General features: G+C 46.4%; 1 protein-coding gene across 2 annotated transcripts; it reads left to right on the forward strand.

Moving 5' to 3' along the window:
* The first annotated feature begins 20,988 nt into the window (after positions 1-20,988).
* On the forward strand, positions 20,989-239,881 carry ATP6V0D1 (ATPase H+ transporting V0 subunit d1). 2 transcript variants are annotated; one of them, XM_078669739.1, is made up of 8 exons: positions 20,989-21,440; positions 90,565-90,736; positions 99,707-99,885; positions 145,420-145,499; positions 177,057-177,134; positions 181,832-182,008; positions 208,394-208,471; positions 235,728-239,881. In XM_078669739.1, exons 1-8 carry the CDS (start codon positions 21,311-21,313, stop codon positions 235,887-235,889), a joined length of 1,056 nt encoding a protein of 351 aa, XP_078525865.1. In that variant the 5' UTR covers positions 20,989-21,310; the 3' UTR covers positions 235,890-239,881. The 2 variants fall into 2 exon arrangements, 1 of the variants encoding a protein (XP_078525865.1); XR_013603626.1 differs by lacking the exons at positions 208,394-208,471; positions 235,728-239,881 and adding an exon at positions 189,700-191,043 and having other exon boundaries at positions 21,204-21,440; positions 181,832-182,652.
* Positions 239,882-288,358: the final 48,477 nt, after the last annotated feature.

The following is a 288,358-nucleotide window of genomic DNA, read 5'->3' on the forward strand; positions in this document are numbered from 1 at the left end:
GCAGACATGGTGTCTGCCTGACAAACAGTCTTACAGAGGTTGGGGACATCACCAAAGGATCCACAGCAGCCATTCCTGTACCTTCGTTCAGGTGCCAGGGCCACTGCATTAAGGGACTGAGACAGTAGGTTGAGTGAACAGAGAGGTGGCTTGTGCATAACTTACCCAGCAGCTCCTAGGGCAGTTTTGTTTGCCTGCAGGAGCACTGTCGTTCATCAGATCAACTCAAGAGGAATGAGGAAAAAGGACCATTGCATGCCCACTACACCACCAGAAGCAACAACTCAAAGAAACTATGAACTAAAGGCCTCATTTACTATATTTTGTTGGACGGCAGCGCAGCAAGCCTACCTGATGCACTGCTGTGCATCACAATAAAGGATCATGAGTGCACCATATCTACAAGATACAGCACATTCCTGTCTTTCTCTCCTGCGCACAAACAGCAGCCGTGAGCCAGCGCAGACAACCTTGCACCATGGTGCAAGGGTGCCTGCATTGCGGACATGATTGTTTTTCTGCAGGAAGGGACACCTTTCTGCACAAAAACAAACATTGATGGCATTTTCCTCTTTCTATGTGTGCTGCAAAATGCTTTTCTGTGTATCATAACTTTGCTTTTGCTTGTTATACGAACCTCTGTTTGTGTCACAGTGTACGGCATCCAGAAATATAACATGCTTTAGAAATAAATTTTGATTTAAAGTGCAATTTCAGACAGTCAGTATTTTTGTGACACTATGTATAAAGGGCATCTCACATCATATGAGCACAATCACATAACTGTACCGACCATTCCTTTCTCCCTGCAGTAGGGTTGCCACCATTCCAAGAGAAAAATACTGGCTATTTGTTGTTTTAAAAGTGTGCGAAGGCCAGTACATGATACTAAATGGTACTTTAAAGAAAATCATATGTATTCATGTGTAACATGACTTTTCCAGACCTGCCACCGTCAAACAAAATCTCATCTTGTGAGGGGATGGAACCTGGAGAGTCTGTGGGACCTCAAAACTATTGCCCCCTCCCACAGTAAAGAAAGTGCAGGGATGGGGACATGGCCAATGAGAGGGGGTGGGGTTTTTCTGCAGGTCACTATCTGTGACCCACTGTAACCTCCCCATACCCCCCATAAAAAAAGAAAAACAGACAAAGGCATGTTCAAAGGCTGGTGCTAATATCATGGGGAGTTTGCAAACCGCCATGGCCATCAGCTGTGCTCAGCCTCGAGAGCATTTGTGAGTTTGAAACACTCTTTACAGAGGTTTCCAGCTCACATTCTCTGCCACTGTCTGATATGGGCTCCTCACCACCGGGTGACGGTGTGAAAGAAGCTGATATCGTGTGACACAGTGGTGCTGTGTGAGTTGTCATGTCTTCTTTGCTGCCTTTGAAGGTCAAGCCTGCGGGCAGTACGCACATGCTGTTGCTATGGCAATGATCTGTTGTCCTTGAAAAAAACCTCTAAAAAGGGTTTGTGGTGTCTTGAGAGTTAGAAATTATGGAACCCTTTTGGCTTTTAATGAACTCCGAAGAACTGTGACATGAGTGTTACAGCAGAATGCAATGAAGGCTGGTTTTGAATGTTGAGTTCTCTGTTACACATAGATGAAAAAAGATGCCTAATACTAAGCTCCGTGTGTGGCATAGACATTGGTCGGTACCCAGGCTGGGGAGGACTCTACAACTGGTGATGAGTTAGGGCTGTGGTTCCCAAACTGTGCGCCGCGGCACCCCGGTGCGCCGTAATGAGGTGCCAGGAGCGCCGCGCACACTAGGGTGACCAACCGTCTGTAAATTCCATGGGCCGTCCCTGCCTTTTATCTGTCATTTTGGCCATCACAGGGAGCAGGGCTGCTCCCCTGTGAGAGGCCTCACCCCCGCTGCTGGAGCCACCTCGCACTCCTAGAGGAGCACAAGAGCAGCCCCTCTCGCCCATTGAAATTCTGTATGGGGCTGATTGCCACTTACTGAATGACAATGGGGCAGTCAGGGGTGTTCAAGCATGTGGTGGCGGCCTCCTGCCTCAGTGTACAGAAGGGCCTTCTGTTAGAGAAAAAGTAAAACGCCCATGCTGCAATGTTAGAGAACACCTCATTTAAAGAAGCCTGTGAAATAAGTTTAAAAGAACAGGTTATCGTTCTTTCACTGTCTCATCATTTTGGAACTGAAGTATTTTCAATATTATATTCAACAAAGCCATGGTTGCTGCTTTTTTATTTTAAGGAACTAGCAACCATTGACAAAGCCAATAGTCAACAAATACAAGTTCTATGTATATTGTCTGTGGGGTCGCTAAATACTTGGCAAGTGCTTGGTACACTAGGTCTAAATTGCTACCCAATGCTTGATTAGTTTTATTAAGGAAAATTCATTTTACATATGTTCCATTTCATTTATTATCTGTTTTAAGTAAATGTTATCCCAAATGTAATGGGATTTGTAATACTTGTAATACTGTTTATGTATTTGTGTATGTTCGAATGTCTGTACTTTTATGAATTTTTTTTTCGAATAAAGTATTACAACAACAACAACAATAGTCCTGGCTTGTTGTTGGTGCAATGATACTTGCTGTAATATATATTTGGATGCAATGACAGAAACAACATAATACCAGTCGGCGGAACACTATGCTAAGCGCAGATTTTTAGCCTAGGTGTTTTAAACTGCACTCTTAATTACATCCAACACCTTTGAACAGACCCCCCAGTTTTTTTACACCGCTTAAAGCCCTGGAAACAACACCATGTTACAGTAACCTCACATCCTGGCACTGTGCATCATGCATGACTTCTACGTTATCAGTCTGCCTATGTGCAGGGGCATGGTGAACTCTCCCCCACCGCACCCCACCCCTTGCTGTAGTTCGTTCTTGATAGGCCTCTTCTGCCTGCAACTCTGCAGACAAAGGCTCAGCTCATAATGTAGAAAGGTGGGTGAGTAAATAAGTGAAGGAATGTCTGAATGGCTGGATGGATTACTGAAAGGATGAATGCATTATTGAAAGAGGGAATGGATAGATAATGAAAGAAAGGATGGGTGGATGAGTGAATGAGTGGAAGTATGGATGAGAGAAAAGGTAAATAGATGGATGTATGGGTGGAAAGGTAGATGGATGGGTAAAAGGGTGGATGGGTGTGTGAAAGGATGGATGGATGAGTGAAAGGGCAGCTGATGGGTGAGTGAATTGGTGGATGGGTGTGTGAAAGGATGGATGGATGGATGAATGAAAGGGCAGATGATGGGCAAGTGAATGGGTGGATGGATGAATTGATAAGTGAAATGGTGAATGGATGGATGAGTGAAAGGGTGGATGTAAGGATTGATGAGTTAGTGAAAGGGGGTAGATGGACAAAAGGATGGATAGAGGAGTGAAGTGAAAGGGTGGATGGATGAGAGAACGGATGGCTGGATGAGTGAACGGATGGTTGGATGAGTGAAAGAATGCGTCACAATTACTTTAAGGAAGATAACAGGAGGTACATACCACCCACCCACCGGTAAAAAAATGGTGGGGAGCCACGGCCAACTGCCGATTAGGTCAAGGGAGCCACAGGTCAAAAAAGTTTGGGAACCCCTGAGTTAGGGGATAAGTAACCCAAAGATCAACAGTGCTCTCCCTGAGAGCTTGTCGTGGTCCAAGCAAACTGCTTGTGGATGCCACGTGTGTTGCAGTCGAAGTACTGAACCAATGCTTAAAGCATGTGGAGTCAAAGTGCAGCTTCAGCCGCTAAATAGAAATTGAAAATAACCAAAGCATGCAAAGAAATCTACGTATTGGTGACCGAGAACCTGCTGGTCAAACCGTACATAAAGGTACCGCGCTGTTACACAATATACAGCCACACATAATACAGAGTGATAACGCTGAAGGCAGAGGCAACCAGGTTTCTGAAAGAGCAGAACAGAGTGACAGCAAATTGCAAGATAGCGCTGTGATCAGAAGTACTGCGAGACAGAGATCAACCAGGTGTCAGGCAGTACAAAGACATGCCTAAAAAGAAAGCAAGTCAAATACAACAAATGGTCATCTGCTTACCAGAACTGAATAATGAGAGTCCTACTATAGAGTTGGGCAGAGTTGCCCCAGAAGAAGTGTCCAGGATTGTGTTTAGAGAGCAATTCATATCTGAACGGCCAGAACAGTAGAGTGCTGTAGAGATGGTGCTGGTCCTAGAGGACAGCAGACAGAGTCGGAGAGAGCTCCACACTCAATGTCAGCCACTCCCACAAATAGCTACAACGCTGCCACTTTCCTGAAACGACCATCACTGTTCGTTACTGCCAAAAAGCAAAATATTGTCAAGAGATAGACTGCCTGAATAGAGACATTTGATGATTTCATTGATGCACTTAAAGAGACTGATAACAAAAAGATGATCAAGTATCTCAAATATTTTGGTGGTGATGGTGTAAAAGAAGTCATAAAGAAAATGCCGCAATATGCCGAAGAAGTCACATATCATCAGATTAAAGAAGTGTTGAAGCTCAGGTTTAATCTAATGCCAAATGTTAATAACAAACAATACATCTTCAACCAAGAATGACAGAAAGTTGATGAAATCTTAATGAATTTGTAGAGAGACTCGACACACTCATCAGGCATTGTAAGGTCCATGAACTTAATGATGAAGAAGCTGTGCATCTAAGAGTTATTGACAGATTCTTGTAAGATTCATTCAGAAGACAAATGCTGAGAGAAATTCTCAGTCTAGAGTGAGTGTTAATAGATGCAGAGCTGAAGAGCACGCTGATAGATAAGCTGCTGACATGGAGGCCGGAGGCACCCAGAATGAATCTGTCATGAGTGTAAAAAGTAAGTCACAACACAAGACTGAGGGACATAAAGTGATGGCTACACATAAAAAGAAGTTGTGTTTTAGATGTGGATTTTCGTTTCCACATGAAGGTAAATGTCCCACTCCTGGACCGATATGTAAAGGTTGTGCGAAGGAGAACCATTTTGTGATGGTTTGCAAAGTTAAGAAAAAAGTAAGTGCGTCAAAAGCGAAGAAAAAATGTCCACCAGAACGTTCCAAAAGCAATGTTTGACACACCCCTACAAGGCCAAGCTGCAACATCAGTTATCAGTTTCAAGTGAAAGTTATTAAAATGATTTTGCCATGCCAATGTTTACTTCAGAAAAACATGTGCATGTTGGTTTGGCCGCTTGTGAAGAAAAACGTCAGTCAAAGAAAGATAGACATGCCAAAGCACCAAAGTCATTCAAACATTGTGCAAAGTTTACACTGAATGTAAATGGCTGTTAGATACCTTTCATTTTCGACAGTGGTGCATCGATAAACATTATGCCTGAAGAGAAATATAATGAATTATTTCTATTGCCGCAACTTATGCCATCAAAACCCAAAATGTATAGATGGACTGCATCAACGCCCTTAAAAAGTCAAGGGTCATTTGTAGCAACAATGAAACACAAGAAAAGGAAGGTACATGCATCCTTCCATGTGCTTTAACGCATAGCGTCTAGTGCCTGTCTACTCAGCTCCAAGAATCAAAAAGGGCCTTGACTCCTTACTCAGAAAGGCTGAGTCCAACTGAACTTATTAAACAACACAAAAGCCAATCCTGGAACGTTAATCCAACAACACTAAAGTTTCAAAGGCAAGCTGCTTTGATTAAAGCAAAAACAACCTGTTTATATTTTAGACAAATTTATTCTTATTTTGTAAAGTACTCATTTTACTTGTTAGCACATTGTTTTTCGTGCATGGAAAATACAAAATACAAAATGCATACAGTTATATGTACATTATATACAAACAATTAAATCCACAGTTTCAGACACACTTGGCCGTTCATTCGTACACCATCCATTCACAACAATAGACCAAATAATAATAGAAAACAGTGAGTCCAAGCATCGGAAAATAAATCAGTCCAAAATATTTCTTTTCATATTTTTGCAAACTTATTGTAGTTGTAATTTCCACAAGATCTCTTGTGAACCCAAATCAATGCAAAAAGAAATTGGCCAGATGCTGGACGAAAAATGGTCGACGCGTTTCAAACCCCTATAATTAGGGTGGGGTTCTCCTCAGGACCGGGTTGGTTCTTATTCCAAGGGAAGGAACGTAATCAATGGTGGATAGTTACATTTCCAATGGAGTTGTGCCAGACATGGACACCGCCTAAGGAGAAGGACTGCTCCCTTCGTCCCGCATTGAACAGGAGCCGACGCCCTTGAAATTAATGACAGAGCGGCAAACGTGGAACTGTGCACTAGCGGCTGCTGGCACTACATCTTTTGGGAAAATACAACTCCATTGGAATGGATGGTGTACGAATGAACGGCCAAGTGTGTCTGAAACTGTGGATTTAATTGTTTGTATATAATGTACATATAACTGTATGCATTTTGTATTTTGTATTTTCCATGCACGAAAAACAATGTGCTAACAAGTAAAATGAGTACTTTACAAAATAAGAATAAATTTGTCTAAAATATAAACAGGTTGTTTTTGCTTTAATCAAAGCAGCTTGCCTTTGAAACTTTAGTGTTGTTGGATTAACGTTCCAGGATTGGCTTTTGTGTTGTTTAATAAATGTCTACTCAGCTCCAGCACAGCCGCTGAAATGGGACTAATTTCTGTGAATTACAATATGAATGCTCACCAAGAAATAGTAAGTCAGTTCCCTTTTTAGATCTCGCCTATGCGGCGCGCATTTGCTGCATAAGCATGTACGTTTAGCGCGTGCACGCTTGTTCCCCTAGTTTTATTTGGTGACAGTCTCAGTTCCTGTGTGCAAAGATAATTGACAGACGTCTGCGGGACCCCATGGTACTGGAGCAGGATGTGCACCTTAGCTGAGTGCCGGAGCAGATTTCCCTTGAACATCCTAATGTGGAACAATGATTCAGTTAACCTGGAGAGAGAGCTTGATGGAATGGCACGGTATACATTACTTATCCATGCATGGCTGTCTTTCAAACTGAAACAGCAGGCTAGTAATAATGTATGCCACTTAAAAACATTCCAGGGACCTTACCGGATTGAGCTTCTATTGCTGGGGAAAGCCATTAAGCCACCACTGGCACCTCCTGGCACTGACAGGCACCATTGTTAGCTCACCACTTTGAGCCACCATCGCTGGAAAAGACCACGAGAGCCGCCAGTGACAACATATGACACAGAGCTTACACTACACACAGCCACCACCAACATTTCTCGATGCATGCCATGAGAGCAAACCTTCATTAGAGGCTGGTTATTTATAGCCACTACAGGCAGCCACTATTGAGATTCGGCACAGATAATTAATGCTGACTGCCGGCGTACAGTGGGTTGAAGCTTCCTCTAAAGAAAAACATTGTCAAGAGCTTGCTGTCGTGCTCTCAATAATAAGGGCTCACCATTTATTCAACATATTAAGTTAATTCGTTCAGCCAGTTCAACTAAAGGGTACATGGTTATAGGCTTCCAATCCCTTTCTAACATCTTAATTATGGTTAGGTTGTCCGGTTTTAGGTTTAAACCTATAATAACTGATAAAACCCCACTGGAAGGGAAATAGCCCTCACCAGTGTAAACATATAAACACTGAAAAAGCCCCTGCACAACCACAAACTAAATGCCATTCAAAGAAAGGAAAAAGAGAGGGAAAGAGTAATTTTTATTTCTTCCTGTATGGGCCAATACAATGAAACTTTGTTATCTAAGGTAGCAGTAAGGAAGACTGGGCTAACATTATTCTGCTTGAGTTTTGTTGTTTAGGGATGTCACTAAAATATTGTTTCTTCATCCTTTTTTCAGTTTTGTGGTCTTTGGTCTAAAGATTCAGGGGTTAGAAGCATGTTTTAGGTGTTGTTTATTTATTTTATAAACTGTAGAGAATCAGGAAATATCTAAATCATATTTGATTTTTTGGCTACGTTTGAATCTTTCACTGATAGGGAAAATGTAGGTTTAATAAGAATCTGTCCCATTATGTACCATCACATTTACTCACAGAGAATGGGTAAACACCCTTGATATATCAGCCCTCTTTTCTAGTGAGTCAGTATTGATAGTAGGTGAATTGCCAAACACCACAGGCTTTAAACATTCAATGCAAGGTATAGTGACAGGTATATGTGAAAAGAGTGCAGCCACAAAGCATCTGGGATACTGGTGAAAATATGACACCAGATTTTGGAAAACATAGAATGCAGTGTCACTTGGAATGCGGCTGCAAAACGTTCTTACCAAGTTCAACATAGATTGGAGCGGTATTGTTTGTATTTAGAGTGATTCAGCTATATAAATGAAAACATTGTGTGATGACCTGTCAAAATTGATACCTGAGCTGAAGTGCTTCCCTGTAAGAGATCATTGCCACTTGTTAGATGGCAATCTGAAAGAATCTTTACAATCTTCAGAGTTAATGAAGAATACTATTGACTTTTTAGTCCATTCCTGTTCCCCTTTTTTGTTATGCGTGGGAACTAAAACACAAATATTTCTCATTTTGTGCTTTGTGTGGCATCAAAGAAATGGTCATCCCAACTGTGTCACTCAGCTGGTGGTTTTCAGTCCTAGAGGCCATGAATGCTATATTATCCATGTGGCAACCGTTTACAGAACTTTTGCTGAGTGATGATGCAAACGGCAAGAAATGTGAGGATCTTTGGTCACATATTGATGGTGATTTGAAAAAAATACACTCTACTGCATTCTTAGATTTTTACAGGAAAGCGTGACTGCTGTAGTGGACATAACAAAGAAACTAGAGTCTGAAAACACCCTTGTCTGTCAAGAGTTCAGCATAATTTGTGTTGATGTGAAACGTCTCCTTGAGAGTAAGTTGGGTGACACTTTTAGTGACTTTGGCACTGCAACATGTTCCATGTTAGAGTGCTTGCAACTTGGTAAGCAAAGAAATGTTGAGGAGCAGTTCAGGAACTTTTATTTTATAATGTATGTGAAATAGCCCTTCATCAACCACAGCATTTGAAATCAATGAAGAATCAAAGTGGTACTTTGCACAAGTTATACATCCCTTCGTAAAGGGGCATTTTCTCTGAAGTTTCATAAGTGCTGCCTCCTTTTTGACCACTTCAATAACTCTGAGGGCATATGCGCCCAGTTTAACGCATATGTTGCAGAACCTGTCACAGAGAATCACAATCTTCAGGTACACCAGTATTGGCATGGAAAGCTATGCCAGAGTTAGCAAATTGTGTACTGACTTTTTTGGTGTTGCCTGTCTCAAGTGCCAATGTTGAGAGGGCCTTTTCACAGATAAAAGTTTACATGAGAAGGAAAGAGTGAGCGTGCATGACCAAAGACTCACTGAAGAAGTATTGTATGGTGTACTACGATAAGTTTGATTTGTAAAAATGCATTTTGACCTCATATACACTGTATGTACACTGTCTATGTACCATGCACTATCAGTGCAGAAAGCAAGCAACAATAAAATCAAAAAGTTCCATAAACACCAGAAAAACACTGTTTCTGGTTTTTTTAATGGCGCGAAAATGTGTAACTATGATAACTACTGTTTTTTAAGGTATTGAGATCACTGGCAAACACTGAAAAAACCCCACCAGAATTTACCATAAATAGAAACTGAAAACAGGAAAGCCTAATTATGGTATATCCCAAGCTTGTCACTGCCCTCCTAATACATTTGCCATAAACCCTAAGGGCACAGAAGAGCGGTTATCTATCACTTCCTGACAACACTAGCGCTAGATTCGTAACATATCCCCCCCCCCTTTAAGGAACACTGTGGGGATCACAGCAATCATTGGAAGGACGTGCATGGTGGTAACCTGTCACCTTATTTCTGTGATGTTACTTTATGTTAATATGTATGTATTCACTTAAAAAAACAAAGGCTAAGATTATAGTTAGGTGAAAATGTCAGGTTTAAACATAACATTTCACATTAAGAGAAACACTGAAGTTCACGTTATGGTTAACTGAAGTAACTATAACTTGCGCCCCCACCTTGCACAATGTTGTCCTAAATTATGTAATTTGAGATGTCATCAGAGATGTTATCAATGATGTTATAGAACATGTCATGAGTAATGTAATATGTGAAGTCATAAGTAGTGCATGCTGAGGGCATGAGTTATCTATTACTGGTGAATGTTTACGATAGACGCCCCCTTTTAAGAAAAAATGTTTCTCCCATCCCTCAGGACTTTTGTGGGAACTAGGGTTTGCGCTGGCTCCTGTAAGAGTCCTGCGGAATTGCGGCAAAACAAGATTTTTAATTTTTAGGTTGAGCCTGTAACAGTGCATGCGCTGTTCTGGCGAAGACTTTATGGAAGGGCTTTTGAAAACTCACCTCACGCTCGCACACACTTGTGCGAGTGCTTTTTGTTTTGTCCCAGGCTATTGGCCTTTGCGTGCGTCTTTTTAACAAAGACAGCATGCAATTGGGCAAAGTTGCTCTGCCCATCGCCTATTGGTTGTGGTTACCCGCACGGGCGGCATGTGTTTTGAATTATCGTGCACAGCTGCATGCGCGATAATTCAAAACACAGGTCTCGGTGTGGCGCTCGCGCAGCTCTCGCGTGCTTTGTTTTTTTTCCGTCCACTCGCTACATTAGCCTCTGCTAAAAAGACCCGCCCTGACATTAAGTCAAAATGAGCGCACGCCGGTGTTTCTCCCCTCATGGATTTCACGATTCTGCCAGGATTACACCCGCGCTCTGCTTGGGCCGCTTGATTAGAGATAAATCTGTGGCTGTCCGGTATGTAGGGCAGCGGGGGCAGGGTGGTGCTTCTGGAAGTGTCCTCTGGTCCCCAGCGGCACTGTGTGCTGTGCAGGCGGCACATCTGGGCTTTGTGGTGTGCATGCGGCACGGCAGGGCTCATGCTCCACTGCGTGGGGCTAGTTTTTTACCAGCTTCTGTGTAGTACAGGAATCATTTGTTCAAGGGCTGCAACAAGTAGGAGTACAATAATGGGCAAACCCACGTTGCAGCACAGCGATCGCATGCATGACCCCCTACCCCGTGTACAGCCCTAGTCATTTCCCCCTCCCTGTGCACACTCTAACCCTGTTTACGTGGCCTTTCTGCAGCACCAGAATCGCATGGTAGGCTTCAGTGTGCAGCAGTGGGCATGTATGAATGAGCATCATCGCGCATGCTGTGGCCCCCCCGTGTGCACTGATTTAATTTTATTGCGTGGTTCTGTGGTTGAGTTTTCAGTCTGCAGCTATGAAATCATGGCTGCAAGCCTCTCTCTGCTGCAATTGGATTGTGTGCACGCAAATAAGCATCCAGCATGCAATAGCCCTTGTGACCCTGAGAGGGACCCTCATTGTGCAGCAGTAGCATTGTATGCACATGAGTGTTGTGGTTTTGTGGATGTGTGCTCTCATGGGTGAGCAGCAATGGAATCACAAATATATGACAGTAAGTTTGCTGCAATACGATTACCTCTTCTTGGTCCTCAGTTCTGGTGCTCACATTTTTATGGTATAACACTGTAATCGTCTTGTGCATGAGTGTGTGCGCAACATGTGCATTGTATATGCACGAGCCTCCGTATTTGGGAATGGCAATCCTCATCTGTGTCCAGAACAGCAGTTGCTTGTGCATGAACCCGTGTGTGTTCTTAATCATCTATGTGTAACCGACCGAAATATGTACTTGAACCTCTTGTGAAATCAGCAGACATCGTGTGTTCATAGATACCCATGATCATCACTGCAGTCTCATATGCCTCTTCCGTTTAACGGTGCACCCATGCACGACTTGTTGGACACTGCTTCTACCTTACATCTCTCTGTAGTTACACTTGCGGAGGTCGCCGTTCAATCATCGGAACAAAAATATGGCTGTTGTCATTTGTATTTGAGTCCAGGGCTCTCAAACAAGTCTGAGCATGTTTGTAAAATATATTAACACATGAATGTGTGGCAACTTCCGCTGCACAAACATTTTATACACAGTGTAGCTAGACACTTTTATAGATGAGCGCTTAAAACTCATAGTTTTTTCATTCTTTGGAAAGTGCTGCAAATGCTACATTGCCCATCACTGCACAAAGGTTGTGTAAGTCTCATTCACCAATGCTGTCAAATCAATGAATGAATGCCTTGAGAGTACAGGGGGTCAGGGACCAGCACTGGAGACCTTCTACAGATATGATTGCGGACCTGTTGTGCACCTGAGCTACAGAGGGCAACACTGCAGAGATAGTAGGCATGTGAGTTTTAGTGATCATCATTTGTTCCACAGTGAAATAATTGTACGCATTTATGCCTCAGACTGGCACTTCAGAAATATTAAATTTGTCATTTTACTGGTTAATACTGCAGGTGCTAGCGCTGCAAGTATTGTGTGAGCCCCGGAAACCGGCACAGTATATTTATCTCAACCCAACAACATATATTGCAGGCTTGTATAACTCACAATGACCATCACCGCAAACTTGCATTATTGCCCCAAAGAAAACATAAATCACCGGCACATATTTATGTACAGTGAGGAGAGCAGCTTGGCATGTTAAATCCAGCATGAGCAAAAACTCAAACACTTCAGAAATCATGGTGCCGCACTGCAAGCTGTGTATGAGTCATGTTGTAGCACTGCACTCGTATGTGCAGGAGCCTCTGGGTGCAGCACTGGATCACCCTGGGTACATATACGATGCCCAGTGAATTCAAACATTATTTTAAAACTTCAAGCCCATTGCGCACAGACATTAAATATTGCATGCGTACAATCCTTCGTGCCAAAAGGTTGAGATGTATCCACATTGGCATAATTTAAGTACGTGTTGTGTGCACTTCAGTCAGTGTCTTACAACTATGTAGTATTGTACTTCTGTTTTATAGTGGTTCATACCCCTGCCTAGTGATGAAGTTCATTATCCTATGGGTAGCACAGTAACTGTATACCCCCAAGACATTTTTAATGCATCTGGGCCACATTTTTGTACCGTGTTGTGCTTTGCACCTTGTACCACTGTTACTATGCACACATTGTTCAGAGGGTCCTACAGGTCCAGTCCACGGCCTTAGAGTGCACCCTCTGCCCACGCTGCTCTACAACATAGCTTAAACACATTTGCAAAGACAATAGCTCTGTCTAAACATTTATAAGGTACCAAAAGCGAGACCTATTGGCTATGCCAATGCTTGTCTATTTCATGGTTTGGGGAAGCTTAAGACTATGAAAGAAAAGTTGTATATTAATGAGTACGATTGTCCTGTTGCTCAAAGACATAGGTGAATTGCTTTTCATTTGCAAGTAGCTGTAAGAACTTGAGTCGTTACTTAAGCATGATTGTAATGAGCATTCTACTGGTCCAACGCCATGGGTTTATCCCATAGTAGTGGTACCTAAAAGAACAGTGAAGGAGGGGTACGCATATGCATTGACATGCATCAGGGAAACAAGACAATTGAACGAAAATGACATCCAGGTGCCTACATTGCTGAAATGATAATGCAACTAAATGGTGCAAAGGTCTTCTCTCACCTTGATTTAAATAAACGTTATCATTAGTTGGAACTCGAAGAAGGTTTCAGGTACCTTACAACCTTTTCTACACATGTTGGTCTGTTTTGATACAAAAAAACTAAGTGCCTGATTTAGATCTTGGCGGACAGGTTACTCCATCACAACGGTGATGGATATCCCGCCCGCCAAAATATAAATCCCAATATATCCTATGGAATTTATATTTCCGAGGACGGGATATCCATCACCATTGAGGCACAGTAACCCGTCCACCAAGTTATAAATCAGACCCCAAATTTTGATGTGTCATCCACTGTAGAACTGTTTGAAGACGCCATTCGACATATCAAACAGCTAGTCATGAATGCGTTTAATTACAGCGATAAAATATTGGTTTTTGGAGCTACACAAAAAGATCACAATAAAGCTCTTACACAAGTATATTGTTTACTTGCTGAAACAGGGTTGCCTTTGAATGTAAACCAGTGTGAGGTTCATAAGACAAAACTCAAGGTCTTTGGCCATATCTTTTTAGATGGCGGTATGACACCAGATCGTGTGAAAGTACAAGGGCTGTCATGATCCCCCACAAGATGTATCTATGGTGCGTTCCTTTCTTGGCATGTCTAGCTACTGTTTCAGATACATATAAGACTTTGACACTGTTAGTGCTCTGTTAAGAGACTTGACAAAAAAGAATGTTTAATTTTATTGGTCACATGAATGTGAGGAAACATTTAAAAGAATCAAACAAGCAATTGAGAATGCTACTAAAATTGGCATACTTCGATCCAAAGCTTCATACATCAGCTGTTTTTGACGCTTGCCCAGTCGGGTTAGGCACTATCTTTGCACAGCGCAGCGGATACCCGAATGCTCAAAGTATATTGTGGCATATGCAAATAGACGTTTGTCCCAAACAGAATGTGCTGACTCAGAACCTGAAAAAGAAAGCTTAGTCAAGGTGTGTGCTTGTGAACATTTCCATGAATTCCTATGTGGAAAACCTTTTATGTTGGTAACTGATCAACAAGCTTTAGTGACTATATTTGGTAATCCAAAGGCCAAAATACCTCCTCGCATTGAACGATGGGGACTACGGTTACAAGAGCATAATTGTATCATTGTGCATCATCCAAGGAAGTGTCAGACCCTACTGACTACTTTTCCAGACTGACTATACAAGGTCACGGTACTCCAACCAAGATGGCTGAGGCTTATATACCCATCATTATAAAATCAAACACACTATCTGCCGTTTTGTTAGTCCAAATTATCATTCTGATGAGCCATGATAGTGACATGTAAAAGGGGAAGGATATAATTAAACATCAGTGTTGGAATCAACACAATTGACTGCTATCCAGTGATGGTAAATATCACAAATAAAAAAAATGTCAACGATGAACTTTCCCCAATTCTGAAAGGTGTTACACTATGAGGATCGAGAGTTTTGGTTTGGGAGATTCTTCAACAGAACATATTAGAAGTGGCCCGTTAGGTACAGCATGAAATTGTTGCTACAAAATGAGCTCGAGTTTGGTTTCCTTATCTTGATGAAAGGGTTGAAAAGGAATTAAACGCCTGTCATTTATGCAACTACCTTTCTACAAAAACTACTCTCCACTCCTTGAACATGTCAGAACTCCCAAAGCAAGCATGGGAGTGTGTTGGAAATTGGGTTATTAGCAGTGGTAAATTGGCATCTACCACTGGCAACAAGGCCACTAATACAGTCTTAGGGATCAATACAGGTCTTAACAAATTATTCCCATGCTCAAACCTGGGTATTTTCGCTGCAACTTACTTTTTTTGCTAGCTTTGGGAATCTGAGCACTTTACCACTGCTAACCAGTGCTAAAGTGCATGTACTCTTTACTTAAAACATGGTAACATTGGCTTATCCACAATTGTGATATTTTTTTTGTATTTTTTAAATGTATGTTGTGCTTTTATGAGTATATTGCTCGAATAAAGCTTTGAAGAGAGAGATATTTTATTTGCTTCTACTCTCTAGTAAAGTGCGCTAAATGTGTCCAGGACCTGTAAATTAAATGCTACTGTGGGGGGGGGGGGCTGCAGTATTGATTGTGCTACCCACTTAAGTAGCACTTCAAACATGTCTCAGGTTTGTCACTGCAGAACCAGTGTGTGCAGTTTTAAACTGTAATTTCAAGTGACAAGTTAACCTACTTGCCAGCCCCAAAACTTCCTTCTTAATACATATAGGTCACTCCTAAGGTGGGCAGTGAACAGGCCATGCCTAGGGTCCCGGGCATTTAAAACGTAGGACATGTACTTTTAAATTTTCCATGACCTGGTAGTGAAATACTCTTAAATTTGTTTTTCACTACTGCAATGGCTATCTCTCACAAGGGATAATATTGGGATTGCCTTATTAAAATTTATTAAGTTTAATTTCCATTTGCGAAGAGATGGGTCGCACAAATTTGATGTCTCTCGAATCACAATTTTAAAACACAACCTGTGGTGAGATTGCTTTTTGAACTGCAATTCTTAAAATGCCATTTTTAGAAAGTTGATAACATGGGGAGTAGGGCCCGGTGGGCCAGGTTCTGACTGGGCCGTGTATAACTGTGAAGCAGGGGAGAAGGCCAGAACCTGTATTTTTTGTGCGTCTTTAAATTAGCGCTAGACCAAACTTTTTTAGTTCATTTGATCTGGTACTTTATTTATACCTTTTCTCTAACTTCTTTTTAATTTTCTTTTGTTGCATATTCAAAACAGGAAGAGACAATAAAGTCTATATACAGAAAAAGCTTATGTACATGTGATGAACAAAACATTGAACAACATTGTGTTTTTAAATACACAATATAGACAAACATAAATGTGAAGAATAATTCATGAGAAAAATCATAAACAAACCATCCTACTATCTTAGAAGTCTTGTGTTATCTTTAACTTCTAAATCGAGATCCTATTTCATATATAGATATTATTTCATAAATATTCTACAAATGTTATACATTACAACATTTCAATTAAGGAAAAGTGGGAAAACACAGAGAAAACATTGGTGTCATATATGTGGGACTTATCCTCTATATATAGACCAAAGATGAATTCATAATTCCTCCATGTTCGTATCGCGACTCATGATAAAGCCAACGCGTTTCGAGTCTCTGATATTAAATATACAGACTCTCATCAGGGCTCTTGGTTTTTAGCAGCACTGTGGGTTTCTGAAATTGGGATGAATAGAGGAAAAAATGTTTTAAAATAAACAAATAATTGTGGCTCCCTTTTTAAACTGTTTGTTTTTTCTTTAACTCTGCACACTGCTAAGTATTCCTGGACAATAGTGTGTATTTTGTCCGTTCCGTTTTCTTTATCTGTATGAAAGAAGGAACCATAATTTAGGATTATTTCTTGCTGTCATGAGCATATAATGAGAGTTTAATATGAGGCTGCACCATACAGCTTTTGAAAAAAGCCTACCTTTTCTTCCAGCCAAGGTTATTTAATTAAGGACTTATTTACCTATTTGTCGTTTCTTGTGCTGGCTCTGTGTAAGGGATGACAGGCCATTAGTCAAATTAAACCTTGAAGTCTGTGCGCACTGAATCTTTCTTGTTAACTTAAGCTCACTCGGACTTTTTCGAGCTGGAAACAAACATAACGCTTAGATTAATAAAGCGTTTGTCATGTTGTGTAAGCTATTACTAACCGTGTTAACTATGGTTGTAAGTGCAGGCATACCTTTGATATTATCATGTGTAGGCTTTCGTCTTCGTGGTGTGCTCTTCAATTATCAAGCGCTTCTTTCTGAAATACAAAGGGGCATATTACCAACGTTAAGCGATATTTATCGCTAACAATGCTTAGCAACGACTTTTTTAACGCTAAGCATCGTCAGAAATGATCGCAGATAAACCTTGCTATTATCAAGGTTTATCGCAAATGCGATAAAAAACGGCCGCAATGCATGAATATCGCTGAAAAGTCCGCGATATTCATGCATTACCGAGCTAATGCTCTTAGCCATGTTATCCACCTCCCATTGGATAACATGGCTAAGAACTGCTCAGGGCAGGTGTTAGTTTTTGGAGATATTCGCGCTTAGTGCGAATATCTCCAAAAGTTGGTAATAGGAGATAGCGATGTTAGCGACTGTTTCCAGTCGCTAACATCTTGGCAGGCCCGCTTTGCATGTCATTAGTGATAAATATCACTGACATGCAAAGTGGGGCCCAAGATGGTCGCTATCTCCTACTAGCTGTCGCTAACTGGTGTTAGCGACAGCTAGGTAATAGGGAGATAATTTTATCTCCGCTTTCTTGGCTTTTAAAGCCAAAAAAGCGGAGATAAACCCCCTTGATAATATGCCCCAGAGTTTTGTTTTCTATTCAGACATTGCTTGCACTTTAGATTGTGTTTGTCTGAAAAGTGAGGCTCTGGTAGGGGCGCATTACCTTGTTGTGATTCTATTCTCTCTCATCGCCATTGAACAGTGAGTGCTGTGGGGGTAGGGAGTGGCCACTTAAAAGTTAGAGCGGCATGGCGCTCTATACGAAAAGCAGCCACCATTGTCGTGGGGGTGCTGCAAATACAAAAAAACAAGCATTGGCATAGACAATAGGTCTCGCCTTTAGGACCTTATAAGTATTTAGCCATGCAACGGTTGATGTTGTTGCACTCAGGATATTGTGCAGCATAACTAAATACTTATAAGGTCCCAAAGGCGAGACCTATTGGCTATGTTAATGCTTGTTTTAATGATCATCACAATGTTCTATATAATATTCTTAAAAACAAGGCGGCAAACTAGTCTTATGTCCACCTGCAGTTGCATGTTTGGAATATCCGTAGTAAATGGGCGGGAGGGGGGGGGCGCGCGGGTGGGACAGGGAAAGCTTTGTGTCTGTTGCCAGGAGACGCTCACAGGCAGCGAGGGAAGCAGAGAGAAGGCACGTCTCACCCGCGTTGCGAATGACAACACTTGAGGAAACTCCGCTCTTGTCGAATGTGTCGGAAAGTTCCAGCTGAGTTGTTGGCGTGTCCCGCGAAAACCGGAGGACCCCAAAATATATACAAGTATTAATTCTGAAGGTGCGCAACAGTGAGTCTGAACAAAAGCTACGCCTGCTTTCCCATCACAAGCTTGGCGATGTTTGCTTTCTGTAACCATCTGAACATGAAGTTTTTAGGAGTGGTGTCAATGTGTGCGTAGTTATCTACATGGCTGTAGGTGGGTTGAAAAAACGGTGTGTGTGGGCGGGGGGTCTCTCAAAGGTCCTTAACCGATGTAATTAAGGGTGTGGCCTAAAACACGTCCACTGAACATCTGTGCTTAGCTCAGTGTGCCAACCGACTGGTATTTTGGTGCTTCTATCATTGCACCCAGATATATAATACAAGAAGCAACATTACACCTACAACAAGCCAGTACTATTGGCTTTGTCAGTGCTTGTTAGTTGCGTGAGATAAATAAGCAACAACTATGGTTTCGTTGTATTTAATATTGAAAATGCTTCAGTTCTGAAATGGTGAGAGTGTTAAAGTACTATAACGAGTCTATTTAAAATTATCATTCCTGAGGGTGAGGGCAAAACTGGAGAGCTCAATATGGACCCCTCTCTGCACTTGCTTTTTATAACTGCTGGTGCTGAGCACCGGCAAGACCTGGCCCACTTAACCACTTGGATGCTGTGGTATCAACAAGGGTATAATGTAATTTCCATTGAAATCAATGGAAACTCCATGACGAGTTACCCTTGTCATTAGCAGCGAAGGGGTTAAAGCCCTGGTTATCTATAAATGGTCTAACAGGGTGACTGGCACCATGGCCCAGAGACCCAATGGTCCAACTGAGCTCTGGTTATTGCTGTGTTTTACTAACTAAAAAACAGTTGGGGCAGGTAAGCTTTTCCTTTCTTGAACTATGGCCAGTTCACACTTGCGACACCACGTCAATATGCAAAAAGTACTTTGTAAAATGAAATAAATCTCTAATTTGAATTTTAGCATTTGTCGTACAACCTGCTATGCTTTTCCTTGCAGTCATATAAGCATTCCATCTCCAAAGCTAAATAAAACAATGCTGTTGCGGAGGTGAAACAAACCATTGAGGAGAGGGGGGTATCCAACAAGTGCACCGAAAGAGCACGGGGATTATTGGGAAAGTGAAAACAGCATGAGTACGCACCATCTTTCCCTTCAATCCGAAAGTGGAGCCAGTCTAAAAAAGAACCCACCCAGTGCGCAAAGCGATCAAAAAACGCAACATGCACCATCTGAACACGGTAAGTAGGGAACAATAGTCTAACAAGGTTCATCATTCAAATTCTCCGCTGACAATAGTGCTAGGTTATTTACTTTCAGTGTCAACTGCCATAGATATGGCATCGTAGCGTATTGTCTAGTTGCGGGACCGCTCCTGTGGATTTCTGAAGGACACCAATTAATTTGTTAGATATTGTGAATCTAAAAAGTGTTGTCTCATAGCTGGACCGCTGCAAATAGGCCTTGTGTTCCATCTGTGCAGTCCAAAATACCATGGGGAGGAGTAAACAAAACCTGTGATTTAGCAAATGCAAAAACACTGTTTACTGCCAATAACAATTGAAAAACAACTCAGATCTTCAAAATACACATGAGGGCTAACCTGCATTTGAGTATTCAGTTCTCACAATAAACACTGCTTGACAAATTCATGATTTTTTAGTCCCTTTCTGAATATGGGATTACAAATAACGATTTCGCCAGCTCCCTTTAGCCTTTACTCAAACCCTGTGATCCTTGTGTTGCCTTTAAGCTTGAGGATTTGAGGTTAACTTGAAGGCACTTTAGCCAAAGAAAAAAATGTCTTCCAACACCATGCACTGTGAATATCTGCAGTAGTGACGAAACTAGATTGGAATACAAATTATTATTTGAACGAATTCAACACCAAAAATACTAACCACCAACAATAACAAGCCTGGCTTTAAAAGTGGTGCACGCGCGAGCAAAAGTAAAAGCAGCGCGTTTGCACATGTTAGCAATTAACAAGAGACTCGGCGGGAGGGGATTCATGCGTGCACTGTAAGGCTTAATGAGCCATTACAGCAAGCCAGATGGCAGCTGTGTACGTCGCACGCGCTTGTGCACGCAATAGCACTCTAATGGCGTGCAAAAACCTGTGGGTAGCACTTTTAAAACCAGCTACTAAATTTCTCGCCAGACAGCACCTGCGCTAGCTCTAGCATGACATAAAAAAATAAGCAGGGTGGAGAGTGAGAGGGGCTTTCAATGCATACTCCAATAAAGCATGCCTCGCAGAGCGAGCAGCGCATGCTTGACCTAAAAAACACATTGATATAGCCAATAGCTCTAGCTTGGGCGAGACCTGTTGGCTTTGCCAGTGCTTGTTTACTTTAGTTAATAATCAGGGACGTTATCACAGCTCTAGAGCACATTTAAAAGCGCCGGTAGAGGTCGGACAGGAGGCAACCTTAAGCTGCAGTCCTCGAATATTCAGCCTCAAGTAAGATGGTCGCAAGTAGAGCGTTTGCTTCGGCTTTCCTTAAGTCTATGCCGTATACTACAGTTGGAATTTGTGAATATGGCCGCCATGTTGGCCAGGTACCGTTGCCGGTCAGCTACTTAAAGGGCGAGTTATGTTTAAGCCAACACAGCTTCTATACGCAACTCGCACCCTGAGCCAACAACTCACAACCTCACATTATTAGAAGGTGTCTAAATGGCACGCCGCTGTTAGACGAATTCAGCAGACGAAAAAGATCACTTGAAGTCGTGACGCAGCCGGTCATGTGGCACGTGACGTGTCGTCAGCTGATGTACGGAAGAGCAACGGAGGCCTGGTTCTGCAGCCGGTGTAAGGCAGTCTTCTTGTAAATAACCGCCGTTATGTCGTCCTTTTCCGAGCTCTATTTCAACGTGGATAGCGGGTACCTCGAGGGGCTAGTTCGTGGCTTCAAGAGTGGAATATTGCTTCACAGGGATTACCTAAACCTTGTGCAGTGCGAGAGCCTGGAAGGTGAGTCTCCATCCCTCTGACCCCCGCGCCTGTACTGTCAGACCTGTTCTTTCATTCTCAGTGATTGCGTTTGGCTATCGAACATTACGCAAATAGAATTATTATGTCCATTATACAGGAGGTATTTACAGCTTAGTTGTTTAAAAACAGAAGTGCATGGAATTCTATGCGGTAAAGAAATGGTGCAGGCATTGGGGAAAGTGAACCTGTCTGGAAACATTTTACAAGACATTACTTGCAGAGTCGAGGGAACGATAAACATAAGCATAATTTGAGAGGACCATTATCACGAGAGGAGAGGGTGGCATTGCAGTCGAGGGTGGCCACTGTGATGTGCACTGACGTTATTCATTATTTAAAGATTACTCAAAGTTTTTTTTTCCTCAAGCCTATTGTGACATGGTATACGTTTTAATAACCAAGTGTTCAAGAGCTGCTGGTTAACAGGCAAGTAGGAAACTGGTAGTAGGAGCAAAAGATGGACAACGCATAGTGGTGAATCGTTATGAAATGCAAAGGAGATCTAAGTATTTTGGACACTCTGGGACCTATGTATGAGAATGTCATTCAGTGCAGCACAGCAAGTCACCTTGCTGTTATGCACTGCCTGACAGGGAAAGGGCAGGAATGATCCTTATTTAAGGCAGTATGACACATTCCTGCTTTTTCTCCTGCGTAGGCACCCTTTTGGCAGTCTAGCGCCTATGCCTGCACCACAGTGCAAGGGTGCCTGCTTTGCATGAAGGATTGTTTTTGTGCAGGAAGGGACAACTGCCTGCTCTAAAACAATCCCAAGAGGCATTTTCCTCTTTCTTTGATGCTGCATTCTGCAGTACACCTAGAATGTGGAGGTAACCAGGACAAATAAAGATATTTCTCCCCGCTACGCCTCCCCTGAGGAGGCATATTTTTTGGGCGCATTCACAGGCCAACCAGTTCTGGTAAATCTGTAAATGTGTAACAAAACATGGGAGTTGCACGGGAATGCCTGGAACGCCTTCCCAGGGCAGAGTAAGGCACTGCTGTAATTTGCTCTGCATTGCCTTATTCCAGATTTATGGAGCCACTCAGGCCCCCACAAAGAGGCCTTGTGTGACTTCATAAATCACAGTTCAGGTTTGTGTCGTTCTGGCACCATGCAAAATGTGTGCTTATAATATCCATTTCTTCTGAATTGCAACCTACACATTTTACCTCATCTTGACACTGACCAGAACCTTACATGGATATGGTGCATCCCTGATTGTAAGCATGTGCACCAGACACTGATATCTCACTTCTGGTATTGAGCAGAAATCGCTATGTTCGTAACACCAGGTAACTATAGATTGATATTCCTTTTGTTCACAACTTATAAAATCTTTTCTAAAACATAAATCAAATATTTGGAAAATTCAGCTCGAAGTATGTGGTGGCTGGTGAACTTTAAAAGTTGTGGGGTGTAATCTTTCATTCAAATTCCTGTGATGGAGCCTGACTTCTCAGTAGGTGTAAAGCAGAGGATGTGGCTTACTGGTTAGAGCAATCGACCTCAGAGCTAGAGAACCAAGTTCGAGTCTCGACAGGGATGTTCAACATCCATTGGTCCTGGTCAAATCGCTTAATCTCCATGTGCCTAACAAAAAATGAATGCTTCCGTCTGTAACGCAACTGGTGCTCATGTAAAGCGCTCTGATACCTTCTGGGGTGGTTTACTCAGCTCCACTCTGACTCACTCAAACTCATTCCCTTAGTCTCACTCATTCTCAGTCTAATTCAGTCTCATTCATTCTCACTCACTGTCACTCAATCTCACACTGACTCGCCTATCACTCAATAGCTGTCTAATTCCCTTAGTCTTGCTTGTTTCCACTTAGTCCCTCTCATAATAGCTCACTCCGTCGCTCTTACTCATTCACTGACTTACGCAGCCTTACACATTCTTGGACTCACTCAGACTGAAATTCACTCAGTCTCACTCATAGACAATATTTTTGTATGGTTATTTAAAACTTTAACAAACAAGCATACAAACTACGAGTGTTCAGCCCTCAAGACTTAAAACAGCCCAATATTAGGACATGCAGAACAATATTCAGCATAGACATATTAAAACAGTCCATTGTAAGACTGGCAGACCAACATAAAATACCAAGTGCAAAGCAGCATTTATAATCGGTCCAATGTAAATTAGGTGACACTCTATAGCTCAATCAAAAGAACAATGACCAAGTGCAATAGCGGAATAAACCAGAAGTATATCATTTGCCTTGCAAGACCAGAACAAACCCAATTTAAAACACGCAGTACACTCGAATAGGCTAAGTGCTAACTAAAGTATACCGGCTCCCAGACCGACTCATTGTAAAAGCAGACAATATAATATAAAATACCAAGTGCAAAGGAGCAATTTTGAATGATGACACAATGTGAAAGCAAAAAAAAACAATATAACCATATATGGTGCCACGTAGATCAGGGCAGGCTTTTTGATTCGCTCAAAAGAGCAGTGTGCAATGCGCGATAATGCAGTAACCAGAACCAGCCCTTTGTATGCACACCGGCCCATTTTAAAGCGCACAGTACAATTCAGACACCCATATTTAAACATGATTTTTGCACAGTCATATAGTTCGGGGCGTTTTCAAGCACGTGCCAGCCCATTATAAAAAATAGGCAATTTCTGATTACATGAAGTATTAAAAGTTTTGTTTATAACATGCTGAAGGAAAAAGTGCAATGTCAGGTGAGAAGTGTAGTGAAGTTGCAGCACTTAACATCTCGCAATTTAGCCTTTGCCATCTGGAGGAACTTAAAAGGCTTTGACATTTAATTTGGTGTTGTTAGGATTCAGAAAGCTATAGAGATTTTTTTGTTTGCTGCAATAGGGAAGGACAGATACATAAACTGTGAATTAAGGTTTCTTTTTCTTGGCCGCAGAGTCAACATCTTGCGTCGTAGGGTTCTGGATGGTGCCATGCCGTGAGCTGAGCTCGCATATTCTACTCTCCCAGTCTTAGTGCCACTAACGTGGCCTTTATTCACAGAGGGAATGTGGGAGTAATATAGTTTACTTGTTTGCTGGAGGTGTAGGAGTTAAGGATTGACTATGCAAGGGAGCGCTTGCCAAATGTAGCCGTATCTTCTATTTTGACTGCTTTTTTGCTTTGGCTGCCGTGATTTTTTTTTTTCAACTTGGTGAGCAAGATGCTTGTCTCAGGTCCTGGTGAGTGCAAATTATATTAACTTATCGTCTAGATATTGCCTGAAGGATGAAATTGAAATGTGCGCCTATAATATCCATTTTTCTGAATTGCAAAATGCACATTTTACCTCATCTTGACTCTGACCAGTACCATGCATTGATCTGGCACATCCCTGATTGTAAGCTTGTGCACCAGACACTGATATCCTAGTTCTGGTATGGAGCAGAAATCGCTACATTCGTAACAGCTCCTTTCAGCTTCTGGTACTGGGGCGTGAAACTGAAATCTTGAACATGTGTAGTCGCAGATTTTAGGAGCTTAAGTCTCAAAGATTGGGGTGACAGGCTGATTGAGGTGTAGCCATGGGCACTGCAAGGCGTAAGCCTGTAGCGCCCATGGCTACCTTTCACTTTGACGCCCAGCATGTCACATATAGGAGAGGCACATAGGGGTGCCAGGGCCCCAACTCCAGGGATGGAGTTTCTCCAGCCCTGGTGATCTCTCTGAAGGCTGGTGTCAGGTCTCTGGCTGCCTCCCCAAACTCCAATATCCCGGGAGCGAAGTAATAGTCTCTCCTCTCCCCAGAGATCCCCACACCCTCCAATATAATAATCAAAGGGTAGAGGTGGATCCGAAAGGAGTGAAGAAATGTAGTTGGACCGTCTAGAAACTTGTTGTTTCTTCTGCATGAATAAGGGACACGGCTAGGAACTGAAGGAACCTGTAGCATTAGACAAAAAAAATACAAACACTAGTTATATAGAGATAAATCACCTAGACTAGAAACATGGTCACAATTCGGGGGTGTACTACCACATAGTTCCACAATTCTATAAATTGGAGAGGTTGGGCGAGAGGTTCCATATACCTCTCATAGTACTCATAGTACATTCAGTCAAGGTGGGTTATATCTGCGGAGTTATCTTTGCCCCAGAGGTACTACGCTTCTGGCGTAGCCTGCGGGGTTTGGCGTTCGCTCTCGGTCACTTGATCCCCTTGCACCACCTCCCTTTCCCCGTTTGTTTCCTGCCTTAGTTGATAAGAGGTGAGCGGCCCCCAGATATCCTTCGGTTGTGACGTAGTGGGCAGCAGTTCTGCATAGGAGTGTATATGATCCTGCCAAGTGGACACAGTGTGTGTCCAGGACTTGAATTTGGGAGCACCACCCCTTCCCCATCTACACGCCACTAGGCGCTTGGCCAGCAGCAAGCCCATTGCCAAAAACCTTTTATGGACCGTTTTAATTTCCTGTGACAATCACAGTAGGCCGGGCCATAAGTGGGCATGGTGCCATCTTGATATCCAACATATCCGATAACCCTTCAAAAATCAATATCCAATAGTCTGCCACTTGAGGGCAGGTCCATGCCAAGTGTATAAAATCTGCTCCCTCTCCCCCACATCGCTCGCAGCGAGCATTATCTCTAAGATGGAACCTATGTAGTTTGGCTGGGGTGTGATACAGACGGTGCAGACATTTAAAGTGTATGAGGCGTAGCCTGCTATTGCTCGTAATTGCTTCTGTCTGTACACAGCTAAGTTCCCACTGGTCATCTGTTAAGGGTTTTGGTAGGTCTTCATCCCAGGCCTGCCTAGCCCGCAAGGTGGGAGCAAGTGACGCACCATGTGTGTGTTTATACAAGAGGGACATGACATGGCGTGGGGGCTCTTTTTGCAGTAATGCGTGTAGGGGCGCAAGGGTATCCTGTTCTTTGGGAAATGTGGGGGTGGCAGCTCTGACACTTTGCCTGAGTCGGGTATATAAGAATGTGTCCATTATCGTGGGTGTAAGCGCTCCAAAAAATTGCTCTATGGAGCGGAATTGGCCTCCGGTGTACAGGTCCCCCCAGGTATGGTATTGTAGTCCTACTAGCATTCAGCGGCATATCTCTTCACACGTCACCTGTAATCTGGGATCATGCAACAAAGACATCCTTGGGGAGTACATAAAAGGGTACCCTTGAGCTCGAGCGAGCTGTCTCCAGGCCATCACTGTGCAGTCGACAGTGGACAGGTCACGCTTGCGTTCCTTCACTGTTGTATAAAGGAGCATGCAGGAGGTATCGGGCCATATAACCATCCTCAACTGCCAGATGGGCCATAAACGGTGGCGGGTGGACCCAGTAAGATACGAAGTGGGCCTGTGCGCAGTAGTAATAATATTCAAAATTGGGGACCTCGTATCCACCCTGGTCGTATGGTAGCATCAGTGTAGCTAGGTTAAGTCGCGCCAGTTTCCCTCCCCATATGAGTCTTGTGAGTTGGGTCCTAAGTGTATGAAAGAAAAAACTCCCTGGGTGGTATGGAATATTGATGAATAAGTATAAGCATTTGGGTAGTATCACTATCTTGATAAGAGAGATTCTGCCCGCCATAGAAAGTGGTAGGTGGAGCCATTTAGTGATGTTGTCAGTTATCTTATCAATGGCCGTCCCATAATTAATACTCATTAATGTATCCTTGTTTCTAGTTATCCGTATACCCACGTATTTTAGCTCCTCAGTTTCCCAGACTAGGGGGTAGTCTAGTTGGTGCGGTTGGGTGCTATCCGTAAGGGGGAATATAGCAGACTTAGACCAGTTAATTTGTATACCAGATATTTCACCAAATTTTGTGATTTCTCGCAGTACAGGGATTAGATTGTGCTGAGGTTTTTTCACATACAGTGTCATATCATCTGCGTATAGAGAAATTAGCAGTTGCCTGGCTGGATAGATCAGTGGTCTGTGATTATGGTGCTGCAGAAGCTTTGCTGCTAGTGGTTCTATGGCCAATGCGAATAGGATTGGGGATAATAGGCAGCCCTGTCTGGTGCCCCTGAAAATATTAAATGGAGGAGATCTGGCCCCATTCAGTAGTACTGTAGCTGTTGGCTGACAATACAGTAATCGCACCCAGTCGAGAAAAGTAAAAGGCACTCCCATATATTCCAATGTTCCTAACAGTGAGTCGAACGCCTTGGTGGCGTCAAGAAATACTGCCACTGCCTCACAGGTAGGATCAATATCTTGGAGCACGGCAGCCACGGTTCTAAGATTGTGCGATGTAGCACGATTGGGAATGAATCCCGCTTGATCGGGCAGTATCAGTCGTTCCATCAGTAGGTTAAGGCAGGTTTCCAGGACCTTTGCCAATATTTTAGTATCACAGTTTAACAGGAGACAGAGGACGGTATGAATCACACAATAATGGGGATTTACCTGGTTTAAGCAGTGAGGATAAAAGGGCCTCTCGCATAGTTCGGGGTAAACAACCTTCCTCTAATGCCGCATAATACACGCCTTTCAGGATAGGGGCCAGTAACGGAGCGTAGCCTTATAAAATTCAATTGGGAGACCATCTGAGCCCGGGGCTTGACCCAATTTCATTTGCATGATGGCCTCCGTGATTTCGTCTAGTTCCAGATCTAGGTTTAGGAATTTCCGTTGGGTGTCACCTAACCAGACGAGTGCAGTATCTTTAAAATAGGCAGGCAAATCGAGCGGGGGACCTCTTTGAGAAGCATAAATCATACTATAATGCTCCCTGAAAGTGTTGAGTTGATCTTGGAGGTTCCTGTGCGTGATGCAGTGTGTGCCCTGTATTTCCGTTACATAGTTGGAAAATTTGGGGGGTCCAGTCACACTCGCCAGCGCCTTCCCCGGCCGATCCCCTCACCATAGATACGTGCCATGTGCGATTTCCCCCGAAATCTACACTCCCTGTCCGCGAGCAGCTCATATTCCGTTAATTTATCTCGCATTTGGCCTTGATGATATTGTCATCTGGATCGCTAGCACGGTCTTTTTCTAGATCATGGAGTTCTCTCTCCAGTTTGAGGAGGTCATTGTATAGTGTTTTAAGGACTCCTCCGCCCTTGGAGATGCACCATCCCCGTGCCGTAACTTTGAACGCCTCCCAAACCGTTGTGATACTAGAGACAGACTCCATATTTCGTTCAAAGAAATCCTGTATATTGTGTTCTAACTCAGCCATAAACGCTGAATCGCAGAGATGAGACGGATTGAGGCACCAATCTAGATATGGGGAGCCGTTTAGGGGGGTCTGTAGCTCCACAAGCACAGAGCAATGGTCCGAATACGTGCGGGCCAAATGGGCGCACAATCTAGCCAATGTGCCATACCCACGGACATGAACATGTAATCAATCCCAGCCCAGGTGGAGTGGACCGATGAATATGTACCTCCAGGCGTCCAGCAAGTAGTTGTTGTCCACTATATCTCTTAATGTCCGCTGTGTAGTCGTTTAGTGGGCTGGGGAGGTTCGAGATCTGTCCATCTGGGGTTGCAGTGCTGTGTGGTAGTCTCCTCCCCAAATAACGTAAGTGATGCCTAACTCTTGGATTTTGCTCCATAATAGGAGAAGAGCATGAGGGTCATCCGTGTTAGGGCCATAATAATTGACGAACACCATGTCATACGAATGGAGTCTCCCCAGGTCAGACAGAACCTTCCACCCACATCAGATTCAGACCCGCTGGGTGCAAACGCCACCCCCCGTTTGATTAGTATGGCCACTCCCCTAGAGTAACTAGAGTAGGATGCGAAACATTGGTGCGAGGCCCATCTCGAAGCGAACTGAGGGTCCGAACCGGGGGCCAGATGTGTTTCTTGTAAAAGAGCAATCGTGACATTGTGCCTATCTAAGTATCCAAGTATCTTCCTACTCTTCCTAGGGTTATTGAGGCCACGTGCATTCCATGATGCCACCTTAATAGTACCTACACTACGTGCAGAATCTATCGTTCCCATTGCAAAAAGACCAATACTTAAGCATACACTGTTTACCATCACTGCCTGAACTCGTTGCAGCACATCCTTCATAAAACATCCCCCCACCAACCACACCGCTGCCCCCAACTTGCCAGGTATAACATCCTCTCCCTCCCAGAAGAAGCCCATTAGTCAAAGAGTAACTGCCCCTGTTAATGAAAATTCGGGGGTTCGCCCTCGTGGGGAATGCACTAGAGGCACACGACCCGCCCACTCTCCCCCTTACTTGCATCCACCAGCTATTCCGCCACTCAGGCGTGTAGCCACGGCGGGACGGAGGTAGGTGGTCGAGCAGGGCATAGGGCGCATATTACACAAAAGTAGTCATGTTAATACATCACCAAGTCGGCACAGTTCTTCGTAGTTAGATCAGCAGCAGGTGTCATTAGAAGTTATCATATATACCGCACTTCAGTCCGGTTTGATAGAGGAGATTGAGACCTAGAGCGTGCGTGTGCCGCTGCTTCCCTGGAGGCCGCACGTCTGTTTCGTTTGAGGTAGTCCTCGGCCTGCTGCGGATTCTGAAAGTAGTGCTGCTTTCCATGATGTGTGATTTTCAGTTTCGCTGGATACATCATAGCATATGGGATGTCCTGCGCTTGAAACTTTTTCTTGACCACAGTAAACTTACATCTGGCATCTTGTACCGCTGGTTTGAAATCGGCGAAAAAAGCCAGCGTAGTATTTTCATAGTGTACTTGTTTCTTTTCTCGAGCTAAGCGCAAGACTGTGTCTCTGTCGCGATAGTTTAAAAAACTGACTATCACGGGTCGCGGTGGTGTCCCAGGTGGCGGGCGTGCTGCTAGGCATCTATGCGCACGCTCCACCATGAGATGCGCAGAGAAGGATTCCCTACCAAATAAGTCGACAATCAATTTCTCAGTGAAGTCCTCCATGCGGCCTGTGTTGGTTGTTTCTGCCAGGCCGAGAATTCGTACATTGTTCCTTCTGGAGTGGGCCTCCAGGTCCTCGTTCTTATCCACAATGACCTTCAGCAACTTTTCCATCTGCGACATCTGGCTCCTACTTGTCGACGCCCCATCCTCGAGGTCTGATGTCCTGCTCTCCGTTTCTTTAAGACAGTGTTCATGTTGACCCAGCTTAGTGACTACCGTGTCCATCCTCATGTTCATCGCATCCATTTTGGTGTCTATGGATGTGAGGCTTTGCTTCATTCCAAGCAGGAGCGCCTTCCAGACTTCTTCTGGCACATCTGCAGCATCAGATTCAGCGTGCTCCGTAGATTGCGATCTAGGCGTTTGGGGCGTTTCAAAGGGGATCTTAGTTTGCTTGGCATTGTTGCGCCCCATGTTGGAGGGAGAGGAGTCGGGTTAGCGGTCAGGGCAAAATCCCACGATGTAACGTAAACAGCGAGGCAGCGTGCAGGGTCTCAAGTCAGCCTCGGGGAGAGCCCACTCCACCGGGTGGAGACTATGACTCCTGTTTAGACACGACTTTCGTGATACCCTTCAATAAAGTCAATGGATTGACCCTTCCCACGCCCTGTATTGGCGTGTACACAAGGTATGTATGATGGGCGCTAAGATAAGGCCAGCGATTATGCCTCCACAGCGGCAAACAGGTGTCCAAACACAGCAGGGCGGTCCGGGATTGTGTTGTGCAGCCAATAAGTGAGCAGTCCCTTAGTAATGCGCCACAAGGTATGCCGCTGAATTCACTCCCGCTCCAAGCACTGCCATTCAATGGTGGAACCCCAGCAATCCGAATAGGTGTTTATGGCACGGAGGCAGTGCACTGGGAATGTGGGGTGGCGGGTTATGTTAATAGCGGGCCCTGAAAGCTCCAATGTGTAGCAGGTGGTCAAGAACTGTGGTATCGCAGTTGCATTTGTTTTACTTGTCCCTTCAGAGGTGCAGGTATCACCCGTGTATCTCCCTGAGCCCCGGCGTATGAAAGAAAATGGCAGCGTTCACACGCAGTCAGTCAGTCCAGCTGCAGCCCATGCAGTGTCCCAGGCAGATCACGTCTGCTTCATCTAGACGGGGGCGCGCTGCGATTACCTTGCTCAGATGCAGCGAGGGTCAGTCTCCCATCCAGCTCCTTCATTCGTGCCTGGCCGTTTGCCGCCTCCCGCTAGTCACGTTTCGTACCTGTGGCGTGGTTAGCTGCCTGTAGCTTCCGTGTGGGGCACAGGTTCCGCCACCGCAGTTCCCGCCGTCACTTGTCCCGCGGCGGGCGCCTTCAACACATGATGCGACACAGTAGTGGTGGCAAGGACGTATTGTGTCCGGCCGCCGATTAAGCTCCCGTCAGTGGGGCACATCAGGTTGCTGCTTTTTCCAGCTCTGGCGCTTGAGCCTTCACTCCGAGCAGGATTCGCCGCAACCCACACGCAGCCCCCGCCACCACTTATCTTACTGTGCTTGTTTCCAGCACCCAGAACGGCACAGCAGTAGCGGTAGAGGTGCAGGTCGTCTGTCCGCCATCACGTGTGCGTCGTCATGGCCCACCTAGCCACGGCTTTTCCCAACTTCTGCAACCGGGCCACCGCTCCAAGCACGACACAGGGCAGACCGCGCTCAGCTTCCTCCGCCTCCGCTTCGGTCGTACTTCAGGTTACACGGTCAAAACAGGTATCGCCGGCATCAGCAGGTCATTACGGTGTTCATGGTGAGGGCAAATAGAACAAAATATGCCTCAGGATATGGAAGAAGGAGGTTTCCCTGCGCGACAGGGCTAGAGCCTCAAATTCCAACATCACTGTGTAAACCTTTTGCAACAATATTTTAAAAAGTGCACATCCTGTTCAAGAGTCAGCGATTCCCTCAGTGTGGTTAAGTACGGGTTCACTTTTATTTTATTTTTCCATTGTTTGTCTCAAAAACAATGCTGGTCTTGCGATTTTATGGGTGGTGGGGCAGGGAATCGCAGCAGAAGAACACATACAGCTTGATTCATCAAGCTGATTTGCGCTCGCAAAGGGCCAGATTCTGAGAATCTGGCCCTTTGCGAGTGCGATTTTTGCATTTGGTATTCATCATCCCAAATGCAAAAATCGCTATTTAAGAATTCGCATATTAGCGAGGAATTGGATTTAAGGAATCTCTAATAGAGATTCCTTAAATGCAATTCATCAACCAAATAGAAATAGCGAAATCGCTATATTTGGTCTCAATTTACCACCAGGTCTGACTTGGTGGTAAATTGCGTAAATAGTGTAAAAAGCACTTTAGTGCATTTTTTTCTTTTGCATGTTACACACACACATGTCCTTTGGACATGTGTGTGCGCAACACCTGTTCAAATGTGCATTTTAGGGGTGCTACAGGGTGTCCTTTGGACACCCCTGGCACCCTTAAAATCGCTATCTGATTTGCGAGTAGCAAATTGCTACTCGCAAATAAGGGATACTCCCCATTCATTCCTATGGGCCTTTTGGCCCATAGGAATGAATGGGGAGTTATTCCTTTTTTTGCGAGTAGCAAATTGCTACTCGCAAATAGAGAACATGTAGGAATCGCTATTTATTTAGCAATTCCTACATGAATACCGTTTTGCGTGTCCTCAATAGCGAGTCGCTACGATTCGCTATTAGGGCCACGCAAAACGGCCCCTTGATGAATCAGGCTGATAGTCCCTTTGAGAACACCTTCCTTCCTCAGTTATTTAAATATTCTGCTTTCCATTTCTCCTTATTCTTGATGGAAGCAGAGGAAATTGCCTTATTCTTTTAATCATATATTTCACAAGTTTGGCTCGTTGTTTTCTTATCCCATTTCCATCGAGTTTTCTCCCAAAGCTTGAACAATATTTCTTGAAAAAATAAATAATCATCTTATTTGTTGTTGTAATCTGGCAACATAGTTGTACATTGGTATCAAAATAAAAGCTTCTACCAGGCTATCAAATGTAACGTTTCCATGGCCTTCTCTGTTTGTTGTCTCTTGAGCTTTCAGTCTCACTGCTGCTTGTTGTGCTCTTGATTAGGTCCTTCATTAAGTAATGTAATGTAGCTCTAGTCCCCTGACTTTTTAATTGACTTTTCAGGCCACATAAAGTTTGAGGTTAATGAATTCTCACTTGTGTTTCAAATAAATTATTTTATCGTTTAAGTGTAAGCAGGCGGGCTTCATTCACACCCTTTTACTTCTTGAGGTTTGCATTGGGTCAGCTCCTGTTATCTCTTCCAAGGTTTCTTCAGCTACTTGCACTGTATGTTCACATCTGGCTCTATTCAATTGCTTTTTGTGAGCTCTAGGTATCTGCTGTGTCTGCTAATGAGTAAACATAGTGGTACCTTGTATTTTAATGCACATAGAGACAAGATGTTTTCTCTGCTGGTACCTTTTTTTTGTTCGTTTTTGCCTTGCGTTTCCTCTGTGATTTCCTTTGTTGGACTCTTTTTGCTGACCCTGCCTTGCTATATTTCTTCATTTGCAGACATGATGTGTGGTGGCTTGATGGATCCTAACATCTAACCACATTTCTTTCTAGATGAATGTACCCCAATCATTTTACGGTATCCTCTGACTACACTCTTGTTGTCCTGATGATGACCAGCAGGCCATTGCACATGGTTGAAGCAAAGTCTTACCCCCCAGCTTCAGGGCTTTAAATGGGCCGGGTCCTGCCAGTGCTCAGCACTGGCAGTTCTAAAAGGCAGGTGCTGAGACAGGTCTCTGTTGCCCTCACCATCAGGATAAAAAACAAATCTTAACTCTGTAGCCGAACCACCCTTCTCCTCCTTCGAGGTAGCTTCAATGAGACTTGTTATAGTTCTTGCAGTCTCATCATTTGAGAACTGAAGCATTTTCAGTATTCTATAAAACTAAACACAGTTGTTCTCTATTTATCTTATGCAACTAACAACCATTGAGTGAGCCAATAGTCCTGGCTTGTTGTAGGTGTAATGTTAACTGTTGTATTGTATATCTAGATGCAATGAGAGAAGCAGCAAATTACCATTTGGGCGGCACACTATGATAAGCACAGATTTTCAATTTACATGTTTTAATCTGGGCCCTAATTACAGAGACCATGCCCCTTTTTAAAGACCCCCCCCCCCTCAGTTTTTTCATTTCAGTTAAAGCCCTCCCCAGCTTACTGGATCTGTGAAACTTAAAACTCATGTTCATTGGACATTGTTTTGCAATTGTTCCTATATATTTCAAATCAATAATCAGCCTTGTACTTTCGTTTCTTTATTTCAATACACTATCTAGCACATTGTACTGTCAGCGCTGGATGATTGATTTTTCTGTGAACCCAAAATATTTATTAAAAAGTTGGTCTCATTTTCTTACCAAATACTTAGGAAAGTGATAAAAACATCTTTCTATTTTCTCTTCACACATGCCTTGTAATTCCTTTTTTTCTATACGTTTTGTTTGGATTTGCTGTTAACCACCTATTGTGCGTGCTATTGCTTTCTGGAAGTCTCGTTCCTCACCTGCTGATCCTGCTGGCGTTTCTAAGGGCCTCGTGTATACTACTCGTCGCCCATTTCCCCTTTCAGGAGAGCTGGTGTGTGTGTGTTTCAGACACTACCAGGGCTGGATATGTCTTTCAATGCACAGGGCATTTCTCCGGAGTGCTGGAGCCCTTGGGAAGGGCCGCTCCTAATGCTTCTGTCACTTGCCCCAGCTCCCTGAGGTTAATTAGATCAGGCACAGGGAGGCTTCAAGGGAGACCAGCATTGGCACATCCAATATGTCTCGCCTTTGAGACCTTATAAGTGTTTAGTAATCCAGCATAATATCCTTGGTGCAACATCATCAACTGTTGCATGGCTAAACACTTATAAGGTCCCAAAGGCGAGACCTATTGGCTATGCCAATGCTTGTTAATGAAAGTACTTGATATTGGAGTAGTGTTAACAAACTTTCAGATGGCTCCAAAAATATTTTTTTTGTTTGATCTGTTTTATTGCAGTCGCTATGCACTTCATGAATATTCTTTCCTTCAGTGGCGACTGTTATTGAAACTTCAATTGTTTGCTTTTATACTTAGTTTGTAGGCAATGTTTGAATGAAATGCTAATTGAATGTTATTGCGTACAATTTTCAGTTTGAGGTTGTTATATAAGATAAGCACTGCACTGAATCCACTTCATTATGCACTTTGCACATATGATGGTCTTGAACTACTGAATGTTTTACTGTTTTGAATTTTACATTTTTTTAATGCTCTGGTTCCGTTTATCGAATGTTCCCAAAAACGTTATAATATAAAGAGAAGAAGAAGGGGGCCTATATTAGATAGGTACAGAGAAGTAATAGTACACTTAGGACCTTAGCAAGCATTCTAACCCAAGTATTCTTAAAAGGATCCAAGTGCACAAACTAGCTCTCATTAAGGAGCTTGATAGAGCCTGAACAGAGAGGTCTGTGTTCTGCTGATTTTGGTGATGTGCACCTATTTGAAGGTCGAGACTAGTCAATAAGTAAGAATAGGGGAGCGGGAAGGGGAGTATCGGAGAACAAATGGCTCCCAGTCGGTCTTGCGTGTTCTGGATATTGTGAGTAGTGAGGGGGAAGTGTAGCTTATGCGTCAAATAGTTGAAATGGACGTTGGGTGGGAGGATGGAAGCACAAATATTCTAAACGAGACATATGTTCGATAAGCAGTGTCCAAAGGCGCATAAATGTCTTGTCTGTAAGGGACAGCTTATGTGGGATCTGCTCCATAGTATTAGTGTGCCAGAATTGTGTACACCACAAAACTGTCAATGGGGCCGAGGGGGTAGCCAGGTCTCAGCTATAAGCTGCTTGGCCTCACCTGTCATGTGGTGCACCAGATACCAGTCTCCATGAGTCATGGCAGTCAGGGATGTGGGATGGATGCCCAATATGACCACGTGGTAGTTGTCTGGTATGTTTGCCCTTAATGTAACTCAAGATCTCCTTCCAAAATACTTTTAAGGAGGGCACACCCACCATATATGATGGAAGTCGCCAACTTGCACATCACACCGATAGCATGCAGCCGAGGCTGCAGAGTACATTGTGTGGAGACGGGCCGGGGTATAGTGCCATTGAAACATGACCTTATAGACTGCCTCTTCTTGGGATATGCTTCTATGCTTTCACAGGATTTCTTGCCAGAGCAGCTCCCATTGCTTCAGAGTGATGTCAGAGGCCTTATCCGGAGACCATTTCAATTGATAGGATGGCAGGGAAGGAGGCGTGACTGCTTCAGGACATCAAATGTCTTGGAGATGAAACCTTAAGTATATTCAAGTTTTTGAAACAGTTGCTCAAAGAGAATAATTGGACGGGTGGCGGCTTCTGCACTAGAGGGCCCGATGTCAGAGCTGACAGTATTGGTGACAGGCAGACTCATGGAGATGAAATTCTTTCCTACACTTGTCGAAGGACTTAATTGCCTGGCCCTGCAAGAGATCCCGTAGCAGTCTACATTCACCCTAAACCCAATCTGGGAAGTATTCCCGGGGAAGAGCAGGGGAAAAATCAAGGTTACGTACGTTAAGAGTATTTGGGGACGGGAATGTAGTCAATCCCCTTCTGGTAGCAAGTCTGTCCCATAGCTCCATCACTGTGCGTGTTGGGGTTGCAATATAAGCGCTACGTGGGGAGGAGTGACTAGGTAACGAAGCAGAGTTCGACAGGTGACTGCCCTATCCATGTGCACCAAGTGTTTCTAGCTCTCGCTAACTACCCGCTCAGAAATGTAGTGTAGATAAGCTGCCCAGTAAAAGTCCTGGAGGTTGGGACATGCCAGTCCCCCTCGTTTCTTTGAAGCGTAAGCAAAGCAGCGAAGATGAGGGCGCTTCCCTTTCCATATGAAGGAGTTGAAATCTGGCTGGAGCCGTTTAATGTCCTCAGAGATGATAGGTGTGGGCAAGGATTGGAATAGGTGTAAAAGGACATTTGCCTTTTTTTAATTGCGTATTCTAAGAAGTATCTTGAATCTTGTCTTGGAAATATCTTGAAAATAGTATTCTTATTATTATTTTTAGTCTAGCAGTAGAAGCCTCCAATGGGTTTGGTTGTTTGTGTTTCAGAACACTTCTTTCACTAGTAAGCATTTTTTCCCAGCATTGACCAAGATGCCAGACAGAATGTTACAATTACTTATACAACCACACCTTTTAATATTCATAAACCTTACTGAGCTGGATATATCATATCTTCAGTTTCACTGAATTATTACATTAACTCCTAATTCCCTAAAAATAAGCATCACTACCACAAGTAACAGTTGATTTCTTATGGTTTGTTAGAAGTATACATAATGCACGTTCAGTCAAATATTATTCCTATTGTATTCAGCTAATGACCGTCGGGCACCATTTAGGGGGCCACGGGGCAAGCAGCTACTACTAGACCTCAGTATTGGGGGCTGGATTTTGTGCCTTTGATTTCCCGGGGTCCATCCTATAGTGTCTCTGCAAAGTTAGCCAAGTAATTCCCATTCAGCACTTTGCAAGCAGTCACAATCTCCTCAAGGAGACTAGTGGGAGGGGGGTGCAACAAGTTTAGCACTCAACAAACACTCAGGAGCATAATTACTAATTGTCCGGCTGAGTGCTTGTTTTTTATTAAATAAAAAAAAGTATTCTAATACGCTTTAAAATGCAATACTGCACATTACAATATATGTGTACTTGGAGTCTGTAGTGATGGTCGTAGGCACAGGTGCTTTGCTGCCTCCTCGCAGGCAAAATGTGTCCTCAGAATCAGTTTTCCCACAAGTGCAAGTCCTCGTGGTAGACCTTGGCTAAGCCTCAGCATGTGTAATTCCATGTCCTCCATCTCGGGGAGGGGAAAATAGGTTGGATGCAGGTGCACCACCCCTCTTCTCCCATACCAGGAGCAGATGGGGTACCTGAAATGAAGTAAGATGCAGCAAGTAGATTAACCATCAGGATAATTTATTCAGTACGAAGTATAACACTCCAGCCACAGCAGTGCAGCCACCACCATCACCAGTCCAGGCTCTGAATAACTGCCTCACTTCAAGTATCAACATTCCATCACGCAGGACAACCAGGATGCAGTCCCAGCATTCTAGTTAGGCTAACACTGATTTACAATACTCATCGGTGTTAGCTATAGGATACTACACACCTCCATCCTTTCCCAACAAAAATCAGAGAATACCAAGGAAGAAAAGAAGAGGAGATGAACAGAGGAGAAATTAAATGGGAGAGATCTAAGACAACAAACAATAAACCAGAGTTAATCATACTTCTTCAGGTAAGAAGGTCTCCTAGAAACCCTAACCGATTTCCTTACTTCAGTATAGTCACGGCTCAAATCATCTTCACGAGTAACATTTTCATTACTCTTAACATTAACATCTCTCTTAATAGCTTTAACAACTCAACTCAGATTCCAGATGCGGTAATATTCCGTTTTCACAGCATTTTCAAAAAGTTTGATGACTTTCATTGGAGATGAAAATTTGGAACCTGAGGTAAAGGCACCACCACGAGGGTTATTAATTCTGATCAGATCACCAACCTGAATAAACATTTTTTTGGCAGCTTTACGTGAGTCAAACGAGTCTTTCCTCCTAGAAGCTAACATGTGTTCTTTCGCCTTCTTCACCTTTTTTTTTTTATTAACAGATAGATCATTCTTAGGTAAGTCATTGAACCAGGAAGGACACACAAGAGTATTGGCCTTTCTTCTCTTGAATAATTCAAACGGGGAGAAACCTGTGCTGGAATGGGGGGTAACCTATAATTCTTCACTTTACCAAGTAATTCACTTTTCCAACTGAGATTTTTTGAAATGGCACGCTAGATGGTCTCCTTCAACACAACACCTTGCTGAATCTTTCAACCATGCCATTGGTCTCAGGATGATATAAGGCTGATTTCTTATGTCTAATGCCTCTTTTCTTAAAAAAGTCTTCCATCTCACGAGAGACCAATTGCTCCCCATTGTCTGTCAACAGAGAATTTGGAAAACCCTCTTTCTCAAAAACTTGTTCCAGGAACAAAATAACAGCACAAGACTCAATTGAGTTGGTAATGGCAACTTCTGGCCATCTTGGAGACATGCCCAGAAGTGCCAAAACATACTTGTCAGTACTTGCATAACGAATGGGACCTAAAATATCAAAGAAATTCTTGCCAGGGTTCCTTTGGAATGTCTCTTATGATCATTGGTTGCACTCTACATTTGAAAGTCTTGTCAGTATTGCAACATTCTGCACATTCACGTACCACATGCTCTATCTGAATATCCATCACTGGCCACCAATACATAAGTCTCAACCTGTCTTTTGTCTTTGAGATCCCTGGATGACTCTCATGGGCAAGATAAATCAAACCTTCCCTCAGGGATAAGGTGGGAATACGTCTAGTGCCCCTAAACACAAGGCCACCCTGAAAGGACAATTCATCCTCAACTCTCCAAAAGGTTTGTAATACATCATTATTCTTGTCTGAGTTGGACCAACCAATCCCTATTTTCCCTGCCACAGCTTGAAGGACGGAATCTTTATTGACTTCTGCCAACCACTCATCCTCTCTAATTATGCCTTCACTAATCACGCACACGTCACGGTTCTCATCTTCATCAGCAATATCCTCACTGGTATCACCTAAGTAGACTAAACAGGAACAACAATCAGCCACCCAGTTCTTTGCGCCTGGAACATATTCCACTTTAAAGTGAAACTCTTGTTGACCAATTACCCAGTGCCTGATCCTGGCAGAGACCGCATCCAAGCCTTTCCTTTCAAAGATTTCTTTGAGAGCTTTATGGGCCGTTTTCACTGTAAACTTGTTCCCCCACACAAACTTCCTTAGTTTTTGTACAGCCCAGGAAACAGCCAGAGCCTCTTTCTCTATAACTGAATAATTCAGTTCTGCCCCTCAACAAAAGCAGGCCCTCACCTTCCAGGGGGGCACAACAGTCGGGCGTTTTCCCCCAGCATCACCTGCAAGCCTCAGGTGCTCCAAAAGCCCGGTCAGCGCGCCTCTCCCGTCTCGAGACACAGCACCGGCCCGTCTGGCTCCCAGGTCGCAGCCTACTGCCAGACCCCCAGCTTGAGTGAGGCACAATGAAGGAGAGCGGTGGCTGCAGCTGTGCACCCAGGCCTCAGGGTAAAGAAGGTGTGAGCCTCACCTCAGGGGAATTGCACTGACGTGCAGGGAGACCGCCCGATGGCAGGATGGACTGACCGCATCCTCCAGGCCGCACCGCACCTCCGGGGCACCGCACTGTGCAGCAGCCCCAGCACCAGGAGTCAGCGAGCCCATGGCTGGTTCCACAGGCCACAACCCACCGCCGGGCCACGCCCCCAGCTCATGCGGGATACAGGAAAGGAGAACAGGAGTGGCAGCGTCTCACCCAATCTTCAGGCAGAGGGTGGGGGCTGCGCCCCAGGGGCACTGTACCGATGTTTGCAGCGAGACCGCCCGGACGTCAGGATGTGTGGGCCGCTACCTCCAGGCCGCACCGTGGTCCAGGTGTCCAGGTGTCAGCAGGCCCGCCAATGGCCCCTGCACCCAAGTGCACCCACCCCCTTTCCAGGTCCACAGGGAAGGAAGAACTGCGGGCCCTCTAATGGTGTAAACCAGCATGCCTGAAACAATGTGAAGACCACGGGCCGATCCTCTGTGCCTGCCGTCAGGGTGGCGCGCAGGCCCTACTGGCTCTCCGGTAACACGTCCGCCTCAATCAGTACAGGTCGTGGGCAGCGCCGGCGCCACCATTCTGCAGGCACACCTCGCCAGGAAGAGTCTGGATTGAAGCCGGATAGTCTGGTTCCAGCCAGAGCTCTGCTAGCGAGCTTCTGCCATGATGGCTGCCTTGGCCACACCCTGGTCCTTCAGGATTTATGTGCAACTCTTCCTATTCTGTGGGCAGTGTTTTGTCTGTGTGACTTTAGTTACTGTATGCTAAGGATCGTCTTAGTTATTAAAGATGTTGTTACTCAGACTTAACAGGTACAGTCGAAAGCATGCCATTGCTTCACAACTGTATGGGTCGGCTTTCTGTAAATGAAAGGTCAGTAAGCTTCTCTACTCTACAACCATAATATACCATATCTATTAAAATTGTTTTTCTTGTAAACTTTTTAACTTTTGCTCTTGAAAGTTATCCATTATGTCTGTTCCTTTTATTTAAAAAAAAAATTCAACTTTCTTCCTAAACCTACTCCAGAAGATGAGATATTTCTCAACAATTTTTATGGTTGGTGAAGAGATTTCCTTTTCTGCCTCTTGCTCGCAGGTTTTCAGCGGTCTACAAGATGAGTAGCCCGTCTTTTTAAAGTACATGTTGGAGGTTTGTTCTTTAATGTGGAAGCCCTGTGCTACCCCCTTCCTGATCTTCAAATGTGAGAATGAAGTAAACGACAACTGAAGTCTGAAAGTTGCTCTCCTTCATGCCTCTGCACCAATCAGTTGTCAGCGTTTGTCAGCAGCCCCTTTCTGCTAGTTTCTGCTGAATCTTTGAATGGGTTTTCCGAATGCCAGAGGCTTATGTGAAAGGGTTTAGGGAAACTTTCCTGTATTAAGCTCTTGAGTGAGGGATATGTTTTGGGCCCTGAAATCTTGGTTTCTTTAAGGAAACCCTTTTTGTGGTTTGCTTCTGAAATCCTACCTCGTGAGATCAGTTTAATTACTATTACAACCATTGGGATCCTTCCTCATCTTACAATTCCTAACTGCCTCTGAATCTCTTGATACATATCTTTATCATTGGAAATTAACTATCAATCGTTTACAATTCTCCTTACACAGCAGACCCATTAAGATCCCTCATATTTCACAAAATAGATGAGATAAATGACTGATAAATATTCTATCACTGAAACATGCAAATAACATAGAACTTTCACTTCCTTTGTCTCTTTCAATCTGACATTATCATTGCACTTACTCACTTTCATACAATCACCTGGAGCCTACCTTTGTGTCCATGTTGCGCCTCCAAGAGCTTATCTGCTTCTCTAAGTGGAGGCTGGCCCCTAGTGATGTAGGTGGGGTACTCTGCGCCTCATTGTAAAGCAAACATCTAAATCTTATGCTAATCTTCTTGTCATTACACAAATGGACCCCCTTGACCTGTTAAAACATATTCCACTTGCAGAGTGATTCCAGCTCTTTCTTGAGCATATCAACTGATACGCATACTTGATAGTTCCTCAAACTCAGAAACATACATAAACAAAGTGACTTTTCAAATGGAAATGTGGAGCATTATCAGTTAAGCTGAGAACCAAAACACATATGTACAGTTGTAGATAATGAAATTGACAATTCCATTACTCTATCAATGCTGCTATAAATCTTAAGTAAGTATTCCAAACAATAGTTCAGGAGACCAATAGCAAATCACAATTATGCGATTAATTAAGTGCAAATAAATTTCACTTTTCAACAGAAAAAAGAAAAATAGGAAAAAGGGAATAAAGAAAGAGGAAGGGAGACATAAATCAACACTGTCAACAAAAGATAAAAAATATCACAAATTTATTATAAATAGTGCGCTCAAACAATATACTTGTTGGTTTATACAAAAATAAAAGAAACCAAACATGTGGCAAACCGTAATTATGTTATGGGAAAAAGGGTACAACATATACAACATTTATGTGTCCACTAAAATTTATAAGCCACAGGTGCGTCGACGGCGTTTCAATCACAGTCAGAAATTTGCGGTCATCTTCAGGACAGAAACATTTCATTGAGCGTCAAAGTTTATTTAAAATTCAGGCTGGAACATTTTCATTTGTGTTTTGTATATATATATACAAGGTTTCCAATTTTGGTTTATACAAGGGCAATTCCCATTCCGTACAGGTCAAAGATGACTAAAGTTATTCCACTGGAATGTAGTCAGGAGAAAAAACGGATTTTCAATCCTCCATCCAAGGCTTATCAATAGTGAGCCTGTTATAATAGATTAACCACAGGTCGCAAGGATCCTGCTGCCACGAGGATTTCCAAACGGAATGGGAATTGCCCTTGTATAAACCAAAATTGGAAACCTTGTATATATATACAAAACACGAATGAAAATGTTCCAGCCTGAATTTTAAATAAACTTTGACGCTCAATGAAATGTTTCTGTCCTGAAGATGACCGCAAATTTCTGACTGTGGTTGAAACGCCGTCGACGCACCTGTGGCTTATAAATTTTAGTGGACACATAAATGTTGTATATGTTGTACCCTTTTTCCCATAACATAATTACGGTTTGCCACATGTTTGTTTTCTTTTATGTCTTTTATTTTTGTATAAACCAACAAGTATATTGTTTGAGCACACTATTTATAATTTGTGATATTTTTTATCTTCTGTTGACAGTGTTGATTTATGTCTCCCTTCCTCTTTCTTTATTCCCTTTTTCCTATTTTTCTTTTTTCTGTTGAAAAGTTAAATTTATTTGCACTTGATTAATCGCATAATTGTGATTTGCTATTGGTCTCCTGAACTATTGTTTGGAATACTTATTGTCTGCCCCTGGTTCAGGTTGGTGGGTTGCCTCTGTGGTTGTTGATGATAAATCTTAAGTAAGCAAAGCTGGCCACTGGATGACTTGTAATATTTCATCTTTAGGAACGGGTCCAAGATGTTTGTGAAATACACTTGCATTTGGCTCAGATAGTTCCAAATATGAAATACTTAAACTTTGAAGACCCTGGCTCCAGAGATCGGTAGATGCTGAAGTTGAGGTACATCTGTTCCAGATGTTGATCGCTTGGTGGGAAAGCTTCATGTTTATCCTAAAACTAAACTTGAATGTTACTGTAATATCTTTTGTGGTGCTGAAGTCAAACCCTTCATTTTGTATCAAAGCCATTGGCATTAAGTTGTGAGGACTGTAGTCCCAGTTAGACCTAGTATAGGTTAACCATGAGAAGAAACTTTGCGTACAGTGATAACTGGTATGAGACTCTTGTGCCTGACTTGCCTGACTGTGAATATCTTAAAACGTTGAATAAACGCCTAAGTGTTCAAAAGCCTTCACATCAATCAGCATCAAATGCATAAATAAATTGACTTTATTTCTAGAATGATGCTCACACACATTGCACTTTCTTCATAGAGTAGGAAATTGCGACCTAAAAATTGACCATAAGAGTTACCTCAACAGTTGGACTAGGGTAGTTTAGAACACATGCAATCGCATTATAAAATGTTTACCCCCGCCTGTGTTGTACTTTGCCATGTCTACAGCGGTGATTGGTCGAGCCTCACAAGCCGGGTAAATTTTGTCGGCTTTTCATTGGCTTAGTCTGACTGGAGCAAGAGTGATGATCTTGACTGTGACTTGCTGGACTTTGAACTATGATGGAGACATTACTACTCCCCATTGGCCAAAAATGAATGAGAAACTAAAAGTGGCCAAATCCTCTCCTAACCACACATCAAACAGGAGCCATCTTGTAAAGTAAATATATTCCTAAAACTCAAACATTGTTTTCATTGTGTGTTTAGATAAATACATTTAACTTGAACACACTATATTATTGTTATAAAGAAAACGTGAAGCATATTCTTTTTCTGCAAATTTCCAAACTGGTGATATTTTGGTAAAATATTTTAAATGAATTTTAGCAACTTGACATTAATCCAATATTTTAGGTTATGTTATTATTTTGTAAGCTTTCGTTACAATACACAATTCCCTTTCCAAGATGGCTGTAAACATTGCAAATGCTGGACAGCAGAACAGGCATTGGTCAATCGCTTACCAGCAGGAGGAATCCTAAGCAGTGGATTACAACTGCTGGAGGCCCATGCTGCTGGCCCTAGGAAGAATTCTAGGTGCTGACTTGAAAACACGAGAGCCTAGTGTAAGTCCAGAAACTGTGTGCCGAATCGTAGAAGACACAGGCTGCAGGACGTCCACGATGTATTCCCATTCTCTGTTCGCCCAATGCCTCTTACTCATCCATCTCATTTTTGCTGTGCTTGCAGGGTGAGTATGAGCCAGAGAGGTTGCATTAGGGAACACTCTAATGTAAGTTAAGGCCGCCTTCTTTCCGTTGTCATATGCAGGTCACATTGCACCTGTGGGGCCATCAGAAGAATAACAGTCGCCTTGCACATTCTTTTTTTGTTACTCTCCCAACTGTAATTCAGAGCCCAATCATCTTCAAAAGATGTAGCTCTTACTACATGTTATATGTATCGAGGGTGATTACTCTACAAAAGGAGTATCTGTGCGTGTTGCAGATCCTCTACCCTACCCCGGAACTATTCTTGGAGAGTTAAGTGTACAAAGGTAGTAATTTGGTTATCCAATGAGAATTAAATAGTACCTCAGACTCTATAACAGCAGTGGTACATGACCAGATCCGTCCTAGGTTCTGCCCTGCAACTGTAGAAAGTGGGTGTCTTGGTAAATGATGAGGGTGTACCACACGCTCTCCAAGATCCTTTGTTGCTCTCCTTCACCCCTACCCTGGTTCCCTCCCATTTCAGTGTTCACTGTTTGACTCCGTCCCCCCCCCCACCCCCTCCCTTCTATGAGTGCCCAGCTCCTCATCTTTGCATTGATCAAAGGAAAAAAATGCCCTGTATAAGTGGATCCTAAAAAAAATGTAATGGTGTCTGTGCTCACACTGCACTGTTTATTTTATAAACAACTTTTATTGGGTTTTAACAGTCACGAGGTCGCCAACAGGAAACCAGGCACAGATGTAGCATGCAAAATCACAGGTACAAGTTGCAACCATGAAAGCCAGAGCATATGTACATAAAAGACGATTGGTCTCCCAGGCGTGGTAATTAGAATACAATGAGTCAAAGGTTCAGCCACTTCCCCCACACACAACTGTTTCCGAGGACAACCTCTCACCTCAAACGCCACCCTCTCTTGCTGAGCACGCCAATCTACTCCACGGCGCCACTGGGTGATGAGGGGGGGTGAAGAGATTCAGCTACCTTGTTACAATGTCACGCTTTGCAACAAGAAGGGAGGTACCCAGGAAGGCCTTTTTCTGCCCTGGTGCCGCCTGTACCCTCCTATACTCCAAGAAGGATCATGAGGGGGGGTGGGAGTGGGGGGGCGGGGGGGGGGGGGGAGAAGAATCGCCCACCCCAGCACCTCTGCCAGGTCTCTTGTCACTGCGGTCCAGTATGTTTGTATTTTCACACAGGACCACACCATGTATAGGAAGCCTGCCGGATTAACTGTGCACCGTGAGCAGGTGGAGTTGAGGCAGATGACTGCTCTGTGTAGGCAGGAGTGGGGGAGACATGCTGCGTAGTGGTTGTATGTTTATATTAATTGCAGTTTGGAGGAAAAGGTACGCTTGTGGGGGGCCATCAGGGCATTGCGCCAGTTGTCTTCTAACTGCCCCCCCCAGCCCTCTCATTGGCACCTGAGGTGGCTAAGCGAAGCCGGGGGTGTTTATTATGAGGGTTCAGTAGAGTTGGGAAACTCCCTCATGTTACCCATGTGGATTTTGGCCTCTAGTGGGCTAAACTCTGGTAGGGGCTGCGTGTCATGTATATGGTCATGGAGGGTGTGCCTGACCTGGAGATACTTGTAGAATTGAGTGTGGGAGAGGTCTTATGACTTCTGTAGGGTTGCGAAGGAGCGGATTTGTGTTCCTGACCACAAATCTCCTAGTTGAGAGATCCCGATGGTATCCCATGCTTTAAAGCCACTGAGCGCTGCCTCCTCCTTCAGCCAAGTGCTGTGCCATAAGGGGGTTTGTTGTGTAAGTTTACCATCCCATTGTATGTGGCGTAGAGCGGCCCGCCAGGCTAAGAATACCGCCCGTGAGACCATGGATGTATGAGAGGAGACTGGGAAAGCCATATAGTAACGCCTGTAGGGTAAGGAAACCTAAGAGGTAAAGTTCTAGTTTATAAGCAGGATCTGACCAACCCCTGTTGAACCAGTCGTGGACGATGAGGAGCTGAGCGGCGAGATAGTAGAGGTACAGATTATACATGCCCAAACCACCATCAAAGGGGCCTCGTTGGCAGTGGGCGAGCGCTAGTTGGGGCCGTGATCCTCACCATAAAAAGGTCCTTGTGCCCCCTTCCAGTTTTCAGAACCAGGACCTCAGAAATTGTAGAAAATCTAGAAAGATGTAGAGGAAGTGAGGCAGTACCATCATTTTGTACAGCGCTATGCGGCCCATTATGTTAAGGGGGAGGCTTTGCCGTTTACTTAGGTCTGCCTTTGACTTTTTGAGCAGCGGTTGCTGGTTAAGGGCCCAGGTGAGTTCTGGGTGCAACGTCACCCACACGCCTAGGTACTTGAAGTTCAATCTACGGAGGGGAATGGATGACTGCCGGTCACAGAAGTCCCTCGAGGGAACCAGTGGGACCTCAAGCAGCAGAAGGCATATAGGGTCACGCCTCGCTGGGTCCGCCAAGTACAGGAGAACGTTGTCTGCATATAGGGCGATGCAATCCTCATGGTTGATGGCCCACAGCCACCACTTGTATTGCGGATCGCCACAGATAAGCTGGGCCAGGGCTTCCATTACTAGGGAGGAGAGGAGACCGGGGGCAACCCTGTCTCGTACTTTGCCTTATTGGGAAGGAGTCTGATAGAATCCCATTCACACACACACCCGGGCCGAAGGGTGAGAGTAAAGGACACTGAGCATGCCCGAAAGCATGGGCCGGTGGAGGTCAGCACCTTATGGAGGTAGTCCCAATCCACTGTGTCGAACGCCTTTTCGAAACCAATGATGAGTAAGGCTAGCTCTTGTGGTAGGGAGTGACAGTGGGCTAGGCCAGGTGGAGCTGTCGAAGCAGTGTCATGCCCTTCTCTGTGGCATAAAGCCGCACTGGTCCGGGTGGACGAGCGTCTGCAGTATTCTTTTCAATCTGTTGGCCAGTATCGTGGCAAAAACTTTAATGTTCGAGGCATGTGAGCTGTAGATCACCTGCTTTGCATACTCCTGCCATCTAGTGTTTGGTCCGGATGTTTGCAGTTTGTTTATCTTCGAAGAAGTCTTTTCCAGTCATGAGATAGGTGACTCCTCCTTTTGGTGATAGTGTGCATGGGCATCGACTCCATTGTTGGATTGTTTTTTCCCCCATCGGGTACGGACGTGAATTGCAGCGCTCTTATTCGACACAGTTTCTTTGGTTTCCCTCGGTGCGCAAGACACTCACCGGTATGGTTTTCGATGGCGTATCCCATTCTTCGCGTATCGTATTTACTTCTAAAATACCCTCTTTCGATCGGGAAGCTCGTGGAAGGCCGTCGGGCCCTCCCGCGTCGGTCCCTCTCACAGTCGATGGAACGGACTCCATTCAAATTCTGCCCTCTGTGGCACGCGAAGTTTCCGCACACCGACTCAAATGGAGAACAGGACTGCAATGTGTGCAAGGCTTTCGGCTACAAGAAGACGCTTTGCGACCGTCTGGCACAACCTTGCGACATGCAGAGCCAACACGCAAGTTCCATTCTGGACCTCTTCGGAGAGGATTCGGACCAAGAAGCCGGAGACGCCATGGGAGCCGAAGAAGAACAGGATTCCATCTCAGAGTATGGCTCGGATAGGGTTGATGAAATCCCGCAAGGGCAGCGTACCGTGAGTACAGATCTTCCCTTGCCCCAAAGTCCGCCTCAGTTCAAGAAGGCTCCGATCAAACCCCCGCCTCTGGGCCACGGACGGCACAAGAACATGTTTCCGACGCCCCACCCTCCGGCTCGGCACCGAAACACACCCAAAAGCCTTCCGGCTCCAAGCCGAGCTGCCCGAAATGGGCTCCGATCTGAAAGCTTTGGGGTCGAAGCCTGGCTCCGGCCCGCCCCTTTCGAACCGGAACACACTTTCGGATCCGAAATCATCAGGGTCCAAAACCTCTGCACCAAAACCATCGGCATTGAAACTTTCGGCACCGAAACAACCAGACGTGCCGATTCCATCTCCAGAACAGCATTTCAAACCTGATCCGAAACAGAGAGAGTTGTAATCCATCCAACTACTGGACATATCACCACAAAGGTGACCCTGAAAAGGAAACCTGAAACGGAGACCTACCACATTCCTTTAAAGAAGAAGAATGTCAGGACTAATCCTTCTCCTCCTCCCCTTCCATCTCCTCAGCCTCAATCTTCAATGATTTCTCCTGACCACTCGCCACCACATACACCTGAAGATCAGGATGATGAGGATGGGTGTGGGGCTGGGGACAATGCACTATTACTCCCAGACCCATGGGCAGATTATAATACCGACTCTCTCACAGGAAATGACCCTCACCTGTACCCTACCAAGCCCTCTCGACTGGACGACAGCGTAGGTTACATAGAACTGCTGAGTAGAGGTGCCAACTACCACGGTGTACAGCTGCACAAAGAATCCCTTGAACAGGAATTCCTTTTAGAAACCCTTAGCAGCACACAAAAGTCATTGCACACACTCCCCATGCTCCAGGGTATGATCAGGCACGTTGATGACATATTTAATGACCCCGTCTGGGCCCGTATCCTTACCCCTAGGGTAGATAAAAAGTACAAGCCAGCAGCATCTGACCCAGCATACATAAAGGGACAATTACCATTGGATTCCCTAGTGGTGTCCAACGCACATAAAATAGCCAACTCGCAAACTGCAGGAGATGCTCCACCCCCAGATAAAGAATCTAAGCTTATTGAGGCTTTGGGGAAAAAGTTAGCCTCTCAGGAAGGAAACTTCTGTCGCATCTCTAACATGCAGCGCTGCTCGCAAGGTATGACCGGGCGCATTGGGACTAAATGGAGCACTTGCTCCAAATTCTGACATAAGTCTAAAGCGCAAGACCTAGTGCAGGAGTGACCGCACATTTCAAATAATACATTCATGTGCTCCCTAGATGCTGCAGACACTGCTGCTAGAGTTGTAAACACCAGCGTCCTTTTTAGAATTCACGCCTTGTTGCGTATCTCTGGTTTCAAACCGGAGGTTCAGACTTCCATACTGAACACACCCTTTGACAAAGAATACCTCTTTGGCCCGGTGGTAGATTTCTCACTGGAAAAAATTAAGAAAAACACTGGAGTGGCCAAATCCATGGGAGCCCTTCAACTATGTGTGTATGTAAGATCAGCGGCATATTTGTTTACACGCCGCATCTGCCATCGTTTTAATAGGTTTGGGAGAGATATAAAGAATAAACAATATTTTTCTCCTCCATCTCCTTTTTAATCACACTAGCACTTTTCTTTGATATCATTCTCCATCATAAGATCCAGTAGATACACTGTCCATAGAGGTCTATATGGATTCTATGTCAGATCACTCACCTAATACATCAGGAGGTTTGAGTGTGTAAGACAAACGGATTATCCAAATGATGACACTGGCCACAAAGGGCAGTTGATGGAGATCTGTCTTTTCCGTGTGGATCTCTATGGGTATTTACATGGATGCTAACTGTTTTTTGAATGAAGGTGGGAACATTCCCTTTCTGAACCTCAACAGGCTTCTCCAAGGAGGTGCTCTTATTTGAATCTGGTCTCTCTACTCTCTTTTCTCTTTCTTACCGTATTTGTAATGACCACCAGATTCTTGTGTATGTAAGATTATAGATTTGGGGATTGAATCTGGTTTGAGGTCGGTAAACATTCCCTTGGACCCTTGTCCTTTGTGGACGTGTTTTGAGTAGCCCTTCAACTAACACAAGCATGTGGTTCCTTTCAGCGCTCCTTCTACTGCGGAGGGTCCAAAAACACCTCCTCCGAGACCAACCACCATGTACAAGGGCAATAACCAATCCTCTGCCTCTAAGGCTTGCTTCAGAGGTGGTTACTGAGGCAACAACAGCAAAGTTAGAGGCAGAGGCTCAAATGCACGCACCTCCCCCTCCAATACAAATCAGTGACTCATGCCTCGATCAACTGTCGGTGCGACTTTCAGATTTCCTACCTGTCTGGCAGTCCATAACAACTGACAAGTGGGTACTAGAAATTATCCGTTCTGGTTACTGCCTGGAGTTTACCAACAATCCTCCAAACATTCCCCCAAGGTCACACAAACTCTCACCGGATCACCTACACCTTCTCAAACAAGAGGTTCAGTCTCTCCTTCTAAAAGGGGCTATAGAGCCCATACCACCACAACACCGCAGGTCGGGTGTGTAATACTTTTACTTTCAAATACCCAAAAAGACGGTTCTCTCAGACCAATATGGGACCTCGGAGAAATAAATCTTTACTTACAGTCAGACCATTTTCACATGGTAACACTTCAACAAGTACTACCACTTCTGCAGAAGGGCGACTTTGTCTACTCTAGACTTAAAGGACGCCTATTTCCATATTCCAATCCATCGCGCTCATCGCAAATGCCTCAGATTTGTAATAGCGGGTCAACATTACCAGTTCAAGATGCTCGCGTTCGAAGTCACCACTGCCCCCCAGAGTCTTCACAAAGTGTCTGGCAGTAGTCGCTGCTAACCTGAGAAGACAACATATCCATGTCTTCCCCTACTTGGACGACTGGCTCATCAAAGCCAGTACGTATCCAAAATGTCTTTAGCACACTCAAAGAACATTTCAGTTATTGCATCAACTGGGGTTCACAGTCAATGGGCTAAAATCACATCTCCAGCCTGGCAATACTCAAAACTACCCAGGAGTCACCTTAAATACTCAAAAGGCTCTGGTGTTTGGCAACGCAGCCAGAATTCACAACATTCAGTCTTTAGTTCTCCAGTTTCAATCCAATCACTTGCTTCCAGCTCGGGTGTATATGCAACTACTGAGAGTAATGGCATCTTGCCTCATGATCATTCCCCATGCCAGGCTGCACATGCGTCCCCTTCAGGAATGCTTAGCGAGTCAGCTGAACCAATCACATGGTCTTTAACTGATCTAGTGTTGGTAAGCGGCCGTACCCATCGCTCTCTGCAGTGGTGGAGCACACAAAATGTATCAAATGAACAGCCCTTCAGAGACACAATTCCACAGACCGTACTAACAACGGACGCGTCCCTCACTGGTTGGGGAGCCCATCTTCAGCACCACACAGTGCAAGGCCTATGGAACCAACAGCAAAAGTTGCTCCACATCAATCATCTAGAGCTGCTTGCAATCTTTCTAGCTCTCAAGGCATTTCAAACTCACCTGGTTGGCAAAGCTGTCTTCGTACTGACAACATGGCAGCTATGTATTGCATACAAAAACAGGGGGGACACACTCCAACTGTCCCACTTGTCCCAAGACATCTGGAGATGGGCCATTCACCGCAAAATGTATCTCCTAGCGCAACACCGCCCAGCAGTGTACAACCCAGATTGCAGACCTCCTCAGCAGACAGAGGCAGCAAATACACAAATGGGAACTTTACCCTCAGGTTCTCCTCCCATACTTCCAAAGTTGGGGAGTCCCTCAGATCGATCTGTTTGCCACACACCAAAATGCAAAATGCCAAAGCTTCGCCTCCAGGTACCCACACCTGCTTTCTAAGGGCAATATACTATGGGTGAACTGGTCAGCGATATTTGCCTATGCTTTTCCGCCTTTCCCATTCAATCCATTATTGGTTTGAAATCTCAGGCAAACATTCCTCACACTGATCCTAGTAGCTTCCACATGGGCCTGTCAACCATGGTTCACAAACCTGTTGGAGCTGTCTCTGGTCCTGCATCAAACATCCAGTCTCCTCACACAGAGCCATGGAGAAATCAGACTCCCAGATCCCAAACAACTGAACCTCGCGATCTGGCTCCTGAAATCATAGAGTTTGGTTATCTGAACCTTCCACCAGACTGCATGAACATCATCAGGCAGGCCAGAAGGCCTACCACAAGTGCCTGTTATACAGCTAAATGGAAACGCTTTATTTATTGCAATAATAATGACTCAACACTCTTGATGCTTCCATACAAAAGATCATCTGCTATCTGTTACACTTGCAGCAGTCAGGATTGGCTTACACCTCCATCAGGCTACATCTCACTGCAATTGCTACGTATCCACAAAATAGGTAACATTTATCGCTTTTCAGAGTGCCCGTAATTAAAGCTTTCATGGAAGGACTTACCACGAAGACTCCCATCTGCCCCAGTGTGGAATCTTAACATTCTCCTCACAAGATTAATTGGGCCACCTTTTGAACCTATGAATAAATGTGAGCCAGTTTCTCTCTTGGAAAACTGCTTTCCTAATTGCAATCACTTCACTGAGGAGAGTGGGTGAACTACAGGCACTAACCATAGAAGAACCTTTTTTCCAACTGCACAGAGTCGGAGTGGTTCTTCGTACAAACCTCAAATTGCTACCTAAGGTAATATCTGCATTTCACATAGATCAGTCAGTAGAATCACCTGTATTCTTCCCTCAACCTGATTCTGTTGCAGAATGAGCTCTACACACCTTAGATGTCAAAAGAGCTCATTCATATTACTTCGAAAGAACAAAATCATTTCGTAAGACCAAACATCTTTTTGTTGCTTTGGCCCCACCACACAAGTGCAATCCTATCTCTAAATTCGGTACTGCAAAGTAGATTATTAAATGAATGAATGAATGAATGAAATTATTTATAGAGCGCACAATGGCCAAACGGCTTCCTGGCGCTGAGAAGTCTAGGGAACAGAACAAGCAAGGCTAGGAAGGATATTAACAGGGGTAGGCCAAAGCGAACAAGAATGTTTTAAGTGCTTTACGGAAGTGTGAAAAGATGGGAATAGAACGCATAGAAAGAGGGAGGGAATTCCAAAACCGGGGTGCAAGAACAGAAAATCTGGAACCACCAGTGCGAGTTTTGCGGAAGCGGGGGACTGTGAGAAGGGCAGAAGAGGATGAACGGAGAGTACGGACAGGGGTGTAGGAGGAAATGAGGGAGTTGATGAACGCCGGTGCCGAGCGATCAAGAGCCCGATAAACAAAGCACCCTAATTTAAACAAAGATCTCTGCGGGATAGGTAACCAGTGAAGGGATTTGAGAACAGGAGTAATGTGAGAAGTTTTGGGCAAGTGAAAGATGAGTCGGGCAGCCTGATTTTGGATTGCTTGAAGGCGGCGGGTTTCGTAGGCAGGAATGCCCACGAACAAGCTATTACCATAATCAAGGCGGGAAGTGATGAGGGCAGAAATGATAATTTTAAGAGATTCAAGGGAAAAGAAACGAGAAATTTTTCGGATCACCGAAGAGAAAGAAAACAGGAAGATACGACAGCGCTGACCTGGCCGTGCATGGACAGGTCCTGGCTGACCTTAATGCCCAAGGTTTTTACAGAAGCGACCGGGGTGGGAGGGGGACCGAGGGAGGGGGGCCAGAAAGCAGAGGACCAAGGGCTGGATGAGCCGCCAGTCAGAACAAGCTCAGTCTTATCTGGATTGAGCTTGAGGTGATTGGCGCCCATCCACCAAGAGATAAAAACCAAGGTGGAACGGAAAAAGGATAGGGAGTGAGAAGGAGAAGAAAGGTCAAAGACAAGCTGGAGGTCATCTGCGTAGTTGAACACCGAGACCCCCAGCTGAAGAAGAGAAGAGATAAGTGGGTGAATATAAAGGTTGAAAAGAAGAGGAGAGAGAGAGAGAGGAACCTTGGGGAACCCCACAGGGCACCGGGAGGGGAGGGGCAGAAAAGCCAGGGAGGTGAACAGCTTGTGAACGTCCTGTTAGAAAGGACGTGATCCAGGAAAGGGCAGTACCTCTAATGCCCGCTGCGCTGACACGGTCTAAAAGAATGTTATGGTCGACCGTGTCAAACGCAGCGGACAGATGTTTCAAATGCATTGAAACTTGTTATGCAAAAGCAAGAAGAACTCTAACTGTATCCCCTAGAGCGCATTCCACTTGCAAGTTAGGGGCTACTATAGCTTTCTTAGGAAACATCCCCATAGTTGACATTTGCAAAGCTGAAACCTGGTCTACACTGCACACATTCACCAAAACACTATTGTGTAGATGTGTTAGCGAGACAACAAGCTAATGTGGGCCAAGCAGTACTTAAAACACTATTTCAGACAATTCCAGTAACATACAGGTTAGCCACCGCTTTGGGAGAATACTGCTATATAGTCTGTACAAAGCATGTGATTTACAGCTCGCATGCCTCGAACGGAGAATGTTACTTACCCAGTAAGCATCTGTTCTTGGCATGTATAGCTGTAGATTCACATGCGCCCACCCGCCTCCCTGGGTACCTGTAGCTGCTGCAGTTCTCTCTTTAGTATACATACATACACATGGACATCTCTGTTCTTTACTACTAACTCCATTCTCACCCTCTGCTGGAAAACAATCTAACAATGGAGTCGATACTGTCGATACTCATGCGCACTATCATCGAAAGTAGCAGTCACCTACCTCGTGACTGGAAAAGACTTCTACGGAGGTAAAACAAACTGCAAACATCCGGACCCAACACTAGATGGCAGTAGTATAAGTGTATGTCCTCCAGGACAAGACTCAATTGGCGACGCTTTCTTCCTGTGGGTCGGATAAAAAAACAAACTGCAAACGTCTGACCCAACACCAGATGAGAGGAGTACACAAAGCATGTGAAACTACAGCTATACATGCCAAGAACAGATGCTTACTGGGTAGGTAACCTGATCCTTCGCAATTGAGTAGTAAAATGGGGCAGTAGTGAGCACAGGATGTGGACAGGGGTTGCGTCTAGGGAATCGTGACAGAGTCCAGAACCCCTGGGAAGGAGCCACAGTGACATGCCTCCTCGAACAGTGCTAAAAGGTGAGGGAGAAGTAAGTCTGTTTTTCACCAACTACTCCAGAGGGAACCCATCCGGGCCAGGGGTTTTCCCACGGCTCAGTATAGAGAGGGTGTCCCCAAACTCCTCCACTGTAATGGGGCTATCGAGCAGTTGGGAGTCTTCCGTGGAAAGGGTTGGGAGGATGGTTGAATCCAGGAAGAGACTACTTGCCATCAGATCCTTGTCCACAGGTATGGAGTATAGTTTTTTGTAGTAAAGGGCGAAAGCCTGGGCAATGTTTGGCAGGAAACGCTGCATAAAGCCTGCCTCATCCATAATCTCTGGGACTATTCTATTCACTTACTAGTGTGAGACCAGCCAGTACAGCATTCCGTTTTTATCACCCCAGCCATAAACGTTGGCCCTCATTGCTCGCAAAAGGAGTTTGGCCACCTCTAGGGTTTGTAAGTGTATGTCCTCCTGGACAAGACTCAATTGGCTGGGCATTTCTTCCTGTGGGTCGGAGAGGAAGCGCTGTTCCAGGCGTAGGGCCCGGGTTTCCAGTTGGGTGAACACTGTTTTTATTGCATTTTCAGTTTTCTAGTAAAGGTAGTCCACAGTCCTGGCTTTGCCCTGCAACCTGCACTTTGACATAAGCAGGTCAGACTGGAAAACATGCGTTGTGTGGTGTGTTCTGCACTTAATAGTACTTAAAAATTAATTCATATAATGTATTTACATTAAGCAGCGATTAATGGTTTTTTAGTTTCCCTTGTTAAGCAGTGACTTGAAAAAAGGACATCACTTATGCCAGAAGCCAGCAAGCCCCGCCCTCCTGCGTCTGCCTTTCTGTGCCACAATGCGTTGAAAAGCACATGACTTCACTACACCCTGAACGTGCTCTAAGATATACCATTCTTCCATGCATGCCTTGCCAGATAACAGTGAAAAAACATGGGTTTCAGTTCCATTATCCAGTTATCAAAAATCAAGCAAGTGAAAAGTGAATGGAGCAGTCCATGCTACACGCAGTATATGTTGCCAGAGCGTCACTTTCACGGATACAGCATGCAGCAGAGGTGCTCCAGTATACTGCAGGCTAGAGAGAGTTGCTTGATGAGCTGGAGATAACGGCTCCACATGTTGCCCACATATCCAATAATGTGCTGCATGGCTGAACACTTATAAGGTCCTAAAAGTCAGATCTGTTGGCGATTTCGATGCTTGTTTTTCTTTTGCCTTGGATAACCACTGCTAAGGTGCGTGTAATTGCTACAGACTTCTTGAAACAGGTTTCAAAATGTACTAAATATATTGACAGTGGGTTGTTTCAGATATGTACACCTCCACAGCAACCTTGCTTAAATACATTTGTTGTGTTTTAATATGCTATTCATAGATGGCTGCTATTGATGCGTTTGCATTTGTGGCAGCAACCATTGACTGCATTTAAAAAAAAAAATCATTGAAGAATGGCCTCCATGGATGTGCAGCCATAGGTGCCTGTTGTTCACATGCAGGCAGCCATCTTCAAATGGTAAAAAAAAAAAATTCAAGATGATCGCCTGCCGGCAGCGCTACATGAGAGGTCAGGGACGGGAGTACACTGAGTGTTGATAACGAAGGGGTAATCAAGGAATAGGAGGAGCAGAACGCAAAGCAAGGTCGGACATCAGCAATGAAAGAAAAGTATTAACCACAGATTCCTCCTCTTTAGAATATCTTCAGGCGCCAGTAGGTGGCATTAGGCAGTTCCACGTCGACTTTACTTCACACCAGAATAATTTGCAAAGTATTTAAAGCCTTCTTGCATGGAGCCGGAGCTAGCTCCAAACGTTTCTTCTCAATTGACCAGTTTTTTTTCTCTACACATTTATTTTCCAGTGTGCAAGGTAACCTGTCCCTCCAAACAGTACAGGCTTTAACCCCTATAGGTACTGTGGCACAGAAATGGCTATGACTGGTCCCCATGAGGTGTTTGGGTTGTGCCTAATGCACTCAAAGGTAACAGAAAACGCAAAACCAGGACTGCAGGAAGTCTCATAAGGCCCGATCAAAGTTGAGGATCCAGTCCCGATCTGCTCTTCGGGCTGACCCTGCGACATGTTGTTGTCACGTACAGATGTTTTTGTAATCCCAAATCTAAAAAGAAGCACAAGAAGTCCAAGCAGGCCTCGTCCCAGCCCTGCCTCTTTCCCTCTGAGGCATTGTGAGGATGTCAAGGTGCTTATCTGTTTAACTATCAGTTCCATATCAAGGGGGGAATTCCGCATCAGAGTGCGATAAACCCCAACTACCTGGGTCCATTGGCAGTGCAACAACAGATTGAGGTGTTTAAGGAGGCCATATTACATATATTCGGCACCCTTTCTGGGCCTCTCTGACACTCCTTCTGGATCCATGGCTCCAAAGATTCCTCCAGTGTGGTTACTGTTGGCAGGTCCGCACTCTGTTTCCTGAACCCGCTTCTGGTTGAGCCCCGACTTCAGACTCCATTCCACACTCTGCACCACATTCCATGCATGTATCCTACTGCTTTGACCTCAGCCCAACGACCCAGTGCAGGAGATATGGCCTAACCATCTGAACAGCTGAGTTTGGAACTGGGGAACCAGGTTCGAGTTCTGGAGATACCCTGAAATCCTGTGATTTGGGGTAAATCTTTCGATCTTGTGCCTGCAAGAGCTCTCCCAAAAAATCAGTTTTTGTGTAATGTAATCTGGTGCTCAGGTAAAGTGCTCTGATGCGTACAGTTCTGATGCGTCCAGCCCAAATTCACTGACTCTGAAAAGACAGTGCCTTTGCCTAAGAGCCACGCTCCAGTGCCCCAACAACTGATTGAATCAGATTTTGACTAGATCCGACCAACGTATTGTGATGATGAGGACAAATTCTCCCTCACAATATGATGACAAGTTTTATCTGGACCTACAAGAGGACCTTGACACAGGGCTGTATTCTGCCTCTGCCACAAAAAAGTCAGCTCCATTTTTTCTGTGGTCATTAGAGGAGTGGCTGAAGACTGAGATATGCAGTTGCCTTGCGAGGAGGTAAAAATGAACATCCTCATGGAAGTGTTACATCCAGAAGAGACCTCATTTGAACTTCTTTTCTTATTCAATGCAACCCTGACTGACACCTTCAAGGTATTAAACCCTGCTCCGCTTGACCCTGCATTACTGAGTCAGCACCCTGCTCCCAAGAGCCTGGTAGTACAGGCCTCCACCACCAGAGTTAAACCCGATTTTTTTTTTTTCCTACCATCCCCCAGGTAGCCTCGCCATGAGGTCTGAATGGTTCTGCCATGCATTATGAGGCTAGTCACAGAGATCTTACTAGCGGCCCCAGAATAATTTTGTGCTAACTTGGCATAGACCATTCAGGATGTCTAGGATGCAAATAAGTAGATCATACCGTCGGCCCTGGACTTGCATGACTGTTAAGGCAGAGCTGTCAGCATTAATGTAGTGCTCCAGCACCATGCATGGATGGGATGGACGTGCTTTCCAGGTGACTTTCAAGCGTCACTCGTGAATATGCCTTTTAAAGGGCCTTACATTTTTGAAGGCTGCATCCACCCTTGAGTGCTTTAACAAAAGTAGAGACACTGCACTCTCCCTTGGTCTCATATTTTACACATACAAGACCGTATCCTCAACTATTATGCCTGTTTCGGGGCATCGCTACGGTCTTTAATCAACAGGCAGCTTCAGGGCCCATCACACCAACGGCAGGCACGCCAGCCCTTTTGGCGTCATGGTAAAAAATCCTGAAGACCTCTTACAGGACCACAGGAAACTTCACAGGTTCCGCCCATTAACTTTAATTAATAGTAAGGTACGGGCATACCCTTCTGCCGGTGGTAGCAGACGCATCACTGCTGGGTTGGGGCGGTCGTATGGGAGAGGTGGAAATCAGAGGACTCTGGTCTTCAGCAGAAGCCCAGTTCCAAATCCAGCTGCTGGAGTTGTCCCATTCACTTGCTATTGAAAGCCTTCTTGCTGTCTGTTTAGGGCAGGCTGTTCAGGTTCTCACGGACAACACCACTGCTATGTGCTATTGCAACCAGTAGGGAGGGTGGGGTCCTAGGCTGTGTGCTACGAGGCCATAAACCTCTGGACCTGACTGATTCATCTGGGCATCTCGCTGATAGTACACCTCCTGGTGGGATGTTTAAATGCCACTGTGGACGAACTCAGCCTGTGAAGACTAGCGAATCAGGAATGGCTGCAAATCCGGGAGGTGGTGCAGGGCGACTTCCAGCATTGAGGAGTGCCTTGGCTCGATCTCATTTTCACTATCAATGAGATCTTAATTTGGTTCTTACTTAACTTGTGTATACCTCTTTTGAGTCGCTGCACAGCTGTTTCTGTTCCCTACTTCTCTGGACCCTGAAGACTTATCACAATCATTTCAGCTTGTTTCATGAGTGAGTTTCAAGCAGTGTCAGACCCTTCTTTGCCTTTTTTGGATGAACAGATGCTGAGGGCTAGAGCGGCTTTTCTACAGATATTTGTGACTTCTTTCACATCTGGCAATCCATCTCTCTTCTGATATTCTTTGCCTCACCCCTCAAAAAAGGAATATTGACTCCTTTGTTTGAATCTCAAAAGAGCACTTTGCTTTTACATTTATCATGCCAAAGGCCATCAGTTGGACGATTAGCTCTTTGTGGGGGTCTCTGGCGCAAAGAAAGGCAAAGTGATGCAGAAAATGACTTTGTCCAAGAGGATGTCCTTTGCTTTAATATCTGATATGTGATGGTCTGAAAGCAGTTTCTACATGGCTTGAGGGCCTTTCCTCCAGGGCCAAGGCTGCTACCGCAGTGTTTTATGCAGGGGTGCCTCTACTTTGATATTTGTCAAGCTGTAATGTGGTACATTAGTACACATGTTCACAATGCGCTACTGCCTAGAGAGCCATGTACAACCATAAGGGCATTTTGGCTGTTCGACCATTGCACAGTCCTACTACATGTATAGGTACTGCTTTTGGTATCCATTCTAAAGGTGAAGATCCGAAGTTCGAAATACCCACTAGAAGAACAAGTTCTGGTTTCTGGTGGATACTTTTTTTAACTGCAGATTACTCACTGCCCTATCCCGTTCTTTGTAATGGTCTCTTTTTCATCTAAAAAGCTTCTAAATTAGATATCTGCACACAGGCAAGAACAATTCGTTTTTGGGCTCTGCATCTCAGGACACGAACGGTGTGCAGAAAGAATCTGACGTCTGCTTGCTTGCTTGGTACCTATATGTGTCTCCAGTCGTCACTACTGTGGCGGAGCGGAGTATATGCAGAGTTAAATAGCCCGACCTAAAGGCATGAAGGAGCTATGCTGACAAATCTTCCAGATCCAGTCAGGCACCTGGGGTGTTGTAGCAGGCAGGTAAATGGGCACACTTTGTGAGTGTAGTGGCCCTTAACTGCTGTCATTGTTTGTTTAGCCACCTGTCACAACATGTGATAGATATGCATTTCGAATTCTGTCACAGATATTCCCTTGGTTACAGTTTAGTAAGCAAACGTGATGTTCTGGTCTGCACTATACCCCTTGCTGCAGACATGTGGGGTGCTTTGGTTGCAGGCCAGGGGCCTTGAACGGTGCTGAACATCAAAAGAACAAAACTAATCATGAGAATATAGCATGCTTGGCTGGGAGCCAAGATCTCTTCTCATACAACCCCCAGACACAATAAAGTGTCTGAGCACTTCCATACTATAGTGCTTTTTGTCCCTGCTGGGGACTGGCTGTTTTTCTCACATCACATGGAATTGTTTCAATTTTCCTTTCATTAATGTATTCATCCTCTGTCATATGTTAACTCCTTGTTTACATAGCTTCTGTGCTCAACTTATTCTGCTGAGGATACTCTTAAAGCCTGATTACTCATGCCTTTTGCCATTATCTTAAGCTGACCCACACAGTCTGGTCTTACTGTATGTGACCTGAGCACCCCGCAGTCTGATTATGCGCTCTGTAGCTTACTTTACGTTTGGCACTTTTACTGATTTTTTTTTTTAATCCACACTGATCTGCAGATGTGTGCTTCTTCTGTGTGGTCAGGAAGTTTTAGCCATGCAACACAAAAGGCAAGTGAAAAATGTTGCAAGTCTTGTTTGTTTTTCTTAGGTTGTGTTTTTTTTCTGTCTATTTGTCCGGCTCTTGAGCATATATCTAATGCATAGCAGTTATTGATCTTTCAGTGATACCCCCTAGTGTTCATTCCCTAACTATATGCAGTGCGATCTGAGGTATGACTGAGACCGAACACAATATCAGTATTTTAACAAGGTATCATTGAAGTCTAATTTCTGTCCTACTGAAACATTGGCATCATGCTAACAAGCTCCTTGGGGTGTAGTGGGGATGAGCCTTGCATTCCCACAGTGTTAAGTTAGCATGAGCTTGTTAGGAGTTTAAACACCATTTTACCTTTTTGCTGTCTTTTGCACACAGCACACGATTTATTAATTGTTTAGAGTTTTGGCAGAGTGTTTTGCTTCACACGAGAATAACTTGTTTTTCTACATTAGCAGTCTTGCTTGGTAAGGTTGGTCTGGACAGTGAGAGCCGAGGCCTTCAAGGTTGTTTCAGCACTGTGGTTGTTGTTCGAACTGATCAGCGCACGTTCTAGACATAAGACATATGCAGCTGCGGCCACCTCAGATACTGGCGTCTTTAATAATGCACTGTGTAGGCATGATAGAGAACACTTGGAGAACATTTGTATGCTGAGAGCTTGTGCAGAACTCGATGTGATCCCTTTACTCCCTGTTCTGGACTGGTATGAGAGTATAACAAAAGAGTGCTCATGTTTTCCACTTTACCTGAGGTAACCTAAGTCGCATGTTCTGGGTTGTCTAATCACTGGTTTCTTTGCTATAGGACTAAGAGCTAATGTGACACTGATGCTAGTCTGGTAGGGTATTTTGGGTACTAAGGTGAGTTTTGGCACACCCTAATTCACTGAGGTCCTGAGTCTCTTGCACAGTTCTGTGTCTGAGCAGAATCCCTGCAACATGGCGCCCAACGATGGTGGTCTTAATACATGACGCTTGAGTGGTACTCATATCAGCCCTTAACCCCTTCACTATTGTTTCCGGTTAACAGTGGTGACGGATAAACCTACCTATAGTTACATAGGTCTTTTGAAGTTTGAATCTTTTAAAACTGTTTCTTTTTGAATTACTACCCAGTTGTGCTACATTGTTTTATATGGTACCTTTACTTTTCTGTGTCATTATGGGTGACATTGATATACCGCAGCATAGTCTCATTGCGGTCCGCAATAATTTGCAGGCTTTTCAAGTACCCTTGGAGGGCATGGCAGTTATTTTGGTAGTGAGTGCTGAGATAGCTTACCCGTTTGAGATTTTCTACTCATGGGTGACATTTCCCGCTGTGGACGCGGCTACTCAGGTGTTTGAAATGTATACTCACACAGCCGTGCCCTTGGAATATGTTCCTTATAGGACACAGGAGATTCCGATTTCTGCATGGCAGCACCGTGTTTGGTTTAATGGCGACCTTCCCCACAGTTAAACGGCGATTAGATTAGGTCCTTTGTCCATTCCAGGCGCTTCTTGGCCTGTTTTGGCTGGATTTACACCGCATCCTCATGCGGGGGCAGTCCCCGTTTCTGAATTACGGCCCCTATGTAACTCTGCAATCAGTGTTATCAGGGCCCTAGTTCAATATATTACCCGCAACTTCCAGGGCGGGGCCCCTGGTGTTGCGGCGCTTCCAGCTGGACCGAGCAGAATGAAGCTTAGTCCCGTGATGGTTAATGCGGTTATGGGCAAGCGTCCCCAAGATGAGGATGATATGCCTTTTTGGCTTGCCGAGAAGTTTGACCAGCTGGAGGCAGTTTTTCCTAATTCGAGTCCCGTTGAAAAACACCCGATTCTTACAATTAGTTTGCCCAAGGACTTGATACCGGAAGCCGGTGACTGCGAGTCATGGGGTAGAATTTTTGCGGCAGTGTACACGAGGAGCTTCGGCACTCCGTCAATGGCTGTCCCTTCGACGGTCATTAAGCGTGTTCAAGATGAATACGGACCTGAGGCTGCGATTGAATTGGGAACGTCACGTTTGATGTAGTTTCCGATCTAATATAAAGGGAGATGCTGTGAACTTCCAAGTGGCTAACGCCTTACGAGATGTCCCCCGATGCCGACAAACCCCGTCAGTTACCGAGAATTATTACAGCGGCTTATAAGACCATTGGCCGTAATAGTTTAGGTGTCAAGCCCTTTTCTACCAAAGAGAAAAAACAACCTCCGGGTATGAAGTCTGAGAAAGACGTTCAACCCAAAGCTCCAATGCAAAATTGGAACAGAAATAAAAAACAGGGAAAACGGCAACAGAAACAGGAGTCCCGTCCCGCGTCACCAGTGCCTGCGCCCACTGAGCGCGCTTATGACGTGCGCGACAGCTCTTCAATTAAGTCACCTGATCGATTTCAGGTTCCTGATCAAGGTTCTCCTCGTCTTTACAGGACACATCGGCCTCATCGTCCGGTGATGGAGGCGGTGGCAGAGGTCGGGGTGGCCAGCAAAGTCGCACCAGCCCCGCCCAAAAGACGGAAAAGGCAAGCAGGACGATTCTTCACAGAAAAGACCCCAGTTTCAGAAAGAGAAAGTTGCCGCTTAAACAGCGAGATATGCCACAGATAGTGAGAACGCAGCTTCGGAATCTGACATGGGCGCTGACGTTGTTGGACAGCGCAGCGGAGATTACCATTGTCCTCGAGGCCCTGCGTCCACTACTGAAAGTGACATCGACTGACCAATTCATTGTTGTTGAGACAGCTGATACTAGAATAGCTCCCCCTGATAGGTTTTTTGAAATTGACCTTTTAATTGAAGGTGACATACAACGTACCATAAAAGGGGTATTTTGGGAAAATCTTACAACTATCTATGACATTTTGTTAGCGGAGGCTGACTGGCCCCCACCTTTTTGTTCTCGCTGCTCCGAGAGGGGAGGAGATAATCCTCCCTAGTTTCGCACACACAGTGTCTAAGGAGCATGCGCTGAATTTTGCAGAAGAGTCGGCTAAGGTCCTTGCGCCGGCTTTGTACCGTACTCACTGTGGTTGGGAAAAATTCTCCCCCCAACACGAGATTCCCTTACGGTCTATGCCACAGCCTCAACCTCAATATCCCATGCGGCGTGAAGCAAAGGCTTCCGTGGCAGAAATCCTTGAACAATTGGAATATCAAGGAGTAAATGAAACTTGTGTGTCTCCTATGAATAACCCACTTTTTACTGTAACCAAGCCTGATGGTTCGTACCGTTTGGTATTGGATTACCGGCATTTAAACTCTCATTGCGGAACCTGTGCAGTACAGAATACCCACGGCTCTGCTTTGGTGGATGGTCTTGTGCGTAAACGGTTTAAAACCACACTTGACATATCCAATGTTTTTTTTGCCCACAGCCTTTCTGGTTTAAGTAGTCAATGGACCAGTTTTACCAGTGGTGGCAAACAACGCCAATTTAGACGCTTGGCCATGGGCTATAGGAATAGTCCAGGTGTGTTTGCTGCGCGTATCGTATCTCTACTAGAGAGAGTTGACCCAGATGCGTGCTCGTATGTGGATGACATTTATCTCACAGACGAGATATGGGCCCATCTGTGCCACGTTGACGGCAGTCACTGGTTTACTGAGGGTGTCGGACTGGGCTGCATCTTAGCTGATTTTCTTTTTCTTTTCTACATCAACGCTCTAGAGAGTGAACTGGTAGCAAGAGGCAAAGATCTAACACGGATTGGGAACCGTGTCGCCCTCGTGCTTCTTTACGCAGACGACGCGGTCCTATTGGCTCGCACCGGGAATAAGCTACAGTTGTTACTAGATATTTGTAACAATTTTATGAAGGAGCTACATTTGAAAATTAACTACAGAATGTCTTACACCATGATTTGTGAGCCCCCAAAGACCCTTTCTCGCCCCCATAACATTTCAGGGATCCCCATTACAAGAGTCCAGAATTTTAACTATGTTTTGGTACTGCTGTCATGTGATTTAACCCAGAGAGCCGGTAAGATTTTATTTATTTATTTATTCACTTATGGAGCGCACAAATCACCCCATAAGGGTATTTCAGTGCTTAGGACACATAAGCGAACCAGGAGACTTGTTTAGAAGAGCGATGTTTTCAACAGTTTCCTAAAGGCCAGGTAGTCTGTACATTGTCACAGACGAATGGGGAGATCGTTCCATAGGTGCGGGCCAAAATGGTAGGCCTTACCCCCTTGTCGAGATTTCCTAATGCGCTGGACAGAAATCAGGGCTTTATCTCCAGAACGGAGGGGTCTACGAGGCACATAGTTAACAAATTTGTCATTAAGATAACTAGGGCCTAACCTGTATACAGCTTTATAATCCATACAGCAGATTTTTAATTGAATCCTTTTTCATATGGGTAGCCAATGTAACTTCTTCAGCAAAGGGAGGGAGGCTGTTCTTTGGGGAGGCATTGGACACCAGGCGACCCGCAGGGTTTTGGACACTGTAATCTATTTAAGTCTCTTTCATTGACTGAGATCAACCATGCGTTACAGTAGTCTAAGCGGCTTAAAATTTGTGCCTGAATCAAGGTTTTTCTTGAGGACGTGGTAGGAAAGGGAAGACTCTTCTGAGCATGCTAAGGCTATGGAAGCATGCTCCGATGGTAGAGGAGACATGGTCTCCATGGGTGAGTTTTTGGTCCAGACGGACTCCAAGGTTTTTCACCACTGATTTAGGGCTTGGGGCCTAGTTCCTCTGGCCACCAACTAGGTGACCACACCATGGTGGCATCCCAGAAAAGCATTATCTCGGACTTGGTAGCGTTCAGTTGGAGAAAGTTTCTTTTCATCCATTTTGCTAAAGATTTCATTCCTTCACAAAAGATGGCTTGAAAATTAGGGTTGGATTTGTCAAGTGGAAGGAGTAGCTGGGTATCATTCGCATAAGATATAGGGATGAAGCCCAGTTTTCTCAACAGCCTCGCCAGGGGAGCAACGTAAACGTTGAACAAGGTAGGGCTCAAACAAGAACACTGAGGTACTCCCTTGGTGACCTTCTTGGTCTTAGAATGGTAGGAGCCTAGGTTAACAGTCTGAGTTCTGTCAGATAGAAAGTTGCTTTGGGGACAATAGAGGCAATTCTCAGATTTTCACATAAATTAGGCCATAAACCTATTAAATAGCTAATTATCTTGTACAGATCCAAATGTGTATCCCAGGCTCCAAATTGTGTGTGTGTGTGTGTGTTTTTGTGTGTGTGTGTTTTTGTGTGTGTGTGTGTGTTTTTGTGTGTGTGTTTTTGTGTGTGTGTGTGTGTGTGTGTTTTCTCCATACTAATATTCTAGAGAGAGAGAGACCAAACCTTTGAGGCAGGTAATCTCAGTAACCACAGCACCAATCACAACACCCAATACAGCGTTGGAAAGGGCAGTTGCAGCAGAAGGACATAGGCTATGCAGACGGCCACCACATTTTATTATTGTTTTTGCAGAGGTTTATATAGCGCTAACTTGACCCGAACTGAATCAGGTATGAGAGCGCTTTACAGAGCACCAGTTATGTTATAAGAGAACACACATTCATAGTTGTTAGGCACGGGGAGATTAGGTGATTTGCCCAGAATCACAGGATGTTTGGCGTCGTTACCAAGACTCGGACCCAGATCCCCAGGTCCGAGGTCGAGCGCCTTAGCCTTTAGGCCAACTCCTCTATACATTTAAAAGGTAAAAGAACCGTACCAGCAAAGTAGTCCCTTGTGGGCGTGTCTGCGTTGTGCTGTGGGCATGGGCTGGGGGCGTGACTAATGCTGAGGGCGTGTGGTACGGCCATCACATCGTGTGCTGGGGGCATGACAAACTCTGGGTGCGTGTGTCCGCCCTTCATGCCATGTGAGTTGTACATACAAGCGCCAATTACGTTGCTGCGCAGCATCAAGGGGCACACTGGGGGGGCGTGTGTCCGGCCTTCATGCCATGTGAACGCAATTGCACCGCATCAAGGGGCACGCTGGGGGCGTGGGCTACGTTCCGCCCTTCATGTCATGTGGGTCGTACATTAATCAGAAGATCGTCTGCTGTGGCCGTGTGCTGGGGGCCGTGACAAACACGTTCACCTGGAGGCTTGGTAAGTAACGTTACTGCATCCTCTCCTGCGCGCTGTTACTGAACTCTCTCATTCAACGAAATTACACGCGCCTGTTACCATCAACCAGGGTTCTAGCCGGGCTCAGGCGGCGGGTCAGTACACTAATTACACGCGCCTGATAACATCAACCAGGGCTGCAGCTGGGCCTCAAGCAGGGGAACACGCGCCTGCTAACATCAAGGAGGCCTGCATCTGGGCCTCAAGCGGGGGAACACGCAAATGAGCGTGTCGGCGGGGACAATTACTGCAGCCTCTCCTACTCTCTGTCACTCAACTTTCTCATTAAACTGATTTACCTGCGGCTGATAACTCTCTCATTCAACGACATTACACGCGTCTGCTAACTTCAACCAGGGCTGTAGCCGGGCTCAGGCGGCGGATCACTACACCAATTACACGCGCCTGCTAACATCAACCAGGGCTGCAGCTGGGCCTTCTCCGTCCCTATTCTAATGAAACAAAAAATGTTGTATATGTATGTATATATATATATATATATATATATATATATATATATATATATATATATATATATATATAATCTCGATCGACAGTTTATTGCAAACAATAGAGAATGTTTATGTGTAGGCTATTAGCTATACCTGGAATCTGGCCTCCCTTGTCTTGAAGTCTCAGTTTTAGTTGCACGTCGCCTTCTGTGGCTTAAGGTATAGAGCTCACCTCGATTTCCAAAGAGATATTGGAGGACTGTGTAAAGCTAGAACATGCAACCTCTACCTTGGTTAACTTGCGTTAAAATCCTTTACTGACCTTGGATTGCCTCATTTGATTTCTTTTTCAAAATTAAATCAGTGGTAGTGCTACAAAGGAGGTAAAATCTGCATTCTTTCAATATAGAACTCGACTTGACTGGATGAGACTTTTTTAAATCAACACTCCTCAGTCCCAGTATCCCGTTATTTAGACCTTCAACAAGAAGCAGGGGTTGAACGTTACTTTCTTTGGGTAACCAACTCAGAACATAGATTCTACCTTTCCTGATTTAGATTAGGTACTATTCACTTTATTGCAGCCTACCCTCACCAGGGTTCATGATTTTATAGTTTACCGCCTTTTCCGGAATGGTACTGCCAAAGTAACGTTTGTCCACTGTTTGTACTTTTGCAGGTTCCACATTCAACCCAGCATGCTCTTTTTCAGCCCTTTTTGCGCTCATTTGGTGTCCGATCTGACAGTATCTGTCTGTATCGTCCTTTATGTCTTCAGTCAGAATGATGTTGCTTTGCCTGTACAAGCTTTGTCTGCGGAGCTTTAAAAACCAGGAAATCCTGAGCTAAACAGTATGTTAGTTGCTAGTGCTTGTATGTAATGCCTGTCCTTTTTGTGCCCTTCAATTATGTTTGATAACTGCATATATGGTTTTTGAGTATTGATCACAGCTGCTTAGACATCCATCTCAAATGTTTTATACTTTTAACCTTACGGAGTTTTTATTGTTTTAATATCAATGTATTTGTACATATGGCTTGTTCTTATCTTTTATGGTCTCGTGCCAAATAAAGTTAGATTGACTGACTAAATCTTACTTCCACCCTATGTGGATGTGTAAACGTAGATAAGATGGACTTGGGAGTGGAACTTGAAATATAAGATATGCATGACATCACTTCTGTGCTCAATAAAGGAACATGTGGTATCCCCTCATGACACTACTAATCCTCTTGGCCAGTTGCTTGGGGTTTTCTGAAAAAGGTCCTTGTGGAAATACCATGTGCTATTACACTGTTCTGAAGGGAGCACTCGCTTGACTGGTTGAACCCACACCAGCTTCCCAACATCTTAGTCATGGTCCCATCCACCCTTTACCTGCCACCTAAGCATTTACACACTGGGCACAATATTTGCGGACCTTTTACAACATTTAAACTGTAGATAGGGTTATGAGGTTGAATAAACGTTTTTAAAACAACAGGCACAACTTCAGCCTGAAATAGCGTCCAAGAACATTGAGAAAGACTCATTCTTTTGGGACTGATCGTCACATCTGGCTCGACTGTAACTTAATGCTTTATAGTCACAGCACATGTGGGCCCGGCCAAAGGATCAGCAGTATGACAGTAAGATGTGAACATTGTGTACTAGGAACTGCTGGGGAGAGGGGAGGGGGGCGGCAAACCAGGGGGAGAACGTAGCCAAATTATGTCTTGGTCTGTTTAGCATCCGAGACTATTCCAAACCACACACAGAGCATGAACAGTGAAGGAACCGTTACTTTTCGGTTTATTATTGTGATTAGGTCAAGCAGTATGGAAGAGCTGGTACTACTGCAGGTATGTTATTTATGCTGACTGGGCCACAGCATTAATTTGCTGAATCCACGGGGTGGGCGATGACTGGTCCCAGGGGTAGAAAAATACCTTGCCAGAAGTTAAGCACGGTCAGCTGCGCCTGTTTAGAAGGCGTGGACAAATTCAAATGAACTTTATGAGCACAAAGGGTTAGGACAGTGTTGTCAAAGCTCCTATATGGCTAATGCAACGGATGTTTAAAAAAGGAGTACAGTTCTTATTTTTCAATTTGAATACACTGTGCTATTTACATTAAGGAACACAAAATTGGGTCGGCATGTTTGACTTCCCGCCCCCTCCCCCCCCCCCCCCCCCCCTCCACCCCTCCACCCCCGACTAGGACTTAAAGGAGATATTGCATTGCCCCAAAAGGCCCCATATTTTTGTATTCACATTCACCTTTTTTTTTTAACTCATGGATTTTCAAATTTTTGCTCACTGAAAATTAACTTGCCAAAAACAGTGTACTAACATTTATTAATTGAATGCACATTTTCAGGGAAAAGAAATGTAAGGAGCGTGGAGATTGTGATTAGAATGGAGTTCACCTATCTTGCTAGTGCTTTATTGGACTGTGGCTCTTCTTCATGACATTCGACTATGTATCCTATGTGAATATATTCTCCGTCCGATGTGCCATTTACATGGAAGCAAGCATTGCAGTGCTGCACTTCTTGGATCAGTGGAGTGTTATTCAGAGTTACTTCTTGGAGACCAAACTTCTATAAGAAACTAGCATTGTCAAAGCCTTTAGGTCATGCAAGAGCTAATGGCTTTGCCAATGTGTTTTAGCTATGTTGTACATTAGCGTGGGTGCTGTTGAGCATGGCTGTGTTGGTGGCATAGAGGAGAGTGGCATGAAGTGTCGTAGAGTGAAATGGCATAGTGTGGAGTCGCATAGAGAGGCGTACATTGGAGTGGCATTTAGTAGTGGGAATTGGTGTAGACTGCATTGGTGTTGAGTGTTGCAGAGTATAGTGGCGTAAAGTTCAGTGGCTTTGAGTGCAATGGCATTGAATTCAGTGGCGTTGAATGCAGCTCCGGGGGACGTAGCGGTGCAGACTAGAGTGGGGCAGCGCAGAGTAGAGTGGTGTAGAGTGCAGTTGTGTAGAGCTCATTGTCATGGAGTGCAGTGGCACAGAGTGGAGTGGTGTAGAGTGGCGTAGAGTAGATTGTTTCAGAGCAGAGTGCAGTTGTGTATAGTGGCATAGAGCGTAATGGTGTAGAGTGCAGTGGTGCAGAGTAGATTAGAGTGGCATACAGTGGATTGGCGTAGTGCAGGGGCATGTAGGTGAGTGTTACAGAGAAAAGTGCATCACTGTATTGGCATAGAGTGTGCAATTTCTTTTTATCCCGCTTGAGTGTAGATCGGTGTTAACCAGTATAAGCTTTTGTTTGTTTTTTCTGGGGCCTGCTATGCCCTTCTGTATTGCGTTCATTCCATTGTTTGATATGTTCTTCATCATCAGTTTTTTGGCTGGTATGTGGTAAGGCCTCCTTTCAGGTGATCAAACTTCGAGCTTCTGCTGGCTGGAAGATAATACGACTTGTGGGTGGAACGGTTCTTCCAACCAGGTTTCTTGAAGTAGGATTACGTCAAACTGCTGGAGGTACATCAGTAAGTCCTTATTCATGGTTTTTGATCCTAGGCTGCTTATGTTCCAGGAGCAAAGTTTTAGCTGTGGAACCTTCTTTTTCCCTGATCTGTCATGGGCCAAAGGATCTATTGTTAATCGCTTTTGCTACCCAGGACCAGTCTTTTGATGTATCTTTCTCACATTTGTCCCAAACACTCGGGGTGTCACTGACCATGGCTTCTACAGAAATACTTCGGACACCTTTCAGCACAAATTTTGTAGGCCCACCGGACCTTATTCTTCTTGACAAATTTTCATTGTGCTCTTGTTGATATTGAAGTAATGGCTCTGGGTAGCCAACGTTTTGATGGAGTTTTATTCGGATCCCCCATGCTTCTAATTGGCGATCCTCCTTTAAAATTGTCTCCACTATTTCCCCTGTAGTCCAAGTAGTTGTTTTGTTATTTCTTGTTCAGACAGATGTTTAAATCGTTCAAATTCTACGGATTCTAAGTCTTGAGTGACATTGCCGGCTAGGTTACTGATGGAGGTTAGCAATCGGAGAATGTTGCTTCTGTTTAAAATATCTCCCCGACCTTTTGATTTGAACTATGGGATAAATAGGATTGTTTTTGAGTCACTTCGCCGAAAGATGTTCTGAGATATTTCGATTCTTAACTCTGTTTCCCACCTCTGCAAATTTCAGAGTGGTTTGGGATCATTACCCGCCTGGTTTATTATTTCTGCTTTAAGGTCCATGTCGGCTACTTCTGCCGGCATTTTTAATACTTTTACTGCAGCGGGGTCCTGGGTGTCATTTTTTCTGGTTTTTTACTTTTCCGTGCAATCTGCAGTTTGGGCTGTTGAACTTTTGTTTATTAATGTTTCGTTTTCTGTCAAAGCTTTCTTTCCTGCATCTTCGTTGAAGTTGGTTTTCCCCACTTTTTCTTTTTTCACTATGCTCGAGGTAGATTTTATCAGATGCTTGTCCTGAGGGGTCTCACTTTCTTCCAAAGGTGTCTTACTCTCACATAAAGATGTAATTCCTGCGTCTTCGGATCCCCTTGGGGAAGGTACTTTAATAATTGTCAGCTTCTCTTGCAGAGTTGGTATATCGTGGATTTCGCTTTCTTCTGAAAGAGTCCCCGTTAGGCTCTTGCTCGCTAATTGGAAGAAAGACTTTATGGAGGTGGTTTTGTTCCTCCCTTTTCTCCTCATTTTGCTTCATTGTATCGATGATTGCCTTTTGTACAACAGTGTGTCCCTTTCATCTGGGTTACCTAACTGCTTAGCGGGCTGTCCAGGTGCTGCTCTTCTTGTTGAGATTTGTCAGGGAGCCCTATTTGGTCGGGCCCCATGAGCTTACACCCCTTGAAGCTGCCTTGATCCCAAGGTATTTCTTGTTGTTCTGATCCCTGAATCACACCTTGCCCAATTTTCGAATCTTTTCTTTCCTCGAAGGGCAATGCATTCACATGATTCCTTTCCTTATTTCATTTAAAATAGTTTGATGCCTCTTCTGTTGGATTGTTAGGTTCCCTTTCTGGTGTGCTACCTTTATCTCTATCTCTATTACCATCTGCTTTTTTGGGTTCCATTATTTTTGGTGTTATTTGGTTTTTTTTATATCCGTTAGGAGAGCTCCCATTACTACCGGTAATGTGGCAAGTTTGTCGATAAATGAATAACAAGCACAACTTGGAGGACTTATTGCCGTTTCGGATTGGGCTCTTAATCAGATTATTCAGTTCCGAGAGTTTGTTGTCACTTCTTGTGAAATGCGTGGCTAAGCAATTGAGAAGAGTTAACTGGATATCCATAACTTTTGTTGAGAGTTGCATGGTATTTAATAGGGACTCCCATAATTTGTTGTCTTCTGTTGGTGAATCTTCAGTCTCTTCCTTTGTGACATTCCCTACGTCCTGGTGTATCGTGTTGCCTTTTCCCAAGGAGTATGTGGTGACCAGTTTTTACCATGCTTCCGTTGTGAGAAAGGATATATTACTTCCTTGGAGACTAGGAATCTCTTCTTTTTCTACACCGATCTTCTCTGTTCTGCTGTCGGAAGTCATAGACATGGAAATTGACTGGTGTCCATCTGAGTCTCGGACGATGTGAGTAGTGGTCGTTAAGTCTTTTTCCTGATCCCAGCTACTGTGTTCCTGTATCCGGTCTAATGTGGACTGAAGGTGGTTGGTCTAGGCTCTTTTGTGGGTCCCTTGCTTTCTCTGTTTTTGTCGATAATTCAACTTTCGTGGCAATGTCCTCTTTACATTCTAAAACTGTGTCTAAGATGGAAGCTGATGCTATTACATTTGGGGTTATCTTCCCTGCTTCTTTCTTTACATAATGAGCAGTCCGGATTGTAATGGTTGGTTCCAATGGGAAACTCAGTGCCTCCACAAAATTGGTGATAATTAAGTTTCCTGAGGTTTGCCATGCTTCCTTGTTCCCTTTTTCAAACCTATTGGTGGTAGGGTCCTCCTTGCAAACCTTACAATCTTGATCGTTGACTTGTTTTCGATCTTGAACTTGATCGTGGTTGGGTTTTCCTCCACCACCTCCATCAGTTTTTAATTCCAGACACTGCTGCGTTCCATTACCGTTTCTCTGTGTGAGCTCGGGTGATAGACCTTTTGTGATTTTTCTCCCTGCTACTTTTGGAGTGGTTTTTTTCTGGGTGTAATGGGGAAGGGAGTCCCCTTTGTGTTTTGTTGGTGAAGTTTAGCACTGCCCCTGCGTCTTTTACAAAAGAGAATTTGGAGTAGATTTTGGGTTGGTAGCAAATTTATGGTGCTTTCACAAGTGGTGATGCTGCTCCTTCTATTTCACTATTCAGTTCCACCAGCATCACAGGCTCCATGTTGGCCGTCACATCTGTTGTTGCCGTATTTTCCTGAAAGCTGGTGGGTACTTTGAGGATCTTATTTTTCTTTTTTTGGCTATTGATAACACTTGTAATGCTCCGCCTTTCTTTCCCCAACCTCATTTCTGTCAAGCTGTAAATATATGTATTTTTGTGATGTTGCAGCTACATCGAACTATTTTAGAGTTTTGCGTTTTTTAGTAGGAGACTTTTTGATGTCTCTGTAAAGTTAGGGCTTAGCTGTTCGGTAACACTGGAACTAATACATTGCCCACCCCTGAGTCGGGGAAAGCGTCTCCAAGCATTGTAAGTTCATGGCTTAATCATCAGTCACTGGATAGTTGACCGATGACCGTGTACTGAAACTGTGATTCTTTCATTTTTCGTTTGTAGAGCTATCCCCTGAAGAAGGGCGGGGCCCGAAATGCATCGGGATTTGTTATTACTATGCAATCATACATTGATTAATGCATCTTGAATATCAACTATCCAGTGACTGATGATTAAGCCATGAACTTACAATGCGTTTAATAAACTGCGAAAGTTTGAACAACACAGTCGTGTGTTTGGATTAACTTCATTTATGGAATAAGACCCTCAGGGTCACCCCAACGTTGTGCTTGGAGACGCTTTCCCCGACTCAGGGGTGGGCAATGTATTAGTTCCAGTGGATTTCTCTCTGTCAGGCCAGACAGTGATTTCCTCTGAGCACACTACAGATCTTACCTGTCTAACCCATAGGATTACACTTCGAGCTGTGCGGGTTCCATCATCTTTTAGCTGTTCGGTAACACCCCAGCTTGGCTTAAATTGAAGGGTAAATGGCGGTTTAAATTCAACCCTCGAGCTGGTGTGAACTTAAGCTGTCTAGAACGCTAGGGTCACCAAGGAAGGTGCCTTTGGTCTGTGTATCCAGGGAATACTGTCCTAGGACATAGGACGAGGTCAATGACCAATTTCTTTGTCAGAGTTGTCCAAAGTCGAGTCAAAATCGAAGTCTGCCCAGGTCAGGTCTAAGTCCAAGTTCGAAGTTGAAGTGTAACTGTATAAGTCTATCTGTTGGCTCACAGTGAGCTGTGCAGACAGCCCCAGAGTTCTTTATTTACAAACCATGCGCTGCCCTCTGCCCTCCCTGGACACACTTTTGGGCTCGCAGATAGTCCACAAGCTGCACCCAACCCAGTCATGCCGCCTCCGTGGGCTACCTGGGCTCACACACTGCAACCACCCCTATCGGTGGACGCGCTTGCTTCTCTCTGTGTTTGTTTTTGCCAGTTTTTGTTAATTGTCGGTATTTGGCAATGCGGGATAGGCGCTGCTACATGGGGCGGGTCGAGGCAGTCGCTCAGATTTGGAAGGGTGGGAGGGGAATACTGGCCGTTGCTTGCTACCAGCTGTGTCTGTGCTTACCTCCCCTCTCTGCCCCATTTCGCCTGCTCCTCGCGTCCGTGGCACAGCTCCCAGGATGATGCACTCTGCTGATTACAGATTCAGTCTCGGGCTCGAACTCCTGGGTCAAACTCTGCTTCGTGCTCCGGCCAGCCAGCCTTCCTGCTCTGCTCCGCTGCTCTCCTGGTTTGCCTGACTTCAGCTCTCTCTACTGCCTAGAGTTCAGTGGTGTACAGTGCAGTGTTGCAGAGTGGCGTAGAGTACAGTGGTGTAGAGTGGAATTGTGCAGAGTAGATAGGTGTGACCTAGACTGGTGTGACCTAGACTGGAGTGGTGTAGAGTGCAGTGCCAAGAGTGCAGTGGTGTAGAGTGGTGAAGAGTGGATTGGCATACAGTAGAGTGGTAATGGGTAGAGTGGAGTTGTGCAGAGTGCAGTGGCGTGGAGAGGTGCAAAGTGGAGTGGTGCAGAGTAGAGTAGAGTGCAGTTCAGTGGTGTGGAGTGGCATAGAGTGAAGTATTAGTGGTGTGGGAGCCAGCACCCTGCTATTACAGACAGCACATTTTCAATAGAAATGGCCGTTACATTTGCACAGACTTACAGTTTTACTAATAAAACTATACAGTGCACAGAACAAACTGTGTGGAAATTACATCACCTTGTGTAATGATTTGTTTTGATCATATTAAAGTATTTGTTTCCAACAATCTTCAGAAATAACAACGTTTGCTTCATTTGGGTTCCTTATTGTGATATATTCTGAAATACTTACACAGTTCATTTAAATGTTGTGTGCTAGAAAAAGAACGTTCCCACCCCCAGTATCCAGCAACATTGTCACATAAATCCCCTCACTTTAAAGTCACAGAAAGAAAAGTAAACAAGAGACCTCGGAAGACAGCGCCTCACATTTGACCTCGGTCTTTCAATGCACAGCTAATGTGACGAGATAAGAACAAGATTTACAGGCCTGTTTAGAGAAAGGGAGCACTGGGAAGGATCCTGTAATGAAGTTTTGGGCAAGGGAAGGTAATGAACTAAAGCTGGACAGCCTAAAACAAATAAGCAAGTAAATGGAAAGCAAGAAAACGGGACGGGTAAACCACAAAGCCCACTGTCTGGTAGGCTGCGACCTAAAAAAACTCCAACCTGCCCTGGCGTTTGCTTCGATTTGTAATGCTGATATTTGGTCGACAGCTTAACAAAGGCTTCAGGCGCATTGCTGCTGACTGCTGAGAAGTTGTGGCTCCTGAATATCAGGTCCAGGGTATCGTGAAATACTAATACCGTGGACAAATATCATAGGGTAAGTAGGCATAAATTCTCTATACCTAACCCCACATCTATGAACTTTCATATGTGTATGTGTGCTTGTGTGGTGTGTGTGTATACCCGAGGAAGCCTGCGGACCATGGGCTCACCTTTAACAACTTAAAAAAAAAACTTTTGCCCGATATTCCAGCGCTCATTGAGCACGGACTCCGCCTTTGGTACTTACCACCAAGATGCATTCTGGGGGCTGCAGTCGTCAGGCACCGGACTGCAGCTGTAAGCAATCAGCAAGGAGAAGTCAGCTGACTTCCCCACCCAGGGGGAGGATCGTAGCAGCACAAAAGGAGGGTGTTGGTGATTTCCAGGTGAGAAGGGCGTCTGATGAAGGCACACTCCACGCCGAAATGCATTATGCCCTGTTGGTCAAATAAAGAGCTACTCAAGGATTCCACTGTGTGGCCTCTGCTTCTACTAACTGGAGGAGGTTTGTGTGGATATATATCTATATATATATCTATCACTCTCTCTCAAGGTACACAGATATGGCGTTAAGAATAGCACACATATACTTCCGATTCAATATTTTGTCACTCGAAATTCTATTCACAATTTTAGTGTGCCATGATATTCTTGTAGTAGAGACAACTTGGGCGATTAATTTGATTTTAATTATGAAGATAGTGCCCTCTTTAGGAGCTACTGTTCCCCTTTTTCTTGAAATTGGTATTGCTTTTAAGGAAACAATATTGCGAATTAATTGAGATGATAGTTAGGTAAATAACGTTTCTTTGTTGTATTACTAATTTGAGGCAAAAAATATCCAAAGATCCTTAGACTTTAAAAGAGTGGACAAGGTTGGAATTTACATGGTAGTGAGGTAAAACGAGTGTTTATTGTAGATAAATTAATATTTTATTAATTAGGTAATAACAATTTTATGGTTGTTTTGCAACCGAATATTTGAATTGAAGGAATACTTTATTGTGTGTTATTTTGCAAAACGTACAAGCTATAGCAAAAGAATCATGTTATCCGAAAACAATGAAATAGTGTTAAATGTGTGCCCGGGGTATTCCAGATATATGCTAGTTTCTTTGTATTTGTCTTCTATTGTTTTAAGGAAAATACCAAATAGAGGAAAAGAATGTAAGGAACACAGTTTGATTTGAAAAGCTGCATACCTTCGGTGGAATAAGTTTGATGACTCGCTTAAAAATACATTGTTAAAGAATTTGCAACATTAAATTCAATAAAGAAAGCCAGAGGCTGGGGAAAACAGTACAAATTAGCATTGGCAAAACCAATAGGCCTGACTTTGGGTGCCTGCCAGTTGGCTTTGTCAATGCTTGGTTTGGTTTTGTCATGTTGTTTTTCATAACTTTGCAGGACCCTTAATACTAAAATATATTTTGATCTCAAATAGCACACATTGTCATATGAGTCACTGGCACTGAAAGGACCTACATTATGTGTGGAGATGCTCCTTGTGCAAGGGTGGGAATCCTGTCACTCACAGTAAACTTAGGCAATGGCTGAAGTGGGATGACCCAATGCCCTATGCTGTACCGGGCAGATGAAAAATGTGAATGACAAAGCAACAGACCAATGGATGAAGAGGGCTGGCTGAAAGCTCCCACAAGCTAAGAATAGCGTACCTATAATTTTTGTAAAATCAAAAGGAGTTGGCTAACGCAGACCTAAAAAGGCAAATGGTTGCAGCATATTATCATTTTCAAAGTGAGGTTTTTGCAGCTGCAGATGTTCTGTGGGCTGGCGCCAGGAACAGACATAGCCACGAAAGTAATACTGCTGGAACTCTGGGAATTCGAGTGGTCAGGGTGTTCCAAATGACTGAGGGTTGTTTACCACCCTCCACTTAAGTTTCAAGCAAGATTGGTTGGAGTTCATTGCAGGTATAGTGGCAAGATTTGAGCTAAGGCAGGAGGATTTCTCTTTACTAATGCAAGGTACATCTGGGACCCAAAGAAGAGACAACACCGGTGTGGATAGTTGGACATTTGTTTGTTAAAATGTTGGAAAAGACGGAATGCACTGGAGACTGCTCAGTGCGGCATTGGTACAACTACACAAGGGACAGGGCTGCCCAGACTTGTTGGTGATTTATTTAGAGGAAAATTACTTGCTACATATGATGGGGGACTATACTTTGGCAAAAGGTGAGGTGGGAAGTGAAGGGGGTGAAAGAATTCAGATTCGAGGAGCGTGGATTATGTTGTGTAGTTGGGGTTAATCTATTATTTTGTGCGGGGATGAATACTATCTTGTGGATCTGAGGGATGTGGTGATACGGTTGTTGGGAGTTATATTTGGCCAACTGGAAAAATTAGGATATACCTCTGAGGTCATAGGGTGGTGCACTCTGGTGGGAATAGGTCACAGGAGGGTTGCCTTCATCGCAGATCAGTTGAGCTAATTCTGGGAGTGGTTAGGATTTAGGGGTGCAGTTGTGCTCCAAAGCTCCAATAAGGACTGTAGTTGAACTGAAGATCTGTTTGGAGTGTAAAGATAACGAGACAGGTAACGAATAATGGGAAATGGACATCAGGACAGTTAGAGGACAACTGGTGGGGTGAAAAGGTGTACCATGTACGAGTCACTATTTGTTCAGGGAATTACATCTGCCAGTCAACAATTCTCGCTTAGACTGTATGGATGTGCCTACAGGTTGCTTGATGCAGAAGCATAAAAAGTAGTTTTCTAAAAGCCGTGGCAAACAGTTTTCCACATAATCTAGGTTTGGCTTTAGAATAACACTCTAGTCAAAAGACGCCATAAACATTGTAAGCAGGATGCCATTTGGATACCTTATGTTCCAAAGCGTTTTCCCAATCCGTTTGGCTTCTAGAGCGCCATGCAGTGAAAGCAGACAGCAATGTTTGCGAAGCTGAGAATGGGACTCCTACCTTATACTAATGGGATGTGACGCCACACACTGAGCACGAGTTTAGCAAGTGAGTGCAGCTGTGCAATTCCTAGACGAAATATCAGTGTGCATTCTGAAATTGGTTTCAAATTGTGTTTTCTAGTATTCTCCGCTATCTCGCACAGAGACCATAAGTCCACTCCGCCAACATAATTTTGCTTTCCAGCATGTTCACTTGATTGAGAAGAGTTTTTTAGGTTTCGCCTGGGGTTCGCTGCGCTGCAGCGTTCGCGCAGGCGAAATCTTATGTTAGAACAGTACGGGGCTTTGTCCCGCCTGCTCTTCCATTGGCTAGCTCCATAAATGGAGGCTAGCCATTGGAAGAGAGATCTGTCCATCGTTGCCGGAGCAGATTCGTGGACGTTCCGGCGATTTTTACTCATCCCGCCCCTTTGTGGTTTTATTTTTTTTTTTAGGTTTGTTTTGATCATTTCTCCGAAGATGGCGGGCGGGCAGTAGCCTTCATGGCGTGTCCGCTTTAACACCCAACACAATGGCCGGTCCTTGTGGGCGATCCGTGTCTCGCGCCCAGGCCTTTCATCTGCAGGTGTGCGGCAGCCCTGCTGTCACTGCAAGGAGACGGTACATTATTGGTTGTGACCCCCTCCTCCTCTCTTTCACCCCCTCCTGCCGTCACCTCTGCTTCCTCCCCTCGCATCTCGCTCTTTCCTACAGCCTCATCCTTCGCCTTCCCTCCTCCTCCTCCTCTCGTATCTCCACCCCTCCTGCCCCCTCCCTGTTCCTTGCCGGGGGCGGCGGGGGAGGCTGGGGCGCGGGTTGCGCATGCGGCCGGGCGGGCTGTGATAGCAGGGCGGCTGCGAGCGCCGGCCGAGGGACCGGAGATGCGGGAGCTGCTGCTGGAAGTGGGCGTCCGAGCCCTGCTCTTCGGGGTCTTCGTGTGAGTACCGGGCGGGAGAGACTCACTGCTGTGGGGAGAGGGAATACTACGGGTATGAGTGAGTGAATGAATACGTCTGAAGTCGCTGCTCAACAGCTGGATTCACTCAAGGGGCGAGTGAGACTATTGAGGGGCAGTGTGACAAGGGTGAGACTGGGGCCACTGCAGTGGTAAGTAGAGAGCGCAGACACCTGAGTGACACAGAGGTAGGCAGTGAGAGTGAGACTCGGTCCCTGGCGGGAAATGAGAGTGCGACTCAGGGCACTCGTGGGCAGTGAGAGTGAGACACGGGGACTGTTGGGCAGGGGGAATGAGACTCGTGCACTCGTGGGCTGTGAGAGTGAGACTCAGGGCTCTCGTGGGCAGTGAGAGTGAGACTCGGGCACTGGCGGGCAGTGAGAGTGAGACTCGGGCACTGGCGGGCAGGGAGAGAGACTCTGGCACTGCTGGGCAGTGAGGGTGAGACTCGGGCACTGGTGAGCAGTGGGAGTGAGACTCGGACGCTGCTGGGCAGTGAGGGTGAGACTCGGGCACTGGTGGGCAGGGGGAATGAGACTCGTGCACTCGTGGGCTGTGAGAGTGAGACTCCGGGCTCTCGTGGGCAGTGAGTGAGACTCGGGCACTGGCGGGCAGTGAGAATGCGACTCAGGGCACTCGTGAGCAGTGAGTGAGACTCTGGGACTGGTGGGCAGGGGGAATGAGACTCGTGCACTCATGGGCTGTGAGAGTGAGACTCGGGGCTCTCGTGGGCAGTGAGAGTGAGACGCCGTTACTGGCGGGCAGGGAGAGTGCGACTCAGGGCACTCGTGGGCAGTGAGAGTGAGACTTGGGGAATGGTGGGCAGGGGGAATGAGACTCGTGGGCTGTGAGAGTGAGACTCGGGGCTCTCGTGGGCAGTGCGAGTGAGACTCGGGCACTGGCGGGCAGGGAGAGAGACTCTGGCACTGCTGGGCAGTGAGGGTGAGACTCTGGCACTGGTGGGCAGTGGGAGTGAGACTCTGGCACTGCTGGGCAGTGGGAGTGAGTCTCGGGCACTGCTGGGCAGTGAGGGTGAGACTCGGGCACTGCAGGGCAGTGAGGGTGAGACTCAGGCACTGGCGGGCAGGGGGAGTGAGACTCGTGCACTGGCGGCGAGGGGAGTGAGACTCGGGCACTGGTACCGGAGTTGGATTCGGCACCGTCCTCAGAGTAAGCGTAAAGGCAACTAAGGACACTGCAGCGTGCATTAAAGTGGCACTGCTCTGAGGTGGGGGTAGGCTGTGGTCCCTGCTCGGACAGAGAGGATGGAGGTGCACTGCAGAGTGAGACTCGGGCACTGCTGGGTCAGTGAGAATAATGCACTGCCGGGGGACTCAGGTTGCTCGGGAGCGAGCTCTTGGCCCTGCTGGCGCACTAAGTTTGGGGGACTTCTGGGAGAGAGAGTGACTGCTGAGAGAGAATGGGGTACAGCTGAGTGAGTGATGCTGGGGACTCAGGCAGGAGACCTGCAGCGCAGATAACCCAGGGCAGTGGACGGGGGCTCTGGAGGGTGCTGGAAGAGTCAGCCTGGCACACTGCTGTGAGGGTAAATCTCTGGCCGTGCTAGAGAGTGAAAGCCGGGGACTGACACTGCTGAATAGTGGGGCTGCGGCGCTGAGGGAGAGGGGATACGGGAAGGAACGACTGTCAGTAGGGGAATTAAACCGAGGACTGCGGAATCAGTGAGGCAACCCCTGCTTCTGGGCTTTGGGGTGGGGGGCTGCAAGGTGAATGAGACTGAGTACTGCAATAATAGTCAGCGGTGCACGTGGAATGTGGCACTGCACGGAGAGGGACACATCTGGAGGAAGGGTGCCTTATTTCGTTTTTGGAGAGTGAGACTTGGGGGTTCTCCTGTGGGGTGGCAGGAGGGGGGTGCATGGGGAGATCAGAAGAGGCCATAACCAGTTTAGAGACCCCTGCACTGGAAGGAAGTGAGACTGGGCATCGCCGGAGAGGCAACCCACGGTGGGCGCTGCTGGGGCGCAAGAATGAGCTTGCGCTGGGGTGAGACGGTCCAGGGGTGTGGATGGACTGCTCAGACGAGGAACTGTGGGGCACTTCCGGTGAGTGAGACTGCTCCCTTCACGGACTTCACCGAGTCAGTCACCTCGTGCCCAACTCCTCACACAATGCCCCGTATGCCGCTCTTATAGATTACCAGCCTCTGTCCATTGCAGAGTCTTTATTCTCCTATCACGAAGCGCCGTCCCCGCTCTCGCGGCACGGTAAGCATCTAAAGAACTAGCCCAGAAAACAGCTTACTCACCGTCACAGTTACTCCCCATGCTTGAAGCTGCTCCTCGAGGCTGGCTGTTTCTGCGGCCTCAATAACAAGAAAAAACGTTTTTTAATGAACTGCATTTGTAACACGTTGCCAGGACTTCAACCCCGCTTCTATTTTTGGGCATTTTTAAATAACGCGAAAGTAGGTATTGGAGTGCTTTACATGAGCACCAACTACATTACACAAGTACATTAGGTAATGTTATTCTTTCTGTGCTGTGGCATTTCTGAAGTAGCGTCCAAACCTGGGCCTGTGGTGTTCCTGGATCCAAAGCAAAGTGGTATGCAGTAGTGTACGAGCTTGTTATTCCTCCACTATAGTTGTACGCCGTCTTCTTCCCAGTTCATTGCTATTTGTCCCTTGCAGTTACAATTGCAGCCTCTCTCGTGTAGTCAGGACATAATGTTTCTACTTCTGAGGTTTCATTTAGCTATTTAAGGTATTCTGGGAGTTGTTTTCGTTTGAGTGGCAGGCCGGATACCAATGGTTTGTTCAGAATAGCCAAGCACTGGAAACATGGTTGTGCTTGCTTCCCTGCCCCCTGGCTGTGCTTGTTTTAAGACTGGCTTGACAGCTCAGCTGCTGCACGACTTATTGTTACCAGTTATTTGAAATACATACAGAATGGTCTTTGACTCCCCGAGCTGAGCACATCTCGATCTGCACATGCCACAGCTTTTTGTGTATCATTCCTCCTCCGAATGCTGTTACTGCAAGGAGAGAGGAGCTACATTATATCTGAAAAGTAATCCGAATCAAAACACCCTAAATTCTTTATCTCATAGATGTATTATATAAAGAAAGCAATCCTTTTTGCTTGTTTTTTCACTGCATCAGTTTTTTTTAAATATTGTAGCCAGGTCTCAAAAATGCAAGCCTGACCTATTGGCTTTGTCAGTGTTTCTTCTTCCATACTGCTATGATCAAAGCCATATATATGTATATGAAAGTGTTCCTGAAAAATTGGATGTATTTTCCAGGTGTTCACGAAGGAAACATTCACGGGGTGTAGTTTATATTAGTGCAGCGGGTGTATTGGCACCGAGGCCCACTGAACTCTGATTATTGATGTATTTCAAAGTTCACCCTTCATCCAGTGGGCCCATTTCTTTCCTTGCACTAGGGCCCTTGACACACTGACAACCTCATTCACTGCGCTTTAAAGGCAAATAACTTGAGCTCGCGCAGTTCTTTCCTCTAGGTAAACTGAGTTTCCCTCGAGAAAGAGACCATAATAATAAAATGATACACTTTATGTGAAATCTGACCTAAAAGCCATATAAAACTCATCTGCTGTCTAGCACTGCTGAAAGTCACTGAAAAAGCGCTGTGATGCAACCAGGGCAAGCCACGTCGTAGCATTTTTTTTGTGTTGGGAGGGGCAGGACAATAAACTCAACATGGGGGCGAAGAGACTCAGCGTTGGCTCAACAACCTGTGATTCTGGACTTTCAGTAACTTTCAGCCATGCTGAACAGCATATGTGCTGCTATACAACATGGCTAAAAGACATTCAAATGACTAGGCCAGTAGCTAGGGGATTGCCGAGATCGATTGGCTTTGCCATTGCTTGTTTTTTTTTAACTTACATTAGGGACCATGGTACCCTTGTAACTTCACCACCGATGGCTACTGATTTTCCCAAATAAGCCCCTTTACTGTACAGTTGTTCCTGCAGCATGCATAGATTTGTTTGTACTGTAACATGATTTTTAGGTCTCGCCTGTCAATGCGCATGCGCATTGAGCAGAGCGAGACTATAGAGGCTTAACCAGAGCTTACCTACACTGGCGATTCACTGGCGATTTGATGAAGTGCATGTGCACTTTTAACTCAATGCGCAAGCGCAATTAGTTAAAATGCGCGTGCACAGCATCAAATCGTCAGCTTGATGCCGCCAGCAGCTCTTCCCGCTCCGCCCCCTGCTGCATCAAAGGCTTGGCGCTCTGCCTCAGCCCAGCCATTCTCCTCCCCTAATTACCCCCTGCGGCATCAAAGGCTTTTTCACGGCCGGCTGGCCGTGCTTTCAGTTCACGGCCGGCCGTGTCTCCTTTTTTTTTTTTTTTTTTTCATTAATTGAATGTCTTCCAGACAGCACTTTCGACTGTTGTTTACCATTAAGCACTATAGTGTAGTTTTGCACTTCCTTTCTCCCTCGGTAGCTTTAGGTGTGATGACAGCATTTCCTTATAAGATTACTGCTCTCTTGGGAATATATGAGGGCAGGAAGCCTTCTGAATTCGGCTGAATAAGATCATTATCAGAGAGTGTTTTGGTGAAAATACGGGACTTTTCTTATGCGTGCTGCTACAAAAAGAGCTCCGCTCTCCTTAGCTACGGGAAAGCTGTTTGGCTTACTTCTGCTCGCTCAGCCAGCAATTGTGCCATGTGGTGTGTTTTTAGCTTTACTAGCTCATTGGTGTGTACTGGCTTGCCACTTTGCTGGAATAAAGTACCGGCCATAACGCTGAATACGACTTTCTTTTAATTAGTTCACCAGTTTGCTGCCAAGTGAATTTGAGAGTAATAGTGGCAATCATGTTTGAAACTGCATAACGTGAGCGAAATAAGCTTGCAAGCCACAATCACCCCACATCCACCACATCCACCACCACATCCACCACATCCACCACCACATCCAACACATCCACCACCACTTCCACCGCATCCACCACCACATCCACCAGCACATCCACCATCACCACCACATCCACCATCACATCCACCACCACCTCCACATCCACCATGACATCCACCGCCGCCACATCCACCACCACCACATGCACCACCACCGCATCCACCACCACGTCCACCACCACATCCACCACCACATCCACCACCACCACCACCACCTCCACATCCACCACCACCGCATAAACCACCACATCCACCGCCACATCCACCGCCACATCCACCGCCACATCCACCACCACCACATCCACCACCACCACACCCACCACCACCCCATCCACCACCACCCCATCCACCACCACCACCCCATCCACCACCACCGCATCCACCACCACCATCGCATCCACCATCACCACATCCACCGCATCCACCACCACCACATCCACCATCACCACCACATCCACCATCCATCCACCACCACCACATCCACCATCCCATCCACCACCACCACCGCATCCACCACCGCCACATCCACCACCACATCCACCACCGCATCCACCACCACCACCACATCCACCATCACTGCCGCATCCACCACCACATCCACCGCCACATCCACCGCCACATCCACCACATCCACCACCACCCCATCCACCACCACCCCATCCACCACCACCCCATCCACCACCACCATCGCATCCACCATCACCACATCCACCACATCCACCACCACATCCACCATCCATCCACCACCACCACATCCACCACCGCATCCACCACCACCACCGCATCCACCACCGCCGCCACATCCACCACCGCATCCACCACCACATCCACCGCCATATCCACCGCCACATCCACCGCCACATCCACCGCCACATCCACCGCCACATCCACCACATCCACCACCACCACACCCACCACCATCGCATCCACCACCACCACATCCACCATCACCACCACATCCACCATCCATCCACCACCACCACATCCACCATCCCATCCACCACCACCACCGCATCCACCACCCCCACATCCACCACCACATCCACCATCACCATCGCATCCACCATCACCACATCCACCACATCCACATCCACCACCACATCCACCATCCATCCACCACCACCACATCCACCACCGCATCCACCACCACCACCGCATCCACCACCACCACCGCATCCACCACCGCCGCCACATCCACCACCGCATCCACCACCGCATCCACCGCCGCATCCACCGCCGCATCCACCGCCACATCCACCGCCACATCCACCGCCACATCCACCGCCACATCCACCGCCACATCTACCGCCACATCCACCACCACCACCACATCCACCACCACCTCTACCCCATCCACCACCACCACATCCACCACCGCATCCACCACCGCATCCACCACCACCACCGCATCCACCACCGCATCCACCGCCACATCCACCGCCACATCCACCGCCACATCCACCGCCACATCCACCGCCACATCTACCGCCACATCCACCACCACCACCACATCCACCACCACCTCTACCCCATCCACCACCACTACCCCATCCACCACCACTACCCCATCCACCACCACCATCGCATCCACCACCACCATCGCATCCACCATCACCACATCCACCGCATCCACCACCACCACATCCACCATCACCACCACATCCACCACCACATCCACCACCACCACATCCACCATCCTATCCACCACCACCACTGCATCCACCACCGCCACATCCACCACCACATCCACCACCGCAACCACCACCACCACCACTTCCACCATCACCTCCACATCCACATCCACCGCCACATCCACCACCACATCCACCACCACCACATCCACCACACCCACCACCACTACATCCACCACCACCACATCCACCACCACCTCCACATCCACCATGACATCCACCGCTGCCACATCCACCACCACCACATGCACCACCACCGCATCCACCACATGCACCACCACCGCATCCACCACCACATCCACCACCACATCCACCACCACCTCCACATCCACCACCACCGCATCCACCACCACATCCACCGCATCCACCACCACCACATCCACCACCACATCCACCACCACATCCACCACCACATCCACCACCACATCCACCACCACATCCACCACCACATCATCCACCACATCATCCACCACATCATCCACCACATCATCCACCACATCCACCACATCCAACACATCCACCACCACTTCCACCACCACATCCACCACATCCACCACCACATCCACCATCGCCCCGACATCCACCATCACATCCACCGCCACATCCACCATGACATCCACCGCCACATCCACCACCACCACCGCATCCACCACCACTGCATCCACCACCACATCCACCACCACGTCCACCGCCACATCCACCGCATCCACCACATCCACCACCACATCCAACACATCCACCACCACATCCAACACATCATCCACCACTTCCACCACCACCGCATCCACCTCCACCACCACCGCATCCACCACCACCGCATCCACCACCACCGCATCCACCACCACCACATCCACCACACCCACCACGACCACATCCACCACCACATCCACCACCACATCCACCACCACCACATCCACCACCTCCACCACATCCACCACCACCACCACCATATCCACCACCACATCCACCCCCATCACCACCACATCCACCATCACCACCACCACCACATCCACCACCACCACCATATCCCCCAGATCCACCACCACCACATCTATATGTGTGTGTGGCTATGTGTGTGTGTAGGTGCAAATGCAATGTTCTTGGATTTTCGTCACAATAAAATACACTGAACATAATCTTCACAAAAGTTATTTACAAACGTTTAAGCTATTGGCATTATAAATTACAATAAAATTTATTTAAGTAATAATTATTTACAAAATTAAAAGCCATTGTTATTTGTAATATCAATACATCTAAGTCACGTAAATACAACACACATTGCATTACAAATGCTATAGGTGTCACATTTGCGAAAGTTAAAACTATTGACATTGTAACTGACAAAGGTATTAATTTAGCTATTTTTAAAACCAACACATAAATAAAAAAAGTCAAACTTTCCTAATGCGAGACCTATTGCATTTCCAATGCTTGTTTTTTGTGTGTTCAGTGTACACCCAGGAGAGCCAGATCTCTGCCAGGTTTTCAGGCTAACCGTTAACGAATTCAATGTAGATTTAAAGTATGAAGATGTATTTTATGTAGAAATCCTGAAAATCCTTAAAGTATCCGGCCCTCCTGGACCCAATTTGGACTCCCATGGTTTAAAGTATATATTAACAGGGGTCTGCCCACACTGGGTTGCACTTTGAGATAATGTTACAATTACACATTTTAAACAGGAATTGCGGTTTATTGCCGCCTGTTCAAACGTCTGCAGGAAGGATAGGGGGATAGTATTCTTAATGGAGGTACTTGCTGTAGTACGCCATGATGTGCTATGTTCAGCTCTGCTGTGAAATGCTGCATTGAGCTATGGTGCATTACATTTTCTATCATACTACGCTATGCTGTGTTATGTGATACAGTGCTAAGCGGTATAATTCAACACTACGGTGCTGTGCTAAGCTGTGCAGCGTTTTGTAAAGGTTCACAGTGTTGTACTGGGCTGTGCTATGTACTGTGATAGGTTATTCAATGTAGTCCAGTAGAAGACTACGCCATGCTATCTAACACTACACTATACTGTGTTATAATATGTTTCTTTAGGCTAGACTCTGCTGCATTAAATTACACTATGCTGTGTTCTGTTGTGCTCCGTTTTTGCAATTCCTTATAATATAGGATTTGTAATGTGCCATTTATGACCGGAGGCCAACTTTTTGATGTTGTAGAAACTCTGGAAACCTCAGTTTAGCTCCTGAATTAATTGTTTTCTCCTCTTGTAGCAGTTGTTTCTAACTTTCAGTAGAACCAAGGAAATTTTGCGAATGTTTTACCCCAAAATAACTTTAAATAACACTACTTAGTGAACAAGTGCAAGATATAAGGTGCCCATCTTCTATCCCAGAATGTTTTCAACTTTAGGTGTAATTTCAGAGCAAAAGCGACACTAATGATGGTTGCCCAAATATAAACTTAGACAACTCCTCTATATGTTAAGATCAGTTTTGAATACGCTTGTGTAACTCCATCATTGCCCTATTCAATAAGCTTTTGTGCATTTGGTGCTTTTTGGCCCAGAATCTAAAAATGTATTCGTACAGCACTGCCCTACTTCAGTGGGTCACATATTGTGTATGTATTTTGATTTGCAGATTTGAAACTGCACCTGCAGAGTACGGATTATGGCAGCTTCCTAGCTAATGAGGCTTCTCCACTAGCGGTCTCCGTCATTGATGACAAGCTGAAAGAGAAGATGGTGGTGGAGTTTCGGCATATGAGAAACCAGTCCTATGAGCCTTTGGCTAGCTTCATGGACTTTATCACGTAAGCATTGACAATGCAACCACTTTAGGGGAGAAGAGAATTATGCCATTCTGTTGTGTGTGCTCCCTGATGTGTCCTTTTATCAAAACCACATTTGCTGACCTACATTCATAGAGTTGTGTTCTTGTATTCTCTGCTGTTTCATTACATTATTTGGTATTTGACACTGATGCAAGAACAATACCAGGCTATCCCAAAGTAGTATTCTGGATATTTCAAGGTACCAGACTAATCTAAATCAAGGAGAACAACCAGATTTCTGAGTAATGTGCGGTTTCAGTGCAGTACTAGTTATCCAAATCTGTGGCTTCTATACTAGCCCAATTAATGTAACCTGAGGAAACAGAACCCTGCCCATGTCTTCCCCTCTCACTCATCCCCTGCTTCTGTGTCATCAGTGCTCTGGTTTGGGGTGATTGCAGCCAGTCACCCCTACCCTTGCCCAGCTAGTGTGATCCTTTAGATCATTGAGATGTGTCCATATCCCCAGTATGTGGCTTCTCCCCGAGGCTAGATTTATGTATTTATTTTATTTGAAAAGTTGTATATAGCGCTGGCTAGACCCAGAGGTATCAGAGCGCTTTACATGAGAAAGGAAATTGTTTCAGAACATTGTTACATAGTTGCAGTTACCAGTATATTCTCAGGAGAAAAAAGCATGAGTTTACACAATAATATAAGATCGGGCTCTGCATGAGGCAAAAACATGTGACCTCATTTCTTCTTTCCCATCATTACTTTGTATGAAGCTTCTTCACTGCCACATAAGTACTGAGATTGAAACGGTGGTAAATAATCTAACCCCTGTACTTGCCTATCTAAAGTACTGTATCATTAGGTGGGGAAAGTGACTCACTTCACCCTTCTGAGGCTTCCATATATTCTTGCCTGATGGGGGTAATGTGAACACCAGTATCTGGCAAGAACTTCAGACCCACAGTGCCACAGAGATAATGAGCGATCCTTTTGGTAATTATTACGTATTCATACTGGAGCTCAGTGTTTTGGTACTGCTGGGCAGTTTATTGAAATGCCATGAACCTCCCTTTTAGTTACTAATTGTTGGTTTAGCATGGTTGAGTAGTGAAGTCTTACTGTTGGAGAGTGATGTATGTTAAGTTACTCTAATTCCGTTAAACAATATCGCACAATTGGTAAAATACAAAGTCTATGCTATATCTTTGTAAGAAAAGGAGAATGATTATTATCCAGTATTGGGGGTGTCTTTCATAGATTCACATGCCTGAATCATTCCCCGTCGTCGGAATGGGAGTCCCCGGTACATAAATAAAGTAATGTCCCATAGACATATAGATAACTAGGCCTAAAGGACTCACATTAGTTACATATCTATGTCCTTTTGCAGAAAGGACCAAACTCTAGAAAAGAGCCAATCAGCTACCACCTCCCTCTAGAACCCTCCTGGAAGGAGCCTCAGTCCCTCAGATCTTCTACCGCACATTGTGCTAAGGGAGTTTCCACTGAGCTCTGCTCAGATTTTTTCTTCAAAACTGGTTTCCAGTGTTCTGGGATATTTTATCCTGTTTCTTCTGTGATTGCTGATATTATCATGACTGACACACCAAAAAAGGGTATTTTTAGATCCTGTGGCTCATGTGGAAAGAAAGGGTTACATGTTGATGACCAGCATAAAGACTGCCTGTATCCGGACCATTCTTCTAAAGACTGCAAGGTATGTCGTACCTTTTCAACTAAAACCCTCAAAGACTGTGAGGGCCGCCTTTTAATTTGGCTCCAGAGGCTGAAGGACAAGGACCACCTTGAATCTTCTGAGGAAAGTGAAGGTTCATCTGTCTCTTCAAAATCTTCTCTAAAGAGTCCAAGGGTGGCCTCTCCTAGCCCTGCGGCTCCTCCTCAAAAGAGGACATCAAAGAAGTCTTCAGAAGTTCTATCTAAGGCAACTTCTGGGAAGGTTTCCTCTCAGGAAGTTCACACCTTCAAAAAGCCTGTTTCGACACCGTCGACGATGCATCGACGAGAAAAGCGGTCTACTGCTTCATATGTGTCTACGTCGACGACGACTGTTTCTACGTCGACGGCATCATCGTCATGATCCATCGTCGAAGGCAGGTAGGACTTTGTCGTCGACGATAGCTATCAAGAAAACACAGTCAACGTCGAAGACCCCGTCGACTCAGGCCTCGCCGACGACTGGATCGGCCACGACATCGACGACGAAGCCAATATCGTCGACGTCGGCACCATCGATGAAGACTTCGTCGACGAAGGGTTCGTTGACGAAAGCACCGTCGACAAAGACACCGTCGACAAAGACACCGTCGACGAAGACATCGTCGACGACAGGGATGTCTCCACGATCGACGGCGGCCCCGTCAACAATGACTCCACCAACTACGACACCCGTTGACGCTCCACCGGCGACAGGCTCGTCGACGATGATGGATTCTAGCCTACAAACCACATGTGTACGCCTAAGGATCACAAAAAGGGCGCTGACGCCGGCTTTAACATCGCCAAGCAGAGTTCAACCACTGCCTCCAACATGTCTTCTTCAAGAGGAGGATTCAGATGGAGACATGTTTCAGACGGCTACAAGCCCGTCAAAGCTTCATGTAAAATGTCAAAGTTCGGATGAAGAGGAGGATCAGGAGGAGGAATATCATCCACCACCTACTCCTATGGTTTGCCTTCCAGCCTCTTTAGTCACTGACTTAAGGTACCTCATTCAAGACTACAAACAGAGGTTTCCAGAGTCTCCGGCTCCTCCGCCTACCACAGTATCTCCTTCACCAAGACCAGGGCCTCCACCTTTGTGTGTTCAGCCTGAGCGGTTTGATCTGCCGCATCCTCCGACTTCTGATGAGGAAGAGGAAGAACAGCAGGAAGAAGGAGAACTGCAAGATACTCAGTCTATGCATGATGACTGGGATGACTATGTCATTCCCTCTCCCTCGTCTCCAGTGCCTGCGCCCGCAGATTCACCCCCAGGCGACATTGGAGGGTTCCATAACGTAGTTGAGAGGACCGCTCAACGTTTTAAAATATCAATGGTCTCTCAAGAAAAAGACTGCCTCTTGTATGATTTTAAAGAACCTCTCAAAAATCAGTTAGATCAATACCCATTATTGATTATTTATGGGACCAGGGTGTTAAAGTCATGCAGAACCTTTCCTCCGTACCTCCAGTGGTGCCTCGCTTGGATAAAAAGTATAGAGCACCTGATACTGCACCGGCTTGTTTGATAGGACGCCCCAAACCGGATTCAGTGGTGACACAGGCGACCCAGAAGAACTCCAGGAATCCTTCTGCCCAGTTATCGGCACCTCCGGATAAGGAAGGCAGGAGGTTAGACAACATTGGGAAGCGGTTCTCCTCAATGTCTGCAATGACGGTGAAGGTGGCCAATGCCTTAACGCTTTTCGGATGCTACAATAGACAATTGTGGGCGGATATAGCCCCGTATCTATCAAAATTACCTGATACATCCAAAGAGGAGGTAAAGAAAATTTTACTAGAGGGTGAAGCCTCGGCGTCAGAAATAATAGACTGTGCGATGGATATCGCTACAACAGGTTTCCGCCAACTGGCTGGAGCAGCAGTCTTGCAACGGCAAGGGTGGCTGAGGGCAACTTCCTTTCGTCCCGAGGTGCAAACGAAAATATTGGATATGCCCTATGATGGCCAATTGCTCTTCGGCTCCAAAATTGATGAAGCGCTGCAGAATATAAAAAAGGACACGGACACTGCTAGGGCTTTGGGCACTCTCCAGTACAAGAACCAGTCCTTTTGTGGGTCGAGAGGAAGAGGACACTCCTCTTATAGAGGAAACTACCAATACAGGTCTTCATACTCTTCAGGCCAGAGTCGATCCCAATATCAGCAACGCCAGTAACATGGACAACAATCTTCTTATGGCAAGTCGTATTTTCGTGGTAAAGGACAGCGAAAAAACGGACGTAGACATGTCTCTTAAGCCAGTCCCGGATTCATTTCCCTCATCAAAGATTGGAGGAAAGATTTCCCATTTCTTAACAAATTGGAAGAAGATTACCATGGACCGTAGGATCCTTCAATTAGTTCAGTTCAGCCATTCTCTGGAATTCACGCATATTCCTCCCCAAACTCCGCCACGCCCAATGAATCACAAAAATCCACGGCTGCTTCTCCAAGAAGTCTCTCTTATGCTCCAGAAAGGGGCAATAGAGAAGGTACCTCCCGTCTCAACTGGGAAGGGGATTTTATTCTCGCTTCTTTTTAATTCAGAAAAAAGAGAAGAAGTGGAGACCGATTTTGGACCTCAGGGCCCTCAACAAATTCCTGAAGAAGTAGTCGTTTCGCATGGTAACGATCCAGGAGGTCTTACAACTCCTGGAAGTGGAAGATTACATGACGTCCCTGGACCTTCAGGACGCTTACTTCCATATCCCAATTCACAGAAATCACAAAAAATATTTAATATTTGCAATGGCAGGCAGACACTTTCAATTTTGCGTTCTAACCTTCGGGCTCAAGTCTGCACCTCGCATCTTCACGAAGTGTCTCTCCCCAGTAGCTGCATATCTCAGGCAGCACCATCATCAAGTCTTTCCGTATCTGGACGACTGGCTGATCAAGGCTCCATCCTTAAGACGCGTCCAGGTCTTCCAACGCTTGTCTGCAACTTTTCAATCATTTAGGACTCACGCTCAATCGTGAGAAATTAGTCCTTCTACCTTCTCAGCGCATCAATTTCCTAGGTGCAACCCTCAACACACGACTAAGGAGAGCCTTCCCATCTCAAGAGAGAAAGAACAAGCTTTTGAAGCTGGCTATGCGTGTAGCTTCAAAGAGGACCTTAACAGTCTGAATTTTCAAATCTCTACTGGGGATGCTGTCATCATGTATCCTCTTGATACCTCACTGCCAGCTGCGGATGCGCCTCCTCCAGGAGGCACTCGCAAAACAGTGGGTCCAATGCACAGGGTTTTTCGATGATCTCATCAAAGTAACTCCTCAGATGGTCAAGACCCTACAATGGTGGATATCTGCTTGAAACCTTTCTCAGGGCTTACCATTTCTGGTTCCAAATACACCGCATGTCATCACAACAGACGCCTCCTTGGAAGGTTGGGGAGCGTTCCTTCAAGAGCTACAGATAAGCGGGAAGTGGTCCCCCTTAGAAAAGGGGCTCCATATCAATCTCCTGGAACTGCAGGCAGTCTTCCTCGCCTTGCAAGCATTTCTGCCAAGAATCAAAAATTCCCTAGTGCTCGTCCGTACAGACAACACTACGACGATGCACTACCTCAACAAACAAGGAGGGGCTCGCTCTATAGCACTCTCTCACGAGTCGCAGAAAATCTGAAACTGGTTAATTGGACACAATATATCTGTTCGAGCGGAGTACGTCCCAGGCATGGAAAATGTACTCGCCGACTCATTAAGCAGACAGTGGTCAACATCTCACGAATGGGAACTGGATCGAGGAATCCTCAACCAAATCTTCTCCCAATGGGGTACTCCTCGGATCGACCTGTTCGCCACAAGATCCAACACCAAATGGCCACACTTTGCAAGCTGGCATCCCCAGAAGGGTCCCTAGGGAATGCATTTTCGATCGCATGGTGCTACATCTTTGCATACGCCTTTCCACCATTTCCAATGATTCCCAGGGTCCTCAGAAAGTTGAAGGCGGAGCCTTGTACACTCATTCTGATAGCCCCAACGTGGCCACGCCAACATTGGTTCACGGGAAATCCAGCGCCTATTTCTGGAGCTGCCGATCCGCTTGAAGCAGTTCCCATCTCTCCTCACAATGAGCAACCAGCAAGTCCAGCATCCGAATCTAGCCTGTCTCAAATTAGCGGCTTGGCTCCTGAGTTCAGAGAACTTCAGAATTTGAATATTCCACCAGACTGTAGAGCCATCCTGGCTCGAGCACGGGCGGATAGTACAAACAAAACATACTCTTTAAAATGGAAGAGATTTTGCATCTGGTGTAAGGCTCAAGGTATACATCCTTTCTCTTCCTCTCCGGAACAGATACTACCTTATCTTCTCCATCTGGCAAACTCAGGCCTTGCTCATGCTTCAGTCAGAGTCCATTTGGCGGCAATATCCCGCTACAGAAGATCTCCTACTGGCCCTTCTCTTTGGCCCCACAGGTTGATCAAACCGTTTTTGAAAGGACTCTACAGAACCTTCCCTCCTGTGAAATTGTTGCCACCTACCTGGCACCTTAATACGGTCCTTAATCAGCTCATGAAGCATCCTTTTGAGCCGGTACACAGAGCTGACCTAAAATACCTCTCTTGAAAGAGAGCCCTCCTGCTTGCATTCACCTCGGCGAGGCGAGTGAGTGAGCTCCAAGCCCTCTCGATACAGGAACCCTTTCTGCAATTCAAGCAGGACAGAGTAATTTTAAGGACAAATCCTAAATTTATCCCAAAAGTCCCGTCGGACTTCCATCTCAACGAACCTGTGGCCTTGCGCTCTTTCTTCCCGAATCCCAGTACTACAGCGGAAAGGTCGTTGCACTCTCTAGATCTTAAAAGATGCCTGAAATTATATATTGAAAAGACAAAAACCTCCAGAAAGTCACATCAACAATTTGTGGCTTACAGCAGGCCCAGGAAGGGCCTTCCACTCACCAAACAAAGTATTTCACGCTAGATTTCTACAGCTATTTCATTTTGTCATGAACAGGCAGGGCAACCCCTGCAATCTAAAGTGAGAGCCCACTCTACCAGGGCCATGTCCACGTCCATGGCACTTTTTGCAGGAGTGCCGGTCAACATGGAAGTCGCCACATACCTTCACTAGGCATTACTGCCTGGATACAGAACTCATGAAGGATGCTGCAGTGGGTCAATCAGTACTTTGTCATCTATTTCAGTAGAGGTGAGCCCTCTTTTCATCCCTCCATCCTTCTCAGGTATGCACATTTCTCTATTGTATGATTTGACGGTATTTCTTACTAGCGAATGTGCATTTCTATTAGTCGTTTGATATGTTGTTATCTGATGACTTATATATATTTCATACCATCCGAAATGTGCTTTGTTAATTGCTTGCTACTCTGATTCATGCATGTGAATCTATGAAAGACACCCCTAATACTGGATAAGAAATGCGTTACTTACCTGTAACTGCAGTTATCCAGTATTGGTGTCTTTCATAGATTCACATGCAACACTCCCGCCTCCCCTGGAAGGGATCACCTACTTCTCTCAGTAATACGCCTACTTAGTACTGTGCGTACGAAAATCTGAGGGACTGAGGCTCCTTCCAGGAGGGTTCTAGAGGGAGGTGGTAGCGGATTGGCTCTTTTCTATAGTTTGGTCCTTTCTGCAAAAGGACATGGATATGTTACTAATGTGAGGCCTTTAGGCCTAGTTATCTATATGTCTATGGGACATTACTTTATTTATGTACCGGGGACTCCCATTCCGACGACGGGGAATGATTCAGGCATGTGAATCTATGAAAGACACCAATACTGGATAACTGCAGTTACAGGTAAGTAACGCATTTCATCTTCAGATGTAGAGTCAATTTTACAGTAAAATATGATGGTTTACAAACTGTATAATCTCCACTGTAATCTGGGATTCAGACATCTTCCAACATGCTGCTTGCCCTTAGAGTGGAGGTGTAAGATGGGGTCAACCGCACCACAAAGCTGGCCATCCTCCAAGTAGTGACATGGGTTGTTCGGGTTGGTGCATGGCAGTACAAAGTGAAATTGTGAGCATTCATTTTTTAGCCTTGCATGCATCTGGTTTTGGAGTTCGGGTTTCATGGTGCCAGAAATCTGGGCCTTTTATCTGCAAGAGATCTAGTGAACACATGACAAATACCACATTACACTATCACTTTACATTTTTCTATAATTCTGCTGCCAGATGTACTCTGCAATTCAGTAATAACAAAATGTTCACAGTTATGAAGTTTTCTATATTAATCCAGCCAGTGCATTTCACACTTTTACAAAACACTGGAAGTATACACAGTTCAGAATCTTTATAATGAACTTTTAGCAGCACACCCTCAGTTTCCATGCTCTGGTTAAATGGGTCGTGGCTCCCTAGGTACAGTCACTTCGCTGGGATCAGATCAGCGGTGGCAATTAAACCCTGAATTCCTCTGACTGGTCTGCTAACAAGGGAGAAGGCATCAACGCTTCCAAGACCGAGGCAGTGTGGCAGGTCCAGGTCTAAACATGGGAAGGCGAGGAGCAGGGACATTCATTCTCTCTGTTTTACCTTCTCCTAAGAAGGTCGGCTCCCGAGGAACTATCTGATGGCTCCTGCTCTTGACTCCAGTGGGGGTTGCAGCAGAAACATTCCAGTTTCCTTTTCAAAATGGTAATCCACTATTAAAGATTATCCTGCCTTAATGCCTCAGACTGTGGGATCTTGAAACCTTTGTGTTTCTTCTAGTCTATCCCCCAGGAATCCAGTGTCGGGAGAGTAGCTGGAGTAAGGAGTACCAATCAGCATAGTCTCTTGAACATCCGAGAAAAAAGAGAAATATTTGTCCGCTATAGCGCAGATAAAAAAGGCATAGTTGTAAGGATCGCCTATTGAGCAACACTTTATGGTGTTGTAAGCAACATGCTTCTCATAAACTCCACTTTGGGGACCACGGTTCTACTGTAAAGGAATCTATGACTGACTCCTTCAATGCAAACTTACCAGTCGCCTGCCTATTACAGGGATATATGCAACCACAGGGATTGCCTGTGCTTTTATAGTCTAGTACACTCCCTGAATGACTTAAGGGATATGTGTGACATTGAGGCTGAAATAACTGAGTTTAGATTTGCCCAATTCAACTTTCAGATTCTACATATGTAGCCAACATGGCCTTTCTCAAGTGTTTTCTTTTGTTGGAATTTGATTTGACTCCGTAATGTTTGTGCTTCTCCACAATGCATTGTTTAGCTGGACTTACTTTGTGTTTCTGAACTGTGTCTGAAGCTTATCAATCACCCTCGTTACCTGACAGATACAGCTACATGATTGACAATGTTATCCTGCTGATCACTGGCACGCTGCACCAACGCTCTATCTCTGAATTAGTGCCCAAATGCCACCCTCTGGGAAGTTTTGAACAGATGGAAGCGGTAAACATTGCTCAGACACCAGCAGAGCTGTATAATGCTATTCTGGTTGACACACCTCTTGGTATGTATTTGCTTTATTTGCCTAAAGTTATTTCTCGAGAGTAATATTACATGTTAGCTGACTAGCCAGCTGTACATGATGAGGGTGGATCAAAGACTGTTAAAAAAAAAAATCCCATTTGTATAGGACATTTACCTCTTCATTTTAAAAAGCATTGAATAAAAAACCTTTAGAGTCAAGAAATATGCTCGTACGTATAGCTGTTGAAAGTGACATTCCGGATTCAAAATGTGTAGTTGTTTCTTTGGGTCATGCTCCTTGTTTCTGAGACTAGAACTCTTTCAATCTTTTGTTCTTTGATCCTGAGCACAACTAAAAGCTTCTGCACACCTGTAGGTTGTCAACAATATGTATTGTTTTAACCTGTTGTTGATTCGTTCATTACTGCTGTGTTCTGATTCTTATATTCTCCCTATGGCATTCCCTCTGAATTCATAAAAAGTTACAATAACTTAGTGTATGAGTGGATACAGTAACACACATCTTTAGAAATGATCATGATTTCTAAACTAATCAAATAAAAGAGAACACATTAAAAAAAAGTGCATCTACGTTTGGACATTCCTTAACCTCACGGTTCAGTCCCTCCACAGGGTTGGCCCGTAACAAAATTTGGAAGAGCTTTATGGTGACATTAGTCTTATCGTCTAGGACCTAGGTACTTGAATACCAATTCCTTACGACAAATGTAATGAGATTTGCCTTGAGACACTAACCGAGATTTACAGAACCTGTTCTCTCTTAAACTTGCAGGCAAAATATGTCTGTGATACCCCATCTGCCTGCCCCATAGTTAACGCCTGAAACACATTTGGTGTTCTAGATGGTTTAGATAACTTGGAGTGGCTTGTTCCTAATATGCGTAGCAGCATAAGCGTAAGGAATGTAAACATTGCAGAACCTTTTCTGCCAAGGCTTTGAATGACAGAGGGGTCAGACTACTCTTCTGCCTCCAGAAGAAAAAGATCCTCTCGGACTCTGGATCTGATAATGAGGGACCTAGTCATTCCTCAGAGGGGAGAAAACATAAAAATGAGGGCTCTACCTCATGTGAGATAGAACCTAAAAAAATCGAAATCTTTTCTGAAGGACTCTGGGTCTGAAAAATATGGCAAAAAGAAAGTAAGTCACCTTCCTCTCATAAAAACCTCCTCACCTTCGTATTCTATACCTGTGAATCCTAGAAAGGACCAGTCATCTGAAACATCTGCTCATTGACTGACCTGTCGTTGACGCCTACTGTGTCGATGGGTGCATTATTTAAGACAGTCACCCTCCTTACCAGTGACTATGGTGGCATCTATAACTCTGACGATGACACCTTTTGTTGAAGGCCTTGACAATTTCCAACTGGTCGATGACATAGTCAACAGGAACTCTTAAATCTCCAGCGGTGAAACTGTCGTCACTTCCACAAAAAGCTCATATCAAGCTGGCCCTTTTGTCGTGGCAGACGACTCCATAGACGGCCTAAAAACAACCAGGGGGAATTCCTGTGGTCCTGCGCCCAGATCAGACCTCTCCGAGCAAAGTTTCGCCACTGCCTCCTGTGCATCTCCTTAAAATGGAGGAGTCTGGGGATGAAGGTAATTTCACCCAGCTTACAGTCCCATACAGCTCAATGTGAATTGTCCGGACTCTGATGATGAGGTTGGTGGAGAGGCTTTCACATATCTAGAAGGTTAACATTCCTTCAGAGACCAGCGTCAGCCAGCGCCTCAAGGCTAGGATTAGTTTCTGGAGCATTATTCTTATGATAAGCCCTAAACTTAACAGCATGCTCCAAGGGAAGACAGTATTTCAGTGCCTATCTCTTTTGTGACAGATCAAGCATATAACGCAGATGACAATTACAAAAGATTTCCGTAGATGAATCCCCCCTGTGCCTCATTCTCAGGGGGCACTTGGAGGCACCTAGTGTGACATTGCTACCTAGAAGCCCAGTGGGCCCTCAATCACAGAAGGAAAGTCTGTGAAGGAGACAATCCACCTGAGGAAGGAAAACTTAATATCCAGATGGATCGAGGTGGCCTTATGATACAGATAGGTTGGGGCCTGCAGCCTCTGGTAATAACATCACCCCTCCCAAGAACTGTGACACACCCTGGCGGCCTTTTTCCACAACGAGATCTCCGCTATCTACAAAAACATCAAACCCCATCCACCTGCCACTGACAGCATCTGCCTACCCACAAACACAAACCCCAAACACCTGCTCACTCGAAGGGGTCCTTTTCACTACTCAAACCACAATCTCCATCATGAACTCCGTACATCCGGGAGCATCCACGGACCCCTGTCCCCACCGCTTCTTCAACCTCTGGAGCAAGACGATTGGCGACAAGCTCAAGAAAGTCTTGAACACCTCCATCATGACAGCCTCCTTCCCTAAGGACTGGAAACACACTGAAGTGAAGCTCTTCGTAAAGAACCCATATGCTGACTTGGCAGAACCGAAGAGCTACTGGCCCATCTCCTTGCTCCCCTTGCTGCCATAGATTCTCGAAAAGCCCATCAACCAGCAACTCACCAAACACCTGAAACATAACCTCCTGGACCCCTCTCAATCTGGATTCCGAGCCAACCACAGCACGAGACAGTCCTGATCGCAGCCACCAACGACATCTGGGCCCTTCTGGACCACTGCGAAATGGCAGCCCTCACTTTCCTGGACCTGTCAGCCGCCTTCAACACAGTCTCCCACCACATCTTGATCAACAGACTCCACCACATCGGAATCCAGGGAGACCCCCTTAAATGGATTGCCTCATGGACCTGTCGACGGCCTTTAATTGTGTCTCCCATCAGAAGTTGTGGCCAATACTGGAGGGGATGGAGGTTGATCCCCTGATAATCCACTTTATTCACCAGCTATACGCCAATGCAATCGCTTGTGGTATGGCGCAAATTGGGAATGTACAAGTTCATTTAAGACCAAGAAGAGGGTCAGGCAGGGTTGTATCCTCTACCCGTTTCTTTTTTCCATCTACACAAATGGGGGGTGGGGGGGAGGCCGCCCTGACTGGCTCACCTCTGGACGTGCCTACATTTGATAACATCCCCCTTACAATACTGGCTTATGCTGATGATGGGGTCCTAAGCGCTAGGACAGGGGTTGCTCTACACTCTCTTATAACATCATACGCCTCATTATGGCTCCATTATATCTTAGAGTAAAAAAACCAAAATCATTTATTATCATAGCGGGAGCCAGAAGAGGAGCAAACCTCTCCCGTTTCCAGTTGGCTAAAAAGAAAATTGAAGTGGTAGACTCCTTCCCATATCCGGGGGTCTTATTTGATCAGAACCACTCCTGGAAAAATCTGGTGGCAGTAAGGGCACAAGGCATAGAAAGGAGCCTTCAGGCTATTAAAGGCTTTGCAAGGAAACTGGGAGCCAGACATCTGGATATGATTAAAAATATATATTGTGCTAAAACAAAGGCATCGTTAACATATAGGGCAGGAGTCTGGGGATGGCTAATTCGAATCAGCTCCAGAGGATAGAACATATCTTTTTTAATAATTGGGCTTCATTACCTCATTCTCTCTCAAACTATATTTTCCACCTTGAATTGGGGTCACCCTACTTGCTTGATACCATCAGACTGGCCCCAATCCTGTTGTGGCTTTCGATTTGGCGGAGGTCTACTATCAATTTAATGCAACGCATAATTGGCAGCTGCATGAAATTGGACCACTACAACAGGATTGGCTGGCTTAGATATGTAGGGGCAGAATTGACTGCAATTGGGCAGAGAAACTTATTCAGAGATTCCTCACTGTGTCGGAAGGTATAGACGCGGCAACTTATGACTTGTATCTCCAGAGGGCTAACTTCCGCCGGAGGGAAAAGAATCCGCAACAAAAGGCAACAATTGCGTATATTCTTATACCGCCAAGGTTAGGCGAAGGATTTTCATACCTTTGCTCACCATAGATTAATTCGATTGCGTTTTTGCCTAAATTACATCCCTCTGATTCTAGCTCTCCCAGTGAGGAAGTTTAAACACTCAGATTTGCCCTCCCCTCCCTTGTCCACGCGACCACCACTCGCCCCAAACGGATCTACATGTAGTACTATTCTGTTTTACCATACTGAAAGAAAAGCTTTTACCCGACCGATTTTAAGGCGCTATAACTTCACACAGTGCAGGGTGGCATTGTATTTCTTAAAGGCACTCTCCTCTTTGTCTACTTCTCTGTAGCATGTTTTTTGTGGGCATGTGTGAGAAAGAGAAGCAATCTGGTTTTGTTGACATAACCTACTGTATTAACGGGAATAACTGGTTTCATTTAAGTGATGGGGGCCTAAGAAGTAAAAAATTGTACAAAGACTATGATGCTCCAACTTATGGCTTTTAAATATTCTTTTTCTTGTACAGGGCAAATTTATCGAAAGTGGCAACAATTCTACATAGATCTTAATTGTTTTAATTGTTTTTATATGGGTTTATAATATTGTGCAATGGCTTATTTGATGAATTGACGCTTTTATGATCTGTTTTAAAAAGAGATCGAATAAAGATTATGAATGAATTATTGCCTCATACCTCGCCAGAAGAACCCAGAGAATCCGTCTCCCACTGTTCATCTCAGAACTAAAGAATATAATCTACAGCATCCTACAAGAATGGTTCCACCGCCCCACCCTCTTCAACACATACATGACCTCTCTAACCAACAATGTCAGATCGCACAGACTCCCATCATCTACTACACCGAAGACACCCAGCTCATCATCTTGCTGTCAGTAGACCCCTCCACCACCAGAGCTAACTTCCACAGATATATGAGGAGCGTCATCGACTGGACGAAGGACAACTGTCTAAAGTTCAACATGATAAGACGGAAGTACTCGTCTTTAAGAACACCACCCCACTATGGAACAACGCTTGGTGGCCTGCTGAATCCGGCCCTTTCCCCTGCCCCAGTAGACCACGCCCGCAAACGTAACATCATCTTGGATAGCAAGTTATCTATAGACAAACGGGTAAGAACAGCTCATCTGCCTGCTTCCACAACCTACCCATGCTCCGAAACAAAATTCAGGTGGCTCCCAATCAACACCAGAAGGACTGTCACTCGGGCCCTCGTCACCAGCATGTTGGACTACAGGAACTCTATGTAGGAATCGCTGCATGTCTCCTGAAGAGACTACAGGCAATACAAAACTCAGCTACATGACTCATCCTCAACCTCCCCAGATGGACCCACATCACTCTGCACCTCAAGAAGCTACACTTGCTCCCGATCCAGAAGAGATGCCAGCTCAAGATGTTTACCCACACATACAAAGCCCTACACAACGAAGGACCAGCATACAACAACAAACGAATGACCTTCTACCACTTGACCAGACACCTGTGATCCACCTCAATCATCATGCGCAGGAATGGACACTTGTATCTACAATAACCTTTGGTTATCCTTTGAAAACCCTCATAGACGTAGAGATGTTATAAGTGCGGTATATCTTTTGTCCGCCCCTTCTCTTGCGTCAAGGCATATTCATCGGGTTGACAAATGACGTGCTATATGCCTGCCTCACCCGAGGCAACCTCTGGAAAGAGTAGAAGTGTCCAGAAATGAAAAAATGCACTCGTCCAGAGGATTTTAGTGTAGTGCTAGTGAGCCAAAAAATTCTAAAAACTATTTAACACCCGAACACACAATTTATTGAGAAAAGTGGTGTAAATAGTGGTTAAAAATTAGTGGTATATGAGGTAATCGAGTTACAGGACTACCATATAACTCCAGGTCAACATGTTTCAGCTCTTATTGGCCCAAAGGGTCTATAGAGCTTTCGTCAGGACAATGCATAAAAACAGGCTGAATACTTACACTATTCGTGTAGTGTTCAATGGAGGTATGAAAGTATCACACTCTGTTTCCTGTGTTTAGGGAAAGCAAATATAAGAATAATTGTACATAGCGGCATATAGCATGCACAGCAGGAGACTCGAATTTTGTGGCCCGGTGCATGGAAGTGATATAAATTACATCAAGCTCCATTAATATACTCATGTGCATCACGTTATGGATACAATACTACATAAAAGTGATGGAGAAATAGAACAATGGATCGTGACACTGGGATTTCAAAGTGATATAAAACGAAATAAAGAGAAATTCATAGTTATTCAAGTGATTCGTGAAAGTCCCTCTAGGTAACCCTAAAGCCCATAAGTTGGATGTAGGCACGAGGGTATAACATTAAGCGTCATGCACGGAGTTTTACAATTCATGCACTAAAAATAATTGTACCTTAAATTATAGGATGTCTCTCCTCATCAGAGGTGTCAGAGTCGCTTGTTACATGGCATTTGCTAGAATAATGATCAAGGGCATCAAGGTTTTGTAAAGACAACAAGGGCGCAGCCGTTACTCACTGCGTCTGGTTCGCCGCTCTACTGGCGCCATTCTTACCCTCGTGTGCACTGCAATTGCTGCTAGTGCTGACTCTTCCCCCCGGAAAGAGGAACTGCAATCCCTCGCTTGTTTTTAGAGTCATGAAAATTAACAAGGGACTGTTGACAACCAAATTCTTAAAGAGACAGAAAATTTCATCAAAAGACGATCTCAAGAGGACAAAATAATGATATAGGAGCGAGTTCATGTCACTATATTTCAAAAGTATCACAATTTGTCACTTGGATTATCTCCAAGAAGGCTTTTATGAGGAAAATTAAGGGTCTCTTCTTCGATGTATTGTTTAGTTCGATTCAGGTCAAATGAGTAGGGGTTAGAAGAGATGTATTACAAACAAGGAGCATATTGAAATGTCAGTAATTTCTAATACTGATTAAGTCCCACTCAAAAGGTTTTAGGTGAATGCATCATAAAAGGGAAGCAATGTAAAATACCAAGGGTTTCTAATGATATTTAATATAGTTCCTCTTGGATGTTGTTGGGGTTCAAGCGAATACATCATGAACACGGATTGAGGGTTAACAGGTGAATCTGGGACCCGGTGGCCAGTTAGTAAAACTGGTGCCACGGAATATTGTCGTTCATCCCATGTATGTGGGTTCCCAAGCGATCGACCCATCTTTGTTCCCTTTCAAAGAGTGTGCGTTCTGCATCAGTATGTTTTTCATGGAGTTTTTCCAGCACTGTCCATCTAAGGTCATCACAAGAATGACCAGCTGTCACAAAGTGTGTGCAAAGTTTTGTTGTGCTTTTCTTGAGACGTATGTTGCTCCTATGCTCCCCTATACGAGTCTTTACCTTACGACAGGTCATCCCCACATATTTTTGCTGACAGGGGCATGTAACGAGGTACACCACATGGGTGGAATTACAGTTTGTGTGTTGCCTCTGAGTCCATAATAGGTTGTCGGTCAGTTGTAAGGTCTTGGTTGGATTAGTAAATTTGCAGACTCCACAGGTGCCACATGGAAAATGGCCTGTTATTGGATTCATGTTGATGTTCCTTATGGTCGTCGGGGTCAGTCTTTTCCTGGGGCGAGTGTGCACTAACACATCTTTGAGATTTTTTGTCCTCCGGTTGGCAAATCTCGGCTTGGGCCAATCAAAATTTCCTGAGGTCACTATTGACCAATTCTTCCTTATGAGTTTTTGTACCTGGTACGAGGCTGGGCAAAAAGTGGTCACACATGTGACAAGGTCTTTCACTGGTTCTTTGTAATGGCTCTGTAACAAACACTCCCTTGGCTGGTTTTGAGCTCTTTTTTTGCATTTGGCGATGGTTTGTGGAGTGTAGTTCCTCGCTCGTAGTTTCTTACTTAAAATTGCAGCCTGTTGTTTGTAATCACTTGGTTTGCTACAATTCCGCTTGTGTCTCAGGAACTGACTATAAGGGAGATTGTCTCTTAGAGGTTGGGGATGGAAACTGAAGTATGACAGTAGGCTATTTTTAGCCGTAGGTTTCGTATATGTCCTTGTCTCTAGTTTCCCATTCTCAGAAAATATAGTAAGGTCCAAAAAGTCTATACTTTCTCTGTTGGCGGTAGAAGTGAACCTAAGCCAACGATCTTGTGCATTCAGCCATTCCATGAATATGGTCAAGGAATTTTTTGTGTCCCAAATTAACAAAACGTCGTCAATATAACGCTTCCAGTATAGGATACTGGAAACGTATGGATTGTCATTATTGAGGACGAATTTCTGTTCGAATTGACTCACATACAGTCCGGCTACCGATGGAGCGAAGGCGCTGCCCATGGAAGTACCATGGCACTGTAGGTAGAGTTGTCCGTTGTATTCGAAATAATTCTCTTTCAATGCTAAGCGACAGCACTCAAGAATAAAATGGCGAGGTGTTTTGTGAGGCCATTCAGTGAGGAATAAAAGATCTTCCAGCTTTGCATTGTATCATCTTGGGGCAGGCTTGTATAAAGCGATTCTACATCTAATCCAACCAAGATCATGGTGTTGGGATCGAATGTTTTGTCAGCTATCTGGGTTAGTAGGTCACGAGTATCTTTTAGATATGTCGGGGTGCGGTGCACCAATGGTTTGAGGTATTCATCAGCGAATTTGGAGAGAGGTTCTAAAAGTGACCCAATTCCCGAGACTATCGGGCGTCCCGGTGGTGGCGATTTATTTTTATGCGTCTTAGGCAATGAATAGAAAAAGGGTACTTTAGGTGTTCTTGGTGTTAAAAAGTCCGCCTCTTTTCTGGAGATCCATCTATTCACCTCTGCTTCATGTGTCATTATTTTGATGGTATTCGATAGTCTCTCGGTAGGGTCAGAATCAAGTTTTATGTAGAAATTCTCATCCGACAAAAGTAGGAGGCATTGCTGGTCATATCCTTCTTTTGTAAGGATGACCACCCCCCCACCCTTGTCCGCTGGTTTTATGATGATCTCATCATTGTTCTTCAGTTCCTCTAGTGCTCGTCTTTCCTGATTACTGAGGTTTTGGAAGGTTGATTTCTTCGGTTTTTTGTCCAGGTTGTCAATACCTTTTAGGATAGCTTTCTCGAATGTCAATATCTCTATCGGTATCGCATTGGTTGGTGGTAGGAATTTGGACTTTCTCTTAAGTGTAGTATCACCATCTGTCCCGGGAGAGGGGGATCCATTAAAAAAGGCTTTAAGTTTGAGTGTTCTGCAGAATTCTGACAGTTCGCACTTTAATTTGAAAGGATCTACAGGTGGAGTGGGCACAAAGCCTAAGCCCTTGTTTAGAATATTTGTTTGTATTTCCGTTAAGGGCATGTTCGTCAGATTCACAATTAGTGACTCTTCTTGTTCCCGTCCACTTGTGCCGAGGACATGCTCCTGGTCTGCACATTTGGTTGTCGATCCTGCCATGTTAAATTTTTCTTTTTGCCTCGTGGCTGATTTTGACCTCTCCCTAAAAAAGGCTGCTGTGGTTGATTCCTCACTGAATGGCCTCACAAAACACCTCGCCATTTTATTCTTGAGTGCTGTCGCTTAGCATTGAAAGAGAATTATTTCGAATACAACGGACAACTCTACCTACAGTGCCATGGTACTTCCATGGGCAGCGCCTTCGCTCCATCGGTAGCCGGACTGTATGTGAGTCAATTCGAACAGAAATTCGTCCTCAATAATGACAATCCATACGTTTCCAGTATCCTATACTGGAAGCGTTATATTGACGACGTTTTGTTAATTTGGGACACAAAAAATTCCTTGACCATATTCATGGAATGGCTGAATGACAAGATCGTTGGCTTAGGTTCACTTCTACCGCCAACAGAGAAAGTATAGACTTTTTGGACCTTACTATATTTTCTGAGAATGGGAAACTAGAGACAAGGACATATACGAAACCTACGGCTAAAAATAGCCTACTGTCATACTTCAGTTTCCATCCCCAACCTCTAAGAGACAATCTCCCTTATAGTCAGTTCCTGAGACACAAGCGGAATTGTAGCAAACCAAGTGATTACAAACAACAGGCTGCAATTTTAAGTAAGAAACTACGAGCGAGGAACTACACTCCACAAACCATCGCCAAATGCAAAAAAAGAGCTCAAAACCAGCCAAGGGAGTGTTTGTTACAGAGCCATTACAAAGAACCAGTGAAAGACCTTGTCACATGTGTGACCACTTTTTGCCCAGCCTCGTACCAGGTACAAAAACTCATAAGGAAGAATTGGTCAATAGTGACCTCAGGAAATTTTGATTGGCCCAAGCCGAGATTTGCCAACCGGAGGACAAAAAATCTCAAAGATGTGTTAGTGCACACTCGCCCCAGGAAAAGACTGACCCCGACGACCATAAGGAACATCAACATGAATCCAATAACAGGCCATTTTCCATGTGGCACCTGTGGAGTCTGCAAATTTACTAATCCAACCAAGACCTTACAACTGACCGACAACCTATTATGGACTCGGAGGCAACACACAAACTGTAATTCCACCCATGTGGTGTACCTCGTTACATGCCCCTGTCAGCAAAAATATGTGGGGATGACCTGTCGTAAGGTAAAGACTCGTATAGGGGAGCATAGGAGCAACATGCGTCTCAAGAAAAGCACAACAAAACTTTGCACACACTTTGTGACAGCTGGTCATTCTTGTGATGACCTTAGATGGACAGTGCTGGAAAAACTCCATGAAAAACATACTGATGCAGAACGCACACTCTTTGAAAGGGAACAAAGATGGGTCGATCGCTTGGGAACCCACATACATGGGATGAACGACAATATTCCGTGGCACCAGTTTTACTAACTGGCCACCGGGTCCCAGATTCACCTGTTAACCCTCAATCCGTGTTCATGATGTATTCGCTTGAACCCCAACAACATCCAAGAGGAACTATATTAAATATCATTAGAAACCCTTGGTATTTTACATTGCTTCCCTTTTATGATGCATTCACCTAAAACCTTTTGAGTGGGACTTAATCAGTATTAGAAATTACTGACATTTCAATATGCTCCTTGTTTGTAATACATCTCTTCTAACCCCTACTCATTTGACCTGAATCGAACTAAACAATACATCGAAGAAGAGACCCTTAATTTTCCTCATAAAAGCCTTCTTGGAGATAATCCAAGTGACAAATTGTGATACTTTTGAAATATAGTGACATGAACTCGCTCCTATATCATTATTTTGTCCTCTTGAGATCGTCTTTTGATGAAATTTTCTGTCTCTTTAAGAATTTGGTTGTCAACAGTCCCTTGTTAATTTTCATGACTCTAAAAACAAGCGAGGGATTGCAGTTCCTCTTTCCGGGGGGAAGAGTCAGCACTAGCAGCAATTGCAGCGCACACGAGGGTAAGAATGGCGCCAGTAGAGCGGCGAACCAGACGCAGTGAGTAACGGCTGCGCCCTTGTTGTCTTTACAAAACCTTGATGCCCTTTATCATTATTCTAGCAAATGCCATGTAACAAGCGACTCTGACACCTCTGATGAGGAGAGACATCCTATAATTTAAGGTACAATTATTTTTAGTGCATGAATTGTAAAACTCCGTGCATGACGCTTAATGTTATACCCTCGTGCCTACATCCAACTTATGGGCTTTAGGGTTACCTAGAGGGACTTTCACGAATCACTTGAATAACTATGAATTTCTCTTTATTTCGTTTTATATCACTTTGAAATCCCAGTGTCACGATCCATTGTTCTATTTCTCCATCACTTTTATGTAGTATTGTATCCATAACGTGATGCACATGAGTATATTAATGGAGCTTGATGTAATTTATATCACTTCCATGCACCGGGCCACAAAATTCGAGTCTCCTGCTGTGCATGCTATATGCCGCTATGTACAATTATTCTTATATTTGCTTTCCCTAAACACAGGAAACAGAGTGTGATACTTTCATACCTCCATTGAACACTACACGAATAGTGTAAGTATTCAGCCTGTTTTTATGCATTGTCCTGACGAAAGCTCTATAGACCCTTTGGGCCAATAAGAGCTGAAACATGTTGACCTGGAGTTATATGGTAGTCCTGTAACTCGATTACCTCATATACCACTAATTTTTAACCACTATTTACACCACTTTTCTCAATAAATTGTGTGTTCGGGTGTTAAATAGTTTTTAGAATTTTTTGGCTCACTAGCACTACACTAAAATCCTCTGGACGAGTGCATTTTTTCATTTCTGGACACTTCTACTCTTTCCAGAGGTTGCCTCGGGTGAGGCAGGCATATAGCACGTCATTTGTCAACTCGATGAATATGCCTTGACGCAAGAGAAGGGGCGGACAAAAGATATACCGCACTTATAACATCTCTACGTCTATGAGGGTTTTCAAAGGATAACCAAAGGTTATTGTAGATACAAGTGTCCATTCCTGCGCATGATGATTGAGGTACCTATTCAGGGGAACTGAATGGACGCATAATTCCTCTTCCCTCTTTTGATCATAAACCTGTGATCCACCCACATCTTCCTTGCAGACATCCCCGGATCCGCCGAGCCAAAAGTAGAGGACACTCCTTCTCTCAACTGGTGGCCAAAGCCTGGAACGACCTTCCCCTGCACCTTGGGGCCACCTCATCGCTCCAGGAATTCAGGAAAGGACTCAAGACCTGGCTGTTCAATCACCAAGAAGCAGCTAGCAGCTCCAGTGCTTTGAGACCCTCATGGGTGATTTGCAGCGCTTTATAAATCCTGATTGATCAGGGCAAGAATGGAAGGACTACATCACTCCTTAATCTCCATCGCTTTCATCACCACCGGCTCGCTCTCCTCCAGAGGGTATAGGAGGATTCCACGAACTCCTTGAACGTGCTTCTACGCGCTTTGGCACTGCCAGTGAAGCACACAGAATGTTTCCTTTACAATTTCAAGGATTCATCAAAGTCTGTTAGATCCATTGTGATTTTATTTGAAAGGATGGCTTTAAATTAATGAAGACACTAGCTTCAGTTGCAGCAATCGTCTCTGACCAGACAAAAAAATACAGTGTCTGAACATTCACCTAACTGCCTAATAGGACATTCTTGCAAGCTGCTCAAAGATCCTCCAGGAGTCCATCTTCCCTGTGTTCAACACCACCAGACAATGAGGACAGAAGCCTGGATAACATTAGCAAACGTTTTTCAGCTATGGCAGCCACAGCCATTATGGCAGCCAATGCTCTAGCTATTTTAGGGCGATATGATAGGCAGATGTGGTCGGATCTATCGGCGTTCTTTGACTACTTGCCAGAAGAAATAGGCTAAGGAAGTACTGCAGGAAGGTGCACAAACATCTTCCGAAATCGACATGGCCATGGATATATCATCTACAGCCTTCAGACAAATGGCAGGTGCCGCTGTGCTACATTGACAGGGCTGATGAAAGGCGACAGGTTAAGTCAAAGATTCTATATATGCTATTCGATCTCATACATTTAATTGGCAAACATGTTGATGATGCTGTGCAGTCGATCAAAGCAGATACGGATACTGCACATTTGCTAGGGACTTTGCAGCAAATACGTTTTCCACCTTTTCGTGGAGGCAGAGGGAGAGGGCAGTTTACATCAAAAGTGTCTTACCAGATGTATAGATACCAACCATATTCCCTACATGTGGTAGGCCTCAGTACTCTGCTGAACAACCATACAGAGCCTCTTCGGTGTCCACGTACTCACAGCAACCAACGGGTCGCCATCTGCCAGCGGGTTGACAGGGCCAGGACACGATTAGGTGTCTGTGACAACTTCAAGGCACCAGTCACCTCGAACTTTCCCCAACAATTTGAGAACATGCACCTCTCGAAATGTTATGATCGCTGAAACAGAATTTCTTTGGACAAGTAGTGTTAGACATAATACACCATGGTCACACCTTAGATTTTGCTCAAATGCCTCCCAATCATCCGCCTTCGCAAGAGGAATCCGCTTCTTGCCCTGTTGAAACAGGAAATGTGCTCCTTTCCTACATCGCAACAAGGGATTTTATTCCAACTTTTTCCTAATTAAGAAAAAGTGCATAAGATGGCGGCAAGTGATGGATCTAAGGTTGCTGAACAAATACATCAAGAAACAACCTTTCCAAATGCTGTCTCTGCAGGAGCTTTTACTGCTAATAAACCAGCAGGATTACATGACGTCCCTCACCCTCTTAGACGCCTACTTCCACATCCCCATACATGCGGAACATCCCCGGTTTCTCAGATTCAAGGTGGTAGGGTGCCATTACTAACTCAAAATGCTATCCTTTAGATAACTTTTGGCTCCCTGGGTGTTCACAAAATGCATGGCACCTGTGGCGTATTCTTAAGAAGAACAACTGGCTCGTTAAGGCTCATACATACAGCTCAACAAGAAAATCCACCTTTGCTTGTCCGCATCTGTTCAAGAGTTTAGCTCTGAAGTTGAACAGAGAAAAGTCTGCCCCAATATCTGTCGTCAGTGTTCCTGGAAGCAGTTCTGGATACAAAGGTCTCCAAAGCTTATGGAACTTTGGAGAGAATCCTCCATATAATGGACATAAGTTCCCTGTCAAGAAAAGAGTCCATCTCTACTCGGACGTACAAGTCAATGTTGGGGATGATGTCTTGCATTCCATTGATTAAAAATGATTGTCTCCACATGAGATCTCTGCAGGAACAGTTACACGCACAATGGCTGCAAACTCGAGGTGCGTTCGAGGACACCATCATTATCACCCCAACTATGAAAACAGCCATGTCCTGGTGGAGAAAGAAACAAAATATCTCTCTGGGTCTCTTTTAGTCTCATTGCACCCTCAGTTCGTGATGACAATAGATGCTTCCCTGTTAATCTTGAGAGTTCACCTTTAAGACCTAGAAATCCATGGAAATGGTAATTTCAGGAATCAAAAATGTACATCAGCCTGCTAGAGTTTAAGGTGGTTTTCTTAGGCCTGCAACCCTTTCTCCCCAGCATTCGCAATGCATCTGTCCTAGTGAGGGCGGACAACTCAACAACCATGTTCTATCTCGCCAAATAAGGAGGAACAAGATCGAAGGCAATGTCTTGTCAAGCCCAGCAGATTTTGGACTGGCTAATTATCCACAACATTTCCTTGCAGGTGGAACAGAGGTGAAAAACGAATGGCAGATTCTCTCAGCCAAACTGTAAAGCAGTGTCACAAATGAGAATTAAACCAGGACTAGTTGCTTCAGGTCTTCAAACAGTGGGGTACCCCTGACCTGGATTTGTTTGCAACCTTACAGAACAAGAAATGCGTGAGGTACGCAAGCGGATTTCCTCATAGACCATTTTTGGGAAATGCCTTTCTGATGACCTGGACAGGCGTGTCCGCCTATGAATTTCTGCCATTCTCTTATTCTCAGGGTAATTCGGAAAATGAAGCAGGAGCCATGTCGACTCATTTTGATAGCCCCGGTGTGGCCAAGGCAATATTGGCACACAGCTTCTTCTCCTGTCTCTGTGCCCACACATGTAGTTCAAACCTGACGTAGAATCCCATCTTCATGAACATGGGGCACATTTTCCATCCTTAAAGTTTCACATTTTGTCAGGCTGGCTCCTCACGACAATGTGTTTGGACCACTGGCTATTCATCTGGAATTTTAAGTCCCTTCTTGAACAAGTGGTGTCAACAAGTAAATCCTATAGTGCTAAATGGAAACAATTCTGCTATTGGTGTAGCAATAACAATGTGCATCCCATTGCATCTTCTCCTGAGCAGTTACTGCTTTACCTTCTTCACCTAGCCTAACTAACCCTAGCTCATACTTCAATTAAAGTGCATTTGGCAGTGATAGACTATTTTAAAGAGTTCATGGACGGGCTATTCAGTCTTTCCACCTGCCCAATGCCCTCCAGTATCCTGGCAATTAAATACAGTCCTATCACAACTCCTGAAAGACCCATTTGAACCTATTCATAAGGCAAAGTTAAAATATGTTTCGTGGACACAGGCCCTTCTTTTGGCCCTAACTTCCGCAAGAAGAGAAAGCAAAATCCAAGCTTTTACTGTTTCTGAGCCCTTCCTGCAATTCAAAGGTGATAGTCCTAATAAGAGCTAATCCAAGTTCATTCTGTAGGTCCCAACTTCGTTTCATTTGAATGAAAATATTGTACTGACAGCATTTTTTAAGAATCCTTCTACTATGGCAGAAAAAGCCTTACATTAGTTGGATGTCAGACTATTTTTAAGATGCTATATTCACAGAAAAAAGTGTTTATGAAAGACCTACCAGCTCTTTATCGTATTTGCTCCGCCAAAGAAAGGCTATGCTCTGTCAAGAAGCAGTATAGCTCGTTGGGTGTCTGCAGCTATTACCCTGTTCCGCAGAAAGGCCACTGTCATCAAAAGTTTGAGCACATTCTATGAGAAGAGTGGCAGTGGCCATGGCCTTGTTTGCTGGAGTGTGTCTGCGGTACATTTGCAGAGCAGCAACAAGGACTAATGTCTATACATTAATCAAAATTACTGTTTGGACTCATCATAGAAGGTGGATACTGCAGATGGCCAGGCAGTATTATGACGCCTCTTTCAGTAAGGTACTACGTTATTACATTCCTATTTGGATTCTCAGAGATTTTTTACTCTCCTATATCTTTGGTGTCGCTTGACGAATCTTAACTTATTGTTTCCAAAGAAAGTGTCCTGGTGATTCTTGTTGTGCATGGAATGTTTCGGGGTGATCCATCAAGGGAGGGCCAAGAAAAAGGGGGGTGGTGAGGAGTATTTTTCCAATGTTAATTTCCATAGGAAATGTTGAACAAGACTACAGCCTGAACTGTTGGATGGAATTACACCACACTTGGTAGAAAGCTATCTCTTGATCCAGAGAGAGTGCTTTAAGTTATTTGGTATAATTCCGTTCTGTAGTTTTAGTGAAATAAAACAAAATGGTATACTTAGGGAAGAGGATCCTGAGAGGATCCAACAGTCCTGTGCTCAAATGTGATTGGCTGCCAACACTTCAACCTGGAAATGTTGGCAGCCAAGCTGAGTCCTAGTAAAAAGCAATTAAAAAAATAAAGAGGGCAGGGTAGGAATACTCTGACCCACTGGATGTGTTAGAGGGGTTCCAGAGGGACCCCGCCACAACAAAAAAAGAATAAAAAAAAAAAAATCTCTTTTCCGGGGAAAACAAAAAAGCGCGGGCTCCCAGCGCTTCACTAATGTTTAGCACCCGGTTGGGCCAGGGGCATCAGGGAATATAAATATGAGGGGAATATTTGAGCGGCACTCCCCACACCCCGGGAACCTACACCTTCCCATGGCAAATGTTTAAATTAATGCCGGGTGACCGTGTGGCTCCCATGCTGCCATGGGGATTGACACTTCCCAGGGGAAATTAAGTTAAATTAATGCAGTGGGCCCAAGCGGCCTGCCCTCTCCCTGGGGACCTCCACCACCTCTGGGCAAATCATGATAAATTAATGCGGGGAGTACCTCGCAGCCCCAGGAATCTTCACCTCCCCGTGACACTATAGAAAATATATATGCATGTCCCAGGGATTGCCCATCACTGGGACAAAATATATAAAATGTATGCAGGGGCCCGCACAGTCGTCCCACCACCCCCCAGCATCCCCGGGGGCCCTCCGCTCACTAGGGCTAAATTTTACTATGGTGGGAGTATGCGCGGCCCCTCTTGTAAAACTATTTATGGCCCTGGGGACTGCCCCCCCAGTACCACCTGAGGTGCCCACCCTCTGGAGGTAGCGGTTTGCTTTTGCTTGGCGGGAGCTAATGGCTCCGACCAAGGAAAACCAAACATAACTCTGCTTTGTGCAAGCCGGAGCTGTCAAGCAGCTCCGTCTTGCTGAAAGTGGAGTTTTCTTATGTTTCCCTGCACGCCCCTTGCTGTCTTAGCAATGCCGTCTGCTGCAGGAGGCAGGGAGCCTGCTGGGACCGTTGGGTGCTTGAGTCTCCCCCTGGGCCCCCATTGCACAATGGGTGCCCTAGGGGCACCAGGTGACATGGCACAGCATTTCAGCCCCGGAGGAGGGCCGCGGGCCCCCCTCCCCATAGTAAAGCGAAAAAAATAATAATAATTATATTATACACAAGTGTGATTTCTCTGCAGTTCCAGTTGAAGACGCTCGAGCAACAATCACATTGGTAAAGTTACAGACAGACAAGGTCACTGGAGACAGCTGTAGTGTAGGAGATGCACTATACATTTCCCAACGGGGTAGCACTTACTAATTAGTCAGTAGAAAGTACTCCAGTTGGGTAGAGGTGTTGCACAAAACGGTGGCCTGTTCTTGGATAAATACGCAGGGCAGGATTCACTCTGACGTGATGCTCATTTAGCAGAACTTAAACCTCAACATGTTACAGTTGGGAAATAAAATTAAAAAAACCTTGGAAATTCTTTGACAAAGCCAAAGGTTACAGGGACTTATAGTAAAGAAATGCAATAATAAAACATAGGACGTCACTGAAAGAACACAAAGGTTACAGGGACATTATAGTTAGGCTGACATTTCACTCGTACAAAGCCAGAGAAATTCAGCAGTTCTAGGTACCTGAGCTAGCTATAACTTACATCTCTGAAATGTACTGTTTATGACCTCACATTTTACATCACTCATGACATAATCAGTGACATCACTGATGACATCAGACATCATCCACAGAACCCCTGACACACCCACTTAGACCCTCCATTCAATATCTCAAAAACCCACTCCCACACAACCACTGACATACCCATTCACAGACCCTTACAAACACTCCTACATCTATTCACTAATCCATGGAGCCATTCACACATCAACTCACCCATACAGCCTTTAACACAAACACTAACTCCCATATACAGACATTCATGCACCTATTCACTGACCAATATGCCCACTCACACATCAGTCATGCAGACACCTACATATCCACTCATACACCTATTGAGACTCTCACACAGTAAATCAGTCACCCATACAGTTACTAACACACCCACTCACACATATACTAACACATACTCACTCCCCTATACAGTCACTGACACAAGCACATACTCTTCCTTATAACCTCAGTCACTTACTCATCCATGAAGCACTCACACCCCCATTCACTCACTCATACCCCCTACACAAACCGTTCATGCACCTGTACAGCTACTCATGTACCCTGTCACTCACCCATACAGACACTTCTGTACCTCCTCAGTCACCCATTCTGCCACTCATGCAGCCTCTCATTCACCATTTACAGCCACTGACACACCCACACACATAGTCAAGCAGATAGCTGCAGCAACGGTATTGAGACGCTAAGATTGGCTTAAAGCAACTACTTTCTGTCCAGAGGTACTGGCCAAAATACTGGACATGCCGTTTGACGGAGAGTACTTTTATGGAAAACACGTTGACTATGCATTGTAGTCAATCACGTTGGACACAGGCATAACCAAGTCGCTGTACATGCAGCAGAGGAGGTTTCATCACTTTCAAGTTGGGGGTAGAGGCCAATATACCTCCCAAAAGCAATTCGAGCATCGGGTTCAGCCCTACTCCCAACCGGATTTTCACTTGCAATATTCAGCTTATTCCTACAGGCCAACCACATTGTCCACATAATCTAGACATGCAGGCTGTCGATGCTCATCAGCAGGAGGAAAGTCTTAGGATACCAACAGGAGACAAGAAAACACCGAAGCCCCTGTCACCACAGCCCCACTTTAATTCAGTCCCAAGTTATCCAAATTCTTTAACCAATGGAAGCTCATATCTTCTGACAAATGAGTGTTCGACATATTCCAGCACGGCCACACCAGGGAATTTGTTCAAAAGCTTCCAAATTTTCCTCCATGTAAGACATCCCATCATCCTCTTCCAATTCTCAAAAGAGAAATCTGACTCCTTCTCTCTAAAAAAGCAATAGAGAAAGTGCTGCACAAGTGGCGCAACCTAGATTTCTATTCCGACTTCTTCCTGATCAAAAAGATGTAAGGAAAGTTGAGGCAAGTAATGGATCGCAGGTTATTTACCAAGTTCATCAAAAAACAACCTTTCATGGTGCTATCTCTTTGTGATTTTGCAGCTGAGGGGACTGTATCTCTTCCTTGGATGTAATGGAGGGATATTTTCCTGTGCCAATACATCGATTTCTCAGGTTCGACGTGGCAGGGTGCCATTACCAATTCAGGATTCTTCCCTTCGGGTTAAAATCAGCCCACAGAGTAGTTACCAAGTGCCAGTGGCGGCGTTTCTCCAAAGGTCCGGTCACCAGTCATTCCCCTACCTAGACGATTTGTTTATCAAAGGTTCCTCCTTCCGGTCAGCAAAGAAGCCCATGGAGCCCTGTCTACAACTCTTCTAGTCCCTGCACCTCAAACTCAACTGGGAAATATTATCTCTCGTCCTCGCTAGATCGCTGGTGTTTCTAGGAACAATCCTCTGTACAAAGCTCTCAAAGGCCTTTCCCACAGAAGAAAGGATTAACCGCTTGCAGGCAATCACGCTGTTGCTCTCTTCAAAAAGGTGCGTTTCTGTAAGGACATACAAATTCATGCTGGGAGGATGTCATCCTGTATCCAGTTAATTTCTAATTGCCACCTGCACATGAGATCGCTTCAGGAACTGCTCAATGCACAGTGGGCACAATGCTGGGGGTTCTTTCGAGGACATCATTTTGATAACCTTTAAGACGAAGACTGCAATGTCCTGGTGGATGGTCAAAGAAAAAATCTCTTAGGGCATCTCCTTCCTGCCTGCTCTGCCCCAGGTGGTGATGACAATGGATGCCTCCCTGAAAGGATTGGGAGCCCACCTGCTGATCTAGAGCCTACTGGAAGTGCTCCAGTCAGGAAGCATACTGTCACATAAATCTCCTAGAATTGAAGGTGATCTTTCTCGGTCTTCAAGCCTTCCTTCCGAGGTTCGTCGGTTCTCGTCAGGACAGAACACTACCACAATGTTTTATCTCCTAAAACAGGGAGGGATGAGATCCCCCTGTTCTCTCAGCCCAAGCACAACACATATGGGAGTGGCTGATAGCCAACGACATCTTGTTGAAAGTGGAGCATGTCCCAGGAGTGCAAAACGATTGCTCTTTTTCTCTGCTGAGGGAATTGTCAAAAATGTCACTAGTGGGAACTCTTGCCAGCAGATAAGGTTCTTGGAGGAACACCTTCCACTTCTCATGGGTGGGGACGATCGATTGTATTTCCCCCAATTCCACGTATTCCAAGGATCGTACAGAAAATGAAGAGAGCCGTCCCGGCTCATTCTAATCACTCCGGCATAAGCAAGGGAGTACTGGTGCACCAAGCTTCATTTCCGATCGGAGTTCTCACACATTCAATTCCAGCGGGTGGAGGATCTCCTCTCAATGATCCAGGGCTAAGTGGTTCACCCGCAAACTCGCTCACTCAATTTGTTGGCCTAGCTCCTCACCGTGCTGAATTCAGAGATCTTACAATTTCTGACAAATGCAAGTCTATGCTTCAAAAAGCCGAAGCTCCATCTAAACTCAAATGCTACTCCGCACAATGTGAAAGATTCTGCTCATGGTGTGCTTCTCAGTCTTGTAATCCTCTCTTGTCAACACCTGAGCAGATTCTGCCTTATCAACTACATCTCAAAAAGTCTGGCCTAAACCATGCATTCATTAAGGTACACCAAGAGTCTGTTTCTAGATACAGACAATGCTCTGGGCAATTGTCTTTGTGATCCAACAGACTCGTGAAAGAGTTTTACAGGTCTATTCAGAGCTTACCCTTCTATCAAGCCTCCTCCAGTACTCTGGCAGCTGAACACTGTCTTTTCGCAACTCATGAGATCTCCATTTGAGCCTATTCATAAGTGCACATTGAAATTTCGTTCATGGAAGGTGGCCTTTCAGTTGGCCATAACATCTGCCAGACGTATTAGTGGGATTCAGGCTTTCACGTTAAAAGAACTTTACCTACAGTTTTTAGAAGACAGAGTACTTCTGAACATTAAACCTTCATTCATCCCCAGGGTACCTTCAACATTTCACCTTAATGAACTGGTCATTATGCCTTGTTTTTTCTCTAATCCATCTTCACCAGCAGCAAGAGCCTTGCATTCGCTGGACATTAAGCGTTGTTTAAATTTTGTACTTGCAAAGGACTAAAACATTCCGAAAATCAAATCAATTGCTCATTTCTTTCTCTGCTCCAAGAAAGGGAAAAGCCTTAACGTGAGCTAGTATTGCTCACTGAGTCTCCTCAGACATTGTCTACTGTCATGAGAAGACTGGGCGTCCACTGGCTGCAAAGGTGAAGGCTCACTCAATTTGGAAGGTTGCTGCGTCATCAGCCCTGTTCGAACGAGTGTCTCTTCCTGACATCTGCAGGGCGACGACATGGGCTTACGCCCATATCTTCACAAAGCATAACTGCCTGGAGTAAAGGAGATGTAGCGGTTGGCCAAGCTACCCTGCGAAGAATGTTCTCATAAGGTATGCAGCTATTAGGCTCAAATCTTCTGTATTATTCTGTTTGTTTTTGTTAACCAGTTTAAGAACTTTTATTATGTTTCCTTGTGCTATATGTTTCTTGATTTTGCACAATTTCAATGTCTTGGGTTTGAGTAATCATATTTAAGGCTTGTGTGTCATGGTGGAATGGTTCAACTTGCCCACCATCATTATTTATTAGATACTGCTTATAAGTCTGATTCAAGCAAATGAATCTATAAAAGATACAATATTGTAGAAGAAACAAGTTACTTACCTGTACACTGCGGTTCTCCGTTATTGATATATTTTATAGATTCACATACGGACCCTCCCTATTCTCTGTTAATCTCTGTAATGTCTATCAATTGTATACCTCTATTACTTTATTTACACCTCGAAATCTGATGTATAGTCGCCCTGCAGGGGATGAGTGCTTCAGGGCCTCTGCTCTGATTAGCTGAAGTTTGAGTGTTTTAAATCAATGTGAATTGGCTACTTTTTTTTTCTTCTATGAAGTTTAATGTCAATGCTTTAGCACTGCTTTTATTACTGTTACCGTGGGACTCCCACCATGACGAAAGGGAAGATTTAAGCATATGAATCTATAAAAGATATCCGCACTGGAGAACCACAATGTGCAGGTAAGTAACTTTTTTCTTCCTTAACTGTACACTGTGGTTCTCCAGTATTGATATCTTTCATAGATTCACATGTGACCCTGCTATCTCCCCATGGGTTCACCACTCCGTATTGCTCTGATACTATTACGTTTTTTACACTTGTGATCGAAATCTGAGGTATGGTAGCCTTGCAGGGAAAGAGTGCTTCAGGGTCTGGTCTCTTATTGGTTGAAGTTTGGATCTTTTAAAACAATGTCAATATGTTAACAATGCCAATCCACCTCTCTATGGCTGTTAATTCTATGTATAGCACTCACTCCCATCAAGACGTCTGCTAAGATTCAAGCATGTGAATATATGAACTATATCAATACTGGAGAACCATATTGTACAGGTAAGTAACTTGTTTTATTACTGTACATTTCCCTTTGAAAATCACTTTTGCAGGATCACCCACCAAGTGAGCCAGGACCAAATTTAGCATATTTACTTGATCAAAAGCTGAACTTATGTCCATAAAAAACAAGTGCCTGGTGCCATCAAGGGCAATGCATATTTATGTGAATGCAGATTTAAGTTGAGGTGCTGTTTCATACTAATCTTCGGTCAAGATCTGTTTGTATATAGCCCAGTCCTTAACTGTGATCATATATATATGCATTCGCTAAAATCAGCCACTTCTGCCAGAATCTGTCTCTTATGGTGGAATGTTTCCACATTATTAAACCAGATACAACCTTGGAGCCATGCAGATCCAGAGACCAGGTGGCATCTGTAGTTTTCCAAGAGATATAGGTCCACTTGCCAACCAAACAAGAGCATTGTCGGTTCCTAAGAATAGCAACCTGAGATCATCAAAATCAATACAGATGTCTACTCTACAGTCTGATGTCTGCTCTCGATGTGCTCATGAAGGTTCTCCTCATGGCTTCACATTTGCCTTGTTGCTGTTTCATTAGCACCCTTAGATAAATGGTTAGTCAGAGACTAGTCTCCCACGTTTTCAGGAGAATCTCCAGTTGTTTTACAGCACAATCTAGCATTTTCCATCAATTTGAAGTCCCAACTGTTCAGATTCCAGAAAATGTAGTTATTTTGGAGAGGTGATCCAATCCTCTGTTGCTTTATCATTTCCACTTCTGTTCAAGATACTCTCTTCAATAGAGTTAGAGGAACATTTTTCAAGCTTATCTTGGACCTCAGTATGGTGATTTCACAGACTATTTAGAGCCAAGTGTACAAGGCTATTTTGAGGTCGCAGTCAGCCCGATTCCCAAAAAAGCCTTTTTGGATGTACAAAACCCAATTTAGAATTCCGTAACCTATTACCGAATTGCAAAATGGGTTAGCGATTCGGCATTGGGAAGGGGCGTGTTAAGGGCGTCACGTCTTAATAGTGATTTGCAGTGGTATGTCTGGATGTTTCGCGAGCAAGATGTGGTAGCAAAATGTTCACATTTTACCAGCAACCTCAAGTAGATGGTAACGCATTTGCAAACAGTAAGGGGTCCCCAAGGGACTCCTTCCCTTTTGTGAATGGTTGTAAGAGCAGGCAGTGGTCCCACGGACCACTACCTACTCTCACAAAACTTAAAGAAACCTTTTCCTTTTTGTTTTTTTGAAACACATCCTGTTTTTCTTTAAGGAAAACTGGCTGCATTTGTAAAAAGTAAAAGAAATAATATTTTTTTTAATTGTTTTATTTAAAAGCAGTCACAGACATGGTGGCCATCCCTGTCATTTTAGCGATGCCCAGTGTGTTGCAAATTGTGACCTGCCTCATAAATATTAATGAGGTAGGTCTATTTGAGGAAAATCACTAAATGTGCTCTTTCACCCCGAGTGGGCTGGGTATGCTCAGACGTGAGTCCCAGGCTCTCCACACCACTGGAGTCAAGCTATCCAGGCTGATGAAGGCTGATAGCCAGAAACCGGTCCTTGGATGCTTGATTCCGGTCTGGGAAAGACATGGCTTGGTAGTTCGGACTGGACTGTTCCCATGAGGCACAGGGTCAGAGCTGATTTGCATATAGCCAGTGTCTAACCCAGGGTGGTGTGGAGTGCAAAAAAACGATGGATTTAGGCCCAGATCCTTGTACTGGGGTGAATGTATGACATTGTTCTACATTCTGTACATCAACTGTGTTTTTTGCAAACTTTCCTTATAGCGAATCACAAAAAAGTGCTACTTGATATTAGCAAACCTGAAGCTATGTACATCTGCCCCTTAATAAATTCTGCAGCAGTATCCTGCAGAGGATTGGCTCAACCAGTTGCTTCACAGTACAAGAAGGTTGCAGTTTCTAGCCAAATGTTGGCGTTCCTCAATGGAGTATGCCAAATATTCAAGCTGCGTCCTTGTCGTCTCCAACTCTTTTTTTCATTGACTTCAGATTCTTCTTTGTAAAACTGTGGGAACTAATTAACCTACAGCCTATGGTCTTTCCATGACCAAGACCTTTATATTAACCATCAGTAGCTCAAGGTCAATTTTGTAAGCCTCACATCTAACCTTCTTGTCTCCCAGGAGAAAAGCTGTTGCAGTCCTCAAGACCACACCACAGCAATGTTTTTTTTGTCACGCCCAGGGGGAACTCATTCATGTTTTCTGTGCAAGCTACCAAGAGATATGTTCCTGGTCTCTTAATAATATACTTCTTTCAGTTTTCATATTTAGGGTAAGAGACATCCAAGTCAACAGCTTTTGCTGTCCAGCCATACATCAACAGGGACCTCGTAGTTTTCCCAGCCCCAGAAACAAACCTCATGTCAGACTGTGCAGTTACACTCGAAATGGCTTCTAATGTTACATCCACTAAAGACTATAATTCGAGACTCCGCTGATACCTTTCTTAACAAACAACAACGCCCATCTTTTCTGTTTTCTCTTTATATCAACAACCTGGAGCAGTTCCTTCTGGGTCTAAGGGCAGACTGCCCAAGGGTTGGGCTGCGGCATATCCCCGTCCTGCTTTATGCAGATGATGCGGTTTTACTAGCAAGAACACCACGTAGCCTACAAACCCTGATAGAGGGGTTTGTGGAGTTTATGAGTAACTTAGACCTATTTGTCAACCTAGGGAAATCATATGTGCTCCTGGCCGGCAAAAAACCTTCCTCCAAATTTGTTTACACAATTGGTTCCCACATTTTGGAGCAGGTTAAGACGTTCTCCTACCTTGGGGTAACTTTTGATGGGGCCCTGCAATTTACCCCTTTGGTGGCGGAACGTTGCACTAAAATGATTGCTTCTAATGGGGCGATAGCTGGATACGGCAGGAGGGTGGGCAGATGGAGTCTGGAACAGGTGATGAATTTGTATGGCTCCATAACATGCTCCAAGGTAATTTATGGGGCAGAAGTCTGGGGGTTCGTGAACACAACTAGTATCCAACAGGAAGAAAATAGGTATTTGAAAGCAATTCTGAGGGTGCCACCCAGTATGGCTGGTTTTATAGCCCACAGGGAGCTAGGGAGGCCATATTTGGAAGACTTGGTAAAACTCAGGCCAATAGTGGCCTGGTTAAAAATATGGATAAACCCGGATGCGCACTTAAGCAGAGAAATTCTATCGGACTGCCTAGGTAGGACCCACTCAATGCGCATCCCCTGGCTCAAATACGTGAAAAATACCCTGGAGGAGCTAGGGCTGGAGAATCTTTTCACGAACCCATCCACTATTTCAGCACAGCACAAGAAGCAAGTAGGGGAACTATTTTTGGGGGAAGAAACCCAACGGCGAGCTGATGCTGAAGGAGTGAAAAAGACTGTGAGGGCCCATGGTTTGGTAAAAAGCGTGGAGGGTATGGAGCCTTACTTATTTCTTCTACATAATGCACAGGACAGATTTTTAATGTGCCGTCTCAGACTGAATCTGCTCCCCTTCATGTTGGCTGTACCTGCCGGGTTTACTTCATCTATCGAGCAGAAGGGTCCCTGTGGCTGCGACAATCGGTCTCCGCAGGATACCCTTCACTTTGTTTTGCTTTGCCCCTATTTTTCCATGCCTAGGCGTAGATTCCTTGTAAATATTTTAAAAAAGGCTCATCTGGAACACGCCAGGGATGCCCTAGTATTTCTGTTAAAAGCCTCTGACCCATTAACTCTATGTAGCATTCTGAATTTTATCAAAGTCGCAATTCGTTTAAGAAAGACGAGGGGAGATGAATGAAGAAATTGTGATTTGTATTTATTGGGCCCTTATGTTGGCACTCTTTTTAGTGTATCAATTATGTACAAGGATCCTAATTAGTATTTAATAATGTTTTATTGTTATCTGTGTATATAAATGTGCTTTTATGGTGTTTTTTAATCACCGAATAAAGATTCTTGAATTGAATTGAATTGAAATGAGGACAAAAGTGGCGAAACCCAACAAGACTACGACTGTGCCATAGTTCCATAATCTCGGTTGGAATCCTTGAAGGACAAATGGTTATTTTACCTCGTCTCAATAAACACTGCAATCCCACTCGAAACAAACCTGGTAGCAGCACTGCAAAACAACTCCACACACATTAAGAACAAACAAAAGGAGGAAGTAGACCAGACTTCCCTCTGGTGGCCACAACCAATACTGGAGGGCATTGAGGCCACAGGTATCCCCCTCCCATCCCCATTCTTCTCCAACCAGCCTGGTCTGTGTAGACCAAAAACAAAATAGGTGAGAAGCCCACAGTTACCCACGTCACAAAGCAAAGACCTTTCGCTATCTCGTATAACATCACCAACTCCACCTGCAATTTCAAATAGTGAAATTATCATGGCTGGAGAGACCGCGAATCCTCTTGCAGTTCCTCATCAGGAGCAGTCCCATCCTTTGCCATTCCAATCCAGTCCAGATCAAAAGCAATGTGAAATACTTGCTGCTATCTGAAATATTCCTGCTGCTATTTTAGAAATTCACTTTTTAAAACTCCGTCCTTTTTTAAAAACTATTCGCACCTTACCTGGCTTGTAAATCGTACTGTGTAGTTTCCTCACTGTTTGCTCCCTTCCCTGCCTGTGCCCCGTTCCACCGCCGGTTTTCCCGTTTGCGTGGAGGGCACGTCGGCAGACAGCTGATCCCCGCTCCCATTGGCTCCCATTGGCTGGTGTTGGTCAGGTGGGGCGCCAGACTCGGGACCTGATATATTTAACCGGGATGACTTTCTCCGCGCACAGCGGACGCGCGCAGCGTGCGCGCGCTGAAGTTGCGCCAAAGTTAAGCCCATCTGCGCCCGTCCGCGCTGAGGACGCGCCAGGCGGGCTGGGCCACGTTTCATACTCCAAGCAGACCGTGAGTTGTACTCTCGCTCCGCGCTTCTCTCATTTAGACCTCCGCTCAGAACATGTCATTTCACGACATCTCCTGAAAACCTTGCTAATATACAATGTTGTAAAGTGGCTTTTAAATCAACATGTTCCCGACACCCCATCAGAAAGCAGGTTAATCCGGGGAAATCATTGCGCGAAGATATTTTAATAAAAGAGGCTGGCCTGCTCATAAATGCTAGGTCACTGGCCCGAAAAAATGTAGCATTCAATGACTTTGTCTCCCAAAAAAATCCCCCCTGGGTCTTTATAACCGAAACGTGGGGTTCTGCATCCTCAGGCCCTGATCTGGTGGAGGCAGTCCCTGAGGGCTATACTCTGACCAGGATGGACAGGACTGGGCGCTGGGGTGGGGGACTGGGAATTCTATTCAGAGACACTTTTACCTGCCGCACTGAGTCCCTTTCCTCTCCCTCTGACAACTTTGAGGCAATGCACTTTTCTATTAATTTTCTTCCCTCAGCTTCCTTTTCTGGCATCCTCTGTTACAGACCTCCGGGTCCTAGAACTACTTTTCCGCAAAATATTCTCAAACTCATTGAGCCTTTTGTTGATAAGCCCAATTTTAGTATCCTGGGCGGTTTTAACTTCCATTTAGAGGCCACAGATACCAAGGATACGATGACACTAATAGATGGTCTAGCTGCATGTGGTCTGGGCCAATTGGTCGAGGGCCTCACGCACTCCGCTGGCCATACGTTGGATGGCATTTTTACTAATGATGCCAGATTAACGACTGGCACACCCATCCCTCTTTCTTGGTCTGACCATCGAGCAGTTCCTTTTCACCTTAATATTAATCCTACGTCACCAAATAAATCTAAGAGTAACCTTTGGGAGACCAGAAGAATTTACGGAGCGATCAATGAGGATACCCTTGCACCTTTCATGGATGCTTTCAGCTCTCTCTCTTTATCTGATCCCAATGCAGCTGCATTGGGTCTCTCTAACGCCCTAGCGAACGCTATTGACACCCTAGCTCCGGCTAAACGTCACTACTCAGCGCAAAGGAGTCCTTCCCAGCCTTGGTTCTCTGACCGTCTAAGACTTCTACGTCAGAAGTGCAGACAACAGGAGAGGTCTTGGCATGCACACCCTGACCCCTGGGGAAAAGCCCTACACAAATCTCTACTGAGAGACTATAAGAAGGCTATTGTTGAGGAAAAAGTCATTTTACCAATCTTACTGCCTCTTTAAAATTATCACGAGATCTGTTTAAAATAATTGACTCTCTATCGGCTCCTAAAGTTGCCGATCCTATTTTTGAAACACAGGAGCTCTGCGATAATATCGCGAGCTTCTTCCACTCCAAAATTGCCGATATTTATAACTCTCTTGAGATTTGTAATCAGGAGCTGGATGCTAATTCAGAACTTTCTCTTCCTATGCTCTCCTCTCCCCATACTGAGACCACTGAAGTCTATCCCAAATTGCGTCTCACCGGCTTCCCTCTCCTGACCTTAGAAGATCTTAACCTTCGCCTTGATGCCACCAAGTCATCCTCGCCCCTAGACCCCAACCCTTTAAGAACTTTACAGACCTGCTGAGGGGTCGTCCTCCCTCCGCTACTAGAGGTTATGAACATGGCCATCAGTGAGGGGATTTTCCCCTCATCCTGGAAGACTGCTGTTGTCAAACCACTGCTCAAAAAGCCCGCTCTGGACCCGGGAGTGTTAAAAAACGTTCGTCCTATCTCCCTACTTCCAGCCCCGGCCAAGATTCTTGAGGCCCATATCAATCGTAATCTCTCTGCCTTTATTGAGAGTTCAAACTTATTGGATATCTCTCAACACGGGTTCCGGGCCGCACACAGCACGGAGTCTGCCCTCACGGTTGTGATTAATAATATCCGCTTGGAGGTTGATAAGGGACATTCTACTCTGCTGGTGGTGTTAGATCTCACAGCAGCTTTTGACATCCTGTCCCCGTCAATTCTGATCTCCAGGCTTAAGGATATTGGGGTAGAGGGCACTGCTCTCAGTCTACTCTCCTCCTTAGGGAGCAGAGAGTTAAGATGGGCAATTTTCTGTCCGCCTCGCGAGAAGTGCAATGTGGGGTACCGCAGGGCTCTTCTTTGAGCCCTTTGTTATTTAACATCTACGTTACCCCACTTGCCAAGGTGGTGAGATCCTTCGGCCTTGAGGTGCTATCGTACGCAGACGACACTCAGATCCTGGTCTCTATTACCCAGTCGGCAAGCGATTCAGCCCTCAAGTTTAGAGCATGCATGGAGGCAGTCTCCCAATGGATGGTGCGAAATTTCTTAAAACTGAACGGGGACAAAACCGAGATTATGGTCTTTGGAGGTAGTCTGGACCTATGGTCAAAGGACTGGTGGCCACCTTCCCTGGGGGAATGCCCTCTTCCCTCCCTCTCTGCGAGGAACCTTGGGGTGCTAATTGATCCCGCTCTATCATTTGACGCTCCGGTAAATAGAACGGTGTCCACCTGTTGTGCCATCATAAGAACGTTAAGGAAGATTGCTCCCTATCTGTCCCATGCAGCCCGGAAACAAGCAACAGTTGCTTTGGTCTCATCGAGGCTAGATTATTGTAATGCCCTCTATAGTGGCATTAACAAGAGCTCCATCCACCGTCTTCAGATGGTGCAGAACGCCGCGGCCAGGATGGTCCTGAACCTTCCTAGGCTAGCTTCGGTAACTCTGGCCAGAAGGGATCTTCACTGGCTTCCGATTCCCTCTAGGATTTCTTTCAAACTTCTGTGTCTGGCCCATAGTGCTTTTCATGGCTCAGGCTCAGAGGGTATCGGGTCCCTTCTGTGCGTTTATACTCCCAGAAGAACCCTTCGTTCAGCATCTAAGAATTTGCTCTCGGTCCCCAGAGCTGTGAAGGCAAAATGGGGAGGTAGAGCTTTTTCCACCTTAGCTCCAAAACTTTGGAATTCTCTCCCTCCGGAACTCTCCAGTCAGGCCTCTCTGTCGGTCTTTAGGAAACACCTGAAGACCTGGCTTTTCTCCCAGGCATATTAGAGGCCGTGCTTCCGGTGGTTATAGTGGTCTTCACTTGGTAGTTTGGACTTTCTGTTTGTTTGTTATCGCGCCTTGATGCCCTCTGGGGCTAAGTTTGCGCGTTATAAAATGCCTTTCATTCATTCATTCATTCTCCAACAGGTCGTGCAGGCGTCTGGTGATGCCTCTTAGCTTCGCCCTATATACAGACATTCCCGGTATCAACAGATTTACGGGTGTATGCAGCCCTTCAAGCCAGTCACTAGTCCTCTCTGGTGTCATGAAGAAATGTGTTTTTTTTAGTCTGACACTATGCAGAGTTTGGCCAGGAGCATATATTTTAAGCCAGTGGTCCGCAGTCTGTGTCTTACTGCAACCCGAAGATTACCACTGTGTCTGCAACGCTCAAGTGTAGGCTGGGTAAATCTTTATCGCAAACGCCTCCGAGCCCACCTCGCCCCCTGCCTTCACATCCTAGCGTATAGTGTCTGTTTCTACAATTAAAGGGTGGTGAACTGGGTTTCAGAATGGGGCCCATGGCCCTATGAGCACCTTCTTTGGAGAGCAGCATCGACTTGCCCTTCTAGACTTAGGGTGTCTGGAATCCTGGTCTTGAGAATTAGCTCCATGGACAGGCCCACAACGCAAGCTCAAAACAAGGAAACAAAGGTTATTGCAATGGAATTTTCCTTCCAAGTCCTCCACCTTGTGCTCCAAAATACATGTTTTCTTCTCTAGTGTGTAAGCCGCTGACCTAATGTCTGCCATATTCATAGTGATAGTGCCCACTGCTGCCTCAGTGGCCTTGGTTCTCGCCACCATTTTTCGGGCTTAAGCAGGGTTGGGTCAACATAGATGGTAAATTGTATAGAAAAGCGCAGTCCTGAATCTTTCAAGGCCTCTATGATTGTAGAGGAGGCAGGCTTCAGCAGTCTATTTCATAAGTTCATCAGGTGTGTCTGCATAGGCTTCACCCTACTGGTGGCATATTGTATTGCGCTGTTTTGCAAATTTCTGCTTTCAAAATTCTGTCACCTCATATTATCCATGCACATTATAGGAAACCTGCCGACACAGCAGAACCATGTAGATGGGCACTGCACCGGAGGTCTCTAACCAAGGGTGAGAGGATTGGGGGAGATTTCACCAGTAAAGCCATGGATTTGCCAGACAGTGAAGCATACAGAAGTTCTCCAGCAGACTCAATGCATCAACGCACTCACAATGCCTAACACATAATCCATCAAGGGTGATAACAAAGCCTTATCAGGCCTCGCCACCATTCTGGTGACTGGGACCTCTCAGCCTGCCAGACAGGGTGGAGCCCCCCTTTCATGCACCCCCTCTCACCATCTCATTGGCCTGGATTATCTCCTCTCAAGACCTACATTCCACAATGTTGAGCCCACAATCCAATCCTCTACACACGTTCTACCTCTCCCCACCGGAACCAGTCTCAGTACTTTCTTTGTCCATGTCTACCACCAGGAATCCAGGCATTCCTTCCCTCCTCAGACACTGAGCTTGACTGCAGATGTGCCTCTAACTTTATTACCCAGACGGCCACCTGGTACTTTTGCAGATTGTCTTGAGGAGAAAACAGCCTAAGAGGCTCACCTCTGGCTCGCTTCATAGTCCTTAAAGCTCAGGCACTTCACACACCTCATTGTGACTCAAAGCTGTGACTAGGCGTGGTCTTATTACTTCAAGATAAAGTAGGAGAGTCTTCCCATATAATGATTAATCAAAGTCATATCCATTTGTGTGTAACTTTCATTTTTATTAGTAGAGAAACGTTTTGATATGCAATAGGACTTAGCAACAGCTAACCCTTGTTTCACCCTATAGGGCTGGTATGCCAGGGGCTTTCTCAAGGCTTTACATCAACAAAGGTGTTGCATCCAATCAAAAGAAATCCAAGAACTCCAGAATAAAATTGGAAGGAGATTTATTTCTTATAAGAAGAACAACACAAATGATCCATCAGGTGTCTCCCTTGGTCAGCCTCCACTCAATAACTGAAGACAGAGGCTTCCAAGAGAGCAAGGTTCTACGTTACTAGGTTACAGAACAATTTGAGAGATGCAGGCTTAACTAATGCTAGGTACTTAAAAATACTATAAATGTAAGGAATATAACAAAAGGTTTACTTGTAGGCTGCAAAAGTCAGTCAGTCACTGTGCAATACTCAAGAAATCCCCGGGGCCAGCCTCTAATTCAGAATTTGCTGACAAGATATTGTAGTATTTTTGCAATGTGGCACTGGAGCCAGCCAATTTAGCGGACAGCAGCCATAGCGCTGGCCACACCCCCATCGGAGGATTTGTTTTTACCCAAATTTCTGCTATATTTGTTCTTGGATTTCTATTTAAATTGCCCTTAGCCACTTTTTTTCTGTTGCCATGATTCATGTTGATGACAAAAGAGCTTTATATTTTTGTGTGGCCATTAACAAATATTTCAGATGAGGTTGCAATTTTTTAAATCTAATTATGGGCATTCGTTTGTGTAAAGGCTGGCTCAATCAAGATTTTCAAGGTGTATTAAAGCATTCATTATAATATGTAGCCATGTTTTTACCCGATCCGCAGGAAGCACCTTCAAAAGGTAGTATGTTTGCAAGCTGCTGTTAAAATTCTATTAGCTTAAATTTGTTAAGGAGTGACCTTTAAGTAATTTTACCAAACTATGAATTCTGAAGCCCACACTGATGATCATGCTGCTATGATTCTTCTTTGCTACCTGTAGCAAGCATGCAAGTGTATGGTGCCACATTGTTGCCCTAGGAAAAGTTAACACTAGTGTAAATTAAAATCTTTCCCAGATCCTAGTCCATGTACAAATTCTCCAACTGCCCCAAGGTAACCGTGCATCATTTCAAGTATGGTTCAGAAATAGTATTAATTGCATGACATTTCCAGGTTCCTTTCAAGATGATCGGAGTGTCAATGCTACACTCAGGCTATGTTTATATTCGTTTTTGAACAGCAAGCATGTTACTCTTTGAATGACCCTTGTTTCTCAGACTTCTGTTACATAACAGCATGCTGCCCGTCTTGCTACAAACTCATTACTACAACCGAGAATATTCGGTTGTCTAATATTGATCGGCGAAGAACTATGGGCAAAACACAATTAATTGTAAAACGTTCCCAACCATCCCATGAGAGCAGTGGTGCGTTCCTGGTGCCAAATTCCAAAACAAATCAACAGGTTCAAAATAAAAGTTCAATTTCTAACCATACAAATGTGACAAAAGATTGCAATTTGATATTCAAAATGACATGGAACCTCATAGTTTTATGAAATTTGTAATATGTCCATGCCCTCTTTAGACGGTTCCAGGAAAATTTTAGATGCCTTGCTCAAAACGTCTGCTCTGTCTTTATTTGTTCAAGTGTTAGTTACATTGTGCCTCTTATTCAGCTTAGACCTACACTTTATTATATACCTTTAGGCAGTTTGGGATTGTCCCCCTCTTCTGTGGACATATAGAGAACATTGTATACTAATCTGCATATTGCAGAAGGTGACAACTTGATCAAATAATAGTCTCTGATGCACTACCCGTTAAACCCCAGAATCTGAAAGACTTGTTAGTGATAGATTCCTTACCTTACAACAGAGGTCTTCAAACTTGTGTAGGTTGAGCCCCCCCAGCTGATTATTTTTACATGTTGGGGGCCCCCCCCCAACACCTGACAAATTTCTGGAATCTCGTACACCACATAATGGACCGCCACCCTCATATCCTGGGCCATATCTGGCAAATAATGTCCAACACAATAAGTGTGTTTAGTCAACTGCAGGTTTGTGAGTGGGTGTGGTTAAATGACAAAGGCTTATTACACAGCTCAAAACTCAATCTTCCATTGACAGGTGACATTAGTCACCTGACCCTGGTGTACCACACCTGAATATAATCGATGCCACTTTTATTGTTGCCTTAAAAAATTCTGGATATACAAGTAACTTTGCAGTGTCAGCCCCCAGTAACAAACCCGCCCCCACCTTTCCAGCCTCCCTGGGAAACGCCTGATACCTGGTGCAGCCAGTCAGCCATGCTACCACCCTCCAATGGTGCCCCTCATCTTCGCATAGACCGTCCCTCATGTGTATTTGATTTCTTTTATAGTGCTACTCATCCCAAGTATGTACGGCAGGGTGTCGAAGTGCTTTAAATCACACACATTATATAACGACAATGACTCATATAAATGTGAAAGTCAATGTTCTGAAGATAATGGGGCTACAAGGTGTAATCATACTTTCATCCATCATTCAGTCTATCACCATTCATTCATCTCACCATGTCCTTCCACCTGTGTGCCCATCCATGGCCACACATATTCAACCATTTGCAAATCTATCCATCATAAATCCTTCAATCCATCATTTCACTCATCCATCCCTACATCCACCCTTTAACCCTATCCATCCGTACACTCGTCCATCCATTCACCCTTTTAGTCATCCATCCATTCTCCCTTTCTCTCTCCATCCCCCTTTCTCTTAGCCACCCATCAAGCCTTCCATACACCCACCCACCCATCCACTCATCCACTCATGAATCCATCTATTGACCCTATCACTCATCCATCCTTCCTCTCATCCATTCACCCTTTCACTCCTTCACTCATCGACCCATCCTTTTGTCCATCTACCCTCCCTTTCACTCACTCATCCATCAATCCTTACATCCACCCTTTCATTTATCTGTCCATCCACCCTTTCAATTATCAATCCATCCATCATTTCACTCATCCATCCACCCATTCACTCACACATCATCCACCATTCCATCCATACATGCATCTATTTATCTTTTCGCTCATCCATCCTCCCACTCACCCATCCATCCTTTCTCTCATTATCCATCCATTCACCCTTTCACTAATCCACTCCACCATCCACCCATCATTCACTTACTCCCTCACCATTTCACATTAATTATGTTCTGAGCTTTCAGGTGGCGCCCCATTCAGCCCAAGACCAATAGAAACTCTGGGGCCTCTCCACACATTCTGCAGGAGGGGGCATCTTTTTTTGTTATGCCACTTCACCAAGCACATAATAATAAAAAAACGGGGACAGTCATTTCAGCTGCAGTGGGAATCAGGGAGCCTCTACTGCCATGAAACAGAAAACAAAGTAACTGATAGTCCACTGTAGACGGTCTGCGCGTTTGCTTTCGGTTTCATAGCAGAGGAGACTCCCTGCCTCCCACCGCAGTTGAACCATTTCAGCTCTCACAATGAACCCATTCCCGGAACGGTTAGCTCTTTCCAGAAGAGAGGCAAACTTTCCCTTGAAATTAAAAAAGCATGGGCACGTCGTGACCCATCCATTTCCCCTCCAACCCTCCGTGACAGCTGAACCCCCTCCATGTCCCCCCCACGGACTTGTGATGTGGGAAACGATAGTAGGAGTTTAGGATGGAGTGCGCGCCCCCCCTGAGATGGCATCACGCCCACCCAGGGGGGCGCGCCCCACAGATTGAAGAACACTGCCTTAGAATATCCCCAGGCGTCAGACTAAATCCAGAAAGTTTTTCGTCAACAGTAGCCCTGCACGTCGGTAGGTTGCGTCGTGTGGCTCCGCGTCTGTCGCTGGCGTTGTAAGTGCAGAGATGACGTCACGGAGACTACTTAGGCGCCACCCATGCGCGCTGACGTCAGTTCTTTCTTTTTCCGCGCCAGCAAGCGCAGATCCGGTTAGTGCACGTACCCTAGTCACTTTTTTGACTAACTTTTTTGAGACTTTTTTGTCTACTTCTTTTCGAGTCTTTGACTCCTGGTGCCACGTAGGGATGCCTGGGTTTAAATCCTGCAGGGCCTGCCGCCGTCCGATGTCGGTGGCCGACCCCCATGGCATCTGTCTCTACTGTCTGGAGCATGACCATGACTCCAGGTCATGTTCCGACTGTCTTGCCATGGCTCCGAAGGCTTTGTGGGAGCAGTCCCAAAAGCTGCTGGAGGCCCAGTAGTTGTCTCCACGCCGTTCGAGGTCCAGGGGTCGCTCGAGGGACCGACCGCGGAGCCATCTTCATCGCTCCTCGTGGTCCAAGTCTTTACCCTCGGAATCGGGTAAGAGACGTCACAAGAAAAAGTCGAAGAAGCGTGTGCGCGGTCAGACCTCCCCCCGTCGGTCTCCGGACACGGATGAGGGGGGCAGGGGTCCTTCCCCCCCACTGCTCCGTTGGAGCCTGAGAGTCCCGCGGCCTACCCTCCCTACCCGGGTCCGTCGGCGACTCCGGCCCAGGTGCAAGAGTTTCTTTGGCGCCATGGACGCCTTTTCAGGGCTAGGGCTCCTGCCAGCGCTCCTTCGGGCCCCGCGGTCCCTATTGAAGGCCCTTGCTTGCCACCTGCTCCAGCCCCGGTGCTGCAAGGTCCTCTGCCGGCGGCTCCGGCCCCTGCGGCTCCGTTCCCGGTGCCGCAATGGGTTCCGTTCGTCCCACCTCCGCCCTTGCCCGAGTTTCCGAGCCATTTTGCCAAGGCTTGGAACCCTAATTGGGACATGGAGCCGGATCGGCCCCGACTGGTGGCGTCCCCGGCGCCGACTGGTGACGTCCCCGGCGCCGTTGGAGCACTTTTTCCCCTGTGCCTCCCTTGCCACCGCAGCCTGTGTCTTGGGCCATGGAGGAGGGGGATGTCTGGGAATGGTCGGAGGACCCTCCTGCACGGCAGTGCGATTCCGAACATTAGTGGGCGGAGGACTCAGAGGATGCAGGTGGCCTTGACCTCTCCTCTGAGCCCGTGTTTGTGTCTCCTCCCGCTGTCATGGAGGAAGGTACCACATACACTGTGGTGCTCCGTAGAGCAGCTGAGGCTCTTGACCTTGATCTGCCTACTGTTGCCCTCCAGACGAACCTTCTTACTGAAGTGCTTCAGCCGGCGGCAAGTTCTATGGAACCTCTGCTTCCGTTCAATGCGGCCTTGACGGATGTTTTGAAGGGGCACCTGGTCTAGACCAGCCACAGGGGTTCATTCAGGCCTCCACTTCCCAAAGTGCATTCCCTACCGCTCCGCCAGATAAGGAATCGAAAAAGCTTGAGCAGTTTGGCAAGAAGTTGTTTTCCTCTGCCAACCTGGGGCTGCGGTCAGTCAACACTGCATGCCTCTGGGGCCGCTACTCTCACGCTGTGTGGGAAACGGTGGCGCAAACTTTGCCCCAGTGCCCGGAGGAGGTTCGGGCTGTACTTTCCCAAGCTGTTGCAGAGGGGAAGGATGCTGCGAAATTTGCCATTCGGTGTGGGCTGGACACTGCACACTCTTTGGGGAGAGCCATTTACACAACGGTGGCCCTGCGTCGCCAATCCTGGCTGCGGTCCACAGGGTTTTAGGGGATGTCCAGAGTTCCCTCATGGACATGCCTTTTGATGGTACTCGCCTGTTTGGCGATAAGGCAGACTGTGCGCTGGAGCGTTTCAAGGACTCTCGTGCTACGGCGAAGTCCTTGGGTCTCTCAACCACACCCCCGTCCACGTCCACCTTTCGTTCCTTTCGTGGCCACGGAAGGGGCATCCCTACACGTTCGTCAGCCAGAAGCCTGCGCAGAACCAACCTCAGCGCGGGCATGGTGGCCGCTGTGGCGGCACAGGGGGCCAGCTTGCGGGTCAGTCTACCTCTGATCCCGCAGCATCTGCCTCAAAGCCTTCCTAGTTCAAGCTTTGGGGTGCACGCCAGTGGGTGGCAGGATTCAACATCACCTGCCCCACTGACGCTCGGTCACTTCGGACAGGTGGGTGCTGCAAATCGTCTGAAGGGGCTACTCCCTCTCTTTCAAGTCTACCCCCCAGCCATGCCACCTCAGTTCCGCCGCATGTCGGGGAATCACTTTGCGCTTCTCCATCAGAAAGTCACGGCCCTCTTGGCCAAGGGGGCCACCGAGCGCGTTCCTGGGGCAGGAGTAGGACGTGGTTGTTATTCCCACTACTTTCTGGTCCCCAAGAAGGAGAAAGGGGGCCTGCACCCCATCTTGGACCTCAGGAACTTCAAAACGCTTCCTCCGAAAGGAGAAGTTCAAGATGTTGACTCTGGCTCAGGTCTTGGATGCCCTCGACCCTGGAGACTGGATAGTAGCGTTGGACTTGCGGGATGCATATTTTTCACATCCCCGTCCAGCCGGCCTACTGGCGTTACCTGCGGTTCATGGTAGGCCAGGAGCATTTTCAGTTTGCTTTTTTTCTCCACTTCAGCCTTACCAGCGCCCCTCAGGTGTTCACGAAAGTGATGGCGGTGGTCGCAGCTCATCTGCGCAGGTCAGGGGTGTCAGTCTTCCCCTACCTCGGTGACTGGTTGTTGAAGGCAGACTCGCCCCAGGCAGTCGTCACCCACCTTAAGACTTCGGCCGACCTCCTGCATTTGCTGGGGTTCTCCATCAATGTGCCGAAGTCGCACCGGAGTCCCTCTCAGAAACTCCCCTTCATCGGAGCGGTACTGAATTCGACGCAGTTTCGGGTTTATCCTCCCGAGCAGCGAGTCCGGGTTATTCGGGCTATGATTCCGATCTTTAAGCCTCTATCCCGGGTTTCAGTCAGGATGACCCTCCCGCTTTTGGGCCTGATTGCCTCCTGCATCCTACTAGTGCAACATGCCAGGTGGCATATGTGGGCTCTGCAGTGGGACTGGAAGTTCCAGTGGGCACAGCATCAGGGCAACCTGTCCGAACATGTCCAGATCTTGGAGGGCACTGCACGACAATTGCAGTGGTGGCTCACGAGTCGCGATTGGGTCGATGGCAGATCCCTCTTCCTTCTCTAACCGGGGCACACAGTGGTGACGGATGCGTCCTTCTTAGGATGAGGTGGCAACTTGAGAGAGGCGGAGATCAGAGGCCTCTGGTCTCCGACGGAGTCCCAGCTCCATATGAATCTTATGGAGCTTTGGGCGATCCGACTTGCACTGAAGGCCTTCCTTCCCTCTGTCCTGGGAAGTGTAGTGCAGGTGTTCACGGACAACACCACCGCCATGTGGTATTACAACAAATAGGGCAGGGGGGTCTTTGACCCTATATCAGGAGGATCTACGACTCTGGACATGGCTAGAACATCAAGGCATTACCTTTCAACACCTGGCAGGTTCTCTGAACGCCAGGGCAGACAAACTCAGCCGTCGGTGCTTGATGGATCACAAATGGCGTCTGAAATCGGACGTAGCGCAAGGTCTCTTTCTGCAGTGGGGAGAGCCTTGGTTAGATCTTTGCCATCGATCGAAGAGAACGTGCAATGTCATCAATTCTGCGCGTTGGAATTTCCAAGGCAGCACTTGCTCGGCGACACTTTTCGTCGCGAGTGGAGCTGTGGTCTGTTGTACGCCTTTCCGCCTATACCACTTTTGCCCAGAGTGCTGAAGAAGATACGGCGCGACCGGGCCCAAGTCATCCTAATGGCTCCGGATTGCGCACGAAGATTCTGTTATCCCGAGCTACTCAACATGGCGATCGATCCCCGATCCGACTGCCTCTTCGGTAGGATCTTCTGTCGCAGTAGCAGGGGACGGTCCTCTACCCGAACCTGTCCAGCCTCCACCTCCATGCATGGAGATTGAGCAGCGACAGTTGACCGCTTTCGATCTTCCTCCCGAATTTTGTGATGTCTTTCTGGCAGCCAGGCGTCCCTCCACTAAGACGGTATATGCCTGCAGGTGGAACAAGTTTGTGGCATGGTGCACAGCGAAGTCTGTGGATCCCCTTTCTGCCCCTCTTTCTGATGTCCTTCTGTTCCTACTATCCTTGGCCCAGCAGGGCTCTGCTCTGGGCACCATCAAAGGTTATCTTTCGGCCATCTCTGCCTTTCTAAGGCTTCCAGATCATCCTTCTCTCTTTAAGTCCCTGGTTGTTAACTGTTTCCTGAAAGGCATTACACACACGTTTCCTCCTGTGCCGTTCATAATGCCTCAATGGAACTTAAATCTTGTCTTGACCTATCTGATGTGTGCTCCTTTTGAGCCCCTTCATAACTGTCCATTAAGTCTTTGCACTCTAAAGACGGCTTTCCTGGTAGCTATCACCTCTCCCAGAAAAGTGAGTGAGCTCCAGGCTCTTTCTTCTAAACCTCCTTTCCTTTCTGTTTATCCGGACAAAGTGGTTTAAGTACCCGTCCTTCTCTCTTGCCAAAGGTTGTCACGCCCTTCCATATCGGGTAGACCATCACTTTGCCCACCTTCTTTCCACATCCTTCAAAAGAGGAAGAGAGGCTCCACAGTCTGGACCCAAAACGTGCGCTCTCGTTCTAGCCCACACAACAGTCCAGGGTGGATGACCAGCTCTTTGTTGGCTTCGTGGGCGCCAAAAAAGGTTGGGCCATGCACAAACGAACCATCTCTCGTTGGGTCGTTCTGTGCATCAAAGCGTGTTACTCGGCTAAGAAGGAACCTCCTGTGGGCCTGCATGCCCATTCTACCAGGGCGACGGCAGCCACTACTGCCTTGAAACGCAGCGTTTCCTTGCAGGACAGTTGTCAGGCAGCTACGTGGGCTTCGCTGCACACGTTTACCAAGTATTACTGCCTTGATAGTCAAGTCCGGAGAGACGGCTTCTTTGGCCGTTCTGTTCTCTGTGACTTTGTACTGTAATCTCGTTCGCAGACCCACCACCGGGGTTGGTATTGCTGCGGTGTCTGTTCTAAGGTAAGGAATCTATCACTAACGTGTCTCTTTCAGATGCACAAGTTACTACTTGTGTAACAATATATCTGTAAGAGACATTAGTTGGTGATTCCTTACCGCCCCACCCATCCTCCCAGTTCTGCTAACTGATTTCTAGGGTTAAGGTCATCCCTTTCAGGGCCCTAGTTTCAAGGCACCAGTGGTCAGTTTCTTGCATGGCTCTGCGTACCTGGCTCGGAAAGTCGTGTACAGAACAGACGTCAGCGAGCATGGTTGGTGCCTAAGTAGTTTCCGTGACGTCATCTCCGTGCTTAGGATGCCAGCGACAGACGCGGAGCCTCCCGACGCCACCTACCGACGCGCAAGGGTACTGCTGACGAAAAACTTTCCGGATCCAGTCTGACGCCTGGGGATATTCTAAGGTAAGGAATCTATCACTAACTAATGTCTCTGACAGATATATCGTTACACAAGTAGTAACTTGTGCATTAAGTGATTTGCAACATGCACACTGTGAGAAAGTGGCTATATATATATATATATATATATCTCCAAGATAAGGTACAGTGTGTATAGAGCCCACAAACCCCAGAGGTTAAAGCCAGGTGTGACCTTACTCTCTAAAGTGGTAGCTTGGTCGAGCAGTTAGACAGTGTACAGCATTTGTTGTAATACTCAGTCAGCAAAAGGTTTCACACACTCAAAGACTGAACTCCAGGCCAATTGTTTTTATATCAAATATATAGTTGTTTTATTTTTAGAACCAACAGGTATCAAAATATACTGTTCTTAATATGAGAGGTCTCAGATGAGTACTTTGCAGAAAGGCAATAAACTTTGTAAACACAAGAAGTACAGGGTTTGCAGTAGGCAACACAATTCTAAACACAATTTAGCATTGAGCTCAATGGGTTTTTCTATATAAATACAGCTGATTACTTTGTAGATTACTCTGGTAGTTCCAGGACTGGATCCTAGATTCAGTCCCGGGGTCTAAGCTGAAAACAGTTTAGTAAAAACGTTTTAGTTATTGCAGTGATTTTTAAGGAATATAAAGCTATTTTAAAAGTTCACACTTCGAAACTTTTCAATGAAAATATGGCAATGTTATCCAATGGGAGAAAATTCAGGTGGCAGTTAAAGTACGATCTTGTTACTTTTGTAATCCAGTACTGGGATCCTAGGTCCAGCACTGGGGTCTCAACTTAAAACAGGCAAGTAATTACGTTTCAGTATTTGGTATGATATGATTTTTAAAGAATATTTCAAGTTTTCAAAAGTAGACACTTAAAAGAATTTTCACAGAAAAGCACACAATGGATTCCTGTAGAGAAAATTCAAGTTACTAGTAAACCCGGCTAGGATTACTTTTGCGGTTCAGTACTGTGCTACAAGATGCAGTACTGGCTTCTCTCCTGATCACTGGTGAGTACTTCGGAATTCGGATGATTTTATAGGAATATTTTAAGTTTTCAAAACTTCACACTTAGAAGATTTTTCGCGGTTGTGGGGGTCTCTGGTTCTTGAGCCTGCAGGTGTCGTCTGGTTCATCAAAGAGGGTCTTTGGACACCGGACTTCGGGTCCCAGTCGCCGGGGGGACGTCCTCGTGGTCTTGGATCACTCGGGCATGGGCCGGGCTCAGTGGGTGCAGAGTGGGCAGGTCTTGAGCTTCCTGGCTGGCACCAGGGGATAGTTGTTGAAGCAGAGCCTCTGCTTATGGGAGTCCCAGTTTTTAAGAGGGTCAAGGCAGGCAGGTCCTCCAGGAGTCCCAAGGTTGCTGTCCGCAGGAGTCGCCGGGGTTAAGCAGGAGCAGGTTCCAGGATCGACAGGCCGGTAAGGCTGGGGCCAAGTTAGTGGGTGTCATCCTGTTGTTAGCAGCTGCACGGCGGGTCTTCTTCTTCTTGATCTTCTTTCTTCTTTTCTTATTGGGATCTGACGAAGGACGGTTCAGGGAGCCCCTAAAAACTGAATTTAGTGGTGTTACAGGTAGGGTAAGGGCAGGGACCAATAGATCCCTGTCCTGGGGTGGGTACACCCCCTAGCCTGCTCCTCTCCCTAGTTGGGATTGGGTAGGGCTCCCCATCTTCAAGATGGCCGGATCCTGGGGTTGTGCTTCACCTCGCCTCCCCCACCTGAGGGGTGGGGTTGGCCCAGGCTGGCACCCCCCCCTTCCTGACGTAGGGTTTCCCGCCAGTCTTCCCGACAGAGTGGGGGTCAGAACTGGTGGGGGCCCGTTGCTGGGTACAGCAAATGGTCTGGAGAAGCTCACAGAGGCGGCATGCCTTTGAAGCTTCCCCTGCCCATCCTGGGGGAGGAGACCTAGCACCTCGCCCAGGATGTGCATTGCTGCAGGCCCAGGAGAGCGGGGGGGCTCTCCACCCACCAGGGGTCCAGCAACATGTATGTTGTGTAGCAGCCAAGGCAGCCTCTCAGTCCAGACGTGGATTGTAGGTTTAGGTTTCATGGGGCATCTCTAAGATGCCCTCTGGTGCATTTTACATTAAACCTCACACTGGCATCAGTGCCTGTTTAATGTGCTGAGCAGTTTGATACCAAACTTCTCAGTCTTCAGTGAAGCCATCATGGTGCTGTGGAGTTCGTAATGACGACCTCCCAGCACCAGATACTCTTAAATGGCAGCACTGCACTTTCAGTGCCCAGGAATGGCCCTGGGTACTGTAGGGGCACAGGGCTCCTGCACCTGTGTCCATACCACTGGCATAGGGCACCCAGCTAGAGGGGTGACTGATGTATGCCAGGGCAGTGGGGTTGGTGGGCATGGCACACAGGGATGTGGGCAATGTCGACTCTCTGTTTAGTTCTGTACTTAGACACTCAGCCTGCAAGGGCACTGTGTGGGTATCAGGGTACAGGGCCCCTAAGGGTGGCACAATAAGTGCTGCAGCCCTTAGGGGTCTTCTCTGGTCACCATGCCCTGAGTACCTAGGGTACCATTTACTAGGGGCTGATAGGTGACCACAGATGCCAATTGGGTTTTGTTTCAATACAGCCTTAGGGAAGGAACATAGGCCCTGGGTACCTGGTTGGCAGGAGCCCAGGGCACACTCAGTCAAAGCACATCAGCAGTTCAGCAAAAAGTGGGGGCCTACTAATGCAAGAAAGATGGCACTTTCTCACACACACACACACAAAGTAAAACTAGTTGAACCATTCTAGATAACAACATAAAGGCTAACTACTAAAACTCAGACAATGGTCAGATCGAGAACAACTCATTAAAAAGAATACAGGACACCTACATGCACTGACTGCTTCTCCACCAGTTGTGCAAATCACAAACCACGTGATAATGGGCAGCTGTCCCTCTTGTGGAATGAGGTAACGTTTTTTTTAATGTGAACTCTGACATAGCAGGGTTATACAGTTACAGACTAAACAACAACCCTCTAGCAGTTACAGTGCAGTCTTTGATACACTTCACGTTAAAAAAGATTTAACAGGTAAAACACTACAATATGCTATAAGCTATACACTGCTCATGAAGAAAGCCAAGAACTGATGCATAACCACTTGCTCTGGACAGCTGTGAGTGCTATGAAGCCATACCAACGCTAGGAGTGTGTTACATAAATCTGGATATCTTAATAATGCAAGTTTATATGATAATGTAAAATCCTAGTCTCCTAATGTATTTTTACAGATGTAACATTTTGCTAGCATCCTTTTCCATCAGTTTATTTGCGCTCCTGTTCCCCTTAACACGTCTGCCCTATTTTATTTCCAGCTGCATTTTTCCAAGACTGTATATCCGAGCAGGACCTTGATGAAATGAATATTGAAATCATTCGGAACACACTGTATAAGGTAAACTAATCTTGCTGCATTTATGTTATGCAATGTTTACATTTTTAAAACGGGGCCTCGAAAATAACTTGTGTCACTTTTCCGGAAGGTTGCATTTTACCCTTTGTGTTCTTTCAAATTGACCGATGTTATGACCTTAGTTGCCAGTTGACGTTTTCCAGAGATCAGCTTTTTTGCCCGTTGCAGAACAGAATGATTATTCTTTATCCTCTCCTTCGAACAGTACGGCTCACCCAGTTCTGTACCCTTATCTTCATTCGAAACTCCAGTGTACTCAAAAAGCCCGCTATCATTGCTAAAGCTATCCATCTGGAAGTTGAGCAGTTCATCTGCTTTCATATTTGAAAGGCTTAGTTGGCTGCCACCCCATGTAAACTCGGGGGTAGTTCCAAAGTGTGCAGTGAAGTTTTCATACAGCTCTGTTCTTAAAAACTGACTGGCACTAATTAATGTTTGCTTGCAGATTACCACATTGATACAAGAACCTGTGTCCTAGGTTGGAGTCTTCTGAAAATCTAGTTTCCGAAGGATGTCTGTGAAAAGCAAGTAGATTTATTTATGGATCAAACTGAGTAGTGTGCATAAAATGCATTTCTAATTCCCACATGTCATATTAATACATAGGCAAGGCTGAGCATCAAGTTATCAAAGCCAGACATCACATTGACTTCCTGCCACCAATTTCACAGACCTCTAGCCTTGGAACCCCTGATCGATTGCCGTCTAGCACTGACTCCCCAAAAATGGTGACCCTAGCATTGAAAGCACCCACTGCAAGCCCACAGATAGGCTGTGCAACGGATGGGATTCAATCTGTTTGCCCTGGCTCAAGAGAATTGACCTCAAACCTTCGCATACTGTCCTGGAATGTGTCTGGGTAAGGCCAAAGCTGGTACTTCCCCACTGGGTCCAACATATAGTGTAATTTGATATCTGCATTCTGCACAAAACCGGGTCCACAACCCCTGTTTTCATTCCCGGATACGTCCCGTTTTGCTGCCCAGCCATCACCAGTAGACCAGGACGACCTGCTGGGGGGCTGTTGATTTGGATTAAAACTGAACTCCAATGTACTATCGGAGACCTTGCAACTAAAAGACCCAATATCCTAGCGATCCATCTCAGGGGTTGGAATGGTATAGGGTTAGACCTCTTCAACGTCTATGCTCGAGGTAACAAGACGGGCTGTAGCTCTCCAACTCTTCAAGTGCTGGAAAATTGTCTTGAGGAGAGGGAGCCCCAGTCACAGCTAATAATTGCAGTAGACTTTAAAGTCACCTTTGAACCACTAGACCCAGAAGATGTAACCAACAGTGACAAAGTGGATGAGATGTGGCTGTCCCCCCTCTTGACTTACCACTGATTTAAAAAAATGGATACAAACAGCACTACATCTCCATGCCCTAACCCTCGAGTTTGGGTTAAGGGCTGTTAATGGTCGGACCAACTCAGATAAGATGCGGGCAAACACAACAGAACTACAAACACGAGCCGTATTGATTACATACTGTTAGATGTCAGAATGTGGCCACGAGTGATGGACATGATAGTTGGGACGACAACTGAGAGCGACCATATTCCTCTTGAGTTCGATATGGTATCACCTAGGGCCAAAAAATACTAGAATCCCAGGCATGACACTTTCAACTAAGGAGATATGCCCCACTAATGATAACAGGCAACTTAAATGGGCATGAGTAGCAATTGACACCGCTAAATTTGAGGATATGAATCGTATACTCCTAGAGAGTACTAACGAGATGCATAGCTTACTTGAGCAGCGGGAGGGGTCCACAACGATTACGGTCATCCATACACTTCTCTTTGAGCAACTGGCATCTTATTTTAGAATGCCTAACTGGACCCAGAGCAAGTCAACATCTGCCAGACCACACTCCTCCTGGTTTAATCAAGAGTGCAGGAACTTACGGTCAAAATTGGCCATCGCCTTCTGAGCAAATGACATAGTGAATCTAAGAGAGGTAAGGAGATCCTACAAGATAGCTCTGGCTCGAGCCAAAAGGGACTGGGTCGAGAATTGATGGCTCCAGATTAGTGAAGCCTGTCTGAGGAAAGAGTCTCAACTTTAGAGGAGGTGAGATCAGTGATGGCATTTGTAGAATACTTTGACTTTCTTTGAGGTAGGAAGATGTGTAGTTTAAGTTACTTCTTCATACACTGAAGATTTGTAGCCTCAGTACTAGAGTCAAGTGGTGGATGGTATCAAAAGCCACTGGTCGGTCTAAGATGGGTCCAAGAGCATTAATGCTGCCTACACCCTTATTGTCCACTGTCAATTTCAGATCACCTAAGTGGATATATAAGCAGTTTTCCCTCTGCCTGGGTAGAACTCAGATTGCTGACCCAAGAGCAGATGGTTCTTTTGAACTAAGTTTGACTTATGCTCCATAGGACATTTTTGAAGGCTCACTCCGGGACAGTGGTCTGATGGATAGCCAGATGTAATGCTTGTCTTGAATAGCTCAGTTAATTGACTGTCCAATACTTGTTTAAATGAGATTAGTCACTGTTGTCTGTCTGCATCTTTTCATTTGCTCATGTTCTTAGTAGGCTGCATGTTCATTATTTTGTTTCTGAGGTTAGAGAAGGCATCTCAGAAAGCTGATGACGTAGTATCTCTTTGGCAGTGCATTCTGTATTGCAGAAGTCTGTGAGGATCTGATGTAGATCTTTTCAAGGACATTTTATACTTGCAGTGTGAGTTATTATTGAGTCTACTTGCGTTTTTTTTTATATTTTAAAGAACAACTGTGTTGCTTTCATTAGCAGCATGGGTGTTTCCTGGACATTCATGTATGTTTTTCCTCTGTCTGAATATCTCTGTCACTTCATATCAAGTATCACATACTGTGGGGTCATGGGTATTGAAATGACCAGAGTGTTGCAAAGTTCTTCCACAACTTCTCTGTAGACTGTCTTTCGGTAGGCCAAGATTGTGTTGATAAAGGTACATTCTTCCATCCCACATTTGTGGTAGTCTCCACTAGGGATTAATCCCATTTTGTGTAAGCAGCCTCCAACTGCAACACCTTGATCATCAACCTGAAAAAATACAAAACTGTGTCTTTCAGAAGGCCACAGTGGCGCTTATATCAGTGTTACTTGGGTGCCAACAAAGTGCAATATGTGCAGGAATACCTGGGCATCCTGCTGGACAGCAATGGGACTTTTAAGCCACACTTGGATCTGATACAGCAGAAATCTCTCTCCCTTACATCTGCATTTAAACGCATCAAAGCATCCACAGGTTCCTTGACCTAATTACCCATGCTAAAGATAATCCAGGCTTAACTAATCCCCATCATCTTACATGGTAGTGAAATCCTAAGAAGAAGGGACAGGGCATACCTGGAGAAAGTCCTCACCAGGCTCTTCAAATTGCTGTTTTCTCTATCAGTTTATACATCAGCTGCCCAGTTACACCTTGAGTTTGGCCTAGTCAGACATCAATGGAGAGGAAGGGTACATTTATCAAGCTCTGCATTAACTTAAGGCAGTAACTCTAGGCACGCGCAGCTCCCTCCTTTGGGTAGAAATGAACGGGAGGACCCACTATTTAGCCAGGCTCTACTTAGATAGTTCCTTAGCATTACTACGTCTTAACGGACCAATGGGAATCCTTTAGCTCTTACCACCAAATTAAAGGGTCAGTTAACAAAAGCATTAAGGCATGGTCACTTCTAGCAGACAAAGAGGTATTTGCCAAGAGCCCCATGCCTGGTTACCCTGTCATTCTACAATGAGCTAGCACCCCAGTTATCCAGTGTTAGGGTATCTTTCATAGATTCACATGCCTGAATAATTCCCCGTCGTCGGGATGGGAGTCCCCGGTACATAAATGAAGTAATGTCCCATTAGACATATAGAGTAATAGGCCAAAGGCCCCACATTAGTAACGTATCCATGTCCTTTTGTAAAAAGGACCAAACTCTAGAGAAGAGCCAATCAGCTATCACCTCCCTCTAGAACCCTCCTGGGAGGAGCTCCTGTCCCTCAGATTTTCTACCGCACGTTGTGCTAAGGGAGTCTCCTCTGAGCTCTGCTCAGTTTACTTCTCCTGGTTTTCCAGTGTTTTCTTGCCTCATATTTACATCTTCTGACTGAAGTTCTTGAGTATTCTCATGGCTGAGACACCTAAGAAAGGTCTTTTTAGGCCCTGTAGTTCCTGTGGGAAAAAGAGACTTCATGTAGATGACCAACATCAAGATTGTCTTTACTGCCTCTATCCGGACCACTCTTCTAAAGATTGCAAGGTATGTCATACCTTTTCCACTAAAACCCTCAAAGATCGTGAGAGACGCCTTTTAATCTGGCTGAAAAGGCTTAAAGAAAGAGACTAGCTGGAGTCTTCTGAGGAGGGTGAGGGCTCTTCTGTATCCTCTAAATCCTCACAGAAAAGACCAAGGGTAGCTTCTCCAGGCCCTTCGTCACAGCCTCCTGAAAAGAAGACACTTAAAAAGTCTTTAGAGGTCCATTCAAAGGCTCTTCCATGGAAGGTGTTCTCTCAGGAAGTTGTTCACACCTTTAAGAAACCTTCATCCACTCCCTCGATGACGACATTGTCGACTGTGATTCCAGCGATGAGAAGATCTGTGTCTACAGCCTTATGTGTCACTTCGTGGACGACAACTGTCTCCATGGCGGTGGCGGCGTCGTCATTTTCATCGTCGACGACCACGACCTCATCGTCGACGGCAAGTAAGACTGTGTCGTCAATGATAAAAATAAAGAAGACATCGTCGATGTCAAAACAACCGTCGACGCTGCGATCGCCGACGACTAGGTCGTCGACGAGCTCGACGACTAAGACTGTCCCATCAACGTCGACTCTTCGTCGACGAAGACAACACTGTCGACAAGATCTCCATCGTCGACGGCGACTGTGTCGACGACGGCTCCGTCGATGATAATTCCATCGTCAATTAAACATGTCGACGTTTCACCGTCGACGACCACACCGTCGACGGATTCAAGTTTGAAAAGTACATACGTACACCTAAAAATAACGAAGCGTATGTTGACACCAGCCCTAACGTCTCCAAGTAGGGTCCAACCACTGCCTCCAGCATGTCTTCTGGAAGAGGAGGATTACGACGAGAGCAGTATGTTTAAAACAGCGACAAGCCCCTCTGAACTTAATGTAAAGTATCAAGAAAGTTCAGATGAGGATAACCAGGATCAGGAGGATCAAACAACTTATAGGGAAGAATACCAACCGCCTCCTCCACCTATGGTTTGTCTTCCAGCCTCCTTGGTTACAGACCTACAATATCTCATTACAGACTATAAGCAGAGGTTTCCTACATCTCCTAAATCTCAACCCCCAGCGGTGTCTCCAAAACCACGGCCTCCACCTTTGAATATCAGCCGGAGCCTGTCGTTTCTCCGCATCCTCCATCTACTGATGATGATCAGGAGGAAGATCCACATGAAGAGGGGGAACTTCATGATTCCCAGTCTAACCATGATGAATGGGACGACTACGTCATTTCCTGTCCTGCTTCTCCAGTGCCTGCGCAAGCTGATTCACTGCCTGAAGACATTGGGGGATTCCATAACATAGTTGAGAGAGCAGCTCAACTTTTTCAAATACCCATGACTTCCCACCAACAAGATTGCTTCTTGTACGATTTTAAAGAGCCTTTCAAGAAGTCGGTCAGATCTACACCCATGATAGAATATTTATTGGGTCAGGGTGTGAAGATTATGCATAATCCTTCCTCGGTGCCCCCCGGTATTGCCTCGTCTGGTTAAAAAATACAAAGCGCCCGATACTGCTCCAGCTTGCTTGATCGGACATCCCAAGCCGGACTCTATTATAGCACAGGCTGCTCAAAGAAAGTCCAAGAATCCTTCTGCCCCACTAACCGCTCCTCCGGATAAGGAGGGCCGAAAGTTAGATAACATCGGAAAGCGTTTTTCTTCAACGTCAGCGTTGACGGTAAGGGCGTCCAATGCCTTGGCACTGTTGGGAAGATATAATAGACAGTTATGGGCAGACATAGCTCCGTATCTGGCAGCCTTGCCAGAAGAGTCAAGAGGAAGCAAAGATCTTGATTGAAAGTGAACGCTCGGCATCGGAAATAAATGATTGCGCGATGGATATCGCGTCCACTGGATTTAGACAGCTGGCTGGCGCAGCAGTCTTAAGACGCCAAGGTTGGTTGAACTTCTTTTCGACCTGAAACACAAGCGAAAATCTTGGATATGCCCTATGATGGTCAGTTTCTTTTTGGGCCGCACATTGATGAAGCTCTCCAAAGTATAAAGAAGGATACGGATACAGCCAGAGCTTTGGGTACCCTTCAATTCAAAAATCCTTCCTTTCGTGGATCAAGAGGGAGAGGGCAGTCCTCTTTTAGAGGTGATTACCAGTATCGGTCGTCCTACTCTTCTGGTCAGCAACATCGGCCGCAGTATCAACAGCGTCAGCAGCAACAGCAGTCATCGTATACTAAGTCATCCTTTCGTGGCAAGGGTCAACAAAAAGGCACTGCTTGACGACAATGACCCTTCACTTCAGCCAGACTCCAGTTAATTTCCGTCCTCAGCAGTTGGCGGAAGGATTTCCTGGTTTCTAAAAAAAATTGGAAACAAATTACAACAGACCGTTGGGTTCTACAATTGGTTCAATTCGGCCATTCACTAGAATTTATTCACATTCCTCCCCAAACCCCTCCCCGACCTATGCTTCACAAAAATCTAAGTATTCTACTTCGGGAGATTTCTCTTACGCTCCAGAAGGGAGCGATAGTGAGAGTTCCTCTTTCTCAACAGGGGAAGGGATTTTACTCCCGTTTTCCCTTATACAGAAAAAGGAGAAAAAATGGAGACCAATTTTAGACCCGAGATCCCTCAACAAATTCTTTAAAAAGCAGTCTTTTCGTATGGTGACAGTTCAGGAAGTTCTACAACTTCTAGATGCGGAAAACTACATGGTGTCTCTGGATCTTCAGGATGCTTATTTCCACATCCCTATTCACCGGAATCACAAGAAGTTCTTAAGGTTTGCAGTAGCGGGCAGACACTTTCAATTCAGTGTCCTACCGTTCGGGCTCAAATGTGCACCATGCATCTTTACAAAATGCCTCTCTCCAGTGGCGGCATATCTCTGGCAGCAGCACCATCAAGTTTTTCCATATCTGGACGACTGGCTGTTCAAGGCTCCATCCCTGGAAGGCGAATCCAGGTCTTCCAACTCTTGTCTACAGCTTTTCAATCGCTTGGGACTAACACTCAATCGGGACAAGTCGGTCCTCCAGCCTTCCCAGCGTATAAATTTCCTAGGCGCTATCCTCGACACAAACCAAACCAAAGCGTTTCCATCGCAAGAAAGAAGGGACAGACTTCTGTCACTGGCTATTTGCATAAGTTCCAAAAGGTCCTTAACAGTTCGCCTTTTCAAGTCCCTGCTCGGAATGATGTCATCGTGTATCTTACTGGTTCCACACTGCCGTCTCCGCATGCACCCTCTTCAAGAGGCACTCTCAGCTCAATGTGTCCAATACACAGGTTCATTCGACGATGTCATACGAATGACCCCTCAAATGATCAAGGCTCTGCAGTGGTGGGTGTGTCCTCAGAACCTTTCTCAAGGCTTGCCTTTCTTGCTTCCAGCTTCGCCGCCTATCATCGCAACAGACGCGTCACTGGAAGGTTGGGGAGCTTTCCTCCAAGAACTGCAGATAAGTGGGAAGTGGTCCCCCTTCGAGAAAAAAACGTCATATAAATCTCCTCGAACTGCGAGCGGTCTTCTCGCCCTTCAAGCTTTCCTACCAAGAATCAGGAATTCTCTAGTGTTTGTGCGAACGGACAATACCACGACAATGCACTATCTCCACAAACAGGGAGGGACTCGCACGCTAACACTCTCTCATGAGTCGCAAAAAATCTGGAACTGGTTTATCCTGCACAATATCTCCCTTCGGGCAGAGTACGTCCCAGGAACAGACAACATTCTAGCCGATTCTCTGAGCAGGCAACAGACGACGTGTCACGAGTGGGAATTAGACCAGTGGACCCTCAACCAGATATTCTCATGATGGGGCACTCCTCTCATAGATCTATTCGCTATACAGGGCAGAACGCCAAATGCCAACACTTCGCAAGCTGGCATGCCCAAAAGGGATCTCTAGGGAATGCATTTTCGATCACATGGTGCAATGTCTTTGCATACGCTTTTCCACCATTTCCAATGATTCCCAGAGTTCTCAGGAAATTGAAAGTGGAACTGCATGCTCATTCTGATAGCCCAAGCCTGGCCAAGGCAGCATTGGTTCACAGAGCTTCCCCTTCTCTCCCTGGAACCACCAATCCGGTTGAAACCGTTCCCTTCCCTCCTCACGATGAACCATCAGCAAGTCATGCATCCGGATCCGGCATCTCTCAGGTTATCTGCTTGGCTCCTGAGTTCAAAGAATTTCCGAATTTAGACATTCCGCCGGATTGTAGAGCTGGACAGTACTAACAAGACATACTCTTTAAAATGGAAGAGGTTTTGCATTTGGTGTAAGTCACAGAGGATACACCCTTTTTCTTATTCTCCAGTACAAATATTGCCTTACCTTCTCCATTTAGCGAACTCGGGTCTTGCTCACGCTTCCATCAAGGTTCACTTGGCGGCAATATCCTGTTACAGAAGATCTTCTGCTGGCCCTTCTCTCTGGTCTAACAGATTGATCAAACAGTTTCTGAAAGGCCTGTAGAGGAATTTTCCTCCTGTGAAGACTGTATCTCCTGCTTGGCAACTCAACACAGTTCTTGCTCAGCTCATGAAACATCCCTTTGAGCCGATACACAGAGCTGATCTTAAGTATCTCTCTTGGAAAACGGCACTCCTTCTCGCCCTTACTTCAACGAGACGAGTAAGTGAGCTCCAGGCGTTCTCAATTCAGAATCCTTTCCTCCAATTCAAACAAGACAGGGTGATCTTACGAACCAATCCAAAATTTGTGCCAAAAGTGCAGTCGGATTTCCATCTCAACGAGCCTGTAGTCTTACGCTCTTTCTTCCCAAATCCTCGCACGATAGCAGAGAAAACTCTGCATTCTCTGGTTCTGAAACGCTGCCTAAAGTTTTATATTGAAGAGACAAAGACCATCCGTAAATCCAACCAACTCTTTGTGGCTTACAGTAGACCTAGAAAAGGTCCTCCACTCGCTAAACAAAGTATCTCTCGCTGGATCTCTGCAGCTATTTCATTCTGTCACGAGCAGGCGGGGCAACCCCTGCATTCTAGAGTACGGGCCCATTCCACTAGAGCGATGTCTACATCCATGGTGCTCTTCGCAGGTGTGCCTATCATAGTAATTTGCAGATCTGCAACTTGGAAGACGCTGTATACATTCACCAAGCATTACTGCTTGGATACAGAACTCATGAAGGATGCGGCAGTGGGACAAGCAGTACTTTGTCATCTATTTCGATGGAGGTGAGCCTTCCTTTCATCCCACCATCCTTTCTTGTATACGCACCGAATAGGTTGGTTAGGGGATTTGTTCAGAACATTGGGGACCATGGGCATGAAGGAGTTGTGGGAGAAACCAGAGCAGGCCCAGTTTCCTGATAAAGATACAATAAAAACAAGGTATTGGGAAATGGTAGAACGCCGAAACTGGAACGATGCAGATCCCTCCTCTTTGGAGGGACGCTTTTTGGAGGTAAAAGCTTCCCCATTCCTGGAGCCCTATTGGGACATCATAACCAAGCCTCAGGATAGGAAGCTTTACTTCCAACTTAGAGTGGGGTCTCTTCCAATTAGATCGCTAACTGGAAGATGGGCAGAAGGTAACTCATGTCTGCCCAGTCCGTAATAGCTGCACCGAGACCATCGCCCACTTACTTTTGTGTGTGGGGCCTACTCAATCCCTCAACGTGTCTGGTTGAGGGCTATTTGCAAACAGCTCGGCACGAGAGAGAGTGATGTGGCTCTAAGAATTATTTGCACCAGTTCCTTGCCAACTATTTCTGTGGCAGTTGCTAAATTTCTGGGTTGGGTATGGGCTATCAGAAGGAAATCTCTTGCACGATAGCAGGCTTGACGAGATTAATCCAGGCCTTCTTTGTTCTTCGAACCAGCTAAAGATAATGTTTTGACCCTGTCTTTTTGGGCTGGTATTGGCTCTATAACCATATGAATTTTGAGGTTTTATTGATGATTTTTTAATACTATTGAAGTCACAATGCTTTATCCTGTTAAATTTCTTTAAACATTTTTTGGGAGGTTGTAAATATGTTTTAAACTTGTTATTGTGGATCTAATTGTTTTAGATGTATCATGCTTTTATGAGTTTTTACCTCGAATAAAGCAAAATTTGGCTGACTGACTGTATACGCACATTTCTCTATTTTATTTCTTGATGGAATTTGTGCTTGCTATTGGATGTTGTTAATTTGTTACTTTGAGATGTTGTTATCTGGTGAATTTTTATATTCTGTACAATACGAAATGTGCTCATCATTGCTTGGCTACTCCGATTCAGGCATGTGAATCTATTAAAGATACCCTAATACTGGATAAGAAATGCGTTACTTACCTGTAACTGCAGTTATCCAGTATTGGTATCTTTCATAGATTCACATGCAACTCTCCCGCCTTCCCTGGAAGGACTCCTCTAATTCTCTCAGTAGTACGCCCACTTAGCACGGTGCTTACGAAATTCTGAGGGACAGGAGCTCCTTCCAGGAGGGTTCTAGAGGGAGGTGATAGCTGATTGGCTCTTCTCTAGAGTTTGGTCCTTTTTACAAAAGGACATGGATACGTTACTAATGTGGGGCCTTTGGCCTATTACTCTATATGTCTAATGGGACATTACTTTATTTATGCATCGGGGACTCCCATCCCGACGACGAAGAATGATTCAGGCATGTGAATCTATGAAAGATAACAATACTGGATAACTGCAGTTACAGGTAAGTAACGCTTTTCTTATACTTGGGTATAGCTATTAAACTTCAACTTAAACAGCTTTCATGAAATTCCGTATGGGGTGCCTACCGTTATCTTCATCTCTCCCCATTGAAGCATATAAACATGACAGGGACATGCCAGCTTTGTGGACTAGCCTCTTAGACACGGGTTCTATTGATAAGCATTTGCAAAGGTAATATGGAAGATCAGAAAACAATCCTCCAGCTTATTTGGACCCATAAAGGGCTTCGTCGATACAGGCCTGCAAGCGTAGCCTGTTTCAACAGGAAGGACATTCAACTTCGCAGCAGGCTTGTAATACCTGGACAAACTTGAGCGTAAGGTCTCAAAACCCTCCAGGCAACAGATAATTCCAGGCCAGGCAGCTCCTACCCTGTTACCTACGCCCTAGGCGTAACTGTTGACATCAGGCGATACGAGCAGTACATTCCCATTGATCTCTCCTTCTCATCTGATATTCCTTCATGACAATGTCCTTGCTATGACCTGACAACAAGAGTTAATCCTTTCTTGCATATTCCTTAAGAAAAAAAAACCCTTGCACAGTCATGCCTACGGCCAAGCACTGTCTCTTCAATATACTTTGCACAGTCAAGCTCAAGTTTTATTTGCTATTGAAAACATGCTGCATTTTGAATTGTATTTTATGACTTTTTTCTTTCTTTTTATTTTAGCAATTGTGCAGTTATGTATTTAAGTCCCAGTAGTTCTGTATGTTCTAAATTTCATCATTGTTTTTATTGATTAAAGGTGCAACAATTTCAATTAACTAGGCACTTTAGAAATAAACTTGTTGTTATGAAACTGTAGAGTATTTTACACTGTATTAGTTTTCACATTGCTGCATTCTCACACCCCTTGTTAGTCAGTGCTTTATCTCAGTCCACATTCTTAAGTACCCCAAGATCCGTCGCCAGTCGATTCCTAAGCCCAAATAAAGAATCAGGGGCATTATTAGTAAGTGTTCTGTATATCCCCAATACCGCTTCTTTACTCAACTCCATTTTGAGGACCATGTCGCACGAATTCCCATTGCCTTTTTAAGCTGGTATTGCTTAAAGTGTTCCTAGGCAGTAGTTCAAACTCTTCCTGCATTTAGGTGCATGTTTTGAGACCCTCCATTCCCATTATATCTCCAAGAGCAGGAGATCCCGAAAATGTTTTATTGCCAGAACCCCAGCAATCTTTCAAGATCTCCCATCAGTTGCTCAGCCAAACCTGTTCGTTCTTGTAAAAAAAAAAAGAAAAAATGCTTTCCCCCTACCCAGACCACCAACCCACAGAAGCCCTCACAGCCCACCTTACACTGCCACAGCCCACCTTAGCTCCCATTCACAGCCCTATACCCCCTCCCAACCTAAAGCCAAACCCACCTTCCCAACCTGCATCCCAACCCCCACCCTGCAACCCACAGCCTCACCACCTTCCCAACCCACAGCACCCCCTCCCACCCACAGCCTAGGATTAATGTCCGTACATTTTAGAGCGATATTAGATTACATTAGGAGCATTTACCTGTGCATGTATATATGACTTTTAATAGAGCATGTCACTCCTTGCCAAGGAGTTTGCTGGGCCCCTCATCCTGCCTACCTATTTCATTAGATGTGTCTCTGTTTGCATTTTGGTATTTCTCACTGACAGGCCGGGTGTCTCAGACATTCCCATCTCACAAAGCCTTCTTCGAGCTTATAAACTTTCTCCATTTCCTTTTTGTTGTTACAGCAGATCTGTTCCTGTGCATTCCCCCTCCCATGAGGGTCCCTTCTGACTGCATCAGTAATTCATTTTCTTTTTAAAAGACTTTTATGACCTCACTGTTTCTCTTCTGTCTCCTTATCTCTCTGTTGTCACCAGATATTCCTGTGTTATTCCTTCCAACAACCAGCCTCATTTGTAGTGCTTAGTATGTAGATATTCCCCTTGGGCGATAGTTCACCTCATCCACTCAGGTAATTTTTGCACCTGAGACTGGTAGTCCAGTCCAGAGAAAAATCAGTGCACCCCCACAAAGTTGAAGCACTGTCTCTCTCCCATACTATATGAGCCACACACTTATTGGCCGCAGGTTTGGGGTAGTCATCCAGCCATGTTGGGACACCAGCCCCTCCGCACCCACATTTTATCCTGTCTAGTGCTAATATCCATCAAGTTATTGAAGAGTCCCTCTCTCATACACATAGTCTGAGACTTCAAGCATCAATGAGCCCATCGGGTCGGTCAGGTAAGAAACACAAAAAGTCGAAGCGTACTTCAACTTCTCCCCATCTGTCAGCTCATGTAATGGAGGAGTCTCTATGCTCTAGGCCTTGTTATGCAGAACTTGTACCTGGGTCGGTTCCGTGCTTCTCTGCCTTTCCAGGACACTGAGCGGCCCCCTCCCAGCTTAAAGAATTCTGTGATGCCATGTGCCTCATATTTGTGCGACCTTACCCTCCCGGTGTGCCTTCGAGCCCCCGAGATGCAGAGGGGGCTCCATCAAGTTCCACGCCGGAGGCTCCAGCGCAGCTGCCCCCCAGTGAATCCGTGGTGGAGCTGGACCAGCACCGGGTGTGCCACTGTAACCTTCCCCGGCACCGACCCCATGCTGAGACTCCCGGCGGCACCAGCTGCATTCTTAACCTTGACAACCCGGAGCCGGATCGGTATCCACCAACGCAGATTCTGGCACCAACGGCACCCTTGGATTAGTGGTTCCTTAGCCTTATTTTGAAGGGCTTGGAAGGGAGTAAGACTGGGAGGCGTTGCTGGACCTTTTACAAGACAGACAACACAAAATGAACTGGTATGAGGAATTGGGTGAGGCCAGTGGGCTGGATACTTCTACAGATTCTGGCCTGCTTTCTCCTCCTACTATGGCTACGCAGGAGAGAGCTTCATATGCTATGGTGGTGAGAAAAATGATTCAGTAAAGGGGCTGGTGATGGACAGAGCATCTGAATTAAACAGAACACTCATACCCAGTCAAAAGATCAGGGCTTGATCCATCACCGTTTTTTTAGCTCACTACACCATCCCAGCTCAGAACCTGGCTATATGCAAATTAGTCTGTCCCTGGCCCAGTGCATCATGGGAACAGGGCAGACCAAACTACCAAGCCAATTCTTTACTGGAAAGGAAACAAGCTTCCGGGGACCGGTTTCTGGCATTGCAGCCGTCTTCGGCCCTGCTTGCTTGAATCCTGATGGTGCAGTGAGCAAGGGACTCATGTCTGAGCATACCCTGCCACTCCTATAGTGGCCAAAACGATTCAGTAAAGGGGGTGGTGATGGACAGAGCATCTGAATTAAACAGAACACTCATACCCAGTCAAAAGATCAGGGCTTGATCCATCACCGTTTTTTAGCTCACTACACCATCCCAGCTCAGAACCTGGCTATATGTAGCCAGGTTCTGAACTGGGATGGTGCAGTGAGCTAAAAAACCGTGATGGATCAAGCCCTGATCTTTTGACTGGGTATGAGTGTTCTGTTTAACTCAGATGCTCTGTCCATCACCACCCCCCTTTTCTGAATCGTTTTGGCCACTATAGGAGTGGCAGGGTATGCTCAGATGTGAGTCCCTTGCTCACTGCACCATTAGGATTCAAGCAAGCTGGGCCGAAGACGGCTGCAATGCCAGAAACCGGTCCCCGGAAGCTTGTTTTCGTTCCGGTAAAGAATTGGCTTGGTAGTTTGGTCTGCCCTGTTCCCATGATGCACTGGGCCAGGGACAGACTAATTTGCATGTAGCCAGGTTCTGAACTGGGATGGTGCAGTGAGCTAAAAAACGGCGATGGATCAAGCCCTGATCTTTTGACTGGGTATGAGTGTTCTGTTTAACTCAGATGCTCTGTCCATCACCACCCCCCTTTTCTGAATCGTTTTGGCCACAATAGGAGTGGCAGGGTATGCTCAGATGTGAGTCCCTTGCTCACTGCACCATTAGGATTCAAGCAAGCCGGGCCGAAGACGGCTGCAATGCCAGAAACCGGTCCCCGGAAGCTTGTTTCCGTTCCGGTAAAGAATTGGCTTGGTAGTTTGGTCTGCCCTGTTCCCATGATGCACTGGGCCAGGGACAGACTAATTTGCATGTAGCCAGGTTCTGAACTGGGATGGTGCAGTGAGCTAAAAAACGGTGATGGATCAAGCCCTGATCTTTTAACTGGGTATGAGTGTTCTGTTTAACTCAGATGCTCTGTCCATCACCACCCCCCTTTTCTGAATCATGGTGGTGAGAAAGGCAGCTGATGTCCTGGACCTTCAGCTCCCTTTGGTGGAAGTCAAGACAAACACCGTGAAAAGGGGTCCTGCAGCCGGGTGTCTCCTCCACGGAACACCTCCAGCCTTTCAACGAGGCCTTGACTGACGTCCTTCTGGGAAACTAGTCCAAACCCAGCACAGGTGCTCCTGTGAGTAGGGCAATCGCCCAACACCATTGCCCTGCACCAAGCGACCCAAAAAACCTAACCAACCACTCTACCTCTCAAGTCATATTCCCTTCCACACCCCCGGACAGGGACTCCAAGAGGCTGAACAGTTAGGGCAAGAAATTATTTTCTTCTGCCTGCTTTGCATTGCGGTCAGAGTACACTGAATGCCTGTTGGGCCGTTATGCCCACTCTTTGTGGGAGGTTGCACAAGTGCTGCCACAGGTTCCAGAGGAGGACTGGGCTATCCTCTCCCAAAAAGCCTCAAAATGGAGATGTAGGAAAGTTCCCCTTTTTGCATGGTTACCCCACCTTTTTGACTGATTTCTGGTGCACTTTGAATGGGTTCCTGCTAATCAGATTCCCAGTGCCTGTGTTCTTCCCCAAATACAGTACCTTTGTATCCACAATTGGCATACCCCTGGCCCACATATAAGTCCCTTGTAAGTGGTACCAAGGGCCTTCTGACCAGAGTGGTTCTCTAAGGGCCGCAGCATGTATTGTGCCACCCTCCGAGACCCCTCACCTGACACATCTACACTGCCATTGCAGACTGTGTGTTTTGGTGCAGGAAAAATTTAGAGTCAACATGGCTCACATTCCTGTGCACCATGCCTACAAACACTGCCTGTGGCATAGGTAAGTCACCCCTCTAGCAGGCCTCACAGCCCTAAGGCAGGGTGCACTATTCCATAGGTGAGGGCATAGCTGTACACGCAATGTGCCGCTTTAGTGTCCATTCTTAGACATTGTAATTACAGTGAAACCATATTGAGTACATGGGCTGGGAGGTTGTCATTAAGAACTCCACAGCTCCATGATGTCTTTCTTGAAGGCTAAGAAGTTTGGTATCAAACTTCGCAGCATAATAAACCCACACTGATGCCATTGCTGGATTTATTACAAAATGCACTCCGAGGGCATCTTAGAGATGCCTCCTGAAAACAACCAATTCCCTAGTATACAGCTGACTGGTCTAAACCGGCCTGCCACACTCTGACATGTTTCTGACCCCCTGAGGTGGGAGTTCTTTTGCTCTTGTGGGTCAGAAACAAAGCCTCCTTGCGGTGGAGGTGCTTCTCACCTACCCCCAAGCAGGAACAGCATTTAGGGCGGTGAGCCTCAAAAGCTTGCTGCCTTTTGTTATGCTAGCCAGGGCCTCTCCATTTAGTGGAGAAGCCCTCCACCCCCTGACCAAGCCCCATGTTTGGCTGCAGGGTTGGTGGGAACATTAGTAGGCAGGAGAGGTGTGCGCCCTTTCAGCCAGGACCATCCCTAAGGTGTCCCAGGTGAAGTGACCCCTCCTTAGAGAATCCTCCTTGTTAGATGGAAGGATTTTGGCCAATAGGATTAGGGGATGCCCCTTCCCGAAGGGATGGGGCATGCAAAGGGTATGGTCACTCTAAAGGTAGGTAGCCCTTTGACTGCTACCTGCCAGGTTCTGTAGTGCCCATCAATTCAATATTTAGGGGCACTCTGAACCTTGATCCTCAGATTCTTTTGACCTAAGAAGGAAGAAGACGCTGTGCAGCAAAATCTGAAGAGGACTACTGACTTGGCCCCAGCCCTAACAGCCTGTTTCCAGCTTAAAAGACACTGCAAGAAAACAACACCTGCCCTGCAGCCAGCGACTTCTAGAAACCAGCGGAGGACTGCCTGCACTTTAACAAAGACCATATCTCCCAAGGACAGTAGCTCTGTCCACAAGAAACCAACCCCAAGGAATACGGATTAGCTAGAACCGCGACTCCTGCCTACTCTTCACCTGACGGCCACGGCCTGAGTCTGAGTGGCCCACATGCTCAGTGAAGTGTCTGCATCGATCCTGACCTCGAAACCATCAGTGACTGACCTCTCCTGGATTCCACAAAGATGTCTGCAGTCTCATCTTGACGGGCTCCGGCAAAGAAGTTCTGGCATCCAAAGGCACCCCTGCATCCTCAGCCCCCCAACTTTGGGTTGCGCAGCTGAATGTGCCCTGGCATCCACCAATAACTCTACTTACCTGCCCAGCTGTTGGTCACCTTCGTCCAGCCTTCTGGTCTGAGCCTGCAGCCTCTTTGTGCTACTGAGATTCCCCATCCACTTGTGTCGGTGGCCTAATGCTGATTTGCACCCGGCCACCCCTGTGCCACTGGTGGTGTATGCTTGATGCTGCTCATTTGAAAATAAAGCTTCCTATCCAGTGGCTTTGTTATGTCGTCCCAGAATGGCTCGAATTGAGTCTCATCCTTGAACTTAATAAACACCCCCGTGAGAGAAAGTGGGGCAGTGGTCCTACAGGCTCTAGAGGATATCATTCCCCAGTATAAACCCTTAATTACCTTTTTTGACGGGAATGTGGCATTAATCGGATCCTCCCATATCTCCAGCAAGCCCAGTTCTCAGAGAATCGCTCTAATTCCAGAGAGCCATTTGACCTGATGGAAGACATCACTTTTAATTATGTCCAAGAGCCCCATGGCGAATATTTTTAGTTCTAGGGTTAGCCATAAACGCCTCCAGTATAGTACTGGACGGAGGTTTGCAATGATTTCAATTGGTCTCATACCCAGATCTTGGAAAAAGGGGCCCATGGGGGTACTCTGGGGTAGGTTAACAAGATTACGTAAAAGCCTATTTTCAGAGGCTGTCAACTTATTTAACTTCTCAAACCCCCAGACCTCTACACCATAGAGTGCTGCACTCACCGCCTTTGCATTATAAATGGTAATGGCCGGGGCCACTGGTTTTGTCAAGGACTTAGCATGTTCTTTATTCAGTGCCCCAGCCAATTGTCGGTGCTTGAGCGTTGCTGTCTCTATCTGTTCATTCCATCGCAGATCATGCTGGATGGTAACACCCAGATAGCTAAATGATCTAACTTGCTCCAAGGGTAAGTCATTCATGAATATTTTCCCCCTGTATGATTTGTGTTGGTTAAAAGTAATTAACTTGGATTTTAAAGCATTTATTTCCAGCCCGTGATTCGTACAAAAAGCTTCAAAAATCCCTAGAGCTTTTTGGAGACCACTTGGCGTCTTGGAAATGATAAGACAATTGTCGGCAAACATTAAGAATGGTACCTTTGCGCCTGCTAGGATTGGGGCATCATTATTTGCTTCGATCAAAACATTTGCCACAATATTGATATACAGTGTAAACAGGGTTGGGGCTAGCACGCAGCCTTGGCGCACCCCCCCCTCTACTGGGAACTGTTTAGTAACACTTCCAGGAGGACCCCATCTTATCTGGGCAAAGTTTTGTACGTGAAGTTTAATAATTAAGGAGAGCAGAGCAGGAGGCATACCCATGTTATTTAAAACGAGACACCGATTTGAACGTGGAACAAGATCAAACGCTGCCCGCAAATCAATGAAAGCAGCGTATAAACTACCCCTACCTAGTTGGACAGTCTTCCAGTAAAGCATAGCAAAATGCAATAATTGGTCGACTGTACTTATGCGGGTTCTAAATCCTGCTTGGAGGTGGGATAGAATATTCATCTCGCACTCCCACTCCTGGACCTTATTTAGTACCAGTCTGCCAAAGATCTTCTGGATGGTATCGATCAGGCTAATTGGGCGGTAGTTACCGGGGAGTGACTTGTCACCCTTTTTGAAAACAGGGATGATTTCCACCCCGTTCCAGGATTTGGGTATGGGTGCTCTTTTAGCTATGAGATTTGCCAGTAATAATATGCATCTCCCCCAAGATTCTCTATCATGCAAGAAGATGTCTGCTGGGACGCCATCTATTCCCGGAGCTCTCCCAGGTGTGACAGAGTCTAGAGCACATTCAATGTCTCCACTAGTAAACGCATCTTCCAACCAAGGAGTGTATGTGACCCCTCCTGGGTGTTCTATGAGTGGTTCCATACTTTTAGCGTATTGTGGCTTAAAATACGCCACCCAATCATCTTGAGCTACTCCATTTTGTGGTTTTTCCGGACGGCCTTCAGATCCCCATTTTAGCAGGTTCCAAAATTGCTTGGAATTCTTGGCTGAGCTAGCCTCCTTAAGTTCTTTCCACTTCTGACATTTGACATCTGTCTCTGAAAGCTAGCAAATGTGACAAGATAAGATTTTAATGCATTTTTATTGCTCTTTCACTTTTTGAGCAATAAAGATGCCTTTAAATCTTATCGTGTCATATTTGCTCCAGAGACAGAGGTCAAAAGTCAACTTGTCTCTCTACATATACTTTTTGTTCTGTGACTGAAGTTAGAGAATTTTCAGCTCACCCTTTAGTCCCTAAAAATAGCTTGTCCTGAATAAATCTTGCTCGACAATGTGAGTGGTCTAAAATAAAAGTAGCAAAGTAATATTTTTATACAAAACAATTGGTCTTGGATTTAGTCTTTGAGTGTGTGTAATCATCTGTTGCCTGTGTGTTCAACAAATGCTTAACACAGCCCTCTGATAAGCCTAACTTTTCAGACACACTACCGCAAAAGAGAGTAAGGTATTATCTACTTTAGCCTTTGTAAAGTCTTTGGGGATCCACTGGACTATGTGCACACTATATACCTTACTTTGGTATAGTTTATACAGAGCCAGCTTCCTACAGGAGATATGTGGCAAAGTTCACCATTTGTTGTGGGTTTGATACCACCGACTCACTGGGCCGAGCAATGTTATAGACGGTGGCTGATTGATGCCATGCCTGGCTGAGAACTTTTGGCTTTTCTGGGGATATCCAGGCTTTCCTTATGGATATGCCCTTTGATGGAACCAGTCTCTTTTGAAATCAGGCAGACATGGCTCTGGAGCGCTTTAAGGACACGCAGGCTATGGCCAAGTCCTTAGGCCTCTGTGACCACCCATGCCCTGTCTGCTTTTCGCCCCATTTGTGGCCATGGCAGTGGCTTCCAGCCGTGCCAACCATATCCCAGCCACAACACTGCGTAAGCTCAGCAATCTCTGCGCAGCTTCTTTCGACCCCATGTGGGTTGTGCGGCCAGAGGTCGAGTCAATCCACTCCTCCCCCTGCAGCCTCTAAACTTTTCTAGTCTGGCCCTTCTGGATCATGAGCTTCTGGTTGGTGGCGAGATCAACCATCACCTTCACCACTGGCAAAACATTACATTGGACAGGTGGGTTCTTCACATAGTCCGAAAGGGCTACTCCCTCCCCTTCTAAACTAGCCTTCGTCCTGTTCTAGATCTGCAAGCCCTCATCTACTTCTTCAAAAAGGAAAAGTTCAAAATGCTCACTCTGGCTCAGGTCTTGTCTGCCCTAGAACCCAGAGACTGGAAGGTGGCGTTGCACTTGCAGGATGCCTATTTTCACATTACCATCTAACCTGCCCTTCGGCACTACCAGTAATTTGTTAGGCCATGAGCACTTTTAGTTCACAGTGCTCCCCGTTGGCCTTACCAGCGACCTTCAAGTGTTCAACAAGGTGATGTCGGTGGTCGCAGCTCATCTATGTTGATTAGGTGTGCCATTCTTCCCCTATCTCGACGACTGGCTTTTGAAGGTGAGCGTGCCCTAGACCGTCCTCTACCACCTCTAGACTACGGCGAATCACCTGCTTTTGTTGGGTTCACTATCAACGTGCTGAAGTCACACCTGACTCCCTCTCAGACGCCCCCTTTTATTGGAGCTATTCTGGACACAGTGCAGTTTCGGGCCTATCCTCCCGAGCGGCAAGTCCAGGATATTCAGGCTATGATACAAATGTTTCAGACTCTGTTCTGGATTTTGGGGAAACTGACTGAGGCTGCTGGGCCTCATGGCCTCCTGCATCCTGCTAGTGATACATGTCAAATGGCATATGTGGGCTCTGCAGTGGGACCTGAAGTTCCAGTGGGCGCAGCTTCGGGGTAATCTCTCCGACATGGTCCAGATCTCGGAGGGAACTGCACAGGATCTGCAGTGGCGGGTGGCCAACCGCGATTGAGTCAGAGGTAGACCCCCCCTCCCTTGCCCAACCACATTTCACGGTAGTGACAGATGCGTCACTACTTTGATGGGGCGGCCATCTGGGAGAGGTGATCAGAGGACTCTGGTCTCTGGCAGAATCCAGACTCCACATCAAATTGCTGGAGCTCCAAACGATTCGCTTGGCATTGAAAGCTCTTCTTCTTCCATCAAGGGAAAGCTGGTTCAGGTGTTCACGGACAACACTGTCACCATGTAGTTCTGTAAAAAACAGGGCGATGTGGGGTCCTGGACCCTTTGTCAAAAGGCCCTGCCTCTCTGGACATGGCTGGAACAGCAGGGCATATCCCTGGTGGTTCAACACCTGGCAAGTTCCCTGAATGCCAGAGCAGCCAAACTCAGCCGTCTATGCCTAGTGGATTACAACTGGCATCTCCACCCGGAGGTGGTGCAAGGTCTGTTTTAGAAGTGGGGAGAGCCTTTGTTAGATCTGCTTTCCTCCCCCATGAACACGCAATATCAGCAGTATTCCGTGCTGGAGTTTCCAAGGTGACACTCGCTCTGCTATGCTTTACATCTCGAGTGGAGCTCAGGCCTTTTGTACGCCTTTCTGCCTATGCTTAAGAAGATCAGGGGCGCCGAGCTCAAGTCATTCTTATGGCTCTGGGCTGGACATGGAGCGTCTCGTATCCCCAGCTTCTCCAACTGAACATCAATCCTCTGATCAGATTCTCCCTTTGGGGGGGATCTTCTGTCACAGCAGCAAAGGAGGGACCTCCACCTCCACCTGAACCTGTAAACTTTACTCTTTCTTTCATGGAGATTGAACGGCGGCAGTTGACAGCAATCAACCTTCCTCCTGAAGTCTGTATTGTGATTTTTGCAACCAGGCGTCCCTCTACCAAGACAGTGTAAGCCTGTTGATGGCAGAAATGCGTAAAATATTGTACAGAAGGGCCTATTGATCCTCTTTTTGCTTCCCTCTCATGTTCTTCTCTTTATTTTGACCCTTGCCCAGCAGGCCTCTGCTCTAGGCACTGTTAAAGGGTACCTTTCGGTTTTATCTGCCTTCTTGAGGCTGCCAGTCCAAACCTCTTTAATTAAATCCCCTACTGTAAACCAATTTCTTAAGGGGCTTGTACATATGTAACCTCCTCCCCCATTCATCAGGCCCTCAATGGGACCTTAATTTGTGTCTCCTCATCCTGATGTGCGCTCTGTTCGAACTGCTGCACAACTTCCCCCTCCGGCTGTTTCCCATCAAAACAGCCTTTTATGGGGCAATAACTTCTGCTAGGAGGGTGAGCGAATTGCAGGCTCTGTCATCCAAACCTCCTTACCTGACCATCTTCCCTGATAAGTTGGTGCTTCATTTATTTATTTATAAAGTTTCATATAGCGCGAACAAGACCCCGAAGGATATCAGAGCTCTTTACAAAAATTATGGAAGGAAGGACATAAGAGCAATGACGACATCGAGTAAGAATACAAAAAAAACCAAGGAATAATCACATAATTACAAGGATACAAGGCAGATAAGACAGGATGAGTTACACAATAAACTGGCATATAGCAGGCTACGCAGGAAGGCACATTATGCGGTAAGGAAGAACAGCATCAAATGTTTGTACAGTGAATGTAGGATCACTAGCTTCGAGCAGGTGAAACCTAGCCCAATTAGGTAAAAATGTATTCATTAGGACTCTTTTTGCTTCCAGTTAGAAAGCGGCCGTTGAGGAGATTCTGCGAATTTCCGGTGGAAGAGTTCCATATCTTTTGGGCCGCGCCGGAGAAGGCTCAGTGACAAGTTCTCTTTTTGCTAAGGATGAGTGGTTTCAGGAGGAAACTGTTAGCGCTTCTTGAGGTTCTACCACCACATGATTACATCAAGCTTTTGCCCTAAGTATCTGGGAGTATTGAGATGCAGAGCTTTGTGCAGCAGAACTGCAATCTTTAATTGAATTCTAGCTTTGTAGGGCAACCATTTAGGAGATTTTAGGACCGGGGATGTGTGCCCATTTCGTTTGGTACCAGACGCCAATCTAGCCGCAGCGTTCAGTGATGCCCTTAGTGGAGTCAGAGTGTATTTGGGAAGCCCACAGAGAGTAGCGCTGCCGTAGCCAAGCCTCATCAAGACAATCGCTTGGACCACCTGCATGAAGTCGGATTGTGGGAAGAATGTTTTGATGTTTCGAAGTGTCCTCATCATGTGATTAGCTCCCTTACACACATTCCTGATGTGATTTTCCATATTCAGGTGATTGTCCAGGGTGATTCGGAGGGATTTTGCAGTCTATGATGAGGGGTGCAGTTGAAAGCAGTGAGGTGATTTAACCAAAGGTCTAGTTTGGGGATGTAGTTTGGAGGCAAGATGAGAAGGAATTCAGTTTTTGAGGTGCTGAGCAGGAGATTGTTCTCCGTTAACCAATTTTGCGTAGGCATAAGAGTAGAGTTAAGTGAGATGATGTCATCCAGAGATGAGATTTTCAGATAAAGTTGCGTATCGTCCGCATACATATGGAAAAGAGTGTTCATGGAATTTAGAGAATAAGCTAATGGTTCCAAGAAAAGGTTGAATAGGATAGGAGATAGGTCTGATCCTTGGGGGACACCCATGAGTACTGGAGAGGCCTGGGAGAGGGAATGGTTTGCCTTGACTCTTTGTGATCTGTGGTGGAGGGAGAACGAGAACCATTGTAGCACCCGCCAGTGAAACCCATCCTTTTCTTCAGAATGGATAGGAGGTTGTCATGATTAACCGTGTCGAATGCTGAGGAAAGGTCAAGGAGGATTAGGAGGCATGTCTCATTTTGGTCAAGCATTTTTAAGATATCAGCCATAACGTGAAAGAGAGCTGACTCGGTACTGTGCCCCTTCTGAAAGCCAGATTGATGCTGATCTAGAAGTTGGAAGTTTTCTATATGAGCACAAAGTTGGGATTGTACACATTTTACTAGGAGTTTAGCTAGGGTGGGGATGTTGGAGATAGGGCGGAAGTTATTGAGGTCAGCTTTATCTGCATTAGTTTTTTTTTTAGTGTAGGTGACACCTGAGTTGCTTTTAGGCAGTCAGGGATCATGCCTTGTGATAGAGAAGCGTTTACCATTCTTGTCCAGGTGGGGATGAGTACATTCTTTATTTCTTTGAACATGGCGGGGGGCAGTGGGTCATTGAAGTGGTTAGATGGGTTAATATTCTGAAGACTCTTGTAGATGTCTTTTTCACTGAAAGGGGTAAAGGTGCCCCATGACAAGTTGTTCTTAGTGCTGAGGCTAGTAAGTATTCATTTTTCTAATAGGTCAAGGTGTGATGCGGACCCTGAGGATGGCAGGGGAGCCTTCTTAGAGGCGAGATCAATGGATATGAGTCTTGATTTTTCAATGAAGAAAGCAGCAAAGTTGTCGCATGAGGGAGGGCTGCCTCCAGAGGCAGAGCGGGTTGGACCTACTACGGATTGCTGTTTGACCAATTCGAAAAGTTTCTTCGGGCGGTTAGCAGCTTGATCAAGTTGGTGTCTGAAGTAGTCAGCTGCGCTATGGCCTCTTTCTTATCGAAAGTGGTAACAACATTCCACGTGGGGCAATCAGTCACCTTGTCCACTTTCTATGCTTCACTGCACATTTTATAAAGAGGAGGAGCAACTCCACCGCCTGGACCCCAAAATGTTATGTTATGTTATTGGTGCTTATATAGCGCGTGGCTACCCCAGCAACGGGGCGTCCCAGCGCTCTGACGGGTGGCAAAGGTGAGTATTACTATCCAGTTGGAGAGAAAGCCGGAAATATCTGTTTCTAGACAGACCCCCCAGGATATAGCGGCATGGATTAGCAAATTTAGCAGCACAAATATGGAAATTTTGCGGCACAAATATGGACATTTAGCTGCATTTTTGCGACACTTTATTTTACTCATAATCATTAATTTTCAGTCTTAAATCAATGGAAACTGTTTTAGCAGAAAATTCCACTTTGAAATAGGCAACCTGGGATATGGAACAGAGGAAGCAGCCCACAGGTGAAGGCTGTTATCCCTTGGAAATGCAATCCTCCATTTGTTTTAGTATAGGTACAGACAGACAGTGATAAAACATATCTCCTCAATTTAAACGATTTGCCCAGCTCAGATTATAATTGTATATAAATCCCTGGTCATTGTCCGGTACCTAGTGGTTTTATTGCAATCATCTTGGTGCTGATCTCATCTACAAATATGTGTCTCAGCTAAAATGAGATTGTACCTTTCACCGTCCATGTCTTGACATGTAAGTGAGACCCCTTTGTGACACTGTGATTGGGTTGTAACTCAAGGTAGGGGTGTTGTCTAGTCCTCTTGCAATCCTGCACTTTGCTAGTCTCTGCTCCCAGTAGGTCATCTGAATTGCTTTGCTTCCTGTGAAGAAGGTCCTTGGTGGTCCACAGGCCAGCACCACACTGTCCCAGTGATAGCCAGGACTTTTGCCCACATGTATCGAAGTTCATTCCATTCACAAACAGCCTAATTTCCTTTACGTTTCACTCTGTAGTACAGCAAAGCTTTGGATGACAGCACCATGCTGTGAGTTGCCTTGTCGCCATCTGGGCAGCTCTCCAGAGTAGTTCTTAATTTGTAAGAAACAAGAATACCAGGGCCCATCATGTTTGTTAGGAGCCCATGTCGGGGCTGTCAAATGCCACGATTGCAGAATACCAAGGCTGACTAATCTTCATTCCACTTAATTTTTCTTTCTTCCAACATACAGAATTTAGGGCCAGATGTAGGTAATTCTATTTTACCGACTCATAAATACCGAATTTTACCGATTCGGTATTTATGAATCGGTAAAATAGAAGTACCGAGATGTGGGTAAATCCAGATGTGGATTTACCGATTCTTTAAAAGTCGGTATTTACCGATCGGTAAATACCGACCGGTAATGCCCCATTCATTCCTATGGGCTTTGAAGCCCATAGGAATGAATGGGGCATTACCGGTCGGTATTTACCGATCGGTAAATACCGATTTTTGGCAAGGGTGCAGGGGGTGTCACTTTGACACCCTCTAGCACCCCCAAAAAAGGTTCGGGGGCCATATGGCAGGCATACCTGCCCTAAGGGCAGGTCTGCCTGTCATATGGCACAGGTGTGCATGCACACATGTGCATGCACATCTGAATCGGTATTTCACCATCAAATTGAATTTGATGGTAAAATACCGATTTCTTAGGCCTTGTGGGACTCAGAAGAGTCCCACCTACATATCAATTTTACCGATTCTGTAAAAATACCGGTCGGTAAATTTACCGACCGGTATATTTACAGAATCGGTAAAATTACCGATTTGCCCAGTTTACCTGCCCCTACATCTCGGTAGCCAAATACCGGTCGGTAACGGCCGAATTCGGCCGTTACCGACCGGTATTTGGCTACCTACATCTGGCCCTTAGTTCCTTTATCTCACTCTTGCAGGTATTTTTCTTCCCAACTTTCTTCCTTTGTCACTGTGCTACCATCCTTCTCTTTTCCCTTCTTTCTCCCTTTTCTGCCTTCCTTTCTCTCGGTCAAATTCTGAGGACGATAAATAGGTCCTGACCTCCAATAATGAGTGTCCTGCTCATCACCTGCAACCACCAGCTCAAATTAAGCACTTTACCAGAGTTTGGAGAAGCAGTGGAGGCACCAGCAGGGCTATAGCGGAGATCACTACTATTTTTCTGTCTTCACATTTACCCCATTACTCTCTCATAGAGCACAACTCCAGCCGTGGGAAGGCTAAAAGTGTAAGCGCATTGTAGAAAAAATATGTTTCATTTCCTTAGGAGTCTGCAAAAGGACTCCTTCTGGACCAGTCAGAGCATGAGAGAAGTCGAAGGCAGCCAAGGCTCTGGCAAGAAAGGCTCAGACAGGAAGTTTCTTGAAAATTAACTTTAGACTCGACCAGCCCTTAAATAAATCTGGGAAAGCTAAAATATGGCAGACTAGCACCACTGCTTTATGTGACTTACCTAGGGCATGGAAGAAAGTAATGACCTGAACAGGCACTTTGCATTGCCAGTGACAGTCCTAGGCTTCTGCTCACATGGCACGTTAGCGAGATGCCAGTGCCAAATAATAAGTCACCTTGCCAATTTCACAGGCATTAGAGCACACAGGGCTGGGGTACATGCCAGTTCACAATGAATGAATAAATGAATTAATTCTTTATTGGTTCAGATCACTTAACATTGTTTCAAACAAAACCTGATACGAAACATAAAGTATCACAATGTCCATAAAAAGTTATGAAAATACGAACTATGATTTGGATCTATTCACTAAATCAATTTCTAGCCAATGTCCCCTATTGTACAAATCTTACTTCTCATAGGATTTATGAGACGGTCAAATAAAGTTAATATGAATAAAAGTGTTGCTTCTTCGTGTGATTCCTAAATTCTCCTCTTACAGCTACTTAATTAGGTCAGTGCATAGTTGAAATTACTTTCAAATCTTGCAGCTATTACACACTGTGCCCGATTTCGCGGGCACTTTTGTAAAAATTGCAGCATTTTTACAAAAGTGCCCATTTCGCGGCAAACCGCAAAATCTTGGAGGGTCTGTCTAGAGACTATGGGGACCTGCGTGCAGGAAGTCCGTGCAGCATGAGCTAGATTGATGAAAACAGCCAGGTTTTGATCTGATTTCTGAATGCCCAATGATCTTGTATGCTGCACGCCGTGATTGGAATAGAATTCCAAAGGGCTGGGGCCAGGGACATAAATGCGTGACCCCCTGCTCTGCTCTTGCTCTAGGAGTGCATGCCAGGTGCAGATCTGTTGAGCACAGAGGGCACGTTGGGGCATATGAAGTGCAAAGACCCTGCAGTATCTGAGGGTCCTGGCTGTGTAAGATCTTGTGAGTGGTGCAAAGAGTCTTGAACTGAATAATCTGTTTGACAGGAAGCCAGTGCAGGCGATACAGGAGATAGGTGTGACAATGCTTAGGGAGGGCGAAAAGAATTTGAGCAGCCGCATCCTGAGCGCTTTGGAGTCTCTTTGTGACAGTTTTAATGACGCCCAGTAGCAGTCCGTTACAGTAGTCGAGACGTGACAGTACCACCGATTGAATGATCACCTGTTGTGTAGAAGCACCAAAGAACCCCAGGATGGGTTTCAGACTGCGTAGGTGGCCAAAGCATGTACCTGCCACTTTTTTGGTGTGGAATTCGAATGAGGGAGCTGTCCAACAAGACCCCTAAGTTCTTTACTGTGCTTTTTCGTTGGGGTGCATTACCCAGCCCAGCGGACCACCACTGGTCGTCGCATTTGTGGGGGTCCCGGCCAACCAGAAGCACCTCCGTTTTTGAGGAGTTGAGTTGGAGGTAGTTTTCCGCTAACCAATCAGAGATGTTCCAAGATATCTTCACGAAACTTCAGTTGGTCGTGGGCTGGGTTGTTGGTGAAAGTAATTAGCAAATGCGTGTCTTCCGCGTATAAACTGATCTTGATCTTCCGGGCTTTCGCCAGAAGGGCCAAAGGGCGTACATACATGTTAAACAACGTGGGGCTCAGAGCAGAGCCCTGAGGGACACCGCTGCTGAGGGTATAAGAACTGGACATGTAAGGTGGAACGTGTATCTGAAAGGAGCTATCAGATAGAAAAGACGCAAACCAAGCCCAAGCCCAGGCCTTACCACTGACCTCGATCTCCCTGAGACGTTGGAGCAGAATCTCGTGGGAGACCGTGTCAAGGCCGCACTCAGATCGAGTAAGATCAATGCCGAGGTGTTGCCCTCGTCCAGCGATGCCCTCAGCTGCTCTGTTACTGCCACAAGGTGGATTCCGTACTATGGTTAGTCCGGAATCTGTTTTCTGACCTGTCCAAAATCTCATTATCTTCCAGATACTTGGTCAAGATGACATTGACGTGAGATTCCATGACTTTGGCCAAGTAGGGAACTAGGGAGATTGGCCGTAACTTCTCTGGTAGAAAAGCATCCAATGCTGGCTTTTTCACTAAATGAGCTACCTTAGCATGCTTCCAGGATTTGGGAATTACTGATGACTGGAGAGATCTGTTGATTAGTTCCCTCCCCTCTGACAAGATGCAGTCCTAGAATTTCCTAAAGGTGTCCGGTTTTACTGGATCATCAGGAGAGCCTGATTTCACCTTAGCTGCCGGAGTTTCCAAGTCTTTGAAGGACATGGGTGATAGGACTTGTAGAGAGTGGGGGGGTCAAGTGGGTGGTTGGACGGCCGCGATGTAGACACGGTCCGTTTAGAGTCGAGTGTGTTGTAGATGCATTCTACTTTCTTGATGAAGTAGCGTGCCAGGGATTCACAGTGCAGATTGGTGGATATGATATTATTGTTTCCTCCAGGGGGTTTTGTCATGTCTTTTATAAGAGAAAAGATTGTTTAGGAAAGTTTGGAGCTCGATGTAATCAGGTTGGTGTAGAATGCAGCTTTAGACTTTTGCCCAAGTTTGTGGTAGGCTTTAATAGCCTGCCTATAGATCTTTTTAGCTGTGGGGTCGTAGGCACACCTCCAGGTGCGTTCCAGAGTTTTACACAGTTTTTTTCCATCATTAGGGTCTTGGTGTACCAGGCATGCGATTGCGTTCGCTTGACACAGGACAGTTTCTGAGGGATGCAATGGTCTAGGGAGTTAGTGATCCACCCCCGGTAAGCTCTATCCTCTTCCTCCAAGTCGGTGGGCCAGACTGGGCAAGATGATTTTACACTGGGCACAAAGCTAGGTGCGTCAAGTTTGTGCCAGGATCGTTTCATAGAAGGCATATGGGTGGTCTGCTGAGGGGCACCCGCTAGACTAAAGCACATGTGGATGAGACAGTGATCGGTCCAAGTTCACTTTGAGAGAAGTGTTGTCTTCTACCTTGATCACACTAGAGAGTTCAGAGTGGACGACCGACTCTTCATGGGGTACGTTAGTTCATAGAAAGTTTGTGTGGTGCAGAAAATGACTATCTTGTGATGGGTCTTCCTCTGCATCAAAATGTGCTATTCTGGCGAAGAAACAGCCTCCTGAAGCCTTAAGAGCTTATTCCACCAGAGCAAAGACTGCGACCACATCATTGCAATGTGGTGTCCCAGTCCTGGACATTTGTTAGGCAGAATCATGGGAATCACTGCACACGTTCACTAAGCACTACTGCCTGGACAGTCCAGTCTGCAAAGTCAGCCTTTTTAGCCGCTGTGTCCTGCAGGACTTGTTGGTCTAACCTTGTCGGCTTCCCTCCTCCGGGTATTGCTTGGGTATTTATTCTAAAGTAAGGAATCTGTGGCTAGATGTGTCCATCAGATGGACAAGTTACTTGCTTTGGTAACTCCTTATCTGGTAGAGACATAATCTAGCCGCATATTCCTTACCAACCCACCTTACCTCCCCACATTGTGGACCGGTTTTTAGGGTCAGCCCTGATCCCTTTCAGGGCCCTAGTTGTTCTAAACACACCACTGTCAGTGCACTTCATGGCTCCGCTCTTCTGGTGTGGAAGCCGTGAAAAGTAACTGATGTCTGCTCGCCTAGGTGGCACCTATATATGTTAAGTGGATGTCACTTCTCGTGCGGATGAAGTCATGAGGAGCTGACTGACGCCACCAACCGGGGTGCAAAGGTATTGCTCTAGCAAAAGTCTTCCGGATCCAGCCTCATGCCTGGAAAATTCTAAGGTTAGGAATCTGTGGCTAGATTGTCTCTACCAGATAAGGTGTTGCCAAAGGTAAGTAACTTGTCCGATAAGTGTTACATGAGTAGAGTACATAAAGAGAAAATGCTGAATTTTCCAAAACTTGCTTGCCTAATTGTTGAAAGCCCTTGTGACTTTAGGGTCAAGGCTCTTACCTTAATTGATGGTTAAAACATCTCAGTGTGTAAGCAGTCAATGCTCACTATCCCGGTGGCATTAAAAAAATTGCTATAACTGCCCTTCACCATTACCCTCTGTTTCTCATGCCATAGCCCTTTGTCTGAAGCTTTCTTCTTCTGATCGCCATCTTTCCACCTAGTGTAAGCTACTCTGATGGCTAACCAAGTTCAGTCCATAAGCAGATTTAACATTTAGTTTCATTATCTACATTTCGCTAGAAAATTGCCAATACTACCATTTACCCATCCTCACCAGCCCTAAAGCCTGTCATTTGAATTTAATAAACCCCCTTTCGATATTAGTAGCTTTTCTTGTATTCAGTCGTTCAAAACCACCAATAAAAATTAGCTGATCGTTGCCATGTAGCACTAGTATCAGGAGCTATGTAATGTTTGCTATGCCTCAGAAATGTTCACTTTAATCTTTTGCAATTTCACTGTATATGTAGTTTGCTTAGATTACAGTTTTTGTATTGTGTTCTCTGTTTTTCAGGCATATCTGGAATCATTTTATAAGTTTTGTAAGGCGCTAGGAGGCACGACTGCAGATGCCATGTGCCCTATCCTGGAGGTATGACTTTTTAGAGCCTATAGACATTGCCTAAAGTAACCGCAATGCAACACTTGAAATCTATGTTCATTCCCCTGACAATCTAAAGTATATATTACAGTTCACATGGGACTCGGTGAAGCGTTAGTAGGTATTGTTAAAAATCCCTGGAGACAACTAATTTTTTTTTTTAAATAAATTGAACTCGAGATTATGTTTAAATAAGCTTGACTTCTTTAGCAAAGAAAAATACCAGATCAAGGTAAAAGTAAAATTATATCTCTGTACCTGGAAGGTGATCAAGAAATCAACAGAAGCCCTTATTGGTTTGTGAAACGTTAATTAGGGCATTTGACTTTTGTAAATCATTGAGCAGGCACCATATGAGGTGTTAATTAGCAAACTGATAGAAATGGGCTTCAAGTGCATCTTGTGCTGCCTATCGAGAATAAAATTGATTATACACGATCTTCCCCAGAAGAAAGTATTAAAGAAATTTACATTATCACATATCAATTATTTACATGTCTATTGTGAAATAAAACAATTTTAAAAACCTAGATGGAAATTAACACACTAAAGCAGTAAAACATGTAAACAGACGAAGATGTATATTCATACAAGCTATATTAAACAATTCTTTAATGGCTTCTGTCAAAGTAGTAATCTTTTAAACTTTGAAATATTGAAACCAACTATCTGTCAATGAACAGTCCGTGGGCCATGACTTACACCGGCCAGCCAGTGCATGAGCCTTATCACTGTATTTTTATACCCAACTGTTCTAAAGTTTGTATAAAATCTAACATCTGTCTCAACGTTTTGTTACTAGATAATATTGCATCTGACTCATGGTGGCGGTGTGTGGCATACAGACGAAGCCTCGCTAATACTAAGCACTGGAGTAACTACGCCCTTTATGGTCTTCTTCTGTCTAAAATTGGTTACAACTCTGGATAGAGGGTGACTGTAAACAAGTCCGCGTTTAGTTTTAAGAAGGCTAAGGCAGGTCCATCTGGGACCAGTCATCAGCATAGTTATAAGTGATGTTTTAGTGTCTGTCCTGTGGTACAGTGCTAGAGATGATCATAACTGTAAAAAAGGTTGTATAGTCTACAAAGAAGGGTTTATGTGAAGGTTTTGTTTTTTATTTCACTCGCACAAATGTGAAGTTTTTCACTCTGACTCAATATTTTAAATACATTTTGATGATGATGGATTATTTATAAAGCGCACCAACGCCTGTTGGCTTCTTGGCATTGACAGTGGGCGCTTAAGGTAAAAGAGCCAGAGGAACAAAGAAAACCCTCAGCAGTGTCCTCCAGGAGGTTAAATGATCTCAGATTGTTGTAGCATCAAAGAAAGTGCTTTCCACGGAGAAGGACCCAGATCTCTTTGGAGTGTGGCCTGAGTGCCTGATCCTTCTAAACTGTGGGTCCATTATCAGAGTTTGAAAGAAGAACAACAGGGTTGTAGAAAGGAATTGGATAAAAAAAAAGAATCTCCATTCAAGCTATTGCAGGTGCCAGTAGATTGTGCTGCACATATATGATCATTGAGGTACCTTGGAGAAATAGCAAGCAGCAAATGAGCTGTGAACAGGTCGGGTGATGTAAAAATACAGTTGCTGGGTTAAGCTGTGTTAAAAGTGAAGGTAATAATGCAACTCTATAGCGCCAACACCACATTATGAATAATATTGTGTGGTTCATTGTTGATCCCATTAATATGAACAACCCTGAAAACCCTGAATGTTTTAAAAATGTTGGTAATAGAAATTGCATGGATCTAAGGCTTAGATGAGAAAGAAAGAGTAGTATCGCTTTTATGATCAACTATCATAAAAAAAGCTGTGAGAGGCTGTTGCAACACTAAATTAATATTCAAGTTGAGGGTAGAAAATATGAAGTAGTACATTTGAAGGAGTTTAATATTTGTGGATATTCCTACTAATGCAAGGTTTTATATTTTGCTAGCTAAACCATAAAGAGTCCGGTATGGGACTGTGGAAATACCACCTGAGAAAATGTTTTCGGATGCGATGTCAGGTGACAGGGAGCAACGTAAGGAATAAGGCTGAGGAACTTAAGTCTACTGTTGGATGTGGGCTTTTTAAACTGTAGACCTCTGTCTAACCTGGTGCCCCCTACCCGTAAGATTGGTCATAATGCATTGGACTTTTTACCAGAGGGCTTCTGTTTGTACTAATTACCTCCGTGAGGCAAGTAGAATTCTCCAGAAGTGATTTGATCTGTACTGCTCACTGTATTGCAAGTTGTTTTACAAGCATCTTGAAGTTAAAATTAACTCTTTCGAAATTGAAGAAAATCTAGATTCAAATCTAGATTCAAAGACGTGGCTTAACAGGCAGATTGCCTTTTGTTATAAAAAAGAAGTGCGTGTTTTTATTTCATTCTGGTGCAATTCAGCATTTACTGGGTTACCACTATTGGCTAGAGACACGGTCTTTGGCTAACTTGAGTTCTGCTCCTAATTTCTATCAGAAGGTAGTCTGAATAACCATTATTATTATTTTTTTCTATTAATTATAATTGCAAAGTCACCACATTTACATGTTTCCTCTCAGGCGTTACATTTCTGCAGAAGAGGGAATTGGTGATTGGGATTGCAAAGAAGAGTCATTGCTGTTAGACTGACCCTTTTTGTGTTTCTTAGCACTACAATGTCATTGCATGTTCTATTAGAAAGTGTACTTGTTTGAGGTTGGAGAGGATTTTTGACTCTTCGTTTTTAGTGGACAAAATGAACCTGAGAAGAAAGTCTAAACTGTGGTCTGTTTTTGAAGTCTTTTCAAGATTTAAATGTTAAAATGTAGAGATATTCGCATGGGACTCTTAGTCTTTTGTTTGAAATAGGTCTGTACAACATCTCAGACTGTGGCTGAGCTTGCAAGGTACTGGATTGTATGGTTGTTACCAGTTCCTGATATAATTTGAAATGTTTCTTGGAGGAGTTGTCCATCTTTGAATTTCGTGTCTGAAAGAATATATTTTCTGCTTGGAGAAAGGGGCTGTTTGCATCCTTGGGACTAGGTGAGGCGCCCAATTTGTCACAGGGCCAAGGAGATGTATTTAATTTTCCACTCGGCCATCATAATTGGTGGGTGTCATCAGTGTTACACGGGTGAGTAGTACCTTAGCAGGATGAGTTTGAAATGGACTATCAGATTCGTGGCAGTAGTACTGCCATTTTCAATGAGGTCGAGGATGGTTGTCTGGTAGCCCAGTGATGTTAGATTGCTGATTTGGAATGTATTCAACAATTAAGATGTTTGAAGATTTCAAGGCTCTCCCTGAGAGAGAAGTCTGCATCTCATTATCTGTGATGCCTTTGCTCAGCAGCTGCTCGGCATTTAAGGAGAGCATGTGATCCTGACCAAGCCACATGTTATGGATAGGTAGATTGACAAACAATGAGAAACCCAAATTGTCCATATCTGTAATTGCAATTCGTCGTCCAGTATGTTTAGATTGGCCATGAATGACTGACTCGTCATTATAATAACTGTACATTTGTGGTAAAGTCAGTATATGTTGGGAAGAGTTATGTTTTTTATTTGGATGATGTATACGTGTAGAATATTCTTTTAAGAAATATCCTTGTAGATTGGATTGGATTGGAGTGAGCACAATGGAAAGGGTATGGATATAGAGGGCTGCTGACCTTGTACCTCATTGGGAAAATAAAGAGGATTTCCCTCTAAAGGGGGTGAGTCCTTGTAGAGTGCTCCACCAAACACTTCCTCCAAGGTTAGGAGTTCACCAAGGAAGCATTAATTAAGGGGAAAACCAAGCCCCAGACGTCCAAAACTGTGTGAGGGGGTTGTGTATCCTTTCTATTAGCCTTATCATGGGCTGTTTCACTGATGTTTGATAAATAGTCATGTCGTAGAATCTGGAGTTGGTGTTGTATTTTAGTCATTTATTTTTTACTTACTGAGACTAAGTCACCATTTTTGGTATTGGGAGCTGGCCTTTTTGTGGGGCTGTCAATCAGTTGAAGAACTGTAGTAAACACTGAAGGTCAATTTATGAATTCAGGGTGCTTAAGCACTTTTTGGACATAATGACGACTGTGACCATGTCTTGTCTCTTAAATGTAAAGTAAGCAGAAGCTACAAACTTTAATTTGACCTTGAAAAAGTGCCTCTAAACACGTTTTGGCTGTTTGTTTTGGCCACACTGACTTGGCACGCTGTGAACTTTGGATCTACTTATGTAAAACTTGATGAAATATGTTTGAAATTTGTGCACAAGAAATACATTTTATTAAGTGAAGATTAGTGTCTTGGGAAAAAACTATTCTATTAGATTTTAAAGCTCTACCGAAGTTGTATAATTTCAGTGCTTCCTACCTTTTGGGTTCTAGAAGCTACCACCCAGCCTTAGGATTCTATGACTTTGTTGGACTGGTCCTGTAGGAAAAGGCGGTCATGGAATCCCTTACTGATCAAACTATGTACAAGTGGGGGTATGTTCCTTTAAATATGATTAATATTACCAAGTGACACATTTTGCCTTCAGACGCTCAGCAGTGTACAATGTGACTCATTTTCCAATTACACTCCATTTTGGTGTCTTCACTATAAATAAGGCTCGAACACCATCATACAATTTTTTTAGCACTTTACCAAGCTTTTCAAGAAGTTGTTTTCAGATGAAGCAGTTAACATTCTGCTGTGTTTTCTCCCTTTAAAGTTTGAAGCTGATAGACGAGCCTTCATCATCACCATTAACTCCTTCGGGACCGAGCTGTCTAAGGAAGACCGAGCCAAGCTCTTTCCACACTGCGGGAAGCTTTACCCAGAGGGTTTGGCTCAGCTGGGACGCGCTGATGATTACGAGCAGGTGAAAGCTGTGGCGGATTATTATCCAGTAAGTTTCTCTTTTATAGTTGGAAAAAAAACTGTCAGGCTCATAGTCCGTTTTTTCTGTTGACTAGAAGATTGCATAAGAAATTGAAACACAGAGAAGCCATTGCAAAATGTGTTTGTCTTCCCTCACCATAAAATGTTTTGATATAATCATCCAGTTTCACAAACCTTATGCCCGTACAAATTGTGTCTGTGCTAACCTTTTTTTCACAATATTTTTATGGCACACAGCTAAACTGTTTTGTTCTGCCCCAGCTGTGGCTTGCTATGCTTATGATGTTTTGGATGTTAGTTAAGACCCCTTCTCCTGTTCCGCTTGAAAACCAAAATTAGTAGAACATGCCCAGACTGTGAATGTTGGCTAATATTTTTTGTGCTGTCTGTCAGCAGTGAGGATATTGACATTAAGAATCTGTTCTTGAATATGTCTGAGGCAGCTGTTAATAGTAGCGCCATAAATGTGTCAATTGTGATATTAACGATATCATAGTTGCACAAGAAATCTAATGAATAAGCAGGGTTCATGACGGATTTTCCCTTTAACAGTTATCCGCTAGAATCTGGCCAATCATCACAGAACACCTGGGGTATTTTGCAGATTTTGTAACCTATTGTGCAACTAAATAAAGGAAGTAGATTTATGTAGCACTCTTTTTTTTTTTTTTTTTTTTTTGTAAGACCTTTATTCACAGTCAGCATATTACACAGCCTGAGCCTACAACCCTGAGGCCGGCCCGCCATTGATGATGTTTATCCAATAAACAATAGGACAGACATGCAAAGCAGTGCGGAAATTCCAGGCCGAGCCGCCTGGTATGCCCTCCGCAGGATTCTTGGCAAATAGTCAGTATGAGTCTTACATTTTGTCATGACAGAACAATGTAACAGTAAACATACCCCAACTTAAGACCTTGCATGTATCTCATACACAACCTATACAGTAAGTGGAACAGTATTCCAGCATCACCCCAGTGTGATCCCCATCCCCCCCGACTCTCTCCCCAGTATCACACACATCAGCGCATTCTGTAGGACAATCTAATCCTCATCATCTCCCTGCAGTGAGGTTAGGTAGGCAGTTAAGAAACACCATATATCCTTTGGTCTCGAGTGCACTGGTAGGTCCTCCTCATACGTTTGCAGCTTATCTCGACAGATGGACATGTCATGCAGCCACACCTTTGTAGTCGGTACCCTACGGCTGTGCCAACATTGCGCCACCTGTCTTTTCGCTAGTAACAAGGCGATTGCACAGAATCTGCGCTTTAGCGCTCTGAGTTGGGGTAAAATACCTAGTAAGCAGACCTGTGGCGTGCACTGTACCTCTTCCTCTAACATGGTCGTGAGTTTGGCAGTAATCTCTACCCAGTATTCCGCTACTCTCTCGCAAGTCCAGGCCAGATGCACAAAATCCGCACCCTCCCTGCCACAACGCTTGCATTTGTCTTCCTCTTGCAGTCCAAATCTACGCAGTTTCGTCGGTGTGTAGTAGGCCTGATGTATGAACTTGAAATGAATAATTCTCAGATTTCCATTTGGTGTCAGTATCTGTGTCAGTGCGCAGGAGCTGTGCCATTCCTCAACTGTTAGTGGTGTATCTAGTAGCGCATCCCACCTCCCCTTAGCCTTAAGTGTGTGGCCCGCTATTTCCGATTGTGCAGCAGTGTACAGTCTGGACACCAAGTGTGACAGGTCACTTGTAGTGATCAGCATCTGCAGGGGTGCCAGGCTTTCCGGTTCCGCAGGGAAGGACGGGTAGTACTCCCTCAATGCCCTCATTAACCTATAATATGTGAATCTGAACATAGGAGTCTGGTTTTGGATATAACTCAATCTGTCTTTGTCCTGAAATGTGCCTTCCTGAAACACGTCACCCATCTTATCAATTCCAGCTCTAGTCAGCAAAGACATCCCCACTTTCTCTCCAGTGACTGACAACGCCTGATGATACTGCAATGGCATGTCCGGTGCATATAACGGGGTTTTGTGAGCCAACTGCCCCAGCTTATTCCACGCTTTAATCGTGGTGTCGACAGTGTTGATATCATTCGCATGCAGTGGCGATCTGGTGTGTGACAATATCGCGGATAGGGGGATAGGATGGGCATCTCCCTCCTCAATAGCCACGTGAGAAAGATAGGGGACTTCGTGGTACCAGTATGCTGCATACTGTGCCTGGGCACAGAGGTAATATAGCAGAAAATCAGGCACCCCAAAGCCGCCTTCGGCAATCGGGAGCGTCAGTGTCTGTAAATCAATGCGAGCTTGTTTACCCGCCCATATCAGGGTTAGTACCAGTGACTTTATATGGCGGAAGACCTCTCGTGTTGGCGTGATGGGTATATTATTAAAAAGATATAGTAACTTGGGTAAAACGTTCATTTTGACGATCGCTATTCGATCAGCAAGCGATAGAGGTAAATGGATCCACCGACGGACCTTCTCGTCCAGTTTGGAAAGTACCACCCCATAGTTAGCTCGCATGACTTCTTCCGGATTTCTGTGAAACATGATCCCCAGATAGCGAATCGGATCCTGCTGCCACTCTAGTGGAAAATCAACCTCAAAGGGAGCTGTGGTGTCTGTGAGAGGTATTATTGAGGATTTGGACCAATTGATCGCTAATCCTGAGTGCCCTCCAAAACGGATGTACTCTCTGAGTATCGGGTTGAGATGCACCTCTGGATCGCGCACGTATAGGAGCATATCGTCTGCATAGAGCGATATGTGTATCGGCCTAGCCACAAATTGTAACGCCGAGTCCTTGTAATTTTGTCTCACTATGCACGCTAGGGGCTCTAACGCCAGCGCAAAGAGCAGGGGTGACAGTGGGCAGCCCTGCCTCGTTCCTCGCCCAATGTCAAACGGCGCTGAGACATAGCCATTAACCCGGACCCTTGCACATGGTTGAGTATATAGCAAGGAGATCCATTGGACAAACCTTTTTGGGAAACCCATCCTATTTAGGACAGCTATCATATAACGCCATTCAATTGAATCGAACGCTTTCGCAGCGTCAAGCATCACAGCCACAGCTCTAACCGAGGGCTTCAGGTAGTGTGCCAATGCAAATAGGGATCTGGTATTATGCGAGGTAGACCTAGTGGGTACAAACCCCGCTTGGTCCGGAAGGACCAGTCGAGTCATCAACGGGGACAGCCTGACCGCCAACAGTTTAGCTATTATCTTCGAGTCTACGTTGATCAGGGACAGGGGCCTGTAGGAATCGCAGTGTTCTGGATCCTTGGATGGTTTTAGGAGTGCAATGACCATGGCTTCCCGTAGTGTGGGGGGGAGCAGTGATTTCTCAAAAGATGCACCATACATGTCCACCAGATAGGGGGCGATGACATCTACAAACTTCTTATAAAATTCGGACGTGTACCCATCAGGGCCCGGTGCTTTTCCGTTTGGGAGTGAAGAGATCACCTCGGTGACCTCTTCCACAGTAATCGGCCTCGCTAAATATTCCCTATGTGCGTCCGAAAGCCAGCCAATTGCCACATCATGCAAGTAGTCATATGTTTCTTCCTCGGCCGCTGTTGATTGAGATTGATATAGAGTGCTATAGGAGTCCACAAAACATTGCAATATGTCAGTGGAATGTGTTTGGAGTACCCCCTCCCTGGATTTAACTCGTAGTATCGCTGTCTGTCCCCGACCTTCACATATTTTCCGTGCCAGTACACCCCCTGGTCTACCCCCTTCTCCAAAGGCTCTAGCCGTATGCTTGCGGTCTAAGTACTTAATTTCCGACGTTAAAAAATCAGCATGTTCAGTGTTTAAGTCGCGCAATCTGGGTAATAATAAGATGTCCTGCGTTGTTTCGTATTGTAGTTCCAAGTCCCTCATTTGATTTTCGCAGCGACGAATCTGACCCCTAATGTCCTTGAGTACCCCAATAGTAGTGCTAATGCAGACACCTCTTATCGTGGCCTTAAAGGCTTCCCAGAGGAGGCATGGGTCCTCAGTAGTCTGAGAGTTAATAGCGAAGTAGTCTTTGATCGCTTTCGTCAATGTGTCAACATATATTGGGTCTGTCAGGGCTTGGGAGTTAAAACGCCATTGAAAAGGGGGGGGTACATACTGTGGAATGTCCAACTGCAGCAGAACCGGGTTGTGGTCCGATAAAGTGCGTGGCAAGACTTGCAACGTGCGAGCCCACAGTGCCATGTCCTTGGACCCCAGCCAGTAGTCCAACCTGGACCAACTATTGTGAGATGCAGTGATGTGCGTAGCGCCAGGCGCTTCTCCGTGTTGTAATCGCCAGAGATCTGCTAAGGCCAGATCCTCCATCATGTGACCCACCATTAGTCTAGATTGTTTGTGTTGTTCCACTGATAGTGAGGAGCGATCCAACCCGTCTCGTAATGTTACGTTCCAGTCCCCCCCGCATAACATGTGTGTGGTATTGTGTTTCTGCATGTGTCCCCAAACTTCTCGATAAAATTCCGGGGCATCAGTATTCGGGCCATATACATTAAGGAGTGTGACGTGTTGTCCCCTCAGTGTACCTGACACCAGCACATACCTGCCAGCCGGGTCATGCGTTACATGCTTTTCCTCAAATTCGATCCCTTTCTTAATCAATATAAGCACCCCCCGGGAGTAAGATGAGTATGATGCCCTGTAGGATCTCCCCGCCCATCTCGACCCCAATGTGGCGTGAGTGTGCGGTGCGAGATGTGATTCCTGCAGGAATGCTATGTCGATGTTCCATCTGGTAAGGCTAGCGAATACCTGTCTAATTTTCTGAGGGCGTGAGAATCCGCGTATGTTCCAAGTAAGGACGTTCATGCTAACTCTGCGTTCACTTCCAGAACCTTTCGCTCATAAGTAATGCACCACCACTCACACCAACACACACAAGGGTCATGTCCAGAACCCGTCCCCCCCCTTCACTGTGATCATAAGCCGCAATGACAATCACTCGCTGTGTATAATCCAATAATGTGTACATTGGTAAAGTCTTCGGTCTTTGTAAACAGTCAAACATCCCCCCACCCCAAGTCCCACCCACTCCAGCATCCCCAACCTGCCGAAGCCATACCCCTTCAGAGCACAAATCCCTCAACTTCATAACCTTCAACTCAGTGCTCGCACTAAGAACTTGCATCAATACAGTGCCCACAGTTAGAACACTTAGTGGGTAATACCCTTACGGAGGTCCGCTAGGAGCACAACTCTACACCCGGTGGTCGGGTTCCGGCGATACTATAACAACTGTAAATATGCGTGATACTAGAGATCAACCTTCCGCCCCCCCCTCCATCACCACCGCATCTCAACAAGATTATCCGAGCAGCAGCAGTGTCATAAGGCCCCACCGCGAAAGCTCGACATCATTAGATGTGCGGTGCCATCTACATTTAGTGTGACGCAGCCCATGGGCAACACCCCAACATACAAGCAAATGGACTGACTTTAGCCAGAGTCTGCATCCCAAGTCGGTAATTCACAGTAAGTGATAGTCCTGTACACATATCGCGGCCTATGGACCCCGAGATCTAAGTACGCATTGCTATCGCCAGGAGTGGGGGCCCGTTAATCGCCTCCGGCACCTGTTACTGCAACAGTCCGTTCCGGCCTCATGGATAACGTGCTGATAGGCAGATAGTGCGGTCAGGGTCAGCCACAGGGGAAAAGCAACAAAAAATCAAGGGAAATAACAGAGTCGTACATTAGTCCTGATCGTGTCATTGGAGACAGTCCCAGAGTCTCACAGGTAGTAGCTGATAGTGATATGTACCCCCCCCCCCCCAAGTGGAAGCCCCCGCACCGAGCCATCCAATACAGTCAACAGTGACCCGTGGCCAACCAGAGTGTGAAATAGTGCCACAAAACTCACCGCTTGAGGACAAGGGATAACAGCAGCGACCTCAGTCCGAGTCTCTGTGCTGGTCATTTTGCGAGGCCTCTCTCGCCTCGCGCTGTGTCCTTTTAACAAAGTCCTGCGCAGCCTTCGGTGATGCCAGAACGATTGCCTTCCCCTTCCACATCACTCGCAGCCTCGCTGGGTATAACATGGAGTAGACAATGTTCAAATCACGCAACTTGGCCTTCACTGAGGAGTACTCCTTACGTGCCTGTTGGACTGCAACCGTGTGGTCCGGGTAGAACTCGAGGGAGTTGCCTTGATAGGTGATTTTGCCCTTTTCCCGTGCAAGCCGAAGGATCGTGTCCCTGTCTCGGTAGTTGAGAATTCTCGCCACAATAGGCCTAGGTGTGGCGCCAGGTGGTGGCTTGGGAGCTAACGATCTGTGGGCCCGCTCCACTATGAAGACCGAGGATAGGGCCTCCGCGCCAAAGAGATCTTTACACAGGTTCTCGACAAATTGCTCCATCCGCCCAGTGTTGGTCGACTCCGGCAGGCCCGCTATTCTGACGTTATTGCGCCTCGAGCGTGCTTCTAAATCCTCCTCCTTAGCTCTAATCACCTCCAAGAGACGTTCCATACCTGTGCATTTCGTAGTGGAGGTCCGCGCCTCATCCTCAACAGCTGAAAGCCTGGTCTCCGCTTCATCCAGACGTTCGCCATGTTTTTCCTGACGGGCGGCCATACCATCCATCCTGCACGTAAGATTATCAAGCTTACCATTAATGTCTTGTAGATTCGACTGGATCGCCAGCAGAATCTTCTCCATGTTGGTACTGGGCAGTGTTTCGGTCGCACCGCCGTCCTCCGCCGTCCCGTCCATCGGTCTTGTCGCCTTTTTAGCGTCGAATGATATCTTGGGTTGTTGTTTATCAGGTTTACCCATGGTGGTGGAGGGGGAAGCTGTCTTCCTGAGCGCGGGCCCAGAAGCCCTCGTTGTTCTTATCGCTGCTGCCGTGATGCCTCAGTACAGATAGATAGCACGCTCGCGGGACACCGATCAGGCGTCTGGGCCCAGCACAGCAGACCGCGCAATTTACGAGGGGAGGACGCGATCCATGCACTCTCACCTCAGTTTGGCGTGGTGGTGTCTATGATCGCCTGCGTCACCGTCCGGGAGCCTTTTACAGGTGGCACACTGTGGGGTCGCCTTCTACCACGTATGACCCACCAGCACTGTAGCGTGTAGTCTGTACTGCTGGACTTGCACCAATGTGGCAGTGTGGTCGATGACAGCAATTTGGTCAGGTCAGTTTGCACTGGTGTGTGCACAGTGGTCCGCTTGCTTGACTGTGACCACCTCTCAGCCCCCAGAGCAGTGCGGCAGTTATAGCGCGTTTTGGCGCGAAGGCGTTCATCCCGGTGCTTAGGAGTCCACCGCCGCCATATTGTCAGGCAGTTGAGTCCGGGCGTTTATGTGGTCCTCTGACCCCTTACTGGGGCTAAATGAACAAATGCTGCAGGCGCACAGGTCTCAAGCACATATTCTCACCGCGGCTCGTTGCAGTTAACGCAGGAGATTGCAGAGAGGACGCGTCGCCCTGTATGTCCTGGGCTCACGTCCCGCCGGCGGCCATATTGTCAGGCAAATGATCGCGCTTTGCAGTAAACGCTGCTAAAAGTCATTTCGACCAGCGCGTTAGTGGAAGAGTCCCCCGTCGCCAATTCCCTGCATCTTCACACGATGATTGCCGCGTTTGGAAAGCGGAACAGCGTGGTGAAGGCGGAGTTCGATCCCTCCGATGGTGATCGCCCGGCGGAGCTGCGGTTCAGGCAGCCATTCCGCTGTGCGCCCCCTAGCGCCTCCATTTATGTAGCACTCTAATGTGAAAATAACTGCCTCTGGATAATCCAGTGTATAAAAACCAAACACCCGGTGACCATCTTAATTTTCCTTTTCGTGCCATCATGGTAGGATCCCTGGAGTATTACACTTCCATTATTGTTGGAGCTATTCAGAATGTAATTACTTTATTTTCCTTTTTGTGCCATTATGGTATGATACCTGGAGTATTTCATTCCATTCTTTTGGAGATAATCAGAATGTAAATACTTTATTTTAACTTGTTTTTCTCCTCTGCTTCAAATGCATGTTTAGTTTTTCAAATTGTATTCCAGACCTGGATCTGCTTCAGATGCTTCTCTTCTTCAAGAAATACAGAAGAGAGAAGCATTTGCTACAGATCTTTGTCTGGATTCCACAGTTAATAAGGTGGCGCCTCAGACATTTTCAATAAATGAAATTAATATTAACTTATGAGCCTATTTAATGTTACTGTATACAACCACGCGGCCCTTAGGTCAGCAAAAGCTTACATGGTCAATACTTTCCATCATAAAACTCGATAAGAGGTATTTGTTTACCCACTAACTGAGAATGTGAGGCAAATTCTGCAATGTGTCTTTGTTTGTTTTTAGCTTTTACAATGAGTTCAGGTGGGAGTTCTTCGAATAGGAACGAACAGTCCAGTCCATCATATATATTTCCAAATGAAGGTACATTTGTTCTCTATCATGGGACTCTTCATTGAAAAGCTCTGCATATATACATATATACATACATACATACATGCAGGACTGGAACACTGTCCAAAGCAGTCTTTCATCTCTGGCGTGAACTGCAGCTGCCATCAGACCTTATGTGATCAACTGAAAAAGATTACAAAGAAGCACAGTTTGGAGAGGGCTTGGGCTTCACCCTTTTTGTGGTTACCCTACATCTGGCATCTGATTAGGAAGAAGTTGCATGTCACAAATGTGAAGTCAATGTTGGTGGTGCTATGTATTGCTTGTCAACTAATTTTGTACATAGTTGTATTTTATGCATCGTACTTAGCTATGTGTAAAATAGCTTCAAGTACAGCAACACTTGAAAGTCTGAGTTTGTGCAATACAGTTTAAAATCTCAATTTATCATCTTCTTTATGTATAACCTTTCTATGTAGTTATGTATCTATATATTTATTACTTTACTCCTACTGTAGTAGGGAAAAACACATTTGACTCTTTCCAATGCGCTACTCCGTCTCACGTTATACCTCTCTAAAAATATCCTCTGCCTCCACTCACCGACTCATCCTATGCATCATTCATCTACTATGATCTTCAAAATAAACCTTTCTAGACTCTTTCTCTATTTCTTCTCTCCTCACCCCAAACCTCATTTTACTACTATGATCTACCAAACAACCCTTTCTAAATTCTTCTCTCATGAATCCCCCCTTTGACTTAACCCCAACCTCATTTTACTACTATGATTTCCATAATCCCTTTCTAGAGACTCTTCCCTCCTCCATGTCTCCTTTTAATCATCCCAAGCCCCATCTTACTACTATGATCTCCAAATAGCACTTTCGAGACTCGTCCCTCTTCTATCCCTACATTATCTTATTCAATACATCTAACAGGCTTGCATGCCCATTGCTCAAATTAATACACATATCCGTATACTAATCCACCTTGAATCCTTTTTGGGTTCCAGAGTAGCGTGCTACTTGCCAACAGGCGCTTCAACGCCTCATCAGGAGTAGTTAGTCTTACATAAATACAATTACAATGTGTGTATTGTACTTCTTAGGTCTGGCTTGATCGCTTTAGTTCTCGGTAAGGACTTTTTAATCTGAAAAATAATTTTTAAAAAACGAATGCATTAATAACAATGGGTACATAAACAGGCTTTAGGTAGGCAGTCTTCAGCCATTGGTCTGTTTGATTGTAATTCACGTCTGTTTCTGCCCATGACCGCTTTTAGTATGGAGCATGAGTCAGCCCACTTTAGCCATTTTTTTTACTTCCCTGTGAGTGGTGGCATTTTGCTGATAACTTGTTGAACATCTACCTGAAATGCGGTGTCAATTCTGGTGTACCAGTCCTTTTGTTTTTCATTTTCTCTTCTTATAGGTCTCCTCTCTTTTCTTAGCTACCAAGCCACTCGCGTGTGGCTGATTTAAATTGGAGTTCACTGCAAAAGTGGTCAGCCCTCTTAGTATGGTGTTGTTTATTGTGTATAATCGTTTAACGTTGTTAGGAAGCAACATGTCAACCATCCTGTTACTACAATGGTGCCCAATGCAGCATACATTCCAGGGTGTTTGCTGGGTAGATGTGCTTATACTTAGTGTATCATTGGTTTTACTGTTCCAAGATAGCCGACATGTTGCTGCTAAATGTGTTGGCAATGTTGAAATTTCAAAAGAATGATACACTATGCATAATAGCATTCAAAATGCTTTGTAATTTGTTTCGTTTTCTTGTTTTATCGCAAGCATATGCTCACTAAATTATGCTAATTAAGTTTATTCTCGTCTTTTATTGTGGAAGGGTGAATAGGAAAACCTAAGAATGGGTCTTTCTTTTATAAACATTTGAAAAACATCTCACCTGCGCCATACAATGTTCTTAACACTCGTAAGGCGTTTGTCGTGTCACAAATGGTGTTTCTGCTATTCCACTCGGCTTGCAGATTGTCCTCAACCTTGGTCTTTGCGCATGTACATTGCCTTCAATACAAAGAACAGCAAGAGAGCCTCCACAGTGAGTCTTTGAGTGTATCCCTGAATCCTGTTCCTGACGCTCGCTTTCAGCTTTCTGAAGTCTCTGACTTCTCTTGCACACTTTCCATGAATGAGTGTGCTCCTCCTAGCAAACATTGTGCTTCCAATTAATACTACTGCCTCAGAATCATTGTTGAATGAAGTATCTATTGCACCATGCCGTACACCTTTATTTCAGGACCGTGTCAAAAAGTGAATCATAAGGCGTCAAACAATTCAATCAAAAAGTGTATTTTTCAGAAATATAAAGTGTGCATTCATTGTGTATTGGTTTAGATACCTTTCCATAACGGCCAGAGCCGGCCCTGCAAGTGCAGACACTTTCTTCCGTATATGGAAAATGTCAGTACTATAAGTCTTCAAGGTCGCTACAAGGTTTTTAGTACTTAGATAGATTTCCAATGCCTAATTTTGCAAATTGCTTTTGCAGAATTAGCTCTACTAATCCCCCCTCTTCTCTTCACCACTCCCCAGGCTTTGTAAAGCTTTAGAAGAGCTTTAGTGTTCTGTACGGTGTGACTTATCAAGAAGCGGATGGCTGGAATCCAACAAGTTAGTTACGCATAACATTGAATCTCCTAATATTGATAAACTCACAACTTTTCCCTCAACCATCCCATTCTCTGATTGCTTTCCTGTGGCTCGTTAGCCACCATGTAAATGGTCCTTTGGTGCTTGAGAAATTAGGATTGGAGCGTAGGTGATTAAGTGACCTTTTATTCAACAGTCGTTGTACAGTAGGATATATAAATGATACTCCAGCAGCTCAGTTATTAAGAAAATGTCACCCAATTTATAGAGAGACCAGAACACAATATATCCCCACAGGACAACCAAGACTACGATCTGCAGTGGAGAGTTGGGTTTAGTGTGGAAAGACATCATCCCCCCCCCCATTAGCACTGGTATGATTTCTAGATTGGGTGACACAGGATTAGAAAGAATGGCCACCTTTAATTTCTCTGTTATTATTCTGTGGTGCTATTCATTCAAATCATTGCCCTTTCTGTGCTGGTTACATTTGGCAAGTGCCAAAGGAACAACTCCTGAATCTAACGGGCAGCGGTGCTTAGAGGTGAACTTGAAAATTCAAGCCAGAGGTTTGGCTCAGCTCGATGTCCTCAGAGACTTTCATGCCCAAATCGTGGCAAGCTTTTATGCGGTATCTGCCTACCATCCACACGGTTACCTCTTGCACCAAGTATTAAAGACAAAGCATTGACTTCTAATATAACAAGCATTGGCATAGCCAATAGGTCTCGCCTTTGGGGCCTTATAAGTGTTTAGCCATCCAGCACGTTATCCCCCACCGGGCAGATTTCTGTAATGGAAGTAGTACTTATGTAAAGTGTTCTCTTTCTTTCTCTCTCTCTTCTCTCCCTCTAAAAACCACAGAGAGGTCAAGAGGTCATTGAAACCAGCTATCGTCCTGCAGCTCGGGAAATGTGATAATTTCTGTGAATTACCTAAAACTTATATATGAAAGTTCTTCTATTCGTTCTGCACTGTCTATGCACCCCAATACTACTGCGCCCTGCTTTACTCATTTTACATGAGTAGGTAAGACTCCTCGATAACACCGCACATATTCAACGCCGCCCAAGCTCAGGCCATGCCCTAAGGACACCTAGGCGTGCATTTCCGTCTAGGAGGGTGGGAACAAGAGTTAACTAAAAACACATGTGAGCTCACATTTCTGACCAGAGGAAACTGCTTCAAAATAACAACAAGCATTTACAATGCAATGGTTTTGCCTTTGTTAAAGTTAGAGCTATTGGCATTGCTCTTGACATTATTTTTATTTATGTTTTTTTTAACATAAATAAATGGCATTGTCATTTACAATGCCACTAGCTTTATCTCTCGCAAATGACACACACAAACACACACAGAGCCCCCCCACACACACACCCACACAGAGCCCCCCACACACACAGCCACACAGAGCCCCCCCCACACACAGCCACACAAAGCCCTCACACACACAGCCACACAAAGCCCCCCACACACACAGCCACACAAAGCTTCCTACACACACAGCCACACAGAGCCCTCCACACACACCCCTCCACACACACCCACACAGCACAAGCAGGCAACAGGGGCACACAGAGGCACAAGCAGGCAACAGGCAAAGAGGAAATCTTACAAATCAAAAAAGACGTCCACGCAATCAAAGACCTTCTCTCCTCACAGCCCAGTCTACCTCCCACCATCCCACTACCCTACAAACGACGCACCCTCCCTACATACCCTCGCCCCCGACGACACCAGCAATGGCCTACTATCCCCGTTCGCAATAATTCCCACCGCCCCCGTCGTGTTCTCAACCCCTTGTCGGACCGCGACCTATGCTCTCTCCTACGCTTTTATGGCCCAGGTCCGGTAAAAGACATTTCCAACTCACACATCCCCATACCCACAATTCTTACAAACCCTCTGAGGCTCCCAACACTCAACAACAGAGGCTCCGTCCCTAACAACCTCAGAAAAGTTCCCCTCACACTAGAAAGCTCGACCACCCTTCTCTCTCCCAAACTCAAATGCATCCTACTAAACTGCAGATCGGCCCAGAGACATTCCTCCGACATCGCGGATCTCGTCTCAGGTAGGGATCTGGACCTAGCCATTCTAACGGAAACGTGGCTCACTGAAGCCTCTACCCCGATTATGGACATACTAGTGCCCCCCAATTATCACATCATTAGGCTGGACAGGTCTCCTGGCAAGACGGGCGGGGGAATTGCATGCATTTTTAGGAGCAACCTCTCCGTTACTCAAGTCACCTCCCCCTCCCTTTCCTCCTGTGAACTCCTCTGCCTCGACATCACCAGCGAGGGCAAACAAGTCTGTGCTTTACATCTCATCTATCACCCGCCTGGTGACAATCTCATATTCACCCAACAACTCATGGACCTGATCACTTCCAATGCCGGTCGGCAGACCACTCAAGTCTACCTGGGTGACTTCAATCTCCACTGGAACGATCAGAAAGACACCGTGGTGAATAGTCTCAAAACTTTCCTCAATGCGCTTGACCTCACCCAATTATGCGATAAACCAACACACGACAAAGGCTCGATACTCGATCTCATCATTGCCAAAGAGAACGCTACTCAACTGGAGGCGATTCTACCCTGCGATTGGTCAGATCACCACATTATCACCTTCTTTATCAACAAAAAAGTTAAACCTAACCCTACTCAACCAATCAAATCCAAAACATGGAAAAGGGATTTGAAGAATCTTAACCCCTCTACCCTACCTCCCCACATCGGCAACCTCCTCCTTCCCCCTTCAGGTGCCTCACATGTTCAATCACTGACTGACCACTACCTTGACTCTATGAATACAATAGTCAATGAAGTCGCCCCTCTGCAACTAAAGAGAGTCTCCACCAAAATTTCTAACCCCTGGTATGATGACAGACTCAATGACGAAAGGCGTAATATGCGAATGGCAGAGCGCACCTGGAGATCGGACCCTTCAGCACTGCATCTCAAAAAGCTTAAGAACAAGAGAAATGCCTACTTTAGGAAAATAAAGCGCACAAAGTCGGACTTCTTCAGCCGCCAGTTGAACCAAGCGAAGAACAGGCCAAGAAAGCTGTTCGAGCTAATCAAGACCCAAACAAAGGCACAACCCACACAATCAAACAGCACAACAAATGACACCCCACACTGTGAAGCCTTCTCTGCTTTCTTTAAACTAAAGACTGACAACATAAGAAATGACCTCATCATGGATGTAAGCCGATACCCCAACCACACCAGAATGGCAGACTCAACCTAAAAACAAGGCATCCTGGCAGTACTTCGATACCTATTCGGAAGAAGCAATACACAAACTGCTCTGCACCTTGAAGCCCTCTAATCACCTCACAGACCCTCTACCTGCTAATGCTGTAAAAGACTTTATCCCCTTGCTCCTCCCTCTCTGGACCAAGAACATCAACAGCTCTTTGCAACAAGGCCACATTCCAGACTCCCTTAAGGTGGGGCAAGTCACGCCTATACTCAAGAAACCTACAGCTGATCCGTCTGACCTAAACAACTATCGGCCCATCACCAATATCCCCACCCTGGCCAAACTGCTGGAGAAATGTGTCCAACTCCAACTAACAAAACACATTGATCAATCTGACCTCCTCAACCCTCATCAATCAGGCTTCAGAGCGAAACATAGCACGGAAACAGCTATGACACACATAATTGATGACGCCCTCCAAATTCTGGATCGCAATGAGTCCTGCCTCCTCATCCTTCTTGACCTCTCGTCAGCATTTGACACGGTCAAACATGAGAACTTGCTGGAGCTGCTAAGTACTAGAATGGGGGTATCGGGAACTGTTCTCAATTGGTTTTCGTCCTTCCTTCACAACCGGTCTCAGAGGTTCAAGATCGACAATGTGCTATCTACACCTGTGCCTGCAGATCTAGGTGTTCCACAAGGATCCACCCTCTCCCCTACACTGTTCAACCTCGTCATGGAACCGCTCGCCACCTTGCTTCAAGCATCCAATGTTCAATTCCATATGTACGCCGATGACACACAACTCTATCTAAAGTTACAATCCCCGGAAGATATCAAACATCTGAATTCCACGCTTATTAACACCCAATCTTGGCTGGCCGATAATCACCTCAAACTAAATGCTCTGAAAACTGAGTTCCTACTCATCTCACCCCCGGCAAATCTCCACCACCCAAACCTGGCTCAACAACCTAACAGCACTCAATGTCCAACCTACCATCGTGGACTCGGCGAAATCCCTAGGCATCACACTCGACGCCAAGCTCAACATGCAGCAGCACGTCAGCAAAGCCACAAAAGCAGCTAATTTCCAAATTAACACGCTGAGGAAAATTAAACCCTTCCTCCCGGCCAAAGACTTCCAAACTGCTGTACAAGCTTTAGTCATCCCTCGAATAGACTACGGAATTGCGGCCCTCAGCGGTCTCCCGCTATCCACAACAGCACCCTTAAGAGCCTCCCTGAACGCTGCCGCGAGACTCATTACTGGCTCTAGAAAGCATTCGCACATATCCCCAGACTTAAAGTCTCTAAAATGGCTGCCTTTTGAAGCCAGAATACAGCTAAAAATTGCAGTTATGACACACGCGGCCGTGCACCACAAGGCACCCAACTACCTCGCTCAAAAGCTGTCTATATCAGGAGGTTCGAGATCCAATAGGAGTACAAAAAATCTACTCCTGAAACCTCGTAGATTCCGGAAAGTGAAAACATACAAGCGCTCCTTCTCAGGAATGGCACCCAGGATCTGGAATGCGCTCCCTCCTGAAACCAGGCTGATCTCCTCCACTGCACTCTTCAAGAAAGAGGTGAAAACCATCCTTCTGGCCAAGATCTCCTGATCGTTATAGATGTTGGTTCAGAGACTCTGCATTGCTTTGTATCACTGCTCACCCTATCCCTTGGCACCATACTCTACTTGTTGGGGGCACTACTACGCTACTCTCTACTACCGACCAAGATATGATACACGTTGGTTTACTGATCCACTCTCCCGATGCCCCCATGCATTTTTCGCTCTATACTAAAACATTGGTATAAGCCATCCACACACACCCAAGGGGTACCAGAACACCTCTGTAGTGGGATCAATGACTTGTGCTGTCCTATATTACTTCCTTACCTGATTGTATATGGATTGGTTTTATGTATGTTTTTATTATCCATGTTATTACCATGTTATTGACTATTATACTGTTCCCATTATCTCTGTTGACTCCTACTGCCCCTACCCTGTCTTTGTGAAGCGCTCTGATATCTGTAAGGATCCTGTTCGCGCTATATAAAACTTTGAATAAATAAATAAATAAATAAATAAACAGGGGCACACGGAGGCACAAGCAGGCAACAGGGGCACACGGAGGCACAAGCAGGCAACAGGGGCACACGGAGGCACAAGCAGGCAACAGGGTCATGAAAACAAGCAGGCAAAAGGGTCACAAGCATGAATTGTAATTTAGACGGGGCTGAAGTGGAGAACGGTCAGTAGGGAAGTACTGCGGCTGGTGCAGTGGTACCAGGCCGAAAGGTGAGAGGGGCTGTCTGCACCCCAGTTTGGACAGTTTCCACTACCTAACAGGGATTGGTGGGAGGGGGGCGTACTTCTTGCTTGCTTTAGGGCTGTTACTTCGGGGACGCAGTGCACGCTCCTGCCTGCTGCTGCCGGTACACGATAACAGGCAGGGAGAGGACAGGCTGGGAGAGGGCAGGGAGGGGACAGGCTGGGAGAGGGCAGGCTGGGAGAGGGCAGGGAGGGGACAGGCTGGGAGAGGGCAGGCTGGGAGAGGGCAGGCTGGGAGAGGGCAGGGAGGGGACAGGCTGGGAGAGGGCAGGTTGGGAGAGGGCAGGTTGGGAGAGGGCAGGTTGGGAGAGGGCAGGTTGGGAGAGGGCAGGTTGGGAGAGGGCAGGTTGGGAGAGGGCAGGCTGGGAGAGGGCAGGCTGGAAGTGGACTGGCTGGGAGAGGACAGGCTGTGAAAGGGCAGGCTGGAAGTGGACAGGCTGGGAGAGGACAGGCTGGGAGAGGACAGGCTGGGAGAGGACAGGCTGGGAGAGGACAGGCTGGGAGAGGACAGGCTGGGAGAGGACAGGCTGGGAGAGGACAGGCTGGGAGAGGACAGGCTGGGAGAGGACAGGCTGGGAGAGGACAGGCTGGGAGAGGACAGGCTGGGAGAGGACAGGCTGGGAGAGGACAGGCTGGGAGAGGACAGGCTGGGAGAGGACAGGCTGGGAGAGGACAGGCTGGGAGAGGACAGGCTGGGAGAGGACAGGCTGGGAGAGGACAGGCTGGGAGAGGACAGGCTGGGAGAGGACAGGCTGGGAGAGGACAGGCTGGGAGAGGACAGGCTGGGAGAGGACAGGCTGGGAGAGGACAGGCTGGGAGAGGACAGGCTGGGAGAGGACAGGCCGGGAGAGGACAGGCCGGGAGAGGGCAGGCCGCGAGAGGGCAGGCTATTGGCATTGTAAATTACAACATTTTTATTTATGTTGGTTTTGAAAACCGATAAATAAATGGCATTGTCATTTACATTGCCAACAGCTTAATCTCTCGCAAATGTGAGACCTATTGTACCCTACTGGATGACCTCAGCAGACAGCAATTACTTGCAGACGAGTTCTATAACACAACAGTGACACTGCTAAATCCAGCGCTGTGGCAGCACTGTGGAGAACGATGAATGAAGGCACATTCAATGAGTAGGAGCAGAGAGCAGGGTTAGGGCAGAAGTTATGGCTGGCGCCAGCGTCCAGGCATAGCGCAAGGGCAAGACACGGAGGGCAGCGTGGTAAATTGTGGCATATCCCAGGCAGGTGGAGTGCAGGATGGGATGCTGAGCAGGAAAGACTAGGGTAGAGTGCAGTCCTGGGAAGGAAGCTGTGATGGTCCTAGCCAGGGCAGTGAAAGTGAATGATCGGAACAGTTAGGTACTAGCACAGAATAGAACTTGACTGGGTGTGAACGAACGACATATGGCATGGCTGGGGAGGGAGGGGTGGGGGTCCGGGGGAGCGGCAGAGCGCGACGGAGGAGAGCAGTTGGGGAATGAGTGCATTAGTACATAAAACGCTTTGATGGGCTTCTCTGAGCTACAGACACTTAGGATTGATTATCAACTGCTATGACACCAGGCTCGTCGTGCACTACAGAGTGCCGCTTCTGTGTCGCAAGCACGTACGGGGGTGCGGGGAGGGGGAGGGGGGGGTTGGTTTTACAAGAACGTAAATAAATAGAAAACATCTGCGCTTGTCAAACAGGAATGCCACAGGAACAAACCTTTCCCTAGCTCGCAAATCATTCATTAAAGACATCCTCTTTGACAGAGTTAGCTCACGAAACAAGTTTTTATTTGTATTTTTTATGGAACATGTAGCATCTGTTTTTCGGGATGGATTTTTTCACCAAGTGGCATTTAACCATCGAACCCCCTTATTCCCCTGAATGATGGTGTAGTGACTGAGAAGACAAGAGGGTTGCTTTACGGCTTAAAATGCTCACTGCCTCTGCTTTTGGTAACGTGAGCTCTGCAGCTGAAAGCCCTGCCCAGACACCCTCTTCTGCCCTAGGCTGGAGGTGTCACCCCCTCACCCCAGAGCCGGTGTTAAGATGCATTACTATCCGGGCCAGCGTGGAGCGGTGCTAGGGCCAGGGGGCCCTCTGCAGTCAGAGCGCGGGCAGCAGCCTTAGAGCGCCCCCGTGAGGCGGGTCACACAGCACCTTCTCACCGGTGCCTTCGGAGCAGTCCAGCTGTACCCGGAGCTCGCAGGGCATGCCTTCAAGCGCCAAGGACAGAAAAGCGCCCCTCTTAGCACTCGGCGCTAGGCGTCCCTGGAGAGCGGGGCCATGGCAGACCATCTGAGAAAACCTGAGAAACAGGCTTTTCTGGAATGAAACGTAGCCTCTTTGTATTCACTGTTTGTCCCTGTTAGAATGGGGTGACGGATTAGCGCTAAGAAACCCTCCGGTGTTACTGCAGGCTCTAGAAAATGTAATTATATTTTTCCTAGAGCTTAACAAATGCGATAATGGTCTACATCAAAGAGCCGCCGTGATGCCAATAGTCATGACTGGCACAACACAGATGCCCACGAATCTCCCTGCAAGGCACATGGTATGCGCAGCTGCCCCACAGCACCCACGCTAGTGCCCCATGGCTTGATGCTGCGGCGCCCCGCCCCCACACCCCAACGGAACAATTCATAACACAGACCACCCCAGATTGACCCCGCCTCTAGCACACTAGAGGCCACGAAAGTGAATTAAAACGGACAGCCAATCAGAACTATAATATAGTGCCTATCTCTCGCGCCTTCTCCTGCATCACACTTCTAAGCGCTGCGGCCCAAGAAAAGTTGATATCCCCTCCGCGGTCTTTCACGTTAGACACCAAAACGACTCCCACTTGTGATAACTACTAATGCAGCGCCGCCAACCCCGCACTCCGCCACGGTGTAGCGCCTACCCACCCAGAAAGACGCTTCGGCGCTCCAAGTAGGGGTGTGAAGCGCTATATGAAAGCTACAATACAATAAAGATGGAAATATTGGCTCTTCGGCATTCAGAGTGGACACTGCTGAAAGACAGAGCAACAGGCGCCTGGACCCACTCAGCTAACCAGCAGCAGCTAGATAGCTGTGTAAAGTTACTACAGAGACGGATTTAGAAAGTCTATCCCAATCCGAGTGTAAATCTTGCTTTGAAACTTCCGGTGTTAAAACACACGCTTTAGCTCCTCACAGCTCGGCAATGGCGTCCAGGCGCTGGGATGTCTGAAGAGAGATGCGGTTCTCTCCCTCGGGGTGGGTCAGTGAAGGGCAGCAGGGAGGGGGCGGTGCACGCAGGGGTGTATCTCAGTCAGTAACTGAGGGGAGGGCTCTAAAGTTTAGTCACTACCAGCCAACAAACATTGGTAATGCCAATATGCCTGGCAGTGGCTGCCAATTCTTGGTTAGTCTTGTAATTGTATAAACAATACATTATTGTTCGGAGCGCTGGAGGCCGTTTTTCTGGTATCAAAAAGCAAACATTACCTTGGTACTCCCGTCGCTGACGAGAACAGTTTTGTGTGTGCATGTGCTGCTTGTCTAAGGACAGCATGTCCTGGCTGACAGTGAGGTCAGCCAGCGGGCCGAGGGCCGGCCCCTCCCGGATGTTAGTGCCCGAGCGGGGTGAAAAATAGCGTGCCCACGTTGGCCGTCACCAGCAGCATCCCGGTGCCCGAACATGCCCCCTTCACCGCCATACTCCAGCGCTGCGGAATTGTATTTTGTATTAGGAGGAGGCAGATTCTTGCAGGGAAGAGCCAGCCAAAGGGGGTTGCTCTGAGCGGGGCGGGGCGGGGGCAGGCACTGCAGACTATAAGGGAGACGGCTCTTCAAACAGACGCTGAGCGCCTCACGATTTAAAGAGTTGTAATGCCTTGCCAAAATGCAATTTTAGCGGGAGGGTCGGAAAAGCACAGGGAGCAGCCACGGCCAAGTGACAGCTGGAGGAGGGTGACTGGGGGACAACGGTAGGGGCCCCGAGCAGGAAGGCACGTCAATGCCGGACCAGATTCGGGGGTGTTCCCGAGACTGACGTAGCCAAAAGCCAAAAATTCTCGGGAACGCCCCCGAATCTGGTCCGGCATTGATGGACAGGCCCGTCTTCCAATGGCTAGCCTCCATTTATGGAGCTAGCCAATGAGAGAGTGGGGACGGTCCAGTCCCCACACACAGATATCATTAAGTTTTTCCTAGCGCATGCGTACTTCGTACGCATTGGCTAGGCAAAACCTAAAAATGTCAGACCTCACGCTCGCCCCTCGCTGGAACCACGACACTGAGCTCCGCCTGACTGAAAATACACTTCAGGCTGGCGGGAAACACCTAATCGGAACCCCTTGTTGAGGCAAGGCCTGACCACATCAGCAGTCATTCCATTCTGACAACGGCAAATGTGATTCAAACATAAAGTTAATTTTTTGGGAGAATTGCATTGCCCTGGATACGCACGCGCCCACACACAGATGCATTCACATACACAGGCAAACGCACACAGGCATGCACACATACACGCACACACCCAGATGCAGACACATACGCGCACATACAGACGCACACACGCATACAGGCACACACGCATACAGGCACACACACATGCACACACACACACACACACATGCACACACAGACACACATGCACACACAGACACACATGCACACACAGACACACATGCACACACATGCACACATGCACACATGCACACAGACACACATGCACACAGACACACATTCACACAGACACACAGGCACACACAGACACACATGCACACACATGCATGCACACAGACACACACGCATGCACACACACACATGCACACAGACACACATGCACACAGACACACATGCACACAGACACACATGCACACAGGCACACACATTCAGGTTTCCACCTGCAAGGCTGGGAGAAAGTTAATATCAAACTGCCTGAGTGTTCAAATCTAAGACGAGCAGAATTTTCTAGAACAAAACTGCTCCATCCGAGGATGTGGCAGGAAGTAGTGTAGTATTCCAAAGGACTGAAAACAGCATCACACCAGCAGGAATGACTTAACCAGAACTAAACGTTGAAAGAGAGGCCGCAACAGTGTTTAATTTATTCTGACTACCGCAAAAGTTATACTAGAATGAAATCTGCCTCCTGGAACCTCTGACGCCGGAATCCTCTTTTTACCAGGGCGTGGGACGGGTGCAAGGACTGCCGGACTCCGCTTCTCACCAGGGCAAAGACTGCAGAAGGGGCGGTCTGGGGTTGGCAGCGAGGCCAACAAAGGGAGGTGCAGGGCTGCTTAATGAAGCAGGGAGGGGATGGGGGGGGCTCTTCTTTCACTCAGCACAACTGGGCCTTGCTGAAGAGCGTGTCAGGCAGGACAGATGCACACACACATGCACACACATACACAATTAATGCAAATGCTTTAATTGATTACATTATTTAGCACAGCCACAAGCACTTTTGCGGATCATACAGAAAAGTCTCTACATGGCTGTAGTTCTGGCTTTGTCCATTTGCTTTGAATAAACATACTTACACCTTCTGCCCTGCTCTGCGTGAGTTTAATGTCCGCAGATGAAACTGCGCCCTTTGGTTGTTTTCCCGACAAGCTTCACATTAACCAGAATATTTGTGGTTAATCATTGAACTTGTTAATAGGTGTACTGGCTGTACAGTGAAAAACAATATAACGGTCTTTAATTTGTAAGCAGATTTTAAATGTTTTTTAAAAAAAATCTAGTCACGAAAAAACGAGTTCATGGTAAGAATGCGAAACGTAATGGTGTTCGCTCATGGCTGATGCGTTCGTTCCTCCTGAAGCGTGCTGCTCAAGTGACCACACAATAACATCAAGGTCCCTGTAATGACGCCACCGTGCTCTGCCAAGGACTAAGTTATTTACGAAATGTATGAAAAAAAGTCCCTGTTTTAAACGTTAGCTGACGAAAGCACGTCATAAAGAGGCTTTGGGTTTTCTTACATAAATCAGGGGCGTAACGGATGCCCCAGCAGCCCGCACGGTGCGGGGGAGTGGGGCTGCATCTTAGAAGTCAGAATGGCCTCTACAGATCCAGCAGCCCAGCTGCCCCGGATCTGTATCATTTAAAACAGTGCAGCAGTAAAAAGAACAAGCATGCACATGCTGATTAAAAACAGATGGCCCCTGCGCGCCGCTGCTGGCTCCTTAGAGCAAAACGCTCTAGGAGTAAACCTTCAGAAGAAGCTGGGACATCCACACGCCTTTGGCCAGTTGCGTACTAAAGCCAGACGCAAAGGCCAATCGCGTGTGAGCACTGCATGCACACGCTTCTACTAAACCTGAAGAAATGTGAAATGATTGCAAGAGGTTGATTTCCGCTGCGCTAGGCTCGACCTAAAAAGGTGAGAGAAGGAGATATCCATTTAGTGGTCAAGATGTAAAATGCAAAACTACAAATACTGTGATCACTCCCAGCTTCCTCACTTAACCAAACTATGTAATTCTAGGCAGTTCAAGATGTGCGTTGTGCAAATCCTCTTTTGTGTTTGGTTTAATAGACTATAATGGTGCTTCATGCACAAGAAGAAGCTAGTCTACATGTTAATTGCACAAGGCACCAGGGGCTGTACTATAGAAGTGCACCCATTTGCGCCTGCTGTGCGCACACCTTCGTATTGCAGACTGGGCCGCAGACGCTTGTGCGCCCCCTTCTGTAATATTGAAAGCGCTGGTGTAAATACAGCACCAGCGATCCTCAAATGGGCATTCCCTCATTTGCATGGAGGCGTGTCCCTATCCAAATGAAGGAAATCCCTTTTCCTCTGCACCCATGCCGTTTTACAGACGTGGGCGCAGAGGCAAAGAAGCTCTCAGGAGGCGCACTGACAGTTCGTCCCATGATGTCAGCCTCTGGAGAGGGGAAAGGGGATCCCATGGACCCCACCAGACAACCACTTGCAGGCGGGTGCAGTCACTGACCGCACCCACCTACAAGGAGATCTCAATTCCCCATTCATAGTGCAGGCGGGTTGCCGCCGACACTCTGAAAAAACACGGTGCAGCTTCAAAGCAGCTGCTCTGTATTTCACGAGAATGTGCTGCCATGGAGACACCGCTAGTTTGTGGCTCTCCTGGGGGCAGCGCAATCATAATATGCTTCATTTTCCTTCATTGTGGCGGGCTCACCTTTTAAAAGGTGCACCCCGCGCAATGAAGAAAAATGCGCTGCATGTATAATATGGTCTCTAGTGGCTCTGTGGGAAGGATTTTTTTCTAATGAAATGTTTACAAAACTTTCACTTTTAATAAATACCTCTCAAAGCAGTGCTGTAATTTGAAGGAATAACATGAAAAGCTTCTGCGTTCTGAAGAAATACACACCTTTGAATTTTGAAGACACTGTAGCATATTTTCACGTCTGTTGCACGTTTTACATGGCAAATATAATTGGGACTTGGCTCGTGCACTGACTCTCACAGCCAAGCCAGACCATTTGCTCTGCTCTCCCTGTTAATTTATTTGCTCACCCACCTCTTGCTGGTGTTTATTTAATAAGGAAACGGAATTGCATAACTGCCGGACTCTTAGCCTGTTCTCCCCTTTCTGGTGAAACATATTTATTTTTCTAATTTAATTTGTCCGTGATCCGTCATTGTTTGCGTGCACTTAATCTTAAATGGGATGACCTCCAAGTGGCTGCTTGTACATTTGCTGGCATGAATCATCCTGTTCCTTTCAAAAGGCTAAGCACAGAATTTGAGATGTTGCGAAAAAAGCTCTCGAAGGATTACAGGCACTCCAGGGGAGAGCAAGAGGCCATTGTGTGCGCGTGAAGGTAGAGACTGTACAAAACAGCCAGCATCACCATGAACTTAACAGTGGCATTCAGTAAACCCTACAGACTGTACAGAGCAGCCAGCAGGACCATGAGCTTAACAGTGACAAGACTGTACAGAGCAGCCAGCAGGTCCATGAGCTTAACAGTGGCATTCAGTAAACCCTACAGACTGTACAAAGCAGCCAGCAGGACCATGAGCTTAAAAGTGGCATTCAGTAAACCCTACAGACTGTACAGAACAGCCAGCATGACCATGAAATTATCAGTGGCATTCAGTAAACCCTACAGACTGTACAAAGCAGCCAGCAGGACCATGACCATGAAATTATCAGTGGCATTCAGTAAACCCTACAGACTGTACAGAACAGCCAGCATGACCATGAAATTATCAGTGGCATTCAGTAAACCCTACAGACTGTACAGAACAGCCAGCATGACCATAAAATTATCAGTGGCATTCAGTAAACCCTACAGACTGTACAAAGCAGCCAGCAGGACCATGAGCTTAAAAGTGTCATTCAGTAAACCCTACAGACTGTACAGAACAGCCAGCATGACCATGAAATTAACAGTGGCATTCAGTAAAGCCCACAGACTGTACAGAGCAGCCAGCAGGACCATGAAATTAAAAGTGACATTCAGTAAACCCTACAGACTGTACAGAGCTGATGAAGGATGCTGCAGTGGGGCAGGCAGTGCTACGCCATCTTTTCCAGTAAGGTGAGTCTTCCTCCATCCCTCCATCCTTTTCTGGTATGCACATTTTTCTGTTACTACTTCTGGTTGAGATCAAGGCCTCTGTGCAGGCCGAAACGTTATGTCGATGTGGGCCCTCCACGCTACTGAATAAACCTACTGCTCACCTGCACCTTGGGTCGCCTCTCTTTGTCTGCGCATGGTATCCAGCGATTGGGCTCCTGGCGAGAGATTTGGAGATTGTTCTTATATATATATATATATATATATATATATATATATACATATAATGATGGTTCATAGTCGCATGATATGTATTATCTAATGACTTGTATATGGTGTTCCGTCAGAAATGTGCACAAGATATTGCTTGCTACTCTGATTCAGGCATGTGAATCTATGAAAGACACCCTTAATACTGGATAAGAAATGCGTTACTTACCTGTAACTGCAGTTATCCAGTATTGGTATTGGTGTCTTTCATAGATTCACATGCAACCCTCCTGCCTCCCCTGGAAGGACTCACTTATCTCCCTATCGGTGCTACGCCTACTTAGCTTGGTGTGTACGGAAATCTGAGAGACTGAGGCTCCTGTCAGGAAGGTTCTAGAGGGAGGTGTTAGCTGATTGGCTCTCTTCTTTGAGTTTGGTCCTTTTTACAAAAGGACATAGATAGGCTACTAAGGGGAGGCCCTTAGGCCTACTTTTCTCTATATATGTCTATAGGACATTACTTTTCTATGTACCGGAGACTCCCGTCTCGACGACGGGGAATGATTCAGGCATGTGAGTCTATGAAAGACACCAATACTGGATAACTGCAGTTACAGGTAAGTAACGCATTTCTTATCTAGCTTGCTGTGCTTGTACATTTTATGGAGGTACAACACTAGCACTATGTTTTTTTTTAGTTCCCTGACACGTTGTTGAGAGGGCTGCATCTGTTGTCTAGTTTGTTGTATCTATAAGTAGGTCGGTGAAGGAAATGTAAGCAGGGAACCGGGTATGAATGCCCTTTGGAGCAGGAGTGCATTATACGATGGCCACCTTGTAAATTAAGCTTGTGTTTTAAGCAGAACATGCTTCTGTCTAGCTTTAGCTGCAGTCCCTGTTACATAGGGAAGTTATCTTGCTTAAACCGGGAAGGTACAAGGAGCAATAAACAGAAAAAGATGATTTAAAAAGGAAAATGCAAATAGTTTAGAATAGACTTGTCGGGGTTCTGTATATGTCCTTGAAGTTTCTGTGTAATTAAAATGAACTGCAGTTCACCACCTGAGTGAGCATTGTTGAGCCAGGTAAATGTTTTCAACTCCAATGCTGGATTCGAGTGCTAATTGTATTAAATGGATTCCCTGATTGTTCCTTTCTCTCTTTCCAGGAATATAAACTGCTTTTCGAAGGCGCTGGCAGCAATCCAGGTGACAAAACCCTTGAAGACCGATTTTTTGAACATGAGGTTAGAGTTTACTACTAACTCTAAATATTAATTACCCTTCTAGTCCCCATGGTCTTAAAACAACTATGCAAATTCTGGGAGAATTTCTTCCCAGCAGCAGCACTTTGCAGCAGGTCGCCATTGAAAACGACGACGCGACCCAACACCATTTGACACCTATGCACCCGGTTTCCCTGGATGAGGTAACTGGAGTACTCCGGTGCTCCCGTGAGTGTTGGCCCTAGAACGCCTTAAGTCTAATGGGGTTTGTGAGAAAGTGGCTGTATATATACTGGACCAAAGTAAGGTACAGTGTGTATAGAGTCCACAATCCCCAGAGGTATAACAGAGGTTAAAGTCGGGTCTGACCTTACTCTCCAAAGTGGTAGCTTGGTCGGTCAGTAAGGCAGTACCAGAGGACAGTGTAAAGCATTTGTTGTCCACACTAAGTCAGCAAAAGGTTTCACACACTCAAGAAATGAACTCCAAGCCAATGTTTTTTATATCAAAAGATGTAGTTGTTTTATTTTTAGAACCAACAGGTATCAAAATATACTTTTAAATATACTTTTCTTAATAGGAGTGATCTCAGGTAGTTATTTTGCAGAAAGGCAATAGACTTTGTAAGCACAATAGGTACAGTAGTTGCAATAGGCAACATAATTCTAAACACAATTTAACAGTGAGCTCAATGGGTTTTCTACATAAATGCAGCGGATTACTTTTACTTTATAGATTACTTTTGTAACTCCAGGACGGGATCCTAGATTCAGTCCTGGAGTCTAAGTTGAAAACAGTTTGGTAAGAACGTTTTGGTTAAGGCAGTGATTTTTAAAGAATATAAAGGTATTTCAAAAGTTGACACTTTGAAACTTGTCAGTGTAAAACTAGCAATGTTTTCCTATGGAAGAAAACTCAAGTCCCAGGTAACGTAGGTTCTCGTTACTTTTGTAATTCAGGACTGGACTCCTAGGTTCAGTACTGGGGTCTCTACCTAAGACAGGTAAGTAATTACTTTATAGTAGTTGATGCTATTTTTAAGGAATATTTGAGAATTGCAAAAGTAGACACTTAAAAGAAATTTCACAGAAAAACAGTCAATGATTTCCTATGGAAGAAAATTCAGGTAATGGTAGGTACGGTTATAATTACTTTTGCGGTTCAGTACTGGGCTGAAAGGTACAGCACTGGCTCCTCTCCTGATTCCAGGTGTGTAATTCGAAATTCGTTACTCGGCTGATTTTAGATGAATATTTTAGAGTTTCAAAACTTCACACTTAAAAGATTTTTCAAGTCAAACCAGTCAATGTTATCCTATAGAAGGAAAGTGAGTTATCGGTTTCCAGGTGAGTACTCGACTGGTGTAGTTAAGGTTCTGGGCATAGACTCAGGGGTCACCCACAGTTGGAAAGGTACAGTAGTTGCACCCTCAGCGGCACAGGGGCAGCCGGGTGCAGAGAGAGTAGGCCCGATGCTATCCAATGGAGGATAGGGGGCCTTCGGTGGGTGGCTGCAAGCAAGCAGGCCACGTGGCTGTGGTAGCTGAGCTCCTGGTCACTTACTCAGGGCAAGTGGGGAAGTAGAGTAGGGTAGTAGCTGCACTTCCAGTGGCACTCGGATGGCTGGGTGCAGGGTGCTTTTGAGCCGCCGGGCGCTCAATGTTATTCAGTGGGAACGTTCAAAAGGGAACAAAGGCTGCAGACTCTGGGACGGAGATTCTTCAGGTGTGACCACCACTTCCAGAGGTAAGTTGGGATCTTGAAGAAGAGGTGAGTACCCCAAAGGAGGGCACAGGGGGCCGTGAGGGGTCGGGTGCAGGGGTGTCTTTGGGTGACGGGAAATCTTACCTCGGCTGGTCGCGGTTGGAGGGGTCCCTGGTTCTGAGGCTGCAGGCGTCGTTGAGGAGGGTCTTTGGGCTCTGGTCTTCGGGTCCCAGTCCCCGGGGGGACGTCCTCGGGGTCTTGGGTCACTCTGGCACGGGCCAAGCTCGGCGGGTGCAGAGGGCTGGATTCGTGGTTCCTGGCTGGCACCAGAGGTATGGTTGTTGGAGCAGAGCCTCTCCTCAGGGGAGTCCCAGTCTTTGAGAGGGTCAAGGCAGGCAGGTCCTCCGGGTTTCCAAGGTTGCTGTCCGCAAGAGTCGCCGGGATTTAGCAGGGGCACGTTCCAGGGTCGACAGGCCGGTAGGTCTGGGGCCAAGTCAGTTGGTGTCGTCCTGTTATCAGCTGCATGGCGGGTCTTCTTCTTCTTGATCTTCTTTCTTGTTTTCTTATCGGGATCTGACGAAGGAAGGTTCAGGGTGCCCCTAAATACTGAATTTGGGGGCGTTACAGGTAGGGCAAGGGCAGGGACCAATCGGTCCCTGTCCTGGGGTGGGTACACACCCTAGTCTGCTCCTCTCCTGTGGGAGCGGGGCAGGAGCCTAGCTGGGATTGGGCAGGGCTCCCCATCTTCAAGATGGCCGGAGCCCAGGGTCGTGCTTCACCTCGCCTCACCCACCTGAGGGGTGGGCTTGGCACAGGCTGGCACACCCTCCTTCCTGACGTAGGGTTTCCCGCCAGTCTTCCCGTCAGAGTGAGGGTCAGAACTGGTGGGGGCCAGTTGCTGGGTACAGCAAATGGTCTGGAGAAGCTCACAGAGGCGGCATGCCTTTGAAGCTTCCCCTGCCCATCCTGGGGGAGGAGACCTAGCACCTCGCCCAGGATGTGCATTGTTGCAGGCCCAGGAGAACAGGGGGCTCTCCACCCAGGGGTCCAGCAACAAGTCTGCTGTGGGGCAGTCTCTCAGTCCAGATGTGGATTGTAGGTTAGGTTTTCAGGGGGCTTCTCTAAGATACCCTCTGGTACATTTTACATTAAATCTGTACTGGTGTCAGTGCGGGTTTAATGTGCTGAGAAGTTTGATATCAAACTTGTCAGTCTTCAGTGTAGCCATTATGGTGCTGTGGAGTTCGTAATGAAGACCTCCCAGTACCATATACTCTTAATGGCAGCACTGCACTTACAGTGCCCAGGAATGGCCCTTGGTACTGCAGGGGCACGGGGCTCATGCCCCTGTGCCTACACCACTGGCATAGGGCATCCAGCTAGAGGGGTGACTGAGGTATGCCAGGGCAGTGGGTTTTGTGGACATGGCACACAGGGATGTGTGCTATGTCGACTCTCTATTTAGTTCTGCACTTAGACACTCAGCCTGCAAAGGCAGTGTGTGGGTGTTAGGCTACAGCGCCCCTAAGGGTGGCACAATAAGTGCTGCAGCCCTTAGGGGTCTTCTCTGGTCACCATGCCCTGGGTACCTAGGGTACCATTTACTAGGGGCTGACTGGGGGCCACAGATGCCAATTGGGTTTTGGTTTCAACACAATTTTTAGGGAAGGAACACAGGCCCTGGGCACCTGGTTGGCAGGAGCCCATGGCACACTCAGTTAAAGCACATCAGCAGTACAGCAAAAAGTGGGGGCATACCATGCAAGAAAGATGGCACTTTCTCACACAGTTTGCTCAAAGTCCTCTCCTAAGTGTCCTTAAACTTTAAAATTCCAACTGTGACTTTCCCCATAGAAGCTAACGGGGCTCGTGGCTGTGTTCTCACACTGCACACGTCCCCCGTGGGTCCCCTGTGTCACTACCTTGGGTGGTTCCTTGGAGTCCCAGCAATTCTACGTGGTCTAGGCACTGTGTCTAGTCAAGTCGTGGTTCTTATACCACTTAATTAATATATGGTTTGGTCTCCCCCCTGGGGCCCATTGTATATTGTGCTATTAGTGTTGATATTGTGTATCTTGTTCTCTAATCTCATAAAGAGGTTAGTAGAGAGTGTTTAGTGAAAAGTACATACATTTTATATATACCTTGTGTGGTTATCCTTTCATTTGGTCATTAAAGAGTTTATAATCTGGTAAACCAAGCTGCTTTACACTCCTTCAAGACTTAGCCTGAAGGCTGCTCTCCATAGCTACCACTAGGATAGCTTTCAATAAAGGTTGCCTTTAAAGCCAACATCAATAAGGGTTGTTTCACTAAAATTTATTTCATGTTTCACTATACTAATTCAACACTAATCCTGGTGGGTTCCAGAGTAGCGTGCTATTTGCGCTTCAAATCCCCATCAGGGGTAGCAAGCGCTATATAAATACAAATCTCTTTCCCTCTTCTATCCCGCCACCTACCCTTCTCTACCCAAATAACTAACATATCCACTACTCAAATTACTTAATATTTTACTGTGCTATTTTTCAACACTAATCTTTTTTGGGTTCCGGAGTGGCGTGCTACTCGCCTAGAAAAGCGCTTCAACACCCATCAGGGGTAACAAGTGCTATACGAATGCAAACCTTTCTTCCCCTTTTATCCCTCCGCTATCCTTCTCACTCCATATAACTGACTAATATCCACCACTGAAATTACTTCATATTTCACCATATTAATTCACCACTAATCCTTTATGGGCTTCCTGAATAGTGTGCGTCAACACCCCCTCAGGGGTGACAAGCACTATATAAATACAAACCCTTTTCCTCCTTCTGCTATCATTCCAAATCCAAATAACTGACTAACCTAGCCACCACTTATAATGTACTTGCATGTTTCACTACACTAATTCAACACTAATCCTCTATGGGTCCCGGAATATCGTGGTACTCGTCGAAAAAGCGATTTGACGCCTCGTCGGGGGTAATAAGCACTACATAAATGCAATTACAATACAATATAATATGTCAGGCCAACTTCTCACAGTGGGGACACTTTGTGGAGCCCAGTGAGTGGGAGGCGCTCTGCGCCCAGTCGCATAGTTCCTAGGTCTGGGAGTTTGGCTGTCTTGCACTGGGGAGGCGGTGACGAGACATGAAGCACCACTGCTGCAGACCAATGGAGTGAAGCCTTGAAGGGCTGACCCGTAAATAGACCGCCCTAGTGCTTGGCAGTGCCCGTCACCTGGTACCTGCAGTGGTGACCTACACTGTACGAAATTCCCTCTGGAGGCTGAGCCTGCTGATCTTTAGGGGTACGCTGTGGTGCTCCATATGAGAGTGGTCATGCAGTTCCCAGGTCAGTGACACGGCTGCCTTGCACTGTGGAGTTGGGGGCAGGCATTGGAGCGATGTACAGCACAGGGTGCAGGGATTGCATGCCAAGAGAGCGGCTTGAGGGACGACCGGTTCCGAGGTGGTGGCACTGTTTGAACCAGTTCCCCACCTCTGTTGAGCCTATACACTGACTCCAACTGGGGAGATCTTGGTGCCTTGGCCCTGGGATTGATCCTGCGACTCTCACCCGGTTTAGACGGGTACACTTCTGCGAACTACCTCAGCCCATTCCTCTGGGAGCCTTGTGATTAACTATTTGTAAGTGGACGGGGGTCCTTCTGCATTGCTCAGGTGGTTGTTCACCAGCCTCCGTGAGACTGCCAAGACACAGTGTAGACAGTGGCAGAGCAGATGGAGGGAGCTGGTTTGGACCCTAGGGGCCGGGGCTGATCGGGTGGCATTGACCCCCAACAACTGGGGAGATCTGCTTCAGCAAAATGACATAAGTACCTTACTTAACCTTGAGTCTCAAACCTGTGCTCCTCACGGTAGACTAGCCCATCCCAGCAGTACCATGATGGTCTAGCTAGCTTGCAACTTGAGCCCTTCCCTCCGAGGACTTCCCAGGAGACTGCTGCCAGTAGAGCTTGGCCAGTAGCTGTCGGAGATTGCGGGGAGCCCCACTGCCTGGTTCTGTGGATCACACCTTGCCCTGCTGACACAGTGACCTGTTATTTGGTGTTGCAGACACTCAAGTGAGAAGCGGTAGATAAACATAGGCAATCTGCCCAGCTCCTCCTGTCGGACGGAGCCCATCATAGGGAATGATAGACCTCAGAGGGGGCCCAACAGACCAAGGTGGACCAGTTCACGCCTCTGGCGTCGAGTGCATTGGCAAACCCCCATCACAGGAGTGTGTGGAAACCCTGAGGAAATGCAGGGCCCAACCTTAATGTGGAATTGGTTCGACTAACACTGTTGACCCTATATGCTGATACACTACAATGTAGTCAACCCGATATGGGTGCATGCCTTCAAATTTCTCGGCGGAGCTGGAGGGCCCTGCTGAGGTGGATTGACAATGGACAACTTATTCTGAGAGAAAACATGCAGGTGTGGGCGAATAAGTGGCATGTACTGAGTAAAGGGGGAGGGCCACTTCTTATTCCCCCGTAGTTAGTTTTTAGTTAAGTTTTTGTGGAGATTTTGATTAACATAGGTGTGTGTTGTGGTGAGTGATTGCATGTGTTGATTGTGTTGGAGCATGACTGTGTGTGAAGGGCTAGGCAGTGCTCAGGGGCAGCAACTGTAGTTGCGGTCACTAGGTGCAGCTTCCCCCGATATTGTTGTTTGTGCATTGATTGTAGATAGTGGGGATTTCTTGTGGAGTAGGACTTTATTGTGAAGTAAGAACTTATATCTGGGTGGGAGTAGCAGGGTTGAGATCTTTGGTGGTATGTTACGTTTTGCGGCTGCGGTGCAATATGTGGTAGAGGGACTGGGCTGGGGTGGAGGGGACACTGAGGATCATGTGATGCTATGGCTACCTGTTTCAAAGTGGTAACATGAAATGTGCTTGGGCTCCACTCCTATGTTAAACGGTATAGGATACCAATATATATCTGCCAGCAGGGCATACATACTGCTCTGTTACAAGAGACACACCTGGTGCAAAAACTTTTGAGGGGGCAATTATACTCTGCTGCATACTCTAATTATGACCGCAGAGTTCTAATATGGGTCGCCTCTCCAGTCCCAATCTGGATTCGGAGCTTTAAAGTGGATATAGAGGGTAGATGCCTAATACTGTATGGCCTGCTGGATAAACGAAAGGTGTGCCTGCTGAATGTGTATGCTCACAATACAGATGATGGCGCATTCTGTCTTGCATGGAGCGAGAGCTCCTCCTCTACGTTGGGACCACCCCTCTTATGGGCTGGGAATTTCAACTGTGTGCTTGACGGTAGTTGGAATAGTCACCCCATTAGACAAGATACAAAACCTAATATGGTGGCCATGCTGAGCGGTGTGATGGAACACGTGCTGTCTGGATGCCTGGTGCATGACACATCCGCAGAAATGCACATGCTATGACCTAACTCATAACGCATATAGTTACCTTGTCACTGAAATACTAGATGTTCAGATACTGGGTAGATACCTCTCCGACCATGCACTGCTGCTGTTGGAATGGGGAGTATGTGGAGACAGACGCAAAGTTCCACTGTGGCGCCTATGCCCAAGAGTGCTTGCCAACTCTCAGTTCCACGAGAAGCTTAGAACAGTGACTGTTGATTATTTTGAAACCAATTGGTCTATAACAACATGAAGGGGGATGGAGTGGGATTTCCTCAAAGCAGTGACCGGGAAGAGAGGGATGCCTGTACCGTATTGACAGCAGAAAGAGCGGCAGTTAGTGACCCCCTAGCGAGACTCCCCTACCTAGGGGGGAACGGCAACAGGCTCTATTGACTGACCAAAGGATGGTAGGGTAGACCTGAATAGGCTTACCATACAAGAAGCCAAGATAGTTATGCTCCCTAAACCAGGTAATGACCTTTCGGACTGATTTTTAGTCACGGGTATGGACGGCTGCTCTATGCTGGACCAGTTGCACATGTTCGAACTGGACATGTTGTGTCTGAGTGCATCCATATTGAGAGGGACACAGACAGGGATGCCCCCTATGGCCACTCCTCTTCGCGTTAGTGATGAAACCACTGGCGATCTGGCTCGCGGCAACATGACTGAGTGGGGTATTGAGGTGGGAAGCGTCACCCAGGTTGTCTCGCTCTATGCAGATGACGCACTTGTTTGTCACACACCCAGAGAGGTCAGTTGGGGTGTTTCTGTGGATCATGACTAAATTCGGTGCAGTGTCTGGCCTACATGTCAACAAGCAGAACACAGTTCTGTTCCCCCTAGTAATGCTGTGGTATGCACAACTGTCCGGACTCCCAGCGACTGAGTTTTGTTGGTAAAAAAACACTTCTGATATTCCGATGGGCAGAGTTGCACTGTGCTAAATGTTTCTATTGCCCTGCTGTTTATCTGCTCTACATAATGCCATGTACGGTGTTCCAAAATCCACATTTGCTTAATTAAATAGCCTCTTGGTGTCCCTAACATGTGCTGGTAAAATGAGCAGAGTTAAATTCGATATCCTAGAATTAGGTGCTCAACTAGGGGGCCTGCAACTGCAAGTTCTACAGTTATATTACTTTGCAAGCCTCTTGCAGTATGTAGCACAGTGATGTGCAGATAGCTTGAATGAGGAGAAAAACCTTCTGGAAGCATGGAAGGCAAACGCAGATCTTTCACAATGCCTCATTCAGGGGGGGCGGGTATTCCCGGTGAGCACCCCTTTATGGTCGGATAGGTGGTAGTGGCCTGGGAACATACAGTTGAACAGGTGTAACTTTGGGCACCCTATGATAGGCTGTTGCTCCTCTAATGGCCAAAGCCCAGTCGAGCTATCCAATCCGTGATGGATATGTCACAATGGTTTGGAAGGGGCTGCAATACAACTTGTGACCTCTACCTAAATGGCAATTGATTACGATGAGGGATGCACAGGATCTATTTGGCCCTGACCAAGGCCTGTTTCTACAATGTACCAAGGTTTCCCACACTTTCCGCGACATTTGGACAGACTTTCCCACGGACTCTGCAGAATCCCAGATGTAACAGATACTATTATACCCTGGGTGATTCTCGGGGATTAATTTCTTATATTTACATGACACTTAGGTAGATCACCAAGTTGACACAACAGCACTCCGGGGCAGATGAACTGATTATCTGCCCGAGCCGCTTTCTGATAGTGCCTGGAGGAGAGTGTTCGCACAAGTCAAGGAGGTGGCTAGTAATGCCAGGGTTTAAGCCTACCCTGTTTTATTACATACACCAAGCCCATATGACCCGCAGTGTTTACATAGTATTAACAGAGCTCGGTCGGACGCTTTCTCTAGGTATGAGTCTGCGCCGGCATCCTTTCTCCATATGACGTGGGACTATGGCAAACTACAAGGGTTTTGGGAAGAGGTCCTACAGGTTCTACACGAGATTACACATGTGTGCCCGTGGAAACCTCTGTCAGGCACTGGCAGCTTGGGGTACTTCCAACTCCTACGCTTTTGAGGCCAAGATGAACTTTTGGTTAGCTCTCCTGGGGCTTGTGCTCACTAAACAATGGGTGGCCATCCTTTGGACGCAGCCCACTATCGGTTCGGAAATGGATAGAGAGCATGCATGAATGGGGCCTTATGGAGGACAGGCAGCTGCAGGCGGTATGGACTGATGGTCCTGCTGAACAAGATTTGGAAAACTGAGAGGGGTTGTTGGACAGTTTGGTGGAGGTTGAACTGCCGACATATGGTTTCTCAATTACCTCAAAGAATCCAGACCCAGGGGCATCCCCTGTGGAGGGTTACAGTGTTAGCTTATAAGCTGGGTTTGAGTGGGTGCATGTTCCTGAGTGTGTGTGTGTGTGTGCGTTCCACTGACAGCGTGTTGGGGTTACTATGACCCTTCTGCCTCCCGTCCCCCCATGTTCTCTTTGCCACTCTCTTGTGTTCTGTCCTTCCCCACCTCCCCCTTTGTGGGGCTGCTCATTTCTGTATAATATTTTGTTGTTCAGTTGTAATATCATACAATGATTTCATGCAATGGGGCAATTCTCACTGTTATCGCATTGGTTTTAGAGTGGGAATGGATACTGCTCTGCTTTACTAAAAATCATTTGGGTTATCTTAATTTGCCTTGATTTAGTACTGATTACAATAAAAACGTGTTTTTTAAAATAAAAAAATAGGTAGATCGCTCTGCAAGTGTCAGACCTGTTAATGTTCCAAGTCGCAGGCACATTACTGCTCCAGTACCTGGTCCTGCTCCAAGTCGCAGTCTTCAAGCAAGTCAAAGAAGTCTAAGCAGGACTCTTCTCCCATTTGTCCCTTCCACACCAGGGATATGCAGCAGATAAGACTTCAGAACTATTGTCCGACTCCAAACCTATTCTATGGTCCTGATGTACCCCTTCATCGTGTCTGGGACATTCTGGGCTATAGCTTGGGGTTCGAGTTTAATCCTGGGTTCCAGCAGGGGCATGTCTAAGGACTCTTGTCCTTATGCATCATATTGGCTCTGTGTCTGCTAGCACATATGAGTTTTGCATTGAACCTCACTTTCAATGAGGTCACCTTTTTTTTGTTCTTCTTTTTCTTTTTTTTGTCCTTTGTACAGCATCCACTTATTGAGCCATCCTGAGACCTTCAGTGGTGGCAGGCTTGGTAGGTTCACTGAATGTCCGGATGCCAGCACTGAGCCGAGCACAAATGGCATCTTCATCCAGAGGTGGCTCGAGGCATCTTTGGGTAGTGTCATGGTTACTGCATGCTGGTGTTTCGAGTAGGAGATTCCCTGGGAGACTCATTCCATCTGCAGTTGGGCACAGGACTCCTGTATGCCTTCCCATCACTACCCCACTTTCTCTAAGTTGTGAGTAGTGTCAGGCAAGACGGCTCAAATTATTTTGATACCTCTAGATTGGGCCAGAAAAGTGTGGAACTCTGGAGGAGTGAGCCTCAGCTTTTGCCTTTCAGTTAGACGGTCTCTTTCGAGAGGACCTCCTCCCTCAGCACAAGGGCATGGGCCTACATCCGAGTCTCCACAACCTACAGGGCCCATACATTGATATTTAGCTGCTGCAATTGAACAGTTTCAATTTAGCTGTTGAAGTAGTAGATATTAATTTTGGGGTTTGCTGCTCATCTACCAAATCGGTTTGTTTGGGTTGTTTGGTGAAGTTTAGGCCCTCTGAGAAAGGGGGGGGGGGGCTGGACTGTCAAGTTGATCTTTCACAGGCCAAGTTATCTGATAATTTGTTGTCTGACCCAGCTAAGCTTTACAGTGAACACCATTATTTGTCAGTCCTTTTGGCTGTTCTATGGCCAGCGCCAGTATTCAAGTTGCCAGCTCAGAAGCACTTCCAACCGCCATTATTCAAGTTGTCAGCTCAAATGCACTTCCAACCGCATTTATTCAAGTTGCCAGCTCAGATGCACTTTCTAAAAGATTTCACATAAATGTTTTTCTATCAACAACTTTTATTATGTCTCAATGGGGCCTTCATTTGGTCCTTATGTTCCTGATGTAGACTCTTACATGCCGTTGCACAGATGTTCTCTCTGACTGCCAACTTTAAAAAGAGTATCCCTCATAATACTTCAGCCAACCTGTCACTGCAACCCATGTACGCTGCCTTCTTCCTTAGCAAATTGATGCTGAGGATTTACAGCATTTTTCTTTCAGTCGCAACCCTTAAAGGAGGGGGAGAGGCTTCACCGGCTAGATTCAAATTGAGCTCTGTTTTAACATTGAATGCACAATGGAATATAGAGGTGACAACCAGCTTTTTGGGATTTTCCGGTGCTAAAACAGGAATGGCAGTGCAGACCGAAGCCCTGAAAAGCTTGATTGTCTTGTGCATAAAAACTTGCTATGCTTTGGTCAAGAAGGAAACCCAAGCCTCTCAAACTCCCAAAGTCTCAGCAACAGGAGTTTGCTGCAAAGTCTACTCTATGTTCAGACCCTATTTTTTTTTTCAAATCAATTTTTATTGAAAAAGAATAGACACAAAAATTAACATGTACATGAAATGAGCTACATGCGCGGTCATAAAAGAAAAAGAAAATAAAATAAGGCAGGATAATACATAATCTCACAATATAACAGGTAAGCATACAATATCCACAAAAAGCTAACAAATAGGTCCGACACAATGAAGAAACCGGTCAATCAGTTACATATAAAATGAATGCTACGTACAAGATGTCCTTGTCCAGGTCCCTGGGGCTCCAATTAGGTCTAACATCCTGTGAAACTATGCGAGAGTGGTAGTGCATAGGGACGGGTGTTGCCCCATCCAACAAACCAATACATAGGGTGGGGCTGGTGGGTGGGAGGGGAGGGGAAGGGGGGTTGGGGTTCTCATTGTGTTCTTATTTTACTTTCATTTTATGTTGTCACTACCTTTTGCTTTTTCAGGTCCGTCTGTTGCTATTTGCACTATACAAGCACTGTTACATATTGCTCTGTGATCTGTATCTACCGCAGGTCCTCTGGTTACTCTGATTCTCACTTGTTCATGGGAGGGGCTACAGTTGTAATCCACTGGGTCTCCTGCCTCTCGGCTGTCCTATCATTAACATGGAAGCATATTGCTATTATGACCATCATTATGGGCGGAATTATGTACTTGACCGGCTCTGATCTTTCAATATATCCCTATGACACACTCCACAGTTAACACACCACTCGGCATCGCCAAAGTGGACAACCTAAAAATAATTTCACTTAATGTCGAGGGTCTTAATCAACCGGTTAAACGGCAGAAGATCCTGGACTACCTCCGAAGACAAAGAGGAGATATTGTCCTGTTGCAGGAAACTAAGATTGATGCTTAAAACAATTCAACACACTTAGGAATAAATTCTACGATGAAGTGGTAGGGTCTGAAGCGCTAGGCAAGAAAAATGGCGTTTTGACACTGAAAGCAAAAAAAATCTAATATTGAATTGCTCTCCTTCACGGCCGATACTAACGGGACGTGGGTCACAACTAGGCTGCTCAAAGATAACACAGAGTTTTATGTCACAAATGTTTATGCCCCTAATACCAGTGACTTAGGTTTCTGGACAGATCTCACTGAACAGATTGAAACTTTCCCCGACTCGGCTGTACATATCCTGGCAGGTGATTTTAATTTACCCCTTAACCCAACTCTCGACAGGGACTCCAGGTGCACTTTACGTGGCAATAAATCTCACAAAGCCCTTACTAACCTTTGTGCTCGCTTTAACTTAGTGGACTTGTGGCGGTTGCAAAACCCTGCAGGGAGAGAATGTACATTCTACTCTCCTCCTCACGATTCGTATTCCCGCATTGATTATCTCCTCATTACAAAGAATGGCATCCCCAGAATAGAAGAAACAACAATAGAACCTAGGGTTCTCTCTGATCACTCGTGTATCTCACTATCCATTAAAACAGTCTACCCGTCAATCTGTTTGGCAGCTAAATGAGGAGGTACTGGAGAAAGAGCAACATCGGTCTACCATAGAGTCTGCCATCAAAGTGTACCTGGAAGACAATAAGAGAGGGGACACTTCTGACCTAACTCGCTGGGAAGCTTTGAAAAGTACTATAAGGGGATGTATTATCAAAATCAGATCAGCCGTGAATAAGGAATACAATAAGGCCCTAGAAGACTTAGAAAGGGAGATATCAGCTCTAGAAAACAAACACCTGCTAGACCGGAACGATGCTACACTAAATAAGTTGGCAATAAAATAATAAGCAAAGAGCAGGGGTTTGGTTAAATAGGCGGAAACAGTTTAAACTCTGTGAATCAAACAAGGCGGGCAAGAGCCTGGCCACATACTTAACATTTAAAGTGCAGAAAAACACTATTAACACAATTAAAGATCAAGCCGGAGTGACCCACTCAGACCCTGACAAGATTGCCAAAATATTTAAAGACTTTTATGAAAACCTTTATGCCAAGAATAAAGAAGTAGAAGAAGCTAAAATCCTAGATTACTTAGAGGAATGTGACTTGCCATCCCTCTCCCCTGGTGAGCAATCGGACCTTGACAGTCCAATCTTGGGCTTGGAAATAGAGAAAGCAATCAAATCGTTAAAATGCGGGAAGACCCCCGGACCAGATGGGTTTAGTGCTAGATTCTATAAATGCTTCCCTTCTCTCTTATCACAACCACTCTTACATCTGTTTCAGGAACTCAGTGTGACGGGTGAGTTAAAGGGCGCCCTGTCTGAAGCTATCATTGCCGTCTTACCTAAGGAGGGGAAAGACCCAACACTCCCTAAAAACTATAGACCTATCTCCCTTATTAACCTAGATTGTAAGCTCTTTGCCCTGATCCTGGCCAACCGTCTCCAGAAAGTTCTACCCCAGCTTGTCCACCCTTCACAAGTAGGCTTTTTAAAATACAGGCTATCCAGTGACAATACCAGAATACTAGCGCATGTACTCGAAGGCAAAACTTATTAACACCCCCACAGCAGCGATAACGCTTGATGCCGAAAAGGCCTTTGATAAAGTGGACTGGATGTATCTAGAGGCGGTGTTAAATAAATGTAATCTAGGGAAGACCTTCACGAGAATGGTAATGTCCCTCTATTCCTGTCCTTCGGCCAGAGTTAGGGCGGGGGTGTTCGTTATCCTCATCTTTCTGACTACAACAAGGAACCAGACAAGGGTCCCCCCTCTCCTCCTCATTATTTTTACTCGTAATTGAACCATTCCTTCATCACATACGGAATAACGATGGCATTTCGGGAATCCCCTTTAACGATTGCACGATAAAACTAACCGCCTATGCAGATGAAGTTTTGGTTGTTTCGGAAAAGGCCGAGGAGGCTATACCTGCCCTCATGTCCACTATTGACGAGTTCTCATGCGTATCAGGGTATAAATTAAACAAAGATAAAACTGAAGTTAAATTATTGAATAATCTGGGTAACAAGGAGGTGTTGGGTAATTCTGTTCAGACCCAATTTTATTTTAGAATCCATGGTTCTGGAGCTGGCACCATAGAATGAAACTTCCAGGGTTCTGCAGCACCAAGAGATGGACGTCTGACCCCGGGATCTGTGAATCCACATAGAAGGGCCTTGCTGGGACTCGCAGATCTAGGGACTGGATCCATGAATCCTGTAAAACCAATTATTCATTTTTTGTTTTTATTTTTCAGGGTCAGAGTCTCTCAACTTGCCTTCTTATATGAACTTTACTTTTTTTCAGGACTTTCGGACCAAATTCTTTAATATTGGCCGCAATATTTGATCTTGTGTTGTAGCTAGAAAAGGGGATCCCTTTGGATCCATAGTTACGAAATGGCAGATAAAAGCAAAATCCTCAGAGGATCTCAACGGTCCAAAAATCTCGATCTGTTTAACCCCTTCATGCCCACCTCACGTACCAATTTGGAAGCTAATTTCTCAAATTACTGAATGGATTTACAGAGAACCAACTAAAGGCACTGCCTTAAGTAAAGTTCTACCTTTGTGTCAAATTTGTGTAATTCAGTTTAGTAATTTTTTCTGGTCCAAAGAGCAACATTTCCAATGATAATTAAAATGGGAAATTACGCTGTTGGGACTCACAATTTTTCTTTGCCCCGCTTGACAGATCGGCACAAAACTTCATATGAAAGGACCCATTGTGGAGGAAGTAATTTCTGGAAAGTTTAGTACAAGTTCATCAAAAGGCACCAAAGTTTATTATGTAAACAAAAAATGCAATTCCTATGGAAACTCCATTCTAACTACACTGGTGCGATCACCAACAGTGATATGTATGATATATCATTTTCGTTTTTGCCACCTAATTTAATCTTTCATGCCTCATGATGTTAGTAGCCTTGACAATCGCAAAGCTCTGCAACGTAGTTTGGGGCTGTAACTTTGATGTTGAAAGTTGCAACTGAAATTATTTTTATCATATATACATACATGCTTTCAGGATGCTTTTATTCAAAGACTTTGTCTTCAATACAAATGTCCACAATGCAATTTAGAATTGCAAATAAATAACTTTGCCCTAATGGCATATCAGCATGAATACTCATGAGTAAAACGTTTCATAAAATATGAATTTCTACTTGTGTTGCTGTTCCAATCTGTATTTAGGAACTACAACAGGGGAAGTGATCTAACTTAAACCCTAGAGACTTTCATACTTCTTGCGTCATTGTTTGCCAAGAAATTAATAATCATATGGTGGATTTTAAGTGTTGCCTAATTGCAACTATTTTAAGGTGCTTTCTGAGATGAACTTATAAACTAATAAAAAAGCCAATAATAACTCCAATCATTATGGCCTTCTTAAAGACGAAAGGTTAATCAAGACACATCAGGTGCCTCAGGATTAGTGCCTGGCTCCACCCCACTAACCAAGTGCTGTATGGACAGCAACAGTGAAAACGTTTACATATTAGGTGGCTTCACATACAATGCCCAAGACCTACTTGATTCTTCAGAATGGATTTGTCATCCATTCTGAAAGTTCCTGTAGGTCTTGGGCATTGTAGGCAGTCACCTTATATGCAGATGTTTTCCCTGGGCCCAGTTACTCAAGCATTCAAAATCATTTTTGGGTGAAGGAAAGAATGGGACACACTAATTCAGAGTCATGAAAAATGTATATACTTAGGATGTACCCTGCTTGGGGCGGGCACTTGGTGGAAATCTCCTGCTGGTCACAGCCATGGTAGTTGGGATCATTTGCCTCTGATATCCTGGGGCCTATCCTCCTATGGCCCTGCAAACTGTGCCCAGTACATCCTTTCTACACTGGCACTCAGTTGAGCAACAGTGAGCTGTCAAAGGAGTTTGTTTCGGGACTGACACTCAACTCAACTAGTCGAACAACATACAATAAATCTCTGCCCAGCTCAGTGCTTGTCTTTTAGTAAAAATAAAGTATTTTAAGAACAGCAGAATGTAATACTGGACACTTAGGGGTTCGACTACAAGGTTACAAAATCTTACTCATGTGCTCTTAAAAAAGCTGTACTCCCTCAAAAGTGCCACCCCTCCACACTCCACATTGTCCTCAAAAGCTTGTGGTAGCTTCCCGGCAATTCAAGTTTAAGCAAGATTAGGTAAAGATGCTTGTTGCCTTTTCAGGAACCTGTACCCCAGTTTAAACATTTCTGAACCCCACTGAGTCTCACTGGTTAAGGAAACTTCTTACGGCAGGATTTTCCTTGTGCATTCACTATAGTCTTTTAGTCTTTGGAGGCTGGGTCTAGTGGTACCGGCTCAGTTGCAAGGTGGAGTGTCTGGTGTTCGATGATGCATGTGTCTGTTTACCTCGTTGGGGTCTTTGGTGTCACTTGACCACTGTGGCTGTCGCATTCCTCTCTATGGAACCACTGACAACATTTGTGTGACAGATCGGCTTAATGTCTGCTAGTTTTCAGCTGTGGCAACCTCTTCTCTGGGATTGTTCCACACGTTTGCAATGACAGCACCAGTCCTTCGAACATACTTCAGGGGTGCTGGATGGCACATTGCTGCTTGGCTTAAACTTTCTGTTTGTGGCATGTGTGCTGTAGATACACATGCTTTGAATACTCCTGCCATCTAGTGTTGGGTCCAGATGTTTGCAAGTTGTTTTTCTTCGAAGAAGTCTTTTCCAGTCACAAGGTAAGGTGGCTCCTTCTTTCGGTGATATTGCACATGGGCAACGACTTCATTGTTAGATTGTTTTCTTTCCGCCATTGGGTTTGGACGTGAATTGTGGTGCTCCAGTTCGAAACTGTCCTTAGGGTTCCCCTCAGTGAGCAATCCTCTGTATCCTCATCGGTATTATTTCCGTATGGATCTCACTATTCACAGTTTATCGAATAGATCAGAACACTCTCCATCTTCGATCGAGAAGACATCATGGACGGCCTTCGAGCCTAGTCCTCTGCCGATGGAATGAACTCCGTTTCAGTTCTATCCTCTGTGCTACTCTAAGTACCCGCACACCGACCTGCATAAAGTCTACAGATTGTGCCTCCCACCAGGGCACAAAGTAGAGGATTGTGACACTTGTGGATCGTTGTGATCGAAAAAAACGTTGCAGGATCGTCAGGCTTGACGAAGGGACCTGCAATGAAAAAACATTGAACATACTATAGATATCTTTGGGGAAGACACTGAACACGAAGAGATGGAGGCGTACGCGGCAGAAGAGGAGGAGGCATACTCCAAGAATCGGACTCAGAGCTGGAAATCGAGTTAGTCCAAAGACATTCCAGTGGGACAGGGTGCTGTGAGTAACAAAGCCCCTTTGCTCCTCAAACTCTCTTCGATTAAACAAAAGGCTTTGGCACCACCACTGCCTTCTGGCCATGGTTGGCCCCGACATGCTGTTCTAATGCCCCGACCTCGGGCTCACCCCTGAAACAGTCTCTCAAGCCTTCTGGCTCGGGACTGAGTTGAGAAAAGACATCTTCGGAACGGAAACCTTCTGGGTTAAAAAAACAAGTCTTGTTCGGCACCGATATTAAAGGTTACCCTTCAAAAGCCTCCAGAACCTATCCAGTACATTATGAATGAGACCAGACCCCAAGCAAAAGAAAATTTATATTAATCCAGATACTGGACATATTTTGGCTAAAGGTGTAACATCTTCCAAAAGAAAGATTATCTCAGAGGACACCATCAACAAAATGCCACTTCAAAAGGAGGAGGACATGGCTACAAGTCCTATCTACCCTAATCCTCAATTCCCTCCACCATCTTAACCACTACTACCATTGCTAGGCTCAGACCCTTTACACAGAACACCTCAGTGTTCTTCACACACACAGCTTGATCTAGGGGATGGTGATGATAATGAAAATAGTTCACTACCAACAGACCCATGGGATGACTATAATATCGATCCACCATTGGACAATGACCCTAATTTATATTCGGCAAAACCATCACATCCCGATGACCATGCAGCATATCAGGAGTTGATTTCCCGGCCAGCATCTCACCTTGGGGTCACATTATATAATGAGTCTTTAGTAGAAAACTTTTTGTTCAAGACACAAGGTTCTCCACATAGAACAAGTCAAAGTTTTCCTATGTTAAAAGGCATGATGAGGCATGACGATTACATTTTTTAATACCCTGTATGACCAGTATATTAACACCTAGGGTTGACAGAAAATACAAACTTCCAGTGTCTGATGCCATTTTTATTAAAGGGCAAGTACCTTTAGCAGACGCACTTCCTCCAGACAAGGAGTCTAAATTAGTAGCTGCTCAATCCGCTAACCAATGACGCATTGCCAACACATAAGGCTTATTAGACAGATATGATCGAGCCCACTAGTACGAATTGGAAGACCCGCTTCAAAACCTCCCAGATCAGCACAAGAAAAGAGCACAAGAATTAGTATAAGAAGGTAAACTAATATATAATTCCTCCATTAGATGTACTCTAGTTGCTGCTGACACTGCAGCAAGGGAAATTAACACCAGCATTCTCCCACATGCATGGCTTAGGATTTCAGGATTTAAAACGGAGGTTCAGCAATCTAGCCTCAATACTCAGTTTGACAAAGAACACCTTTCTGGACCTCAAGTAGATGAGGCACACGAAAAAATGAAAAAATACACGGGTAGTAAAATCTATTAGAGCACTTCAGTCCCCATCTAACAGAGGCACCTTTCATCGTTCATTCTATAGAGGAGGAATCCAAAAGTAATTCCACCGACCCTAATGCCTCCTCATATAAATCCAACATGCTACCCTCTCCATCTATAGGTTTCTATAGAGGTGGTACTGAGAAAATGATTTCAAGGGTAGTGGTAAAGGCACACATACACATACCTCACCATCTCCCAATAAGCAGTGACTCGCCTAAAATTCTCCCGATCGTTTTACACCTGTCGGGGGAAGACTTCCACATTTTTTTTCCCATTTGGCAATCGATAACATCAGACAAATGGGTATTAGACATTATCCAACATGATTATTGTGTGGAGCTTACCAGCAACCCTCCCAATATTCCACCTCTGATTCGCAAACTTTGCTTACAGCACCTACAGCTCCTCAAAGAAGAAGTACAAGCTTTTTGTAATAAAAGGAGCTATAGAACCAGTTCCATTACAACACCAAGGGTCTTTTGTTACTAACTGCTCAACACCCACTCCGTCAACAGACATGCTGTGGAACTCTGGAACCTCCTCGACACAACATCACCAGACATCGCCTTCCTCACGCGAACCTGGATGAACGTCTCCTCAGCCCCCGACATCGCCATCCCGGGTGGGTACAAGATCATCAGGAGGGACCGCATCAACCAGACCGGAGGAGGCATCGCCATCGTCCACAAGAACACCATCCGCATCACGACCGACTCCAACGACACCTTCGCCGCCGCGGAGCACCTCCACTTCCAGATACACACCGACCCAAAGACGACCCTCAGAGGCACCCTCGTCTACAGACCCCCGGGACCACGCACACAATTCAGCGAAGACATCACGGACTTCATCAGCCCGCACGCCCTCCCCTCCACCAACTACATCCTCCTAGGGGACCTCAACTTCCACCTGGAGAACAACAAGGACCGCAACACCGCCGCCCTGCTGGAAAACCTCGCCAACCTCGGACTCAAGCAACTGGTCAACCCCCCCACCCACTACGCCGGCCACACGCTTGATCCCGTCTTCTCTTCCAGCAAGCACATCACCTTCAGCCACGCCACCGGACTCCACTGGACCGACTACAGCTGCATCCACTACAGCTTCAGAAGAACCACGACCCACCACCACCCGCAACAGGTTCCTCACAGGAGCTGGAGCAAGATCACCGCCGACCAGCTCACCACCTCCCTCAGCCAGAGCCCACCCGCCAGCACAACGACCCCAACGAAGCAGCCCGCAACTTCACACAGTGGCTGACCGCCTGCGCCGACGACCTCGCACCACTGAAGAACCCTCCCAGCAGACCGAGAAGCAAGAAGGCCTCCTGGTTCACCGACGAACTCAAGGACTCCAAGAAGAACTGCCGCACCCTCGAGAAAGCCTGGCTCCTCGACCAGACCACAGACAACATGACCGCCCTCAAACAAGCCACCCGCAAGCACCACCAGCTTATCCGCACCACCAAGAAGAAATCACTGAAGGAACGGCTGGACAACAACGCCCACGACAGCAAGGAACTCTTCAGCATCGTCAAGGAGTTCTCCAACCCCAGCACCGGCAACAACGACATCACTCCTTCACAAGATCTCTGCGACTCTCTCGCCACGTTCTTCCACCGCAAGATCGCCGACATCCACAACAGCTTCGGCGCACCATCCACGCACCCAACCGTCGAACCAACGCCCCCCACCGCCAGCCTCCGCACCTGGACCACGGTGACCACCGAAGACACAGCCCGCACGATGAACACCATCCACTCCGGATCTCCGGCCGACCCCTGCCCCCACCACGTCTTCAACAAGGCCGACTCCACCATCGCACCCCAACTCCGGAACGTCATCAACACCTCCTTCAACACCGCCACCTTCCCGGAGAGCTGGAAGCATGCCGAGCTCAGCGCCCTACTGAAGAAACCAACAGCGGACCCCACCCACCTCAAGAACTTCCGCCCCATCTTGCTCCTCCCTTTTCCTGCTAAAGTCATCGAGAAGATCGTCAACAGACAGCTGGCCGCCTTCCTCGAGACGAATGGATCCCTCGACCCCTCGCAGTCCGGTTTCAGAGCCAACCACAGCACCGAGACCGCCCTGATCGCAGCCACCGACGACATCCGAGCCCTGCTCGACAACGGGGAAACAGCGGCACTCATCCTCCTGGACCTCTCTGCAGCGTTTGACACGGTCTGCCACCGCACCCTAGTTCAACGCCTCCGCAACATCGGCATCCAAGAGAAGGCACTGGAGTGGATCATCTCGTTCCTCGCCGGAAGAACACAGAGAGTTCGCCTCCCCCCGTTTCGATCCGAGGCCACCGAAGTCCTCTGCGGCGTACCTCAAGGTTCATCACTCAGCCCCACCCTCTTCAACGTCTACATGAGACCTCTTGCAGCCATCGCACGCCAACACATCCTCACCATCATCTCCTACACCGACGACACCCAGCTGATCCTCTCCCTCACCAGGGACCCCGACACCACCAGAACCAGCCTACACGAAGGGATGAAAGACGTCGCCGAGTGGATGAAGAACAGCCGCCCGAAACTGAACTCCGACAAGACGGAAGTCCTCATCCTGGGACCATCGCCCTCCGCCTGGGACGACTCCTGGTGGCCCCCCGCCCTGGGCACCACTCCCAAGCCAACAGACCACGCACGCAACCTGGGCTTCATCCTGGACTCCTCCCTCTCGATGACCAGACAAGTCCACGCCGTCTCCTCATCTTGCTTTCACACCCTACGCATGCTCCGCAAGATCTTCCGATGGATCCCGACCGAAACCAGGAAGACGGTCACCCAGGCACTCGTCACCAGCCGACTGGACTACGGAAACACCCTCTACGCCGGAACCACAGCCAAGCTACAGAGGAGACTCCAACGCATCCAGAACGCCTCCGCCCGACTCATCCTGGACATCCCCCGACGCAGCCACATCTCCGGCCACCTAAGGGACCTGCACTGGCTCCCCGTCAACAAGAGGATCACGTTCAGGCTCCTCACCCACGCACACAAGTCTCTCCACGACCTGGGCCCCAAGTACCTCAACGACCGCCTGACCTTCTACACGCCCACCCGCCAGCTACGATCTACTAGCCTGGCCCTCGCCGCCGTACCACGCATCCGAAGAGCCACCGACTGAGGCAGATCCTTCTGCTACCTGGCGGCCAAGACATGGAACTCCCTCCCCATCCACCTTCGACTGACCCAGGACCATCTCGCCTTCAGGAGACAACTCAAGACCTGGCTGTTCGAGCAGTAGCGGACCCCTTCTCCCAAGCGCCTTGAGACCCTCCCGGGTGAGTAGCACGCTATACAAGTGTTATGATTGATTGATTGATTAACTGTATTTCCTAATCCCCAAAAAGGACAGGTCCCTAAGGCCAACATTGGCCCTAAGGATGTTAAACCTGTACATACTGTCAGAACATTTCTATATGTTTACGCTTCAGCAAGAGCTTCCACTTCTATAGCACTGTGACTTTATGGCTACACTAGACTTAAGACACATACTTTCACATTCCTGTTTATCCAGCACATTGCAAATAACTCCGATTTCTGATAGCAGGAAATCACTATCAGTTCAAAGTACTACCATTCGGAGTTACTACTGCACCCAGAGTGTTCACAGAAATGTCTAGCAGTAATAGCAGCTCATCTCAAAATACAACAAATTCATGTTTTCCCATGTCTAGACGATTGGCTCTTCAAAGCCAGTGCACAGCGAAAGTGCTTGCAACACACTTGGACTACATTACACCTTCTCCATCAGTTGGGGTTTGCAGTCAATACACAAAAGCCCCATCTTCAACCCTCACAAATCTAATCCTATTTGGGAGTGAGTCTAAAAACTCACACAGCTCTAGGTTCTCCCAATGCAGCCAGGGTTCTAAATCTTCTGACTCTGTTACTACAGTTTCAAACCAGCCAATACTTAACAGTCAGCACTTTCATGCAACTACTAGATATGATGGCATCATGCATTGCAATAGTGCCTCATGCAAGATTACACATGCGTCTCCTACAGGAATGCGTAGCACTTCAGTGAAATCAATCATAGGGTCAATTAACAGATCTAGTGTTGATAGACAGCCACATCTAACGAGCTCTACAGTGGTGAAACGCTCAAAATAAGGGCTCTTCATCGACCCTGTTCCACAGATCGTACTAACAGCAGACTCATCTCTCACAGGTTGGGATGCCCATCTACAGAATCTAACAATTCAGGGTTTATGGGACAACAAGCACTAAAAATCTCCACATCAGCTAATTGGGGCTTCTAGCTGTCTATTTAGCACTAAAAGCTTTTCAACCTCGCCTCATAGGGAAAGTTGTCCTTGCCCGCACAGACAATAGGATAGCCATGTACTATGTATAAAAAGGGGGGGGGGGTACATGCTACACAACGGTCATGCCTCTCTCAGACCATTTGGTGTTGGGTAATTCATCACAGAATTAATGTTCTGGAAGAGCACGGAGTGAACAATCAAATTGCCGACACCCTCAGCAGGATCCGGCAACAAATACACAAATGGGAACTTGACCCCCAGGATCCGGCAACAAATACACAAATGGGAACTTGATCCCCAGGTTCTCCTTCCAAAAATGGGGATTCCCATAGATCTGTTTGCCGCTGCAGACAACTCAAAATGCCCAAACTTAGCCTCTAGATTCCCACACCCTCTATCCAAAGGCAATACCCTATGGATGAACTGGGCAGGCATATTTGCTTAAGCTTTTCCACCTCTCCCTCTCCTTCTGTTTCGGAAACTCAGGCAAACATCACTCGCAATGATTTTAGTGGCTCCCACATGGGCTTGTCAACCATGGTTCACCACACTGTTAGACCTATCAGTGATTCCACATCAAAAGATGCACCTCAGTTCCAGCCCTCTCACTCAGAGCCATGGAGAAATTAGATTCCCAAATCCCAAGGAACTCAACCTAGTGATCTGGCTCCTGAAGTCCTAGAATTTGGATGCTTAAATTTGCCACCAGATTGTATGACCATTCTTAAAGAATCAAGAAAACCTACCATGGTATGTTATGTGGGGGATATGGAAGAGATTTGTTGTATATTGTTACAACAGCATTATTAATTTGCTAGATGCATCTATACAAAATACTATTTGTTACCTTTTGCATCTACAACGAGCTGGCTTAGCCTATACATCCATTCGGTTTCACCTTGCAGCAGTGGCCGCAAATTTGCAAAACAGACAACACTTATAGTTGTTCGCGGTTCCGGTAATCAAGGTTATTATGGAAGGCCTTAAAAGAGGGACCACCCAGGGTACCACCTGCACCAGTTTGGAACCTTAACATCGTTCTCATAAGGCTCATGGGTCCACCTTTTAAGCCATAACACAATTGTTCATTACAACTTCATTTATGGAAAGTTGCCTTTCTAATTGCTATCAATTCATTAAGGATGGTTGGTGAGCTACATGCATTAACCTTAGAAGAACACTTTTTTCAACTTCCTAAAGATAGTAGTTTTTTGCACGAACCGAAAATTCCTTTCAAACGTAGTTTCTGCTTTTCATATTAACCAATCAGTTGTTATTGGTGTTCTTTCTTCAACCTGATTCAGTGGCAGAAAGGGCTCTTCACACACTTGATGTCAAAAGAGCACTATTTTAATATATTGAAAGGACAAAAGATTTTCGTAAAACAAAGAATCTTTTTGTGCCATTTGCTCCACTCCACAAAGGCCATCCAATCTCTAAATCTAGTATTTCTAGATGGATTGTTAAATGTATTAAAACTTGCTATGCTAAAGCTAAAAGAACTTTATGTATAACTCCTAGAGCACATTCCACTCGAAAAAAAGGAGCATCTATGGCCTTTTTAGTCAACATTCAAATAGCTGATATTTGTAAAGCAGCAACATGGTCTACACCACACACTTTTGCTAAACATTATTGTATGGATTTGTTAGCATGTCACAGGCTAATGTAGGACAAGCAGTGGTAAAAAGACTTTTTCAAACTACTGCAATACCTACCGGTTAACCATCGCTTTGGGAGGATACTACTATATAATCTGCGCAAAGCATATGTATATACAGCACAAATGCCTCGAATGTTGCATACGCCTGGACATCTCTATACTTCACATACTTACTCCATTCTCACCCTTTTGCGGGAAAACAACCTGGCAAAAGAGTCAATGCCCATGAGCAATATCACCGAAAGAAGAATTCACCTTACCTCGTTACTAGAAAAGACTTATTCGAAGAAAAACAACTTGCAAACATACGGTCCAAACACTAGATGGCAGCATTATGCAAAGCATTTGAATCTACAGCTGTACATGCCAAGAATAGATGCTTGCTGGGTAAGTAACAATCCTTACGCAGTTCACCACAAGAACCACACCTTGACCCCTCACAACTCAGGTTGCTCCCAGCAACACTCCTGCTATGCAGTCTCCTTCTTCGGTGTGCCTTACACACTGAGAACATGGCTGGGCTTATCCACCTGAACAAACTCTGCTCCTGCATGGCCAGGTATTCTTCTTTCCTTTCTGAGCAAGCAGGCAGGCTTCTAGGCAGACCCACAGCCTCTCTAGAAATGTATAAAGTCTTCAGGTGATGTCCCTTCAACTCTGGGAGACGGGTGTTATGCAGACATAGCTGTGGTCTTACAGAAGCATTTTCCTATACTTTTTAAATCACTCCCTTCCTTGGTCAAGAAGAACTTGGAACTGAAACAAAATGGGATGGTTTGTGTCCCACTTTTTCACTCATTTTCCAGACATGGGATTTTGATTCACTGTCTAAAGCCCTGGAACCAGTTTGGGGTGAATTATTTTCAAATGTCAATTTTCCAGTTGTAGTGCTCCAGACAGCCTTTTTGCAAGATTTTTGCTTTTATAGCAAGTAGTGATGATGCGCGCTTCAAGCAGGAGTATCCAAAATATGGGCACAATGACGTATGAAGACTATTCACTGGCTGTCGTCCGTCTTCGTGAAGTAGCAATTTGGGACAGACAAAAGGACAGGCCATGTCTAGAAAAGTCCTCGCCCTAAACAACAATACCTGCTGACTCCCCCCTCCCCCCCCCCCCTCCTCTCATCCTGCAATGGCAGTGCTCAGGGAAAATATAATCAACAATCACTTGCTTGCCCTCATACAGTTTCTAGCCCTCTCTAGCCCTCTCTACAGGTTCTGGTTCTTGAACCTCCCTCAAAGGAATGCAAGCAGTCGGCTTCCACTGTACATGGATGATGTATCCCTCTTGTGAATTGCTAAACCAGAGACCATCCAAAATGGATCCCACTGGCCAGTTGGTTTTAGCTAAGCTGCTTGACAATTCAGTCCCCTGGCTTGGTGAAACATATCCTAGACATTGCAGCACCTACTGTATGATTGTCCACTTACTCTGGAGTTCTGTTCCAAGGTTTAGGAAGTTGCTACTAAAGTCTGAGATTTGGGATTATTTTTCGTATGGATTATGTGTAAATCATGTGCATAGCCATACCTTTTACCTGTGCATATATGAATGATTTGATTCCCTTATCCCTGACGCCATTAATAAATTACTCTTAATTAGAATTATTTTAGAGTACTTTGTTAATGCCCGGTGGGCCTGTATTATTTTTACCAGAAATGGTGCTAACCTCAGACTTTGTAAATTATATAAATTATCGCTTACCCACCGACTGTTTTGGATGCCCCTCGATACTTATGTTGTTAATTCATCATTGGGCAAATTGTAAAACCTGATCTGTCCTAAAATGTATAGCTGACATTTGACTTACATGGTATACTTGTAAAACCTGATCTGTCCTAAAATGTATAGCTGACATTTGACTTACATGGTATACTTGTTTCGTGTGCTCTTGAAAGTAGCTCATTGTTAATTTATTTTCTTAGCACTCTTTACTTCGTAATAGCTTTATTTTATGTTTGCATGTTGTTTCATATGTATATTCCCATACTATATTCAGTATTGGTTTTCGTCGTTTCCTTCTTCTAAAATTAATAACATAGCTAGTAAATGAATGGATGCTGACCTGCTCTTTCTCCCTGCTGTAGGTGAAGTTGAATAAGCTGGCGTTCCTGAACCAGTTCCACTTTGGTGTGTTCTATGCGTTTGTCAAGCTGAAGGAGCAAGAGTGCAGGAACATTGTGTGGATCGCGGAGTGCATTGCCCAGAGGCACCGAGCCAAAATCGACAATTACATCCCAATCTTCTGAGGGGTCCACCGAGCAGCCCCTCGTGTCGTGACGGGGATGTATGGAGGGCACGCCCGCTCCCAAAACGACACAGAGGACCAAATGAGTGTGGTTGTGAAGATTGGATTCCGGGAGCTGTTGGGTCTTTTCCATCCGAGGCTGAGCCATGCTGCCACGTTTGAGGCTGCTTCTAGCATGGCGCCCATGCTCGCTGCGGCCTCTAGGGATGGCTTGGTTGAAGGATGCTAAGTGTATTTTATCTGTAACTATCACTGTACTTCTACTGATATGTCTGTGTACACACCAACATTGGTAATCATTCGTGAGGGTGCGATCGGGTTAGAGCTGGTTTCATCTGCCTCTGTAGAAGCTTTGGGGAACTGCATAAAGCAAAGGAGTCTGCTATTCGACCTTTGCCTGACGTCAGATTGTAACTTAAGCCTGAAAAGAGCTGAAATATTCTAACTGATCCAAGGGAGGGTTGTGCACATTAGTCTGCAAAAAAGGAGAAGACGGTCCAACTGACAGAACTAGTTTCCTGATTAGAAATGCATTGGCACGTATTTTAATCTTAGTCCTTAGTGTGTGTCCTTTATTTTCCCTTTGATCAAAATCCACCCCAGAGGGATCTACCACTTGTGTAAATCCTGAAGAAGGAAAACTTTCACTTGTGAAGAAATCCTCATTGGGGCGAAATTAAAGTAAGCAACAACAATCAACTCACCTTTTAGGCAAAAAAAAGATGTGATTGAGTTGGTATATATATATATATATTCCACATTGATGTGTGTTCTACTCAATCAGTTGCAGCACAGTGGATCTCTTTAAACTATTGACATCACCGTCTCATACTGAAAGACCACCCTATGTACACGATTTAAACGATGGCCGTGATGTGGTCATCCTACCCCGCCAGTGTGCCGTGCAGTTTGTAGGGTTCCCTAATCCCTCTTGGTACTAGTCGTGTACCTTCAAAGAAAGCTTCTTTGTGAACGGGGGCCTATCTGGATAAATGCGGACTGGCGCGGTCCCCACCTTGCGGATGGCACCCCCTTCCCACTCGCCTCCCAAAAAAGGCTCAGTGTCCCAGAGCAGCATGTATTGTGGGGTTCTCGCCAGTGCCCATTGACTCCGCATAGATGGCTACTTTTACCTTGGTCTTTTACAAAATGCCTTGTCAGGATGAAAGTGAGATGGCCTGTAAATTCTGCAGGCTTGATGTAAAGCTCAGCAAGACTCTTGGGGCTGTTCTGCGGGTCTTCATCCAGTCTGGGCGTTGTGCAATAGTATATTTAGAGTAGGTCATGGTTTCCACAGCCATCCCCGGGTCGTCGCTTCTCACAGTGCAGCAGATGCAGCTCTCTCTCACAGTCGGAGGAAACGATCGATGCTCAGGGTGAGACTGATGTTGGTGTCTTGTACCTGATATAACAGCGTGTCTTTGATGACACGAATGAGGCGTGGAGCGCGCAATCTGCCCTGTTTTTACTTTAAAAGCTCAGATTGTGTGTCCCTAGCTGTTCCCCATCCAGTCCGTTTTTTTGTGTGAATGCATTAATATGTTGATACTTTTGTTTACTTTTGATTAGTGTATAGAGTTTCCTGCCACAGAATGGACTTGGACAATTACTTGTTAGTTGTGAATGTGAACAAATGTTAGAATAGGCGATGATTCTGGGGATCAAACTGCAAAAACGTTTACAGAGATGATTATTCTTAAAAATATTTGCTTAATATTTATACTATTTTTTTTTTCTTTGCACTGTAGCAACAATTCACTGTAAGCTTTCGCATAAACTGCTGAAGTGCGACCAGGAAAGGGAGAACAGCAGTTATTCAGGCGCAAGTAGAATTTCCTCGGTTTTGGCAGTACTATGAACAGAGTTATTGAGTCGTATCCGTTTCCACGCACTTAAAGCATCCCCTTTCATGACGGTCTCAGCAGAGGTCATAGGTTCTGGCCTTCCCTGGTATTATTTCGGATCTTGGTAGGGGAGAGATCATGGTATTTCTACTTCAGTGCTTTGTCTTAAGCCATGTTGGCTGAAAACACAAATAATGGCCACGAAGGTTGAGCTTCTGTTCCACTGCATTGAATTACCTTTTTGTAGGGCTATTGGGCTGTTATAAGGCCCTCACAGAACAGAGATCCGCGCCAGCAGTTGTCTGCCCTAGATGGAGAGGGATGTATAAGGTGTAATTATTGCAGTAACACCATCTTGGATGGTACTGGCAAAATTCATGACGGATCATTCAAAACATTCCAAACCCTACACTTTTATATAGCACTATAATCCAACGAAATCTAACTTTGAAAAGTCCCATGGGTTGCGGTTTAAGTGAGCCTAGGTAGAACCTCCTACGTGTGCTGTGTCATACACTATGTAGTACAGGGACACCTTTCTAGGTTGTGTATGTCGATAAGCACCTAGCTTCACCATTACAGTGGATGCTGCAGGTGGGTATCCCCCAGAATGGATTAGTGTCTCCGCAATGTGTCGTAAAATGAGTGAAGAATATTGGCTGTTATGTCTGTGCAGCTCCAGTCTTGTGTAACTGATTATAAGATCTGACGTCAGTCAAGCAGTGACCCATCGCCATGAAGGCTTCAAGACTGTGTTTGCTCTAGAAGTGTGACCTAAACACCCGCCATCCCATGAGCAGACCTGGGCCCACCGCTAGTGGCCCTCTACATTTTTTAAGACTCCCTTGTGGTGGTGTCCTGGTGTCCCTTCTGCCCAGGTCAGAGAAAACTTTGCTTATGGTCTCAGCCTGTCGCTCTATATAGCCTCCTGCAATTGTTTTCATCTGGAGCCCCGTCACACTACCAGTAACACTTCTTAAATGTTAAGATATGTTCATAATGTTCTACAATAATGCCTCAGCCCCTTTAGAGTGCTGTTTTACGTTTCAGTTTAGTACCGCAATAAACAGCCACATATGGTTTTGATACAAAACTAAGTAAGGCTAATATTTCCGTTTTTAAATCCCCAAAATAGCTCCGTGGACATCCCGTTTCGTTGTTGCAGAGGATTTCCAAGCTCCTCCCACTTCCTCTCTTACCCCTTTAGTCTTCAGCTGCCTTATCCAATTATAGTGTTTGTGAATGATCTCAGGAGGCACGATAACCTCTGAACACCATACCCCCCACCCCCATGGACTTGTTTCACTTTGTCCCTGCTCTCCGCTATAAACTTGGCCTGGCGGGTTTGCTGGCAGGAGCCGTGCATGGACGTTTCCACTGAATAAAGTCATGCTGTTGCTTGAACATTCGAGCTGTGCAGGGGGCGCGTCCAGCCAGTGAGAATGTGCAGCCATTCGTTGGGTTACCAGGTTTGGCCCTCTGTCCTGGAAGGAGTAGGGGTATGCAAAGTTCACAGCGTGGGTGAGGGATAAGTTGCAAGGCATGACTGTTGGGAATCCCTCTGGCGAATATTTTCACTTTATGAAATCTGAGGACCACTATCTATCTGCGAGCTTCATTGGCCAATCACAATAACTCTCCACTCCCGGGTGACTGTGCTTCATTGAGCCCTGCTTTCCACTGACTCCGGCTCTTTTACTTTTTGCCCAGGTGTTGGACAGAGCTCTGCTTTCTCTTGTGGTGCAGTGTGTCCCCCAGTGTACCACGGTGGTAGCTTTGTCATGGAATGGCTACTCAGTGCTGGTCTCTGGTTCATGCCCCCCAGCCCTTCGCTGCTCTGCGAGCTATAGTGAGACATGAGTGCGCCCCTCAACCATAAATAAGAGTTCAGTACTTATTTTATCAATGTACCTGGTATACTGTGCACCGAAGCCCCAGTGAAGCGCCGACAACAAACGAACTTCACCGAAAGCACGCGGCATCCCCTCGGCCTCCTCTTTACTTCCAAGACCGACGCTCCAGGAAGTGTCTTGTGCATGTTTTAGCGAGTCATTGTACCGATGGTATGTGCGCCCTGTGCCCACGTGTTTCAACTTTGTTTCCGCCACCTACAAATGAAAAGTATCCAATAAATATTGTATCGACAGTATCATTCATGTGTGTTTTTGTAGTTTATTTAAGGGGCGCCTAGCAGCACCATTTAGGCGTTTTTGTCTCCATTATTCAGCTCAGCAGTGTTGGTAATCCCAGCACACTGGGCTACTTAATCAACCAGTGAACGTTTAACAACTCAACAGCACCAATATTGTTGTGAAGTGTATGTGTTGCGTTGTTTCACAGAAAAAGGCTATGTTATTTTGGAACGAAATAGATTTAAAACAGGCTTTTACAAAGCCAGAAGGTTGTACTTTTGTACATTGAATGAGCCCAGGTAAACAGAATGAGTACACAGGTGTGCCAGTATATGACTAAATAACCACGCAGGCACTTATGTACACAGATTGTCAGGCATACCCATGCACACAGGAAAAAGGACCTACAGAAGCCCGTGCGCACCGACATAAAAGCAAGCAGGCACTCAGGCCAACGGACATAGAGGCATCAGTGCACTTAGATGTTATCAGCATTTGTATAGCAGACTCGTATTTTTTTTTTTACTGCCTGGAGGCCATATGCACAATTACCAGAGAACACACTTCGAGTAACAGATACTGAATAGAGATGCATGGAAGTAGGGATGAACGAGTTCAGGTTGGATGATTTGGATTTGTTGAGGAAAGGGTGGAGTGGGGAGGTAAAGTGGCCAGAATTGGTGAGTCGCTGGAGAAGTGGGTGGCCTGAATGGATGAATGTGTGGGTGAGATGGATAGGTGGAGGGAAAGATCTAAATATGCATGAACAGACTTGTAGTTGATTCTTGGGAGAACCAGGTTTAATCTTAAACCCCTGTGCTGAGGAAATCAGTCTTGAAGCGGAGAAGTAAAATCAATTTTATTCTTTGGCCTCTCTTTGGAGAAACAACTTCTACTCTGGGGCAGCAAACATAAAGGCACCCATACTTAAAACAGCAGGCATACGATACTTATGTGAACAGACTACACAAAGGAACCCACAGCCAAGCACAGATCATACATATTTGCTGTTCACTTGTGGACCGACTGACAAGCAGGGGTGACTGGCTCTTGGGCATCACTGCACATAAAGTACACAGGGGTGTGGAGTCTGATCAAAATAACTACTTGTCCATGGGGCAGGATGCTTCATAAATCTACTTGCCCTGTAACAAAATCCACTTGTCCTTTTGGTGCCATGTAGTGCGGCGGCAAATTATGGCAGCAATCTCTTTATAGAAGAGCTCTGATATAGCCTCTCTGATTATGCCAGGGCTCATAGCATAGTAATGATTGAATACTTGCAATCCCCTTATGTTGCCCTGTTTCCGCAGATCTACATACTGGGGCTGAAAGTAGTGGTAAGCAATAGTTCCACGGTTAGAATGCCCTTTTAAGTGTGCAAACCTACTAACTTGCATGAGTAAAGTGTTTTCAACCACTGTTCTCTAATCTGTTCCCATACTGAGAAATGTTGGCAATTTACTCCTGACAATGGCAGGCGTAAGCCTTCTTCAGGAGTTGGGGGAAAAAAGTGGTTGCAGGGAAAGTGAACCTGCAAACACTCAGATTTCCGCATGAGCAAATCTACACATGCATATTTTCTAGGAGTACTTTTTCTTGACCTACTTCTGCAAATTCTTGGGGATTCGCAAAACCCATATAGCTGCCCTTAATGCAAGCACATATACCATGGGTACAGTTTAGAGACTTTCTTTAATGATTGGGCCCCTAATTTGGTCTGGCGTTGACCGTGACCTCTTGAGGTTATTAAAATTCTGTCTCTCTCTGTTTTGTATGGCTTCACTGTGAGTGACCGCATTCTGCTATTTCACAAGGAGCATATCGGCACACAAAGTAGTTTTGTTCAGTGCCAGTAACTGGAAGTGTGTGCTTTTTGAGATCAAAAACAACTTTTGCCGATGTTTATTATAATGGTGAGGGCCTTGCAGCTCCCACACCTATAAGGTTTTACAAAAACCATGCCAAAACAAGTCACACATTGACCAAACTAAAAAGCTGACCACCAATGGCTTTGTCAATGCCTGCTTATTTTTGTTTCCCATAATCTTATTGAAACTGGTTACACTGATTTTCCATTATGAATATTTTTTGGGAAATACTAGCATGCATCAAGACTTTAATAAATGATGCTACAAAGAAATGATACCTTAAATTTTACAGTGGTTTAGCTGAATGTTTTTTTTAATGAATATTTTATTTTGAAAGCAAAGAATCATCAATCTTGCTTTCAAGCTTCTGCAAATATTTGCATCAAATGCAAGAGCATTCTGGGAGCATTATACATGGCCTCATATTGCTAAACTTTGAAAACGTGTCTACTCATCTTTATACTGGAACCACTGTCAGTAGTGCAGTCAGAGCTTACAACATTTATTTAGAGCGCTCACCCTAATAATAAAGGCTTTCACTTAATGAACCATAAATACAAGTTTGAACAGCATTAACATGTGGACAAAAATATTATCTTCACTGCTGACAGTGCCCTTCCTTGATCCATAAAGTGGCACTGCAAACTGGCAGCCAAAGGATTTGTGCTGCAGGGGGTTGGGCCTACTTGTCCCAATACACACGAAAACTTGTTACCCTTGACCGCAAACAATATGTCCCAGGCTATAGGAATTCGTTATCCCTGAGCACAACAGGCCTAAATATACCCATACACACAGACAAACGCAAATACAAGCAACTTTGCCTTTAGAACAAATGAGTCAGGCACTCATGCATATATAGGTTTACAGACATGCAAGGCATGAATGAACCAGAAAACAAATAACGTTTTTTATAAAAAATGATCATTAGGTTATGTTATAAATATTGATGATTGTTCATATTGCATACCCATGCTAGATTGAAACATTAGTTAAAGAAATGTAGGTCTAAGGGGAGTGTTTTCTGGTTTATTCTGGTTATTGTGTCCCCCTCTTACTCCCAGACCTCATTGCTCGCTAGAGGGGATCCCTTGCTCTGTTATCAGACATATAAGGCATCCATTTATTCAGAACAACAGACTTCTTGGTATACATACACAAATAGACAATACTCCGTTACAGACAAAACACATTCAGACTTAAATACTGTAGCAGACAGCACAAAGGCATATACATACAGGTATACATGACAGGGATGGATGGACAGCCGACTGGTGGTTATATGCATAGTTAGATCAGCCCTCTTCCCTTTCCCCTGATGAAGAGCCCTCCTAGTCTTCCATCCCTGCTTACAGAGCCGTTTGCAAAAAGTCTGAAAAAAGATTGTTGGCATGTGACACTTTCTATGTGGGATACCTTTAGCTAGTTCTGGCATTTGTGGCCAGCAGGCCTTTGCATTCAGGCATTTGTAATGCTTCTTTGCCCAATTTTATAGTATTCTGTATACTTTTACCAGCATATTCCTCTCCTTGTGAATCTCCCCAGGTGCCAAACTGGATCTGGAAACTTGCCATAGCTCCTGCTTGCCAACATGTGGTACCATCGACCTTCATTGCGACTCCATTGGCCTTTGGACATGATGACAAGGAGCTGCATAAAAATGCAACCCTGTACACTGACATAGAGACCCACTCAGTAGGGATAAAGGCATAAATGAGGTTCAGCTTACTAAGTAATGTCCGTCATCACGAATGAATCCACAACCAAGTCACTGTTGTCAGCGAGTAGGCCTCAGTCTCTGGCCTTGATTTATGTGAAGTCTGCCTTTCCACAGGCCCTGGATCTTCACTACCAGCGGTCTGCACTCGCTTAGACATGCCTGCTCAAGATGGCCACCTGCCATATCTGGCTTTAACGCATTCAGCCTCATCTGGGTCTCACCGCATGGGTTAAGGACCCCACCTCTGTGCATAGATCTTATTTATCTGCAGAGATAACACATGTTCCCAAGCTGCTGTGAATGCATGTCTTTACTAGGAGCAGGCATGCTTCACCTTCCAACTGATCTCCTGTTCGAACAGCTTCTGTTGTCCCTTTCCGAAAGTGTTATCCTCAAACTCATCCAAGGGATCCCAAGAACTTCGACCTGGCAGCTACAACTCCATTTGAAATGTCACCAAAAAGACCCTTATCTAATCCTGCTCTACACCAACACTGCCGTATAGTGTAGAGGGCTGAAACAGGGATCCATGGATCACATTGCAAAGGAACTAGAGAGCCAGACGAAGATGTACGAGCTGGTGACTGTACTCCTGTCTTCAAATGCATATAGCAAAGAGCAGTCAAGATGCAGAGCTTCTTTTGCCTACAGCTGCCTGCAACACTGGTAGACAAATGTCTCCGGTCCTTATCCTTAATGCGTCTGGCTAATATTTGTAGTTCGCTTGTTTGGTTAGTTCATTATGTGGTTTCATCATCTTTCTCAAGGGATATACTGTGGCAGCTTCAGAACAGATGCAATAAGTTTATGGCAGCGGAGGAAAGCACTACCGAGCCATAAACAATGTGTCCTGAAGCATAGAGTAGACTGGAGGTCACAGACTTTGTAATGTATCATCAGGCATCACTTCTGTTCTACCTTTATGAATGGAACTTCTAAGAGACAGACAAGAGATGGTGTATGATAGACCACACTTTGAAAGGGAGACCATTATCTGACTTACGATGGGCCGGTGACCTGCCGTCTCCTGGGCCAAGTTACCCACATTTCATTCCACAACATTTTGCTGGCAGTAAGTCATTCTTGCTATACTGGTAGTTGTGTTCTTCTGTGTAGCTTTTCAATTGTCCTGATCTGTTTCCATCTGCAGTCATGCGGTGCTGACGTTTTGAAGCTGTTCGTGGCTTTTCTGTAGCCTGCCATCATTTTGAAAGCATTGGGTGTTGTGCTTCATCACTCCCAAGCCACCATTTCTCATCTGGAGGTCCTTCGTGGTGTTTGTGTATCTCAACTCCCCCTAACAGTGACTATGCTGCTACTCGGGTCCTAAAATTTTACAGGCTACTCTAAGGAACTTTGTCAATACATCAATCCCACCGTATGAAGATGATCCCAAAGGGTGTTCCCAACTGTATCTAATGCATAATTCTATCAGTAAATCAGTCCCCATGTGGAAGGCTTGTCATTTTTCAGGTATTTGTGATAAACCTTGGAATATCTGTACAGTGAAGCAGTTGTGTATCAGCCAGTTGCTGAAGTGAACAGCTTGCATAATTTGTTCTTTGTCTTCATAACGATGGAGACACACCAAGTTATCTGAAAGACATGTTAGTGATAGATTCCTTACCTTAGAATATCCCCAGGCATCAGACTGGATCCGGAAAGTTTTGCTTAGCAGTACCCCTGAGTGTCAGTAGGTGGCGTTGTGCAGCTCCGCGTCAGTCACTGGCGTCGTCCGCGCCGAGATGACGTCACTTAGTACATAGGCGCCACCCATGCGCGGCGACGTCAGTTCTTTCTTTTTCCGCGCCAGCAAGCACAGATCTGGATTGAGCGCGTAACTTAGTCACTTTTTGACGACTCTTTTTGAGACTTTTTGTCTCCCCTTTTTTCTCCTGGTGCACGTAGGGATGCTCAGCTTCAAGTCTTGTGGGACGTGCCGCCATAATATGTTGGTGGCGGACTCCCACGATGCATGCATCTACTGCCTGGAGTCAGATCACGACATCCGGGCCTGCCCAGACTGTCGAGCCATGGCCCCGAAAGCCTTGCGGGAGCGGTGTCGGAAATTGCTGGAGGTTCAGCATTCATCACACCGCCACTCTGGGTCCAGGGGTCGTTCCTGGGACCGCTCGCGGACCTGGAGCCGTCGCTCCTCGGGCTCCAAGTCTTCGCCTTTGGAATCCAGTAAGCGACTCCATAAAAATAAGCCGAAGAAGCGTGTTCGCTCTCCGACGTCCCCCCGTCGCTCCCTGGAGGCGGACGAGGGGGACAGGGGGCTCCGCCCCGTGGCTCCGCCCCCGTGGCTCCTCTGGAGCCTAAGAGTCTCACGGTCTAACTGCCATTCCCAGGTCCGTCAGCAACTCCCGGACAGATGCAAGAGTTTCTTGCTGCCATTGGCCGCTTTTTTTAGGCCCCGGGCTTCCGCCGATGTGCCTTCGGGCCCTGCGGTCCCGTCTCCTTAACCTGCTGGCCCGGTGGCTCTGCCACCAGCCCCGCCCCCGGCGCCACAGGATCCTATGCCGCTGGATCCGACCCCGGTGCCTCGAGGTGCAGCGCTGCCGGCTCCGGCACCGCCCTCGGCTCCATCCCCAGGGCCGCACTGGGTGCTGTTTGTCCCACCCCTGCCCCAGTTCCCGGACCATTTTGTCCCGGCCTGGGATCCGAATTGGGAGGCGACTCCGGCCCTGGCCTGTACCGTTTGCGACGCCGTTCACCCCCTCTCCAGTTCCGGCTTTGCCACCGCGACTGGCTCCCTCTATGCCAGAGGCGGACGAGGACAGGGACGGGTCCGAGGACCCTCTTGCCCGGCAATGTGGCTCCGAGTAAGATTGGGTGGGCGACCTGGAAGACGCGGGCAAACTCAATGTTTCTTCTGACCCGGGGTTTGCCTCTCCTCCGCCTACTATGGAGGAGGGTGCCTCCTACACCATGGTGCTCCGTCGGGCTGCGGAGGCTCTCAATCTCGACCTCTCTACAGTGCCCCTCAAAACTAACCTCCTTAAAGAGGTTCTCCAGACGCCGTCAACATCGTCTGAGCCGCTGCTCCCTTTCAATGAGACCCTTACCGAAGTCCTTTTGGGCACTTGGTTGAGGCGGCCACGGGGGCGCCGGTGGATAAAAACGTAGCTAGGCATCATCGCCCGGCGCCTGGTGATCCCGTCTTCCTGACCACTCACCCTACGCCTGAGAGCCTGGTATTTCAGGCATCAACGTTGCAGAGTGCCTTTCCTACGGCTCCACCGGATAAGAACTCTAAAAGGCTGGAACAATTTGGTAAGAGGCTGTTCTCCTCGACCAGCTTAGAATAGGCACCGCTTGCTTGTTGAGCTGTTACTCCCAGGCAGTGTGAGATTCCGTCACTCAGGTGTTGCCTCAGTGTTCTGAGGAGGTCCAGGCTGTTCTTTCCCAAGCGATTGCTGAAGGGAAGCAGGCGGCTAAGTTTGCCATGAGGTGTGGTTTGGACACTGCTGATTCATTGGGCAGGGCATTTTCCACGACTGTGGCGTTGTGGCGCCACGCCTGGTTGCGTTCAACTGGGTTCTCGCCCAATGTCCAGAGCTCGCTCATTGACATGCCCTTTGATGTCGCCTGCCTCTTTGGCGATAAAGCCGACAATGCACTGGAGCGCTTTATGGACTCACGGGCCATGGCCAAGTCCTTGGGTCTTTCTACGAAGCACCCTGCCACTCCTGGGTTTCGTTCCTTTCATGGCCAGGGCAGAGGCACCCAGGCACGCTCCTCCAGCAAGCCTGTGCAGAACCAGCCTCAGCGCGGCCATGGCTTCCGCAGGGGCGGGTCTGGGAACCTGCATGCGGGTCAGTCCACCTCTACCCCCGCTGCTTCCGCCTCCAAGCCTTCCTAATCCAAGCTCCAGGGAGCACCCCACGCCGGTGGGTGGCAGGGTCCGCCACCACCTCCACCACTGGCGCAAGATTACGTCAGGCAAGTGGGTGCTGCAGATAATCTGCAAAGGTTACTCCCTTCCTCTTCAGTCCTCCCCTCCAGCCATGCCACCTTGGTGCCACCGCATGATCGGAGGTCATTTGGACCTTCTCTGGCAGGAAGTTATGGCCCTCTTGGCCAAGAGGGCCATCGAGTACGTTCCGGAGCAGGAAGTAGGGAGTGGTTGTTATTCCTACTACTTTCTGGTCCCCAAGAAGGACAAGGGGGGCTTGCGCCTCATCTTGGACCTCTGGGACGTGAATCGCTTCCTCCGGAAGGAGAAATTGAAAATGCTGACTCTGGCTCAGGTCCTGTCTGCCTTCGACCCTGGAGACTCGATGGTAGCTGAGGACTTGCAGGACGCTTATTTTCACATCCCTGTCCTGCCGGCCCACCGGTGCTACCTGCGGTTCACGGTAGGTCAGGAGCATTTTCAGTTTGCCGTGCTCCCCTTCGGCCTCACCAGTGCCCCTCGGGTGTTCACGAAGGTGATGGCGGTGGTCGCAGCTCACCTGCGCGGGTCAGGGGTGTGTCTTCCCGTAACTCGACGACTGGTTGTTGAAGGAGGTCTCGCCCCAGGCAGTCGTCAACCACCTCCAGACTATGGCCGACCTCCTGCATTTGCTGGTGTTCTCCATCAACGTGCCAAAGTCGCACCTGAGTCCCTCTCAGAACCTCCCCTTCACCAGAGCCGTTCGGGATTCAACGTTGTTTCAGGTTTATCCTCCCGACTAGTGAGTCCGGGATATTCAGGCTATGATTCTGACCTATCTGAAAGAAACAGGTTAGTATTAGATTCCTTACCTTAGAATATCCCCAGGCGTCAGTCTGGATCCGGAAACTTTTGCGTAGCAGTACCCCTGCGCGTCGGTAGGCGTCGTCTGCAGGCGTCCCCTGCGGCTCCGCGTCGTCGGCGTCGTGCGCCGTGATGACGTCGCTGGAGTATATAGACGCCGCCTCCGCGCGCTGACGTCAGTTCTTTTTTCCGCGCCAGTTAGCGCAGATCCGAAGAGCAGTACTCCGGTCTTTTGACCAAGTGTTTGTAAAACTTAATCTTTCTACGGTGCCGGTAGGATGCCTGGGTTTAAGAGCTGCGACGAGTGCGACCGCATGATGTCGGTCACCGACCACCATCGACTCTGCCTCCGGTGTCTGGGCGCGGACCACGACGTGGAGTCCTGCGTCGACTGTCGGGCCTTGACTGGAAAAGCTAGGCGGGAGCGGTCCCGCAAGCTTCTTGAGCTCCGAGTGTCGGCCCCGCGTCGAGAGCGGTCCCGGTCCGGTCGGAGGTCGAGGGAGCGGTCGAGGGAACGATCGCGGAGCCGCCATGGGCGCTCCGGGAGTCGCCACCATTCCTCCGGTTCGTCAGGTAAGCACAAGAAGTCGGGGCGTCGCCATCGCACCCCCGACTCCCCCCGACGCCCGCGTGATGCGGCCGGGGGCTCGGGTGGCCCCACCCCCGCGGGCCCGCGTGGGTCACCGACGCCGTCTACCCCATACCCGTCGGTCCCTGGGGAAGGCGCGTCGCGTGAGGAGATCGAGGCCTTCCTCATTGCTATGAGGGCGAGGTCTCCTCCGGCGGGGCCTACGGTGCCTGCGGGGCCGTCGGTCCCGTCTGGGGGCCCGAGCGGTTCGGGTGCTTCTGCCCCGACGCCGCCGGTGGCTCCGGTCCCGGCGCCGCTGGGTCCCTCAGGTTCGTCGCCGGCTGGTCTCCCGGCCTCTCCGGCGTCGGTTCCTTTGGGCCAACCCGTGGTACCGCCTCCGCGTGGTGCAGCGACTCCGCCGTCGGCTCCGGCCGGCGTCGGGTCCCCGGCACCGACGCCGCGCGGCGCCACCCCCATTCCCTCCCCGGCTCCGGACACGGAGTCGGACCGGCGTCGGCCGACGCCGGATTCGACGCCGATGGGGCCCGTTGACCCCGATGTCTATATCGTCGACCCAGAATATGGGTATGATGAGGATGAGTATGGAGAGGGTTGGGAGGGGTCTGAGGACCCTTTATCCCGTGCCTGCCAGTATGATGTGGACTGGGTAGGTGATCTGGGTGATGCCAGTGGCCTGGACGAGTCGCCCAACCCTGGGTTTGTCTCCCCGTCCCCTGTGGCGTCTGAGGCAGGTGCTGCCTATTCAGTGGTCCTGATGAGGGCTGCCAAGGCCTTACACCTTGAGCTCCCCGTCGCGAAGGTCAAACCGAACATTCTGACCGAAGTATTTAAACCGCAGTCATGCCCCCAGGAGCCTCTGCTGCCGTTTAATGAGGCCCTGACGGATGTCCTTTTGGGCACCTGGTCCAGGCCCGCTTCCGGTGCACCGGTTGACCGGAATGTGGCAAGGCGTCACCGTCCATGCTCGGACGACCCTGCCTTTTTATCCACCCATCCCTCCCCGGAGAGTCTGGTGATCCAGGCCTCCACTTCGCAGTCCGCATTTCCGTCGGCTCCGCCCGATCGGGAATCAAAGCGGTATGACCAGTTTGGTAAAAAGGTCTTTTCCTCTTTGAGCGCTGGACTGCGGTCTTGTAATACCGCGTGCCTCTTGGGCCGCTACACCCACTCCCTGTGGGATACGGTCGAAGAGTGTTTGCCGCAATGCCCCCAGGAAGTGCGGGACAAGCTCACCCGGGCCTTGGTTGAAGGCCGGGATGCGGCGCGGTACTCGATCCGTTGTGGTCTGGACACGACCGACTCCCTGGGACGGGCCATGTCCACGACGGTGGCGATTCGTCGCCATGCTTGGCTGAGATCTGCCAACTTTTCGCCAGACGTCCAAAATACACTCATGGACATGCCATTTGATGGCAGTCGCCTGTTTGGTGACAAAGCGGACCACGCGCTGGAGCGCTTCAAGGACTCCAGGGTTACGGCCAAGTCCTTGGGTCTTTCGACCCAGCGCCAGCAGACGGGTTCGTTTCGCCCCTTTCGTGGCCAAGGGAGGGGCGGTCCCACACGTGCTGCCAGCCACGCGCCGCAGAACGCTCCCCAGCGCGGTGGCGGCCGTGGTTTCCGCCGTGGTGGCGGTAGAGGCCAGCGGCGTGGTCAGTCCACGCCTCCCTCCGCTGCTGCATCCAAGCCTTCCTAGTCCGAGCTTTCGGGCTCACGTGACGCCAGTGGGTGGCAGGGTTCGCCATCACCACTCCCGCTGGCGCGCGATAACATCGGACAGGTGGGTGCTGCAGCTCGTTCGAAGGGGCTATGCCCTCCCCTTCGAGTCCACTCCTCCAGCCATGCCACCGCAGAACCACCGTGTGTCGGGGGACCACTTGACACTTCTGCAGGAGGAAGTTACGGCCCTCTTGGCCAAGGGGGCCATCGAGCGCGTTCCTGGGCCAGAAGTAGGGTGTGGTTGCTACTCCCACTACTTTCTGGTACCCAAGAAGGACAAGGGAGGCCTGCGTCCTATCTTGGACCTGCGGAACGTCAACGGCTTCCTCCGGAAGGAGAAGTTCAAGATGTTGACTTTGGCTCAGGTCTTGGCTGCTCTAGACCCACAAGACTGGATGGTAGCGTTGGACTTGCAGGATGCGTATTTTCACATCCCCGTCCTGCCGGCCCACCGGCGTTACCTGCGGTTCACGGTAGGCCACGAGCACTTTCAGTTTATCGTGCTCCCATTCGGCCTTACCAGCGCCCCACGGGTGTTCACGAAAGTGATGGCGGTGGTCGCAGCTCATCTGCGCCGGTTAGGGGTTTCAGTCTTCCCCTACCTCGACGACTGGTTGTTGAAGGCGGGCTCGCCCCAGACAGTCGTCCACCACCTTCAGACGACGGCAGACCTCCTGCACGAGCTGGGGTTTTCCATCAATGTGCCGAAATCACACCTGTGTCCCTCTCAAAAGCTCCTTTTCATCGGAGCGGTTCTCGACTCGGCGCAGTTTCGGGTTTATCCCCCGGAACGGCGGGTCCGGGATATTCAGGCTCTGATTCCCATCTTTCAGCCGTTATCCCGGGTTTCGGTCAGGTTGACGCTGCGGCTTCTGGGGCTGATGGCCTCCTGCATCCTACTGGTGCATCACGCCAGGTGGCGGATGCGGGCTCTGCAGTGGGACCTGAAGTTTCAGTGGGCCCAGCATCAGGGCAACCTATCCGACCATGTCCTGATCTCGGAGGGCACTGCGAGACAGTTGCAGTGGTGGCTTACGGACCGCGATTGGGTCAGAGGCAGATCCCTCTCCCTTCCCCAACCGGAGCACGTGGTTGTGACGGACGCGTCCCTCCAGGGCTGGGGTGGCCACTTGGGAGAGGCGGAGATCAGAGGCATCTGGTCTCCGGCGGAGTCCCGGCTCCATATCAACATGTTGGAGCTACGGGCGATTCGCCTAGCACTGAAGGCATTCCTCCCCTTTGTCAACGGGAGTGTAGTGCAGGTGTTCACGGACAACACCACCGCCATGTGGTACTGCAACAAACAGGGCAGTGTGGGGTCGTGGACCCTTTGCCAGGAGGCTCTGCGTCTCTGGCAATGGCTGGAACGTCAGGGCGTGACTCTGACGGTTCAACACCTGGCAGGTTCTCTGAACGCCAGGGCGGACGAACTCAGCCGTCGGTGCTCGGTGGATCACGAATGGCGTCTGAACTCGGACGTGGCGAGAGGCCTCTTTCAGCAATGGGGAGAGCCTTGGTTAGATCTATTCGCCACAGAAGAGAACGCGCAATGTCATCAGTTCTGCGCGTTGGAGTTTCCAAGACGGCACTCGCTCGGCGACGCCTTTCGGCGCGAGTGGAGTTGCGGTCTGTTGTACGCCTTTCCGCCTATACCACTTCTGCCCAGAGTGCTGAAGAAGATCAGGCGCGACCGGGCCCAAGTTATCCTTGTGGCTCCGGACTGGGCTCGAAGGTACTGGTATCCCGAGCTACTCAGCATGACAGTCGGTCCCTCGATCCGCCTGCCCCTTCAGGAGGACCTTCTGTCGCAGCAGCAGGGGACGGTCCTCCACCCGAACCTGTCCAGTCTCCACCTCCATGCTTGGAGATTGAGCGGCGACAGTTGAGGCCATTTGACTTGCCTCCTGAAGTCTGTGATGTTATTCTGGCAGCCAGGCGTCCCTCCACAAAGTCGGTATACGCCTGCCGGTGGAACAGATTTGTGGCATGGTGCACAGCAAAGGCTGTGGACCCCCTTTCTGCCCCTCTGTCTGAGGTTCTCCTCTTCCTTCTTTCCCTTGCCCAGCAGGGCTCTGCTCTGGGCACTATCAAGGGCTATCTTTCTGCCCTTTCCGCCTTCTTAAGGCTACCTGATCAGCCATCTTTATTCAAGTCCCCTATTGTATTGCGATTCTTAAAAGGCATCACGCACATGTATCCACCTGCTCCGTTCGTGATGCCTCAGTGGGACTTGAACCTGGTTCTGACTTTCCTGATGTGTGCTCCCTTTGAGCCTCTTCATTCCTGTCCTCTCCGTCTTCTCACTTTAAAGACGGCCTTCCTGGTTGCCATCACCTCTGCCAGGAGAGTGAGTGAGCTCCAGGCCCTTTCTGTTCAACCTCCTTTCTTGTCTGTTCATCCTGACAAGGTGGTTCTTAGGACTAGACCTTCTTTCCTGCCCAAGGTAGTCTCTGCTTTTCACATTGGGCAGTCCATCACCTTGCCCTCCTTCTTCCCGCCTCCGCATCCTTCAAAGGATGAAGAGCGGCTCCATCGTCTGGACCCAAAACGTGCGCTTTCATTTTACATGGATCGCACACGCCAGTTCCGGGTGGATGACCAACTGTTGGTTGGCTACGTGGGTGAGAAGAAGGGAAGGGCGGTACAGAAACGAACCATCTCTCGGTGGGTCGTCCTGTGCATCAAAGCATGCTACTCTTTGGCTCGGAAGGAGCCTCCTGTTGGGCTGCGGGCCCATTCCACTCGGGCTACGGCGGCTACTACTGCCCTGGGCCGGGGAGTCCCTTTGCAGGACATTTGCCAGGCGGCTACGTGGGCCTCGCTGCACACCTTTGCGAGGCACTACTGCCTGGACAGTCAAGCCCGGAGGGATGGCTTCTTTGGCCGTTCGGTCCTCCAGGACTTTCTGGTGTAGGTTGTATTGGTTCGCAGACCCACCACCGGGGTTGGTATTGCTGGGGTATCTATTCTAAGGTAAGGAATCTAATACTAACCTGTTTCTTTCAGATGAACAAGTTACTTACCTTCGGTAACGATATATCTGTAAGAAACAGTAGTTAGTATTAGATTCCTTACCGCCCCACCCATCCTCCCCGTTCTGCGAACTGATACCTAGGGTTAAGGACATCCCTTTCAGGGCCCTAGTTTCAAATGGCACCAGTGTTGGTTCTCACATGGCTCTGCGTGTTCTGGCGCGGAAAAGCTGTGTGCAAAGAACTGACGTCAGCGCGCGGAGGCGGCGTCTATATACTCCAGCGACGTCATCACGGCGCACGACGCCGACGACGCGGAGCCGCAGGGGACGCCTGCAGACGACGCCTACCGACGCGCAGGGGTACTGCTACGCAAAAGTTTCCGGATCCAGACTGACGCCTGGGGATATTCTAAGGTAAGGAATCTAATACTAACTACTGTTTCTTACAGATATATCGTTACCGAAGGTAAGTAACTTGTTCTTCAGCCTCTCTCACGGGTTTCGGTCAGGATGACCCTCCTGCTTTTGGGCCTGATGGCATCCTGCTGGTGACACATGCCAGATGGCATATGCGGGCTCTGCAGAGGGACCTGAAGTCCCAGTGTGCGCAACATCATGAGAACCTGTCCAATCATGTTCAGATCACAGAGGACACTGCACGACAATTGCAGTGGTGGCTCACGAATTGCGATTGGGTCCATGGCAGATCCCTCTCCCTTCCCCAACCGGAGCACACTGTGGGGACGGACGCGTCCCTTCTGGGATGGGGAGGCCACTTGGGAGAGGCAGAGATAAGAGGCCTCTGGTCTCCGGCTGAGTCACGGCACCATATCAACCTTTTGGTGCTCCGGGTGATCCGTCTTGCACTGAAGGTGTTCCGTCCCTCTGTCCGAGGGAGTGTGGTGCAGATGTTCACGGACAACACCACCGCCATGTGGTATTGCAACAAACAGGGCTGGGTGGGGTCGGGGACCCTATTTCAGGAGGCTCTGCGCCTCTGGACATGGCTGGAACATCAAGACATTACCTTGGTGGTTCAACACCTGGCAGGTTCTCTGAACACTAGGGCGTACAAACTCAGCCACTGGTGAATGATGGATCACGAATGGCGTCTGAACTCGGATGTGGCGCAATGTCTCTTTCTGCAGTGGGGAGAGCCTTGGTTAGATCTGTTCGCCACCGGAGAGAACGAGCAATGTTATCAGTTCTGTGCGTTGGAATTTCCAAGGCGGTACTCGCTTGGAGACGCTTTTCATCGCGAGTTGCAATCTGTTGTGCACCTTTCCGCCTATACCACTTCTGCCCAGAGTGCTGAAGAAGATCAGGCGCGACTGGGCCCAAGCCATTCGTGGGGCTCCCGACTGGGCCTCGAAGAGTATGGTATCCCGAGCTACTCAGTATGAGCGTCAATCCCCCGATCCGACTGCCTCTTCGGGAGGATCTTCTGTCGCAGCAGCAGGGGACATCCTCCACCGAACCGGTCCAGCCTCCACCTACATGCTTGGAGATTGAGCGGCGACAGTTGACAGCTTTTGACCTTCCTTCTGAAGTCCGTAATATCATTCTGGCAGCCAGGCATCCCTCCACTAAGACAGTATACTTCTGCAGCTGGAACAAATTTGTGGTATGGTGCGCAGCGAAGGCTGTGGATCCCCTTTCTGCCCCTCTTTCTGAGGTTCTTCTTTCTTCTGTCTTTGGCCCAGCAGGGCTCTGCTTTGGGCACTATCAAAGGTTATCTTTCTGCCATCTCCGCCTTTCTACGGCTTCCTTATCAGCCTTCTCTTTGGTAAGTTCCCGGTTGGTAACCATTTCCTCAAAGGCATTACATACACGTTTCCTCCCGTGCCTTTCATAATGCCTCAGTGGCACTTATTATTATTATTATTATACAGCTTATAGAGCGCCTGGTTACTCCAACGGAGTTTCCCCGCGCTAGAACACCAGATTAGTACCCAGCAGCTGGGCCAAGCCCACCCTGGAACCAGAACCTCCTAAAGAGGAGCTACATAGGGCCTATTTCCCGCCATCCAGGGGGAAGCGGTATAGGCATGTCTTAAGTTTTATCCGAAACACAGTCTCCGACTGGCACAGCAGGGAGGTTATTCCAGGCTTTCGCTGCAAGGAAGCCGAAGGAACTCTCACCCGCCCTTGCCTTCCGCACCTTAGGCACTATCAACTTGGCCGTGCCCAAGGTCCTTAGGCAGCGTGCCGGTCTATAGACTGTAAGAAGGGGGGGCAAAAAGCCAGGACCTTTCTTATTGAAAATCCGGTGAGTAAAAAGGCCTTAAAGATAACTCTGGCTTGTATGGGGAGCCAGTGTAATTTTCTCAGAGCCTCTCCTACCGAGGCCCGTCTAGGAATGTTCAAAATTAGGCGGGCCGCAGCATTCTGCACCTTCTGCAGTATGTACAGATGTTTTGTGGTCACCAAAAGGTAAGGTACAAGATGTTACAATAGTCTAGACTCGAGGTGACTAGAGCCTGTATAGCAGTCCGGCTAGCCTCAACTGGGAGAAGATCCAGAATTTTCCGTAACATCCTCAGTGTACCAAAACAGGCACCCGCCACTGCTATCTGTTCAGAGAATGAAAGGGAGTCATTAAACCACACTCCAAGATTCTTAACCTTGGCGGTCGGGGATGGTCCCAGCTCCTCCGGCCACCACAAGTGTGACCAAAGGGAGGGCTGCTTACCAACTACCATCGCCTCCGTCTTACCCGCATTCAGCTGCAGACAGCTGAGCTTCATCAAATTGGCAAGCTCTCCCAAGCAGGCCTTGAACTTGGCAGCTGTTCCTACCTCCTCTTGCTCCAGGGTAACTATCAGCTGTGTATCACCAGCATAAGATACCAGTTTTACCCCATGTCTCATCACAATGTTTGCCAAGGGGCGCATATAAACATTGAACAGGGTAGTGCTGAGAGCAGAACCCTGGCACTCCTTGTGACAATGGCCAGACTCTGGATTCAAAAGGATGCTGTAGGACCTGGAAGGATATATTCTCCAGACTGTGTTTTATCCATCTCCATATCACTCCCCCGACCCCGGCCTCCCCCAACCGTTCTAAAAGAAGGCTGTGGGAGACCGTGTCGAAAGCAGCACTCAGGTCTAGGAGGATCAGAGCAGTTCTTCTTCCCTCATCGGCAGCCATCTTCAAATCCTCTGAAGCAAAAAGAAGAGCCGACTCAGTACTGTGTCGGGGTCTAAACCCTGACTGAGTTTCATGGAGTACTTGTCGCTCTTCCAGAAAAAGGGACAATTGGCTATTAAGAAACTTCTCTGCAATCTTAGCCACATAAGGAAGTAAAGATATGGGTTCAAGATTTTCTGGGAGAGCAGGATCAAAAGAGGGCTTCTTTAACAGAGGAACCACCATGACGTGCTTCCAATTACTGGGAACCTCACCTGAGCTAAAAGAGAGGTTCAGAAGTGAGGTACGAACTGGGGCAATTACTTCTTTCCCTAGCCTCACATATCTAGGAGGGATCGGGTCTAGAGGCGACCCAGATTTCACTGCCTCCATACGTTTAATAACCTCGCTTACTCCAGGCGGACAGAAAACAAAACTGATCTCATTTCCTACACCATCTATTACAGGAGTCGGGATGTGATTCCTGCTACTTTCAGGGAAAGCAGCATAGATTTTATCTATCTTGCTCATAAAAAAAGTCTACAACCTGAATGCAACAGTCAGATGAGACTGGCATTGAGGCGGTCACACGATCTAACGAGGACAGTTCTTTCACTACATTGAAGATACTCTTGGTGACATTTTTAGCTGCTTCAATGTGTTCAATGTAGACTTCCTCCGTACTCTCCTCACATTTTGCTGATACAGCTTAAGAGCAGCCAGGTATAGCGCCCTGTTCTCCTTAAGGTAGTTCACCCTCCATCGGCGTTCAAGGCGTTTACAATCTGTTTTTAGGAGAGTCAATTCCACCAAAAACCATTTAGCGGAGGGGGTTCTGCAGGACTTTTACCTGGTTTCACGGGGATAATAAAATCCACTGCTTCCTTAATCCACAGACCGACTTGCCCCTCAGCTATATGTACTTCAGTCCCTAAAACTGGGGTGCTTGACGACAGCCTATCCCCAAAAGCCTCAGGGCTTAGCGCCTCCCATTGCCTAACCATATAGGGCAGAGAGCACTTTACTAGATTGTAGAGGGTCTGACTAGTGAGGGTGAGTGTAAAAGGGAGGACAAAGTGGTCAGACAATACTATGGGCACCGGTGGAAGAGCTACTACCAGGGTACTGTTAGAAAAGATGTTATCAAGCGTATGACCTTTAATGTGTGTCGGGGTGTTAATCAGATGAGTTGGCCCCATTGTCTGTAACCCTTGAATCATCTCCTTGGCATCTCTATTATTTGACTCTTCCAAATGCAAATTCACATCCCCCAACAGAATCAAGTTAGGATAGCGAATAATTTGGGGGCACAGTCTCAGCTAGCCCATCAAGAAAGGCTCTCGCCGGCCCAGGGGGTCTATACAGAAGAAACCCTGCAACTGTGCTAGTACTGTTCATAGCCAGACTAAAAAAGGCTGCTTCACAGCTGGGCAGCGCTATTTTAGACAGCTTCGACTGAAATTCCTTCCTAAATATCACGGCAAGACCTCCCCCCTCTATTCAGATCTATCAACCCTAAAAATTGCATACCCGTCAGGCAGAGCTCTCAAAACATCTGGAGCAGATTGCTCATTTAACCATGTTTCCACCAGAAACAGCCCCACTGGTTTCTGGTCAGTAGGTAGGTCATGGATTTCTAAGCTGTGTCTGCTCAGAGACCTACAGAAGCAGTCAGAAGCAGTATGCATTACCTTCCCTCTTTCTGTGCCACCCCTGACCAAAGAGAAGCGGAAGTCACAGTGCGTACAGCTCCCTACACAGTCATCAACTGCTATGGACTGGCAGCACTTCGAGTCAGCAGCCCTTCTGAGGTCCAGCAATTCCATAGAAGTATAGTTATAAACACCCGACTGCTCAGAGAAAGATCCAGGGGTCGTCAGTCGTCGCCCCTGGCACTGTCCGGGCGCAAACGGCCTTGCCTTTGGCACGCCGGCCGCGCGCCCACTGCGCGCCCTTTTGATCTTCGGCTAAATAGTGTTTGTGCTGGGAGCACTAGACCGCTCCCGCAGCACCACACACTTGCAGGCGGAAGTGAGAGGCCAGAAGTGAGGACCGAGCAAGGACTAGTTTAAAAAGCTTGGCAGTGAGCAACGTAATGCAGTGTACACAAGCGGAGCAGCGCTAACGACTGATTGATGTCCACTGCACGCCCGCTCAATCCTCAACTAAATAGTGTGTGTGCTGGGAGCACTAGACTGCTCCTGCAGCACCACACACTCGCAGGCGGAAGTGAGAGGCCGGAAGTGAGGACCGAGCACCGAGGAATTACTTGCAGCGCCCTCCGTACAATCGTCACCAGCCGTGACGGACCAGGGCGAGAGTATCCTCGTGGCACCCAGAACAAGCCCACTCTCTGTGAATAGCCCCCACCTCCTACCAGATTAAAAGCAGGTAAATACAGGCTAAAACTGTGCGCAAAACAGATTGAAGGAGGTATATTTAAAATAAGGACTAGTTTTAAAAGCTTGGCAGTAGGCAACGCAATGCAATGTTCACAAGCGGAGCTAAGGACTGACTGAAACTTATCTTGACTTATTTGATGTGCGCTCCCTTTGAGCCCCTTCATAACTGTCCCTTGCATCTTCTCACCCTAAAGGCGGCTTCCCTGGTAGCTATCACCTCTGCCAGAAGAGTGAGTGAGCTCCAAGCTCTTTCTTCCAAACCTCCTTTCCTTTCGGTTCATCCGGACAAGGTGGTTCTAAGGACCCATCCTTCTTTCTTGCCAAAGGTTGTCACGCCCTTCCACACCGTGCAGACCATCACTTTGCCCACCTTCTTTCCGCATCCTTCCAGGGAGGAGGAGAGGCTCCACCGTCTGGACCCAAAACATGCGCTCGCTTTCTATCTGCAGCGTACACAGCAGTTCCGGGTAGATGATCAGCTCTTTGTTGGCTACGTGGGCGCCAAAAAAGATTGGGCTGCGCACAAACGGACTATCTCCTGGTGGGTCGTTCTGTGCATCAAAGCATGTTACTCCTTGGCCAAAAAGGAGCCTCCTATGGGGCTGCGGGCCCATTCGACGAGGGCGACTGCAGCCACTACTGCCTTGGGATGTGGTGTTCCCTTTCAGGACATTTGTCAGGCAGCTACGTGGGCCTCGTTGCACACGTTTACCAAGCACTACTGCCTGGACAGTCCGGTCCGGAGAGACTGCTTCTTTGGCCGTTCTGTGCTCCGTGACTTTCTGGTGTAATCCTGTTCGCAGACCCACCTCCAGGGTTGGTATTGCTGGGGTATCTATTCTAAGGTAAGGAATTGCGATTCTCCTATTAACATGACCAGAGAATCTGGATTTCATTAAAGACACGGAGGCTAACATTATGCATTAATCCTTTTAATGCAGCTCACACAGCCGCTTACATCACAAAGACTAGAATAAGAACAAAGTGACATCACAGTATCCATAAAAGGCGTGTGCCAGGAAAGATCAGCCTCTTTTAAATGCCTTGAACGACAGATCAAACGAAGAATACATCTTAAAACTTGAAGGAAGTAGTGTTGGAACTTGAAAAATCTTTGGAGATTCATCAATTCGAATTGTCTGAAAGAAAATAAAGGAAATCAAGAAAAGGCACAAAGTAACCTTCAGAAGAAGCAACAAGAAAAGCATAACATAAGGTTAAAAGGTATGAAACATTGAAAACATTGTAAACCAAAACAATCCTCAATATCCCTCAAGGGAGGGACGGGAAGGATAATGTTAGCCTCCGTGTCTTTAATGAAATCCAGATTCTCTGGTCATGTTAATAGGAGAATCGCAATTTCATTACAAGACAGGAGGCTACATTATGCATGTTGGTAGCCTTGAATCACAACATCAGAAACATGTTCAATTGGTTTACAATAATGATGGGCAAAGGTAGAGGCATTAGACCAATCAGCAGCCTTAAGGATAGCATCCAACTTACCACCCGACCAGTATGACTTGCTGGCCATTGCGCTTCTTAGTGAGTGAGCTTGGAATTTTGAAAGGTCAATACCAGCGAAGTTCATAGCCAACTTAACCCACCTTGCGATAGAGCAGGATGAGATGGGTTTAAAGGGTTTAACATAGGAAACAAGAAGTTGATTTGCATCAGGGGGTCGAAGATTAGACATCCTGGAGTCGTATTCCTTCATACAATCAACCACACAGAGTTTTTTTGCAAAAATCAAAACGTGGATAGAAGATAGTCAGACATGGTCTTAGTTCTCCTAAAAAATTTCAAATTTAACACCAAACATGTCATAACATCTATTGGAGATGTCCAGAGCTTTAACATCTGAAACTCTGCGACAGGAGATTAAACAAAGAAGAGAGGCAAGTTTAATTGAAAGACATTTTCTGTTAAGAAGGGAGTTATCAGTCCAGGAGCAAAAAAGGTCAAGCAATAGTTTAACATCCCAAACAGATTGATATTTAGGCCTGGGGGGCCTTTTAAGTCTGATACTTTTAAGGACTCTACAAATAATAGCGTTCTTACCTACCGTTTTACCGTTGACAATAGAGTGACCTGCGGAAATGGCAGACCTATAACAGTTAATGGATCTATAGGAGAGACCACTGTCAAAGTTCCGCTAGGAAATTGACTATATTAACGATAGGAGCTTCCACGGGATCCAAGTCCCTTTCCAAGCACCAACTAGATAATTTTTTCCAGATGTTATTATATCTGTAGTGTGTTCCAGGTGCCCAAGATTCTCCAAGGAGTGTAAGAGCAGATGACGAAAGTCCAGACAATTGATTAGATTGCCTGACACTTTCCAAGCAAGAAGGTTCAGGCTCCCTGAAAGAACCAGGTGGTGATCTTCTCCATTTGCGTTTAGGAGGAGACCTTGAGAAGCCGGGATTAGGAGGGGAATGTCGCAAGAGAGTTCCAAAGCTGTGGGGAACCATGCTTGAGATGGCCAGAAGGGGGTTATCAGGACCAGGCAGCACTGTTCCTGTCTCACTTCCTGTAGAACCCTTTGAATCATAGCAAAGGGGGGAAAGGCGTAGGGTCGGAGAGGAGCCCAAGGTTGGAGGAAAGCGTTGACGGCGAGAGCACCCGGGTCTGGCATCCAGCTGAAATACTGTGGAAGCTGGGAAGACAAACGACTTGCAAAAAGGTCCACATCGAAAGGACCCCAATAGTGGACCAGGGAATTGAAAATGGTCGGATTGAGTTTCCAATCGCTGAAGTCTACCAGGAACCTCGAGTTCCAATCTGCAGAAAGGTTGGATTTTCCGGGGAGGTACTCTGCCCTCAGGGAAATCTTGTGTTCCAAACAGAACATCCAAAGTTTCTTGGCGAGATTCGATAGGTCGGCAGATTTCGTACCGCCAAGACGGTTGATATACGAGACTGCGGAAATGTTGTCCATCTTCAGGAGAACGGATCTGCCCTGAAGAGACTGTCTGAAGCTCATCAGTGCATAGAGCCCGGCCGTCATTTCTAGGAAATTTATATGGTGGGAAGATTCCGAAGGGGTCCATACACCACCAGTGTCCTGGTCGAGGAGACGGGCACCCCGAACCGTGAAGGCTGGCGTCTGACTCTAGAACGAAGTCTGGAGTTGAACCAAAGATAGCTCTTCCATTCCAGGCGTCCAAATTGTCCAGCCACCAACAAAAGTTCCAGTCTGGCTTCTTCGTCTAGAGCGACCTGGTCTCCGTACCAAAGTCCGGATCTGAGAGCTTTGGCTTTTACTCTCTGAAGAGCACGGTAGTTCAGGGGGCCAGGGAAGATAGCTTGGATCGAGGAAGAAAGGAGACCAAGGAGTCTGGCCAGCTCTCTGAGGGATAAAGAGTGATGTTTGAGGACAAATCTGATTTCTTTCTGAATTTTGGCAATCTTCTTCTTGGGGAGTAAGAGAAGACACCTGGATGTGTCCACAGTGAAGCCAAGGAACTCCAGAGATTTGGAGGGTAAAAGGATTGATTTTTCCCTGTTTATAATGAACCCAAGGCTTTCTATGAGGTTCATGGAGGTTTGTAGATCTTCTAGAATCTGAGAGTGAGATTGGGACATTATTAGTATGTCGTCTAGATAGATGATGAGACGAATACCCCTGGCTCTTAGGATAGAGACTATTGTTCTCATGATTTTGGTGAAACACCAAGGGGCGGATGAAAGACCGAAAGGGAGGGCCTGAAATTGAAAAAGGCGATTGTCCCAAATGAATTGGAGAAAGGACTGATGTTCTATTGCCATGGGAATGGTAAAATAGGCGTCTTTTAAGTCCAATTTGACTAGCCAATCTCCTTGGAGTAGAAGGTCCCTGAGCAGATGGATGCCTTCCATCTTGAAATGACGGTAGACGAGGTACTTGTTTACTTCTCGAAGGTTTATTACTAGGCGCCAACCCTTGTCTTTCTTTTCGACTAGGAAAAGGGTGCTCACAAAATTCTTTTGAGACCAAGGGACCTCTAATATTGCGCCCTTCTTTAACATAGAGGAAACCTCTTCTTTGACGATTTCTAGATGTTCTGAAGAGAGAATCAGAGGATTGGGAGTGGTAGATTGGAAAGGAATCTCTGTGAAGTCTATTTTGAAGCCCTGAACTGTTTCTAGAACCCACGGGTCTTGAGTTAAGGATTCCCAGACATGAATGAAATGTTTGAGTCTGCCCCCGACCTTTGGGGGGGGAGAAGAAAGAAGTGCACTTACTTGATGTGGTGTTGTTGGAAGCACCACAAGCGGGGAAGCCTCTTCCGCGTGAACCTCTCCCTCTTTGTGGGAAGTATTGTCTGGAGTTGGAGGGGTAGAAGCCTCTACCTCTACCGGATGAACCTCTTCCTCTTCCGTAGGTGAAAGGCCGGAAATTCCCTCGGCCGGAAGAACGGCCTCTTCCACCGGCCTGACCAAAAACACGTTTCATATTGTTTTGGGCTTTGTCTAGGGCTGTAAAGGTCGCCACATATTTGCCGAGAGTTTTGATCATATCTTGTCCGAAGAGCAGGCCATTAGGTTTAGATGGCTCTTTTTCAGCAAGGTCCCAGAGTTTCGGGTTGATTCTGATGAGGACGGATTTTCTCCTTTCAATATTGAGGGAAGAGTTAGCATTACCAAGGAGTACAATGGCTCTCTGACTCCAACCTTTAATCAGGTTAATGTCCAGGGGTGTGTTGGAAATGTGTGATTCCTCAGCAAGGTCGAGGATCTTGGTAAGGGGGCCTAGAAGGTCAAGAAGGCGATCTTGACAGGCTTTAAGGGCTCTTTCCAGACCTTTTCTTGGATCCTTGCCTAGTTTAAACAGGAACTTAATCAAGTCGGGGTCTAAGTTGGGAGTTTGACAGACTTTGCCCTCTATGAATGGACGGGGGCACTCAGATCTCATGGTGTTGCGTGATTCTCTTTGAAGAGAGTTTCTCAGCCACTTGGTGACGAACTTAGCCACATGATCGTGGGGGTACCACTTTTTGCTGTTAGGGTGGGAGATGTTTTCTGGGGAGAACATTTCCCCACCAAGAGGGTCCAGGATCGCGTCCTTTGACGAGGGGGAGGAATGTGCCTCTGAGAGAGCGTTAGGGTCCCAGTCATCGGTGTCTAGCTCGTCGAGGTTCAAGACTAATTCGTCCTCAGGATCCAGGAAGAATTCATCTTCCTCTGAGCTGGAATTGACAGGAGCACTGAGAATAGTTGCGTTGCTGATGGCGCTCGTTAAATTCGTGCCGCTAGGGACAACATTACCTTTTGGGGCGCTTGGGCCTCCCATGCCTTTTGAAGTGCTTGGACCTCCCATGCCTTTTGAGGTGCTTGGACCTCCCATGCCTTTTGGGGTGCCTGGACCTCCCATCTCAATTGAGGTAGCGCGACCTCCGTCAGTGCTTAAACAGTGTTTGCTTTTTTTGGTAGCCTTAGAGTGTTCAGCTTCTAGGTCAGAAGTGTCTTCATCAGGTAAGAGGGACCTTTTTGAGACATAAGCTCACGGAATGTATTTAGCATACAGGTCCTCATTTCCTTTTGAAGGAAGGATTTAAAATTATCACTGTTATGATTGGGGGAGCTTGCCATAGCGTCATCTGATTCTAAATCAGACATGGCAGGTAAGTCAAATTACAAAGTTATTAAATAAATTAAATAGCTAATATTAGAATGAGCTTAAGGATATGGTAGTTGATTATGGGTATGAGAGTTAGGTAGTAAGTTAGCTCTCCCTTTTATTTTTTTTTATTTATTCTGAATCAAGAACCTAAGGTAAATTAAGGTAGTGGAAATTCCAGCTAAATTAATATTTGGGATAAGCTATAAATCGACGCGACCCAGACTTGAGGCAAGGAACAGCTGTTGGCAGGAGCGCAGTCGGTAAAGCCTTGAAAACGGCAACCGATGCGCTCGAGCTGTAAGGGAATAAGATCGAGGAATGGACCCTGGCGGATACGCAGCGTTGCGTTGCTGTTGCTGAGGTCCATTCCTCGAATCGAGACGAGGGAGATGTCGGGCTTTGCGGGCCAGACAGAAGGGGAGGAGGTAGGAAAGTGTGCGCGACACGCGCAGGAAGGGCGGAAAGGGGGGCACAATTAATCGGGGAGAGACGCGCAGTCAGTAGAGGGTCGACAACCATAAATTGGAAGTCGAGGGAGGGGATCGCGGGGAGTAACAGCGATCGAGGGAAGGGTGGGGAGCGAGTCACACCACAAGTTCAGATTGAGAGGTGCCATAGTAGTAGATAACAGTTAAACATTGTTCAATAATAAAGCAGTATAAGAATAGGAATAAGTACATTATATCAAAATATCAAAATTGGCACCATATGAGAATATAAGGTAAACTGGCATTAGTAGTAAGGATTGAAGAGAGGAGTTACTTATCTGTTGTGAGCCGCATTTAAAAGAGGCTGATCTTTCCTGGCACACGCCTTTTATGGACACTGTGATGTCACTTTGTTCTTATTCTAGTCTTTGTGATGTAAGCGGCTGTGTGAGCTGCATTAAAAGGATTAATGCATAATGTAGCCTCCTGTCTTGTAATGAAATCTATCACTAACGTGTCTCTTTCAGATGCTCAAGTTACTACTTGTGTAACGATACATCTGAAAGAGACATTAGTTAGTAATAGATACCTTACCGCCCCTCCCATCCTCCCCGTTCTGCGAACTGATTACTAGGGTTAAGGTCATCCCTTTCAGGGCCCTAGTTTTATGCACCAGTGGTCGGTATCTGGCATGGCTCTGCGTTCCTGGCGTGGAAGGTCGTGTACAGAACTGACGTCAGTTCGCATGGGGGGCTCTTAAGTACTCTCCATACCGTCATCTCGGCGCTGACGATGCCAGTGACGGACGCGGAGCCGCACAACGCCACCTACTGACGCGCAGGGGTACTGCTAAGCAAAACTTTCCGGATCCAGTCTGACGCCTGGGGATATTCTAAGGTAAGGTGTCTATCACTAACTAATGTCTCTTACAGACAGATATATCGTTACACAAGTTGTAACTTGTGCGTCAGGTGCAGCTGGCTCTTTAGCGGACCCTGAAGTCGCTTGGTGGACCCTGTACTTCCACATATGGGGACCTCCTGCTCTCTCCATAGGAGCATCAAGGCAACAGTGTTTTGCACAAACTGCTTGATTTGTTTCCCTCCACTTCATGTGGCACAACGGTGATTCACATGTTGTTCAGTTGTGAGCTGTTCTCCAGGGCTTCATGCTTTTTTTACAGTAAGACCTTTCCCTCTTCTAATAAGACCAATCGAGCCTGAATTCCTCCTTCTCAAGTAATATCTTGTTAAGTTTCTCTTCTAGGTAGATAATTCTTGTATAGGTCAGTAATGTTTTTATTCACCTCCTTTAGAATTTTCTACAAGTCTGATTGCTCTCATTTCTGTCTTAATGTCCAGGAGTTCCTTAATGAAGCTCTTCAAACTCGCTCTATCTCGCATGGGGACCTCGATTTTTCATCAACTTCTTTCTACTTGCTGGTACTCATCTGCTGGTGTAAGTCTTTTATGTCAGTACCTTCCTTCCCAGTAAACTATCTATGTGATTCCAGGAATGATCTCACATCCGCCAGCCATCCTTCCAAGCCTGGTATAGACTCCATAGCATTGACCTCTTAATAGCAGTACACTCTTTGTTGCTTGGGAGTTAGCATCTGCCTGCTGTTTTAGTGGATGTGTATATCCTTTCATTCATCACTGTTATTGATTTCAAGAGAGGTGTATTTCCCCCAACACCTCTCTCTGGTAGGTGTTGGAGGCCCTCCTCCACCATCAGGCTCCTGCCTGCGCCTCATCCCTGGTGGTCCAGTGGGAGAGCCTTGCTCTTCTGCTTGTCCGCTCAGCCAACCTTTTCTGTTTTGTGCCTCCGTCTGTCTTTTTCTGTCTATTGTACCTATCTGTTGCCTTTTATTCTTTTTGTGCCTTGTTGTGTCCTATCTGTTGCCTTTCATTCTTTTTTAGGTCTCGCGGCCTATCAATGCGCGCAAGCGCATTGAGCGGAGCGAGAATTCAAGTGCTCAAAAAACTCATGAAACCAAGGGTTTCGTTCCTGCGGTTTTATTCGAGTTCACGTGGCCACAGGCACGCGCTTTTGGGCCATAAACTTTCATGGCCATCTGTTCCCCAGCTCCAGCACCTCCCCTCTCTCTACCCCGCACACAGCCTTACTTGCATTTCTCCTCCCCCTCCCCAGCCAGCTTCCCCCAGGCCGTGTTCCCTCCCACCTTTCCTCCTCTCTGTCCCTTCTTTTATTCACAACTTGTTTACTATTCTAATTCCGCTTCAGCCCTTCCGGGCGGAGCCATGTGTCCGCTTTGCAGAATCTCTTTCATGCTACCCCCTCCCTTCTCCCCCTCTTTCCTCGTCATCTTGTTTTTTTCTCTCTTTGCTTGTTTGGAAAAGAGAGGCTGCAACACTTTAGTCGCCAGACTTGCTTTTGCAGTATTTTGGCAGAAGCACACCTGTGAGAAATCTTTTGTTTTGGGGGCATGTTAATGACGACATAAAGGGAAAAAAACGTGAAAAAAAGAAAGAATCAGCTATATCGCAACCTTTTTCTCAGGGGCCACGAGGCAAGAGTCCTTGCTGTGCAGAGTCCCGCATTGATGCCGCTCCCCGCCCCCATCAGACCTGGCGAGAGCTTCACACTTCAATGGAATGCTCTCCCCCGCCCCCATGTCTCTTCTTTTACCCTTTCGCTTCTCCGTGATGCTTCTCCAGCGCGGCTTGGCCCGTTCCCTCCCACTCGCTCGCATCCCGCCCCCCCCCACCAGGCTCTACTGCACAGTCAGGGAGTTGTTGCACATTCACTAAAGGTATTAACCACTTTACAGAGCAATCCAACTAGCTTTTGCCTTCTTTTTATTGCCACGCAGGGTTACAGTGTCCTGCATGCGCCCTGTAAGTCTGTGTTTGTGTATGTTGGTGCCTGCAGAACAAGCGCCAGCGGCCAATGCTTGTTTTTGTTTTTTTTATTGCCGCGCGGTGTTAGTGTCCTCCTGCATGCGCCCTGTGTGTCTGTCTTTGTGTATGTTGGTGCCGGCAGAACTATTAAACAAGCATTGGCATAGCCAATAGGTCTCGCTTTTGAGACCTTATAAGTATTTAGTTATGCAGCCGAATAACCTTGGTGCAACAAAATCAACTGTTGCATGGCTAAACACTTATAAGGTCCCAAATAGCGAGACCTATTGGCTATGCCAATGCTTGTTGTGCCTTGTTGTGTCCCTCTCGCTGTTTTCCAGCCACTGTTGCCCCCCCCCCTTTTGCCGGTACCCGCTCCCACCTCCCAGCTGGATTTCCCTCCCTGTTCCCTATTCAATGGCGGCCGCTGTGTGGCCACGGCTCAAATGCAAGCCCGTTTTTGCCCGACAACCACCAGGGATCCTGGTTCTCCGTCCGCCGACAGCTACGACTCAAGAGCCCTCTAAGCACTCAACCCCGGAAGGAGCAACAACTGCCGGCTGTCTGTGTCGAATCCCACCCACGGCCGATTCTCCTGCCGACAAACCCTCACCAACCTCTGCACCCCCACGGCCACTGCCCTCCCGCCAGACACCAGCGCACCCGAATCCCTGATGTGCATCCTCCTCAACATACGCTCCCTTCACAGATACGCAGTAGAGATCTGGAACCTCCTCGACACCCTCTCGCCAGACGTCGCTTTCTTAATGGAAACCTGGACTAACTCCACCTCCGCCTCGACATCGCTACCCCCATCCCCGACGGATACAAGATCCAGAGGAAGAACCGCCCCAACCACCCAGGAGAAGGACTTGCCATTGTGCACAAGAACACCCTCCTACTCACCTCTTCCATCACCAACTACTCCTCGTCCCCCATGGAACACCTCCATTTCCAAATCCAGACCAGCCCCAGAACGACCCTACGCAGCACCCTCTCCTACAGGCCGCCCGATCCACGAACTGCGTTCACCACAACAATCACCGACCTCATTGCGCCCCATGCCATCACCTCCATGGACAACATACTGCTCGAACCTTAACTTCCACCTTGACAACCTCAGCGACCCCCAACTCCACGGCCCTCCTGGACAACCTCACCAACATCGGACTGAAACAGCTCGTCACCACCCCTTCCCACAAGGCCGGACACACCCTTGACCCCATCTTCGCAGGAGGGAAAAACATCCATTACAGCCACACCACCCAACCCCCCTGGATGGACCACCACTGTGTACACTTCTCCTTCGATAAAGCCATCGCTCACAAACCTACACCATGCCCTCCGCGAACGAACTGGCGCAAGGTCACCGAGGAGCACCTCAACTCCACCCTCAACCACGATCCCCCTCCCACCACAACCAACGTCAACTCTGCAGCCAACAAGCTACACAGATGGATCATCACCTGCACAGACAAGCTCGCCCCCCCCCCCTCAACAACTCCGACAGACAGTGCCCCATGAAACCCCCCTGGTTCTCCACTGATCTCCGAGAACCCAGACGCACCTTCAGACGTCTCAAGAAATCATGGAGACATAGCAAAACCCTGGAAGATCGGACCATGACCGAATACCACCAACGCAACGTAGGTCCACCAAAAGGACCTTCATCCAGAACAAAATCGTCTCCAACTCCAGCAACTCGAAGGAACTCTTCAGCATCATCCAGGAATTCACCAAGCTCCCCAGTGATCAGCCATCACACCTTCCCAGGACCTCTGCAACAAACTCGGCTCCTACTTCCATCTCAAAATCAAGTCCCTCTACGATAACTTCAACAAACGGACACTAAACCACTCCTACCTCCAGCAAGGCCAGCCAACCTACCATCACCGCCTGGACCCTGGTCACCACCAAAGACACCGCCACTACCATGAAGAGCATTTACTCAGGAGCCCGCACGTTCCCTTGCCTGCGGCACATGTTCCACAGAGCCGCTGCCGCCATAGCACCTGAGCTACGATGCACCATCAATGCCACCTTTGAATCCAGCACTTGCCCCGATGACTGCAAATGCACAGAAGTCAAGCCCGTCCTCAAGAAGCCCTCTGCAGACCCTTCGCGGCTAAAGTCACCGAGAAGATCATTAACATCCAGCTAATGAACTTCATCGAAGACAACTCCTTCCTTGACTCTACCAATCCAGATTCTGCAGCAACCACAACACCAAGACTGCCCTCTTCGCTGCCACAGACAACATCCACACTCCCCTCGACCAGGGCCACACTGCGGCCCTCATCCTTCTAGACCTCTCTGCAGCCTTTGACACCGTCTCCCACCGCACTCTTACAGCCAGACTCCACGACGCCGGCATACAGGAAACCTCCCTCAACCGGATCTGCTCTTTCCTCACCTGCCGAACCCAAAGAATCAGACTCCCGGCTTTCCTCTCCGAACCCACAGAGATTTACTGCGGAGTATCCCAAGGATCATCGTTCAGCCCCACGCTCTTCAACATCTACAAGGCCCCCCACGCCGCCATCACCAGACACCATGGACTCAGCAAAGTATCCTATGCCTACGATACCCAGCTCATCGTCTCCCTCATGAAGGAACCCAAAACCAACAGACTCCACTTCCAGGGAGGAATGAAAGACATTGCATCCTGGATGAGCAGCAGCTGTCTGAAGCTCAACATGGAGAAGACAGAAGTCCTCGTCCTCAGACCTATCCTCTGAGCCTGGGACAACACCTTGTGGCCCACCGCCCTCGGCAACCCCTGCCCCCCCCCCCCAACAGATCACGCCCGGAACCTGGGCATTATACTCAACTCCTCCCTCACCATGACCCGACAGATCAACGCCATCTCCCCCACGTACTTCAAAATCCTCCTTATTGTTCACAAGACCTTCAAGTGGATCCCCCATGAATCCAGAAAGATACTCACCCACGCACTCGGAACAAGCAGATTGAACTACGGAAATGCCCTCTACACCGCAATCAACAAATTCCTGCACCGCAAACTCCAGCCCATCCAGAACATTGCTGCCAGACGCGGCATCCCACGACATGAACAGATCACCCAACACCTGCAAGACCTCCAATGGCTCCCTGTCGAGAAGAGAGCAACCTTAAAGCTACTCACTCACACACCTAGAAATCCCTTCACAACTCCGGACCCCAATACCTCAACGAGAGAGTCTCCTTCCAGGTACCCAAAAAGGACCTCTGCTCCGCTGACCTCGCCCAAACCCAGCGAATCCGCAGAGCCAGAGCAGGGGAAGAGCCAACTCCTACATCGCGAAAGACCTGGTAAGAGCTCCTGCTCAACATCAGACGCTTCCCCACCGTGCACACCTTCAGTAAGAGCCTCAAGACCTGGCTCTTCGGCTGATTCGGAGCTGCATGACCCCCCCTTACCCCCACCCTCCCAGAACCGTGAGACCCTCACGAGTGAGTAGCGTGATTCACAAATCCCTGATTGATTAATTTCCCACCTTTAGCATAGGTTCTGGCTCTTTCAAGTCAAGTCAAAATACTTTATTCGGCTTTATGAATAAAACCATAAAAGTTGCACAGCACCATAAAACAATTTTAAAAATACAATTCATATCATAAAAGGTAATAATTGATCCAATAAAATACAGTGGGGTTTATATATATATATATATATATATATATATATATATATACACATCTGACACAAATTAAGGAGGATGAAGGGGGAACAAGCAAGCATTCTACAAAGATACAGTACCAAGTCAGGAAATAAAAATGTCATGCCATTAGAGGTCTGTTAGTTCTCCATACACATTCTGGATCGCAATGCAGACTTTAAAAAGCCTACTACAAATGGTATACAATCTGGTTTCAACAGTTGTAGGTGAAATAGGGCAGGGAGGACCTGAGTATAATTCAACTTCTTTAAAAGTGGTATTTAAAAGTATCTGCGAAGAACATTGTAAAAATTACAGAAAAACATGAAGTGCACCAAATCCTGTGGAGACACTCTGTCGCAGCCGCAGGATGCTAACACCTGTCCTCTACAGCTCCCCTTGGAACAGCTAAAAGCAAGTGAAAGTAATCCAAACAAAACCTGACCGATAAAAACCTCTCGTGTGATGACAGAGACCACAAAAGATACGGTTTCATAGAGGGAATAGTTCTGAGCATCACAAATTTACGAACGCTATGTTTTCCCAATTCAATGTGATCTCTTTCAAGCTTTTTTAGTGTCATAAAGGTTGTCTTGACATAACCCACATCCTCCATGGTAATAAGATTAGGTTTTAAAAATAAATCCGGCCGCCCCAGCTCTTCAAAACAACCCTTAATGTATTTTAACCACGGGATTCGTAGCATGAAATCCAGACTTAGAATATCCCTTAGAATCTGGTGGTTAAGAACTAAATCTTCGTTCAACCAACAATTGAGCCAGAGCAACAAGGGGCGCATAGCCAGGTTGTCGCTATAAAAGGCAACCCCACTTCTTCGTGGACCACCAGGTTAGAGGTACCCCTTGGCACTCCAAGGAGTTGTTTTAAAAAGATGTTCTCCACCACCTGTAGGGCAGCAGTTGCTGCATAGCCCCATAATCCACACCCATAACTCGCAATGGCGACACTTTTCAACTGGTATAGCTTCAGCATTGCCGCCACAGGGCGCTTACCCATTTTAGTGTCAAAGTTGAAGATTGCTGTGTTTGCCCTTGTAACCTCCCCCTTGGTCTTCTGAATAGGAGGCCCCCAATTCATTTTGTCGTCAAGCAGGGCACCCAAGTAGGAAAATGTTGCTGTCAGGGGCACCTTTTCATTACCCACTTTAAAGGGATACTCCTTCGGGCGGATCCCGACCTGCATGATGTAAGATTTAGAATGATTAATTGCTAGGTCACGATCCCCCATGAAGCTCCGAAAGGTGTCAAGCAGGGTCTGCAAGCACCTTGCTGTTCTAGCAATGTGGACAGCATCGTCCGCATAAAGCAGGACAGGCAAACCCTGACGACCCACATAGGGAAAGTCAGCCCCTGTTTTTACCAGGGTCTTGTATAGGTCATTAATATATAGAATAAATAAAAACGGGGCCAAAATGCATCCCTGCCGTACACCCCTCTCGATATTAAAATCCCTTGGGGCACGGAGATCCTCGGCATATCTGATGTTAGCCTTGGTGTCCCTATGCAGATCCTCGAGGAATCCGACCAAGTTATCCTCCACCCCCATGGCCCTCTTGGATTGCCACAATCTCCCCCGATTGACACAGTCAAAAGCGGAGGATAAATCCATAAAGGCCATGTAGAGCGTACCTTGGCGGGCAATTGTATATTTCACCAGGATCAGATATAAATTAAGGCATTGGGATAAAGTGGAATGCCCTGCGCGGAACCCATATTGAATATCTGCAATTATCGCGTTCTCCTCCGCCCAGGAAGATAATCTTTTCAGGATTACCCCACCTACAACCTTGACCACAGAATCAAGGAGGGAAATTGGCCTATAGCACAAAGTGCTATTACGGCCCCTCTTCTAGAAGACCGGTACAATTGTTGAGGTGCCCCAGGACTCCGGGCAACCAATCCTGGCAACCTGCATTAAACACGGCCACCAGGACGGGAGCTAAAAAACGTGGGTTTGATTAAAAAGGTCTGGAGGGATACCATCCGGGCCTGGAGCTTTATTGCAAGATAGCCCTATGATGCCCATCTCCACCTCTTTCTGCTCAAATGTTATCAGGCCATACATGTTCTCCCTAGCTCGGGGTTGATCAGTTACCATCTTGCCCTTGTAAAATGTGCCACCCATTCATCCTCGGTTATATTTGTTCCCATTTCTCCGTCCCTTGACTTATCAAATAGGGGGCGATTAATGATTCCCAAGAACCTAGAGCTACTTGCTAGAGTGCTGGGCTCCAATAGTTCTCTTCAGGTTTCCTCCTTCAATTCGCCCTTCCTAGAAGCCAATGCCCCCTTATATATGAGATGTTGGGCACTGATCAAAGGTTGGTCTCTCGGGATAATTTTTAAGGCTTCCTTTAAGAGTCTTGCAGCCTTGGAACAGGAGGCGTCAAACTATCTAGGTTCGGAGGGCAGTAATCTATTCGAAGGGGCACTTAAGAGAATATCTACCTTGATGATAATACCAGCAAAGGCATTGTGGACACCCCCAGGACGGGTGCCTGGGGACACGCAGGATGCGATCTCAGATGCGCATTTAACTTTCACCTCGCTGTAAAATGAGTCCGGGGCAACCTGGAACACTTTATGCGATGCTTTCCAACCATAGATCTCATCCTGCCCGGCATCAACACCCTATCCTGGCTTGACAACAGCCCCCTCCCCGCCCCGATGTGCACAGATGGCATTATGATCCGTAGATCTCATCCTGCCCGGCACCAACACCCTATCCTGGCTTAACAACAGGCCCCCCCAGATGTGCACAGATGGGATTATGATCACTAAATGCACTGTCCAAAATTACAAACCCTCGTAGGTTACTCTGTAAGCCAGCTGAGATCAAAATATGATCAATAAAAGAGCCCTATACCGACCTTTAAACGAGGGTACATGATGTTTACTAAGCAGAGCGGAGAATGCCATCAAGGGAAGCAAATCAAATAAGTTGAGCAAATTACTAAGGGCAACCCCCTGTGCAGAATGCTCGAAGTCAAAGCCCTGCATCCTTGCACACCCCAGCTCTCTCATACAAGTGGTTGCCGGGTTACCACAAGGGTGGATGTTAAAATCTCCCATTACCAGGAGGCTATTAGCGACAGAATTACACAACTTCCTTATCAGGCTACTTAGCTGGGCAATTTTACACTTCCCCTGTACAGCCGTATTATTATAAAAGTTAATGATTCCCAGGCTATTCCTTCCTCTTTCCAGGATGATAGCTTAAACATCTTTACTAACAAAAGGGAGTTGCTGGATCTTGCAGGTCACTGCCAACGCTATAAATATGGCCAAACCACCACTAGCTCTACCATGCACTGACGGGGATGCATGGACTAAAAAGGCTTTAAACCCCTCCAAGGATAGGTTACAGTCTACCAGCCAGGTCTCCTGTAGACAAATCCCAGAAAACTGCCTGATGAACTGCACCCACAAAGGGTCCTGGATTTTCCCTGCCAGGCCTGCAATGTTCCACTACAGAACATTGTAAGTAACCTGGTTGAGCTGCTTTCCTAGGGCTCCCGCCAATAGGGACGCCTGCTGCTGGGGACTGGACGTCCCTAGCTCCTCCATGCCACCAGACACAACATCTTGAGTAATTGGGCGAAGAGGCTGGCTCTTTCACTGTCGCCGATCTCTTGCTTGCCTGAAGCTACGAGTGTAGCCTTAATACCACTTTTGAGCTTCTTGCAGCTTTCAACTTGTGATCCTCCCACTGCTCTTGGAATTGCTTTGCTGCCCTGAGAGGACTGTACCACCTTCAGGCATATTAAATACTGGGTGCTTTCCCTTCCTTGTAGGTTTGTCCTTGTAGGTTTGGGGGGGGGGGGGGGGGGGGGGTCCTCGACTGCTTATAAAATTAAAAATATTAATAACGTAATATTAATAAAGAAGTAAAATTGAAATTTGTTAAAACGTTCCGTAAATGTGAAGGAATTTTAAATTGAAGGCTAAAAATTAAGTTAGTGTCCTCAGACTGATTCGTGGGACCGGTGCTAATGCGTCAAATAGAATATTGTATAGACGACAGGTGGCCTCAATTGACTTTAGAAAAGCCCCAACTTTGTTATATTTTTTTTTAATTAAGATATTTCATAATGTGTGTATTTGTTTCTTTATATTTTTGTGTAAAATATAAGGTTTACATCATCAAAACTGCTTAAGCCAGGGTTCCCGGCCTTCAGTAATGACTCAGTGGGGGGTTCCACGGATTCCAATATTGATTTAGTGGGGGTCCCTAGATTGCAGTTATGATAAAGTGAGGGTTCATAGAAATCAAAAGGTTAGGAGCCACGCCTGTAGTGAGACCTGCCACCGTATCCACATGGCTTTATAGTTTAACGTAGCTTCCTCTATCCCAGATTTATAGATTAAGGCGGTCAGTTTCAATCATTTGTAGTTCGTGGGGACCTCACCGCCGTCTGCCATTCACTACAGTGTTTCTCCTAAAATACACAATTCACACCCGTTTTGTTACAGTCTCTTCTGCAAAACTCAAGTACTGCCAATTGCCTTGACTCTTTTACCCCCTTTCCACTTGCTTATTCACAGTTTTGGCCCAGACCTTGCTAATTAAAGTCCGGTATCTTTGAAGCACGCACTAGCCAGCTCTCGCCATTCTGGTTAGCCCTTTTCCTGTTCCTTGCCTGAGCCAATGCCAGTCTCTCTGTCACCACAGTTGTGTGAGTTCCTTCTGGCCTCCTATGTCAAGCCATTTTATCTTTCCTTTACTCCTCACCTCCACTAGTCTTTTCTTCTCTCTGTGAGTCCTATATACTTTCAGGGAGGCGCCACATTCAATGGGCAAGGTCACCAACACTTGCTGCTATTCCCCGGTGTTTGGGGCTGCAACCTTCTTCAGCAAGCTCCCTTTGTCTAACTTGTCTCAAGAATCTCCTTGGGCAACTTGCGCAGACTGTGACCTGCTTGGACAGACACCAAGGGTTAGTCCAGCTCCCAGGGTACAGGTTCACTTTCAGGCTGGGGGCTTCAAGCGTTGATGTCTCCACAACCGATCAATGGTTTCAGGCGTAGTTTGCAGCTACAGATTTAGGGATATCCCCACAACCGATCAGTGGATTGAGACACAGTTTGCAGCTATAGATTTAGCAATATCCCCACAACTGATTAGTGGATTGAGACACAGTTTGCAGCTATAGATTTAGCTATTTCTCCACAATCGATCAATGGAGTCAGGCGTAGGTTGCAGCTACAGATTTAGTGATATCTCTACAACCAATCAATGGATTTCGACGCAGGTTGCAACTACAGATTTAGCGATATCTCCACAACCGATCAGTGGGTTCAGGCGTAGTTTGCAACTACATATGCATAGAAATGGACAAACAAAATGCTTCACTTTCTTCAGTGCACTGGCAATTCATTAGCTCACAATAGATTCTTTGACACTTTCCGTGCTCCACTCCAATGCATTTCGGGCACTACATTGCCCTTTATCACGGAAAAAGGAACTAAAAAACTGAGAACCTACAGAATTGAAAAAGAACCCAAAGATCGTGGATCACATTGCTTCCTAACCGAAATACTTTAGCAACTTAAAACCAAACTAACCACTTAAAACAACACATCTTCAGAACTCGAACGCCTGCTGAATACCCTCTGTAAGGGTTTCCCAACCCTTCTCATGGAATTCTAGGGCAACCCAGGATGAGTCTATAATCATGCACAACATTCCAAGATTGTAGCAAGGGGCCAGTACGGACAATGAATCCTTAACAAACAAAATGATCTACTGGCTATGCTTTGTTCACAAATGTCCAGCAATCCTACGGCAAGACATTGTGAGGGTTAAACGCTGCAGAGTGCCTGGAAAGGGGTTCGACTATATCGAAATTCTTTTCTTTACCCACATGGCAGATGGTTTCACTACAATGGAGGACCGCTTTCTCTGTCCAACTCCAACGGGAATTAGCTTCAAGTACAATACTCCCCCCCTACGAGAGCCAGTGCCCAGACGGCGTCCCAAGATCCCTCATGTCAGCCCCCTGAGGGCTATCAGCAATCAGTCGGGTAGAGATTTACTTTTTTACTTTGAGTCCCTTCATTTAAGTTCTTCCCGCTTTACTAAAGATTCTTGGAACATACTTTTATGGAATATTGCTGGCCTGAAATCCACACTCTCTGATCCACCACTGGGTAATCTTCATAGACTTCTTCGACATTTGCCTGCTTCAGTAATCCTGGTGTCTAGGAGCCACTTTTCAGGACAGGTTTTACACACTTTTGCTGTTTAGCCTCCACACAAGGTAGAGGCTGCTTTGCTGGTGACTTAGTTGTATGGGTGAAGAATTCTTGAAATTGCAGAGTTAGGAGGCTTTGTATGAACCCACCTAACCTACTTGGCCTTTCCTTCTCTAGGGGCAACCAGCATGTTTATATTTTTAATGTATCTAATAGAATATTTGGACAAGATAAGGAATCTGCTACCAATGGCGGCTCCTCCATTTTTATGTTTCTGCTTCTTGCACTGCGAGACAGCAGAAGGGTATGCCTGGTTGGGGGCTGGCGGGTGGACAGGCCGGGGAGGAGTGGCTTGCCCAATGCTGTGGGCCCTGACGGTTTGGTTGGCCCTCTGGGGCCGACTAAACCAGTCATGCGCTCTCTGCCGTTTCTCAAAGTAATGCTGCAAGCTGCCTACATAGGGAAAATGGCCTCCCCATAGGCACTCGGCAGGGCGCCGTCCCCACCAGTCACATCGCGTGAGCCCCTCTCCACCGCAACCCCCCCCTGCAAACCTCCCCCCTGCAAACTCCCCCCCCCGTGCAACCTCCCCCCTGCAACTCCCCTGCTACCAAACACGCGGGACCCGGGAAGTTAAGTTTTTCTAATGTATATTAAACCCGTCCCGCCTCCCCCCGCAACCCCCCCTACCGCAACGCCCCCGCAACCCCCTCCCACCCCCACGAGTCATGCTGGGGATGACTGTCTGCTATTCTCATTACTTTTGGGCATTTTATAGGTAATTTACCACCAGGTGAGCCACTAATAGTAGCTGGTGATTTTAACGTAAGACTCAAACCCCTTGATAATTCCGAAGTAGACTTAACCGACAAAGATACAGCATTGTGTATTCCACAGCTAGATCTTTCCCCAGTCAAGACGTTCTGTCCTATCTAACCAACCACTGGGTCTGACTGAGTTTGGGCTTTAGAGCCTGCAATGGCAGATACTTGTCTGACCAAGGAGGTGCTCCTACCTTCAGGAGGCTAAACCAATCAGCAGTATTAATTATATATTACTATCCCTCCAGTTCTGACCAGTTCTACAGTACAATGAAACTATACAATAGGATTTATAAAGCTCTGCTCTGCTTATCGCACGTGAGGGTATCCAGGTTGAGGGGGGGCTACGGCTATCTCTTGAACAGACAGTTTTCAGTTTCTTTCTCAACTCTTGGGGGGTGTGAGAAGTTGGCCTGACGTATGATGTCTCCAATTCTGTGGGCATATTGTATCAGTCCAAACAATCCCTTATGGTGGTGGTTGTAAGTCAACCTTAAAAGACAAGCTATCCTAATGGTAGCATGGACTAAGCAGCCTTCAGGCTAAACTCAAGAGGGCATGTGAAGCTAGCTGTTTTACCAAATGCAGTCCTGTAATATCAAATTAAAGGACACCACACAAGTTATATATTATAAAAATATATGTATTTATTACTAGAATAATCCCCTGTACTCTTTATGAGTATAGAAGCACAAGCGTTTAAACAAAAGCACAGTTTAACATATGAAAGTTGCACGTTTATGGATGAGGCCGGTGGCCACTCAAACCATATATCAAAAAAGTGGTATAAGTATCACTTTACGAACAGTGGTAAGGCCTGGGGCCTTGGGAATCGCTGGGACTACACTGGACTAACAGCAGTTAGGACGGGAGTAGCCTGCGGGAATCGGGTGCAGCGCTAAAAGCACACGCATGCACCAATGCAAAGTCAATGGTGCGTAAAAGTTACAAAGTTACTGTTTTAGAAGTCTTCCGACTGGTCTAGAACTTAGCCACATTAAACTAGGACACTAGAGGTGTAAACCACTACAGGAGCACCGGCGTTCATGAGTTACCTCACCCACAGGAAGCGGGTGCATAGGTGCCAAAGCGTGTCTGGTTTCGTCGTGGAGTTCTATGGAGCCTGGAGATGAAGATGCTGCAGGCGGCCAGGAGAGAAGAGTTCGGTTGGATCCAAGGGTGGATCGAAGATGTAGAGTACCTGAAAGCAGAGGGGACAGAGTCTGGGTCACTAGCCAGTGACCAGGAAGGAACCAGGCGATGGCACAATCAGGTGGTGGTCGAGAAGCTTGTCTCCGCTGCCACGTGGACTCTGGGGCACCGAGGATGACCTGGAGTGAATCACGAGCTGTTCCACAAAGGCTCTCGCTGTCGGCGGTGTCGGCTTCCGGATCGGAGTTAACAAGCCTTGGCAAGTGCAACCCACGCAGGATTGGAAGATCGCTTCTTGTTCGGACCATCAAGGTCAGATAGATTGCTCCTTTTTAGGGGAGCAAGGGCCAGTCTGGAGCAACCAGACTAGCAGTGTAAATTTGTAGGGTCGTCGGTACTGGGTGCCACTAGCCAACGGGCAAGCGACCGGACCAACGCGTCGAGCAGGAAAATGCAAAAGGGCCCCACGCAGCACTCGGTGAGGGTGGAGGGGAGATCTTCGATGCAAAAGCTGCTCGGGGCTGGGGCTTCTCAAACCCCAATGCACAGCTTCGAGGGAGCCTCGGGAGCTGCACGGTCAGCACTTCGTAGTTTTTCCAAGATGGCCGGCTCCACGCTTCACGTCGCCTCCACGGGTCTCAGATTCGCTGGGACTGTGGATCGGGCTGTTAGAAGTCGAGGGAAGCTGGTCTTGTCGATCTCTGTTGCTCGAGTTCCGGCGGGAACTGCAACAAAGCAAACCGTTGGGCGCTGGATGGTGCCTGTTTGCACAGGGTGGTCACTCCTTGACCACAAGGGAGATTCTTCAGTCTTCTACGTCGAGTAGGATGTCGAAGGGTCCAGAGTTTCATTTCATAAGTTTCAGTCAGGATAATCTGAGGTGCATTGGCACAGCTCCTACCTTTATTCCAAATCAAGGGGCTGGATTACCTGCTAGGTCCCTCCTATGGGTGGGACCAGGGAAGGGGGTGGTTACACCCTTTTCCCTTTGTCCAGTTTTGCGCCAGAGCTGGGGCTGGAGTGCCCCAGAACCGGTTTGACTGGATTTTGCATGGGACACCTTGTGTGCCCCAGGCAGTGTCTAATTTCTTTCAACCCTTCCTGCTCCAATCCACTATCTCCTGTCTGGGGTGGTGTAGCACCTCCCTGTGACAGGAAACTCTTTGTCCAAGCCTCCCCTGCCAGGTTTCAGTCAGCAGCAGGAGGCCAGACTTGTGTCGGGGCAGCAGCATCCATTTTGTGATGCTGAGGCTCTGGTTAGGATTAACCGCGTTTAAGTAAAGTAACATGTCTTCCTCTAGAAGGGTGGAATGCTACCCCCGTCGCCAGAACTGGCGAGGGGGTAGTATTCCAAAGTGTATGACACCTTACACTACATGTTTTGATAAAGCAAAACCAAAGTTAGCAATAACCGCAAGGATTATAATGCACTTAAGAGTATATGGTATGGCAATACCCTGGAACAGCAGTAAGGAAATGGTTCCGAACTCTGCAGACCGGCTCAGCTCATGCTAGAGCACTATCTCACATAAAACCAAGCACTCTGCCTCCAGGATTGTAAAGGCCTGCCATAGGAGTGACTTATAGGTGCATATGTGTCCAGATATAGGTTTAGACATAGGTATACTATATCTAAGCAAGGGGTGATTACACCACCTTGCCCCAGCTGAGTGATCAGCCAGTTGTGTTGATTTGAAAGGCCAGCCAGGGGTGGCAAATGATATGCTGCAGCCCCTGGTAGGCCTTGGATGCACCTATGCACTGGGCACCTATAGTGCACTGTACAGGGGCTGATAAGGTGTCCAGTACCAAATTGGTGATGTACCTATAGTACATGGAGTCCATTTTAAGGAGAGAGCAGATAGCCTGGGGCCCTGGTTAGCAGCATCCCAGGCCAACTAAGTCAAAAACCAGCTAAACACAAGGCAAAAAATCTGGGGTAACCATAGTCGAGTATCCACCTTCCTACAGGGGGTGGGTGTTGATCAGAGTTGCAGAAAGAGTTTGTTCCACTGTTTGGCTGTCACATGGGAAAATGCACATCCGTTACTTCTGCTTTTTTGGATGCTGGAGTAGTGGGTCAGGTGGAGGGACATGGAGCAAAGTTGTCTGATGGGTTGGTGGAAGTTTACTCTGGTGGAAGTAGGCAAGGCCCAAGTTGTGGAGGGCTTTGTAGGCATGGGTGAGTAGTTTGAACTGGCACAGTTCGTTTACAGGGAGGCAGTGTAGTGCTCTGAGGTGGGGGGGTCATGTGGGCTCATCTCAGGAGCTCAACGATGAGTCTTGCTCCTGCATTCTGTATGATATGGAGTCTGTTAAGAAGTTGTGTGGTGATCCTTACATAGATGGTGTTCCTGAAGTCCAGGAGGCTGGTGATGAATGCCTGGGTGACTGTGCGTCTAGTGGCGGTTGGGAGCCACTTGAAAATGTTCTGCAGCATGTAGAGGATGTGTAACCATGCCGAGGGGAAGGCGTTTATCTGCTTTCTCATTGAGAGCCTGCTGTCGAGGATGATGCCTAGGTTTCTTGTGTGTGTGTGTGTGGGAGAGGGGCAGATTTTGGTTGGCCACCAAGTGTCATTCCAGGGAAGGTGCTCCAGAAGAAGAGGGCCTCTGTTTTTTAGCGTTGAGACAATTGTTCTGCTTCCAGCTGGCGACGTCGGTCATAAATCTGTGGAAGTTTGTTCTGATGGTAGTGGGATCTGTGGACAGGGACAGGATGAGGAGTGTGTCACAGTGAAGGAAATTATGTTCATCTTGTGCACTCTGACCAGGGCGGCTAGAGGGGCCATGTACATCGGTTGGTAGTTTTTGGGCTCTGCCTGGTCTGCTGAGGGTTTTGATTTAGGAGTGGATTGACCTCTGCGTGCTTCTAGGTGGCTGGGGAGTTGGCAGAGTTGATGATTGAGGTGTTAATTATGGTTGTAAGTTCTTTACAGACAGCATTGGTTCCATTGTTGAACATGTGATCTGTCAGGGCTCTTTGGGGAGTCCTGAGTGTATAGAACCCATGATGGTGGTGGTGGACAGGGGTGTGAGTGGGTCCCACGTGGTGATGGTGGTTAGATTATGGTCGTTGTTGGTAGGAAGTCATTCAAGGATGGATAGTGGCAGTGGGGGGTCAAAGTGTTCATATATGGTTGCAATGCTGTCATGGGAAAATTCTGCAAGGGAGTCGCAGAGGTCCTAGGAGGGCGTGATGGCGTTCCTGGTTTCTGTGGGGTTGGAGAACTTGATGATGTAGAAGAGCTTCTTGCTCTGGTTGAAGCTGGCTTCCGGCGGGTGTTGAGGGCATCCTCCTTGGTTTTTTTCCAATTGTGAATAGTAGCTGTTTAGCATTTGTTTGAATTGTTCTCTGTTGGAGTAAGCTATGCTGGTGCGCCTGATCCTTTCCAGTCTTTTGCTGTTGCATTTTTAGGCTTTGAGGTTGTCTATGAACTAGTTGGTGTGGGTCTTGGGTTTGAGGGGTGCAACTTTGTTGTCCCAGTTGCTGATCCAGGTGTTGCATTTTTTTATGGCTTCTTTTGGGTGGGAGGAGTGGCGAGACGGTGATGAGTTGAGGGTGAGTGTTCAGAGGTCCTCTATTATTTTCCTCCAGCTCCTGTGGAGGGGTGCTGGCAGGGATGGCAGGCGGGGTGAGGGTTGAGGGAGGAGGAGATGTAAAAGCGGACCATTGAGTGGTTGGACTAGGTGACTTTGGTGGTGTGGCTATACCTGATTGTGTTGCTGGCCGAGAATATGGGGGTCCAGCGTGTGTTTGGTGATGTGGGTGGGGTCAGTGACTCGCTGTGAGAGTCTGAGGATGTCCATTATCTCTAGGAGGTTAGCAGTGTTGGTATTGGAGGCATCTTCCAGGTGGAGGTTGAGATCCACCTGGTATGGGGGGTATGATAGTCATGGAGCGGTAGGCCAGTGATCACAACACTCTCAAACTTAACCTAAAAGAGTTTGACCTCTAATTTTGAGGCTGTCAAAACTAGGCTTCTGGGTGATATCACTCGAAAAAAATAACAAAAAGGCACTTAAAATGTGAGTCCGTAACTGGGCATCCCAATTTAGTGAAGCAAGCCTATACCAAGGAAGCTGACACACTGGAAATCATGAACAACTCAGGTCTTCAAGGAGCTGCCCCCAATCAATTTTTTACTCTCTCACCATGAGGCACTGTTCACCGACCTGCAAGACCTGCTATCTAGAGAGCCCAAAAGCTCAAATAAAAAGCTTGCCCAACATCCATGGTTTAATGCCCAGTGCAGGGTTACAAAGGCCGCTCCAATGAGCTTCACCGAGGAAGTATAGAGAGGAGCTGGCCCACGCCAAACTAAATTAGGAGAACGACATTTGGAGTGGCCTGGTGAATGCACAAACTAGGTGACTCCAATACTTTCTGAGGTATAATAGCACAAAGTAGCTGTCATGCTGTCTCAGCAGTGGAGTACCATATCCAACCGCAGGTGTGGGTCGAGCATTTTGAGAGGCTCTATTCAGAAAGGGGAGCCAATCTAAGTGAGGTTACAAATCAGGGGCCTATACACCGAAATAAACAACTAGTGCCCCTCGAGTTGTCTATCAAGGAATCCTTAGAGACTTTAAAAACCATGTTCCCAGGAAGGCTCCTGGCCCGAATTGTATCCAAGGTGACTTGCATACAGCTGAGCCATGCGTATGGGGCCCTTCCCTCATTCTCCATCCCGCACAATTTTGGATGGTGCTGGCATACCAAAATCTTGGCAGAGAGCCGAGATCGTCACCAAATATAAGTAGGGCTGGCAGGATGATCCCTGCAACTACAGACTCAGCACTTTAATTGATGGACTGCATATATTCTGTCTGCAACTTTTTGGGGAACTTTGCAGAGAACCATAATTTACAGGCCTCTAAGGGTGGGGGGGGGAGGCTCCGATCAAAAAACCGCACAATAGACCAACTGTTCTGTTTTTTGTATCCTGTACAAGATAACTGTTGTTCTGGGGAAAGGTCACTTGAATGTTGCCTAAAATCAGTATTCGATTCTATTCCCTGCTATGGGAGGTCTTGAACATCATGGGGGTTCCAGAAAATCCTAGCGGTATTAATTAGACTCCATGTAGTCCACTATGCACGTGTCCGGTATGTACACAAGGGAGAGCTATCAGAGTCTTTTCAAATCGAGAAAGGAGTCTGACAGGGCTGTGTTTTGGCCCCACTCCCCCTTACTCAACACATTCATGATATAGCCCAGTTCTTAGAATTACCAGGGACTGAAGCTCTGAAAATAGGTGCCATTAACATGTCAACACTTCTGTTTGCGGACGATACCCTCTTTGTCTCTAAACCTCCTGCAGGCCTTCAGGCTCTACTAGACCATTTTTTAGTCTTCTGTGCTGATATGGAACCTGAGCTTATTGTTAGTAAAGATATCTAGAGAGAGAGTACCCCACTATCACCAGGGAACAGGGTACACTGACAATCAGTCAAAGAGAAGTCCCTGGGTGAGCATTCATGTATGGCCTTATTAAAACTCCATACCTGTATTATCTAAGCACTCTATCATCGAGCTTGGAAACTAAACCAAAGAATTTAAATTTCCACACTAAAAATAGGAACGTTCACAGTCTTTTTAATAAAAATATATAACAGATTATACACAATAACAAATTAAAATTTCAAAGGGCGATCTTTGAAAAGATATAATAAAAACAGTTAACCAAAGCAATCAATCATCACAGTTCATTACATTTCATTATATATGCACCCAGATTATTAAATCAAATATTAGACGTCAGAATCATTTGAAGCAAAAATCACATGCAGAAAATACATAAAGTTACAGTAAAAAGAATTTCTATAATGTAAAAAACACAAAGCAATTTTCAATGAACCCCTGCATAACGTGGCTTAATGATATTACTACCACTCTCAATTATTTGATCCAAAGGTCATTAGTTCATAAGGAAGTGACATCAATAGTACTACTTTTATAAGTGTATCAATTGTTCACTGGACCTAGTTTGGATTCTACATGAAACACAAATGCGTCGACGCGTTTCGGTGCGTAGAACAATAGATACTGTAGCACCTTCCTCAGGACTGCCGTTTCTTTGGGGTCACCGGCTTCAAAAGGCTGTTGCTAGAACATCCTTTCTGTGAATATATTTGGAAAAAGCAAGGTGTCACTGTTTTTTTAATAGTTCACGTCATTACAGAATAGTTTCAAAGTCTTGTCACACATTTAATTATACATCCTCTCTTATATCTTATAGTTTTATCGGTTTGTCACATTTTTATATTAAATGTGAATTTACTTCATTTATTCCATACATGTAGCCTTTCTCCAATAAAAGGTTGTATTTTCGCATTCATAGTATATGCACAATATCTGCGTGGCTCATACAATTTATCTTAAGAGAGCATATCATCATCTAATGTCCCTCCGTTTCCTTTTTTGGTGTGGAAATAGGTCAGGAACTTAGGCCAAATATTCTACTGGGGGCCTTATCTAGGTCTTATCATGATACAGCTTTCATCAGAGTGAACAATTCTTAGTTTTTTAAGGTCTTACCATGTAAGTTTAAGTGCAGGACACCTCTGTTGGCGTAGTTTGGAGTTTCAAGTCCTGGCTTCTAATAGAAATTTCAGATTTCCTAGTGAGGGCATAAAGGATAATCTCAGTTTCGTCCTGACATAAGTTCTTTCTCTATTATGTACTAGACAGATGAGGCTATTTACCTCTGTGATCTAAAACAAGGGTAGTGGTATGTTTCTTCTTCTCCTTGTTAGTCTGTCCTGGCACTTTCACTTTTCTTGAGCCAGCTACATAGAGATCTGATCAAAATAAGAAGACATAATGCTATTTCTTGCTCTAATGTGGCTTTGTATCCTATTTTCCTCTTTTCTGAGACCACTAGCCCCTTATCCCCACTTGTATATTTAAGCTAATTACCTTATTTATAAAATGTAGAGAGCGGAGGTAATGAGCTTCTCTCCTATGTCAGTGGTGTATAATGGTGCTTCCACTCTTCTCAGTCCGCTGAGTTTCCTATCTGTTTGGACAAGGTATGTCACATTTAGAGTTTTAATGGTGTTGAAAGAGCTGAGTCCCCCTCTATTATACATATTAAATTTCTTCTATTTTACCAACAGTAACACTTTAAACCTGTCTTACCTTAAAAATTATTAAAACTTATTTTGGACGGGCATATATCCACACAGTTTCATCAGTGAACTGGATATGTCCTGAAAGGATAGATAAACGGACGAATATGTATGTATTTCTAATGTTCATTTATTAATTACATTAGGTCTCCCCCACTTCGGCTCACTGGTTTTAGTGTCTCTCTGTATAATCTGGTGTTTGATGGGTTAAGCTCTCTATGTACACTTTGGGCTATCCTGCATATCCCACCCCCCAAATGGGTTAGCGGTGGGTGAACTATCACGAGTATATTATTTTCGCCCTTTACTATTTATTGGCGTTCTGTTTAGTTCTCAGGGACGGGTCCACCCTCCTCTTGCTGTTATATAGTTAAGTTGTCGCACTCCCCGTTATCTTCTCTGTTAGTTATCTCAATACACTCGGGGCTTTTTGACATTTTAGTATTTTACCGGCTCGGTCCCCCTCCTAGACCCGCTCGACGGTCACGACTTTACAAAAAAGAGAGACTAGCCCCATGCTCTATCTGGTTGGTGTCCCGCTCTTACCTTTTTCGTTAGAAAATCGCGCTTCTGCCTCGTCCTCTCGCCTTTGACAACAGGGACCGCAGAACGCTATATTTATGTGGGTTTGCGGATGGCTAATTGATTGCACCTGAATCTCGCGCATGCGCTTACATGGGATAACCTTGGCAAATAGTGGCGCCATCTTAAGATGGTAATATTGTTCTTTTTTATGCATTGATTGCACTCCGTGTATTTACGTAACCTATTTTTTTGATTTAATATACACCTTACTCGCTCAACTAAAGATGTTATTTAATAAATTTTAGGTATATTATTTTATTTTGTTTTATTTTTGTTATATCTGAGAATTTATTCCGGTTTTTGCCTCTCCTCTTTTGCTCCGTTTATACATTAGTTTTTACAGTCCGGTGTCAATGTATTATATTTACAAGGGGAAGGTAATTAACGGGAGTTGATATGCACAATATATCGTTTTTACCTCCAGTCTTTACCGATGATATTATTCCCTGGTGGTATTCGTGTTAAGCAGTCTGTGTCCTTTTATTTTAATAAAAGACACTACCTTGCTAAATCGGGGGGCTAATAGTGGGTAACGAATTGTCCCCTAGTTAATATCTAAAAAATATACCCAGGTCATCTTGGGAAGCAAGTGTAACGGCAAATAAAGGACACAGACTGCTTAACACGAATACCACCAGGGAATAATATCATCGGTAAAGACTGGAGGTAAAAACGATATATTGTGCATATCAACTCCCGTTAATTACCTTCCCCTTGTAAATATAATACATTGACACCGGACTGTAAAAACTAATGTATAAACGGAGCAAAAGAGGAGAGGCAAAAAACGGAATAAATTCTCAGATATAACAAAAATAAAACAAAATAAAATAATATACCTAAAATTTATTAAATAACATCTTTAGTTGAGCGAGTAAGGTGTATATTAAATC

Source organism: Lissotriton helveticus, chromosome 12 (genome assembly GCF_964261635.1).
Source record: "Lissotriton helveticus chromosome 12, aLisHel1.1, whole genome shotgun sequence".
Lineage (NCBI taxonomy): Eukaryota > Metazoa > Chordata > Amphibia > Caudata > Salamandridae > Lissotriton > Lissotriton helveticus.

Coding starts and splice junctions, on each gene's coding strand:
- ATP6V0D1 (XM_078669739.1), top strand. CDS start 21,311: ATGTCGTCCTTTTCCGAGCTCTATTTCAACGTGGATAGCGGGTACCTC. Junction 21,441..90,564: donor GCAGTGCGAGAGCCTGGAAG/GTGAGTCTCCAT, acceptor TTTGATTTGCAG/ATTTGAAACTGCACCTGCAG. Junction 182,009..208,393: donor CTGTGGCGGATTATTATCCA/GTAAGTTTCTCT, acceptor CTCTCTTTCCAG/GAATATAAACTGCTTTTCGA.